The sequence below is a fragment of the Antechinus flavipes genome, chromosome 1 (assembly GCF_016432865.1).
Source record: "Antechinus flavipes isolate AdamAnt ecotype Samford, QLD, Australia chromosome 1, AdamAnt_v2, whole genome shotgun sequence".
Taxonomy (NCBI): Eukaryota; Metazoa; Chordata; class Mammalia; order Dasyuromorphia; family Dasyuridae; genus Antechinus; species Antechinus flavipes.
The window spans coordinates 706,632,976-706,900,883 of record NC_067398.1 but is presented as its reverse complement, the minus strand read 5'-3'; the positions used below and the strand labels follow the sequence as shown (position 1 = coordinate 706,900,883).

At 41.6% G+C, this 267,908-nt stretch overlaps 4 protein-coding genes across 4 annotated transcripts; 1 reads left to right on the top strand and 3 right to left on the bottom strand.

Annotated features, from left to right (window-relative positions):
* Nucleotides 1-50,758: 50,758 nt before the first annotated feature.
* Nucleotides 50,759-169,691, top strand: SPPL3 (signal peptide peptidase like 3). Its single transcript, XM_051972953.1, has 11 exons — nt 50,759-51,141; nt 127,329-127,406; nt 137,335-137,423; nt 147,379-147,498; nt 149,165-149,243; nt 153,927-154,039; nt 165,546-165,652; nt 165,975-166,138; nt 166,633-166,832; nt 167,869-167,978; nt 168,570-169,691. The coding sequence occupies exons 1-11, from the start codon at nt 51,119-51,121 to the stop codon at nt 168,639-168,641; spliced, it is 1,155 nt and encodes a 384-aa protein (XP_051828913.1). The 5' UTR covers nt 50,759-51,118; the 3' UTR covers nt 168,642-169,691.
* Nucleotides 169,692-183,824: 14,133 nt separating this feature from the next.
* On the bottom strand, nt 183,825-202,738 carry ACADS (acyl-CoA dehydrogenase short chain). The gene is made up of 10 exons (XM_051972952.1): nt 202,559-202,738; nt 199,579-199,742; nt 186,270-186,419; nt 186,078-186,189; nt 185,652-185,803; nt 185,358-185,528; nt 185,107-185,244; nt 184,889-184,984; nt 184,661-184,717; nt 183,825-184,576 (listed from the first exon to the last, which is right to left on the bottom strand). The coding sequence occupies exons 1-10, from the start codon at nt 202,602-202,604 to the stop codon at nt 184,424-184,426; spliced, it is 1,239 nt and encodes a 412-aa protein (XP_051828912.1). The 5' UTR covers nt 202,605-202,738; the 3' UTR covers nt 183,825-184,423.
* Nucleotides 202,739-212,067: 9,329 nt separating this feature from the next.
* UNC119B (unc-119 lipid binding chaperone B) lies at nt 212,068-220,547 on the bottom strand. Its single transcript, XM_051972951.1, has 5 exons — nt 220,223-220,547; nt 218,266-218,379; nt 217,546-217,657; nt 217,233-217,405; nt 212,068-215,501 (listed from the first exon to the last, which is right to left on the bottom strand). Exons 1-5 carry the CDS (start codon nt 220,521-220,523, stop codon nt 215,389-215,391), a joined length of 813 nt encoding a protein of 270 aa, XP_051828911.1. The 5' UTR covers nt 220,524-220,547; the 3' UTR covers nt 212,068-215,388.
* Nucleotides 220,548-229,843: 9,296 nt separating this feature from the next.
* Nucleotides 229,844-239,431, bottom strand: MLEC (malectin). Its single transcript, XM_051972950.1, has 5 exons — nt 239,036-239,431; nt 232,752-232,930; nt 231,674-231,850; nt 231,530-231,587; nt 229,844-230,202 (listed from the first exon to the last, which is right to left on the bottom strand). Exons 1-5 carry the CDS (start codon nt 239,289-239,291, stop codon nt 229,973-229,975), a joined length of 900 nt encoding a protein of 299 aa, XP_051828910.1. The 5' UTR covers nt 239,292-239,431; the 3' UTR covers nt 229,844-229,972.
* Nucleotides 239,432-267,908: the final 28,477 nt, after the last annotated feature.

Here is a 267,908-nt window from a genome sequence, read left to right as displayed (position 1 = left end):
CCATGTCCAGACACTTTCTCTCCTGATCTTTCCAAATTTACAGGGTCATAGTTTCCCATCTCCTTCTAAAATGGAAAAGAATAAATGGTGATTCAAAAAGACTAAGACACATTTCCATGACATCATATGTTGATCTCAATGGAAAAGGCTCATAATCTCTTCCCTTATAATATTGTCACTAAAGGAGCCCAATGAAGAATAGAAAATCCAATAGAAAATGAAAGAGCTCAAGAGAAAATAACCAAAGCTCCAGTCCCTGGTCTTTTTTGAATGCTCCCATAGCCAAATGGCCTCCTATTCACTGTGTGGTTAGCAGATCAGAATTATTTCTAAACATGCTCCAATATCTATCCAAAGCACTTTCATTACATGTCTCCCATGAGTGAGCTCCCTACCAGCCAGTCCACAAAAGGATACACCATTAAGGATCTCTGTTCCTCTGCCAGACCCCCACCACATGATGAATATGTCAATCCTAGAGAAATGACAAGAAAACATACCTGGGAAGGGTATGATTAAGGTGCTATCTATAGGCCTTTGTCATTGCTTGGATTTCAATATCTTCATCTGTAACAGCAACAAAAACAAGGTAATCGCATTTATATAATGTTTTCAGATTTACAAAGTGCAAATATGACCTCATTTTTTCCTCACAACAATACTGGGAGGTAAATACTCTTAGATCTCCATTTTACAGAAAAGGAAATTAAGGCTAGGGGAGATAACTCCAGGAGTCTCGTAGTTGCTAAGTGTCTAAGGCTGCATTTAAAGTCAGGTCTTAAGTGTGTAATCAATTACACACTTAACTCAGGATTGTTGGAAGAGAAGAGCTTTATAAACCTTAAAATCCTGGAGTTTCATGGAGAAAAATCAAAAAGCTCACGTTTCTATAGTGCTGATATTTCCATAGTGCTTTATTTATGTTGTTTCATTTGATCCTCACAAGAACTCAGTGGGGAGGTATTGGAAATCTCATTGTCCCCATTTTACAGATAATGAAACTAAGGTTAAGGGGGTTATCTGGGGTCCTCATCTAGTATATGGCTAAGGCAGAATTAGAACCCAGAACCCCAAGTACGGTTCTATCCCATAAATCACCTTGCCACGATACTACTTCAAGTCATGGTGATTCTAGTGTATGAGGAGAGAAGGGACAAGATAACCAAAGCTCTGAACATGAGAGACTGGAAGGTGTCGATAGCAGAAATGGCAAGTCAAGCATCTTCTAGGTGTTGGATAAATAGTGATTCATTAAAGTGATGTCAGGGCTGTGTGGAGAGGCATCCCAGCGGGTCTTTGTGACCTTGGACCAGTTAATGAAACTCTCTGAGACTCAATTTCTTCCTCTGTAAAAAGAGTTGGGCTAGATGGCCTTGGATTTTGTCGGACAGCAGAGGGCGCTACATCACCATCTCTCTCCAAAAGAGTCATTTGTCCCCCATGGAGAGATGGGATTAGGATATTTTCAATGGGATAACAGTCCCTCAACAAGCATAGACCCACTTTGTGTCTGGCACCGCGCTGAGCACTAGGTAAAGGCAGTCTCTGTTCCCCAGGAGCTCACAGCCTGATGGAGGGGACAACCATGTCCCAATAACATCCAGAATAAATCAGAGATAATCAATAGAAGGAAGATACCAAGGAGCATGGGAAAGGGCTTCAGGCAGCAGGAGGAATTTTAGCTGGCATGTGAAGGAGGGAGAGAGGAAGGGAAAGAGAAGAAAAAGAGAGAGAGACAGAGAGAGGGAGGGAGGGAAAGAAGGAAGGAGGGAGAGAGAAGGATAGGGAGAGGGGGCGAGAGAGAGGGGGAACCGAGAGAAGAGAGAAGGGAAGAGAGAGGTGAAAAAAGAGAGGGAGAGAGAGGGGGAACCGAGAGAAGAGAGAAGGGAAGAGAGAGGTGAAAAAAGAGAGGGAGAGAGAGGGGGAGAGAAGAAGAGGGGCAGAGGGGGAAAAAGGGGAGAGAGGGGAAGAGAGAAGGGGAGGGAGAAGAGGGAGAGAGGAAGAGGGGCAGAGGGAGAGAGAAGGATAGGGAGAGGGGGCGAGAGAGAGGGGGAACCGAGAGAAGAGAGAAGGGAAAAGAGAGGTGAAGAAAGAGAGGGGGAGAGAAGAAGAGGGGCAGAGGGGGAAAAAGGGGAGAGAGGGAAAGAGAGAAGGGGAGGGAGAAGAGGGAGAGAGGAAGAGGGGCAGAGGGGGAAAGGGGGGAAAGAGGAAGAGAAAAGGGGGAGGGGGAAAGAAGGGGGAGAAAGGAGGGAGAGAGAAGGAGGAAAAAGGGGAAAAGGGGGGAAAGAAGGGGGAGAGAGACGGAGATGGGGAGACAGACCAAGAAAACAAAGTACCATATACTATTCAAATCATGAATTGGAAATTCCTGGACCTCCTAGAATAGGAGGGAAAACTAGCACCTAGCATGTCCCTTGATTAATAGTGCCTGTACCTCTAGCCACTACCAAGAAAAAACTTCTCAGATGAGATGATTTTCCTGGATGAGTTAAGATTTCATTTAAACCCCAATTCACAAAGCTCCTTTTTAATCTTGTGTATTCTGTTACCCAAATTCTTTTGGCTAGCTTCCTCAATTATTGTTTTACTGGCTTGTTTTGATAAAAGTGTTTGCTTGCTCTCCAAGTTTGTCTTTGGTGTCTTAAGTATTTCCTGAGATCATTAACTCCCCAGTTGAGCTGACATTTCATCTCAATCCCAGGCCACAAAGCCTTCCTTTAATCTTGTGTATTCCTTTACTTAAACTTCTATGTATAGCTTCCCCAGTTACTGTTTTATTTGCTAGCTTTAATAAATATGCCTTACTAACTCTACAGAATTGTCTTTTGTTTGTTAAGTAGAGCTAAACAGACTGTGATTCAGCTGTTACCTTCCAGATTTGAGGTCTACTACAAAGTGGTTTTTATTTTCAACCCCCAAAAGTGGGACATCCCTAGATTACAACTTCTGACAGTGAAAGATAGCTACTGTTCTACATTCAGTAGATTTCTTGGAGATAAGAGAACAAGATGATTAATTAGCTAAGGTCATCCCCTGCAGGCTTCCCACAAAGATGAAGCTCCAGTCTTTCTGTGGCCCCTACAGATCTACTTTTAAAGCCATGTACACACAGCCACCTATTCCTATATCTATATTTCCTATGTCCCTGTTGTCCCGTATTAGGATGTAAGTTCCCTAAGAAATTGTATGATACATGGTGGGAATTTAATCAATGTTTATTGATTAATTGATTTTTTTTTTGACCTTGCAATCCAATGAAATGTCAGGTATTAGTTTTTACATAAAACAAGCATTTAATCCAAAGAAACAAAGTCATAAAATATTTGGTGGTTTCAGGAAAACTGTGAGATCTGTTCTGCTCTTTCCCTAACCTTTAAGTTGATAGAAAATGTGAGAACATTTCAGGGAATGAATATACTACAAGGAGGAAAAAAAGACCTCAAGAAAGGCTTAGTAAATAAGAAAATTTCTACATGTAATAGAATAATGGGACATTTACAACCATAGAGAATCTAGGTGGCACAAATGGCACAGTGGATCAAATTCAGAGTCAGGAAGATCATCTTCATGAGTTCAAATCCAGCTGCAGACACTTACTGTTGCCTTTTCTGTAAAAATGAACCAGAGAAAGAAGTGGCAAATCATTCCAGTAACTTTGCCAAGAAAACCCCAAATCAGGTCACAAAGAGACTGACCAACAAATTATTAAACAAGATAGCCAAAAGCCCCATAACATATATAACACCTTTGGAAATTATCACAAAGCCTTTCATTTAAATCTATCCTCATAGTTTATTCACATACCACAAATATTTAAATAGATCCAAGCAGAGTGGGAACTCGTATTTGATATACACATAGAAAACTGGTCTTTATTTAATGCATGCAATCAATACGATAATATCAAAAAATTAATATGAAATGTAGCACTTTTCAGGGACACTGTTTTAGTCCATTGAGATTCACACTTAGCCGCAAGCCCAATATCAGATCTCCTAATTTAGGAGTCCAAATTAAAGGAATCATTTCAAAACATATCATTCAGTGTCATTTCTGACCCTTCATGACCCCATCTGAGGTTTTCTTGGCAAAGATGCTGGAGTGGCTTGCCATTTACTTCTCTGATTCATTTTTACAGATAAGGAAACTGAGACAAATAGGATTCAGAGACATGTCCAATGTCATACAGCTAGTGCCTAAGGCAGATTTGAACATATGAAGATGAGCCTTCCTGATTCCTGATTCAGACCCAGCACTCTATCCACTGTACCACCTAGCTCCTTCTTAATCAAACTTTGACCACCAAAACCAAATTAAACGTCCCCTTCATCTCATATAATCTTCCTATGGTGATATCAAAATAACATTTGGATTGACTCAGTATAAAATTCTTGATCAACAAAAAGGAAAGACAGAAGTTGATTAAAGTCTTGTAAGGATGATGGTGATGGTGGTGGTGATTTATATATTGCTTTAAAGTTATAATATTATCTCATTTTATTTTCATAGTAACCCTGGGAAGGAGAAGCTATTCCCATTTTACAGAGAAGGAAACTGAGAAACATATGTGCCCAGGATCACAAAGTAAATGTCTGAGATCAAGTCTTTTTGACTCTGTCTTATACCAGCAAGTTGCAACTTGAACTCCAAGCTCACGAGGAACCAATGAATAGGGACAATATTCACAAATACTTGGGTTCTCACACACACACAAGGCATATCGAGCACAAAGGAAGTAATAATACAAATCTCAAAAGAGACAAATTTAAAACTGAGGGGGATTTTGGACATTACTTTTTTTTTTTTGCTAACTTTACATATTTGTTCCAATGATTTTGTTTTTCTTTCTCTTTCAATTAGGGAAAGGAGAGAGAAGGGGAGAAAAGGTAGAGTATCATTAAATTTTAAAAAATAAAATGTCATTTAAAAAAAAGAACTTCCTGATAAGCAGAACTGTACAAAAATGCAATAGGCTGCTTGGGGAGGTGGTGGGTTCCCTTCCTTGTGAGTGTAACAAGGGACTAGTCAATGAGAGGCTTGGTGAGCATGAGCATCTTTAACTGGGTCTGAAGCGATCCCCACCAGATTTCACGCATTAGAGCTGACAGAATGAAAAAAGGAATCATGATTTGGGAATTGGGATAAAGATGTTCCAAGTTTATATAAGCAACAGCTAATTGACCCCTTGTCAGGGACGTCGTGGTCTCTGAAGTCCTTTCCAGATGTCAAATTGTATGATTCTACAGAGATTCTCAAATCCCTTAACATAATCTCATCAATTCTAACAACTACCTTGTGAGTTAGGTGTTATTATTATCCACATTTTATAGTTTAGGAAAATGAGGCTGAATAAGCTTCAGTGACTAGTCTAGTATTACATAGCTAATAAACACTTGAGGTGGGATTTTAACACCAATCTTTCTGACTTCAAGCTCAGTGCTCCATCCATTATGCCCTGTTGTCTCTTAAAAACCAAACAAACACACAAGAAAAGCTCCTTTGAGTCCCCATTATCAAGCTTTCCTCATACAATTCTCTCCTCTCCTCTGAACACCTCCACAAACCAGAGGTGTTTAGGAGGAAGGAAAGTAGCAATCAAGGTACTGTGCTATGGTCACACATTGAAAGAATAAGATTGACCAAGACCAGGGGCCCACTTGATCCCTTTCCCTTTATATCTGTAAACATGTATTCATTTTCAGAAGTACTGTATTCATACTGTGGCTTTGTCACAGGTGTGGTGTATGAAACATCAAAAATTCGAGAGAGATCATTTGTGGATAATTAATCATTTTATAATTATAGGTAGCAAATAATTTTTAAAAGAATGGTCATTTCAGTGTCTCTTGCATCTGATCATGGTAGACATGGCTCTTTTCAACAGTGAGGTGATTCAACTTAATTCTAATAGATTTGGGATAGAGAGAGTCATCTGCATCCAGAGTAAGAACTATGGAGATCCAGTGTAGATCACCATGTAGTATTTTCACTTTTTATTGTTGTTTGCTTAGAGTTTTTCTTTCTCATTTTCCCCTTTTTTGATCTGATTATTCTTGTATAGCATGATAAATTGGAAATGTTTAGAAGAATTGCATATCTTTATTTTTTTAATAACTTTTTATTGACAAAACCCATGCCAGGGTAATTTTTTACAACATTATCCCTTGCACTCACTTCTGTTCCGATTTTTCCCCTCCCTCTTTCCACCCCCTCCCCCAGATGGCAAGCAGTCCTATCTATACATGTTAAATATGTCACAGTATATCCTAGATACAATAATTTGCACATCTTTAACAAAAAAAAATAGCTTTAGCATATGTTAATTTTTTTAAAAACTGATCATGGTGGCCGATTGATGCCCATATGCCAACAGAAGAGTGGGTGTTCTGATGGTAGTCATATCAATTTTGGGGTCACTTATCAGGATTCTTGGTTTACACATTTGTTTTTCAAGTCAATTTATTAATAAATATTCTTAAAGTATCTACTTTGCTCCAAATACTGTTAAATGTTGAGAATATTAGGAAAGACAAAAGACAGTTCCTGCTTTCAAGCAGCTCAAAGATTAATGAAGGAAATAATAGCAAATAACTATGTAGAAACAGAAAATACAGACATATAAAAACAATTATAGACAGAAGACATACAGGATGAGTGCGGATGATCTCAGAGGGAAGGCAATAGTACTTAAGGGGATAAAGAAAAGGCTAATTATTAAAGGCAGGATTTTACCTGAGATATGATGGAAGCCAGGAGGTAAAGATGAGAAGAAGAGAATTCTAGGCAAGGGAGACAGCCAATTTAAAAAAAAGGGTTGGGAAATGGAATATCTTGTTTAAGAGACAGTATGGTGGTCAGTATCCCTGACTCATAGAATGTATGACAGAGAGTAAGTTATGAGAAGAATGAAGAGATAAGAAGGAATCCACTTATGAGAAGCTTTTAAGGAATAAACAGACCAATCCAACCATTCTGAAAAGCAATTTGGAATTATGCCCAAAATATGAAGCTGTGTATGGCCTTTGACCCTATAGACCTAGGTCTATATTACAAAGAGATCCAAAAAAATTTTCAAGGGAAAAGGTGGAAAGAGTATTTGTACAAAAATATTTATAGCATCTCTTTTTGTAGGGGCAAAGAACTGAAAATTGAGGAAATACCCACCAATAGGGGAATGGCTGAACAATCTATGGTATATGGTTGTGATGGAATAGTATAGTGCTTTAAGAAATGACTAATAGATTGATTTCAAGGGGGGGAAACTGGAAAGACTTACATGAGCTGATGCAAGATAAAATGAGCAAAACCAGAAGATTATACAAAGAAACAGCAACATTGTATGTTGATCAACAACGAATGACTTAGTTCTCCACAATACAATGATTTAAGACAATTCCAAAGGATTCATGATAAAAAAAATAGAAACACTATCTGTCCCTAGAGAAAGAACGGATGGAGTCTAAATGCAGTTTGAAGCATATTATTTTTCACTTTTGTCATTTTTTTCATGGATTCTTTTTTTGGTTTGTTTCTTCTGTTAGAACATGACTCGTAAGGAAATATCTTTTGCATGACTGCACATGTATAACCTATATCAAATTGCTTATTGCATCAGAAAGGTCCAGAAGAGGGAAGGAGGAACAGAATTTAGGACCAAAAATAAATTTTTTAATCAGTGTTCAAAATGTTTTTTACATATAACTGGAGAAAAATAAAATATTATTTCAAAAAGAAGAAACATGTGAGATAAATGACTGTACTAATTTCGGCCTAACAATTAAAACCAAGAAAACACAGGTGCTCCATCAATCAGCACCAACCATCCATATGTGGAACCATCGGTTACAGCAAATGGAGAACTTTTGAATGCCTGAAGTTCATTTCCTTAGCAGTGTATTTGCCAGGGGGGTCCACATTGGTAATGAGGCAGACACGGTCATTGCCAATGCTAGTTCAGTGTTTGGGAGGCTTCAAAGAAAAGTGTGAGAGGAGAGGTAGGAGACTGACTACCAAACTGAAGGTCTACAGAGCCATTATGCTGGCCTCATGGTTGTGTGCCTGTGAAACCTGGACACTCTACCGGTACTACGCTGAATCTTGTCCATCTGAATTGCCTCAGGAAGATGCTGAAGATCACCTGGGAGGATGAGATACCAAACACCGAGGTCCTTTCTTGAACTAAACCGCCAAGGATTCCCACTCGAATGCAGAGACTGCAACTCTGATGGGCTGCCATAGTGTTCAAATGCCAAATATCTGCTTCCAAAAGGACTATTTTATGGAGAACTAACACAGGGCAAGCACAAAATGTAAGAAAAAAGTAATATAAGGAAGTTGTCAAGGTTTCTCTTAACTTTAGAACTGATTTTATGACATGGGAAACCCTAGCACAGGTGCTCTATGAGCAAAGCAAGGTTGAATTTGCACTAGAGTTAAATATTCATAGGGACTATTTGTGTGGCGGAGCATCCCTAGCTCATATTGGTCTGATCAGCCACAACTGGACACATTAAGTTTTCTCTAACATGGTGATGACATTTTGGTCCTGAAAACAAAGGACAATAACCAATAACTAATTAATATTGGGGGGGAAAGGGAGTCATTAAGTTGTTTTTTCCTCATTCCTCATTCAGAAATAAACCCCTACAAATTACTCAGTCAAGTCTTTGTAAAGAACTTTGCTGATAGGTGAGATTGCCAAATCCTCTGGGTGCAAGTTTCTTGCCCCATCCAACTAGAAGACCTTCCAAGGAAAATCAAACCTAAGTGGAATTCTTATCCCACCATGGAGTCCATTGTTCACTGACTGGGTGGAGGATAGATCCTTTTGTATAGATTGCCAGGGGAAGGGAAGTGAGCAGGTGATCTGGATTGAGATGAGTATCTCTTTGCCCATGAGTGACTTGATCAAAGTCAAGTACCAAATCCCTCATTAGAAGAGATCCACTTCTCATTTTAATATTTATTTTCTAAAGCAAATCAGGAGGACAGGATAGAGCACCAGCCTTGAAGTCAGGAGGACCCAAGTTCAAATTCGACCTCACATACTTAACACTTCTTAGCTGTGTGACTCTAGACAAGTCACTTAACCCAATTGCCTCAGCAAAAAAATAAATAAATAAATAAAGATAATCTCTCATTAATTGTTGATTGCTTCCTGTCAGGAACACCCACTCTTCCAAGAGCACATAAGCATTAAAAGGTCTCCATTAGGAGTCTTTGACTTCCAGAGAAAGCCATAATTATCTGTTAGCCATAATTAATAAAATTATTAATTATCCAGAAACTATGTCTCAAACTTTTCACACATCAATTTTATATTTGATCCTGAAGATAATAATATTATTGTAGTTTGTGTGTATTTTTCCCATTATTTCATGGAACCACAGAATTTCAGAATAGGAAGGAGATTTGAGTCCAACTCATGCATAAAGGAATCCATCTCCACTCTAATATACCTAACAAGTGGCTGTCTAACTTTTCCTCAAAGACTCCTAAGGTTGGACCATTCACCAACTCTCTCGGTAACCCAGTTTCCTCTAGGATAGTTCTGTCAGGAAGTTTTTCCTGCATTTTTATTCACTTTATTTCCTTTCTTGCGTGTTTGTTTTGCAGCATGGCTAGTACGGAAATTTTTTTCCTGACTTCACAGGTATAACTGATATCATATTTGTTTTTTCAATGAGTGGGGGAGGAATGGGAGTAAGAGAATTTAGAATTCAATTTGTTTAAATGGATGTTAAAAATAAATGAATGTAGGAAGTTTTTCCTGACATCAAAACCTAAATTCTGTAACACTTTCTCCAAGTTTCTCTGTATACATTACTGAGTTGGGTACATTTTAAGCCACATAAATATATGAAGACCTAAACAAACAAATAAATATCACTGGAGGATTATTCATGCTTTAGAAGGAACTTTTTCTTATAAGAGTCTGTGGTGTTTTTCTTCTTTAAAATATAATAGTTCTCTCTGAGAGCAGGTTTCTTGGGGAGGTTTTCTGGAGGCAGCCTTCGTTTCAGTTAAAATTAATAATCACCCAAAATGCAGCCAGCTGATAAAATGCAAATATTTATTTTTTCCTTCCAAAATAGCCCGGTTAGTTTTTCTTAGAGGCCTCTCTCTCCCCTTGGTTCTAAGAGCTCTTGCAGCTTTTGTTCTTTGCTTCTGCCTCTGCTTTCTTCAGCCTCCAGCCAGCACCAAAGTGAAAGTGGAAAATGAATCTGTCTTACCTCCGAGACTCTGGCTCTCAATCTCCCAGAGTGCTCCTCTCCAACCCCTGGCAATGATCCGAAGTAACTCCTTTGACTGGCTCCCTGAAGCTCTATTGATGCTCCTTCTCCAAGAGCGGGATTGTGGGATATGAAAGAGTGGGATTATGGGTTTCCCCCCAGAAACCCAGCTCTCTGGCCCTAAGAGCTTCTTGCTTATATGAGCTCTCTAAAGGTGTGAACACAAGCATTATTGTCTATCAATTCTACTTAGTACCTTGTTTCTTTGGGCCCATAACATCTCCTTGTAAGATCAGATCAATCATACTGAACCATGCTAAATTAGATAATTATTGTCTCTATCAATTCTAATGACTTAACAGTTTGTAAAGATTCCAACAGGATTCACCACAAGTTTTGTTTTAAAAGACAGTCCCCATGTTATTGCGTATCCCAGCACTACATTTATCAGTAGAATCTAAGTTCCTTGAGGGCAGAAACTGATTCACTGATTCCCAGTGTCTGGCACATAGTGTTCAATAAATATTGGTTAATTGATAGATTATCCAGGCCATACTTTATCCACTTGGGTTTTTTGATGACTGAACAGTTAAATCAAATTATTTTGAGCGATGAATATCTCATTCAGGCGAACTCTGCTGCGTTCCAGGGTTTGCTGTAACTGGGACATCATCTAAAACAGAGGAGCATGAAGATGACTTTATTGTCCATATGGAATCTCTCTTTAATTCTTTGCTTTACTGGTATATGTTACATAGCTTACAATGGGGCCATCATTGCCATTTCCCCTTCCCCACTGAAACTTCTCTCACTGCAACCTTGAACTCTCCCCCTAGTCACCCAGTTCAGATTAGTGAGTGACTCAACTTGTCAGGAACCAGGTCTCCACATCCCATCCTATTCATCTTCTCCTGTAAGTGATATATAGTATATGTATTATATTGTATATGTATAATGTATATTGGAGTGCTTACCATCTAGGGGAGGAAGTGGGGAAAGGAGGGGAAAAGTTGGAACAGAAGTTTTTGTTTGCAAGCGTCAATGCTTAAAAATTATCCGTGCATATGTTTTGAAAATAAAATGCATTAAAAAAAAAAAAAAGAAGTTAACATATCTAACATTTATTGGACTATCTGCCATCTAGGGGAAGGGGTGGGAGGAAGGAGGGGAAATGTTGGAACAGAAGGTTTTTGCAAGGGTTAATGATGAAAAATTACCCATGCATATGTTTTATAAATAAAAAAGCTATAATAATAATAAATAAATAAATATAAAATTTAAAAAAGAATGTAAGTTCCCAGAGGGCAGGGACTGTCTTGCTTTGTTTGTCTCTGTCTCCTTGGTGCTTAACATATTTTCAGGTACGCGGGAGGTGCTTAATAAATGCTTTATCTATCTATTTTCTATTTACATATATAATAGATATGTATCTATTATGTCTATAAATAGATGTAGCTATATACTAGATCTATTTATTTATTATCTATTTAGGAGACAATAAAATCTTTATCGAATTAAGCTGGCTCAAAGGCTTCTGTAGAATCAAAATCAGGGAAAGCTTAGCAAGTTAAACTTCTAGAGCTACTGACCAGATGCTCCAATCTGGTTACCTTCTCCCCTTGCCAACTCCAAAGACAGACTGGTAAGGTCTCCTTTCAAGTTCTCAGCTTTCAGGACTCCAAGAAGCTCTTCCAATTACATCAGGCCCTGCAACACTTTTTACCTACCTCAAAGGGCTGTTTTAAAAGAGTATTTTTTTAAACTCTAAAACATCTTAGTAAATGTGAGCCAATATTCATTCTTATTTATCATCATCATCATTTCATGGGATGGTAAGCAGAGGCTAGACTGGGAGATAGTAAAGAACTGGATTTGAGTTCTGCCTCTGACACTTATTAGCTGAGCAAGTCACTTTCCTATTCTGTGACCTCAGTGTCCTCATCTGTAAAATGGGTACAATATTTATAAGACTTACTTGGAAGAGTTCTTACGAGACTCAAATGAGAGAATGCGTGCGAGTCTCTTTGCAAGCCTTGAAATGACATCAGCTAATTTTTAGATGTTTTCCTCCACTATCTTCTTCACTCTAGTATCAATGTCACCTTTATGGTCCTTTGCTCAATTATATTTCTGAGCCTCTCGTAGTCTTTAACACTTGTCAATCAGTTTCTCATCTTGGATAGTCTGTCTTTTCCAGGTTCTCATGGCACTGCTCTCTATTGGTTCTCCTCCAGGATCAAATATGAAGTCCTCTGGCATTTCAGGCTCTTCCTAGTTTGGCTGCTTTCTACTTTTCCAGTCTTTTTATACTTAAAGCTCCACAGACTCTTAAGTTCCAGCTCCTTGAACTCAACCGTCCATCTTCCAACCCTGATTTTGCCCTGGCTATTCATCTTGTCTGGAACCCTCTGCCCCTTCTCCTTTTCCCTTTGGAGTTTCCCTTTAAGATTCATCTCAAATCCTTCCTTGTCCAGGAGCCTTTCCCAGCCGTCCCCAATGACACTGCTTTCCCTTTCAGACTATCCTCACCTACTCTGTATATGTTTTATACATATCGTTATTTATATACAATCTCCCCAATTAAACTAAGTGTTACTTGAGGACTGGGACTGTGTTTTGCTTTTTTTTTCCATCTTCCCAGAATTAAAACAGGGCTCCAAATGAAAGGGTGTGTGTAAATCACTTTGTGAATCTTAAAACTCTACATGATGTCAGCGATTTTAATTTTTTTCAGACATCTTCCATTAGCATCTCTTTCTTCCCTCTGATCTCAGAGTAAAATCATTAGTTTCGGGAGGTAACACATGCAAGTGAATTGGGAAGTAAGGAAGGGCTATGTAAGTTCACCAGAGTCACTCTTTCCTCTGGAGCCATCTGGATCCAATGGCAAGATATAGAGCAGGACAACTGGAGATGGCTGCCCTGAGTAAATGCTTATTGACTGACTGACTTGTGATTCCCAGGTATAAGGAAGTCCCAGTGAGGAAAAAAATCCCTCTATTAAAAAAAAAGGTCAGCAACTATTCTTCCACTTTTACCTTTTAGGATACTGAGACTTGGCCAGAGTCCCATAGCTAGTATGTGATAGAAATGAGCCTTGAACCTAGGACTTTATGACTCTCTGTCCATTATGCTCCATAATCCTCATTGTTATTATTATCTTCTATTAATGTCCCACTATGACCAAGATGTGGATCTGAATTTTCTTTCCTTCTTTTTTTTATTATGACTTTAAACATCAACAAATATGAAAATCTCAAATATACAAAGAACACAGACTCATACAGGAAACTTCAAGTTTCTAGCTCTGAACAGTTTATTTGTTTGCAAAGTGTATATTTTATTGGGTAATTTGTTCGTAAAATATATATTGAGGAAACCATTGTGTAAGACCTGTTCATTGGCAGAGGTTGATTACTCAAGGCTCCAAACTTTCATGAGGAGGGAAATTAATGAGAGCTAAGGTCAGAGTTCAGGTTTTCTGGCTTCTACCTTGGAGAGAAGAGAGAGGTAGGTTCAGAATGTCTTTGTAGTATCAACTTTTCCCAGAGTCTTTCTTTCCTTTCAGGGATCTGAAGAGATTCTGGAATTATGTTTTTTCTCTAGAAACTAGAAGCCAAAGGATGATTTCAGAAAGGCCTGGAAAGACTGACATGAACTGATGCTGAGTGAAATGAGCAGAACCAGGAGATCATTATATACTTCAACAATAATACTATATGATGATCAATTCTGATGGACCTGGCCCTCTCCAACAATGAGATGAACCAAATCAGTTCCAATAGAGCAGTAATGAACTGAACCAGCTACACCCAGTGAAAGAACTCTGGGAGATGAATATGAATAGAATTCCCAATCCCTCTGTTTTTGTCCACCTGCATTTTTGATTTTCTTCACAGGCTAATTGTATACTATTTCAAAGTCCGACTCTTTTTGTACTGTTTGGACATGTATACATATATTGTATTTAATTTATACTTTAACATATTTAACATGCATTGCTCAACCTGCCATCTGGAGGAGGAAATGGGGGAAAGGAGGGGAACAATTAGAACAAAAGGTTTGGCAATTGTCAATGCTGTAAAATTACCAATGCATATAACTTGTAAATAAAAAGCTATAATAAAAAAACTGATAAAATTTTTTAAAAAAGAAACTAGAAGCCAAAAGATTAAAGTCTTTCTTTTCTCCAGCTCTCACCACCTTTAACCCTCATACCTCAAAGCAAGGAGCACTGAGTAATCATTCTTCATCAGTGAAGAAAGTTTTATGCACATGGACTTCTGAGCCAAGGGTTATACTTGTAAAGACAACTTTAAAAGACTTAAGAATTTTCATCAATGCAATGACCAACCACAATTCCAAAGAAGCCAGGATGAAGCATGTTTCCCACCTCCTGACAGAGAGATTATGGATTCAGAGTACAGATTGAGACACATATTTTTAGACATGGCCAATGTTGGAATCTGTGTTGCTTAATCATGTATATTGTTAGAAGAGATTGCTTTTTTAGAAGAGATTTGGTTTTTTGCTGGAAATGGTGAGAGAGGGAGGGGAAGAGGTGGTTACGAAGGAGAGGGCAAGGGGATGAGAAAATAATGTTTGTTATGGAAGAAAGAAGGGGTAGAGAGAAAAAAAGAAGTGTCTTCACTCACTCCTTAATTTTCTTCTCTCTTATGTGTATTTCCATTTTTAATGCTTCATTGCTTTTAATGCTTCATTTAATGCTTTATTTTCTTTTTTTTCTGGCCCCTGTTTTCCAAAGTTCTGCCAGAACAGCAGAATCTTTGACAAGTCCAAACACACTGGAAAGATTTTGAGTGCAAATCACAGATGGAATCTTTGTCTATCTGACTAATTTAGCCAAATTCCAAGAGGCTCAATCCCCAAGGGTTGGCCACTGGTTGATTAATTTGAGGTATTACAACATCCTGTGAAAAATATTTAATCTCTGAACCTCCCTCTCATTCACCCCACCCCTACTGTCAAATAAGGATGACATGATCCCCAAGGTCCTTCCAAGCTCTAAATACTATGATTATATGATCTTCCTTTAGCCTGGAGGTTTTTGGCTATATGCAGGTAGAGGGAGTAACTCCAAAACTGCTGATGAAATCTGATGAAATTAAACTATCTTTCATCATATCACTTCTCTGCATCAAATCAATTTGTTGACAGATTTATTTAGCACTTACTGGGCTGTAGCAATTTAAAGGAAAAAAAATTGGGGAAAAGAACTGAAATCAGTCCCTGACTTCAAGAAGCATATAGTTTACTAAAGGAAAAGCATGTGCACAAAGAAAGAAATACATAGAAACTTGAGGAAGAAGAGTACCTTAACAACTAAAGAGATTTGGGGAAATTATCAGCAGAAGAAGCAATACCTTGAGATATTTTGAAATACGAAAATCATCTTCAAGTATTTTTTTGAGGGGACCCTCCACCAAGATTTATTTAACAATGCCCGACACTAGTACAGCATTTTCACAGTGTTACCTCATTTTATTCTGATGATTGTTCAAATGAGTTCTTGACTGCTGGTTTCTCATGATTTCCAGGATCATCTTTTGCTCATCCTCCTTACCATCTTCTTCCGGTATTCTTTCTTCCATCTCTCCAAACCAGGCCCATCTTAAATCAACCTCTCCTAAGAAGCTTTCCCTAAATTCTTCAGCCCTAAATGAGAGGTCTTATGTTTGTTAAATTCTCTAGACACATGATACCATGTGATCCTCACAGCAAAATTCTGAAATAGGTACTATCCTTTTCATTATTCCCATTTTACACATGGGGAAACTGAGACCCAATGATTTGTCCAGGGTCATACAGCTAGTAACTTTAAACTTCAAACTTCAGTCTCACACTTTAAGATAATGAAATAAATCCTTTATAGGTCCCTTTTTTCCTCTCTACCTCCTCCTATTCCATGACAAGATGCAGAGTCAAAAAAAATGGGGGAAAATAGTTACAAAACATTCCTGACACAAACCTGAGTCCCAATCTGCCATAAATATATAGAGCATCCACAGAAAGAATGGGTTGATCTGAGATACCACTATATACCTCTCCAATTGGCCAAAATGCCAGGAAAAGATAATGACGAATGTTGGAGGGGATGTGGGAAAACTGGGACTCTGATGCATTGTTGGTAGAGTTGTAAACAGATCCAACCATTCTGGAGAGCAATTTGGAACTATACTCAAAGAGTTATCAAACTGTGCATACCCTTTGACCCAGCAGTGTTACTACTGGGTCAAAGTATATTTTGTAGTATACTACTTATATCCCAAAAAGATATTAAAGAAGGGAAAGGGACCCACATGTCAAGAATGTTTGGGGCAGCCCTTTTTGTAGTGGCTAGAAAATGGAAATTGAATGGATGCCCATCAATCAAAGAATGGCTGAGTAAATTATAGTATATGAGTGTTATGGAATATTATTGTTTTGTAAGAAACAACCAGCAGGATGATTTCAGAAAGGCCTGGAGAGACGTATATAAACTGATGTTGAGTGAAATGAGCAGGATCAGAAGATCATTATACACTTCAACAATAATACTATATGAGCATCAATTCTGACAGACGTGGCTCTCTTCAACAATGAGAAGATCCAAATCAGTTCCAATCGATCAAAAATGAACAGAACCAGCTACTCCCAGCAAAAGAACAGTGGGAAATGCATGTGGACCACAACCTAGCATTTGCACTCTTTCTGTTATTGTTTGCTCGCATTTTTGTTTTCCTTCTCAAGTTTTTCTTTCTAAATCCGATTTTTCTTGTGTAGCAAGATAACTGTATAAATACGTATACATATATTGTATTTAACATATACTTTAACATAGTTAACATGTATGGGACTACCTGCCATCTAGGGGAAGGAATGGGGGAAGGAGGGGAAAAGTTGGAAGAGAACGTTTTGCAAGGGTCAAGGTTGAAAAATTACCCATGAATATATTTTGTCAATAAAAAGCTATAATTAAAAAAAAAGAAAAGAAAAGAAAAGAAAAGAAAGAGTGGATTGAAACTGAGAAATCATTGGTAGTACAGTTCATGTGTAGTAACAGTATGTAATTCAGAAAAGTCACAAATTTTGTTTCTATGTCACTTTACACAACATACCTGCTGAGCTTGGGCTGGATAGCTCATCTGGTTCGCACGTTTTGGTGACAATTTCTCTGTTGCCTAGATCTTGTTCCTTGAAGCTGCTTCGTTCTTTGCTTAATTATTTCTCTCTATTTTACCTATATGGAGCAAGTTTCTCTATTCCTTTAAATAAGCTTTAAATCTTCTCCAGCCAAGGACCTTTCAAGCTGTCAAATAAGATGATTCGGAGCTAAAAGTGAACTCCAAAACCATGGAATCCAACCCCTTTGTTTTACAGATTAGGAAACTAAAATACATAAGCCAAGTGACTTGATCAGTTAAGCATCTGAATCAAGATTTAAACCTGGCTCTTCCAAAATGTTGCTAGATAAGTATCACCTGAGGAAATGGGGGGGGGGGGGGTACTTCTCTATTCCCCAAAGCAGCAACTAATTCCTCTCACACTTGCACTTGAGCTGATCAATGGTTTGAACTAATTTGTTTGCTCAACTAATTGAATTATTCCTTTCTCTTTCTTGGTTCTTTCATAGAGGTGTTCATACCTCATAAAGGGATCAACATAATAAAAAGCATCCCTCTTATCTAACACTTCATTAATAACTTTTGATTTTTTTCTGGGCTTTCTGAGATTATCAATTGTGCATGAGGGTGGCATGCCTTACATTAATTTGAGAATATATAGGAAGGAAAGAAGGAAGGAAGGAAAAATTGATATGATATGAAATATTAAGCATTGTATATAGATAATTTCTTTTTAAAGTATATATTAAACTTAACATGGTAGTATCAGAATTAACTCATTTGTCACTGTCCCCTTCTTCACTCTTCTGTGTGTTTCTTTGATGTTTTCTTGATAATATTTCTTTTATTTTTTTTTTGTACCTCTATTGCTACTTGGCCCCTAATCATCCATTCTTCCTTCCTCAAATAAAGTCCCTCCCTTATAATAAATAGGAAAAGTCAAACAAAACAAATTTACACAGTGACATGCCAGAAATATATTCTTCATTCTTTACTTCTGTCCAGGGGTCATAGCCTGGCCCACAGTTTGTTCTTGTATGACCAGTGAACTATTTTTAAAGTTATTTTAAAATATGAAAACTATTCTTACCTCACAGTTCACACAAAATAAATAAATAAATAAAAGGCAGCAGGCAGCATTTGGCCACTAGCTATAATTTGCCAATCCCTGCTCTAGTCTGAAGTTTCTTAAACAATCTTAAACACACTTAAACAAACTTAAGCTGAATGTGGGTGGCATGAAATCGTGATTTATTATCAGTAAACATTTGATTTCTATACCTATTTTATATACCTGGAGGCACAGAAAAATTTCTCAGATGAAAAGGGGTCGATTGGAAAAAGTTTAAGAAGCACTACTCTAGTCCATCAACTCTCTTCCAAGAGATAGCTAGGTAAAGCATTTATTTATTTATTTATTATTTTAAAATAAATTCATTTATTTTTATTATCAGTAAATATTTAAGTTGTATACATATTTTATATATCTATGTTCCTGGGTCATATACAAATTTCTTGGGCAAAAAAGATTTGCAACTGGAAAAAGTTTAAGAAGCCTTGATTTAGGGAGCATTATGAATGAAACACTTCCACATAATAACTTTTAGACTAAGTCAATCCCAAAAAAAGACTTTTTAGATCTAGAAAGGATTCTTCAGAGCTCTTCTAAAGCAATCTTCTTTTTTATATACCAGACACCTGAGAGTATACAAGTTAAATGACTTCACCAAAGTCCCACAGATAATAACCATCAGAGGTAGGATTTCTTTTTAGATTCCCATTTTATAGATGAAGTAACTGAGTCTGAGAGAGACTAAACATTTATTTATTAAGCAATTACTGTATGCAAAAAAAAAAATGATACTTACTTTTAAGGAGCTTCTGTTCTCAAGGGGAAGATAGCCAGCAATAGGCAATTGCCATTTATTAGACACTTCTGTGTGCCAGGTACTGTATTAAGTGCAAAAATAAAGACATTCTATCTCGTCAAGGAGCTTATGTTCTAATGTTTAAAGACAATACTTTAAAAAGAACTGAATGGGGAAGGAGGAAGAAGGTACCAAGAAGTCAGAAGCAGAGCCTAGAAGAAAATTAAATATGACCTGCATGATTTCTCTGAATCCATCCCTTTAATCAATTTTTTTTTTTGGTTGGTCATACAAGAACAAATAATGGGCCAGATTTGTCCCGCAGGGAAGCAATTGGGGTTAATTGACTTGCCTAGGGTCACAGAACTAATAAATATCTGAGGCTCAATTTGAATTTGGGTTCTCCTGACTCCAGAGATGATACTTTTTCCACCTAACTACCCCACTTTGTCATTTCTTAAACCACAATATTACTCCATTAAATTCATATACTATAATTTGTTCAATAGTTGATGGACATCTACTTTGTTTTCAGTTCTCTGCTGTGATGAAAAATGCTATTAAAAATATTTTGTCCTTCTCCTCCCTTATTTTTATGTATTAAAAAAAAACTCCTCTCTGTGTGCCTCTAAACTCCCCTCCTCCTCCCACTGAGAAAAAGAAGTAAAATAAAAAACCCTGTTACAAGCATGTCTGGTCAAGCAAACTAAATACCCGCAAGGGCTATGTCCAAAAGAAATATGACTCGATCTGCACCTTGAGTTCATTAGCATGTTTCATCATGAGTCCTTTGGAATTGTAGTGGGTCATTGTGTAGTGGGTCAAAGTAACTACGTTTTTCAGAGTTGTTGCTCTTTACAATATTCTTGTTATAGAATATATTCTCCTATTTCTACCCACTTCACTCCACTATTCAAACAAATCTTTCCCACAACTTCAACAAATCTTTCCAGATTTTGATGGGAAAATTCCATTTATCATTTCTAATGGCCCAATAATATTCCATTACCTTCATATACTCTAAACTTGTTCATCCATTCCCTCACTTAATGGGCAGCCTCCTCAGTTTCCCATTTCTTTGCCACCATGAAAAGAGCCACTGTATATATTTATACATATAGTTCCTTTTCCTCTTTCTTTGATCTCTTTGAGGTATAGACTTAGTAGTGGTATCACTGGATCAAAGGGTATACACAGTTTAATAGCTTTTTGGGCATAATTCCAATTTGCTTTCCAAAGAATGACTGGACCAGTCCACCAACTCTCCCAACATAGCATTATTTAACATGTCCTCCTACCTGCTCTGCAACAATTATTATTTTCCTTTTTTGTAGTCTTTGCCAATCTGATGAATGTGAGCTAGAACCTCAAAATGTTTTCATTTATATTTTCTTTTTATTTTTCTTCCCTTCTGCTTTTTAAAAAATTTGCTAAATAATCTTTATTTTATTTTTAAAGAGATCCTCTTTCTGTCTGTTATGTCTCCCCTTCCTCCTCCCAAGCAGAACAAAATCCTGTTCCAAATAACTCAAGAGTTTTTTTTAAGATTGTTGCTGATAATTTGAATTTCTTCCCTTGAAAGCAGCTTATCCGTACATAGCTGCTCATACCTTTGACTGGGCCACTAGGTGGCAAAATTGATAGTGTATGGGACTTAAGGGTGAGAAAGACCAAGCTCCAATATTGCCTTACTTTGTAACTTAACCTCTCTCTGTCTCAGTTTCCTCACCTATAAAATGGAAATAATAATGATAATAATAACCTATGGTTTCTTTTGAGGCTCAAATGAAATTTCTGCAAATTTTAGGGTACTATAGAAGTATTTGTTGCTCATTCAAATCATGTCAATTTCTTTGTGACTCCATTTGGGGTTCATGACAAAGATACGGAAATGGTTTGCCATTTCCTTCTCTAGTTCATTTTATAGATAAGCAAACTGAGTCAAACATTGGTAAATGATTTGGCCAGCATCATACAACTAATAAGTGTCTGAATTTAGAAAGATGAATCTTCCTGAGTGGTCACTCTACCCACTGTACTGCTTAGCTGTCCCCACAGGAATTGTTGTTGTTATTCCATTTCTCTTTTGGGACTAATCCTCATTCTTATATATTTATATCAATTCCCTATACACCTTGAACATCAAATTTTCTCAGAGGAATTTGCTGCAAGCTTTTCCCTTAGTGAACTATTTCTCCATTAATTTTCATAGTATTTATTTTATTTGTATAAATATTTTTTTTAATTTTATGTTAAAAATGTCCAAAAAGTATTCTGGACTACCAAAAAATTAAATAAAATAAATATCTCCATATACAAAGTGGAACAGGAAAAAAAAAGATGATTGTATGTGAAGCCACAAATATCTATTATATATAGTTTGTTTTTCCTTCTAAAGATACATTAAATTCAACATATAACTTTCAAAGCTGTCTTTGTGTTTCCTTCTGGTTTTTTATGTGTTCTCTTCCATTCTTTAAAAAAAAAAAAAAAAGATCATTTTCTTTTCTTTTTTTTTCTTTTTCTCTTCATTCCATCTCCTTCCCCCCGCAAAAAAAAAAAAAAAAAAAAAAAAAAAAAAAAAAATCTTGAGGGAAAAATGAAATAGAAAAGCTTTGTAATAAATATTCAGTCAAGCCAAACAAATTTCCATATTGGCCATGTCTCACTCATTGAGTTGAGTAGAAGTACTTGAATTTCTCTTCTTTCTATCAAAACAGGGAAAGGGAATAATCATTGGTTAAGTGCCTACTATGCACCAGGCATTATGCTTAGTAATATTTCATTTGATCCTCACAACCACCTTGGGATGTAGTATTATTATCATTACTCCATTTTAAAGTCGAGGTAATATGACGAACTCAATATCATGAAGTTACTATGAAGCAGGTCAATTTTTTTTATTATAGTTTTTTATTGACAGAAGATATGCATGGGTAATTTTTCAATATTGACTCTTGGCAATCTCTTCTGTTCCAACTTTTCCTTTCCTTCCCTCCACCCCTCTCCCCTAGAGGGCAGATAGTCCCATACATGTTCAACGTGTTAAAGTATATCTTAAATATAATATATGTGTACATATTTGTACAGTTCCCTTGTTGCACAAGAAAAATCGAATTTAGAAAGAAAACAAAAATGCAAGCAGTCCACATTCATTTCCCAGTGTTCCTTCTCTGGGTATAGCTGGTTCTGTTCATCATTGATCAATTGGAACTGAATTGGATCTTCTCATTGCTAAAGAAATCCACTTCCATCAGAATACATCCTCGTACAGTATCGTTGAAGTGTATAATGATCTCCTGGTTCTGCTCATTTCACTTACTATCAGTTCATGTAAGTTTCCCCAGGCCTCTCTGAAATCATCCTGCTGGTCATTCCTTACAGAACAGTAATATTCCATAATATTCATATACCACAATTTACTCAACCATTCTCCAATTGATGGGCATCCATTCAGTTTCCAGTTTCTGGCCACTACAAAAAGGGCTGCCACAAACATTTTTGTAGTGTGGCACGTGTGGGTCCCTTTCCCTTCTTTAGTATCTCTTTGGGATATAAGCCCAGTAGTAGCACTGCTGTATCAAACGGTATAGACAGTTTGATAACTTTTTGAGCATAGTTCCAAATTGTTCTCCAGAATAGTTGGATCTGTTCACAACTCCACCAACCCCTCCAACATTCGTCATTATCTTTTGAAGCAGGTCAAATTTCAATTCAGGTCTTCCCGACCTCAGATCCAATATCTAGCGGCCTCTAGAATAGGCAGCATGTTTTATTATGAGCCTTCAGAAATTGTGATTGGTTATGTTGTTGATCAAAGTTTTTGAGTTTTTCAAAGTTGTATGTCTTTGCAATGTTCATTTTATGGTATAAATTGTTCTTCTGCTTCTGTTTCATACAACATCATTTCATTCAAGTCTTCCCAAGTAGATGTCAAAGTCTAGAGTTCTGGGTTAGCATCAGTGAGCATTGATTAAGCACTTCCTGAACTCCAAGTATGATACTAAGTTCTATTCATATAAATATTATCAGAAATAAGAAAGCATTTCTCCTATTTCTTTTTTTATTTAAGTCTTTTTATTTTCAAAACATATGCATGGATAATTTAACAACATTGACCTTTGCATAGCCTTGTGTTTCATTTTCTCCTCCTTTATCCCACTCGCTCCCCCAGATGGGAAGCAATTCAATATATATTAAACATGTTAAAATATATGTTAAATCCAATATGTATAAATATATTTATACAATTCTCTTGCTGCACAAACGAAATCAGATCAAAAAAAAGAAAATAAATGAGTAAGAAAATAAAATGCAAGTGAACAACAAAATGAGTGAGAATGTTATGTTATGATCCACATTCAGTTCTCTCTCTGGGTGTAGATGGCTCTCTTCATCACAAGATCATTGGAACTGGCATCAATCATCTCATTGTTGAAGTCACATTCATCAGAATTGATCATCGTATAATATTGATGTTGTCGTGTACAATGATCTCCTGGTTCTGCTCATTTCACTTAGCATCAGCTCATGTAAGTCTCTCCAGGCCTTTCTAAAATCATCCTCATGATCATTTCTTATAGAACAATAATATCCCATAACATTCATATACCATAATTTATTCAGTCATTCTCCAGCTGATGGGCATCCACTCAGTTTCCATTTTAAGAAAGCATTTCTCACACTCAGGGAGGTTACATTCTTTTAAAAAATATAATAGGCTTTTAGTTTTACAAATACATGTGAATGAAAGAGTGTTCCAAATCACTATTGATCAGAGAAATGCAAATTAAGACAACTCTGAGATATCACTACACTCCTGTCAGATTGGCTAAGATGACAGGAAAAAACAATGATGAATGTTGGAGGGGATGCGGGAAAACGGGGACATTGATGCATTGTTGGTGGAGTTGTGAACGAATCCAGCCATTCTGGAGAGCGATCTGGAATTATGCCCAAAAAATTATCAAACTGTGCATACCCTTTGATCCAACAGTGTTTCTATTGGGCTTATACCCCAAAGAGATACTAAAAAAGGGAAGGGGACCTGTATGTGCCAAAATGTTTGTAGCAGCCCTGTTTGTAGTGGCTAGAAACTGGAAAATGAATGGATGCCCATCAATTGGAGAATGGCTGGGTAAATTGTGGTATATGAATGTTATGGAATATTATTGCTCTGTAAGGAATGACCAGCAGGATGAATACAGAGAGGCTTGGAGAGACCTACAAGGACTGATGCTAAGTGAGATGAGCAGAACCAGGAGATCATTATACACTTCGACAACGATATTGTATGAGGATGTATTCTGATGGAAGTGGATTTCTCTGACAAAGAGACTTAACTGAGTTTCATTGGAGAAATGATGGACAGAAACAGCTACACCCAAAGAAGGAATACTGGGAAATGAATGTGAACTATTTGCATTTTTGATTTTCTTCCCGAGTTATTTTTACCTTCTGAATCCAATTCTCCCTGTGCAACAAGAGAACTGTTTGGTTCTGCAAATATGTATTGTATCTAGGATATACTGCAACATGTTTAGCATATATAGGACTGCTTGCCATCCTGGGGGGGGGGAGGAGGGAGGGAGGGGAAAAAACGAAACATAAGTGATTGCAAGGGATAATGTCGTGTAGAAATTATCCTGGCATGGATTCTGTCAATGCGAAGTTATTATTAAATAAAATAAAATTTATTATAAAAAAAAAAAAACAAAAAAAAACAAATACATGTGAAGATAGTTTTCAGCGTTCACCTTTGCAAAACCTTGTGTTCCAAATTTTTCTCCCTCCCTCTCTCTTCCTCCTCCCTTAGACAGCAAACAATCCTCTTTCGGTTAATCATGCAATTTTTCTAAACATATTTCATATCTTCTAAACATATGTCTTGCTGTGCAAGAAAAATCAGACCAAAGGGGGGATAAAAGGGGGAATAAAAAAAAGAAAAAAAAATGCAAGTAAACAACCAACCAAAAGTGAAAATACTATGCTTTGATCCACACTCAGTCGAGGAGTTTAATTCTAAAAGGGAAGACAACACCTAAAAGGAAAAGTTGAAAGGAGAAGCAAACTTCTTTCAACATGTGAATTCACAGTGACAATGTTGTAGTTGTTTGTCCTTATTTGTGATGTTGCAAGTGAGTTGAATTTAATGGAAGTAGAGTTGTACAAAGTCATCAGCCTCAGTCTCCTTCCAGAGTCATCCAAGTCCAGTGATAGGCAATGACCCAGGATACAATGAATATCCTTGGCCTTTCTAAAATAAGGTCTTTCCATGGCTCTCTTCAACAATGAGATGATTCAGACCAGTTCCAACAATCTTGTGATGAAGAGAACCATCGACACCCAGAGTACTATGGGAACTGAGTGTGGATCACAACATAATATTTTCACTCTCTTGTGGTTGTTTACTTGCATTTTATTTTCTTTCTCATTTTTTCTTTTTGATTTGATTTTTCTTGTGCAGCAAGATAATTGTATAAATATGTATGCATATATTGGATTTAACATATATTTTTACCATGTTTAATATATATTAGATTATTTGCCATCCGGGGAGGGAGTGGGGGAAAGGTAGGAAATTGGAACACAAGTTCTGCAGTGGTTAATGTTGAAAAATTATTCACACATATGTTTGGTGGGGGGAGGAGGGAGCATTAATTAGTTAATTAATTAAGGTCTTTCCCAGCCCTCAGTTTGTCTGAAGCAATATCCATCCAATGACTACGGTTTAGATCACAATTAAAACAAAAATATATGTTATATGTTGTTCTGTCATGTCCAACTCTTTGTGATCCCATGAGGAAACAGAAAAGCAGAGTTCAGTGATTTGCCCAGGTTCACACATCTTATAAGTGTCTGAAGCCAGATTTGAACTCAGGAAGAAGAGTCTTCTTGGCTCCAGACTACCACTCTATTCTCTATGGCATCCCCTAGCTGCCCATTAGGAAGGTGCTCCTCTCATAAAGTCTAATTTTTGTCTTGGAATCCAGCACCCATTCCTCCTAGTTCTGCCCTCTAGGATCAAGCTGGTCGAATCTAATCCCTCCACCGAAGGACAATTTTTCAGTTGAACAAATGGCAATAGAGAAAACATAGGATTTCAATGTCAAAAGACACTCATCCTACTACTCTTGGGCCAGACAAGTCTTTCCCCTCAGTCTCAGGTTCCTCATTGAAGAGATGAGGTTAACAACAGTGACACCATTTGCTTTAGAGGGTTGTTGTAAAAAGGAGCTTGGTAAAGCCTATATAAGTGAAAGCTATAATTACATTTGGTGATTATGTGCTTGGCTAATGCCCAACTTGTTTGACTGGGTTAAAAGGAGGTGGTTTATCTGCTTTATGAAAACAAACTACTATCTTGGCTCCTAACAATTACTCAATTGTCTTCTCCCCAACCAGACTCTGGGATTGCCAAAAAAAGAAAAAAACAACAAGCTCCCGGATTTGATGCTGAGGCAACACTGGGGCATGAGATGCTGATGTCTAGAATGTCCAGAATGAGGCAATGATTACTAAACTTTCAAATCTGATCATGGACATGAAGAAACATGGAGAATATCTGAAAAGTGCACCCATCATCTCTTTGTACCTAGACCTAGTAGAGTGGCCAGAGAGATGAAGGAGAAGCTATGGGGTATTTGAAGCTTCTCTAAAAACTAAACTGTTGGATTCTAGTTTCCCAATATATCCCTATAATAGGGAACCTCAAAGCCAGATAGGACCTCAGAGACCTCCCTCCCAGACCTGAACCCCCTCTACAATCTCTGCAAGTGATCATTTCACTGGTATTTAAATACGAATAGATAAAAATGTTTAAATAAATGTTCAAAAGGTTAAATGTTTAAATAAATTTCAGTTACAGGGAACGACTACCTCTAAGGGCATCACATTTCATTGTGGGATAGCTCTTACATTTAGGACGTTTTTCTTTACTTTGACTCAAAATCTGCCTCTGTGTCACTTCTCACCATCATTCCTACTTCTCCAAAAGAACACTCTAGAGTATAATAATAATTGCTCATATTTATAGAATTTTTTAAATTTAGGATAAAATAACCAATAGAAGAATAACCAAACACATTTTGCGTTTTATCATTCAATTGTTTTCAGCCATGTTCAACTCTCCATAACCCATGGGTCTCAAATCTTCACAAACTGGAATTTTCTAGATGGAGATACTTATCATTTCCTTTACCCACTCATTTGACAGATGAGGAATTGAGTTCCTTTAAAAATATAACACTCCCCAGGTGATCATCATTCTTTTTGTTTTCAATTCTTTGATAAATCTAAAAGCAATTGCTATAGATATTTTCATACACATAAGTCCTTTCCCTTGGTCTTTTATACATATGAGGTCTGGTAGTTGTATCCCTAAATAAAAGACAAAAGGAATTTATTGACTGGAGAAAGTATAATTCCAAATCACTTTCCAGAATGGTTAGAGTAATTCATGTGCAGCAACACTACATTAGTATGCCTGCCTTTCCAGAGCCCCTCCAACAACTGTCATTTCCCTTTTTTTGGTCATCTTTACCCATATGATAGATTGAAAGATAAGAGCTATTTTAATTGGCTTTTTAAAATTAATCTTTTATTATTAGTGATATAGGGAATTTTTTCATACGTTTCGTGATAGTCTACATTTCTTCTTTTGAAAACTGCTTGCCCATAACCTTTCACCACTTCTCTATCAAGAAGTTTCTCTTATGCTTATATATTTGTTTCAATTCCTTATACATCTTGGTCAGCAGATGTTTCCCATGAGACTTTGTTGCAAAGATTTCCCCTCTCCCAGGTGATTATTTCTCTTCTAATTTTCACTGCATTGATTTTTGTTGTTGGTTGGAGTAAGATTTTTCAATTTTATGTAATAAAAATTTTTCATTTTTATCTTTTAGGACCATATTGGTTTTTGTTTGGTCCAGAACATAGTTGTAAAAGGTATCTTCTTCCCTTCCCCTCTAATTTCACAATGTAAATTCAAAGAACAGCCATTTAAAAAGAAATAAAATGAACTTGATATCTGTGTAATTACAATGATTAAGTTTGGAGCTAAAGAAAAGTTGTAAAAAAGGCACCACCCTCCTATTTGTTTGTTTGTTTGCTTTTGCAGAGGTAAAGAGAGAGGAAATTTATTCAAACTGTCCAACTTGCCTGGTGTGTTAAGTTTTACTGAAGTGTTTGTTTTAATTCATTGTTACAAGGGAGGAAGGAATCATTGAGCAAAGGAGATGGAGGCACGTGTTAGTACATAAAGGTAATATAAAAGGAGCTAGATTAAAATCAATTTTCAAAAGTGTTTTGTTTTGTTTTAAACTGTTTCCCAACAGCCTTGTGATGTAGTCAGTGTCTATTTTAATGGCTGGAGAGCTTGACCTTCAAAGAGAAGAAATAACCCATGCTAACATTCACCAGGTAGTACGCACTAGAGCTAGGAGCTAAACCCAGGTGACCTGACTGGAAGCAGCCATTGTAAACTACATCTAGATGGGGCACAGAGCTGGGTAGGCAGAAGAGTCAACATTTGACCATATTATAGAAAATAACGTGAATTTTGGGGGAACTAAGAGGGAGAGCGGGTCTTCTCAAGTTTTTCTAAAACCATCCTCCTCTTCATTTCTTCATATAATTCCACCACAATCATATATTGACTTGTTCAGTCATTGAAGTAGGATGATAGCTTTACATCATAAGGCTATCCCCTTAGTTTCCAATTCTTTAGCACCCCAAAAAGAACTGCCATAAATACTTATGTACATATAGGTTCTTTTCCTTTTTCCTTTGATCTCTTGGGGATAAAATCTAGCAGTAGTGTTACTGGATCAAAGGATATGCAAAGTTTTATAACCTAGGTTCCAAATTGTTCTCCAAAGTGTTTGGATCAGTTCACAACTCTACTAAGAGCCATGCAAAACCTTTTACATTCATTATCTCAATTGATCCTCACTACAACCTTAGTAGGCAAGTGTCATTGTGATTTCCATTTCACAGAAGAGGTTCCCGAAGACTAGATGACCTGGCCAGGATCACTCAGTTAAATAAATTAATCTCAAAAAAAAAAAAATTTAGGCTCAAACTCCACATCTATAAAATAAGAATAATAATGGTGTTTCCTCACCCCATTCCCATCTGGTACAGATAGGAAGAGGCTGTACTCTGACAATTCCTGGGGCTCTGGATCAAGCCCTCCATCCATGATATTACCGTTCCATCACTCCTGCTCTTCAATGCCATAGATCTACATATTCTAGTCCCAACCCCACATCAATACATCCCAGAATCTTAACCAAAATGGGGATGAGTCTCCACAATTCTATAAAACTCTTAAGAGTTTTGTATTAGAAAGAGGACTTCTGGGAGGAAGAATTTGTCACAAGCAAATTAATGACTCTGCAGCCCTGAGCCTGGAGAATTATCAGAGAAGACAAGATTCCCACCCCTGCCAGGGAGGGGATCGGCAACATCTACAACCCACAGTTCCCAGAACTTTCACTTGGTCTTAGTACCACGCTGTTCAGCTTTGTCCCATTGAGGTTCCTCCCTTGCCCTGGGGAAAGGATTGGCCTGTTTGAGCTGCCAAGCCCATAGAATGACTTAGCCAGCACACCTCTTGAAAATGAGTTGGTAAGGTCAAAAGAATGATTTAAGATGAGTCTTTGCCTCCTTATTATTTATTTTTCCAGCCAGTCCCAGTGGTCTTTGAACAGAAGTGATGGAGATTTTCCTCTAATTTCTTGTAAGGGAGACAGAACAAGCTCTATCGTGCCCAGTTGAGCTGGGACCTGGGTAGGGACATTTGGCCCATGACTCATTCTAGCCAGAAACTTGCAATTTTCTGCCTGCTGTCTCTGGGTATTTAGCCTAGACTCCAGGAAACAATCAATGCTCTGCTGGCATATTTTTCACTTTTCCATGGCTGAGGAGGGGAGACCACAAGATAAGGAGGAAGTTCATGTCCATGGCTGATGTTACCTCACTTTCATACAATGGGAGTTGTTGGTTAGCATGTGTCCCACAATGATGGCAATAATGATATTTAAAGTTAGTGCAGTCCAACCATGCAGAAGGAGCAGAGAAACTCCCCATCCCAGAGATGTGCATCCTTGGACACAGTCAGAGGGGCGGAGATTTGAAGGTAGAAGAGACCTCAGAGGACATCTAGCCCAGCCATTTTACAAATAAGAAAACTGAGGCACAGAGACTTATTCAAGATCATGGAGTTAGTGGTAGATACATACTTGAGTACCCTTAATATAGAGTCCTTGAACGCTCCACATGTTCAGTGCTGCAAGATACAATGCTCTGCCTCCACATAAACACCTATACCACACGATCACCGCTTAATGCACTAGCAAACAATGTTTATTCATTAATTACCTACTATATGCTAGAGAGAAGTAGTGCTGCCTAGTGGATAGAGAACTGGCCTTGGAGCCAAAGAGGAGTGGATTCCAGACCTGATTCATACTGGCTAAGTGACCTGGGCAAAGCCCTTTGTTGCTGTTGTTATGTCTGACTGTTCCTGATCCCCTTTCTTGTGGCTTTCTTGACAAAGATGTTGGAGTAGTTTACCATTTCCTTCTGCAGATCATTTTACAGATGCAGAAATTGAGGTAGACAAAGGTTAAGTGACTTGCCCAGAGTCACATAGCTAGTAAGTGTCTCAATTTTAATTCAATTTAATTTTACTTACAATTTTACTTTATAATTTAATTTAACTCAATTTAATTTTAATGTCTGAAATTTTAATTCAGGTCTTCTTGACTCCAGGCCTGGCATTCTATTCATTGTGCCACCTCGCTGCTCTTGCCTGGCACCTAGTAAGTATTTAACAACTGAGTGACAACTTCTCAGCGTTCTAGGCAACTCTCTAGGACCAGATGTAGAGAAACTAATGATCGGAATTGAATGACAAAGTTTCCTTCCCTGTGATTTCCCTGTACCAAGAAATCACAGGACCAATTCCCCTCCTTTTGGGTAAAGGTCAAGGGTAGCCACTAGGTCTAACCTGAAAGAGTCCCTGCCCTGGTTTCCCAAGGGGATCTCCTCCTTGAGTCACCACCACTTCCTTCCCTATTTCTCATTAAACCTAGATGCAGCCCTTCCTTCCCCGGGAGCATCCTCTGGTCCTGACTTCTGGCAACTGGATGACAATGTCCACTTAAAGATACAGAAAAACCACAGAGAAAATCTGGTTGATCCACCCTTCCCTCTCCCAAACCCCAAGAGTCCTCAGGGAAGGGGTGGGGAATACAAAAAGTCCCTAAGCAAGGTTTCACCTAATAGTCATCTCTCTGGGGTGTGCCTTGGGAAAATTCCTGTGAGAAAAATTTTCAAAGGAGGACTAAAAAAGATGGCAGGACAAAGCGATTGAGTCAGGTGGGAATTAAGAAACAGAAGCCCGACAAAACTTCTAGGACCCTCTCTTAGGGTCCCTGCTATCCTATACTTGCAAACTATTAGTCGGAGATATTTTGTATAAACACACACACTATACTTATACACATGTACAGAAACATGTACATACATGTGTACATATACAGGAGTATATGTACAAACCTCTATCGGTATCCATGTATGTACATATACATGTGCATTTGTGTATGTATGTATGTTATTTCCTCTCCCCTCCCAGAGCTAGATTCTGGTTATTTAATGTCCTTTGGACTTGAAGAGGATCAAAATGACATCACCATATTAGAGTCAAGTTACTCTTGTGTGTCTGACATGGCTGGTCAAACCAATACAAAGTTGGAATTCTCTACCACAGATCAGACACAAATCATCCTTTTGAACATTTGGTGTGGTTTCTTCAAGTTTGCATATCTCATGTTTCTTTTGGGCTAATTCAATTCTGCATAGACTTTCACTTTCTTCACTCAGAAATTGAGCACAGTGCTTGGCTAACAGTAGGAGCTTAATAAATGCTAATTCATTAATTGATAGGTCTCTCTCTTTAGAGTTGTTTTCTAAGAATTTTCTGTTACAGATCAGACACAAATAATCCCTATGAACATTTGGTGTGGTTTCTCCAAGTTTGCATATCTCATGTTTCTTTTGGGCTAATTCAATTCTGCACAGACTTTCACTTTTGTCATTCAAAAACTGAGCACAGTGCTTGGCTAACAGTAGAAGCTTAATAAATGCTAATTCATTAATTGATAGGTCTCTCTCTTTAGAGTTGTCTTCTAAGAATTTTCTGTTACAGATCAGACACAAATAATCCCTATGAACATTTGATGTGGTTTCTCCAAGTTTGTATATTTCATGTTTCTTTGGGGCTAATTCAATTCTGCACAGATTTTCACTTTTTTCTGATAAGTGGTTAACAGTAGGAGCTTAATAAATGCTAATCCGTTAATTGATAGGTTTCTCTCTTTAGAGTTGTCTTCTAGCCCTCAAAGACCTCCTCAGTTCCAATCAAATTGCATTCATGAGACAAGGATTATCCTCTAGATTTTTTTGTTATTGTTTCAATCCTTTCCAACTCTGGCCTAGATTTCCCAGATGCTGAAGTTGGGAATCATGGTCCCCAGTTTCTTCATCTGTAAAATGAAGGGGTTGGACTATTTAACCTTTAAGGTCTTTTCTAGCTTTAAATTTGTGCTCATGGGATCCTATGTTCAATCCACAGATGGTGATTAAGCTCCTACTATGTGCCAGGCATAATGTTAGACATTAGAAACACAAAGAAAAGCAAAAACAGTTTTTGCCTTCAAGGAAGTCACAGACTGGTAAAAGGGAGAAGGAAATGACAGGAAGGGAATGAGCATTTATTGAGTGTGTGCCAGGAACTGTGCTAAGTACTTTAGAAATATTATCCCATTTTATTTTTACAATAACCATGTGAGAAAAGTGCTATTTTTTACCCTCATTTTACAGTTGAGGAAATTGAGGCAGACAGCAGTAAGTGATTTGCCAGGATCATACAGCTAAGAGCAGATTTTAACTCAGGTTTTCCTGACTCTAGAGCTATTCACTCTATCCACTGTCACCTAGCTATCCGTGGAGGCAACTTGCAAACAACTACATATAAACAAGATAATAGGGGCAGCTGGGTGGCGCAGTGGATAGAGCACCAGCCCTGAAATCAGGAGGACCTGAGTTCAAATTTGACCTTAGATACGTAACACTTCCTAGCTGTGTGACCCTGGGCAAGTCACTTAACCCCAATTGCCTCAGCAAAACAAACAAATAAATAAACAAGATAATACACAAGATAAATTGGAGATAATTAACACTGGCAAAGCAGTAGCATTGAGGGAGGCTGGACAAGACTTACTGTAAAAGGTGGGATTTCAGCTGGGTGGAAGGAGATGGCGATAAGGCACTTAGTACAATGCCTGGCACTCAGTAGGTGCTTAACGCATGTTTATTGATTGACTGAAGGGATAGAGCACTCTAGACCTGAGGGGTGGCTGATTCTTTTGAGTTGGGAAAGTCACAAATCTAGACTTCTGTTTCCTCCTCTGAGGAAAGAGGTGATTTTACTAGCTGGCCTCTCAGAGCCCTCAGAGGCCAGCTAGTAAAATAAAAAATAATAAATATTATTAAATAAAAATAAAATAAATAATAATTTTCAAAAAGTACTCATGGGACTATGGGAAGAGGAGAGGAGAGAAGACAAGCATTCTAAACAGCCACCCTAAAGCTTTGCTTTCCAACCAGTCTCAGAGCAGAGAGTTCCCCCGTGCCATGGAAATGGTCTAGAGAGAAAGAAAAAGGAAAATGACGCTGAAGCAATGGATGGGTCACTCTCTCACTCCAGTCTCCCAGGAAGAGAATTCTGGGTAGTCTCTTAGCCTCTGCCCCACCCAAGCATCCACCTCCACCTCCCAGAAAAGACTTCACTAAAAGGGCCTCGAGCCAGCTCTCACCGGATAATGCTTTTGGGAGTCTGTGCCTGGGGCTTAGGGACCAGCACTTGAAATCTCTTTGGAGTATAGTCAGGGCTAGGAACAGTCCTATAATTAACCACAATGATAATTAGAGAAACTTTGCCATGGTTTCTTTCAACAAACACTTTATGGAGCAGCTGTCTCACCTTGATGGGGCGCCAAGCTCAATAGTCTCTGTCAAGTTCACCTGACGCCCCAGTGGACAGCGGAGAGACACCAAGAGCACAGGGCGTGATTTATCTAGAAAAGACTTGGGAGATGACCTAGTCCAACCCACACCAAGCGTTAAATGACTTGTCCAAAGCTACACATGCAGTAAGAGACAAAAGAGGGGTTTGTAGTAGATAGAGCACTAGCCTGAAGTCAGGAGGACCTGAGTTCAAATCTGAACTCAGACACTTAACAATTCCGGGGTGTGTGACTCTGGGCAAGTCTCTATCAGTCTCCTTTGTCCTGTCATCTAGAACCATGCTATTCTATACAGCAGTTTTTCAAATACTTGGAAACAAATATTTGTTAAGCACCTACTATGTTCCCAATCTAACTGACCACCACAATTACATTAAAAGGTGGAACCCAGAACAAAATGGTATAATTGGATGAGTGATACATTTGGAAGTCAGTGGGTGAAGTTTCAAAATATTTCAATGCTGTGAAAAGCACGAAAGCAAATTAGAGAATTATAAAATATAGAGCTATTAGAGATTATATAATATACATTATGTTATATAATGCTGGGATGACCCTTAGAACAAGGAATGTTAGAATGGAAGGGCCCTAGAATAGACAATGTCAGAGCTGGGAAGGCCTTAGATCAGACAATGTCAGAGCTGGGAGGGGCTTGAACAGATAATATCAGAGCTGGGAGGGACCTTGTAGATCTAGTTCAATCCCTTAATTTCACAGATGAAGAGAATGCGAGAAAAAGAATGAAAGGGAAGCATCTATGAAGCACTTTTATGTAGCAAGCACTGTGTACTAGCTGCTGAAAATATTTAAAGACAAAAATGCATTAATATTTTTAATAGTATTGTTAGCTCTTCTCAAAAATACAATAATTCAATACAATCTCAAAAGATTCATGATGAAGAGGGGATCCACCTTCATTTTTCTTCTTTTTTTATGTTTTGGTTTTTGCCTTATTGTATCTTAATTTCTAATGACTTTAGCCTCCATTTGCTCAGTTCTATTTTTAAGGGTTTATTTTCCTCAGGGAGCTTTTGCACCTCCTTTCCCAATTGGCCAATTTTGCTTTTTAAGTCAGGCTTCTCCTCATTAGCCTTTTGTATTTCCTTTTGCACCACGCTCGTTTCTTTCCCTAATTTTTCCTCTCTCTCTCTCTTATTTGATTTTCAAAGTCCATTTTGAGCTCTTCTATGACCTGAACCCAATTCTTATTTTTCTTAGAAGCTTTAGATGTAGGAGCTTTGACTTTGTTATCATCTTCTGAATCAGAAGATGATAACAAAGTCAAAGCTTGTCACCATAATAACTTTTTCCCTCTTCTCCAGTTGGAAATGATTTTTTATTTTTTGGTAGGGCGGGGGAGTTACTAAAGGAATTAAGCATTTATTAAATGCTTGCTGTATACAAAGCCTTAGCGAGTTACTAGCTACAAGTAGAAAAAGCAGTCCTGATCTCCAGACAATTCCATTCTAATGGAGGAGACAACTTAAATGGAAAGTTTTAGCTAAAATTTTGATAGAAAATGTTGCCGAAATATGCAACCAATGTCCTCATGAAAGGAACATCATCGTGTAGATCATGGGAGGTGCAACGAATTTTAAGTTGCTGGCATTTTGTTGCAGACCATTTTAAATGTTTGAATAGACGCATTTTCATTCTGGAAAGTGCTCAAGAAAATTTATTTGTAGTTCTGTATGAAACTGGAAGATACTTTTTACAAGTTACCTTTTTAATTAAAAATGATCAAAATTATTTTAACACTCATGTGCTAATTAACCTGGGATGGTTGATATGAGAAAAAAAATTCTGATAGAGAGGTCCCATGGTCTTTAAGGGGTAGCAGCACTTCTATTTTCATTTGTTTATTAAATAAATGCTAAGTGCCTATCCAAAGAACAAAAATGAAAGTTCCTACTCTAAAAGTATTTTCCTGCTATTGGAGACAACAAAAGAAAATATGCAAGGTAACTGAAAGAGAAGACAGAACAACAGAAGAGAAAAGGAAATTTGTGCTGAACCTTGAGGGTACCCAAAGATGCCACTTAGGTATTGAGAATGGCTTGGACCAAAGATGGAAATTAAACATCTCACCCGTCGAATTGCAAGTAGGCCAGTACTATGGTTATTTATCAGTGGGGTAAATGTCAGTTCACTTCAAATTCAATAAATATTTACCAAGGGAGAGGCAGGCTAGAAGGCTAAATGGATAGAGTGCCACCCTGAAGTCAGAAGGACCCAAGTTCAAATTCAGCCTCAGATATTTAATAGTTGTATGATCCTTGGCAAGTCACTTAACTGCAATTACCTCAGGGGGAAAAAATACATATATATATGTGTGTGTGTGTGTGTGTGTGTGTGTGTGTGTGTGTGTATACATACCAAGGTAATTGGTAAATTATATATATTTACCAATGTACTATGATAGAAGCTAGAGTTACAAAGACAAAAATGGAACAGCCCTTGCCCTCAAAGAGCTTATCTTCCACAGAAGTCTTTTTTATGATACTACTATAGACTACCAGAAAGGTAAACAAACTTGAGTTTAATAGAGAGGCAGACCCCTTTCTAGTCACAAATATGCCATACAAATCATTCAGAATTGGGGATGGGGGATGAGAAGGGAACAAAGTCCAAGTTTTTTGCTTTTCCTTATTCAGCCTAAATCCTATGTTGTACTTGAAGCTCCAGAATCTCTAAATGGAATGCTTGACACTACTCTAATCTCATTCATCTTTGGCTAAAGAATTGGAGCATAGGATTCAAAAGTGGAATGGAACATAGAGATCTGCTTACCTGACCTCATTTTATGTTTAGGGATTGGAAGTGACTTGTCCAAGATCACACAGGTAGTGAAGGCACAGAATCTGGATTCCAAAATCAGGAAGCACCATTTCCTAGTTTGGTTTTTGGTTTTGTTTGTGTTTTTGTTGTTGTTTTAGCTACTTAGATTCTGCTTTGCTCATAGAGCACAGCGCCTTCTCTAATGAGGGCACACCCTGCTGGGGGCTCCTGTGCCATGCAATCAATTGTAAAGTTCTTAAGACCTTGAGATTGCCTTTGTATCACTTTTTCTAACTCTCTTGTGAGTGTTTACTCTCTGCTAATTCTCCATAAAATAAACTTTTTGGCAAGTGTATGCTTGGCATTTGAACAATGTGGTCAGGCCAGTGGAGTTGTGCTCTCCGTAGCAGAGTTGGAATGCTCCGAAGTTTAGTTTGAGACAGGACCTCCGCGTCTGGTGTCTTGTGCTGCCAGGTGATCTTCAGAATCTTGATGAGACAATTCAAATGGAAGTAATTCAGTTCCTAATTTCAGAGGCAACACAACAATGAAATCAGCACAGCGACTCTGAAAACCTTCAGTTGAGTAGTCAGTCTAATACCTCCATTCCCTCTCACTTTTTTTCAGAGCTTCCCAAACACTGACCTAGCTCTGGGAATGAGTGGATCACCCTCATTATCAGTGTGTACATCCTGGAAAGTATACTGCCAAGATAAGAGAATTGATCAACAACATTCAAAACTTCTCATTTGCTGCCAATGATAGTTCTACATGTGGATGAAGTTAAGATCTTTCTTGTAAAGTTCTTTTGTGTATTCTTGTCACCTCTTCTTAATCTCTTCGGTTTCTGTTAAGTCCCCACCATTAAATCTTTTATGATTTGTTAAATCTTTTAATTACCCATTTTTGCGGAAAACTTTCCCTTGATAGTTCTAATTTCCTTGAAAAGATCTTTTGTCTTTCCTGTTCTATGGCTTTCTTCTATTTCTTTACATTGCTTTTTTAAAGAAAACCTTTTTCTTTCTTCTTGCAATGCTCTGGAATTCTACAGTCAGTCGAGTATGTCTTTTCCTTTCTCCTTCCACTTTCACTTTCCTTCTTTCCTTCCTCAAATATTTGTAAAGGCTCATCAGCTTTTGCTTTTTTGCTCTTTTTCTTTAGAATATTTTTTTGTAGTGGCTTTCTGTTCATAATTCTTCAAGCACTCTATTTACCACATCTAATCTCTTAAATTTTTCCCCCTCTAATTTTTGGGAGGCAAGTAATTGGGGTTAAGTGACTTGCCCAGGATCACACAGCTAGTAAGGGTTGGGTCCTCAAACTTTTTAAATAGGGGGCCAGTTCACTGTCCCTCAGACTGTTGGAGGGCCAGACTATAGTAAAAACAAAAACTTTGTTTTATGGGACTTTAAATAAACTTCATAGCCCTGGGTGAGGGGGATAAAAGTCCTCAGCTGCCGAATCTGGTCCGTGGACCGTAGTTTGAGGACCCCTGTGAGGCTGCACTTGAATTCTGGTCTTCCTGTCTTCAGGTCCAGTGCTCTATCCATCTAGCTACCCCATCCCTTAAATCTCTTGATCACTTCCATTTCATATTCATAAGAGATATTATCTTGGTCAAAGCTATATGGTCTAATGGTTTTCCTTACTTTCTTCAATTTAAGTCCTTATTTTGCAATAAAAAGCACTTGAGCTGAGTCACAGTCAGTTCCACATCTTGTTATTTAAAACAAAACAAAACAAAAGACCTTTTAAAATAGTGTTTTATTTTTCCAATTACATGTAAAGATAGTTTACAACATTCATGGGGAGAAGGGGGATTCTGAACCCTCATTTTGTTTATTTATTTATATACGATAGTATTTTATTTTTCCAAATACATGTAAAGATAGTTTCTGACATTCACTTTTGTAAGCCTTTGTATTCTAAAGTTTTCTCCCTTTCCTCCCTTTCCCCCTCCTCAAGACAACAAGCAACCTAATATAGGTTAAATATGTGCAATCCTTTTAAACATATTTCCATGTTTGTCATGTTATGCAAGAAAAATCTACACAAAGGGGAAAAACCACAAGAAAGAAAAAGCAAACAAATAAACCAGGTGAAAATACTATGCTTCCATCCACATTCAGTTCCATAGTTCTCTTTCTGAATTCAACATTCATTTTTGTAAGACTTTCTGTTCCAAAGTTTTATCCTTTCCTCCCTTAACTTCCCCCTCCTCAAGACAGAAAGTAATATGATATAGGTTATACATGTACAATTCTTTTAAACATATTTCCATATTTGTCATATTACGAAAGAAAAATCAATCCAAAGGGAGGGGGGGAAACACAAGAAAAAAAAGTAAACAAATAAGGTGAAAAAAATAGGCTTCCATCCGTATTCAGTCTTTATGATTCTCCCGGGTCTTGTTTAAACTGACTTCATAGAACTTTTTCACCTTTGGCAGCAAAGTATGTAACCATTCTGATTTCTATATTGACCATCTGGTGACATCCATATGTAAAGTTGACTTCAGGATTGTTGAAAAAGAATGTTTGCTATGAAAGTGAGTTATCTTGACAAAACTCTGCCTTGCTTCGTTTAGTACTCCAAAGTTAAACTTGCCTATTGTTCCAATTATTTTTTTCCTGATAGACAATTGGGGTTAAAATGACTTGTCCAAATCGCACAGCTAGCAAGGGTCTGAGGTTGGAGTTGAACTCAAATCTTCCTAATTCCAGAGTCAGTGCTCTATCCACTGCCCCATCTAGCTGCCCCCAATTGTCTTTTGATTTCCTGTTTTGAGTATTCCAATCTCCCATGATGAATTGTGTGTGTGTGTGTGTGTGTGTGTGTGTGTGTGTATGTGTGTGTGTGTGTGTGTTACTTCTAGAAGATGTTATAGATCTTCATGGAATGGACTAATTTGGGCCTCTTCATTCTCAGTCATTGGAACATTAACTTGTGTTTCTGTGATGTTGTTTACCTTGTATTCAAACAAGTATCATCCTGTCATTTTTGAGATTATATTCCAGTATCCCAGTTCTACTTTTCTCACCTTTTTATTGACTATGAAGTCTATCCCATTCCTGCTAAAGAATTCTTTTTTTTTCCTATTTTTTTATTATAGCTTTTTGTTAACAAAAATATGCATGAGTAATTTTTCAACATTGATCCTTGCAAAAACTTCTGTTTCAACTTTTCCCCTCCTTCTCTCCATCCCCTCCCCCAGATGATAGGTAGTCCCATACATGTTAAATATGTTAAAGTATATATTAAATGCAATATATGTATACATATTTATAGTTATCTTGTTGCACAAGAAAGATCAAATTTAGAAAGAAGATAAAAATAACCTGAGAAGAAAAACAAAAATGCAAGTAAATAATAACAGAAAGAATGGAAATGTTATGTTGTGGTCCATACTCATTTCCAAGTGTTCTTTCTCTGGGTGTCCTGCTAATGGATTCTTGCCCACAATAGAATAAGTAGTAATCACCTGAATTAAATTCATCCATTCCCATTCATTTAAGTTCAATGAAACTCAAGATGTGGATGTTTAATCTTTCCATCTCCTATATGATCATATCCAACATATGACATAGGTCATAGATTTTACATTTCAGATTCCTATGCAATATTCTACCTAATGCAATGTTTTGTACCTTAGAGAATAAAGGAAAAAATAATAGTTGTCTAATTCTAATTAATTATGGCTAATTGTAAATAGATGGGACAATGGAGAGTACACTAGGCTTAAATCAAGAGTTCCTGAGTTCAGATTTAACCTGAGACACTCAAAAGATGTGTAACCCTGGACAAGTCACTTTATCCTGTTTGCTTTGGTTTTCTCATCTATAAAATGAGCTAGTGAAGAAAAGGGCAAGCCACTCCAAGAAAACTTCAAAATGGGGTCACAAGGATTCAGGCATGACTGAAATGACTAAACAATAATAATGTTGTCTAAAAGAACTGTGATATATAGGACTGCTTGCCATCTAGGGGAGGGGGTGAAGGGAGGGAGGGGAAAAATCGGAACAGAAACGAGTGCAAGGGATAATGTTGTAAAAAAAAAAATTACCCTGGCATGGATTCTGTCAATATAAATTTATTATAAAATAAAATAAAATATTTTTAAAAATAAAAATAAATAAAAGAACTGTGAAAATGAAGCTAGAAGACTTTGATTCAGTCAGAAGCCCCAAGTTGAAATCCTGATTCTTTTGTGCAGCTTTGGGGAACTAATTTTACTTCCCTGGACCTCAGTCTCTTCTGTAATCTAAGTAATTAAAGTCAAGCCAATTGAAGAAGTTCTTATCTGTGGGACCTCCAGAATGTTTTTGAGTTTCCTCTTCTAACAATAGATGTGGATAACAGCCTTGGTGTGAGTTCAAATCCCACCTCAGTACTTTTTAACTGGGTGATCCTTGATAAGTGACTAATCTCTAAGTTTTAGTCACCTCTCCTCCTAGGTTAGGAGGATCAAAGTGCTTTGTAAAGTGATTTGTGAATACTAGTTCTTATTAAAAGATGTCTACTCTAGTCTCCTAGGCTGGGTTCTTCCTGTACAAAGAGTACTCCAACCTGTTGGGAACAGAGAGTCACCATTCCACACTTCTCCTTCTGGCCATCTTTCTAGCGAGTATATACATGCACACAGGCACACACACATATGGAGAGAGAGAGAGAGAGAGAGAGAGAGAGAGAGAGAGAGAGAGAGAGAGAGAGAGAGAGAGAGAGAAATGAGAGAGACAGAGACAGAGACAGAGAAACAGAAAGACAGAGAGAAAAACAAGAGAGCAGAGAGACAGAGAAACAGACAGAGAAAAATGAGACAGAGGGACAGAGAGAAAGAGAGAGAGAGAGAGAGAGAGAGAGAGAGAGAGAGAGAGAGAGAGAGAGAGAGAGAGAGAGAGAATATCAATTTAGGATAGTGAAGACTTCAGGGTTTGTGGCCAAAACAGAAACAATTGCTACTTACACTCACTCTTAGCCACTCAAACTCACTCTTAAGGCCCATCCAATGACCAAGTGAGGCTTGCCCTGAGACCTAATGTTGAATGTCCAGGAGAGAGGACCATACCTGGAGAATGAACTCCTAAGGTTGTTCCTAACCACCCAAAACTCCTTTATCAATTCTTAACAACCTCCCACTCAGTCATATCCTCTGCATCAATTAATTTAAACCTCATTCTCCATCCTCCACTACCCATCCCCCTTCCTTCCATGGCCTACTCTACAGCTACCCACCCAGCTTCTAATGTGCTCTCTTGGAATGCTACTTAGAACAAACTTGTTTTCAACTTTTAAACATTTTCCTTTTCTGCTCTTTCTGGCTCTCCCTGAGATGCAGCTCCCTCCTTGGGCCAACCTCCCTGGCGGCCCTTTCCCTCATTCCCCTCAGATCTAGGTAGGAGAGTTAGAAGGCTAGCTTCACTTTTCTGCTTCCAAGTTTACCCTCCACCAGTTTCACTCGGTAAAGTCTCTTCCTTTGAAGTTCACTCAATCCACTTCTACAGAAGGATCAAAAGCCTGGAAATTGTTGTCTCCAGCCCTCCAGGACACTCCCCTTCTTTCCTCAATGAGGTCAGTGCCTTGCTCACAGTCTCTCTTTCCTGCCTACTTCCTGACCTCACACTAGGAGGCTTTAACAAACTTATTGATGGTCCCTCAATTACTGTAACTTCACAGTTCCTCAACTTACTCATTTCCCGAGACCCATCCCATCGCAGCGACACACAGATTGCCATACCTTTGATCTTGTCTTCCACCACAAATGTACCACTTCCATATTCATGAAGTCTGAAATTCCCTTATCTCATCACAATCCCTTGTCATCCCACCTCTCTCAGCTTTGCCTTTTCTTCATCCTTATGGCAACCTCCGATCCCTTCACCCCTCAGTTCTTTCCCACGCCATCACCCCTACAGTCTCTGCCTTCTTCTGCCTTTTGCATCTTCACATTTGGTGAACTGGGTCAACTGCTATCCTCATCTCTCAGATATTGCTCCCTTACCCTCTGAGGCTAAATTCTTCAACTTGAAAAAGGCTACAAGCCAAAACTAAAGTAGAGGGAGTGTTAGTACATGATTTTTTGTTTGTTTGTTTGCAGATGATTGTGCACTCAATGCAGCCTGCAAAGCTATGCTGCAACAAAGTAGGGATCAATTTTCTGCCGTTTGTGCTAAACAAATGTGCTCCATCAGCCTGCACCATATCATCCATATGGGGAACCATACGCAAATGGAGAACTTTTGAATACTGTGGATAAGTTCATTTACCTTAGCAGTATATTTTTCAGGGATGTCCACATTAATAATGGGGTTATCACAAGCATTACCAGAGTTAGCTCAATATTTGGGAGGCTCTGAAGGAAAGTGCAGGAGAAAAGAGATATTAGACTATCAAATGGAAAGTCTACAGAACCATTGTGCCCTCAGTGCTATATGCCCATCAGCCTGGACAGACTACCAGTGCGAGCTTTGTGGAAAGTGAATGGCTTCTATTTGAATTGTTTTAGCAAGATTCTGAAGATCACCTGGCAGGATAAGATACCAGACATGGAGGTGTTTTTTTTAATATATTTTTTAAATTTTTATTTAATAATTACTTTATATTGACAGAATCCATGCCAGGGTGATTTTTTTTTTTACAACATTATCCCTTGCACTCGTTTCTGTTCTGATTTTTCACCTCCCTCCTTCCATCCCCTCCCCTAGATGGCAAGCAATTTGATATATGTTAGATATGTTGCAGTATATCCTAGATACAATATATGTTTGCAGAACCGAACAGTTCTCTTGTTGCACAGGGAGAATTGGATTCAGAAGGTAAAAATAACCCGGGAAGAAAAACAAAAATGCAGATAGTTCACATTCGTTTCCCAGTGTTCTTTCTTTGGGTGTAGCTGCTTCTGTCCATCATTTATCAATTGAAACTCAGTTAGGTCTCTTTGTCAAAGAAATCCACTCATGGAGGTGTTTTCTTGAACTAAATTGCCCAGTACTCAACTTTACTACAGAGAGCACAACTCCAATGGACTGGTCACACTGTTGGAATGCTAAACATAGACTTGCCCCCCCCCCCCAAAAAAAAAGATTATTTTATGGAGAATTTATAGAAGGCAAAAGCTTACATGATGGCCAGAAAAAGCAAAAAAGGACACTTTTGTGGTCTCTTTTAAGAACTTTAGAATTGATTACATGCCATGGGAGACATTGGCATAGGATCATAGAAAGTGATTTTTTTTTCTTTATGTGCAAAACAGAATTAAATTAGTTCAAAAGAAACAGGAAAAATAGAGAATCTACCCCAAATTTTCATATGGACTATTTGTGTTGGACCTGTGGTGGAACATTCCAAACTTGTATTGATCTGATCAGCCACAGTCAGACACTATAATTTGACTCTGACATAGTGATGGGATTTTGATCCTCTTTGAGAACAAAGGACAACAACCGGCTCCGTTGCTCCGTGAAAGCTCTTGTCCTGACAAGCCTCAGCCCTGATTCACTTCTGCCTTTGCCCCTATTCATTTGCCCCTATGCTTCTGAACAAAGCTGGAGAAAATTGTGGATCCACTACAAATTTATGCTGTATAATCTCAACTGAGGCCCTCACTGTTGCAAAGCAATCTTTATATAACTCTCTAATTGACTCACTATCCCATTCACTATAGTGGCTTTGGTGGAAAACCAAACCTTTTCATCTTTTCTCAACCTCTCTTGGTTCTTCCTCCCCTACTCTCTCAGTTGAAAATATTACCTCATATTTCAGCAAAAAACTGAGACCATCCAAAGAGAGCTTCCTCTTTTCTCCTCCTTATCTCACATTTCTCAAATGCTTTCTGCCATTATTGCCTCTTTCATTTCAGTCTCATATGAAGAAGTGGCTCTTCTCTTTATGAAAGGTTACCCCTCTACATGCACATTTTCTCCAGCAAATTGCTACCTCCATCATCCTATCTTATCTTTAGTTTCTTCCTGATTGTAGTTTCCTTACTGCCTACAAACATGCTTATAATTCCTCCATCCTCAGGAGAACCCTCTTTAACCCATATCTTTCCTCCCTTGTGTGGCTAAAGTCCTTTAGAAGGCTATATAAAATAGATGCCTCCATTTCTTTTCCCCTCACTCTCTCCTAGACTCTAAAATCTAGCTTCTGAGCTCATTATTCCATTGAAACTTCTCTCTCCCAAATTACTAATGATCTTTTACCTGTTCAAATCCAATGGCCTTTTTTCAGTCCTTACACTTCTTGACTTCTTTGCAGTTGACATTATCAACCTTTTCTCTTGGTACTCTCTTGTCTCTAGGTCTTCGGGACACCATTCTCTCCTGGTTCTCCTGCTCGCTGATTACTCCTTGATCTCCTTTGCTGGTTCTTCATCCAGATCATGTTAACTAATGATAGGTGTCCCCAAGGCTATGACTTCTCCCTAATATACTGTTTCACTTGAACTCATAAGCTTCCTTGGATTTAATTATCATTCCCATGTGAATGATTCTCAAATCTAGTCAGCTCTAACTTCTCTGCTGACTTTGTCTTACAACTCCAACTGCTTATGATACATCTTGATCTGGATATCTGGTAGACATCTTAAAGTTTATGTTCAAAACCGAATTCATCTTCCTTCAAGTACTCCCATATTCTGAATGTCTCTATTATTGATGAACTATCAACACTAAGCCTACAACCTAGGTGCCTTTCTTAACTCCTCACTCTTATTTCTCATCTTATACCTCCAATCTATTATCAGGAACTATTGATTCGTTCTTCATGACATCTCTTGTATAGACTTTCTTCTCTCCTCTGACACTGTCACCATCCTGATTCAGGCTTTCATCCTTATGCCTCCCCACTATTACAATGACCTTCCAGGTGGTCTCCCTTTCACAACTTTCTCCATATTGAATTCCAGTTTCACTTAATTATCAAAGTCATTTTCTTAAAAGGAAAGCCCAATCATATCATCATTCAATTCAATAAACTCCAGTGATTCTCCATTACCTCTAGGATCAAATGAAAAATCATCTGTTTGGCATTTAAAGTCCTCATAATATGGTTCTCGCCTTGCTTTCCAGTCTACTTTTATTCTCCCTTTCCCCACCCCAACCCTCCCTGCCTTTCCCTTCCCTTTCAGTCACCTGGTACTCTGCCACCCAGTGACACCAGTTCCTTGAATAAGACAGTCTGCCCTTTTCATTCAGGAATTTTTGCTAAGCTGTCCTTTACACTTGGAATAGTCTCTCTCATCATTTCTACTTTCCTTCAAGTCCCTGCCAAAATCCTACCTCTTACAAGAAGCCTTTCCTAAGTTCCCTTAATGTTAATCTCTTCACTCTATTTCTTCATCTCTAATTTATTCTGTGTGTAGCTTCTCTGTACATAGTTGTTTGGCTGTTTTCGTCTCTATTAGCTTCACACACCTTGAGAGTAGGGACCATTGTTTTCCTTTCTTTGAATCCCTAGAATTTAGCATAGTGCTAGCACATAGTAGGTACCTAATAGGATGATTGGCTATAAAAAAAAAATAAAAAGCATATGACTTATGTGTCTTCCACCTTTGAAACTATTATTTTGTGATCCTAAGCACATCCTATCCAAGTACCTATGTTAGGTGTTTGACATACAAAGACAGATAGAGAAACAGTTCCTACCTTCCAGGGGTTTACATTCTGCCAGGTATGGGAGATACAGCAAGGATATATTAAGTAACAGTAAATAATTTTAAAAGAGAGAGAGGAAGAAGAAGAAAAGGAGGAAAACGAGGCAGATCATTGTTAACTGTTGTTTTCCTTCATTCTTAGGGGACCATGACATCAGAAAGGTGATGTCATGATTTGGATTTCAGTGAGGGAGGACTGGGCAAGGTCACCTGCCTTACTTTCTCCTCCAAAGTCATCTGGGTCCAGTGGCCAGATATGGGTCAGGATAACTGGAGATGGAGTTGGATAGAATTAAGACTCCGCATAGGCTTTGAGTTGTGAAGGAGTCTGGGCATTCCCAGTGACTGAGGTGATGAGAGAGCTTATTTCAGGCACAGAGATGGGGAAATATAAACTAAAAAGGGTTGGATCAAATGAGCTCTAAAAACCCCATTCAGCTGTAAATTCTATGTTCCTATCTCTACTATTTAATACCTGTACCTTGGGTATTTGACACATTTTGGGCCTCGGTTTCCTTGTCTGCCATAGAGGGAGGTGGACCAGATGATCTCTAAGGTCCCTTCCCATTCTAAAGACAGTGATTTTCTGTATTATTGTACTGGTCAGGTCCTCCTGACTTCAGGGCAGGTGTTCTATCCACTGCTCCACCTAGCTGCCCCCCAGGTGACTTTTGTGAATCCAGTTTTTCTATTTATAAAATAAGTTGACTACCAAATCTCTTCCAGCTATAAATCCCGTATTATCCTCTTATACTCTGCCCCACCCTCCAAGACAATTCCATATATTGTCAGTATTAAAGTGATTAGACAGAGGTTGGCACATAGTAAGTATTCAATAACTCCCTATTGAATCATAAGTTTATATCTGGAATGGACTTTTGAAGTCATTTAGAGCAATATCCTAAAACAAATTCTAAATCCACCTCTAACAACAGTCATATGATCATTATTTAGCTTCTTATTTTCTAAAAGAGAAGGACTACTTTGTATAACTATTTCAGTGAGTTGGCCTGAAGGTCAAGAGATAAAAAAATACTTGGTAAACTTTAAAGTTGATGTGGCAAAAATGTTCACCTCTGAGTCAGGAAGATCCAGATTCAAATGCTGCCTCTGATAATTCCCATTTATGTCACCCTGACAAAGCAGCTGGGTGACTTGGACTCAGATAGGCCTGGACTCAGGAAGATCTGAGTTCAAATGTGTGACCTCAGACCCTCACTAGTTTTGTGACTTGGCAAGTCACTTCTCTCTCTCTTAATCCAATGGAGAAGAAATGGCATATCATTTCAGTCTTTTTGCTAAGAAAACTTCATGGATAGTGGTACACAGAGCAATGAAGCGTCTGAGAGGACTCAAAACCACAATAAATGTGACCTTGGTCAAGTTATTTAATGTCTTTCAACCTCAGTTTCCTTATCTGTATAATGGGAGAAATAATAGCATCTAACTACCAGAATTGAGAATTATGTAAACCCTTTGCAAATCTGGAAACTGTTGTAATAAATGGCCCTTATTACATCTGAGGAAATCGAGGCCCAACAAAGTAAAACGATTCATGGACACAAATCATAATTGGCTGACTTTGGTTTCTCAAGTCCAGCACTCCTTTCTTGATATCACATAGCCCTCCTGTGAACCGGGAGGCTAAAAGACAACAAGATGGCAATTTCACAAAGGTTGATTGTCAGCTCTCAGAGTCTGACTATAGAAAGAAGCTCCCTTGCCTCACAGCAGAATGTTTCCCACCAACCTCAGGAAATGCTGGATAGGAGTCAGAGGGGAACACTGAGGGAAAAAGAAGGTAAATTAGATCACTCTAAGTATTGTCAGTTCTGCAACATGAATTCAATTCCGTCTGGTCCAAGGAAGCATTTAAGTATTTATTAAGCGCCAGGCATTGTGCTAAGTGCCTGGGATACAAAGGCAGGCAAAAGATATTTCAGCTCCAAGGAACTCACAATCTATGGAGGAAGACAACATACAAACAAGCTATAGACAGGATAAATTGGAACTAATCAACAGAGAAAAAGCCTTAGGCTGTTTAGCATAGTGCCTGGTACTTTGTAGGTGCTTAATAAATGTTAGTGGATTGATTGATTTAAGGGCTGTTAACAAAAGCTTCTTGCAGAAGATAGGACTTTAGTTTAGGACTTGAAAAAAGCCAGGGAGGGGAAGAAAGGAGGGAGAGAATTTCAGGCTCAAGCTTATTGCATACTGTTTGAAAACAATGTATACATGGATAAGTCCAAACAGGACATTTTTGGTCCAGACTTGTAATTTTATTGTGCAGATCTGGCATTAAGTATCTGTAACTGATAAGTCTTAGTCACCTGGGGGCTGGGAGAGGTTAAGTGATGCCTTGAATTCCATAGAAAATATGTCTACTTGAAACCATCTCTCCACCCCAGCACCCTCCAAGGCTGCCTGTCTGAAAAAGTTACAGAGCAAATACAAACTGGTTTATATTATTTCTGAGGAGATACAGTTGAAAGCCAAAGAAAGCCACCCACCCTCAAATTACATTGTTATTTCTTTTGATTCTCCTTTGTATTTATATTTGAAAGGTCTGTTTACTCTCTAGTAGGATGTTTGCTCCTCTCAAGAAAGACAACCTTATTTTTGTATTTCTTATAATCCTGTTTTCTTATTAAGTAAAGGAAATCACTAGTCCAGTACTGTCCTTAGGCCTTTTCCATCTCCAGTGTTCGGTTTTCTGTGGACATTAGAGCTACTGATTCCAGGAGAATTTAAGCTCCCCAAATCGCAGCGTCCTTTTCTTTTTTATCCTTGTGTCTCGGATCCTTAATACAATCTTGGCACACAAGCGCCGCTTCTTAGGTTCTTGTTAAATTAAACTGATCCATAAAGTAATTTCAGCAAGAGACTCATGGAAAGGGATGCAGACAAAGATAAAGAATCAGATTATTAAAAAAAAAAAAAAACCCAGAGAGGAAGACAAAGACAAGAAAGGAGACAGAGACAGAGGAGACTCCGACCAAAAAACACACAGAGGTATAGAGACAGACAAGAAGCAGAGATAGAGACAGAGAGAAAAGAGACCCGGATAAACGGAGACAAGAGATCCAGAGAGATGAAGATAAGAAGAGACAGAGAGACAGAGACAAGAAGAGATAAAGATCGAGACAGAAGAGATCCAGATATAGAAACCGAAACAAGAAGAGATTGAGAGACAAGAAGAGATCCAGAGAGATAGAGACCGAGACAAGAAATGATAGACAGACAAAAAGAAGAGAGAGACAAGAAGACGAGATAGAGACAGGAAGAGATCCAGGGAAATACAGACCGAGACAGGAAGAGATAGAGACGAGACAAGAGACAGGGATAGACAGAGACCAGAAAAAGAGACCTAGGAAGACCTCAGGACCCCCGAGTAGAACCTAAAGCCGAGCTCCGGAGGCAAAGCTCCCCGCCCCCCCAGGGAGTCGCGGAATTAGAGAGCCCAGGAGATGATGGGGGATGGGAGGTGGGGGTAGGGCTGAACTCTTTCCGGCCCCCATGGGACGGGGGAGGAGGAGGAAGAGAGCTGAGTCGTCCACCTCCCACCTCCCACCACCACCTCCGCCTGCTTCCAGCTTCGCGCGCCGCTGGGCGAGGGAGGGACAGACAAACGGCCCTAGCGGCAGCGGCCGTGGCGGGGAGGCCGGTCTAGCGTCCGGGGGCGGAGTCGGCGTCCGCGCGTCACGTGAGCGTGTTTTGGGCACGTGAGCGCGCGGAGGCCGCAGGCTCGCGCTCTCCCCCTCGCGCCGCCCCTGGCTGGCTCGAGGCTCGCAGGCTCGCGGGCGGGCGGGGAGCGGAGCGGGGCGGCCTCGAGCCGGAGCCGAGACAGAGAAGGAGCAAAGAGGGTACGAGTGAGCAAGCGAGTGGGCGAGCGCCGCCGCTGCTGCCGCGAGCCCGAGCCGGCCATGAGCCCCGGCCGCCGTCGCCGCCGCCGCCGCCTGAGCGCGGCGCCCCGGGGCCAGTGAGGGAACCAGGGAGGCTCTAGCGCCGCCGCCGCCGCCGCCGCCGCCGCCGCGGGCCTGCCCCTCCCCGCCCGTCTCCCGTCCCCGCCCGCAGCCTCAGCCGCCGCCGCCGGGAGAACCCGAGGGAGGCCCAAGCCCCGCCGCCGCGGAGCCGCCATGTTGGGATCGGAGCCGCCGCGGAGCCGCCGCCGCCGCGGAGGAGGTCGGTGAGAGAGTCAGAGGCCGGCGCCGCCCGCGGCCCGCGGAGGAGCGAGGCCCGAGGAGAAGTAGGAGGACGAGGCCCGGCCCTGCCGCGGCCTGCCGGGCCCGGCTCCGCAGCCCCGCCCGGCCCAGCGCTCGCGAGCGCCCTAGACGAGCCCGAGCCGGAGGACGAGACCCGCAGCAGCGAAGCCATGGCGGAGCAGACCTACTCGTGGTGAGACTCGGGGTGGAGGGGCCCCGGCCTGGGGGCTCCGGGAGGGAAGGGATTTTGCCTGGGACCCCCGGTGTGGAGGGGCCCAGGCCTGGGAGTTCCGGGGGTAGGGGACTTTGCCTGGGACGGCCACAGGGCCAAGCCTGAGGGAAGCGGGGCGAGGGCCGGGCGGGGCTCCAGAGTATGGACAGACAGATCTATATTGGGCAGCAGACTAAGGGTCATGGGTTTGGGGAGAATTAGAAAATGTTACCGAAGGAAAGGGGCAGGCACGATTCTTATTGGGTGGATAAAGGAATGGACACAGTGAGGAGGGGGCTTCATGAGGGGAATGGGCTACTTGGCCCACACAGAACAAGTCCCGGCAAGAGTTATTGTGGGGAGGGGTCTGTCTCCGGCCCAATTGTTAGAAAGTGGGAGGACGTGAGTCTTTTGGGTTCTCCTCCAGTCCTGGGGGGTGGGAGGGTCCAAGATTAAGGGAGTGTCGGGATGAATTCCCCTTCTAGGTATGGAGGATTGTGTGGACAGTGGTTATTTTGGAGTGACTGAGACCTCCTATATTCAACAGTTTGGGAGCTGGGAGCCTAGATGCTGGGGGTGGGGCAGCTATGTCATTCTTACCTCCACCCCCTTCTGAAATGAGAAGGGGGAGGTCATGACGATATGCTCTCCGGGCTGGGTTAATCCCCAGGTGTAGGAGCAGATGCTAGGGATGAAGATGAGGGCCATGTGGGAATGAATAGCCTTTGACTTCCATGGGGAGGAGAGGAACAGGGGCCAGGCAGCCGTCAAGGCAGTGCTGGAGTGAATGCTACATATGTGCCCATATGGAGTTGAGAGACATTGGGGGCCCATGGCAAGGTAGAAGGGGATTTTATGATATGAATGGACCTTATCTTATCCCTGCTTTGGGATAAACAAAGAGAAGAATGGTCGGTGATCTCAGCTTCCTAGAAGGGAGCTATAGGGTAGGGCAGAAGAGGCGATGGAGATTGGGGGGCTGGGGGCCATGATCTTTTAATAGACTAGTAATCACTGGAGTTCACAGTTAGTACTTTACTTAAGAACAGTTCTGCTAAATGGGTAGTGTTTTATCAATAACGCTCTACAGAGGAGAAAAGTAAAGCTTAGGGAAGTGACTGATTTCCTGGGGTCACACAGAGCTGGGATGCCAAGATTGGGGGATAGGACTTTAGTGTGTGGCACTTAACAGTGGGATTGCCTGTGTACCAGAGAAGGGTGGGCTAGGGCAAAAAGGATCAAGTTTCTCTAGGACAAGAGGATTATGATATGATACAAGGGAGCTATAAACATAGGACGGGAAAGAGGTGATAGTAGAATTTAAAAGTTGTGTTGAAGTTCTGAAGGGGAATGAGGGGAAAGTTGGCCAAGTAGACAGAATTCCCAAGATTCAAGGAAGAAGTATAGAAGTGGACCATATAAATATAATAATATAATAATTGTATCTAATAGAGTAGGAAGGGAAACTGCAAAGGGGGGCTGTGTGATCACAGACTATGGGATCTTAGATCAAGAGGCAGATAGAAGAGGTGGCAGAAAGCAGCTAGTCCAATCCCCTCATTTTGCAGATGTGGAAACTGAATCCTAGGACTTAGCACAGTTCTTGGGAAGTAAAATATTTGGTTGCTTGGATGAGTGACTTACCTGAGTCATACAGACACTTAGACCTTGTAAGAGATGCTCTTCCCTCTTCCATGACCTCAGGCTGCTCATACTCTAACCTATCAGTGTGTCTAGGAATCTTTCCACTCTCAAAGAGGACCATGCCATCAAGGAGGTGATGCCGTGACATGCATGAGGGAAGGCTGTGCACGGTCACCAGCCTCATGTTCTCCTCCAGAGCCATCTGGGTCCAGTGGCCAGATAGAGATTAGGATGACTGAAGATGACTTGGGATTCAGTGGGAGAACTTTGCCTTTTTGACCTAAAGGTTTGATTGAGGCAAAACCCATTCTGTGATTAAGGCTAGGTAAGAATTGAGGCAAAAAATGGCATCTTTGACCTAGTCACAAAAAAAAATTTCCAATCTGGGAGAGTAAGACCCTCTGTCATTCCTGCCAAAACAGAACTGGTTGCTGTTTGCATTCACTTTGAGTAAATCAGAGTCCTAACAATGATCAATTGGAGCTTGGCTTTGGACAGATTGTTGGCCAACATGGGAGAGGTAGAGTGATTTGAGTTTAAGGCTGGGTCCTAGTCCATAAACCCCAAAATATCTTGTGAGGTTTTAGCAGTCAAAAAAAAATTTGCATTCCTTCCAGCAGAGCACCTGAAGGTGAGCGTTTGATGTCCTATGTGGAAAGAAGTGGATAGAGCACTGGGCCGGGAGTCAGGAGTACCTGAGTTCAAATCCTACCCCTCACACTTTCTAGCTTTTTTACTCTGTCTGCCTCAGTTTTCTCATCTGTCAAATGAGCTGGAGAAGGAAATGGCAAACCACTTCAATATCTCTGCCAGAAATGTCCCAAATGGAGTTGCAGAGGGTCCGACACAATTGAATTACAACAGCGCTTTACCATCGTCCTGCCACTATATCTTTCATCACTATCATCTAATGTGCTAGTATACTGCAAGAACCCTACCACAGCCCCCTAAAATTTCCAGACTGTTCTTTCACATGGTAGCTGAACCCAAATAGAATATGATCACCTCGAGAATTGAGACTCTTTTTAGGTACTTGTATCTGAAGTGCCCAGCATAGTACTTGGCACATAGTAAGTGCTTACATGTTTGCTTACATGTTTAATTCATTTCCTTAATAGGAAATATAGTGGGGATATGATTATATATGTCCTTAGACTTCAATACTCCCAGAGTATTATTTAGCAAGTTATCAGAAGAGAATTGTTAGAAACTTATGGAAAGGAAATTATTGGGACATTGTGGCCAGACAGCCTAAATTAATGCCCGAATCAAAGTAGAAAAGTAGTGTTAACTATTCTTTTAAAATGAGTAATCTGATTTGTAGAACTAGAAGAAATCCAAGTACAGCTTTTTAATTTGTGAAGCTACAGTTTGAGTCCTTGGGACAGTATTTTGGGAATAAGAATGAGAAGGCTCCTTTTAGGAACAGGGATTTAGAGGGTTGTTACTATGGTGGTAGTGAAAATCAGGCTTTGGAGGAGAATAGTACAAATTTGGTACAAGTCTTGGAAGAGAGTCTGGAAAGAATATTGAGAAGGTTGTTGTAAATCTTTTGAGGAAAATGTTATTTGATAACAGCTCTGTGTGTGTGTGTGTGTGTGTGTGTGTGTGTCTGTGTGTCTGTGTGTCTGTGTGTGTATGAGAGAGAGAGAGAGAGATTTAGTTTTTCCAATCACATGTAAAGATGGTTTTCAGAATTCATCTTTTATAAAATTTTGACTTCCATTCCCCTGCCCCTTTTTATCCTCCTCTCCAAGACGGCAAGCAATCTGATATAGGTTATACATGTGTGCAATCACATAAACATTTCCACATTAGTTCTGTTGTAACAGCCACATTCTTAAGAAATGATGAGGAAATGGCAATGATAAAAACTCATATTTTTATCGCTCTTTAAGGTTTTCAGGGTATTTTTCTAATAACTCTGTGAGGTGAATAATGCAAGTATTATCCTCATTTAACCAAAGAGGAAACCAGACTGGAAGAAACAAAGTGCTCCACTCAAGGTTACTCAGCAAGTGAATGAATGAATGAATCAGTGAGAGTGAGTGGCACCACAAATTCTCAGACCACGTGGCAATCTTGCCTGTCCCATAATGGGGGACAGGATGTAAGAATGAAAAGGATGGGGCCTGGGAATCCTGTGTTCTAGCTGTGACTTCTATTAGGAGCCATGTGACGGTCCAAGTTATTTACTCTCCGAGCCTTAGGTTTGGAAGGAGTTGTACTTGCTATTCCTATCTCACACATCAAATGTAATAATATCTAAATGCTTTTGTGTTTTGCATGGTGAGTGGAAAAGTGGGTTTTGAAATAGTACTAGAGCTGAATGAAAGATTCAAGGCAGGGAGGTTCTTGTAAAGGCTATAGGAATTGAAGTTAGTAATTCCAGAGGAAAAGTCATGAGAGGGATGTTTGAAATAGGAAAAGAGCAGTATAATTTCCTAAGTTTGAGAGTGAATGTTTTTGTTTTGCCCAAAGGGAGAACCAAGAGTAGCTTTGGAGAAGATAAGCATTTTGAATTGGTCTGAAGAAATTTGCTAATTTAAGAGTTACTGACTTGATTGAAAGGTAACAAAGGTTTAAAAAAAAAAAAAAAAGGACTACAATTTTCTATATTGAAAAAGGGTAATAAAGAGTGATGTGATAAGCATTGTGATTGTTGGGAGTCTCCTGCACTGAGAGGTAGATAGACTATTGTTTACAAATTGCTTGACCCAGCAGAAATTTCCAGATGGCCATTTATTTAGCCTTTTGGTTCTGCAGTACAAAAATTCTGGATCAATAATAAGGTGGAGAGAAAAAAAAATCCAGAGAATGGCATGTGCAAGAAGTTGGGAAAATGACCATTTTAACTTGGTAAATGATCTTAGTCATAGATTTAAAACTTCTAGGACCTTCAAGAGAGGATCTGATCTAACCTTATATTTCACAGCTGAGAAAACATTATCTAGATGGTCTTATAGTTCCTTTGTAAATTAAGCTACCTTTCTATTTGAAGGATTGTCATACCCATTAAAGACTGTTTAAAACACGCCTTACAGCTTGAGCTCTTTTATTCTGTTGACTTCTCTGGTTCTTTTGTTTACTTTGCATTCAAGGAAGTCAAGGAACCACCTTTCCTTGCTTTAAGGGAGAGTTTTGAGTAGGAGAAAGTTACATTATTCTAGTCCTGTTTTCAGCATGGAGTGGATTGAAGAAGAAATAAAAGTTTCTCCAGTCAGAGCTTGGTACTCTTGCTTCATTATTTAGAGTGAAGTGTCACAAGAAACTCTAATAACAGAACAATCCAAAATTGGAATGGGCTTCCCCTGGACATAGTTGATGATTTATATGGGTTTCATACAAAAATCCTAATGGAAGGCACTATTATAATTTAAATAAATCAACAAAGGAATCAATGCATGTATTTATTTGAAATTTTTATAAGAGTTATGGTCCATGCACAAAATATGACTGAAATATCTGCACAAAATGTGATCAGAGACCAGCAGAGATTGAAGGATAGTTTATCATAGCTAAAGTTTTATTATTGATGCCATAAGGTCATTTTCCCCTGTTTTTTCTCAAAACTTACTTGGATTCCTTTTATTAGAAATACAGAAGAGAGGGGGAAAAAAGCAAATCGGGCAGGCAGTTGCTGAAGGCCAACGTTGTTGTTAGGTTACTTACTGGTGATCCTTAGCCCTGAGTTTGGAAATAGTGGAGTATGTTTTAAGTAGTTCAGCTTCAAACTTGGCTTGATTCCTACTTCTTCCAAAACAATCATGTGTAATCAGTCTTCGGATACTACCAGATCTTCTTTCCTTATGTTTCTCAAACTTTTTTTTTTAATTCTTCTTACTAGCATCTTATATTAGTCTCTTGATGACCCCATGCAATCTGTAGCTTGGACCCAGACAGTCTGGCCAGGCCTATGCCCCATTCTTCTGTCTAAACCCTATCCTAGTTATCCCTATCCAAGGACACCGGTTTTCTCCTCCCTCACTGTGACTCATTTCCCCATCCATTTTACTAGTCCCTTGCTTTGGAATATCCTTCCTGGCTCCCTTCCTGCCTATCTGAGTCCTACCTGATCTTCCAGACTGCTCTGGTCTCTGCTCACCTTTGAAGCCTCTCTAGCCCTAGGGCATTGGAATGATAATTTTAGACTATACTCTAAGAGTGCTAACTTCGCTGAAGGTGCTGACCTTTGCTAGAGGGCCTTCTCCTCCTGGAGTTAGTTCTCTAAGCTAATGTACTCATTTGTGCAGACCACAAATAGCTGACCAAGTATGCCCAAGGTTTGCAAAGTGCTTTACATACATTTTGTTTGATTCTTAAACAATCCTGTTTAGTAAGTAGGCCAGGTACTATCCCCATTTTTATTAGGAATTGAAGCTTTTAGAGGTTTTGATTCCACTTAAGTCACTTAATATCTGAGACCTTCTTTTTGGACTGTCCCTCATCCTCAGATATCCTGACTTACTATTCTATTCTTGCTAACTGTTATCCTATTCCTCTTCTGCTCCATGTAGCTAAATTCCCAAAAGTACATCAACATAGGTGTTTCCACTGTCTGTTCCACCTATGGTCTGGCTTCTGACCCCATTAATCTACCAAACCTGCTCTCTGAAGTTACCAGTGATTTCATAATTGTCAGAGCCAATGACCTGTTCACAGTTCTCATTCTGTGCAAACTCTCTGCAGCCTTTAACACTATCACCAACTTTTCCTTGTTAACTTCTGTAGGTTTTTAGGACATTATTTTGTCCCTTCTTGCTTATCTGACCAATTCTTCTATGTTTGCTGGATTCTCGTCCAGATTGTGACCTCTAACTAGACGGCTCCCACAGGGTTCTCTCCTGGACCCCTTTTAAGAGTTAGTTCCGATCTCATCTTTTGCAAGAAAGATTGCCATTCATGGATCCTCCTCCATATTTATCTTGTATGCATGCTCATGTGCCCATCAAAAGGTGGCCACTTGAGGGCAGGCACCCTGTTTTTGTTTGTCTTTGTATTCCTATTGCTTAACACAGTACTTAATAAAGTTAGGTGGGTAGTACAACAGATAGTGACTAGGCTTTAAACCACTGTCTAATTGCAAGCTGTTTTTAAAATTTGTTGACTTATGGCATTTTGTATCTATTATACCCTAAGTTCTTGGAGGGTAGACTCAGAAAGCTCTGCTGACTCCTCAAGTTATTATACTTTACCTCTACTGACTGCCTATAAGATTTTCAAGTTTCCATAGGCACCTTAGAGCTGGGAAAAATCTTAGAAGTCATTGATTCTCCTCATGAGCATTAAAGATGAGGAAACTTGAGACCAAGAAAGGCAGTAAGTTAAGTGGTTGAGGAGAGAGGGGGAGGAAATCTCTTACTGCAGTTAGACTCTGCTGTTACTTAGTGTAAACTCACTTATATCCAATAGTCATTTTTCCCATGGTTTTTATACATTGCCTACATAATCAAAATGTAAAGTTCTTTAGGGCAGAGCTTATATTTTATATTTTCTATATATATCCTATAGTACCCACTATATTAATTATATATAGTACTTGCTTAATAAATAATGTTGCTGGGTTTTTCAAGCTGTCTTATCCTTGTTGAAGAAATACAAATAAAACTTGAAAGAAGATACTATCATAGATTAAGCAATTTTTTTTTTTTTTTTTTTAAGGAAAGTGGGTAGCAGTAGAAGTTTGGACCAGAATTGGATTTTCCTTAATAAAGTCTCGGCTCCATGTTGTAGTGATTATTAAAATGTTCCTAAGAATGGGAAGTGCCATTCCTAAAAAAGTTTAAAAGTCATTGGCTGGTTGTTGTTGGGTATACTACCAAAATCTTTATTCTTGATCTGTAGCTGGAGGATACAAACTTAACTACCTGCATAGAGCATCACACACAGAAATAATAAAAGCACCTGCCTGGATGGGAAGTAGTGGGCCTTGGTTTGCTCTGGTTCCTTCTGAGCTTCGGGACACTGAGCAAGGTACTTTTCTCCACTTCACTTTACTCATATGTAACGTGAAAGGCACAGACTACATAGTCTAGAAGGTCCATTTTGACTCTTAAAGTACTGTAATATTTTGACTTAACTGTCCATGGTGTCAGAGTAAAGGTTGTAATGAAGTCTCAGTCTCTAGATTCCCTGTAGTACTGTGTGTAAACAGGGACATCACAACTGATTTAAATGTCTTTGTGAAGGAAGACTCTGGGATTATTGCACAGTGTCTGTGCAAGCTGGATTTACACACTAAGATTCCAGCAGTTTAGTTTTAAAAGTACATCTTGTCTGTAGTTAATTTATAGTGTTGTGGTGGTATTTCTAGTGATGGATGATTTAAGCTAAAATTAACCAAAGCTATGCACCATAAATTTGTATTGAAATCATTTCCCTTAATGTTTATTGTAAATGTTTGGTGAAAAATACTTGTGTTTACAGCATATCAGTACATAATTTGTCAAATAATACTGTGAATTAAACTGCATGTCTAATGTTCCCAAAATTGATTTCCATGTCAGTTACATATTTATGTTAGAGATGACATAAAATATTTTGAACTGTTATAAAGTTGTAGAATTTATTTCTATTTAGAGAGTAATGGGTTTTGTAGCACTTTGATAATTTTTACTCACTTCGTGCTGTTCCTGCAGAAACCCAGGGTTATCCTGAAAGAACATCTTCTATGCAGCTACTGATCATGGTGTCCAAATCTTGATGAGATTACTTCCCAATTTGGTATCAGTTCAACATTTTTAAGTATCTACTGTATATGTAAGTCTCTAGGAGATTTAAAAGTGTATCTTTTCATTTTTAAAAAATCGATAATTTTAGTTAAACTTAAAGTTTAAAGAATCCTTATTTAGAGTTCAAAAAAAATCTTGATTTTGTTTCCAAGCAATCTTTATTTAAATGAGGAACATTTTCCTGCTTGATTTCTAGAGCAGTTTTTTTTTTAATTAAGCTTTTTATTTTTTTTAGAATTTGGAAATAAAGTTCTTTTTTTAGTTTTTAAAATAATAGAATGCATATGACCTGATGGAATGGAAATAAGCTGGAAGGGAGAAGGAATAGTGGAAGAGAAGGAGGGGTTAAAATTGCAAATCATGATGTCTACATGTTGAATTTCTTTAATATCTAAATAGATTGGTTTTAAAGATTAAACTGAAGAAAATTTTGCTTTTTTACAGTGAAAAATAGAATTAGAGTAGTTCTTGAGACATGTAATTTTGGACACACAGCATGTTGAGATAAATTTGTTTAGCAGCTTCAGAAGTCCATTTGCTATTCACAAACACCTTTTTCCATTGAACTACCTTATGACCTTTCCATCAAAAATAAGAGGATGACTAGGCTTAGAATGAGCAAAGCTAATCATAAAGAAAAATCTTAAGTTTGATTCTTATGGAATTAGTAATTAATTGTTACCTCAGGTTCAGTTGGCTAGCCTATTACCTGTTCATTAAAGTTAAGCTTAAAATAAACCAACCTTGCTCAGATGCCCTCAAAAGATCAGATTGAGATACTTCTAAAGAATAGAGTCCAAATATTTTAAGCTATCACTCTAATTAGACTGAGAGCATGAATTGTCTTTTGCCTTCCTGTCACCAACCCTTAGCAAAGAACCTGACATGGAATAGGACTTAAATGCATGTTGACTGACTGATGGCTATAACTTACATAACCTATATCTGGCAGAAAATGCTGGTTTTTCCAAGCCTCAAGTTATTTTATTGGACTTGGTCATGTGGATCAATCTTTGGGCACAGAGAAGTGTAGAGTAAAATGATGAAAAGTAATGAAGAATCTATGAATTAGCTTGAACTTAAAGGCATGCATTTTTTCATGTAGATCACCATGAATTTTCGATGAAAACTTTAAGATAGTTTGTGTTCCACAGGGTTTTTTTCCTTGAAGCTATTTACCATATTTCAGAAACTATTGCTTCAAAATTTATCAATCTACACACAAAAAAAAACTATAACAATAAAAGTGGATAGAATTACCTCTCACAAAAAAAAAAAAAAAAAGAATGTTGTGAAATTAAAAAGAACAAAGGCTGCCCCAAAGAAGAGATAAAAAGACACCTTTCCATATGTACATTACAAGGGTAGAATGTTCATGGATCTTGGACATTGCATATTATTTCGGGCTTTTTTACCCCGATATAGTAATTAGTTTTGCTGAATTTTCTCTTCCTCTTTTTTCCCTTTCAAAAAAATCTTATAAGAGAGCGTAGGAGAAACGAATGAGGAAATCTAGATGTAAGAATTTAAAAAACCTTTTTAAAGTCTGTTTTAAGAATTTATCAGTTATTGACCTGAAGAAGAGACCACCAGTAACTCTGCTTACAAAGATCTGTGTACTCAATTTGGATGTTCTCTCCAGTGATGTAAGCTATTGCCCTGGCCACTTCCCTGTTCTATTCCTCTCATCCATTTTTCTGAGTATATTTCTTAACTTCTCAAAGTTCCTTATTATTTATAAGTTGCAGTCTTCTCATATCCACTTTGTGCCATTCTACTATGCCTTCTATGTGATATTCTTTTCAGGTCTTCCGAAGCTATTGTGATTCACATTGCTGTATAAAAAAATCCGTGGATGACTTTGTGCTGATTGTTCAAGTCCAAGAATATTGTGAAGGCTCAAGGAAGAGATTTGTAACCAATCAAGACTTTGGCCTGACCAGCCATACAAGAAAGATTTAAGTGGATGAAGAGCATCTGTGGTCCATATTAGAGCATGCATTTGGGTAGAGCATACAACTTATAGAGCTTATCCATCTTCAATATATATGTCTGAGACAGACAGCACAAATAGAAAATGAGATTTAACCTGAAATTAAAGTGGATGATTCCAGCTTGTTGTTATATGACCATTCAGTCATCATTGGTTGTAAATAATAAAGGGAATAATTTTTTTAATCATGTTAAAAATTTAAATAGTAAAATAATCCTATTAATAAGTTGGATTTAATTGGAAATCCACAAATTGTGGCTGGTGCATACCCAGATTTTTAATTTCTCACAGAACAAAATTAAAACAGGGAGTTTTTAAAAGTCTCCCATTTTGCTATTTACAGCTGATATATATATTTTTTAATTATAGTTTTTTATTGACAGAACATATGCATGGGTGATTTTTATAACATTGTCCCTTGCACTCACTTCTGTTCTAACTTTTCCCTTCCCTCCCTCTACTCTTTCCCCAAGATGACAGGCAGTCTTATACATGTTAAGCATGTTAAAGTATATCCTAGATACAATATATGTGTGCAGATCTGTACAGTTCTCTTGTTGCACAAGAAAAATTGGATTCAGAAGGTAAAAATAACCTGGGAAGAAAAACAAAAATGCAAGTAGTCCACATTTCCCAGTGTTCCTTCTCTGGGTGTAGCTGATTCTGTCCATCATTGATCAATTGGAACTGAATTAGATCTTCTCTTTGTCGAAGATATCTACTTCCATTAGAATTCTTCATACAGTATTGTTGTATAATGATCTGGTTCTGCTCATTTCGCTCAGCATCATTCATGTAAGTCTCTCCAAGCCTCTCTGTATTCATCTTGCTGGTCATTTCTTACAGAACAATAATATTCCATAACATTCATATACCACAATTTACCCAACCATTTTCCAATTGATGGGCATCCATTCATTTTCCAGTTTCTAGCCACTACAAAAAGGGCTGCCACAAACATTTTGGTACATACTGGTCCCTTTCCCTTCTTTAAGATCTCTTTGGGATATAAGCCCAGTAGTAACACTGCTGGATCAAAGGGTATGCACGCTTTGATAACTTTTTGAGCATAATTCCAAATTACAACTGATATTATTTTTCCAAATACATATATAGTTTCAACATTCAAATAAAACTTTTGTGTTCCAAATTTTTCTCCCTCTCCCCAAGATAGCAAGCAAATCCAAAATAGATTAAGCATGTAAAATTTTTCTAAACACGTCCCCATACTCATTATGCTTTGCAAAAAACAAAACAAAACAAAACAAAAAACCCACGGTGAAAATATGCTTTGAATCTGTATTCAGAATCCATAGCCCTTTCTCTGACTATGTATGGCAGTTTTCATCACAAGTCTATTGGAATTGCCTTGAATCACTTCATTTGAAAAGAGCCAAGTCCATTACAATTGATCATCACCGTAATCTTCTTGCTATGTACACTGTTCTCTTGGTTCTGCTTGCTTCACTAAGCATTAGCTTATGTAAGTCTTGTAAAACTTTTCTGAAATCTACCTGTTCTTCATTTCTTATAGAACAATAATATTCTATTACATTCATATGCTTTAATGTATTCAGCCATTCTCCACCTGAAGGGTATCCACTCAGTTTCTCATTTCTTGCCACTACAAAAAGGGCTGTCACAAACATTTTTGCACTTGTGGGTCCTTTTCCCTTTTTAAAGCTCTCTTTGGGATACAGATTCAGTAGAGACAGTACTAGATCACAGGGTATCCATAGTTTTATAATCCTTTGGGCGTCATTCCAAATTGCTCTCGGAGCAATTTTCCCACATCCCTTCCAACATTCATCATTATGTTTTTCTGTCATTTTAACCAATCTGAGAGGTGTGAAGTGGCACCTCAAATTTTTTAAAAATTTGCATTTCTCTAATCAATGATGATTTAGAATATTTTTTCATATGACTATATATAGATGGCTTTAATTTCTTCATTTGAAAATTGTTCTTATCCTTTGACCATTTATCAATTGGGGGATTTGCTTGTATTTTTATAAATATAAATTAGTTCTCTATGTGTTTTAGAAATGAGGCCATTTTCAAAAACATTGGCCGTTTGAAAAAAAAAAATTCCAAATTCCCGGCTTTCTGCTTCTCTTCAAATTTTGCTTGCATTGGTTTTGTTTGTGCAAAACCTTTTTAGTTTATTGTAATCAAAATTATCCATTTTGCTTTTAATAATGTTCCCTGGTTTTTCTTGGACCATAAATTCCTCCCTTCCTTACAGATCTGAGAGGTAGACTATTCCTTGTTCTCCTAATTTTGCAGCTGGTATTTTGAAAGTATTTTTCATCAGACTCTTCTCAACTAGTCTACACTAAAGGAATATTGCTGTGGATAACTCAATATAGTTAATACAGTTTTCACTTTACATAAATTGACCAGTTCATAACCCTTATGTAGTGTGAATGTGCCCACAAATATAAGGAAGGAAGAGAGGATGGGAAGCAGAAAGGAGGAGAGGGGGCTACAAACTTGTCTCTGGAGTTGGGTGGGGGTGACCCAGGGTTCAAGGATACATGGGGGCCAAAGACAGAAGCAAAATCAGAAGGAGGAACACATGGAGCCAAGGCCAACTATATGAAACTGAGAGGAAGAACACTTTTGAAACTAAACACTGTCTAGGTGACACAAGGCCAGGGAGAGACATATGACACCTGAGCACTGGGGTGGGTGGGCAGAGTGGGGCAAAGGCCTCCTCTCATTGCCTTTAGGTCTCAAGCTAAGCTCTGAATCTGGCAGCGTGGCCTCTCTGTGCATCCATTTCTTCGGCTTTGGCTTGGAAGCTATTTTTTGTTTTTAAAATGGGGGTGAGAGGCCGTGCCAAGCTGAGGAGCAGGAGTGGAGTAAGCATGGCACTGTAAAGTTGACATATGTGGCTTTTTTGGAATGCAGATTCTCTTTCATCTTTATAGAAAGTCAAATTTGCATAATGCAAATGCACATAAAGTGAGAACTGTCTGTATTTGATTCGGAGCTGTATTATGATGAAGCATCTTATTGTTCTGAAATACTTTTCAGTTTTCTCATGTCAACACTTTTATTCACCTGTACTCCCACTTAACTAAAAATATCTGAAGGTACCAAGTTAATGAATCCTTAAGGGAATCTGATAATAGCTGTGTCACTCAAGCAGAAAGTAGGCCCAATATCAGGGTCTCTACTTATACAGTAGACCTAAAGCCCCAATGCCTTAGTATCTGAACAATCTCTCTCTCTAGATACTGATTGCTGCTGCTTAAATGATCTTCTTTGATTCTTGAATAGTCTTCTTTTACCTTTATTACTTGTCTTTAGCTTTTCCTGACTGAGTTTTGGAACTTTACTTGTTCCACTTAGCTTCTCAAGATTTCCATCTTTAGCTTCTGTTTTGTCTGTTGGCTTCTGGGCTTGTATTCAGGCTTGGTCTCCTCTTAGGCTAATCTTTTACCCTAAAGTTCTTTCATGCATCTTTAAGGTATTAAAGGGTTTTTATTTTGTAAGTCATATGAAAAACATAATTTTAAAAGGAGTTTGTCCCTGTTGAGATGCATCTGGTCATTAAATGGCCAGAATAAAGGATACTTCCCACCCCTTTTAGGGTTAAACATCTGCTCTCTGTCATGACTGTATAATTACAAGTCAGTTGGACCAGTCATCAGTGGACTAATTGAGTGAATTAAACAATACACATGTGTTCATTTTATTTCTTTTTTTTCCCCCAAGTAAATTTATTTTTAATATACGTTACTTTATGAATCATGTTGGGAGAGAAAAATTGGAGCAAAAGTGAAAAATCATGGGAGAAATAAAACTGCAGAAAAAAGAAGTAAACATATAGCATGTGTTGTTTTACATTCAGTCTCCTTAGTTCTTTTTCTGGATGCAGATGGCATTTTCTGTCCAAAGTCTATTGGGATTGCTTTGGATCACTGAACCAAGTCTTTCACTGTTGATCATAGCACATTCTTGCTCTTATTGTGTACAGTGTATTCCTGGTTCTGCTTGTTTTGTTCAGTGTCAGTTCATCAGCATGAGTAGATCTTTCCAGGCCTTTCTAAAATTATCTTGTTCATCATTTTTTGTAGAACAATAATATTCCATTATCTTCATGTTCCACAACTTGTTCGGCCATTCCCCAATTGATGGGCATTTACTCATTTTCCAATTTTTTTGCCGCCACAAAAAAAAAAAAAAAAAGCTGCTACAAACATTTTTGCACATGTGGGTCCTTTTTCTTCCTTTAAGATTTTTTTGGGATACAGACCCAGTATTGGCACTACTGGGTCAAAGGAAATGCACAATTTGATAGCCCTTTGGGTATAATTCCAAATTGCTCTCCAGAATGGTTGAATCATTTCGCATATATGTATTTTTTTAAATTTATAGAGCATTATAAATTTTATTGTAATGAAAATTTAATGATTAGTCTTATGTGCATCCAATCACTTAAGTAGTTATTTCCATCAACAGGTATTTGTTAAGAACCTGTTCTGTGTGTCTTGGTGCCATGTGCTGAGAAGTCTAAGAACTTTGAGGCATGTGCCTGGCTTTTGGAGGACTTTTAGTGGAGTTAGGAACACAAGCTGTGGAAGCACCTCATGGTCGTGTAGCAGTCTAAAACCCTGTGTTCCAGTATGAATAACATTGGTGATTATATGTGTTAGCCATTTGTAGAAAAGGCTCTTGGGATGGGCTGCTGTGGTCAGGAAGGGATTTATGAAGGGGAAAGAATCTGACCTGCTCTCAGAGTGAGTAGGACTTTGGGAAAAACTGGGAATAGCTATGTTGTTGGTGGATACAGTGAGGGGATGGGCTTGGCTAGGCTAGGCTAGTAACTATTTTGTTAGGACTAGTAGGCTATCAGAGCAGATACATTGTGATCTTATATTAGAACCAAAAGGCATTTTAGAGGTAATCTAATCTCATTTTGTTGATGAGTAAACTGAAGCCCAAAGAAATTGATTTCTTTGATACAAGGTCACACATTATTGAAATAGCTCTCAAATGTCAGAATGGGAAAAACTGTTTAACTACAGAGAGCCCAGGAGTGTTGAAGTAACAGAGGCAAGAGTCAGGTATGGATCATTCATCTGGGAAAGTCAGCAATGAAGAAAAGAACATAGAGTGATATTCAGGAGAATTAATAGTGTCAGTGGAAGGTTTTTCTAAGGTAAAAGAAAGAGGTGAATATTTGAGTCGGGAAGAGAAGACAAATTTTATTCTTCCAAGATGTCAAGCAAAAAATACAAGGAGTGAAACCAGTCTGCTTTATAGAGTTGTACAATCCAGGGTTACTGTTTGATCATGAAATTTAACTCATCGAATGTCTGGTGGAGAGGATATTTGGTGCATATTACATCATATATGATAGTATTCCTCACTTCTTTGCAGTAATAGCTGATGTTTTCTTCTACCTGGGACAAGTGTCACAAAACATGCCCTTGTGTTTTGGGCAGAGTGAAGCAGCTGCTCAAGAGACCTGTTATGAGATGGAGGGTTGGCAAGTAGCTAACCTGTGTAGCTTTAGGGAGAGGAAGTCTCTATTTGGTGAATTATTATTGTTGTTATTACTAACTAGGTTATAAGCTGTGTTTGAAGCTGTTGAAATTAAGTTCAGAATCTTTTTACATTCCTGCACCTGGAAGTAAAGCCTTGGTGACTCCCACTCTAGTTACAGCTTTTCTGTATTTTATGAGGACCAGTTTGGTTGGGTAGTGGCTAAAGTGGCTAAAGCCAGGGCCTAGAGTCAGGAAGACCCAAGTTCAAATTTGTCTTCAGGTGCTTCCTTGGCTATAGGATCCCAGGCAAGTCATTTCATCAGTTTGTCTCGATTTTCTCATATGCAAAAAGGATATAATAGTAGCACCTACTTACCAGGATTGCTGTAGGATAAAATTAGATATTGGCACATAATAAGCACTATATTTACATTGAAGATACGTTGAGTTTTTAGTTTCTGACCTTAAGCTGTTTTATACTATTAGTGGTTATAATTTATGAAGAATTTAGGATGAGTGACTATGTCACTATAAATGTTTCTAGTGGTGTCTTCAATAATCACTTTAATTTTTCTCCTCTCTCAAGTTCATTTCTTGTGCCTCATCAGCACATATTGTCTTTTACAAAAATTTTATTAAAGATTTTTATTTACAAAACATATGCATGAGTAATTTTTCAACATTGACCCTTAAAAAACTTTCTGTTCTAAATTTTTCCCTCCTTTCCCCCACCCTCTCCCCTGGATGGCAGGTAGTCCAATACATGTTAAATCTGTTAAAAATATATGTTAAATCTTATATATGGTTATCTTGCTGCACAAAAAAAAATTGGATCAAAAAGGAAAACAAAACCTGAGAAAGAAAACAAAATGCAAGCAGACGTCAACAGAAAGAGTAAAGATGTTATGTTGTGGTCCATGTTCAGTTGCCACAGTCCTTTCTCTGGGTGCAGATGGCTCTCTTCATCACTGAACAATTGGAACTGGTTTAAATAATCTCTTTGTTGAAGAGAGCCACATCCATCAGAATTGATCATCATTTAATCTTGTTTTTGCTGTGTATGATGATCTCCTGGTTCTGCTCATTTCACTTAGCATCAATTCATGTAAGTCTCTCCAGGCTTCTCTGAAATCATTGGTTTCTTACAGAACAATATTCCATTAACATTCATACACTATAACTTATTCAGCCATTCCCCAGCTGATGGGCATCCACTCAGTTTCCAGTTTCTTGCCCCTACAAAAAGGGCTGCCACAAGCATTCTTGCACGTTTGGATCCTTTTCCCTCCTTCAAGATCTCTTTGGGATTTAAGCTCAATAGAAATACTGCTGGGTCAAAGTTTGATAACTTTTTGAGCATAGTTCCAAATTGCTCTCCAGAATGGTTGGATCTATTCACAATTCCACCAACAATGTATTAGTGTCCCAGTTTTCCCACACCCCCTCCAACATTGGTCATTATATTTTCCTGTCATCTTAGCCAATCTGAGAGGTGTATAGTGATATCTCAGGGTTGTTTTAATTTGCATTTCTCTGATCAATAGTCGGATTGTCTTTAGTTTTTATGGCTCCATCAAATTTGGAAGGAGCTTAGGTTTTATGTAAAGGTTACAGTGTGATGAATAAAAAGTTGGGGAGATAATAATTCTGGGAAATTAATCATTTTATTAATTATGGCTAGTGAATAATAATAAAAAGATGGTCATTAGCCATCTTTCCTGAACCAAAAATTGATCATTATAGCCTATTGATGCTTATGTACCCTTGGAAGAGTAGGTATTTCTGAGGACAGCAATCAACTCTGATTGACAATTAATGGTTAACAATTAATGAGAAGAATGAATATTATGAGAGGTACACCTGTTCTAATGAGGAGCTAAGAGATGTGGCTTTGATATTGCCATTTTTCTCTCTACCCAAACCTACTGCTACTCTCAGACAATCTAATGAAAAGATCCATCCCCAACTCCCCTGAACTTCCCCAATTGGATGGGGTCTGACCTGGTTAGAGGAGAAAGTTAATCTTGTCTCATTATCAGTATACTTCAAATGAATTTACTAGGGGCTGATTTCTGAAGAATAGAAAGGGGAAGAAAAATCTTGGTCTTTATTTAATAATTGGCTAATATGTGAGAAAAATAATCCTTTCTCTCATTTCAAACATCAAATTGTGATCGATCCTGTTTGCTTTTCAGTGATGCAATAGCCAAGATTCTTTGCAAGGTGGAGAAAGCCAAAGGTGCAAAATTGTGACACAAAAATCAGACTTCTTAGTAGAGGAGGCTTCTATTTTTCAAAAATAATTGATGAAAGTTTGTCATTGTGAAATGAACTTTATTCACTAGGACATAGACTCTTTATGTCAAAGCCCTTCCTACCATTCCATTCTTCTTATTCTTTACTCCCTTCCCATTTCCTCCTCTTAAATGATATTGCTCTCTGCTCATTTTGGCACAAGGCATTCCATCTCCTAATCCTGGGTTTTCATTAGCTGTTCATCATACAAAGGATGTTGTCTTTCCTCATCTCCAGTTCCTGGCTTCCACCTTTCCTGTTTCTTCTTGAGGCTGGTGCTTTCTCTCTGTGACTACTTACCATTTGTCCCATATATATTTTATTTGCACATAATTGGTTTTTTTTTTAATTTTTATTATAGTTTTTTATATACAAAATATATGCATGGGTAATTTTTCAACATTGACCCTTGCAAAACCTTCCGTTCTAATTTTTCCCTTCCTTCCCCGCACCCTCTCCTTTAGATGGCAAATAGTCCCATACATATTAAATAGCACATAATTGTTTACATGTTTTTTGTCATTAGACTAAGAGTTCCTTGAGGGTGGGGACTGTCTTGTTCCTTTCCTTGTGCTCTCAGTACTTAGCTAAGTGCCTGGCACTGTGTAGGTAATTATTGTTTATCAACCTGACATGACTGATTTCTGGGCACTAAAATATACAACCTCAATAGAGAGGTTACTGCCCCAAATTTGATAATTGTGGGTTTATATTTTTCATAGTTTTATAAAGTAGTCATGTACTTCTATATATATTTCCATGTTTATTATGCTGCACAAGAAAAATCAGATCAGAAAGGACCAAAAAAAAAAGAGAAAGAATATAAAAACCTGGCAAAGGACCAACAAAAAAAATGAAAATACTATGTTGTGCTCCACATTCAGTCCCCATAGTCCTGTCTGAGTGCAGATGGCTCTCTCCATCACAAGTGTATTGGAATTAGCCTGAATCACTCCATTGTTGAAAAGAGCTACGTCCATCAGAATTGGTCAAAATATAACCTTTGCTGTGTACAATATTCTTTTGGTTGTACTCACTTAGCATCAATTCATGTAAGTCTGTCTCTCCAAGCCTTTCTGAAATCATCCTGCTGATCATTTCTTATAGAATAATAACATTCCATAACATTCATATATCTAAATTTATTTAGCCATTGCCCAGTTGATGGGCATCACTTAGTTTCCAATTTTTTCCACGTAATTTTTAAACTTTTTCTTTTTAATGAAGAAGCATTTATTTTTTAACTTTAATTTTTTACAATTCCATCTAGAGATAGTTTTCGGTATTTTAGTGTCTCTTTTCTAATAATAGATTTTTATTTTTATAATACATGCAAAGATAGTTTTCAACATTCACTCTTGCAAAACCTTGTGTTCCAAATTTTCCTCCCTTCCCTAGACAGCAAGTAATCCAATATATGTTAAACATATGCAATTCTTCTGCACATCATGCTGCACAAGAAAAATCGGATCAAAAAGGGAAAAAAGCAAGCAAACAACAATAAAAAAGGTGAGAATACTATGTTGTGATCCAACCTCAGGCCCCATGGTCCTTTCTCTGGGTGCAGGTGGCTCTCTCCATCATAAGTCTATTGGAATTAGCTTGATTCACTTCATTATTGAAAAGAGCCAAGTTCATCAGAACTGATCATTGTATAATCTTGTTGTTGTATATAATGTTCTCTTGGTTCTGTTCATTTCACTTAGCATCAGTTCATCTAAGTCTCTCCAGGCCTCTCTGAAATCAACTTGCTGTTTGTTTCTTATAGAACAATAATATTCCATAATATTCTTATACCATAACTTATTTAGTCATTCCCCAACTAATGGATACCTACTCGGTTTCCAGTTCCTTGCTACTACAAAAAGGTCTGCTACAAACAATTTTGCACATGTGGGGCCTTTTCCCTTTGTTATGACCTCTTTGGGATATAGGCCCAGCAGAGACACTTAGTTTTAATTTTCTATAATTCATTTTCTTTCTCTTGGTAAGTTGATCTGCTTTTGAGATTTGAGCTAATTATTGGACTCATATTTGGAGAATGAATTGCTTTCAAACCTTAGTTTTTATGATGGTAATTGCTCTTTAAACACTTTCACAACTCACTATGCCATTTGGACTTGTCCCATCCTTTATGTTAATGCCTATGACTTTAATGGCTTCTGGTGGGATGGATGACAGGTTGCATTTCTATTGTTGGAAAATCAGTTAGCTAAGTCTGGAAATACCCAACACCAGATTAGATATTAGGGGTTAAAAATTGTCCCCGATAGCAAAATGCAGTTACTATTTATTCTTTCCTATTCTAAATTTCCCCATTGCTTTTGAATTTGTACTCATCCTCTCATTCATTCTTGTCCTCAGCCTGGGTGTCGTCCTTGACATCTATATTAACCCTTCAAGTGTTTAATTCATAATCCTTTCTCTTTAACTCACACAGCCAGCACTGAATATAGATTTTTATCATCTCTTGGATTAACTGTTGTCTAAATATGGTTTCCTTGTCCTATTAAATCTGTTTTCCAAACATCTATCCTACTTATTACCCTGTTCAGTGAGCTCCAGGGGTTTCACACTACCTCCAGGATCAAATACAAAGTCCTTTGTCATTTAAAGCCTCTCACAACTTGAACCCTTCCTACCTTCCTATCTTTCTCCACTCACTCTGCTGCCATATTGGTCAACTTGCTTTCAATTCTGAACTTTCTGATCCCAACTATCTTCTATTCCTGGAATTTTCTGTGCCTCCACTTCAGTCTCTCTTTAGTTTCTTTGGCTTTCTTCAAGACTCATTCAAAGACCATCTTCTGTAGGAGGAAGGCCTTTCCCAATAGCTCCACCTGCTAGAATCTTCCTCCCTAAGGCTGTCTTGTATCTTAAGTGTCCCCTAAATATTTACTTGTTGTTTCCCCTGCTAGTATGTGAATTCTTTGAGAGCAGAGGCTGGTTTTTGCCTTTCTTTGTATGACCAAGGATTAGCCCAGGTTCTGGAACATGGTATGCACTTAATAATTCAGTGTTGGTATACATATACAAAGCATCTACCAGGTAACTTTGGGATAGGAAGGAATTGTATTTGGAGAGACCAGTGAAAGGCAAAGTATTGAAAGAAACCAGGGATTCCAAGAGGCAGAGATGAAGAGGAAGAGCATTCTGGGAATGGAGTGAGGATATATGAGAGGAAAGCCCAGAAACAGAAGCGGGAAAGTCTTGTTCAGGAAAGAACAAGTCATTCAGTGAAGGAGGAAGGAAGGGCTTTCAGTGGTAGACAGAGTTGTTTATATTTGGGCCTAGAGGTGCTTGTAATAGGAAGACTTTGGAATGTTATTGGGGAAAGTGATAGGGCCAGATCTGAGGTAAATCATTTTAGTAGTTTTATAGAAGGTGGATTGGAGTAGGGAAAGATGAGTAAGAAATGGAAGGCTTTTGCAATAGTCCAGGTAAGAAATAGGGTGATGGCTGTATGAATGGTAAGGAGAGATCATATGCAAGACATCGTAGATAGAGAAAACATAGGATTTGACTACTAATTGGATGTGCAGGATGTAAAAGAGTGAGGAGTCAGAAACAATGCTTAAGTTTAAATCTGGGTTGCTAAGAGGATAGTGGGACCTTTGGCTCTAATAGGAAAATTTAAAAGAAGAATTGGTTGGGGGAGAGATAATGAGTTCTGATTTGGACATGTTGAATTCAGGGTGACTATCCATATCCATTTTGAAATGAGTAATAATAGATAGTTGAGTAATGTAGGTTTGTGGCTCAGGAGAGATTCTTGGGCTGGATGTAGAGCTCTGATGAACGTTTTCATAGACAACATGGAAATTATGAAAACTAATGAGATCACCAAGTGAGAAAATGTACAGAAAGAAGACAGCCCAGAACAGAATCTTGAGATACTTACATATTTAGAGGGAAATGCTTTGCTATGATTATTCGGCATAAAAAATTGAAGAGTTGGGTCAGATAAATAGGAGAATCAGGAGCTCGGTTTAATGAGCATACAACAAGGAGTGGTCCAGGAAGTATTCCATTGTTGTACTGCTACTTTATCACTGCTTCCAGGTTGGCTCAAGAAATTATTGTCACTACCTCAATCATTTCTTTCCCAAGGAAGATTTTACTGCAGTGAAATAGAGCCAGTGCTTGAGGTATTTAATAGAATCTGAAGGATAAGGGAGGGGGGAATAGAAGACAAAGGAAAAAATTTGTTCTTTTCAAAATTTCCTATTTATTGAGCTTATATTTAGAAAATAAGTGGCTTCTGAGGTACCACTTCACACCCATCAGATTAATTAAGATGACAGAAAAGGGAAATGACAAATGCTAGAGGGGATATGGGAAAATAGGGACAGTAATGCACTCTTGGTGGAATTGTAAACTAGTCCATTCTGTAAAGCACTTTGTAACTATGCCCAAAGGTCTGATCCAGAGATAACCCTATGAGATCTGTACCTTAAGAAGAGCAAAGAAAAAGGACTCATATGTACAAAAATATTGATAGCAGCCCTTTTTGTGATGGCAAAGAATTGGAAACTGAGGGGATGGATAACCATCACTTGAAAATGACTGAACAAGGTATGTGAATGTGGTGTAATACTTCCTACCATCAGGAATGCTAAAGGGAGATACTTTCAGAAAAACCTGAAAACACCCATTTGAACAGATTCAGAGTAAAGTGAAGATCATTCTGAGAACAGGGTTGCAAGAATAGCAACATTATAATGATGCTAAACTGTGAAAAACTTTTTCTGATCAATATAGTGATCCAGGATAACTCCAAAGCTTGTATAATGCTGATGGACTCTGCAGATTGAAAGAGATTTTTCCTTCCTTTTTTGCCTGAAACTTGGCAAATACAAAAATATGTTTTGTGTGACTTCATCTGTACCATAGTATTAATTCTTGCCTTTTCAATGGATGGGATAAGAACAAGTGGGAGGGAGAAAGTTTGGAATTAAATTTGGAATTAAAATTAAAGTGAGTTCCTTTTTCCTTTAAATTTTTGTGATTAAAACTTCAGTTATGATAAGTTGTTAGGTTTTCTTTTTAAGATTTGTTAGAAAGTGTGCATATACAGGTATATGACTCCCAATATAATGTGTGAGGGCAGTGTATTTGCCAGTATAACATTTAAATTTTAGTCTCCCATTTGTTCACTGGCAAGATTTACCCCCTTAATGCTTAAAATGATTGTTGAGAAGTCTTACTTATTGGAAATGATATTCCTTTTGGTGTTGTCTTTATGTTCTATCTCAGTTATCTAATGGTTATTTCTTCTCCTAAGAGATAACCCAGTAGTGGACTCCTATTAAGTAAGTATTTTTCTTTCTCCACTCCTAACTGTTCTACTCTAGTACCTCAGTAGCTTTCTATTTTCCTATGTATAAAATGGAGGTGGGATAATGCTTATATTAAACAATCTTATAAAGTGATTATCAGGAATGTCATATATTCTAGTACTTTTATATTTATAGTTCTCCTTTCAGTTTAATTTAAGAGAACCAGCATACTTGTAACATTTGTAGATATCTTTAGATTTATTTAATGTGAATTTGATCAACGGATAAATGTTGTTGCTCTTTGTCCTTTGTTCTTGAAGACGACCATGACATCATGTGATTCCATGGCATGCAAGTGGTGTGTTAGACTTAAATGAGGTAGGGCTATGGAAGGTCATCAGCCTTACTTTCTCCTCCAGAGCCATCTGGGTCCAGTGGCCAGATAGAGACCAAATTGACTGGAGGTGGCTGGATGCAGTGGGAGACTTTGGCTCTTTTTAAACGAGGTCTTCAACAAGTCTCAGTGTAATAGAGGCAACATCCATTCAATGTTTGAAGCAAAGTAAGAATTGAGGCAAAGAATGGCCTTTTTTACCTAGTCAGAAAAAAAAAAAAAGACTGTAGATGGGCAAGCAGTCATTTAGACTTGTCTAAGCAGAGCTTTCCTTTCAGCAGTTGTATAGTATTTGTATTATTAGTGGCTGGTTAGCTTCATTGACTGGAGCATGGTACTGATGACCTAAAGTGGCAGCTTAAACCTCTTATTTAAAGAGCTACAATTGTGTGTCCATTGCTGTGCTAGACACTATGGATGAAAAGACATAAAAAGGGCCTTGGAACCATAGGGAGCTAGCAGTATTTGTAGAGCTATGGAACTCCCATGAATGAAACAGAACCATGCAGAATATTAGTTATCAAGTGCCGTACTATGTAGTTTTATTATTTTTGGGAAAGAGGCAAAATTAGTGTTAATTGACTTGCCCAGGGTTACACAGCTAGTAAGTGACTAAGACAGGATTAGAACTCAAGCCCTTCTGATTCCAGGGCCAACCTTCTGGAGCTGTGATTATCCAAATATGTACTGTAATACATTGTTATGCATGTTAAGACATTTATTGAAGACTTGCTGTGTCTCAGACACTGTGCTAAATGCTATGGATTCAAAGGGGAGACAACATGAACAAAACAAAACGAAAAGACAAGATAAATTGCAGGTCATCTCAGAGGGAAGATATCTGCTTTTAGCATGAAGGAGAAACAGAAAGGATTTATGCAGAAAGTGAGTATGAGCTAAGGCTTGAAGAAAGCTGGGAGGAGGAGGAGGAAGAGAAGGGAGAAGGCAGTCCAGCCATGGAAAATAGCCAGAGAAAAGGTCCTGAGTTCAGAGATACCATCTTATATAAGGAACAGTGCGGTACTGAAAGTATAAGACTGGAAAGCTGCCAGAAGAGAAAAAGTTAGGAAGGGCTTTCAGAATCAAACCAAGGAGTCTACATTTGATCCTGAAGTTAATAAGGGATCACTGAAGTTATTGAATAGACAGGGCTAGACAGATTAATTATTCGTTGCATCACCATACTGTAATGGGCCATTTCTGGATTCAGGGAAGAGAAATGAAGCATGCTGAGGAACAAACCTAGTTATTTAATGATATTAAACCAAAGACTATGGAAGGTCACTCAATAGTCTATGAAATAGCCTCCCAAGTCCCTTTGGGGATTTGGGATATGCCACATTACATATGAGGTACATTCATAAGATGGCGAGTTTCTTCAAGATTATAGTTTTTGAACAATTCTTGAATATTGGTATTAATGCCATTTTTACACTTTGGAATAAACAAAGGGATAATGTTAATCTATTTTATCATTTTAGAATAAGTAAATCTCAAGCTCCTTTTGAATATGCCATTCCAAGGACAAGCCAAGAGACAGAGAGAAAAAAGAATAGAAAAGCTAGATCTGGAGTTGGGAAGACCTGATTCAAATATATCCTGAAATGCTTACCAGCTGTATGGCCCTGAACAAGTCACTTAACTCAGTTTGTCTTAACCCCCTGGAGAAGGAAATGCAAACCACCCGAGTACCTTTGCCCAGAAAATCTCACAGACAATATGGTCCACAAGACCACAAAGAATCTGACATGACTGAACAACAAAACATACTGATCTCACTGTTGACCTGCACCACTGGCCACACAAGGAAGTAGTCATACCCTTTACTCACTGCTGCATGTTAGCCCTTTTATTTTTCTTTGATTGATTCACTCTTGTTTGCTCCACAGTGGCTATCCCAAACTATTTTTCTCATTAAACACAATATCAAGTCTTTCCACTTCCTCTTAGACAATCTTACATAGTTTCCTGAGAAATTAAAAGTACTTGTGAGTCGTCTTTCTCTTTGTTCTGCACAACTCGTTTTTTTCTTTTTTTTTTTTTTTTATTATAACTTTTATTTACAAGATACATGCATGAGTAATTTCAGAACTGACAATTGCAAAACCTTTTGTTCCAGTTTTTCCCCTCCTTCCCCCTACCTTCTCCCCCAGATGGCAGGTTGACCAATACATGTTAAATGTTAAAGTATATGTTAAATACAATGTATATATACATGTCCAAACAGTTATTTTATTATACAAAAAGAATCAGACTTTGAAATAGTATACAATTTGCCTGTGAAGGAAATTAAAAATGCAGGCAGACAAAAATAGAGAGATTGGGAATTCTATGTAGTGGTTCGTAGTCATCTCCCCAAGTTCTTTCGCTGGGCGTAGCTGGTTCAGTTCATTACTGCTTTATTAGAACTGATTTGGTTCATCTCATTGTTGAAGAGGGCCACAACCATCAGAATTGATCATCATCTAGTATTGTTGTTGAAGTATATAATGATCTCCTGGTCCTGCTCATTTCCCTCAGCATCAGTTCATGTAACTCTCTTCAGGCCTTTCTGAAGTCATCCTGTTGGTCATTTCTTGCAGAACAATAATATCAGATAATATTCATATACCACAATTTATTCAGCCTTTCTCCAACTGATGGGCATCTATTGAGTTTCCAGTTTCTGGCCACTACAAAGAGACCTGCCACAAACATTTTTGCACATGTGGGTCCCTCTTTTAAGATCTTTTTGGGATATAAGCCCAGTAGTAACACTGCTGGATCAAAGGGGATGCACAGTTTGATAACTTTTTGAGCATAGTTCCAAATTGTCCTCCAGAATGGCTACATTTGTTCACAATTCCACCAACAATGTATCAGTGTCAGTTTTCCCACATCCCCTCCAATATTCCGAATTATCTTTCCCTGTCATTCTAGCCAATCTGACAAGTGTATAGTGGGTATCTCAGAGAGCAACTCTTTTTTTTTTTTTTAAAACAATTGCCAATTGTCTTATCTTCTGCTCCAATCTCTCACTAAAATGATAACCTCTTTGATAAAGCCAATTCCTTATCTTAAACCCATCTTCCTTAAAATTATTTCCTCTCTTTTGTCTCTCTTTATTCCTTCCTGCTCAGTCTTCTTCGTGCTTAAGAAATACTTCCATTCAACTATTCTTCATCTTTTGACATTGTCAACTGTCATCTCTACTTATATACCTTAGGATTCTGTGATCTTTTTTCCCTACCTATCTAGTTACTTCTCAGTCTGTTCTGCTGGATTTTCATTCTCCTTATAGTGGTCATCCCTGTTCTAAGCCTTCTTTGAAATTCTCTATATTCTCCAATGTGTTCTATTATCATTTTAATGCAATGTGTCATAGTCTCTTGATCCAGCCTTTATTTCTTGCCTGAAGTTTAGTCCTGCACTACTGGTTGCCTGCTGGACATCACCATTTAGATTGGCCTGTAGACACATCACATTTAACACATCCAAAACGGAACTCGTTTTCCACCCAAAATTTGTCCTTTAATTCCAATTTTTTTCCTGTTGAGAAAACTACCATTCTCCCAGTGACCCAAGTTTGCAGCCTGTTGCCTCTCCTTTCCCTTACCCCCAGGATTTAATCAGTTGCTAAGTCTTGTTGATCCTCCACATCCCTTATCTTTCTTCTCTCTGCTTATCTAGCCTTTTAGTGTAGGACCTTTTCACCTTTCTTGTAGATAGTTTCTGCAGCCTTCTACTTGATCTCCTTGTTTCCAGTCTCCTTTGTCAACACATTCACCAGGCAGCTACCAAATTGATACTCCTAAAACATAGAATCTTGACATCTCACTGCACTACTGAAAAATCTGTAGTGATTGCCTGTTAGTTCTTGGTTAAAATATAAAAATCTTTGCCCTTAAAGTCAGGGACTTTTTATTTTTGTCTTTATATCTAAATGTTTCATATGCTTAGTAATGTTTGTTTTCGAATTGAGAAAGATTGAACTTATAAAATACTGAGAATATTGACAAAAATTTTGTGTGAATGCAATACTAGCTATTTATGTAAATTGTTTGCCTGACCAATTATAAATAAGTTGTATTTAGTTATTTCTAAATCTGGACCTTTGCTAATACTCTCAGTATTTTGTATCTTTTTTATGACACTTTTCTCTCTTTATATATAGTATCACAATAATTTATCTAATATAAGCTTTTTAAATGAAATTCTTACTTAGTTTTGTGACCCAATATCATCTAATATATATTCAATAAATGCTAGTTGAATGAAATAAATGTTCATGCAGTCTGGATACCTTTTTAATGCATATAGTTTTTGGTCACAATTAAAAAAAAAAACTTAAGAGAAAACATTGTTCAGAAAGCTTTTTTACTTGATTCTACATTCAGAGGGGCAGCATAGAGTGGTGGAAAGAGAGTGAAACTTGATTTCTGAGATACTTGAGCTTGGGCGGGTCTTCTGCAGTCCCTGCAGCTCTGTCACCTGACCTGCTGATAAAACTAAAGGATCCTTGCACTTTGCCACCCTTTTCCTATACTTCCTACTGTTGCTCCTTTAAACCTTCAAGACTGTTTACCTTGCTGCTAAACTTCCTTTTAGGGTTCTTTCTTTATTTTTCTGTTTTTAAGCTCAACACATGTCAATAGGTGCTTGACACATAGTAAGTGTTAATATTTGCTTTTTCATTGATCCATTTATTCTGTAAAATAAAGATAGCACTTGTGACATCTGCCTCAGGATTTTGTTAAGTGAGGTGCTTCATAATTCTTAAAAGACTTAGGCATGTGTCAGTTGCTGTTATTCATGAAGCAATTTGCTTGAAATTATCATAGCATTGATAGCTGATCCTTTTTAAACAACAAAGCACATCATATTAATTCTCCTATTATCCTTTGAGATAGATCTCCATTTTATAGTAGAGGAAAGTTGATCTGAGATTGAGTAAAGCCTTGTCAATTACTTGATGGAGATGTTTTAAGAGAGGGTGTTTTAAATCAGATCCAGATTAGGTTTGAGCACTGAGATAACTTCCAACTCTTGATTTTTGTAATTCAGGAATCATTTGCAAATTGTTTTTCATCTTGAAGGAAATACAGTGGAACTAAAACTATTACACCTTTCTGTCCCTGAAAACTAAACTCTTAATTTACCCTAAGATTGCATTAGCTTTTTTCACTACACAACACTGCTGACTCATCTTGAGCTTTCAGTCCTCTAAAACCCCCAGATCCTTTTCAGAATATTTGTTCTCTGATATGGCTTCTATTTTATACTTGTGAAGTTCCTTTTTTGTACCCACATGCAGTGTATTACATTTAATTCATATTGAATTTCATCTTATGAGATTTAGCTCAGTGCTCTAGACCAATGGTTCGCAAAGTATGATCCAATGAATCCTTAGGGTTTCTGAAACCCTTTCAGAGGATCTATATATTCAAAATTCATTTTTATTTCTAATATGGTAAATATCTATAATCTACATAAACCCAAACTCTTTATTTATCCAAAGTTACTAACAACAAAAGTTTGAGAACCACTGCTCTAGACCAGGGATCAGCAAACTACTAGTCACTTGTTTTTGTACAGCATTCAAGATAAGAATGTTTTTTACATTTTAAAAATACACTAAAACTTAATTTACACACATAAAAACCATTTTCATTTTATGGCTCTGCCATACAAAAACATGTGCTGGGTTGAATTTTATCTGCCAGGCCATAGTTTGCCAAACGCTGCTCTTCGCTGTCCAAGACTCTTTTGGATCTTGATTCTGTAAGCTTTCCAGTGTGTTGGCTATCCCTCCCATCTTTGTGTCTATGCAAATTTGACAAACATACCAACTTTACTTTTATGTACCTCACTGAAAAAGATGTTAGGCAGCACAGGGCCAAGCATAGATCCCCTAGGGTACTATACTAGAGACCTCTAGCACATTAACATTAAACCCTCAATAGCAGTTCTTTTAATTCAATTCTAAATACATCTGATTGTATCATTGTATAATCCATATCTTTTCATCATCATCATCACACACACACACACACACACACACACACACACATGCAATTTGAGTTGCTCTAAGAAAAGCTTTGCTAAGTAAAATAGGATAGCAGTATGAATTAGAATTCCAATATGTTGTTTAAAAGAAGCACACATGAAACAGAAAGATGTCCAGAGTTAAAAAAAGAAGCCAGAGCAAAATCTTTTATGCATCAGCTGAAGTAGAAATGGCTGCAGTAGCAATCATGGTCTCAGATAAAGCAAGAGTGAAAATAGACTTAATTAAAAGAGATAAACAGGGAAACTACATTTTGCTGAAAAGTATCAGAGACAGTGAATTAATATCAATACTAAACAGGTACCACATGGCATAACATCTAAATAAAGAAAAAATTAAAATAAATTACAGGAAGAAATAGTAAAATTAAAACAGTTGGGGGAAAGATATAGACCAAGCATTTTTAATATTTAGTCCTATGTGCCAGGCAACATATTGAACACTTTACAAATATTTTTTCACAAGGAGTGATTAGTCCTCTCAGGTCTAGATAAATCTTATTTTGAAATATGCATAGATAGTTTTCAACATTCACCCCTGTAAAACCTTGTGTTCCAAATTTTTTCTACTTCTCTTCTTCTGACCACCCTTCCTTAGACAGCAAGTAATTCAATATGTTAAACATTCTCTTATATGTATCACCACAATTAGGTCTAGATAAATCTTGATAAAAAATAAACACAAAAGAAATTTTAAAATTTAGAAAACTTTTTTAAAAAGTGAATTAATTGGGCATGCAACCTCCCTCCCCCCAAAAAAGTTAACAAATCAAAAAAGCTATGCACCAAGTTAGATTAGAAATGCTGAAAATCAAAAAAGAAATTGACAAAATTGTGTCAATTGGAAAAAAAAAAGAAAAAGACACTGAATTGGTAAAGCTATACTTTTTTTCCTTAAAGAAAAAAATACACAATTAGCATATCTGATTTTTTTTTTAAGAAGAAATCTAAATTGTATCAAAAGTAAAAAAGGTGAATTCACATTGAGGGAAAAGAGAAACCATCGGGAATTGTTTTGCCTGATTACATATTGATTAAATGGACAAGAAAAGCATAACTAAATAGATGCCTCTTTCTTTAATATGTTTTATCTATCTAAAACCAAAAGGCAGTATTGTCTGTATGAGAGATAAATTTAGAGGACTTTTCAATAAGATCAAGGGTAAATAAGAATGTCATTATTATTCAGGATAGAGATAGAAGTGCTAGTTATGACAATAAGCAAGATAAAGAATAAGTATAGGCAAAAAAGAAAATTAAGTTTTCAGATAATATAGTTTACTTAACCTAATTAATCCAAAACAGTTAACTAATAAGCTAAATGAAATAATTAACTTCTGTAAAGTTGCAATATATAAAATCATTTCTGTATACATTACTAACAATCTAGCAGAAAGAATGTGAAAAATGCCACTTAACATATTTTAAACTACAGGAAATATAAAATCCAAGGGAATCTACTTGTCACAATACAGACAGGAACTATAAGAATACAATTATAAAACATCTTTACAAAAATAAAAAGAACTAAATAATGGAGAAATATTAATTCCTCATGAGTGGAACAAGCCAATTTAATAATATTTTACAAGACTGTTTAAATTAATTTACTTCAGTACCATACCAGTGAAAACTATCAAAGGATTTCTTTATAGAACTAGAGAAACTGGTAATAAAATCCATCTGAAGGAATAAAAGACCAAAACTCTCAATTATGAAAAAGGTAGGAAGGAAGGAGGGCCTAGAAGTACTAGATCTCACACCATACTAATAAAGCCATAATTGGTGAATAAGATGGTACTACTAGGTAAGAAAAAGAGAAGTTGATCAGTGGAACAGATTAGATATACAATATACAGAAGCAAACAAGCATAGTAGCCTAGAATTTCATAAACCCAGAGACTCAAGACTTAGATCAAGAATTCATTATTTGACAACAGCTGTTAAGAGAATTGGAAGGCAGTCTGGTAGAAACTAAATACAGGTGAACATCTTACAACACCAAGGTACAATTTAAATGGGTGCATGACTTAGAAATAGTGATATCATAAACATATGAGAGGGGCTTGGAAGACAATACCTATCAGATCTGTGTGAAAAGTTAATGATCCAACTATGAGATATAGGGGAACACAGAAGACAAAATGGGCAGTTTTTGATTAATTTAAATAACCAAAACAATTATATCTAAAGTTAGAAAAGAAGCGGGCAAGTGGAAGTAGGGCGGGTAGGGGAGTCTTTGCAGCAAGTTCCTTTAATAAAAGTTTGATTTATAAAGATATATAGGTTAGTTAAACCAAAGTTGGGAAGAAAGAGCCATTTCCTAATTAATAAATGGTCAAAGGATATGACCAGGCAATTTTAAAGGATTTCACTAAATCTTACGCCATACTACAATTTGATTTGTGATTTAAAATCACTAATAATTAGGAAAATGCAAATTAAAACAGCTTTACCTCATTTTATATTTTACCTCATACTCCTCAGATCAGCATAGTTGACAAAAAAGAGAAAATGTCTGATGGAGGGGTATTGAAAAAGATAGATACATTAATAATACACTATTAATAGAGTGGTTAACTGGTCCGCTTTGCCATTCTGAAAAGCAGTTTGGAATTATTCCCAAAAAGCTATTAAACTATATAAACCCTTAGATCCAGAGCTCATTACCACTCCATAGAGACAAAGGAGGAAAGGATCTAAATGTACAAAAACATTTATTTATAGCAGCCCTTTTTTTATGGTGGCCAAGAACTGGAAATAGTGGCAATGCTCATCAACTGGAGAATGGCTAAGTGAAAGAATTGATTTCAGAGAAATTTGGGAGAACTTGAACTGATGCAAGATGAAGTGAGAAGAACTAGGAAAACAATTATACAATAACAGTTTTGCAAAGACAAATAGCTTTGAAAATAACCAACCACAATTCCAGATAACTCCTGATGAAATGTTTACTTATCCATTTTCTGATGGAGACACACCTTTTGGATATGGCCATTGTGAGACTTAGTTTTGCTGGGCATGTTTGTAATAGATTTGGTGGTGTGTGTGTTTTTTTTTTTTTGGGGAGGGGGGGTTGTTTTGTTTTGTTAATTTTCAGTTGGCAGGGGAGGAGACAGAGGAGGAAGAGGAAAATTTCCATTTGGAAAAAATTAATTCAAAAGAAAATAAAAATCTGAAGGCTAGCCAATGTTTAGATAAATCATATCTACAGCATTCCCCTCATCTGCTAATTTAATAATCTTGCCAAAAAAGAAAATTATATTTGTGTGGTGTGTTTTATTTTTGATGAAATGATGCTAGATCCTTATAATCATTGTTTTCCTTAACTATAGATCCTCACCAACTATCTCTTTCATGATCTGCTGTAGAATTTTCCCATAACTAAACTATTCGGTAGTTTGCAGACTTTTTTTTCTTTCTTTGTTTTTTTTTAATTGTAACACTTAACCACTTTTTCTGTTTGTATTACCTTTCCTGTTTTTCATGGTTTTCTTCTGGACCCGAGAGTGACATTTTTTTCAAAGCTTTTCTGCTTTCCTTTATTTTCTTTTGGCCTTCTAGAACGCTTCTGTTCATTTTTCAAAAAATTCTTCAATTTTTTGTTGTTGTTTTTTGTTTTTTTTTCTTTTTGGTGGGGTCAAGTATATCCCTTGCTTTCCTCTCCCAGTTCCACCCTTCAATAAAAAATTCAATAAAAAAGGAAAAGACAATGTTAGCCATATGAGAAAATGTCTATCTCTTCCTGCAACTTAAGTTCATCACTCATCATCACTGTGGGATCATGGTTGGTCATTTCATTATTCAGAGTTCCTAAGATTTTTGAAATTGTATAAAGTGTTTTCCTTGGTTTTGTTCACTTGTCTCTGCATTAGGCCATGCAAATCTCCCCAGATTTCTCTGAAGACTGAACCTTTCATTATTTTTTTTTAATGGCACTTGATGTTGCACCACAATCATACCCCTTAGTCTTTCCAACCTTTCCCAGTTAATTTCTGTTTCTTTAAATAGGCAGTTTTCAAAAGAAAATATAAATTGTTAGCAAACAAGAAAAACACTCCAAATCACCAGTAAGAAGAGAAATGCAAATTTTAAGAGCTCTGAGGCTTGATCTCACCCTCATTAGATTGTCAGAGGTAGCAAAAGATAAAAAGCATTGGAAAGACTGACACACTGTTGGTAGAATTATGTATTGGCCAAATTTTTCTTGAGAACAGATTTGGAATCATACCAAAAAATCACTAAACTTTATGTCAATTTATATGCCCTTTACTTTCTGTGTAATATTATGTGCCCTTTACTCTTGTTACTACTGACATGCATAAATATGAATGATTGAATGAATGCAAAACCAAGATAGATAATTTATATCCTGATCACAGAGACATAAAAATGGAGTGACAGCAATATGCAAAGTTATTGTGGAGACCATACATACATACCTACATGTGTATATTACAGATGTTCAGTCATGGCCTGATTTCATGATCCAATTTTGGACTGTTCTTGGGAAAGATACTGGAGTAGTTTTCTATTTCCTTCTCCAATTCATTTTACAGTTGAGTAAACTGAGTTAAATAGAAGGGACTTGGCAGGGATTTGCAGAGGCAAGTAAGGGATCTGAGATAAGATTTGAATTCAGGTCTTCCTGACTCTGAGTCATTCTACCACCTATTATTAGAAAATTGCTGATTTTGTTAAAATTAATATAATTATTAGCAAATAATCAGTTATTTTGATCATCATGGCTAGCTAAACAAAGGAAATTTCTCCTTTTATTTTGAAAATAAGATTTAAAAATTGCAAAATACACAACAATCAAAAAGTAGGTCAAAACAGTCATTGAACATAATAGCCCTTCAGCTGGAGTCATGTTTCTCAGTGTGTAGCTATTCACCATACATAATGAACAAAAGAGAAGCAAAAGTGAACTGTCTGATTTTACCCCAGAAGAATGTTCCCACTATAAATTCATTCCTTTTTGTATGTGGGGCTCTGCTTTAATAGATGATCTTGTACCTTAATTTCCTATAAATGTTTGAAAATATTAGTCATGTTTTTGAATGACTCTGGCTGGAGGATAATAATATATTAGAAGACTAGAAAGGTAGATTCTTGCTAGATTTTGAAGGTCTTTAAATGCCAATAGTAGAGTGTAGATTTTCTCCTGAAAGTAGGGTGAAAAGGGAGTTTGAATAGGGAGAAGAGGGGAATGTGTCAGATCTGTTCTTTCAGAAAATCACTTGGCCATGTGAGAGGCCATGTAGCAATTGTCACCTGCTGTGAGATGCTGAACTAAGGAGGGTTAGCTGTGTGAGCAGAGAGGGCTGGACAGGAGCAACAGAGATTGTCTGTACTGCATGTGTGTGGATGAGGAAAGAGGAGGGGAGGTGGTGTTGAAAAGTGTGAGGATAACATCAGTGTTGGGAACTGGGTTGACTGAAAGGATGATACCCTTAATAAATAGGGAAATTCTGAAAAAGAGAGACAAAGAGAAGATAAAGTAATTAAATCCATGATATATTATAGTGTATCCATGCTGCCCACTCTATGTAGTTTATTTTGTTACATATGAAATTATTATTTTTATTGTTACATATGAAGTTAATTAATATTACATGTTAAATGTGAAATTAAGAGTGGTACTCTTACTTGTCACTGTTCTAGAGAACTGAACCATTTCTTTAAAGAGCATTTATTGCAGTCTCAGGTGATCTGGAGAGCAGGGGATTAAGGTATGTTTGGAGAAGGGAATCATTTTCCCGATGGCACTTGTAGCGGCTGGTTTGGGTGTCTGGTCAGGATTAAGTTGTAAGGATTCTGCACACCACAAAAGGGGGAAAGTTAGGGCACAGCAATGGGCTAGAGAGAGTAGGGAAAGGGTGAGGCTGTAATTAGTGAAGAACATGTGTAATTGTGTTAAAGACTAGCCTCATAATTAGCTATTGAAGGCTATTGAAGATGGGCATATATGCCATTCTGAAATCACACTGCTTGGGCAGAGACCTTTGCTCCAGAGCCAGAGTGTGGCCAACACATAGTACTATGGCCCAGCGCACTCAGGATTTTAAGTTCAACCTAAGTTAATTGAAATAAAACTGAGAAGTATTTAACAAAATTAAAATGCATTTGAACACAGATAATGCTAATATGTGGTTTTCTAAATCATTATGTTCCTGCAGGGATCTTCATGTATGATTTAGCTGCCCTGTTTGTATTTGAGTTTAATATCACTACTCTAGAGGATTGGAAAGTAGGTATGAAATTGAGGCATGGCAGATGAGTTATTGGGTGGCTGGTCAGCCTGTGTCCCAGGGGTGAAGCTCTACCGTAGTGGAAGGTGGAGTGGGGTGAGGTAGGGAAGTGACAAATTAGTTCTACCTCCAAGAGAAAGGAAGGAAGGAAGGAGAAGGAGGGAGGGAAAGGAAAAGAAAGAAAGAAGGGAGGAAGAGAAAAGAAAAAAAAGAAAAAGTATGTCTTAAGGACATTTTTCTGAACGAAGCGTTTGTTATTTAACAGCCTATCCTGCATATCCATCTAAGTAAATACAAAGCTAAGAAGTAAGCACAGATTAATTGGGGGCCAGGAAAAAGCTTGACTTTGGAGCTGACACTTGAACAGAGCCCTGAAGATACACTGAGAGGTGGGGAAGGAGAGCTTGACATCTGCCTGTGCAAAGCCTTGATGAAAAATAGAAGGAGTTTGGCTGAAGCACGGAGTGCCCCGTGTGATAGCGGGTAGGATAAGGAAGGGGAAGGGATGGGAGAAAATTCTATTAAATTAGTCTGGAAGGATAACCTAGAATTAGTTTGCAAAGGACTTCACATGCCAAATAAAACCAGCCAACATACATATTTAGACATATAACACATAAATTTGTTGAGGTGTGGTTATATATGTTACACATGTGCGTTACATATTATAAGTTGCCTTACTGTTACACATGTGATGTATAAACACATTTGCAACATGTATGTAAACAGCATACATATGTAAGCACACACTTTATAAACATACATGTTTACTAAATATAAATAAATGTATATTTGCTAATCCGATATAAATATAGACATGGATACTTCTATATACGGATAATATGTTCAATATATATAAGCACATATCTTGCAAGATATGACTGTGGGGAGGATTGTGTAACTTGTCAGTTATCCAACCTTGTGGATCAAGAGACAAGGTAGACAGAGGTAGCTGGTAAATGTTGTAGGTGTGTTTATGTTTTTTTATTTCTTTGATGAGATCATGCACAAATATAAGCAATTTGTGTTAAAATAGGTCCCTAATATATCACTTTCACCAAAAAAAAAAAATAGTAGAGCTGATTGTATTTCTTTGTAATGGCAGGGTATTAGGAAATAAGTATTTGGCCTGGTTTGTTTTTTAAATTACAGTAAAATACTGTTTCCCCCCCAAGTTACACTGACTTTATTTGATATTACAAGAAAGCATTAACTATCTTTCTAGTTAATTACAAATTAAAGGGTACAACTCCTTTTAAAAAATACATTTATTTTCCCCAGTTACATGTAAAAAAATTTTTTTTTTAGTTATACATGGACATTTTAAAAAAAACATATTTCTTTATGGATTCATAAGGAATTTTCAGGTTGGAAGGGAAAAATCAGAACAGAAGGGAAAAACCACAGGAGAAAAAACAAACAGAAGAAAAAGGAAGAAAATGTGAATATAACATGTGTTGATTTACATAGATTTCTTTGGATGTGAATGGCGTTTTCCATCCAAAATTTATTGGGATTGCCTTGGATCACTGAATCACTGAGAAAGAACCAAGTTCATAATAGTTTATTCCCACACAATCTTGCTGTTGGCTGTGTGCAGTGTTTTCCTGGTTCTGCTTGCTTTGCTCAGCATCAGTTCATGTAAATCTTTCCAGGCCTTTCTAAAGTGAGCTTTTTATCATTTTTATAGGATAATAATATTCCATTACTTTAATATACAATAACTTATTCAGCCATTCCCCAGTTGATCGGCATCTACTCATTTTTCAATTCTTTTCCACCACAAAAAGAACTGCTACAGTTTTGTACCTGTGGGTCCTTTTCCTTATATGATCTCTTTGGGATACAGATTCAGTACAAACACTGCTGCATCAAGAGTATTATGCACAGAGACTTACATGAACTGATGTTAAGTGAAATGAGCAGAACCAGGAGATCATTATATACCTCAACAACGATACTATTTGAGGATGTATTCTGATGGAAGTGGATCTCTTCGATAAAGAGAGCTAATTCAGTTTCAATTGATCAAGGATGGACAGAAGCAGCTACACCCATAGAAGGAACACTGGGAAATGAATATAAACTGCTTGCATTTTTGTTTTTCTTCCTGGGTTATTTCTACCTTCTGAATCCAGTTCTCCCTGTGCAACAAGAGAACTGTTCAGTTCTGCACGCATATATTGTATCTAGGATATACTGTAATCTATTTAACATGTAAAGGACTGCTTGCCATCTGGGGAAGGGGGTGGAGGGAGGGAGGGAGGGGAAAAATCAGAACAGAAGTGAATGCAAGGGATAATGCTGTAAAAAATTACCCTGGCATGGGTTCTGTCAATAAAAAGTTATTTAAAAAGAAAAAAAGAAAGAAAGTTTAAAAAAAAAGAGTATGCACAACTTGATAGCCCTTTAGGCAGCGTTCCAAATTGCTCTCTATAATTATTGGATCAGTTCACAACTCCAACAATGCATTATTGTCCCTGTTTTCCCATATGTCTTCCAGCATTTATCATTAACTTTTCCTCTCAGATTGTTTTAATTTGCATTTCTGTAATAGTGATTTAGAGCATTTTTTCATATGACTATAGATAGCCTTAATTCATCTGAAAGTTGTTCACATCCTTTGACCATTTATCAGTTGGGGAATGACTTGTATTATAAATTTGACTCAGTTCTTTATATTTTAGAAATGAGGTCTTTATTAGAAATACTGGCTATAAAAATTGTTTCTCCAGCTTTCTGCTTCCCTTCTAATATTGGTTGTGTTGGTTTTGTTTGTGCAAAACCTTTTAATTTTAATGTAATCAAAGTTGTTTATTTTGCATTTCATTCTTCTTTGGCCATACATTCCTTCCTTCTCCAAAGATCTAAGAGGTAAACTATTCCTTGTTCTCCGAATTTGCACATAGTGTTACCTTTTATGTTTAAATTAGTACCTATTTTGACCTTATTTTGTTAAGGGATATGAAATGTAGGCCTATACTGAGTTGTGACATGTTTTTTAAAAGTTTGAAATAAGATTGTGAAAGGAAAGGAGATACAGAAAAAATGCATTTAAGTGTCTGCTATGTGCTAGTCACTGAATTCAGCATTTTACAGATAATTATCTTATTTTGTCCTCACATGAATCCAGGCTGGAAGGTGGGAGGAAAGTGTTAATATCTTCATTTTAAAGATGAGGAAACTGAGGGAGAAAGAGGCTTAAGTGACTTTCTCAGTGTCATACAGTAGTAAGTGTCTGAATCTGCATTTGTGATCAGGTCTTCCTGATTCGCCACTCAGCACTCTATATCTCTTATGCTACCCAGCTGAAGGACTTTGTGACAGAAGAGTTTGTATTTCAACCTAGATGCAATAGAAAGCCATGGGAAGCTCTTGAACACAGAAATAACATGGTTAGATTATACTTGAAGAAGATTGTTTGAAAGCAGTAATAAAAATGAACTGGAGAGATGAGTTTAAGATATAATACAAATAAGATTTTTTTTGTTTTTAACAGATTTCATAATGCTGCCAATTTTATTTATTTATTTTTTGCAATATATGTATACAGATCCATACAGTTCTCTTCTTGCACAAGAAAAATCGGATTCAGAAGGTAAAAATAACTTGGAAGAAAAATAAAAATGCAAGTAGTCCATATTCATTTCCCAGTGTTCTTTCTTTCTTAGCTGATTCTGTCCACAATCATTCTGTCCATTCCAGTTGGAACTGGATTAGACCTTGTCATTGTCGAAGATATCCACTTCCATCAGAATATATCCTCACATAATACAAATAAGATTTTTAAAAAGCAAATGTGCATAAATATCTGTATCTATGAGTGAGCCTCCATGTGATAGTGGTTGGTGTTGGGTCAGAGGACCAGCCATTGTGGTAAATTGGGCTATACATAGTTGTGTTTCTGAGAGCAGGATTTGATCAATGGAAGATCTGAAGTCATAACACACCTTGTTAGTCTTCCCAAAAATACCAGCCTTTAGTTTTAACTATCAGTTATGTAAATAAAAATACCACCTACTCTGCCTTATGTCCCTTGAACATAGGTACTTAAATCTGTAGTAATGTGGGATGATAAACAGCAAGGAGCAGCAAAAGTTCTGTCTGCTACTGTGATTCTATAACTGGAGAGGTGACACCAGGTCAATGTTGGTGATATTCTTTCCAGAGTTAAAAGCTTCCTTCTTAATATTCCTTGTTACTATGACAACTCTTTAAGTTCTCTCTCTCTCTTTCTCTCTCTCTCTCTCTTTTTCTTTTAAATTCTGTTCTTTCTCACTTGGATTTTCTAAGTGCCTTTGATACAGGGGTTCTTAAGCTGAGTCCATAGATCCCTGAAATAATCTATTAATAGATTTCAAGTGTCCGTGAACTTGGATGGAAAGAAACTACATCATTATTTCCACTAATCTCTAATTGAAATTAAGCATATTTAAAATTTTTTAAATGATTCTGAGGATCCCATAGGCTTTTCTAGACTGCCAAAGGAGGACAGAACAAGGTGAAGAACTCTTACTTTCATAGTTTATCTGAACAGAAAAATAGCCAGGATACATTTTGATGGCAAGAAGAAAACTTCTACTTATTTTATGGCAAGAAGAAAACTTCTACTTGTTTTATGGCAAGAAGAAAATTTCTACTTGTTTTACTAGCTATTAAAATTCTTTAAATAAGGCTATCAGTAAAGTTATTAAATGTCTTCTCTGTGCCAGACTTTGTACTAAGTGCTAAGATCATAAAGGCAAAAGATAGTTTGTGTTCTCAAGGACCTCCCAGCCTAATGGGGTAGACAAGAGGCCAACAACTATGTACAAGCAAGTTATATGTCGAAGAGGTTGGAAATAAATAGAAGAAAGGCATTATGATGAAGAAATAGAGGAGAGCATTTCATACATGGGGAGGGGATAGGGGGTGAAAATGACCAGTCTGGAAATAGCCTGTCTTGTGAATTTTATATTTGTATAATGCCAGAGGATTTTATATTTTTTTTTAAATGATGATTGCTTTTTTATTTTTCCAAATACATGCAAAGATAGTTTTCAGCATTCACCCTTGCATAACCTTGTGTTCCACATTTTTTACCCTCTCTCTCTCCCTCCCCTCCTCCTCTAGACAGCAAATAATCCAATATAGGTCAAACATGTGCAATTCTCTAAACATATTTCCACATCATGCTGTAAAAGAAAAATCAGATTTAAAAGAAAAAAATGAAATAGAGGAAAAAAGCAAGCAAACAACAACAAAAAAAGGAGACAATACTATATTGTGATCCACACTAAGTCCCCACAATGCTATCTCTGAATGCAAAGGGCTCTCTCCATAAATCTATTAGAATTGGTCTGAATCACCTTGCTGTTGAAAAGAACCACATCCATCACAGTTGATCATCACATACTCTTGTTCTTTTGGTTTTACTCACTTCACTTAGCATCAGTTCATGGAAGTCTCTCCAGACTTTTCTGAAACCATGCTGCTGATTGTTTCTTAAATATTCCAATATATTCATATGCTAATAACTTATTCAGCCAATCTCCACCTGTTGGGCATTCAGTTTTTTGCCACTGCAAGAAGGGTTGCTACAAATATTTTTTGCACATGTGGATCCCTTTCTCTTTTTTATGATTTCTTTGGGATACAGGTCTAGTGGAGACACTGTAGATCAAAGGGTATGCACAGTTTTATGCCCAGTTTGATGGCCCTTTGGGGACATTTTCAAGTTGTTCCAGATGGTTGGATCAGTTCATAACTCCACCAACAATGTATTAGTGCCCCAGTTTTCCCACATCTCCTCAAACATTTATCAATATCTTTTCCTGTCATATTAGCCAATCTGAGAGGTATCAAGTGGTAACTCAGACTTGTCTTAATTTAATTTATATTTCTTTAATCAATAGTGATTTAGAGCATTTTTTCATATGATTAGAAATGGCATTAATTTCTTCTGAAAATTGGCTGAAGAATTTTATATATGGAGATAATAGGAAGTTTCTGGCATTTATTTAGTGTTGGTACAGGGAGTTGTGGGGAAGGGCTAATATGGTCAGATCTTTCTTTACTTTAGGAAAATCACTTTGACAGCTGAGTGGGAAAGGACTTATGAAGACCAATTTGCATGTTACTGTAATGGATGAGGCTTCACAGTGGTGGTAGTTTGAGAGGAGGGAAGGAAGTATATGGGAGAAATATTATGAAGATAAAAATAGGATCTGGCAACAGATTGGATATATGGAGTATAAGCCTATATGACTGGGAAGATTGTGATCCTCAATAGTTAAGAAGAGGGAAGCATTTGAAGGAAAAGATAGTAAGTTCAGTTTTAGACAAGTTGAACTTAAGATTTCTATAAAGTGCCCAGTTGGAGATGTATCATGGCAGTTGGCATTGTGATAGTGAGAGAAGTTAGGGCTGAGAGTCAACAGTAGAGAGATGACTATAAATCCGTGGAACTCGAGCATGATTAAAAGATCACCAAGTGAAGTAGAACAGAAGAGCAGAGGGCCTGGAACGGGATCCTATGTATATGTCCTAAGAATGTCATAGACAGAAAGCCCTACGTTGATTAAAATTTTCACTTTTTCACATCAAAACAACTGTAAACAAAGTGGATGCCCGTTGATTGAAGAATAGATGAGCAAACTGTGGGCCAAAAATAAAATGAAATAGAATGCTACTGTGTCATAAGAAACAATGGGTATTAAAATTTTAGAGAAAAATGGGGACTCAGTATGAATTGATGCATAGGGAAATAAACAGAGCCTGAATATGCACAAAAATTCCAGAAATAGAAATATAAACAGCACTGAAGGGGCCACACTCAGACTAATAACAGTGACAATGTTGATCCCAGAGGATAGGCAATTGAATTCACTGACATAAGTATTTCTCATGTGATTGCTGTGTACAAGGCAATGGGAAGACATTGTGATTGAGATAGATTTTGGAAGCAGAATGATGCCCAAACTGCTCCACTCATTCACAACCAGTTTTCTTTACTTGTTGGGTATGAGCAATGTCAGGAAGTGAATATTGTATTAAAAAACCAAAATGAGACAAAAAAAACAAATGCATGAAGAAAACCAAAAAATAAATAAAATGACCAGGGCTGTCCACAATCTGGTTCCCACTTATCTTTCTAGGCATTTTACTTTACTCCTTTTCCTTACACTCACTGAAATCAACCCCTCCCTGCCTCTGTACAAGGGATCTTTCAAGTTTGGAGTGAGCTTTCCTTCCTCCTTGCTGCCTAATCTTGGGGAGGGAGAAAAAGCTGAAAACCAAGATCTTATAAAAGTGAATGACGAAAGCTATCTTTACATGTAATTGGAAAAAAATAAAATACTATAAAGTGGGAAGAAAAAAAATGACAAAAAAGGAGGAAAAAATAAAATGATACCCCACCCCTCTTCTCCAGCTTTCTTCAAGGCACTCTGAAGCCATTCTTGAGTCTACTTTCCTTAGCCCATCCAGTTTTCTTCCTTCCTTTCTTTTTTCTTCCTTCTTTCTTCCCTCCCTTTCTCCACTACTGCTCTTATCAGGAACATTGCCTAGAGGGCCTTGTGCTCTTGGGGACTCATCAAATTATTGTTAGATTTACTGGGAACACCTCATCAGTTTTTGCAAATCAGAATCTGAGATCTAAAGGTCTTTCTTCCCTCCCTCCCTCTGCCTCCCCCTGCCTTCCCCCCAGCCATGCAGACTTTATATGGATTTCTGTACATGCTTTACTCCTAAAGTAGAATGAGAGTTCCTTGAAGTCAGGGATTATTTTGTTTTTCATGTTTGTGCCCCTATTGTCTAGGTTGACAGTAGTGCTTAATAACATGTTTGCTTTGGATTGAACTTGGGTTTCCATTGCAAACCTTTATAACTCTATAGATTACAAATTGCTGAGGCCAAAAAATTTTGATTCCCCCAAAATTGCTTCTGTAGATTGATCCTGGTAACTACCATTCAATCTATGTTTAATCCAGCTGATCTTTAATAGTCAAACATAGTTTTCAGGAAACCAGAGTAACTTCATGCCACAATGAGGCATTGAAATATAACTTGAGGTATTTTAAATACTACCTAGTCCACAGCCTGCAACAATTGGCCCTTTTATGTATGTATGTATCACTAATTGATCATTAAGCACCTGGATTGTGCTAGACCTTATGCTAAGTGACAGGGAAACAGAAAAATGGAACTGATTCACCCCTCAATGAGTTTCCAATTGGTCTGGAGAGTCAATATATGCATATATATAGAAACACAGCACATTCAAGGTAATTTGGGTTATGGTTCTCTTAGCAAGTTGTTAGATTTTCTGTGCAAATGACATAGGTTTTTTGGTATTCGTTTTGAGTATAGGCCAAGCTTTAGATATCCAGTATTAATTTAACAGAGAGAGGAAGATCAATTTCAGTGCATTTGTTTAGAATTGTGTTTAAAAATTTTTTTAATTACTGCAAACCCACATTTGTTTGGCATTTTACATTGTCTGATGTCAATAGGCATTTATTAAGCATTTACTCTGTGACCAGATTGGAAGGGATTCAAATTCCTGCTGAAGGAAATAATTTCCTGAGCTGGAATATTTGCCATAGGACCAGGCTAAGTTGATTAGCGCATATAGATTTAACTAAATCAGTATCTCTATTGACACACACACACACACACACACACCCCAACAGTTATATCAGTTGATTGTTCTATAAATCAGCTCACCTTTTATGCAGTTTCCTATATATTCCCTACCTAGTCACTATTCTCTTATAGGTATTGTTTTTCTTCAGCTCTTAGCACAGTGCCCGATCCATTCATTTCTCCTATTATTTGCCTTTTTTTCTGTCATTTCTTTATCATTCTTTAAAAAATTGATAGCTTTTAAAATGTATAGCCACCTTCATTTCCACATACATTTCTCTCCCCTCCTCTATTCTGAGAAGTAAAGATTTATTTAAAAGAAAGAAAAAATAATAGTCACAGATACATAGACAATCATTTTTTATATAGGGTGATGTTCATTAAGTTGATAATAAAAAATTTAGGAAAAAAGTTTCTCAGCAAAACTAGACAACACATCAGCCGAGACTATGATATTCCAATCTAGTAGTCAAGTCTCTCACTGCTGCAGAGGGAGAAGTGTATTTTTCCCTCAATTTTGTTTTATTTTTTAAAATTTTGTTTTTATATACAGATACAACCCATCACAAAGAATAAAAAAATGAGGTTTTTCTCTTTTCTCTAGAAACAAGTTTGGTCATTATAATTATATCCCTTTGAGAGTAATAGTTCTGTTTGTTTTGATTTTATCTTGTTCTTTCTATTTACATTGTAGTAATTTTTATAAGTTGTTTTCCTGGAGTTCCTTGTTACTCTGCATCAATTTCTTTGTTTTCTCATGCTTCCCTGAATTCTTGTTTATGTGAATTTCTATTATAGCATTTATGCAGCACTTTTAAGATTTGTAAAGCATTTTAACACTATCTCAGTTTTTCTGTCATAATCATGCATGTTTTCTTGGTTCCTTGAACATTTGTCTCTTCAGATAGTGTTGAGCCTTTCATTCTTGAGAACTTTGCCTCTCTCCTGGACTGACTTTTTCTGTAAGTTTCATTTCAACACTAAGATTTGCTAATCCATAATCTAGGTGCATATTAGACTTAAAGGCGGTGAGATGAAGTGATATGGAGCTGATTCACCCCAAGAAGATGAGAGTTTTTGTCCTTCCACCCACCCTGGACTCTTATATGTGAATCTGAGTCGGTTACCCAACTTCTCCATGTTTGCTAGGAAGCCTTAAAGTTGCAGAGAAGATATAGATCTGCTTTAATAGAAGTTCCTCTTTAGGAGGCCCCATATCCTTCAGATAGTCCCTCACTCTAGGGGTGAGATTTTCATTAAGGCTAGTTCTGCTTTGGGCGAACCTCGGTATGGTTGAAGCCTCCTCTCCTTATAGTAGCACAGCTCAGGGTCATCCTTGTCATCTACTTCCAGACTTCTCATCTCTTTCTTTTCAATCCAAGTAGATTATAATGTATATTTTGATGACAGTCTGGCTTCTCGTACTTTTCTTCATGGATCTTCAACCAAATGCTCTCCATCATTTTCCTTTCTTGTTCCTTGAATACATCATCATGGGATTATAGGATCACAACTTCAGAGCTAGACAGGACCCTAAATAGCCCCCAGTGACTATCCCTCATTTGATAGATTAAGAAATGGAGACCCAGAGAAATTTACATGGCTTAAGGTCACACTGTGTCTGAGGTAGGATTTGAATCTAGGTTTTTCTGTCTTTAAATCCTGTGCTTTATGTATTATACTAGATATACTTTAAAGCTTCTCATCTTAATGTACATTGATAATCCTAATTCCTCATCTTGGTTATAGTAATAATAATAGCTAACATTTATGTGCTTCACAGATATCTCATTTAATCCTAAGAACATTGGGAGATAGGTGCTGTTATCTTCATTTAACAGATGAGGAAATTTGAGGCAAACAGAGCCACACAGCTAGTACATGTCTGAAACTGGATTTTGATTCAGATTTTCTGAACTCTAGGCCTGGACTTCTATCCATTGGGCCATGTAGCTGTTCCTATTTTTTTGAATAAAGTATTCCTTCTAGAGACAAATTCCACTTCTCACTTTCAGTCTACCAATTCTCATCAATATATCTAAATTAAAATTTAATCTGCTTGAATTAAGACTTGTTGCCTAGAGTTCATACCATTGTGTATAAACCTGTGAGATTATCTTATTATATTAACTTCCCTAATTTGTGTCTCCTATGAACTTAAGAAGTCTTTTCAACTATTTTATTCTTTTTACTTTATAGCTATTGTCTAGTATCTAGCTTGGTGGAGATGATGTAGGCAGTTTTTTCTTTTCTTCTTCCCATTAAGTTTAAAGTTCTTCAGATTATGTTTTTAATACACTGGGCATAAGGCCTTGGAATTCGTCATTATGAATTTTAGCTGTGGTCCAGAAATCCAAATCCCATTCTTAAATATCCTCAATCTGCCATTCACTGGCCAGTTCTGCCTTTATCTTCTTCATGTCTTGCCTTTGAGGAGATGGGGAAGAAGGGATTAAAAAAAAAAAACAAACCCAACTCTGTCTCTATGTCTTCAGTTTCTTACCCAGGCTTTTGTAAACTTTGGCAATCCATTCTAGGTTCTTTTTGCTAGTATCCTCTAAAGTCTATATAAATCATCAGAAATTGCTAACAGTCACCTATTTTAACAGTATTTTTCTGGCTTTCTCTCACATCCTGTATACATGCCTTGGGAATAACATGGTTTTCTCAGTTCTTGTCAGCTTGGCAGATAGTTCCCTATTGCTGATTAGGGGGAAGCTAACCACTAGTAAATACTTTTCTTCTGAACTTTGCCGGATGATACCTCGCTTGAAATCACCAGTAAATCTATTTAATCTTTCCTTGGAGTACAAACAGCTTACTTCCTTCTTAAACCAGAATCAACTTATTAAAGAAAAGTGTCAAATTGCATTTTTTAGCTTCAGATGGTTAGTGGTCCTTCATTCTTTCTAACTCCGTGTATTCTTCTACTCTTCAACCTCCTGACTTTCCAGGATTTTCTTCTGCCTTTTCAAATCCTTTTTAGAGAGCATTGCTTCAACTCTGATCCAGAATGTGAAATGGAATTTCTTGAGCTCCTTTAAGTGGGGGTGGGGTAGGGAGAAAGAAGATCAGCTTGCACTGAGAGATAGCAGTCACCTGGCTGTAACAGGAATAAAAATGGTGGTGGTCATCATCCTTTTTTGAGGAGGATCAGAATAACATAATTATGTTAGTCAAGTTGCAGTGTGGCTGACTGTCTGGGCAGACAAATATGAGCTCAGAATGTTTTATCAAAAGTCAGGCACAAAATAGTCCATGTGAACATTTGGGGTAGATTCCCTACATTTGAGCAACTTTAATTCTGCTTTGCTCATTGAGCACCAACACCTTCTCTAATGTGGGCTACCATGCTGCAGTCCTATGCCAGTGTCTCTCATGTCATACAATCAGTTTTAAAGTTCTTAAGAGATATCTTAAGGGTGTCTTTGTATTGCATTTTCTGATCACCTTGTGAGCTCTTGCTCTTAGTGAGTTCTCTATAAAATTGTCTTTTTGGCAAGCATATGGTTGGCATTCGAACACCATGGCCAGACCAATGGAGTTGTACTCTCTGCAGCAGAATTGGAATGGTTGGCAGTTTAGTTCAAGACAGGACCTCAGTATCTGGTGTCTTATCCTGCCAGATGATCTTCAGAATCTTTCTAAGACAATTTAAATGGAAGCCAATCAATTCCCCAGCATGGTGCTGGGACTGTCCAGGTTTCACTGGCACACAACTATGAGGTCAGCACAATGCCTCTGTAAACCTTGACTTTGATTGTCTAATACCTCTCCTCCCACACTTTCCTTCCGAGCCTCCCAAACACTGAGCTAGCTCTGGAAATGTGTGTCAACCTCATTATCATTGTGGACATCCCTGGAAAGTATACTGCCAAAGTAAATGAACTTATCCACAACATTCGAAACTTCTCCATTTGTCGTAACTGATGGTTCCACAGATGGATGGTCGATGCTGACTGATGGAGGACCTGGGTTTTCTTGGTGTTAATTGTTAGGTCAAAATTAGCACAAACAGCAGAGAATCGATCCATACTCTGTTGCATCTCTGCTTCGGAGGCTGCATTGCACAATCAGATGCAAACAAAAACTTATGCATCAGCACTCCCTTATTCAGCTTGCACTGAGATGGAGCAGTCTTTTGGCTGTAACAAGAATAAAAATGCCAGCTACTCACTACATATATCTCTGGATTTACCAGATGTCTGAGCCCATGTCCTTGTTTCTCCACCTCCCTTTCTCTTTCAGCTCAGAGAGCTGGGTATTCCATTAATACCTGGTAAGCTTCTTTTAGAGCTGACACACCCAGACTCTTTACTCTGGTCTCATATCTTGTCTTCCTGATTTTGTTTAATTTTTTTTTTTTACTTACCTAGGCTCACTACCTTATGAGGCTTTCTTTTTCTTTACAACTCAAGTCCTTTTTTCCACAGACTCTTTCAATTGAAGAGGACCTTAGCAGCTAACACTTTGAAACAGAAACTTAATCATAAATAAATTTTGGGAGAAAAAAATCACTACCCTACTGTAGCTGAGTGGCCTCTGATGAAAACCTTCAGTGAAGAGAATCTACTACTTCCCCAGGCAGTGTATTCCGCTTTTGTACAGCTTTAATTGCTACGATGTTTTTCCGCACTTCAAACCAAAATGACCCTCTTCTTGGTGGTTCTGGTGACAGACTGAACAAACATAATTCCTTCCACATGACAGTCTTCAGTTACTTAAACACAGCTAATTGTGTTCCCTCTGAGTCTTCTCCAGGTCAAACTTTCTTAGTTTCTTCACCCTGTCTTTATGTAATATAGTATGGACTCGTGGTCCTTAAAATAATTCTGGGTGTTCTCCAAATTATCGGTGACCTCAGTATTTTACTTTTTCAATTACACATAGTTTTCAGCATTCATTTTTGTAAGATTTTGAGTTCAGATTTTTTATCCTTCATTTCCTTATCTCCTCCCTTCCCAGATAGCAAGCAATCTTAGTTATATCCGTACAATATGTACATGTTGGAACATTTGTCATGTTATGAAAGAAAAATCAGAATAAGAAGGGAAAACCACGAGAAAGAAAAAGCAAACAACAACAACAAAAGATGAAAATAGTATATTTTGATCCACATTCAGTCTCCATAGTTTTCCCATTAGAGATGGATGGAATTTTCCATCCCAACTCTATTTTAATTGCTTTGAATCACTACATTGCTGAGAGAGCTAAGCTTTCACATTGATCATCACATAATCTTGCTGTTACTGTGTACAATGTTCTCCTTATCCTGCTCATTTTACTCAGCTATCAACTCATATAAGTCTTCCCAGGCTTTTCTGAAATTAGCCTACTCGTTATTTCTGATAAGTGATCTTCTCAAACTATAGTACCCCAAAGTATAAACAATACCCCAGATATAGTCCAACTAGGGCAAAGTATTGTGGAAACCTCATTATTAAAACCCATTTATGATAAAATGGAATTGTATTCCTAAAAAGCTCTTTGTAAAAATTTTCAAAAAAAAATAGCTTGCCTAACAAAAGAGAACAAAGTTAAAGAAAAAAAGTATTTTGTTTTCTGAGAAGCTGGAATAAATTCTTATCTGATAACTAATAGCTGATGTAGGACCAGCTTTCATGTATATAAGGTCTTAGCCTTTCCCACCATGAAGCAAGAAGTAGTAGGATCTACTCTGGGCATCTCCCTTTCACTTGAAAAGGAGACTCTTTCTCTTTTAATTAGATTTAGTTAGATTCTCTGACCATAGATGCCTCAAGGAAATGATGGGGGGGAGAGAGGAGGGGGAAACAATAGAATGGATTAGTTAGGATTGTTATATCTCTGTAGATATTAACTCAAGTTATCTTGTGAAAGAGAGGTGTGTCAGACAATCTCATTTTACCATTCCTGATTACCGTAGTTGTGATGTGTGTTGGTTTAGCCCCAAAATGATATGGGTGATATGATCATCAGATGATGGCAAACATCAAAAGTTGGGATCCAGTTGTGAAGAATTCACAGTGGCAGTTCTCTTTGGCAAAGGATAGATTTATTTAGGAATGAGATTACAGATAAAATGAAGGGATACAATAGACACAGTTAATGGTAAATGTGAAATAAAGTGGGAGAGCCTTTAAAAGACCAATTCCTCAGTGGAACTCAGGATTAATCCTAGGAGAGAGGAAACACCCCATGAGGTTAGGGCATGTTTTTAGCTAGCAGGCTAAATCCTGAAAGGAACTTAGCACCCTAAAAGAGTTAGCTGTAAGGAGAAGTGGGGTGGAGTAGCATAGTCAAGTTTGGAGAGATACTACGTAGCATGAAAAAGTAAAGAGAAAGACTCCACGAGGCAGAGTGCTATGGCAAACTAACCCAAAAGAAGGCAGCAACCATGGGTGGCCCATAAGTAGGTTTTATAGGGAAAATTTAACCTCAGGGACATGACTGGGATTTTTGACAGGGTATGGCAATGGGAGACTGCTCTACAGAGGATAGGTCTCATGGGTTTGACATAACTTGGATTTCAGACTAGACCACTTCCCCAGAGGCCGGGATTCTGAAGCTAAATTGATCTCAGTCAGTGCCTTCTCCCTGCCTGCCTCAAGGATCACTTTAGTTTCTCTTTGTCCAACACAACATTCAGGACTTCATTAGTTATTTGTATGTTGTTTTTGTTTTTTTTTTTCATTTGATTTCAATCTTCTTGAGATCCAGAATTATTTTAGGCCTTTTCTTTGAAGCCCAGGATCTATTACATAATAAATGTAAAAATTGTATGTTTATTGTAGATACTGCTGTTATTCCTGTTTTACAGATGAGGAAACTGAGGTAGAGTTTGAATGACTTCCCCAGATAATAACATAGCTAGTTAGCTAGTTAAATATCAGTCTGGATTTTAGCTTGATTTCCTGATCCAGTGCTTTAGTCATTGTACCACCTATATAAACTTTAAATAAAACTTTAAAAATACTTTCTGACAGATTGGAATACAGTTTCATATTGATTTTTTTTTATTAACATTTGGTGAATTGTGAGACCAAGAATCAATATGTAATTGAAGTCTGCAGGAGTTGGTGGAGAGACAGACAATGCTTGTTTCTCTATCTCAATATTCTTGTGCTTTGAGAGGCTATAACAATCAGTCATTTCAAGTTATTTGGTAAGAAACTGGCTGACTAAAGCTTTTTTCCAAAAATTGACTTATGTTATTTTAGGTCAACTGTTAAGAATTATTGCAGAACAACAATATCGAGTTTAAAGTATTTCTGATTTTAGATAATGCCCCAGTTCAACCAATTTCGTTTGATTCCTTGTGTGAGAATGAGAGCATGCAAATTACGAGATATAGATAAAACTCTCTACCTATCAGCAAATGTATGATGATTTAAAAAGAAGACAATCTACACTGCTAAAATATTTTGGATGACATTTTAGTTATACCATTAAAGTTTGCTTACCTTTAGGTATAATTATAACTTCAAATAGTGCAAATTTTAGTTTAGCAACCACTTAATGAAAATCTTTAGTCATTTAATCTAGAACTAGTGATGGTTCTGGCTAGAAATAAGGTTCCCAGAGACTGAACACTAGGTCAGTAGTCACATGCTAGCATGCATCATGAGCAGGGATGAAACAAACTCTGAAGTGAACCTATTTGAGAAGAGCTAATTCACTGTTAGGTTCTGGTGTTCAAAGCTTTGATCCTTTTAGTTTTTAGTCTGGGACCTGAGGACCTTCCTTCAGATAGAAGTCCAAAAAATAATCTCTAAGCCTTCCTACAAGCTTTATCTTCTGAAATTTGAGGGATGTTGATTATTTGTCTTCATTGCTACTTGAGTAATGAAATAGCTTTGTGGAGATGATTATAGGAAGATGGTAGCAAGGTGCATAAGACAGATTATGTTAGTAATAGATTCAAAGTGAAGGAGCTGAAATTAAATACATGTTGTGGTACCCACGATCTGCTTGATTTAAGATGGTGGACTTGTCACTTTGTTCATCACTCACAGCTTTGTAAGAGAGAATAATTCTGTGAGGAGGTGGTGGAAAGTGCAGTCATTGGTCTTGTACCCTCTGCTCCCCTGAGGGGAGCAGCACATTGGAGAAGGATTGTATCCTTCTTTTCCTGTATGCTCCAATGGAACCCTCCTGATGAGCTCTTCCAAACACTGCCCTAAATTTGATTTTCTTAGCAATTAACAAGTGGAAGATTCTATATAATACAGAAATATTCTAAAAAATGCAAATGTAAACACATACACGTAGGATTTGTACATCACTAAGATAAATGATAACTTTGTTATGCCTACAGATTCAGGGTAGAAAAAAGTGAGATTTGGTAAATAACAAAGATAATAACTGAGAAGGAAACAGGGGTTATTTATTTATTTATTTACTTACTTACTGATTTACTTGTTGGGGCAGTTAGGTGGTTTAGTGGATAAGAGTACCAAGCCTTGAGTCAGGAAGACAAATCTGGTCTCAGATACTTCCTAGACAAGCATCTTAAATCTCTCATTGTCTCTTTTCATTTTTCTGAAAAAAAATGAGCTAGAGAAGGAAATGGCACACCACTCCAGTATCTTTGCCAAAAAGATCCTAAATGAGGTCACTGAGAGTCAGACTGGACTTTAAATGACAAATAGCAATAAAAAAAATTTTGTTAATGTTTATCTGTTAGTCCCTTTGCCCAAATAGAACAATTCCTGATTGTACCCAAAACACTCAGCTTTGAAAACACATTGCAGTATTTTGTTATTCAAATATAAAAATAAGAATAACTACAAAATTATCTCCTCTTTGTTGATCACCTGTACTCAACACCATAATATAGGAAGATTGAGGAGAGAACCTGGTGGTGCTGAGTTCAGCTCCTTCAGATGCGTAAGAGCTGTGTGACTGGACAAGTTAATTAATCTCTCTCAGTGTGTTTCTTCATTTGTAAATTTGATACTAGTACTATCTCCCTTCCAAGGTTCTTGCAATAATAAAATATTTTGTAAATCTTAAAGTGCTGTATATATGAAAATTGTTGTTTTAACCAATTGTGGGGATAAGCAAGTACAATTTCATATTTAAAAAAATTAATCACTATGGATTCTCTGATACACTGATAGAATTCCCTGTAGATTCATAGGATTAACTATAAGGGACTTTTTTCCAGCACCCTTGTTTTACAGATAAGGAAACTGAGGCCCCAAGAGGTTTGGGGACCGAACCAGCTTTGTATTTTAAATATTTCCAGCTTGGCTGAATAAAACTGAGGGACACTAAAAGGTATTGAAGTGGATTAAACACTACCTAAGGTCAGGAAGACCGGAATTCAATAATAGTCAAGAGACCAAAGTTACATTTCTTGTTACATTTTTTAAGGAAACTTTGATAAAGATAATCTAGGCAGTGGATGGAGCACTGGCCTTGGAGTCAGGGAGGCTCAACTTCCTGAGACATCCATCCTCAAACACTTACTAGCTGTGTAACCCTGGGCAAATCACGTCATCCTGTTTGTTTGCCTCAGTTTCCTCATTTTGTAAAATGAGCTGGAGAAGGAAATGGCAAACCATACTGCCAAGAAAACCCCAAATGGGGTCATGGACAGTCAAACACAGCTAGAACAACTTCACAACAAAAAGAATCTGCCAGACCTTGTTAGGATCTCCTCTTACTCCTTGTGTCCTCTCTGAAATGGGGGATGGGGAAGAGTGCAGCTGATGACCACCATGATTTTTCCTTCCAATTCTAAATTTGTGATCCTAGGATTATTTGTAATGAGTTATATAGGATGAATATGAATAGTGCTGTTCTAAGACAGTACTTATATCTCTAAAAGTATAGATTCATGAAATCTTCTTTCTTATGGGTTTGCAAAAGCTTCTATATTAATCATTCATTTTGGGAGAAATCCCATTATCCTCTGAGAGCACATCCTCCTTGTTATCTGTATCATTCATGATTGAGTGGCACCATAAATTACAAATCCTCCATTAAGGAGGAATCTTGGGTCAGATATCTCATTTCTCACTTGGCTGCACTATTTTGGGACTTTTCACTTTTCTCTCATGCCCCAGTTTGGAGGTGATCTCTCCCTTTTCAGCTTCTTTTTGATGTTGTCTTCCCTCATTAGAGTGTTAGCTCTTTGAGAGCAGGGACTAACTTTTCCCACTTTGGGGGATGGGGTGATATTTAAATTCTCAGTACTTAAACACACTGTCTGGCACATAGTAGGCACTCAGTTAATGTTAACTGACTGACTGAATTTGAATAACTTTATTTCACTTGTCTGGAACAAGATCAAATATTATTTTACATTAACCAAAACAACACAGAGAATTCTCCTTTTAGTGAATAATAAAATTATGTCAATCTGTCATGACCAGGGCAACTTTAACATAGAAAGATTGAGCCTAACAGGGAAAAGCAAAAAGAGTTCACAAAAACATGTGACTGCTGTATGACAGTTGCATTAGTAATTTGCACTCAGGGCCTGTTCCATCTTTCCAGATTCTGAGAAGCTGAGGAGCTTCTCATCCCAGTTCTCCTGTGAAACTGTTCCATAGCCTCCCATAAGCCCTCCATTGAAGAGGCCTTCCTTGGTTTGGGGGGAAGGGGAAGGGAGGAGGTATCTGTTGTCCAGCCCAGTGCTTCCATCTGGTTAGGTGATTCCTATGAGACCCTACTTGTCCCCACTCCACAGCTCCAATTCTGTGATAAACTGGTGAGATGAAGTGTTGGATTGAGGCCTTCCCACTTCTCAGACCAGCTCTTTTTGAATCGCAAGCTTTCTATTTTCTTTTTTACAAAAGAGGATCAACTGACTGTTTTGTAATAGTAACTAAATTTATGTAGCTTTTCCCAAATAGGATCTCATCTGACTCCCCACAATCCTGTAGGGCTGAGACTATTCTTATCCCTGTTTTACAGATGAGGAAATGAAGACTTGAGAAGTTAAGGCTTTGCTCTGCTGCTGTCTGAGGTAGCATTCAGACTCAGGGCACCCAGACTCCCCATCTGTATCATCACCCAGTGATAAGAAAGTATCTTAACACAGGCTGTGCAGGATCTGGAATTTTAAAGTATAGAAACATCACAATTCATGAAGCATCTGAAGATAGGACTTGATTTAACTTCAGGTCATGGTACATTTAGAGAAAAACTTTAGACTTCTGTGGATTTCTGCTGAAAGCAAACTTTCTAGAGCCTTAAGATTTGCAAAACACTTTCCACTGTCTCATTTGCACTTCACACTAACCTCATAAGGAAGTATTCTATGGGTTGTAATCTGGATTTTTTAGATTAAAAGGTTGAGTTTCTACAACTTGCCCATGGTCACATAGCTAGTAAATCTCAGAGTAGAAGTTGAACCTTCTTTGGCTTGACTGCAAGGCCAGCACTATCCCCTTTCCATAATACATCCCAATAAAGTGAAAACCTTAGCTCCAGGATTTTGAAGATCATGGCTTGTCTTCATTATCATCATAAAAATATTTTGGGGGCATTTCTCATTATTTATAGACCAAAGTAAGTGTAATTGTGGGGGGAAAAGAATGCACAGACACATTCCTTGTCTTGTACAATTTTATCTAGAGACAGTATTAGCATGGACGTGAAAATTGTTCAGTCATTTAATTTTAACTAACTCTGTGACCCCATGGAATTTCTTCCATGAAGATTTTCTTGGCAAAGATATTGGGGGATTCCTTCTCCAGCTCATTTTACAAACGAGCAAGCTATGGCAAATAGGGTGAAGTGACTTGGCCAGTCATATGGCCAGTAAGTGTTGCTGATCAGATTTGAACTCAGGAAGAGTACAAATTCTAGGCCCAGTGCTTCATACACTATGGTGCCACCTAACTGCTGGATATGCAGGTACGAGATTGAAAAGACAAGATATACACTAAATTGGTAAATGCGTTTATTAACATTTTTCCTATATGTATAATACTTCAAACTATAACTCAGCCTTTATCTAAAAAATGTCTTCTGCTATTTTCTCCTCATTCTCCCCCCAAACCCCAATTCTTTATCTGCTGAAGGATTCTCATTATAGAGAAAGTTTTGGGAGGGAACTCAAAGTTTCTGTATTTTCAGAAGAAGGGGTAATTTAGATTATTAGATATTCCTCTTTTCATCATTTTAAAACCATTTAAAAATTTAATTTTTAATTTGGAAATTAGAGATTTCCTTGTATTTGTTTAGTAACAACTATCTAGTGTTTTCAGTATATTCTTAAGTAGTCTCAAACATGATAGATACATGTGTGCCTGTTATATAAAAAAGCATTATTGACAAGAAATTGTGCTTTAATTATAGCTTTTGTCCTATGGTAAACAGCACGTTTTTGAAGTACCTACCAATTGCCAGGGTTCTGGTTGGTACTGGGGTTATAAAGACAAAACTTTGATAGTTTTGTCCTCTTTTGTAAAAAAGAAAATAGAAACTTGTTGGGAGGGAGACATGTAACATACATAAAGTGAATCCAAATTAGCTAGGTTCTGAGTGGGGTTAGGGAAAGCACATTCCAGACATGACGAGAAGAAACCTGTGCAAAAGCCTCCGAGATGCCGTGTTTGGTGTGAAGAGGAAGAGAGCCAGTCTGCTAGATCAGTGGAGAATGTGTAAAGTAAAGGTAGGGACAGTCCTAGAAAGCCAGGCTGCAGCCAGAATTTTAAATGCCAAATGGGGACTTAAGTACCTGGGACTGCTGAGAAGGGCAGTGTTGCCCCTGGCTGTGGAGGGGAGAAGGTTTGGCCAGGAAGAGACAGAGAGAATGAGCGTGAGAATGAATGATAATATGTATATAGGCACATAGAAATGTCTTAATGACTGGAGCCATTATTATCTTTTCAGTATTAGCAAAAGTACAATTTAGACATATATATCAATTGAAGATTATTCTTAGAAGTTGGATTTTTTTTCCCTGTAGCTTTTATTGTGATCCTACTTTGATACGTGATAAATTCTCCTACAAGTTTAATGTGAATCAACAATGCTATGTAAGACCCCAAAAGGCTAATATTAATTTGGACTACATTAGGAAGTTACATCAATTCCAGGAATAGGTTGTTGATAGGTCCATTGTACTCTGCTATCAGCATAGCTCCTCTGAAGTTTCATGCCCAGCTCTGGGCACCTCAGTTTAAGAAAGACTTAAATAAGTTGGAAAATGTCCATAGTAGACCAGCATATGAGAAGTTGAAAGAAGTGACCATGTGTTGTCAATGCTGAAAAATTACCCATGCATATATCTTGTAAATAAAAAGCTATAATAATAATAAAAAGAAAAAGAAGTGGCCATGTTTAGCCTGGAAAAGACTCCAGAGACCATGAGAGTCATTTTCAAATATTTGAAGGTCTGTTCTGTGGAAAAGCCTTTAAACTTGTTCTGTTTGGCAGAACATGCATAGTTCTTTTGACCTCGAGTGCAATTTGACTATCCCACATACTTCTAAATTTCCAGGATGTGGGCAATTCAATTGACTTCTTTGGGATTCAAATTCTTCATTTGTGAAATGAGTGTTTGACTAGGTGATCCCTAAGGTATATCCAATTCTGAAGTCTATTAGTATATGTACTAGATCCTAAAATATGCTCATTGCCACTTAACAATCAGATTTTTTCCTTTTATTTTGTATATTGTTATTTAAAGGAAAAAAGTTAAATTTCCTACTTTTGAAGAGAAATTAGGGAGACTAAACCACAAAACTATCAAAGTGTAAATTATCAGATAAGATTAATTTCCATTACAATTTTTTGTACATTTTTCCAATAAGATTATAAATTTTTTTTTAAAAAAACACAAACATTATCTTAGCAGAAATAAGCTAGGATGGAAACAAGTTTTTAACTTCCAGTTGAATCATGAACTGTTGCTTAAATATAACTGCTCCTCAAAGATGGTCTTGGAATAGATTCTGTATTTTTATGTTTTCCAGAGAGAATGTAGAAACAGAAAACCCAAGGGAATTCACATAGAATAGATGTGTCAGCTCCTTGAAGGTCCTCATCTGGGTATTTATATTGTGACAGCAAACAATAGAGTTATGGTAGTGAGATAATTAGGCACTTTGTTTATAACTTAAGTCTCAGTGGATTTTGCTAACATTTTCCTCTGGGCTCAGAAAGAAGCTGATGACGCTCCTGACTTTTAAACACAAATATGAAAGAAATTTTCTGTGATGTAGCTTGCTAGCTTTGGCTGGCTAAAACAGCAGAGTTAAACAGCTCTAAACAGTAAAAATTAACCAGAAATAGAAAAGACATCATTCTGGCCTCTAAACATCTTTGATTTGGACTGTTTGGGGAAGTTGGGGGGTTCAGATTGAATTTGTGAGGTGTTATTTTTGACGGATTTTTATTTTAATGCAAAAGTACCACTGTAGTTGCTTTGTTCTATAAATAGCAGCTTCCTGATTTCCTGTTCATTCTTTGGCTTTCTTTGCTTTTTAGATATTTGATTGAATGTGAAGTTTCTCCTATTGCTTACTCTGGGTAAAATGTGAATAGTCCTTGCAGAATGAAGATGACCCTGACCTTAGTTGTTATGCCAGACCCCTTTTCATGAACCAAAAACATGAGGCTTTTGTTCAAGTATAAGGAAGTCCCACCTTCACCTCCTAAAAGTGGTCACCTCCTAATAAGCGACTTGACTTCTGATCTCAAGACCCTCTCAGTAATGTTTGCCTTATTTCTCTTTGAGAAATCAGAGATCAATAGCTTGCACTATATCCTCTTAAAGACCAGGGCTAGATGTTTCACCAGCCAGAGGGTTATTATATGATTTAAACCAAGTAATATCCTCTGTGAGACTATTTTGTAATTTGTAAAATAAAAGTCATCCTGCCAGTGTAACGTGGCAAGAATTGTGATTGGGGAGAGAATATTATCCAGTCAGAGCAGCACGGTGAGCAGTACAGAGATCCCTTATTTAAAGCTCCTTCAGGAAAGGATGTGGGCAGTTCCTTCACAGTGCAGATGTATGTGATTAATTCTAGTTGTTAACTGGTTCTTATTGAACAGAAATATGATCTCCTGCTTTCAAACCATTGGTCTTAGTTAGGTCCTGTGCATCCTGACTAGGGGTGATGAGAGGAAGGGAGGGTGACCATGAGGAGGGAGAAGGAGGCAGGTTCTCAACTAAATGGTTATGTGAGATAATATAGAGTTAAAATGACTCTCACCCTGAACCAGGCCTCCAAAGTGAACAGCCTCTGGCATGCTTAGACAACAAAGGGAAGAGAAGGAGGCTGGCTAGGTATTTGGGATAAAGGGCTGTGCAACAAGCTACTACTGTGGGGAATGAAAGAAGGCAAGAGTAGTAACTGAAGGAATAATTGACTGCGCAGTATACTTTGTCCCCTCACCACATAGAAAGTGGGGTGTGAAGTCAGGCCACCCTTTAAATTGTTTTTGTCCCCCTCTAAGTCCACTCACAGACATTTTTCTTCCTTCTTCCTCCCTTTTTCTCTTTATTTTTTGTTTGGTTTTCTTAAGCATGTGTAAATGCATATGACCAAAACTCCCTGAATTTATTTTTTTTTAATTTTTTAATAACTTTTTATTGATAGAGAACGCATACCAGGGTAATTTTTTACAGCATTATCCCTTGCATTCACTTCTGTTCCGATTTTTCCCCTCCCTCCCTCCACCCCTTCTCCCAGATGGCAAGAGTCCTTTACATGTTGAATGGGTTGCAGTATATCCTAGATACAATATATGTGTGCAGAACCGAACAGTTTTCTTGTTGCACAGAGAGAATTGAATTCAGAAGGTATGAATTTATTTTTGGAGAGGCAGCCTGGAATACAGCTAAAGACTTGGGTCAAGGGTCCCTTCCAGTGCAATGACATGTCATTTCCACTATACTATGCCCTAGTTGGACCACCCCCAAAGCATTGTGTTCAGTTCTGAGTATTACAGGTTAGGAAATCATTTCAGGAACTAGAGAATAGCCAGAGGAAGCAGTTCTGATGTTGAAGGGTCTTGAGCCCCACCATATATGTCACATTCAATTGTGAGAACTGGGGAATAGATGAGTAGTGTTGCTGTTTTGGGGAAGAGGCAATTTAATTTGTTCCACTTGGCCCAGAAGGCAGAATTAAAAACATTGGACATTGCAAAGACACAGATTTGGATTTTGATCAAATTGTTTAACTTGGTTGAAGATAGAACCATCTGAAAGTTGATTGGAATCATATGAAAAAATGCCCCGGATCATTTGTCATAAGAGGAAAAATAAATTAAAGAAACCCATAGATTTTACCTTACCCATAAAATTGACAAAGGCAACGAGAAGACACACACAATAATACACTATTGCTGGATCTGTGATTTGATCCATGTGTTTGGAAAACAATTTCGTATGGTGTAAGACAAATCTCTAGGAAGCTTGGAGTCGTGTATTGGTCCATAAAGTCAGAAAGAATCGGACACAACTGAAAACTATCAAAGAAAAGTCGACTATAAGCTGTTTGTATCCTTTAGTCCAGTATTCCTCAGCACATGTACCAAGGAGGTCAGAGATGGAAAGAAAGATTCCATGGGCACCAAAAAGTTTCAGGCAGAGGATATCCATTGACTCAGGAAATGGCATCTGATCTTGTTATCAATAGAAATCATGCTTCAGAGACACTGAGATGATAGCAAATCCTGGACAATAACCTTCATGATCTCACTTATAAAAATGAGAACATTATAAAAAGGCAGCCGAGCTTGGCCTGATCTGTCTGGATCTTAGAGAACAGATGATGAATGCAGCTCACTTTGCTCCTCTTAGTGGATAGGCGGGCAGTGTGGAACCTAATGTCACTCTGCTGTCAGGCTTGGTTATGTCAGCTTTACTTACATCTTTTACTTTGGGTAATTTTTTTAAAGGAGGGAAGACAAGGGGAAAATGCATTTGTCTGGAAATAATTGTTAAAAAGAGGGAGGATCAATTAAAAAGGGCCTGAATGTCGGGGTTTGGTCTCTTCCTCAGAGATCTTGTCGGTGAAGTTATAGAATAGATTCTCTTTCTACTCTTGTGTCCATTCCAACCCTGAGATTCTGCAATGTGATAAAATGAAAAATCAGAAAAAGATGATTTACTGATAAAATAACCATTAAAATTTTTATTTATATGGTATATTTTCTGCTTATGAGTTAGTTGCTTCTTTATGCTACTTAGCAAATAAAACATGTTAAAATTAATAATCCCAGCTAATCCATATAATGTTAGGTGTCTCTAGTTCAATCTAATCTAAAATATGTATGATTTTGGTTTTTTGGGCATTTGAGTGAAGATGAATCCTGTAGAATTTGGTGGAAAAGTCATACCTATTGTTTGTTGCTAACAGAAGGAAAAAAGTTTGTCCCTTAGCAAAGCAAGGAAAATTGGCAGAAATATAAAATTTCTAACACATAATCTCAGGATTCCCAAAGCATCTATGGTGTTTTCAGAACAAGTTGTTAACTTTATAGTGATTGTTAAGATTACAGGAGGATTTTTGGAATAGTTCACCTTTGTTTCACTTTCTCAGATTACCCATTTGTTCTCATCAGAAATTAAAGAAAATGTAACATAAAATTGTAGATTCCAGGAAATATGCCTGTGATGGAGGTTCTTTGTAAGCTTTCTCTCTTTTAGATTAAACATTTTTTAGACTGTTCAAAATACCACCAGAAAAAAGTGGGAGTTAGGGGCATTGCAGAGGGAGAGAAGTGATGAGTATTTTAGTTAAGAAACTTAAAACCAGTTTCCTTTAAGAATTTTTACAGCGTTCGCATGGAGAGCTGAATGAGGCAAAGGTTAGTCCCCAAGCTTGTTTTCTCAATAGGAATTCTGATCTTTTACAGCGGGAGGAATAAGCCTTCCTAATATTTCTGGAGTAGCAGATAATCCTCTTGGGGGCTCTCGTTGCTTAGTAGAGGACTGTACACTCAGCAAGCATTTAGTAAATGATGATGATGATTTTAGATACAGGAGTAGCCTTTTCACTCGTTTAGAATAATATATTGTTTTGATTGAGTTTCCTTCCTGACCTCTCCCACCTCAGGACATCATGCCAAGGTAAAATACATATTTCCCTTAAAGTTTTTTCAGCCTTATGTTATTTATATATTATAGATGCCACTTGATTTCTAAAAAATTCTTACTGTATTAATATCTGGCAGAGCTGGTCCCTTATGCATATTCATGATGAAAACCACTTGACTTCTTATTTTGATAGTGAAACTCAAAATTAAGGGAAGAAAAAAATGAAACGTCTATCCTTTTAACAGGTAGTTCAAGTCCTTCATATAGTTAACCTACATTCTAACAGTGATAGTGGGACAAATATAAGCAGCAGATCTGTTTTCTCTGATAGAATGAGGGATATGCTTAAATTAGAGGAACTTTAATATATTTTTGGGTCTCTCTGGTGTGATAAAATCTGTTCTGAATGTTTTAAATAAGAGGTTAGTAGACTACTATCTTTCTAAAGCTCAAAGCTCTTCATTGTGAGCTCCAGAACAGTAACAGTTGTTAAATTTACTCTTCTAGGAGAATACCTCATTTAAAAGAGTAAGTAGATGCCTACTACTATTTATTAAACTGTGAAATACCAATGGTAGCAATCTTAGGCCAACTTCTTTTGTGTAGGGAAATTTCAGATAATAAAAAAGAATCACTTTGCTGATTGTAATTACCCAAGTGAAAATTTTCAGATAATTGTGTTAAGATAGGGGCATATGTGCTCTTTAAAATATATATATATAAATGCCAGAAAATGCTGTTGATAAGACAAGTGACAATCCTTGTAGATTCATATTGGGATAAATTAAATGTTATATTTATCAGTCCTATTTTTTAAATACCTGAGGCATGTGAATCACTATTTCCAAAATATCTCTTATGAATATTATATCTTGCATTGAATGTCAGAGAGAACATTGTATTGAATTGACAGTTTGTCTAATCCATTAGGACATTTTCTATGCTCTTATATTGGTACTACTGATTCTACTCTGCATAAAGCACCATTGTAACATGTGAGGGTCGAGGGGAAATGAAAGGGTAAGGTCACCATAGATTATTTCTACCTACTCACCCCATCCAGTTAATCCCTACCCTGCCTGAAGCATGGACAAGAGTGTCTCTTACTCCCTTTCCTCCTCTGCTCAGAAGGAATCAAACACAGTCCCACCACCATTGCTGACTGTGGAAGCACACTGGAGACTGGGGTGTTATGGAGCGTGCCCTCCTTGGCTGGGGGTAGGGGTGGGCACGGGTGAGGGCTGTTATACCCAGTTAAAAAGAAATGCCTCTGGTCTGTTCACTCAGAACCTATTTGTTGGGTATGTCAAACCTCGCCAGTATTGCACCTGATTGAGACTGAGGGAAATCTATGTGGATATCAGGAATTGGAAAGCCTTGGTTCCAGGGCTGCTGCTGCACCAGCGTTCTGGTCTGTGCCAGCTTTCTTCTGATGGGACAGAACATAAGGAATGATTTGATGTGTCATTTTAGCTGAGAATCTTGGTTTCTAGGTGACAGTGCTACACAAAGAAACAGGAAAAGAATTCCCATCAGGGAGGATTTCCATGGGAATCAGAAAGAGCTTTTGCTATCATTGTTTATTTTTTTTCCCTTCTCTTCCTTCACCCTCTCCTTCAGCAAATAGCCTCTCCCAACCCCCAGCACTACCACCACCTTCTTTCTAAGATTATCTCCAGTTTGTAGGATCTCTATTTCATTTGTTCAGTTGTTTGCCCCATTAGACTGAGTTCCTGAGAGCAGGGATTGTTTCTTTGTCTCCTCAGTGCTCATCATATCCCAAAGTGACTTCTTTCTTTCCTCCTAAATGTTCCCACTTTCCAAACTTCCATGTCATGATGCCATTCCATGGGCATCAACCATCTCCTGGTCCCCCAGGCTCACAACGTGTTGCTAACTAATTCTCAAATTAAAAAAAAAAAGAAAAAGGAGAATAAGAAATTATTTGAATATTGCCTAACATCCCTGTTTTGTTGCTCACAGATGAATGAATCTCAATAAATCCTTTTACCAAATTATTATGTATAATGTTGTACTCAGAAACATTTCTCACTTCAAGCCTGACCCCTTTTGCTATTTTTCTTTCTAAGCAGGCCTAGATTTTGCTGCAGCTGTCACCTGACCCAATTCATCATCATACTCCTACTTTGATCATTCCTCTTCTTTGGACTTAAGTTTCCTCTTTAAAATGGAGTCTTGGATTCAGATTTCCCCTATGCTTGTGTTTTGTTGCTGATGGTTTTTCGTAATTTAAGTACTTAGCCATAGAAAGGCATATAAGGATAACCAGAATATAATTTTATACTTGTGAGAGGAAGATTTACTCTCCAAAGTTTACCTGGGTTTTAGAGTAGATTGGCAGGGTTGATGACTAGATTTGTTTTGTCTGGCTCCGATGCCAGGGGAGTGTTAGGTGGAAGTGGCAGGGTGGCCCTTCCAGGCTTGAGGTCCCAAAGCTTCCTAATACTTAGAGCTGTCCCCTTAGAAATCTTCAAAGTAGAGGCCAGATGTCCACTTGTCAGATACATGACAGTGGGAATTCTTTCCCGGCTGCTGACTCTGTGATTCTGGAACCTGTGTTTTAGGTGGTGGTTACTGGGTTCAATTCAGAACAGAGCAGGTATTCCATTTTAAGTGGGTTTCCTTTCTTCCATTTAGAGCATCAAACAGTATCGTAACTATAGTCCCAACTCAGACTCTTTTCCATAGTTTCTCTCTGCTAGCTGCTTCTGCTTTTCAAATTGGAAAGATATTATTAAGAATCTCCTTTCTTCCAGTGCTTTGTCTCTCATAAGTGGACCTCTGACCCTACAGAAGAACATACTGTGCAGGCACTGTGCTGTGGAAAGTTAGACCCCATAGTCCAGCAGAGAAGTCTCTGGGGTAGTAATAAATGGGCTAGAGGTCCTTGGTTCAGAAAGCAGGAGCTATGTGGTTTTCACCCTTACCAACAATGGTTGAACACACAAGCATTTCAGTTGCTATGAGGAAGAATCATACTGTTTTCTTCTTTAGCCCAATATGATTTTTTTTAAAACATTACTAGGTTGGCAGATTAGAGAATGTTACAGATATACCATCTGGTTTTCCAAAAGGTGTTTGAGTAATATTTTTCATGATACCCTTGTGAATAAGATAGAGAAATGTGAGCAGGATGACAGGCCTGTCAATTGGATTGCAGCTATTTGAATAATTTGTACTGAAAAGTGCTCATTAATGAATTGATATTAGTCTTGGTGGTTCTTTAACAGTCTGCTGCCATAGGATTTTGACTTGGATATGTTTGATTCAGTATCATTATGAGTTATGCAGAGATTGCATGTGTCACATGGGTGACATAAAGCTGATAGAAATATATACCTTGCATAATGGATTTAGGAGTCTTAAAGGTGGGAACAAGCCAGAATAATAGGCGCCAAATCTTAAAAAGGTAAAAATATCATAGGGACGAGTACATTTTTGAATAAGGAATGTACAGCTAGATTGAATTGTCTGCAAGCTCAGTAGGACAATGAAAAAAGTGAATGCGATCTTAGGTTCCATTAATATGTTAATCATTATGAACTAGAGACCATTACTGATCACAAAATAGAAAATTTTGATTACATCAAATTAAAAAGCCTTTGTACAAATAAAACTAATGCAAACAAGATTAGAAGGGAAGCAACAAACTGGGAAAACATCTTCACAGTTAAAGGTTCTGATAAAGGCCTCATTTCTAAAATATATAGAGAACTGACTCAAATTTATAAGAAATCAAGCCATTCTCCAATTGATAAATGGTCAAAGGATATGAACAGACAATTTTCAGAGGATGAAATTGAAACTATTACCACTCATATGAAAGAGTGTTCCAAATCATTATTGATCAGAGAAATGCAAATTAAGACAACTCTGAGATACCACTACACACCTGTCAGATTGGCTAAGATGACAGGAAAAAATAATGATGAATGTTGGAGGGGATGCGGGAAAACTGGGACACTAATGCATTGTTGGTGGCATTGTGAACGAATCCAACCATTCTGGAGAGCAATCTGGAATTATGCCCAAAAAATTATCAAATTGTGCATACCCTTTGATCCAGCAGTGTTTCTATTGGGCTTATATCCCAAAGAAATACTAAAGAAGGGAAAGGGACCTGTATGTGCCAAAATGTTTGTAGCAGCCCTGTTTGTAGTGGCTAGAAACTGGAAAAGGAATGGATGCCCATCAATTGGAGAATGGCTGGGTAAATTGTGGTATATGAATGTTATGGAATATTATTGTTCTGTAAGAAATGACCAGCAGGATGAATACAGAGAGGACTGGCGAGACTTACATGAACTGATGCTAAGTGAAATGAGCAGAACCAGGAGATCATTATACACTTCGACAACGATATTGTATGAGGACATATTTTGATGGAAGTGGATTTCTTTGACAAAGAGACCTAACTAAGTTTCAATTGACAAATGATGGACATAAGCAGCTACACCCAAAGAACGAACACTGGGAAACGAATGTGAACTATCTGCATTTTAGTTTTTCTTCCCGGGTTATTTATACCTTCTGAATCCAATTCTCCCTATGCAACAAGAGAACTGTTCGGTTCTGCAAACATATATTGTATCTAGGATAGACTGCAACATATCCAACATATAAAGGACTGCTTGCCATCTAGGGGAGGGGGTGGAGGGAGGGAGGGGGGAAAAAAATCGGAAAAGAACCGAGTGCAAGGAATATTGTTGTCAATATAAAGTAATCATTAAATAAAAAATAAAAATTAAAAAATATATATGTTAATCATTAAAATAAGCCAAAAAAAAATCATACCGCAAAAAAATTGAAGTAGCCCCTATAAGTTCTTCCTTCAGAGCAAATTTAAATCCCACTTGAATAATTGGTAGCAATTTGTGTGGCCATTGCTTGTAAGAAAAGACCTGCCTAAGACATGATATTGAGTTCAAGTTCTCCTTACCTGGTCTGCAGGGTAGGGAGAAATGTTCTCGTGCAGTTGGAAAGCCAACAGAGTCATGTCAAAGAACAGTCATCTCAGTGTCTCCTTTTGGCATGCTTTTAACAGGATGTATATTATTAGCACTTGCCTTTAAAGCTGACAGAAATAGATATTTGGCAGCAAAAGTTATTAAAAAACCAAACATGGTTCTAAAAATCTTGGGGAGTACAGAATAACTTGTGTGTGAGGACTTTTGGGTAACTCTTTTTCTATTAAAGTCAAGAGGAATGTATTGGAGTGGCAAGGAGGTATACTAAAGAATTTGTAGTTTGTGGGTGATAGTATAAACCAATTCAGTTGAGTGGATGACTTTTTAATTACCCTACTTGGCTGAGTCATGGAGGGGCCCTTGCAGACAGCTTTCCCTTTGTCATGGACCAGTCACTTAGCTTCTTGGAGCCTATTTCTTTACCCTAAAGAGTTGTAATAAGGAAAGTGCTTTGTAAGTCGAGAACTACATCTATATATAAAATCATGAATAATGAACACCAAACTCCAATCCACTAGCCTTTTTTTAAAAGTAATTCTCTAAAATATAGGATCTAAAGTAATAAATTTAGTTTTTAACACTGATGATAAACATAAACAAATTGCATCTTGGGAGTCTTGTAATAGGCTTTTCAGAGAACTCAAAGGTACAGACTGGACATGAACAAGGCTTACAATGCTCATTCTTGTCATGTTTAACCTGTACCAGGCAGCTGCTGTGAATTTGTTTTATATTTTAAAGAATTTCATACAAATTATCCTGATTCCTAATTCTGGTTTGGAATTTTCTAAATCTTCATTCACCTCCCCTGGTTCCCAGAATCTTTTGCCTAGATATTGTTTTATGGTGCAGAAAGGCAAACATACAGTGAAATACAGCTTTGATACCTGTTCACTGAAGTATTTTAGAACTATATACGTTATTAATAATTATTAGAAGCATGGTATAGGGAAGAGGTGCTGAATTTACAATTCCCCTCCCTCCTTCCCCTCCAGGTTTGAGTCCATAGGAATCATCTTACAATGTAATTGGGAAATATTTAAGAAAATAAAGACAATAGTTTGGTGAGAGATGGAGCCAACATTAGCATAATGGAGAATGTTCCTTCTAGGGAGAGGGAAGAAGAAACCTAGCTAAAGAGGCAAATGGGACAAAGAAATAAGTAGGAAAAGGAGAAATGGAAAGCAGCAACCTCAGAGAAGCTCAAGGAAGAGAAAAGCACTTCAGAGGAGATGGCTAGTGTTGTCTGATGCCTCAGAGATTAAGGTTTCATGAAGACTGAGTAAAAACCGATGGACCTGGAAAAGAAGAGGTCGTTGATGGCTTTTTGAAAGATTGCAGTTTTATCGGAGTGGTAGAAAGGGAAGGCAGCAGAGAATTGGAGAGTATCCAGTGAGGACATGAATGTAGACTATCTTTCTGAAAGAGAATGTGATATCTTAATGGGGTAATATAGTTAAATGTTTTTTAAACTAGAAATCGAATCAACTATATTTGAGCAGAAGAAGCCAGTAGGAATGAATGAAAAAATATTCATGAAGTGCTTGCTGTATATCTGGTGCTCTGCTAAGCTTTAGGGTACCAGCATTCTATATATTGTCTTCCCCCTTAGAATGTAAGCTTGACAGGATGATTTCAGAGAGGCCTGGGGAGACTTACATGAACCAATGCTAAATGAAGTAGGACCAAGAGAACATTGTCCACAGTAACAAGATTATGTGATGATCAGTTCTGATGGACTTGCTCTTTTCAACATCGAGGTGATTCAGGCCAATTCCAATAAACATGTGATGGAGAGAATCATCTACATCCAGAAAGAGGCCTATGGGACTGAATTGGATCACAACATAGGATTTTCCTTTTTTGTGGTTGTTTGCCTTCTTTTGATTTTTTTTTTCCCTTCTGATTTTTCTTATACAGCATGGAAATATGTATAGAATATTTGCATATGTTTAAGATATTTGGGATAACTTGCCCTCTAGGGGAGAAAGAGGGAGAAAAAAAATTAGAACACAAAGTTTTGCAAGGGTAAATGTTGAAAACTATCTATGCATGTGCTTTGAAAAAAAGTTTTATTTTAAAAAATGTGAACTTGAGAATAGGGACTATCTTTTACTTTGTACATAGCAAAATTTTTCATCAATTCTCAAGCTTTTTGGTTTAGGACCCCTTTTATACTTTTTTGGGGGGAAGGTTAAATCTGTTCAACATTGCAGTTTAGAAATAGCAGAGCCAAGATTTAAGCATTTCTTTCTAATGTCACATCTAGGGTTCTTTCTGCTCTGCCATTCTCTCTGCCATATCTACAGCATTCATAGAAATAAAGTTCTTTGTGATATTTTTTCATCCAAGTTCTTTTCCCTTTCTCAGCATCTTAAATCTCTCTGCAGTAGAAAGAACAGTACAGTAGAAATTTCAAATTTCAAAAGATACTTCTTATAGCAAGGTAGTAAGTTTCCTCCTAGGTAAAATTTTTTAATTATTAATTACAATCAAAAACAGTAGTCCATTGAGGTGAGGGTGGCAGAGCCCAAAAGGGAGTCTAATATTAAAATAATAGCCTTTTAGAAATGAATAACCACTGCCCCCTTTATTCTCAAAAATTATTGAGGACCCCCATCCAAAGAGCTTCTGTGTACTATTAGAAATTTAAATATCTTAATATTCTTATAAAAAGTTTTGACCCTACAAACTCCGTCAAAGTTAGACTTTCTTTTAAGAACTGCTATTCTAGAAATAGAAATACAAAAGCCAGACAGTCCCTGCTCTCAAAGAACTTCTAGTCTAAGTGGGAAAGATAATGTAGGGGAATTATGGCCAGGGAGAGTTGTTTTAATCCAGCCAGAAATAGTGGCTTCATTACTGTTCCCAGAACAAGAAGTGGAAAGTTCTGAGAGAGAGAATACTTAGGCAGGGAAGAGTAGAAGATAGTCTGGATAAAGAAGCAGCATCAGAGCCAGCTCAGTGGCTCAGCCTCTTAGGCAGTCTGGAGGCTGGTTTGGAGGATGGAGAAGATTTGCCATCTTGGCAAATGGAGGAGGTAGGTAGTGAGGATTGTGGCACAAGTAAAAAGAACAGACATTTGTTAAGTGCCTGCTGCATGCCAGGCACTGTTATGTATTCAGTGCTTTACAAATATTATCTCATGGGAGGTGGGGCTATTTTCTTCATTATCTTCATTTTACACTTGAGGTAGACTGAGGTACAGTAACTGGTTCAGAATCAGAGCTGGTAATGTCTGAGACAGAATTCAAACTTTGTTCTTCTTGACTCCAAATCCCAAATTCTGTCCACTATGCCTGTAAAAGATTTACAAGAAGAAAAGAAATACGTAAAACAGTTTTGTTCTTAAATATCTAAAAGCTTAGGTAACCCTTTATCAAAATGATATTCTTACAGCTCAATGTGGTGTAGAGGTAACCCTGTATTCTCCTAGTATATGGAGGGACCCACCATCTGGAAAACAGGTAACAGCCGAGCTCCAGACTAAAAAAAGTCTGGATCATTCAGGGATCAGAAAAAGAAATTCAGAAACTCTCATCATGCATGGATGATCACAGGTTGATAACATTTTCATGATTACAATAGATCATTAAACTGAGACCTGAGTCTCCTTAAATGAAGAGAAGTTCCTCTGCCTCTTTGGAGGGAATGCTTCCATATGAATGAAAATCTAGGTCCTGAACATTTTAAATGAAGCTCAAGCTTCATGGAGTAAGAACTATGACTTCTGGTTTTATAGTATCTGACTCAAAGTATAGCACTGTGATCTTTTAAAGATTATGAACCTAATATGGAAGGATTCCCCAGATCTCTTCAAATTTATTTGCAAAGATTAAAGAAAACTATTATCTGTAGTGGGTAGCAGTTCTTTGTGCAGAAATTCCTATCAAGCTTCAGAGTTAGTTGTTCATTAGAAAACTATAGATTTTTGCCTCCCTAGAAATGACTTGCTTTTTTTTTTTTCAAGATACAGAGGTGGTTTCATAGTAGAAGCATTTAAGAAGCACCCACTATGTACCTGGTACCATGCTGTTTTACAAATTTATCATTTAATTCCTTTTTTTTTTTAAGCTTTTTATTTTCAAAACATATGCACAAATAATTTTAAAACATTGAGCCTTGCATAGCCTTGTGTTTCAGATTTTCCCCTCCTTCCCCCCCATCCCCTCCCCTAGATGATGGCAACAATCTAATATATGTTTTATATGTTAAAATATATCTTAAATCCAATATGTGTAAACATTTATACAATTCTCTTGCTGGACAGGAAAAATCAGATAAAAAAGGAAAGAAAATGAGTAAGAAAACAAAATGCAAACAAACAACAACAAAAAGAGTAAGAATGTTATATTGTGATACACACTCAGTTCCCACAGTTCTCTCTCTGGGTGTAGATGGTTCTCTTCATCACAAGATCATTGGAACTGGCATCAATCATCTCATTGTTGAAGAGAGCCACATCTTTCAGACTTGATCATTGTACAGTCTTTTTTTTTTTTTTTCATTGTACAGTCTTGTTGTTGCCATGTACAATGATCTCCTGATTCTGCTCATTTCACTTAGCATCAGTTCATGTAAGTCTCTCCAGGCCTCTTTAAAATCATCTTCCTGATCGTTTCTTACAGAACAATAATATTCCATAACATTCATATACCATAACTTATTCAGCCATTCTCCAACTGATGGGCATCCATTCAGTTTTGTTCCTTGCCACTACAAAAAGGGCTGCCACAAACCTTTTTGTACATATGGGTCCTTTTCCCTTTGTTATGATCTATCTCTTTGGGATATAAGTCCAGTAGTGGTACTGCTGGATCAAAGGGTATGCACAGTTTGATAGCCCTTTGGACATTGTTCCAAATTACTCTCCAGAATGATTGGAACATTTTACAATTCCATGAACAATGTAGTAGTGTTCCAGTGGAAATCTACTACAGTTAAGCGGAATTGGGTAAGGCTTCTTGGGATTTTAGTGGAACTTAAAGGAAGTCGGAGAGATCTTTAGTTGAAGTGGAGGAGGAAATATTCTAGGTTAGGCATGAGGGTAAACTAGAGCAGATGCCCCAAAGCTGAGAATGGAGTGTCTTGTTTATAGAAGAGCCAGGAGGTAGTTTCCCTGGGTGGGAGAGTAAGGAGTAAGCAGTCCAAAAAAAAATAGATAAAAAGCTTGGGGACTTGCTCTTTCCTTTGAGGGGCAGCTAGGTGCTGCAGTGATTAGAAAAGGTACCAGAGAGGCAGCTAGGAGGTACAGTGGATGGAATACTAGCCCTGAAGTTAGAAGGACCTGAGTTCAAATATGACTTCAGGCACTTAACACTTCCTGGCTGTGTGAACCTGGGCAAGTCATTTAACCCCAATTGCCTCAGGAAAAAAAGAGAGAACAAGAGAACCTGATCTGAAGTCAGGAAGACTTAGCTTTCTGAGTTCAAATCCAGTCAAACCCTTTTCTAAAATTGTGATTTCTTATGAAACAGATTGCTATCAGCACTAAATAGGGGAAACAGCTCAAAAACAAATTCAAAGAATTAGTAGAATGGAAGGGAACTTAAGGATGGAATTTTCTCCAAGTATCAAAAATGTGCAGTGGAAGGTTGTCTTGATTTCAGATCTAGGGTTGGGAATGAGAATCTCAGTGAAGCTTCTCTGCTGCTAAGTTGACAGTCTATAAAATTCAAATGGTGTAATGGAAAAATCAAAGTCTTGGAACCTTAAAGGGAAATCGTCCCGAGAAATACTCATCACAAAGAAACTGTTTTGAAGAGAGTGAATGGAGCCCATCTAAACATATGAAAATGTCATGAAGTCTGATTAAAAATGGGTTAGACTTCTGGTAGCAAGTGTTAGGGCTGTGAAGAACATGTGTGAACATTTTCTTTCAAAGAACATAGTGTTTTTTGTTTGTTTGTTTGATTTCTTTTTTAAAAAAATTAAACAGCTTTTTATTTACAAGTTATATGCATGGGTAATTTTACAGCATTGCCAACCTTTTGGAGAACATAGTTTTAGTAAAGAAACAAATGATTCAAATTCAGATTGAAACTGTACAGTAAAACAGTTATTGAAAATCTTTGGGAAATACGGCTGTGCAGTGGCATGGAACCATCCAACCAAAACCAAAGTTCTTATGCATCATACTTGACAAGTAGCCACCCACCGTATTTAAGGACCTCCAGTGAAGCGGGAGCCCCCTGCCTCAGGGCACTCTATTTATATTCTCCTATGGAATAATTCTTATTTTTGTAACGTTTCTGTTTATATCAAGCCTAAATTTGCCTCTGCAGTTAACACCTTTGCTTCCATATGTGCCTCTGAGACCAAGCAGAAGTAGCCAGATCGATCCCTCTTCTAGTTGACAACTCTTCTAGCATTTGGAAACAGCTCTCTTGTCCAAAATCATTTTGTGCCAGGGTAAACATTCCAGGTCATTCAGCTGCTGTTGTAGAGTCTAAACTTAATGCCATTCGTCACTTGATTCTTCTCCCTTAAAAACTCGAGAGGCTTTGTGCATATGTGGGGGAAAAGGAAGGAAGAAAACAAGCATTTTGATAAGTGTCATTTATCTATACTTATTCCCCTCCCTACTTACTATACAGAGGAATAAGAATAAGTGAGGTAATGAGCTTTTAACACCTACTATGTGCTAAACACTAATTGCTCTATACCTCATTTGATCCTTAAAACAACCTAGTATTAGGTGCTAGTATTGTCCCCATTTTATAATTGAGAAAATTGAGACAAAGAAGTTAAACTGCCTAGATGGTCCAAAAGTGTTCTGAGGAAGAGTATAATGGAAATATTATCTTTCCTTTATATAATCTTTCCCATTTGTTAACTCACTGAGCTTGTCATCCACCAACATTTCCAGTTTTAGATTAAGGTTTGTTTTCCCCTTCACCCTCATATTCAAACTGTTAACTAATATTACTTTTCCAATCTTATATTTGTGAAGTTAACTTTCTGGTCTTAAATGTAATAAAACTTTTAATTTGTCCCTATTAAATATTGTCTTATTTTGACTTAGCCCATGATTTTTTGAATTTCATGTTATCTTTCCATCCCAATTTTGTGCCATTTGCAAATGTGAAAATGGTGCTTTTATCCAAATCATTGAGAAAAATGCTGATGAGCACAAGGCCAGGTTGAGATCGCTAGGATACCAGGGTCCTGTCTTTAGGGAGCACACACTGTTGGGGAAAAAAGGAGCAAATGGGAAAAATCAAGTCAGCACATGAAGCAATTGTAAAATCTTCATGTGATGATATTTTTTAAAAACCACTGATGGACTATATGAATTAGAAAAGAGAGCATTTGGTCTTGGCTAAAGTAATAAGAAAGATTTCTGGGAGAAGATACTACTTCAGCTAGGCTTTGACAGGTGGAAAGTAATAAGGAAAGCATGTGCTATCTGGGAAACAGCCTAAAAAGGGATTCATATACAGAGAGGATTGAGCAATAGCTTATTGGGGAATAATGAGGAGGCCTATGCTGCTGGGGAGTAAGTAGGAGGTTCTTAGATAAATGATAGATTTCAAAAGTAAAATTAAGATTAATGGAAAGAAAAACAAGAGCCAGCAAGAGATGGAAAGGTAGCAGAATCCAAGAATTAAAAAAAAGTGTTTATATTTCTAAATAAGAGGCAATTTGGTCTGGTAGATTTTGGACAGGTCAGTCTTAGGGTCAGGAACATCTAGGTTCAAGGCCTGCCTCTGATACTCTAGGTCGGTTATCCATTTTCTCCCATTCAGCTTTCTGAAACTGGAGGTCTGAGAGTGGTTGCTAAAATTTGGTAGGCCTGTACGCTTCAGTCATAGTTTCAGCCCCTTGGGAAATGTTAGTGTTCTTTCTTTGTGGAACATTCATCATTTCAGTCAATAGGTTTGGGTTGAACATATCTTGAAGTACATAAAAATCCTCACAGCAACAATTAGATGTACAGAGGATCCAGTGGGGACCGTGTTGCCTGAAGCAGATGTGAGCCAAGCTGGATAACAGATCTTGTCTTTGACTGATTTAGTCTTTTTTAACTACATTTCAGCAACTAGTTGAGCTTTGTCATTTGTGGGTTTATTAATAAGGATTTATTCTGCAAGTTGAAGGAAAGAACTTTGTTTTAAAATGTATTCTAACTGGGGCAGCGAGGTGGTGTAATGGATAGAACATCAGCCCTGAGTTCACATCTGGTCTCAGACACTTAACACTGCCTAGCTGTGTGACCCTGGGCAAGTCACTTAACCCTAATTGCCTCAGCAAAAACAAACAAATAAAATCAGCTAGTTCATTATTTAAAAAAAAAAAAAAAGTATTCTAACCAGTAATTTCAGTGATAATTATTCCATTGGTTTTTAAATTAACTGTTTTTTAAACTCTTAAAAATCAGACTCTTGTAGAAATGTTTGGATATAGTTTTTCTCTTTTGTTTCTTTAGGGCCTATTCCCTGGTGGATTCCAGTCAAGTGTCAACGTTTCTGATTTCCATTCTCCTCATCGTCTATGGCAGCTTCAGGTAATGGGCTTTCTGGAAAAAAAATTTTTTTTTTCTTTAAGTTTGAAGAATAAATACTTTATCCTAGAAAGGTGGGGACCAAGCCAGTGTTAGGTCTTCTTAAGGTAGATAGGTTTTGAAGGCCTTGTCTGACAGTCAGGACAGCTCTGGGTCTAGGCTGTGTCTAGACCTGAATGCTACAATATCACTACTGCTCCCTTCCCTATCCTGAGCTTTCTTCTGGTAACCCTCTGCCCCTGCTACCTCCAAGCCACTTGTAGCCTTTTACTGGGCATTAATTTTTCTAAGGAAGGGCCCTTTCATATTTTCCGTGGACTTCACTCTGTCTTTCCTCTGTAGTTTTAAAACGGATGAAGTAACTCACTGAATTTCCTGATCAGGATTTGATATTCTATATAAATTTCTCTTCCGTAAACCTTTTCTCTAATGCTTCATCATAGTATAGAAGTGACTCTGAGTTCTCAAAGGTTTAGTTTGTAAAGCATCAATATGGACAGACAACACCAGACTTCAAATATGTATCTACAGTACTTGACCAGAGAACTTTTAAGACAAAGACTCTGTAGATAACAAAAATTGTTTTTTAATTTTATGTATTATAAGACTATATTCTAGTCACTTAAAAATTTTAAACTTTTATTGGAAGATGTAATATATTTTCTGAATTGAAGAAATTTTAATGTTTCCTTTAATGCAACTTTCATTAGGTTCCATAAAAGCATTATCCAATTCTTTGGAATTTTGTTACACTTTTGCTTATTTTATAATTATACTAAAAGGTTTTGTCTCTTTACTATAAAAATATGGTTAGCTTTAGAGTTTAAAGAATTATTCGAGTGAAACATTCTTAGAATTTTTTAATTCCTTTTAATTTTTTTTTCTTTGCTAAGACAGTTGGGGTTAAGTGATTTGCCTGGGGTCACACAGCTAGAAAATGTTAAGTGTCTGCGGCCAGATTTGAACTCCAGTACTCCTGACTTCACTTCTGGTGCTCTATCTATTGCACCACTTAGCTACCTCTTTTATTCCATTTTTAAGGGAATTCCTATCTCATTGGGGAAGATTATTATTAAGTTTTATTGCTATGCTAATTTATAATTATACATGAATTGATTTTGAAGAAAGAAGCAAGCTACAACTTCGTCCTGTTACCTGGTTAGCAAAGCTAACTGCATTTGTCAGAAAGAAGGGTTTCAGTAAGTCAGCCAGGGAAATTTTCATATGAGTTTTTCATGCTCATTCCCCTTGTTCTGCTTTGAAATTATATCCTGAATGTCCTCTAGCCATTTTCTGAGCATACTAAGAGTGATGTATGACATTTAATACCCTTACTCCTAAAGATTTAAACCTTCCTTTCAGAGGAAAAAGGAGAGATCCTCTCTCTCCAGGTTCTGAGCAACTTAAGTATATGAAATTAGAAAAGGAGAGGCAGCTAGGTGGTGCAGTGGATAGAGCATCAGCCCTGTCAAGAGGACCTGAGTTCAAATTTGGTCTCAGACACTTAACACTTCCTAGCTGTGTGATCGGGAGCAAGTCACTTAACCCCAATTGCTTCAGCAAAAAAAGAAAAAAGAAAAGGAGTCCCAATATTCTCAAAATGGAATAATATGCTGGCAAGGAAATAAAAGTGGGGGGAGGAGGGCATAGGAGGGAAGAGTCCAGAAAAGATTTTAGAAGCATAGATTTGAAACTGGAATGGACTTTAGAGATCACTCAGCCTGAAGCCTCTATTTTATGGATGAGGTGACAAAAATCCACAGAAGTAATTTATTTCAAATCAAAGCTCTAGTGAGTGTCAGAAGTAATATCTGAACCTGAGTCCTCCTAACTACACTATGTCCAACTTTTTCTACACTACTAGTGATCTCCATCTCTCCTGGGACATCTGTCCTTTATATGAACTGGATAGAGATGTAGAAAAGCAATCTTTCCTGGTAGGAGAAATTGGTTTTAAAGACATTTTTCAGTTTACTTCTCCAGACTTAAAGAACTGAAAACTAATTGAGTGTCATGTGGCAGGAGGTCGCCACTTGATTCTTCCTTGAACTTTGTGCCATTTAACATTTTCATAAATGACCTAGATAAAGGCCTAGATCGTAACTTATCAAACTTGTATCAGTATCAGTATGATACTGAGCTGGGTTGGAAGAGCTGACACAATGGAAGACAGTCAAGATCCAAAATTATCTTTGACTAGACCTTCAAATGTGTGAAAAGGAATGATGGCCAAAAAGGCTGGAAAAATAGATTATGAAGGGCATTTACACCTGAAGCTTCCTGAGCAGGGAAATAACGCGAATGGATTTGTTCTTTTGGAAAATGATTTGGCAATCATGTGGAAGAATGATCTGAGAGAGGAAAAACTAGACACTGGCGATCCCAAACAAATTCACTTAGACTGTATAGTTGAGCTATAACAAAGGTGGAGAGAAGAAATTGAATACAAGAGATGCCATGCAGGGATAATTGACTAGATTTGGCAATTGAATGTATTGTGGAGGAGGAAGGGATTGTGCTGCTTAAGATGCTGAGGCTCTGGAGCTGAAGGGCCAGAAGGATTCTGGGTGAAAAAACCCGGATTGTGTTGTCCAAATCTTGAACAGTCAGTGCTGAATCAGTAAGATCACTTTCTTTGCTAACACAGGGAAATGTCTTAGGGGATGATGGGGAATGATGTTGCTTCTTCTTAGTCCCTGAGTTATTATTTGTCCCTAAGAAATTTTGAAACTGCACAGAATGAAGGAGAAAGGTCAGGTTGGAGGGTTGCGATTTTGTTTTGTTTTTTAATTAACAGAAATCCATTTTCTCTTCATTCTGCCCCTATCTTCATCAAAGGGAAAAGAGAAAAAATAAAATCCTTAAGAACAAACATGCCTAGTCTAGCAAAATCACCTCATTGATGTTGTTCAAAAATGATTGTTTCATTCTATCTTCTGAGTCACTCACTTTTGTCAGACTTCCTTGGTGCTCTGGAATTATATAGATCGGATCTTCAAACTACAGCCCGTGGGCCAGATGCGGCAGCAGAGGATGATTATCCCTCTCATCCAGGGCTATGAAGTTTATTTAAAGGCCCACTAAACAGTTTTTGTTTTTACTATAGTCCGGCCCTCCAACAATCTGAGGGACAGTGAACTGGCCCCCTATTTAAAAAGTTTGAGGACACCTTGATATAGGTAGTCAAAACATTGGGTCAGTTTTTAAGGTTTTCAGGATTTGTGTTTACATTGTAGTAAAAAGTGTTTAAGTTGTCCTTCTATTTCTATGGTTTCATTTTTCATCAGTTAACATAGCTCTCCTAAAGTGATTGTTTTTATAATATTGTTATAAACGGCAGTTGTAATATATACAGGCAGTTAGTGGGCTCAGTGGAGAAAGTACTGGGCCTGGAGTCAAGAAGACTTAAGTTCAAAACCAGCCTCAGGCACTTACTATGTGACCATGGGTAACTCACTTCACTACTTTCTGCCTCCGTTTCCTTAAATATAAAATAGAGGCAATAATAGCATCCACCTCCCAGCATGGTTGTAAGTATCAAATGAGATATAATAAAAGTATTTAGCACATACACAATAGGTGCTTAATAAATGTTTGCTCCCTTCCCCCATAAAGTTTCCTTTGGTTCCATCTGAATTCTGTCTGCATCACTTTATCCACATTTTTCCATGTCTCTTTGATATTATTTCCCCCCTCATTTCTTATAAAACAATAGTATTCCATTACATTCACATACCAACGTTCAGACATTCCCCAGTTGGTTTCTAGGATTTTTTGCCACCACAAAAAAGAGATACTATAAGTATTTTTGCCAATCTGAATGAATATGGAATTGCTTTAAATTGTTGTTCAATCACACCCAACTCTTTGTAACCCCACTTGGAGTTTTCTTGGTAGAAATACTGGAGTGATTTGTCATTTCCTCCAGCTTATTTTGCATATGAGGAAACTGAGGCAAATGGGTGTGACTTGTCCAGGGTCACACAACTAGCAAGTGTCTGAGGCCACATTTGAACTTAGGAAGATGAATCTTTCTTGATTCCAGATCTGGTACTTTATCCACTTTGTCACCTGGCTGACCTCTTTCATTTATCCTTATTTAATTACTAATGATTTGGAGAGATTTTTTTTTTCCCCTTATGGCTATAGATAGTCTGGCTTCCTTCTTTTGAGAGCTACCTGTTCATGTTATTAGATGGGGAATAGCTCTAATTCTTAGAAACTTGAATCTTGGAAATGCTTCCTTTATTGGAGAAAATTTTCTGAAAAGATTTTTCTCCCAGTTTATCTTAGCTTTATTGGATTTGTTTGTATATAAGCTTTTTAATTTATATATAATCAAAACTATCATTCTTATGTTTACTTTCCCTTGTTTAGTGATACATCTTTTCTCTCTCCATAGATCATTTTGAGAATTATTGCTTTTAGTATAGTTTGAATTCTGGTACCTTCTAGGCCCTTGAAAATCATTTTCCCTGAGATTGACCCATTTTGCTTATATATGAATTTTGTTGCTATTTTTTCCTAGTTCTGTGAAGTTGTTCTTTTGACAGTTTGATTCCTATGGTATTAAATAAGCAAATTAGTTTAGATTGGAGATTTTTGAAGGAAAAAAGTGATAGTAAGAAGTAATATGCCTTTTCAAAGTATCTGGTTTAAGAGCACAGTGTATTAAGTATAAATTTGTTCCTTTGTGAAATTATCTTTTAAAATTTTTGGTTTATTAATGAGAGAGGGAATATAATGTAGTGGTTAGCACCAGGCCCAGACTTAGAAACTGCCTTGAGTTCAGATCCATACTTTCATATATCCTGGCTATATCACTCTCATTTTATACTTGATTCAGACAATTGAGGTCATTTATGAAGAGCTTTGCCTTTTTTTCTCCTCTTCATCTCACATCACTCAGATGTCTTCTCCCTTCTCTCCTCCTTCACAGTGGTCTTGGATAAAGAGGGGGCCCCTTTTTTTTTTTGCCAAAGCCCACCATTCTAAGGCCTCCTGCCTGCTCCAGCCAAATGCTCTCACTACCAGCCCTGCACTCCTCAGTCTCAATTGTGTACTGGCTCCTTCCTCACTGTGTGCCCATGTTTCCCTCTATCCTGTTCTTTCTTCCCCTTCTCAGCATGACTCCTTGAAAATTCTTTTTCTATTTGGTGTGTCTGCTTCCTTTTTCCTAACTCTTCTGAATCCTTTGTAATCTGCTGAAAGTGAGGGAGGACAGGAGACAGGACACAGACTTTGGATACTTGTTCAATTTAATTTGCAAGCAGAATTTCCCTAACAAATTGTTTTTAACCAAATCATGGCTTGTAAACTGTAAAAAAACTCAGGGATAAAAAGCACTGTTCATTGTAGAAAGCTTTAAATTACACGATTACATCAGAAAAGTACAGGAGGTAGAAGACTAATGCCCATTTTAGACTCAACTTTGGAGCTATGGAAAACATGGATTTAAAAGCAAAACTAAACCCACCGGATTTCAGCAATTAGAGAAAATAGAATAAATTTACCATAAAAGCCCTTCTATCATACTTGATACAGAGAGTTAGAAGGACCCAGGAGACAGGACAGTTTATCAATGATTCCTGTTGCTTCACTGAGCTTGTCACCTCCTTTGACTTTAGGCTCAGATTCTTCTGCAATTTGGGGCCATTCTACAGATTTTTTCATTTGCTTAAAAAATGTGTTTTTTCCCCTTTGGGGACATGTGCATCTTCATACCACTTTAAAATGAGCTCTTCACTCAAGACTTCAGCTTTGTGGAAAAGTGCCACGACTTTCTGGAAGGCTTTTGGTGAAGTGACTATTACCATAATGGTTCTCCTGAATCTTCCGTCACAGACTGACCTGGAGTAGCAAAGGTGATGCAGAAGCCTGTCCAGTGCACAGAAGGCTGTGGCAGTTACTGCACAGATATCGTTTTCATTTTTCCATGATTTAAATAACTTTAACCAACTGCTCCTTTTCAGAGCTGTTAAGAATAGATGCATGAGGGGCAAGTCCTTTTTCAGCGTATTTAAAACATCCGATTCACCTGTTGAATATCTAGGCAAAGGAAGACTGGCATGCTCTTTGGATTTGTGCCACAGATACCCATCATGCCATGTGCTTGTGTGTGTCTCCTGGGCCAGCACAGCACCGACCACCAGGATAGCAGAGGGTTTCTACATACCAGCCATTATCAAGTTTTGCTGCAGAAGCACCAAGAAGTTTACTACTCTATGTCTAAAGAGCTATCAAATTGTGCATTACTTTTGATCCAGCAGTGTCTCTATTGGGCCTATATCCCAAAGAAATCATAAAAATGGGAAAAGGACCCTCATGGATCAAAAATGTTTGTGGCAACCCTTTTTGTAGTGGCAAGGAACTGGAAACTGAGTGGATGTCCATCAGTTGGAGAAGGGCTGAATAAGTTATGGTCTATTAATGTTATGGAATATTATTCTGTAAGAAATGACCAGCAAGATGATTTCAGAGAGGCCTGGAGTGACTTACGTGAACTGATGCTAAATGAAGTGAGTAGAACCAAGAGAACATTGTACACAGCAACAAGGTTATGTGATGATCAACTGGTGGACGTGGTTCTTTTCAACAGTGAGGTGATTCAAGTCAATTCCAGTGGTCTTGTGATGGAAAAGAGTCATTTCCACTCAGAGAGAGGACAGTGGGGACTGAGTGTGGATCACAACATAATATTTTCACCTTTGTTGTTGTCTGCTTGCTTTTTATTTTCTCTCATTTTTTCATTTTGATCCGATTTTTCTTGTGCAGCATGCTAATTGTAGAAATATGTATAGAAGAATTGCACATGTTTAACAGATTACTTGTCATCTAGGGGAGGGGGAAAGGGAAGGGCAAGGAGAGAGAGGAAAATTTGGAACACATTTCTACAATTATGCTACACAAGAAAAATTAGATCAAAAGAGAAAAAATATAAAAGTAAAAAAAGCAAGCAGACATGGACCCACACTTAACACCATATACCAAGATAAGATCAAAATGGGTCCATGACCTAGGCATAAAGAACGAGATTATAAATAAATTAGAGGAACATAGAATAGTTTATCTCTCAGACTTGTGGAGGAGAAAGAAATTTGTGACCAAAGATGAACTAGAGACCATTACTGATCACAAAATAGAAAATTTTGATTACATCAAATTAAAAAGCCTTTGTACAAATAAAACTAATGCAAACAAGATTAGAAGGGAAGCAACAAACTGGGAAAACATCTTCACAGTTAAAGGTTCTGATAAAGGCCTCATTTCTAAAATATATAGAGAATTGACTCTAAGAAATCAAGCCATTCTCCAATTGATAAATGGTCAAAGGATATGAACAGACAATTTTCAGAGGATGAAATTGAAACTATTACCACTCATATGAAAGAGTGTTCCAAATCATTATTGATCAGAGAAATGCAAATTAAGACAACTCTGAGATACCACTACACACCTGTCAGATTGGCTAAGAGGACAGGAAAAAATAATAATGAATGTTGGAGGGGATGCGGGAAAACTGGGACACTAATGCATTGTTGGTGGAGTTGTGAACGAATCCAACCATTCTGGAGAGCAATCTGGAATTATGCCCAAAAAATTATCAAATTGTGCATACCCTTTGATCCAGCAGTGTTTCTATTGGGCTTATATCCCAAAGAAATACTAAAGAAGGGAAAGGGACCTGTATGTGCCAAAATGTTTGTAGCAGCCCTGTTTGTAGTGGCTAGAAACTGGAAAATGAATGGATGCCCATCAATTGGAGAATGGCTGGGTAAATTGTGGATATGAATGTTATGGAATATTATTGTTCTGTAAGAAATGACCAGCAGGATGAATACAGAGAGGACTGGCGAGACTTACATGAACTGATGCTAAGTGAAATGAGCAGAACCAGGAGATCATTATACACTTCGACAACGATATTGTATGAGGACATATTTTGATGGAAGTGGATTTCTTTGACAAAGAGACCTAACTAAGTTTCAATTGATCAATGACGGACATAAGCAGCTACACCCAAAGAACGAACACTGGGAAACAAATGTGAACTATCTGCATTTTAGTTTTTCTTCCCGGGTTATTTATACCTTCTGAATCCAATTCTCCCTATGCAACAAGAGAACTGTTCGGTTCTGCAAACATATATTGTATCTAGGATATACTGCAACATATCCAACATATAAAGGACTGCTTGCCATCTAGGGGAGGGGGTAGAGGAAGGGAGGGGGGAAAAAAAATCGGAAAAGAACCGAGTGCAAGGAATAATGTCAATATAAAGTAATCATTAAATAAAAAAATAAAAAAAAAAAAAAAAAGCAAGCAGACAACAACAAAAAGGTGAAAATACTATGTTGTGATCCACATTCAATCCCCACAATCCTCTCTCTGGGTGCAGATGACTCCATCACAAGTCTGTTGAATTGGTCTGAATTACCTTCATCTGATTTTATCCATCCATCAAAATTCATTATTGCATAATCTTGTTGCTGTGTACAATGTTCTTTTAGTTCTCCTCACTTCATTTAGCATCATTTTTCCAAGGTTTTCTGAAATCATCCTTCTGAGTTCTTTTTGTGGATGCAGATGGTATTTTCTACCCATAGTCTTTTGGGATTGCTTTAGAACTACTGAGAAAAACCAGAGTTGACCATCGCACATTCTTGCTGTAATTGTGTACAATGTATTTCTGGTTCTGCTTGTTTCATTCAGCATCAGTCCAGGTAAATCAGAAAGATAATCCTCAATTGGAGAATACTACTGTGTCATAAGAAGTGATAAGTGAAATGGTTTCAGGGAAACATGGGAAGAGTTGAATGAATGGATGTAGAATAAAAGGAGCAGAACCAGGAGAAGAGTGTGTTCAAGAGCAACAACATTGCAGAGTTCAGAACTCTGACCCAGGCCATGGCTAACCAAGATTGTGAGAGGTGGGAGGCCATAGGGTCAGATTGCAGGAGGAGATAGGAGGTAAATACAATTCATTGTCAGTCCTTAGAATCACTCCCTCTCCAACCTTGCTCTGACTTTGTGATCAGGCCAAATCAACCTGTCTGTCCCCATGCCTTTTACACTGGCCATCACCCATACCTAAACTCTCTCTTCCTTTAAGATACCGCTCAGATATCATCTTCTTTATACAATCTAACCCAACCTTCTTATTTAAGGAGAATGAATATTCATGTCACCTGAGTTTCAATCTGAAACCCATTCTAATCTAGTAACAACTAATTGTACCTTTATGTTCAGTCATTCAGTTGTATTCCATTCTGTCATCTCTTCCCACTGGGCTCTGAGGGGACTCCATCTAGAGCCCAAAGCTGTAGGAATGTCGCTCTCAAGTAAAGGAATTTCATAGTTCATGGAAATAGATGTGGAACAGTTGTGGGTGATGATAGGATCAAGGCTGTGCTCCCTCTGCGGGTAGTGGTGGTGACATAGGAGAGAGTTAGGGAATTGTTTGAGGGAATGTCAGCATGCTGAGGAATTGGGAAGGAAATTCTGGAAGGCAGGGGCTGACCTTGTTGAGGTGAGGAGGAGAGCGTCTTAGGGGTCAGTACTCACAACCCCCAAACAACCTCCAAGGAGGAAAGGTCACTGAGACACTTACGTGGTGATGGGAGAGCCTGAAAATGAAGGGCCAGGAGTGCAGGAAAGCAGAGCCAGAGCTCTCCAGGGGGACCAGAGAGGCTGCAGAGGGCCCAGTGTGGGGCTTAGTGACTCCTGACACCAGGAATTGGCCAAGGAGAAAGAGGAAAGGGTGACCAAAACAGTGGGGCAGGATCCTGAGGCATGCTGGCTCACTCACCCTGGGGAAATGAGAGCTTCTGTTCTTGTTTCCTTAACATTCATTGGCCTGGTTTCACAGCAGAGACCCTTGGTCTTCCGTGACGCATCGTTACATGGAGTGTCTTTTCTTTGTTTTCTGCAGATCCCTCAATATGGACTTTGAGAATCAAGATAAGGAAAAAGACAGCGGCAGTTCATCTGGGTCCTTCAACGGCAACAGCACCAATAATAGTAAGAAATGCAGAGATCCAACTCATACGCCTGCCTTTCCTCACTTGGTCCTTCTACCCTTAATCTAGTTGTTTTCCAAGTTCAGAGAGAGAATATAAGTCAGCAGTTAAAAAAAACAAAACGAAACAAAACTCAGTGGTTTTGCTTTCACCTGAACTAGAAAATACTTAGAAAGTTCCATTTTTTTAATGTCTAAAAACTGTTTTGCTCTAATACTAATATTTCACAAAAACCTATCTGCACAGCCTTGATTAATGTTTCCATGACTCCCTGAAGTTTGCAGTGAGGTAGGCTTCCTTTTTTTTTTTTTTTTTTTTAAATAGTTTATTTTCATGTTTCCCTCCTCTCCTACCCCCAGACAATTGGGGTTAAGTGACTTGCCCAGGGTCACATAGCTAGGAAGTGTTAAGTATCTGAGGCCAGATTTGAACTCAGGTCCCCCTGACTTCAGGGCTGGTGCTCTAGTCACTGTGCCATCTAGCTGCCAATAGTTTATTTTCAAAATACATGCAGAGATAGTTTTCAACATTTGTCATCGTTTTCAACATTTGTCATCGCGAAACCTCATGTTCCAAATTTTTCTCCTCTCCTCCCCTAGACAGCAAGTAATCCAATAATGTTAAACATGTACAGTTCAGTGGTAGGCTTCCTTGTCAGAGCATGCAGCACAGGAATGCTGGATGAGAATTCCCCAAGTAGCATCTTCACCAAGATTCCTAAAAGTCCCTCACAGCATTTCTCTGCTAATATTGCTATTTTATAGCTTTAAGTTGAAAGAACTGCAAAATTCTATTTGAGAGAGAGATGTGCTCCATGTAAAAGATTTGGAGAAAAATGAGGTCTGCCCAAGGTATAAGGGACTTCATACAAGTCATCCCTCCTGGGCACTCTGATTGACCCAAGGAAACTGAAGCTGAGATTTCTGCTCAGTCAGCTTCATCCCTCAGGTCATCAGGAAGCAGAGGGGCTTGGTCGAGGGGTAGGTGAAATCAGGTTTAGTACACACAAAATAAAACAAAGCTTCACATTTATGTACAAGTGCTTCACTTATATCAGTTCATTTGAGCTTTACAGTGAGCCACAGATGGAGCCTACAGCTATTATACCCATTTTACAAGTGAGAAAAGAAGCTCAGAGAGGAGAAATGACTCAAATAGCTAGTATCAGAAGTTGAATTTACATCCAGGTTTTCTTGATTTCAAATCCAGCCCTTGATTTCTTCACTGGGCAGTTGCAGGATTGTGTCTAAATGGCATCCATTGGGTTCAGCAGGGGTTGGGTCAGGCAGAGAAACCTTTCTAGAGAAGGCAAGTCTTCAATAAAGAAGAGGAGATGAGAAACCATTCTAGATTGGAGTGGTAGAGAGAGGTATAGCCAGCCACTGAAACAAGCATTTATTAAGTGCCTGCTATGGGCCACCTCAGCCTTCCACAGACTTGACTTCAAACTAGAAGGGACCTGAGGGGAGCATTTGAAGGAACTCCCATAGAATCTTGAACATGGGCCTTGACAAGAACCTAAAAATCTCAATTTACAGCTGAAGAAGTTTTGTAATCAGCATAATAAGGAATTAGATAATGGGGATTGGCCTTAAATCCCAAGTGAAGAGATGTCATTTGCTCTGGTTAGCAGAACTTCCCTGGGGTTCTGAGGTGGGGGAATAATAGAGATGTAGGCAAGTTCTAGTTCTAGATCTCCCTTATGCTAAGAAGTCACATAACCTCTCTGCCTCAGTTCCCCCATCTGTTAAGAGTCCTGGTTTCCATATCAGAAGGAGGCAGATTTTAGCACTTATGAATGTGCCATTTAGCAGAATGAGTGGTAACAAGATGTGACAAGAATAAAAAATAGCTACGAAATCATAAAAGTTTAACCCCTGTTTTCTTAAGAGCTTATAATATTGACACTGATCTCTGTCTAGGAAAAAATCCCTCACCACAAAGTTTAGCAAATTTTGGAATAAACTGCCCCAGTAAGCTCCTAGAATTAAACTTACTGTGGACTCCCTGTCAGAACCTAATTTTGAGGAGGAGCTGTAAAAGATCAGCCTGCTTCCTGCCAGGATAGAATCCAAATCTCTTGAACTCAGAAAAAGTCTTTGAAGTCCCTTGATACCCAGAATGCACAAAATGACTCAATATAAATTTTTATAAACCTGGTGGTATGAAATAATGTCACTTCATCCAGTTCATAAACTTAAGAATCTGATTCCCCCTCCCCCCCAAATAAAATTTCCAACTTGAAATAATTATACATCAGGGCATTCTAAAAGTCTTCATGTAATTTGACATTTTAATGGCCATACTATTGTAAAACTTTATAGTAGAGGGAAGTGACTTTTGTTTAGTCAGCCAGTTTCTATTCTCATACAAAGATTCATGTCTAATTTATGTCTTCCTTATTATGGGTTATAAGTTTTTTAAGAAGCATTTTTATAACCACTTTGTCTTGTTTTCAACTAATGAATTTTTTTCTCTTTCCCACCTCCCCTTTTTAATTAAATTAAAGGGGGAAAAATCTCATAGCAAATACGGCAAGTCTAGCAAAGCAAACTCTCCCATGGGCCATGTTTTAAAAAAAAAAAAAAAATGTCTCAATCCTCTACTCTGCATCGATCACCTCTCTTGTCAGGAGCAGAGAAGCACATTTCAACTTTGGGCCTTTGTGAAAGTGGTTGGTCAATGCAATGATCAGAATTTTTGAGTCTTCCAGAGTTGTCTTTCTATAATATTGTTATGCAAATTATTCTCATTTTGCTGTACTCTCCATCAGTTAAATTTTTTCTGGAAACATCCATTTTTTTCATTTCTTATGGTACAATAATATTACATTATATTCATATGTCCTAATTCCTTTAACCATTTTCCAATATATGAATAATACCCTGTTAGTTTCCAGTTTTTGCCACCACAAAAAGAGTTGCTTTAAATATTTTTGTACCTGGGGCTTCTTTTCCTCTTTATTTGATCTCTTTTGGATATCGGTCTAGTAGCGACATTGCTAGGTCAGAGGATGGGCACGGTCCAGATTATTTTCCAGACTGGACAAGTACATGGTTCTACCAGCAGTGCTTTCCTGTATCCACTTTGCCACAGCCAGAGCAGTGTTTTATAAAATGACAGTACACTCAGTAATTTCAATTTTTAAAGATAGAATTGGAGCCTTCTTACTCCCCAGTCCACTGTACCATGTTTCCAACAATCATTTGTTGACTGCCCATTGCAAGTATGTATGAGAGGGACATATATGATCTCAAGGCACTTAACAGTTTAATTGAAAATAAAAGACATTTTTATTAAAAATTGTAGAATAGTGAACATCCAGTGAACGATAAAGACTGCACCTGATATCACAGAGCATATCTTAATGTTGCTGCCTACCCTTTTCTGCTTTGGTGTGAAACTTGTTACTTTTCAGTTCAATTCTGGTCACTTTTGGATATCAAAATTAATAAGACAACTTGCCTTCACATCCTGAAAGTAAGTGAACACACATACCTTTGATCTAGCAATCGTGCATAAAGGTTTGCCATTATTTTAATTATTGCTCTTATTATTTGGAGATTAAAACTTGGAAAGCCTTTTGTCATTCTATCTCTTCCCATTTCCCTATCCTTTCTAATTCTTGTCATTCTCAGTGGGACTACTGCTCCCTCCATCCCTCAGCATTCTTCCAGGCCAGAGCAGCCTTTTCTTCAATCTTACTTTCCTCCCTTCCCATTCTTGATCTTGCAGTTAACAAACCCTCAGCTATGTAACATCATCTGCTCCCTCACCTTTGTTCGCTCACCTTTGTCCCCTATCTTGTCTGTGCTCAGACCTTCTCAAATCTTGCCCTAGATCATTCACACGGTATGACTCCTCCACTTCACTTCCTTCGTGCATGAAAATGGAATTGGAGGAAATCACAAAATTGAACTGAATATTCACACAAAACTTATCCTTTTGAATCCCTAGGACACTTTTCTCTAAGGGATTGTTTAAACCAGACTATTTTCTTCTTGAGCTTCCCACAGCATTCTTCCTTCCTTCCTTACTCTCTCCCTCACCTACTGACTCTGCTGAGGAAATAGTGACCATTTACCCATAGGCGGCTTCTTCTCCATTTCTACTTCTTTATCCTACTCTCTGACAAGACCTTTCTTACCAAGACCTTCATGTGTGCCCTTGATCCATCTCCTCTTCTGATTCCAACAGATTTCCCCCTCCCCCAGCAGTAATTTCATCTCTAACTTTTAATATCTCCCCAATTACTGGTCCCCATCTCCCTTCCTCCCCCCAAACTTGTCCAAAACTCCTTCTTCCTGGACTGGCAAAAAATTGAATGATTCTGCTGATCTCTCAAGATATCACACTCCATCTCTCCTTTCAAAATCAGATACCTAGAAAAAAAAAAATTCCACATATCCATTGCTGCCACTTGCTCTCCATGCTGTGTTCCTTTACAGTCTCTCCATACTCTCTCCTGGTGACATCAGCTCAAATGGGCCTAATCATCACCTCTGGGCAGAGATCTTTATAATCTGTCTTAGTCTGTCTCCCCAGCTGCAGTCCTGCATCACCAGCTGCATGTTGCTTATTTCCAACTGAATGTGCCAGAAGGGTCTTAAACTCAACCTGTCCTCCCAGCTGCCCCTCACTCCTATCACCCCATCTCTGCGATTGTCTCTTTGCCCAGAATGCTCTTCCTCCCCCTCTCTGCCCATCCAGCCTTCCGACAAGTCTCCACTAAAGTCCCATCTTCTGCCTGAAGCCTTTTTCAGTCCTTCCTCCTGCTCATTCCTTCCTTCTGGATTTTCTCCAAGGTCGTCTTTCTGTAATTTATCTGTGTACACAGTTGCTTACATGTTGTCATCCTCATTACTCTGTAAGCTCTTTGAGAACAGGGACCGACTTTTTCCTTTCTTTGTATCCCTAGCACTTAGCAGAGTGCCTGACACGTAGCTAATTCTTAATAAATGTTTGGGCTGCCATGTTCAAAATTGAACTACTTATGTTTCTGCCTTCCACACTGCTCTGTTTCTGTCAAGAGCACCATCATCCTGGTTGGAAACCTCAACATTAACCTTGGCCCTTTACTTTCCTTCATTCTACATAGTCAATCAATTGCTAGATCTTTTTGTTTCTGACTCACATCCATCCTGTCTTTCTTGGTCACTAATTCAGGCCCTCATCATTTCTAGCCCTATCAGAACCATCTTATAATTGGACCTCTTCTCTTGCCTCTTTCTCCTCCTGATTCATTGTTACCAAAGTGATTTTCCTGAGTGCATCTTTTACTGTGTCATTTCTCTGTTTAGTAACTCCAGCAGCTCCCTGCTATGTGAGCTCTGCTTAGCTTATATAAATCTTTCACAACCAGCGTTATACAAGTACAAATCTTTTCATGCTAATCTTATTTTCTTATGTATGTATGCACAACACATATGTGTATATATACATATATATATAAATATTATGGCTTTGTTTTGGACTAGATGATTTTAAAGCTCTTCTATTTAATTCCATTTTTTCTGAAAACTTAATCCAAAAAATTAAGAGAGAAATCTAACTTTCTATTTTAGGCACTGGCTTTAAAGATATATTAATTTGCATAAATTAAGAGTTTGTTGGTTTTTTGTTTCATTCTTTTCATCAGCTCTTTTTAAAAAAATAATAGCTTTTTATTTTTCCAAATACATGCAAAGATAGTTTCTAGCATTTACCCTTGCAAAACCTTGTGTTCCACATTTTTCTCCTTCCCTCCCCTAGACAGCAAATAAGTTGATATAGGTTACATATGTGCAATTCTTCTAAACTCATTTCTACATTTATCATGCTGGCCAAAGAAAATCAGATTGAAAAGGGGGAAAAAAATGAGAAAGAAAACAACAAAAAGTGAAAATATTATATTGTGAGCCATATTCAGTCCCCTTAGTCAAGAGTTTATTGCTTTAAAAAAAAGGGAGACGCTGGAGGTCTTGAGCAGTTACTGTATCCCACGAACTTTGCTAAAAGACAGAGGGAGAGATGTGCTCAAAAAGGCAGACTATAGCTCCCCTCAAGGAGTTTATATTCTATATAGGGGAAGAGTTGAGGCTGCACAGTGTGGAGGTGCCTGCAAAATGGTGTGGAGGCCTGCTTCCTAGTGAGAGCAGGCACAAGTTCACCTGATGATACCTGGGTCCCAGGGGCAGAGTTCTGATAACAGACAATTAGAGGGGAGCTGGCCCAGAGGGGGGCCCAGGTTGGGAGGAGCTTCATACTGATGACAGAAGCACGTGGCAACAAGATGCTTGGTCATTCCCTATTTTTAATAAGTCTAATTTATATAGTTAAGACTTGCTCAGAATCACATGATACATATTAGAGAGAGGACTTTAATCCAGTTCTTCCAAGGCTGGCCCTCTGGATACCACCACAGGCTGCTGGGAGGTGGGTGTTTGTAAACATAAACACGCCGTTTATGTCGACACCACTCATCTGGCAAGTGCAGCTTGCCTAAGGCTCCCATCCTGGCCCCCTACAGTCATCATCCAAGGAAGTAACTCCTGTAGAGAAGAGACCTCCCCCTCTGCTTCCAGTCCCACCTATCACCGTAGCCATTATGACAGGAAGCAGCCCCCACAGAGAAGGGACCAATATTAGCTGCTGACCCATTGCCACAGACAGGCAGGTATGCCGAAGAATTCCAACAACAGGATGGCTCTCCAGCCGCCAGCTTCCAGCCCTCCCCCAGAGCCCATGGAAGGGCAGGACCTTGGCAAGGCCTGCCAGCTGCCTCCCTGGGTGCTCAGCAGCCACAGCTATTGAAACATTGAAAGCAAAGTTCTCCGTGCCAGAGTCCTTGGCTGCAGCCAATGGCTCCACATCAGCACAGAGATGGCTGTAATGATGAAGCAACAGTGAAGAAGAGGCAGGACCATTGGCCTTGTCCCTTCCCTCCTCACCCCCCTCAGTCTTGGTCCTTCTGTCCAACCTGCAGTGGAAGCTTCCTGGGTGACTGGGAGCTCCCAGAGAGCAGGGCGGGAAGGCTTCTTTGGGCACTTCCAGCACTCGGCATAGATCTTAGCAAGTGCTTAAGAAATGGTGCTTTTTCCATTTATTAATTCATTTCATTAATCTGTGTGTCTTGAACAAGCATTGCAGAAATGACAATAAGCTTACCCAGGTCAAAGTGTTAGAAAACATGGCCTGCATCCCACTGGGACACGGCTTGACACATTCGTTCAGGCGGCTCATGCTGGGCTGAAGCGTACTTGAGGGTAAATGAATGACTGCCATAGCAAAGAGACAATATCGGGGGTGGGGGCAATCACAGACTGTTGTCTGTATAAAATAACCTTTTTAACCCCAATATTCTTCTGGTAATGTTGCATAAACAATGAAACCTCACCTTCTTTGAGTAACCCCAAAGGCAGTATAGAAGACGAGTGGACATAACTTATTTACTCATTTGCAGCCCATTAGCAAATGAGGACACACACACAGGTTGTTCCATGATAGCTGCACCAGGAGGAGGCTTTGCTCAGTGGAGGTGGGCAGGATACCCTGCCCTCTGGGGGGAGGGAAGAGGGGGTAGTTGGGCAAGAGTTACAGAGGTGAAGAAACAGTAATAGGCTTTCACTCTGCCCAGAGCTGAGCTGTATATTCCTGCGTGGGAGATCTCAGGTCCAATAAAGTGTGCATTAGAGGTGAAGCGGGGGAGAGGGAGAGAATGAATATTGGAAATAGAGGAATAGTAAAAGTGGAGATTTTAAAGACTCCTGAATAGGAAGCAACCCCTGGAAAAGACGAAGTGAAATGTAACATGTATTCATGTAAAAAAGCATTCTGGGAAAACAGATAAAAACAAAACATTGTTAACTCTCAGAAATTTTTCACATAGTTGGATAAATTGCTTGGCCTGCTATAAAATACTGGTTTGGGAATCAGAGCAACTTCTCTTTGTTCCCTCCTCATTTCCCCCTCCTGGCTTCCTGATCTTGCTCAGTACCTTTCCTCTGTGATCTGTTTATCCTGTAGGCACTTGCTCGTCCATTGTGGTCTCCTCTGTTAGACTATGAGCAAGCATTGTCTCTCTTTGATTTGGGGGGTTTTTGCTTCAGTTTTCTAAGTAGTGTAAAAATAAACATTGGTATTCAGTAGGAAAATCACACTTAGATGGAATGGTAGGTTCGGACCCATGCCTTGACTATTTTAGATCAGTTTGGGCCCAACATAGTCCAGATTAGGGGCTATATGTTTTTTCTCTTAGGACCAACATAGTTAAGTTCAGCACTTATGTGAAGAAGGATGGATTGGAAAAACAGAAGCTGTCCAGACCTTGAATTGTCTTACTTGAATTATGCTGACATCCTAACAGTTCTTTCTGCCTTCACTGTCTCCACTTCTAACTTATTTCTCCATTTCTAGTTTAGCTTCTCTATCACTAAGAAGATTTTTCTCAAGCACATGTCCAACATGTCACTGCCTTTCTCATTGATTCTCTGTTGCCTCTGAGATAAAATGCAGATTCCTCAGAATGGCATTGAAAGCTTTCAAAGTCTTTTTTGTTTTAGAAAATTGGAAGAATAATACTAAACTACAGATCTTGTAAAAGTTTTTGCAAGGAAAGTGCTTTGTAAACCTAGAAACCCTGTCGATATAAGATTACTCCAATAGGCAGATTCTTCTCCATCTCAACATGTCTCTTCCTGTCTGTTGTCCCTACCTATCCCATTTATTTACTGCCCAATAATATTTAAATGATCCCAACCATAAAATCATTCTTTTTGTTTTCTACTTAAGGTCATGGTGATTTTATCTTTGCGTCCCTAATACCTCGCATTAATGCCTTGCACATAGTAGGTATTTTAAGATGTTTGCTGAATTGAAGAGACTCCATTATCAAAATGAAAGTACATTCAGAGACTTTGGCAGAAAAATGTTACAGTGTCTCTTGACCAGATGCTACAAATGGACAAAAAGGCTAGGTCTAAGACTAAATAAGAAATAAGAAATAGGCACATTTGTATTTGGAAAATTACACAGTGCTTTCCAAGTGATCTCAAGTTGCTGCCCCAAACAAACAAAATCCTTTTAACACTAATAATAATAATAATAGAATAAATGCCAGTCTTAAAAGATTCAAAATTGTGAGGGCCCTATAGTGAAAAAGGGGCAGAGATCTAGAGCCCTTTTGCAGGAGTCATGGAAAAACCTGGACAAAAGAGCCCAGATTCTATGCCATTTCATCTTCCTTTGTTTCCCCCAAAGCTCTGCTTGTATGCAGTCTCCAGCAGCTACCTCTCCCACTGAGCATTTTTGCCCCCTTCCCCCAAATGCTGCCTGTCCTTGTAAACATGTCCATGTAAATACCCCTGTAATAAGCACACTGGCCTAGGAGAGAGAATACAGTACTTGGATTGTCAGGGTGTCAGGAAGGCCAGCCTTCACAGAACACCCCAGTGCTTACGCGTGACCATGGGCAGGACTTTCATTTCTCTGGGCCTCGGCTTCATAAGCATCAAAACCCACAGTGCCCACCTCAGTCTCCTTGTGGGTTCCAGTGAGATAAACTCATGTAAAGTACCCTGGAAATGGCAATCGTTATTGGAATCTCAGCTTCTCAGTAGCAGGCTCTTGTTATTTTTGTCTCCTCAAAGCTTTGAATATGGTAGGCACTTAAAATTTTCATTAAAGCTATTGATATACACAATCCTATCCAAACCTTTTTTAGTTTGTAGAGAAAAAAAGAACATTAACAAATTAAATTTGTACAAAATCAGAATGTTCCTTTCATGAAGTTCCTCAAATCAGCTAGTTCAAATCTCAGTGTCCCTCACTATCCTTGGGCAAGTTGTCTTTTATAGAAATGGTTAATAATAATAAGTAGAGGAGAAGCAAAGACTCTGAATAATCTACATGTGATAGAATTCTCCAAGGAAGCCAGCTGGGTACAATCTAATGAAATCTGTCCGGTTTTTCTTTTGCAGGTATCCAAACGATTGACTCCACCCAAGCACTGTTTCTTCCCATTGGAGCATCTGTCTCCCTTCTAGTCATGTTTTTCTTCTTTGATTCTGTTCAAGTAGTCTTTACAATATGTACAGCAGGTAAATGGTTCTCCCTGTTTATTTTTGGTTGTAACATTATTGAAAAGAAGATACTTAGCTTTCTAGACTCTCCAGGGATAAAGATGTATATATTCGATATGTTTTTATTTCCATGAATTCTGACTCCTTCTTGCATAGAGATAGCTTATGATGACTTAGGCTTTTTTTTCTTTTCAGTTTTAGAGGATAAAAAGGGGGTGGCAAAGTTGTTAGGGATAGAATAGCCCTTCTCCCCTTACCCCCAAAGAAAAGGAAAGAGAAGGGTCATTTAGGCATTTTTAAAAACGTACAAAGAAGAGCCAGAGGAGGACCATGAAGAAAAGCAACAGTTTTGAAACGTGTTGAATTTATTATATATTTTAAAAGAAAAGCAAAAGGTATGTACTAGACAGTTGCATGTATAGGCCTGCTTTTTCTGTTCTTTGTATATACAAATGACTATTTGATTAGGGCTTGATTTCAGAAGAAAATCATATGATAACTTAAGCCCTTGCTCCTATCTACTTATCTGAACAAAGCTGCCAAAAGATAAAAAGAATAAAGAGCCACTGAGAATTAATGAGAGAAAGAAAGTGTTGTAAGTGGCCTTAGTTGTATTACTACATTTCTTCCTCCTTTCTTAATGATTCAAATTTGTCTAAAGATAAAGTAATAACAACCCATCAGTTGCCATTACAGAAAATTGGCCAATCACTCTGACATTCTCCAGTCCTTGCCCTTTGTAGTAAGTTTCAGAGCCAGGACTAGAATTAGACAAAGTAAACAGACCTTTTGGGCCCAACCTATGGAATTAGGGGAAGGGGGGGGGGGGTGATGGAATCATTTTATCACTACCATTAACTTTGTATTGCCCTGTGTATGTACATGTTTAATACTATCTCCTCTCCAAGGCATGTACATATTTATTGTGTGATAAGTGTATAAGAATACATTTTTCAAACCTTGAGTAAGGCATGCAAATATTTTATCCTAGCTCTGGAAAGATTATTAGTAAATGTATGCTTAGTTAATGAACCTGGTGAATCCCTGTCTGCATTGGTGTGCTAATAAGTTGACAATTAAGGAGATAAGCAAACTTTTCTAGACTCCCCTCTTTAACCACTTAATTTCACTCTTAAGTAGGAGATTGTTATAACTGCTAACCAAACTCAAAATGCCTAAAGGCTTTCCCCCTTGGTTAGTTGATTGTCAATCTCCTGTCCTGTGACTTTTGTTTTTAAGGGTACAGTATAAGAAGATGTAGCCAGAGAATCCATTGCCTTGACTTTGAAAAGGCAGCATGAGGCAATGAAAAGAACGCTGAATTTAGAGGCAGAGGCCTTGTATTCCAGTCTAGGCTCTGCACCTTGACTTCCTGTGTGACCTCACTAAACCTCTGGGACTCAGTTTCCTACTCTGTAAATTGAGGGGACTACATGAGCTCTAAAGAGGCCCTCCAGTGCTAATGCTGTGCTTACATTGACTTCTATTGAACTTCCCTCTTCGAGGACTAGTAACAGTTAGGTGAGTGGTTAGCTCTGTGTGTAGGAAGGCTTTGTTTCTTACTGGTGAATCGGAGTGATGAAAAACTTGCTGCAGAAAATGCAAAAAAGAAGTAATATTGAGGAGAGCTTTGAAGTCATTGTCAAGTAGACAAATATATTAATATTGTCTTTTCTTTCTCTAGTTCTTGCAACGATAGCTTTTGCTTTTCTTCTTCTCCCGATGTGCCAGTATTTAACACGACCCTGTTCACCGCAGAACAAGTAAGGGCTAAACTCATTTTTTATAAACCACATCCTTCTTTTTGTTGTTCTCTCACATTTGATTGTAACCACCAAAAACCTGACTTGCTGGTACAGGTCATTCATTTAAATCATTCATGTAAACACATGAAGGTTTGGAGCTTGTATTTGCTGGAACTGTCCAAAAAGTTTGCCCTCTTTCCCTTTGAAGTCAAAAAATTGTTGCTTTCTGAAGGACTCTATTGCAATTGTGAAAATATAGCTATATCTTAGGAAGTTGGAGCCATTGTAATGTGTTTCTTTTTTGAAATTTGGAATCTAAGATCATGGGATATACTGGCTTTTGATTGTGAAGTCTCCTTTCCAGGACTTAAAATGTAGAGATGATACTTGATAGGAACCAAGTAGACCTTTTATCATATGCTACTTAGGAATATAGTTTTTACGTATAAATCATTTTAATTATTGCTGAGCAATAGAATCCAAAGGTTTTATGTAACTTTAAAATGTTGGTTCAAAATTCAAAAAGCTTTTCCCAATGTTTCACTTTTAAAAGTTTAAAAAAAAAAAAAGAAATATAATGAGTATAATTTTTGGCACTTTGATTTTAATTTAATCTTAATGTTTATACTTAAATCTTAACATCAGTTTTCCCACACAAATTGAATTCCCAGCTAATATTTCTGCCATGTCTTTTTTCATGTAGAGATTTAAGTATTTTAAATATTAATAGAAAAAAAGCCACAATGACATTTTTTAAAAATTCATTATGTGAATTTATTGGGTCCTCACCATCAACATAAAAGATAGCTCAACTAAGAAAAACAATAACTGTGGTTTTAAACAAGTCATTAGTGGAAAACCTCCACAAATGGTTCAGCAAAATGCAGCACTTAAAAATGCTAAAACAATTTATTTAGTAATGAAAGGAATTTGATCAAAAACCCTTACATTCTAGCATTATTTTTGTGTGAATGTATATATTTGTATTCATTTATTCCTGTTAGAAACACATAAAGTCAAACAAAATAAATCACGAACAAGAAAAGGAAACACGCCATCAGATCTAGTAAACAAGTACAGGGATCTTTGAATAAATAACGGCAAACAAAGAAAAATGATCCAAGCCTTGATGAGACAGAATACCTATAGAATTGGAGAAGGACATGAAACCATAACATGGTGTCCCTGAGTGGTTCAAAAGAGAATCAAGGACATGAGAGCAGAATAGGAAAAACTTGAGTCTGCAAGGTCAAGCCTCACCAAAGAAACAAAAGAAAGAACACAAGGTTGGGAGTGCAAACACACAAAAAGTGAAGAGCAACCTGTAAAAAGAGAAGCAAAAAACAAGAACATTAAAAGAAAATGTCCTCCCCATGCAAGCAAAACATACTGAACTTGAAGACAAGATATGTAGAAACAGCATAAAAACTTATAGGTCTCCCAGAAGAAAAAGACAGAAAAAACAGAAATACTTTAATGAATTCAGAAAATAAGAGTACTAACCAGAACTTCTAAATATAGAAAATATAATTCCATTTGGAAAAATTCACAGATCACCTCCAGAAAAAAAGGATAATCAGTCTACAAATTCCAAGACACATAATGGATAAATTTAATAGTTTCATTCAAAAACAACTTCTGCAAGCCATCAGGAGAAAGACTTTTAAATACAAAAAACATTCAAATATTCTGTACCCAGTAGAAAAAGAAGAAAGGAATGGAATAATCTGTCCCTAAGAGCATTGGAGCTTGGGATGCTTCTCAGAGTGACCTATCTTCATATCTGAGCTGACTTGATAGTATAAAATATGGATGTTCAGTTGTACTGAAAAGAATATTTGCCTCTTGAGCCTTCCAAATAACAGGTATGGAGAGGAGTGAATAAATGTAACAGACAAGAACAATAACAGTAAGAATGATAACAAAAAGATCAAAAAAAGACTTCTTTCTAAATGTATACTGGGAGACCAGGGCAGAGATAGAAATCAGATGGAATATTATGGACAGAACCACTCCGGATAGATAAAGCAAGAAGAGGGCGGTGGAGGATGAAGAGGAGGAAATGATACATTGGGGCCAAATCAAGGATTAGTATTGAGGGGACGGTGACCTCTGTTGCCTCAGAAAATGAAAAGCCTATGGAAATTAGTGGAGAAAGAGGGGGAAAAGGAGGGAGAAGAGGGATGCATTATTTTAGGTGTGGAAGAGGGTTCCATTGTTGAATACTTCTGTGAATGAAGAAAGATGATGGGTGAAGGGAGATAAGGCTTAGGCGCTAGATAAGACCTGGGATGAGGGATGTTGATGTACTTGTCCTGGAGTTTCATGGGGGCAGTTGGAACCCCGGGGGCTGCTGGCACCTGGAGGAGTCAGAGAATGAGGACACAACAGATTTCTAGGCAAATGGAGGAAAAGAGGTCAAGAATAGAGGAATAATTGGAATAACTATAATGTATAAATCAGTAGTGGGCTCACTATCCTGAAGCAATGACCTCTCTGGCACCTGCAAATAAATGGCTTTCTTCTGCATATGAGATACAATGAAAACTGGGACTCCAAAAGGCAAACCCTATAAAACAGGGACAGAAAGCTACCAGGAGGGAGAGCCTGAAATAGACATTGATTTGCATGAAGAAAGAAGAAAGAGAGAATAAATGGTCATAATCATAATCATAATCAACCATGAATCAGAATGAGGATCTAATGTATGAGGGTCTAAAGTAAACAGAAAGGGAAAGTGGATAATAAAGAGGGAAAAAAAATTTTTTTGGAAAGAGACACCAAAAAAAAAAGAAGAAAAAGATTGAATGAAGGAACATAATTACGGGGAAGAGAAAACTCGAGACTAAAAAGCTTCTACACAGACAACATCAATACGTCTAGGATAAGAAGGGAAGTGGTCAAACAGGAAAAGTCTCTGTTACATTTCTTTAATAAGTTTGTAATCTGAATTATATAAATGTGTGTGTGCCCTTCTCCAATAGATTAACAGTCAAAAGAGAACAATGATTTTTAAAAAAGCCAAAAAACAGTTTGCACAGCCACATGAAAGAAAACTGCTCCAAATCAACAATTGTAAGAAAAATGCCAATCAAAACAACCCTCAAGGTCCAACTTCACACCCTCCAAAGTGACAAAAATAGCAACAGTGTTGGAAAATTTAAAGAAAGATAGGCACGGGAATGCATTGTTGGTAGAGCTGTGAAATGATACAATCATTTAGGAAAGTAATTTGATTTTATGCAAATAAAAATGACAAACTTTCCTAATCTTTGAAGCAGAGACTGAGCTTATACCACAAGGAAGCCATTGATAGGAGAAAAAAAAAGTCACCCTATACTTCTAAATAGCAGCACTTTTGTTGATAGCTAAAAATTGGAAATATGAAAATGCCATTGATTGAGGAATGCCTAAGACAAATTGTGGCATAAGAAATTGTGTGTATGAGAAATACAGGAAGATCTACATGAACTGATGTAGATGGAAAGAAACAGAACCAAGAAAACAATATATTCAACAACTACAGCAGTGTAAAGAGAAAGACCAACATGCTGAGTGTCAGTAACAAAAGTATAGTCATCAAATAGGACTCAAATTAAGAGATTTGAGGAGAACCCACCAACTTCCTTCATGGAGATGTGAGGTCCACAGATGTTACACATTGCACACATTTTTTGCCTGTTTCAATGTATCAGTTTTCCCTCTAAAACATATTACCTGTCATATGAGATGACTTTCTGGGAAGGAGAGGAATAATCTGATAACTATAATGATGTAAGAAACAAATATCAATAAAAATTTAAATTTAAATTGTTCCCTTGTTTCTACTCACTTGACTTTTATCAGTTCATTAAAATCTATCAATGTTACTCTGTGACTGTCTCCTTTACCATTTCTTACAACACAATAGTGTTCTATATTAGTAATACACTATTCTTTTTCTAGCTATTTTTCAATTGTTGTATATCCTCACAGTTTCCAGTTCTGTGCCACCACCAAAAGGGCTACTACAAGTATTGTTGTTATATATAGACCTTTCTCTTCTTTGGATTTTTAATGGGTATATGGATGTAGTAATGGTACCACTGGTTAAAGAGAATGGCCAGTTTAGTGATTTTTTAGGAGTGCTTCCAAGCTTTATTCCAGAATGACTGCCCCAGTTCACAACTCCTTCAGCAATGATCTTATCAGGTTTTCCATGGTTCCTTTGCCATTTGCCACTTGACGTTTTTTTGGTGTCATGCCTGCAGTAAATTAATCTTACTAAAACAATTGAATTTCTCGGGAATGCATAAAATAATAAAAATATATGTATTTTCCATGTAATCTCTTAGGCTTAAAGTAATTATTTTGCATTTAGTAAGCTCTTAGTAAATACTTTATTTGTTCATTCATGTAAAAAATTGAATTTTTTGCTTTCATTAGACATAATTTATGTGGTACCTGTTAGCTCTCATAATGATAATTTGAGCTAAAAAGCCAGTTATCATGTTGAATCCAGAAATTCATATGAATTTTTGTGAACCATTCCAAAGAAAGTTGAGGTTATTTGGGTTAACAAATATTTTATAACAAATATGTTGCCTATAAAGTCTCTTAGTTCATAATGCCGTTCTTGTATCTCAGAACCTCTACTCTCCAAGAACAAGAGTTGGTTTTGTTCCTTTACTAATCCACGTGGTGATGATGGCTTGTTTATAGGATTTCTTTTGGCTGCTGTGGACGTTTCACTGCTGCGGAGCTGCTCTCTTTTTCCCTTTCTGTCATGCTCGTCCTCATCTGGGTTCTGACGGGCCATTGGCTCCTCATGGATGGTGAGTAGCTGCAGTTTGTTACCGGTTACCGAGATTTTTATAGTTAACATAATCTTACAAATATGCTACTCCTTTGTAAGCCCAAAACTTGGATCTTGGGCTCTGCCTCATTTGGGGTTTTCATAAAAGGTGTGCTTGCCTTCAAGCTTACTCTTTGCCATTCTAGTCTTCCCTTTGAACACCCCAGGCTGTTTCCTTAATCTCTTGGTTACTTTTTTAATGTCAAGAAACCATCATTTGATAGGTCTGTGCTGTCAGAGCTTGAATCCTTTTCCATTCTGTTGCTGCTTAGTTCCTTGTACAGACAGATACAGTCAATACCATCATTCAGCCAGCATCTATTGAATGTTCTTTATGTGCCAGAAATTCACCTGATGGTGAAGGAACAGAGACACAAAGGAAACATCCTTTGTCCTCATAGTGCAATAAATACATAAAATACAGGTGCAGATTAATTTCTTTAGAGAAGATAATAACAATGGAGAAAGAGGGAAGGTGAGCATTACTGACCCCCAAAAGTAGTGGCCCTTGAGCAGAGCTTCCAAGGAAGGCAGAGATTAGAAGGGAGTCCATACTGGGAAAGATACCCAGCCTGTGCCAAAGCACAGAAGGATCGAGTTGTCTGAAATACATTCCCAAGAGACAGAGAAGTGGATGTGCTTTGAGAAAGTTTATGCAATGGGAATAGAAGGCTTTTTCTAGGAGTTCATAAAACTGGGGAATGATATGAGGAGTAGCTTAATGGAATCAAATCAAAGGTTGGTATTTTGTTTTGTTTTAAAGATAGGGGATATCGAGACATATTTGTAAGGAGTTGTAAAATAGGAGCCCAGAGAATAAGAAATGTGTGTAGCAACAGATGAAGTTGTCAAAGGAGTCACTTTCTAGAGGAAAAGAGGTGGGGGGAAATAGTATCATGGATATAAGCTGAAAAGTAGTCACTTGTATGGAAGAGCCCACCCAAAGGTAGATTCTGGGGCCACATATTGAGGTGATTTTAGAATATAGGTTGGTTAATGGGAGGACTGGGAGCAGGAGAAATTTAGGGACTGTGGTATAGAGCAAGTGCTTAATAAATGTTGATTGAATTGATTTCAGGGCCCCAAATGTGAAGTTAATGACAGATAAAATTATTGTAAAGTTTCTGTCACTGTAATGTTGTATTATCATTAAGGGAAAAAATATACTTTGGTCATTTAGTTTAGGATCTACATACCCACCATGTGCTTAAACAATGAAATTAAATGTATAAATTTTTTAAATGATTTTTATTTTGTAGTGCTAGCTTTTCCTTGTCTTTTTTTCTCACCTGGATTTCTCTTTTTAATACTTAAGATTGTTTCTGGAGTTTGCTAAATGAAAATACCAAAAATATTTTAGGGAGAAGGAAAATAACTTCCACATAATATACACATGTATACAACTAGAGTGAAAGAACAAATTCCTATTGGCTGTTAAAAAAACATTAGGATTTAATGGGAGAGCATGGAAGATAATGTACATGGAATCCTTTTCATTTACTTGTGTAGATTATTATTTTAAAATTATTCCAGTGTTAGGGGCAACTAGGTGGCTCAGTGGATAGAGCACCAGCTCTGAAATCAGGAGGACCTGAGTTCAAATCTGGTCTCAGACACTTAATACTTCCTAAATGGGTGATCCTGGACAAGTCACTTAACTCCAATTGCCTTAGCAAAAAAATAAAAAATTACTCCAGTGTTGATCAAGTCACTTTCCTTTTTTTCTTCCTGAGATAATTGGATAGTTCCAGTTAACTCAGCCCCTTAGGTGCGTAGTATTTTTAATGCTACAAACAAATGCTGAATAAGTTGATGAAAGAACAGTTAAATAAGCTTGACTTTTTCAGAATACCTAAAGAATTGGTCCTCCTATATGTTAAGACAATTGAATTGGTGTTAGGAGACTCAGAATCCATATTATTTTAAATGGTGTCTGACTACCAGAAGTCATCCTCAGTCCCCTTTCTGATATATTTTTAGCTACTGCAATATTCTTTATAAAATATGCCAGATGTTTGAAATTCTTGGTGAGTCTCTGGTGGCCCGTCAACAAACAGTGAAGCATGAGGCGATTGGAAGTCAGACATAAATTCAAATGTTGCTTCAGACACTTGTGGTTGTTTGATCTTGCAGGTCATTTGACCTTTTTTCCCTCTCTGTTTCCTCATCTGTAAAACAGGGACAATCACAGCACCTATCTCTTGGGATTGTTAGATTTGTCAAAATATTTTGGAGATACCCTGTTTCCTAGAACTAAGGCCCAGCTAATAGGCTTTTTCCTAAGCTGGCATAACAATAATCCTTTCCATTCAGGATGATGTCACCCTCTGACAAAATGTGTTGCTTTGACCAGTATCAGGTGTTCATGAGAGATTTAGCTTTCCTTTCCCCCCAGGGCTATCCATCACAACTTCCCAATCCTTGTTCCCTTAGGAGTTAGTCTTTCCCCGTAGGACTCTTTTTCTTCACTCTAAAATTAAACAAACTTCTGTTTGTATCCTAACTCTCCTGTCTCTAGACCATTCTGTTTCATTTCTGGTCACCCACCGGTTAGAAGCTGGTTCTAGTCCAATTGACATTGATTGGTGTCAGAATTGGGATTTGACATGGAGCTCTGGACCAGATGGACCTTCCAGTATTTATACCCAATTGAGTGTATATGTTATTCCCTCTTTGAACTAATTCTGATTAGAATAAGGCTCACCCACTCCCCCTTCTCTCGCCCTTCTTTTCCTCAATTGTAAAATCTTTTTCTTACCACTTTTGTGTGAGATAATTTACCCTATTCTTTCCTTTTCCCTTTCTCCCAGTATATTCCTAGCTCACTGAAAACTGATTTCTCAAAAGTCTGACACACACACTCCCCACTCCTCTACCCACTATCTTGTGAGTCCACTACTCTCCTGCTCAAATCCTCTGGCTCATGCTTTTTATTATTATTATTATAGCTTTTTATTTATAAGTTACTTGCATAGGTAATTTTACAGCATTGGCAATTGCCAAACCTTTGGTTCCAATTTTTCCCCTCCTTCCTCCCATCCCCTCCCCTCGATGGCAGGTTGATCAATACATGTTAAGTATGTTAAAGTATAAATTAAATACAATATAAGCATACATGTCCTAACAGTTATTTTGTTGTATAAAAAAAATCGGAATTTGAAATAATGTACTATTAGTCTGTGAAGGAAATCAAAAATGCAGGCAGACAAAAATAGAGGGATTGGGAATTCTATGTAATGGTTCATAGTCATCTCCCAGAGTTCTTTCGCTGGGTGTAGCTGGCTATACCCATTTTTTTTTCATATGGCTATAGATAGCTATGATTACTTCATCTGAAAACTGACTTCATATTTTTTTGATCATTTATTAGTTGGGGAATGGCTCTTTTATAAACTTGAGTTAGGTTTTCTAAATGTTTGAAAAATGAGGCTTTTACAAAGTAACTTGCTTCAATATCTTTTTCAAAGTTATTATAGAAAACTTTATTCCCCTCCATCCTATTCCCCCTTTTTACAATATTCTCTCTCCTTTCATCCTGTCCCTTCTTACTTCTGACTACTCTCTCCCCCCAGTGTGTTTGTTGTGTGTCTGTTAATTGAATGTATATGTTATTCCCTTTTTGAGCTAATTCTAAAGAGATTTCCCCTCCCTCTCACTTCTCCCCCTCTTCCCCTCAATTGTAAACTTTTTCTCAGCTCTTCTATGTGAGATAATTTACCCTATTCTCCCTTTCTTTCCCTTTCCCCCAGTAGATTCCTTGCTCACTTTATTTTTTATAGATATCCCTTCGTATTCATCTCATACTTATGCCTTCTATCTATAAAATCCTTCTAACTGTTGAGAGAGTTCTAATAGATGCAGTTATTATAATTTCACCAGATTCTATTTTGTATGTTTTGGTTTTTTTCCATTTAAACAGGAATGTTGTTTTCCCAGTTTATTTCATTCATCAGTTTTATATAAGTATTTCAGTGCTTCTTCAGATTCTTCAGTCTTACAGCATAATGATTTTTAAAATATTTTTCCCCACTTAACACATATAGACAATTTTTAGCATTTAGGTTTTTTTTTTTAATTTTGAATTCCAGATTTTCTCTTTCCCTTCTTCACCGCTCCCTTCCCTGGAGACAGTAAACAGTTTAATATTGGTTATACATGTTCAGTTGTGCAAAACATATTACCATATTAGTCTCATTGTGAAAGAAGATAACTTACCCAGAGAATGGAGGAAACACCAAAAAAATACAAAAAGTAAAAAAGAGTCTGCCTCAATTTTCATTCAGACGCCATTGTTCTTTTTCTGGAGGTGGAGAGCCTTTTTCATCAGGAGTCCTTTGGGATTATTTTGGACTGTTGTATTCACAGTTGATGATCATTATACTGTAGTTTTGCTGTTGGACAGTCATATTCTTTTACATTCATCTCTCATAATAGGTTTTCTATTCCCTATCCAGGTATATCTATTTCGTTTACAATTCTTTGCTACTGTAAAAAAATCCTAACATAAATATTTTGATGTATAATGGGATCTTTGTTTTTGGCCTCTGTGAGATTAATGCCTAACAGTGGGATCTCTGGATCACCTATTAGTCACCTCTTACCATAATTCCAAATTACTTTCCAGAACCAATCTGAGCTATTTAAAAGTTACTGATACTCCCAGTATAGCAAATGAATGAAGGAAAAGGTACTTAAAAACAATTACAATAATTTCATCCAGAAGTTAGCCAATGTAAATCGGTTGCCATAATGAGACCAAAAGAAATTAAAGACCTTCTCTGTCATCATTAGACACCTGAGCTTCCTTGCCAAATGGAAGGTGTGAGTAACCAAGGGAATAACTCATTTTAAATGTAAACTTATTGAGAAAGAAGATTTACTCAAGTGAGCAAAATGTTCCTAAGAGCACTACAGGGTAAAGTTGGAGGATGAGAGGAAGCCAGAAGGAAGTGCTGTACACGTGTTTATAAGCATCTTTTTGCACCAGGGAGAGCAGAACCACAATCTATTTAGACTTTTTCACAGTCACACCAAGCATGCTTAGAGGTACAATGACAATGGCAGCAAATGGACCACACCAGCTCTAGCCAGAAACTCTCTATGTTGGACATTTTCAAATGTTAAGGGATCAATTTTCAAAGTAACTAAAGGAGCAAAATATCCCACAGGTTTGAGGTAATAAGGTCCAATATTTCTCCCCTTCCCCTTCACTCCAAAACTTAGTGGGTAAAATGTGTCTATTGCCTAGACCAGAGGGTATAATTGGGAAATGTCTGACTAAATAAATAAAAATACAGTAGAACATAAAATTAATTTAAGATTCTCGCAGTCAGTATAAGAAAGGAGGGATTTGAGTTGGACATCATCGGACATTCGGCCTATAGGCCTATAGACCTATAGGCACTGAGCCTATAGAACTCATCTATACTAGATCTAGATCTATATTACATAGATATACATAGATACATCTATATACTAGAACATATCTTGGAGAATAATTTGGATCCAACGAAATCCCCAACTCTGGCGCAACTGCTACGCAGGATGTCCCATAGTCTTAACATCACTTTCAGCTTTTAATAACTTCAGAAGTATAAAATACTGCAAACTTGCAAAAATAACATTCCAGAATTCTTTTAATTTTTAAATGCCATACTCTCTCAGACTAATGGCTCAGTGGGAGTGTCCTCTTGCTCAGCTACCTGCATCACCCAATCTTTTTCCATTAGACATTTTCTGGGGGAATCCCGACCAAAATGTATGGATGCATCAGAACTTCATTCTTTGAATGATCTTATGGCTTGAATTACAAATGCAGTCCTTTTACTTGCTACACAGCCGCTGATAAAAAGTTCTTAGAAAGTTCAAAAATCTGAGCTACACAGAGCAGAAAATGATGGGGACATTAAACATTTTTAAAAGATTGCATTCAGATTTTTGGGACATCCATCTTTGTCCTTCCTGGGCAGATGTCAGCCTTCTAGCTGCTGCCTCCTCCTATCTTTGGATTGTTTAAAATCTTTTATTGTTCATATGGGTTCCATTTCTCCAATAGTGTTGATTATTGTTATTCCACAGAGACCAATGGAAGAGGGCCACGGTGGTAGGTGTGAAGAGACAGCAATGCTTAGAAACAGGGAATTGTGAAGGATGGAAGGAGGCTGGCATCCTCGGGTGATAAGGGAGGGAAGGGGCAGGTGATAGGTTGTTCTTTTTGGCCCTGGAGCCCCTGGCCTTTGTTGAGTAGGGAAGGGTGTATAGTCAGAAAGGCCTGGGGGTGAGAGGCGTTCTGTTTGCGACATGTCAACAAGACATCCCTTCAAGCTTTCCAGTGTGAAAGTTAGAGAAGTGAGGGCTGGCTAAGACAAGATAATCAAATAACAATAATAATCATTGGATGCAGAGGAAGAAAAGAGGGTCCAAGGGCAGAGGGAGAAATGGAATGACAACAAATTGTGATGAGAGGAGGGACTTGGGGAGTTCAGGAAGATGAAAATCTTCCAGCATAGGAGAGGTGATAATAAGAGCGCAGATGGGGCATAGGAGTGTCACAGGAATGGTGAAGCGAGGCTGTTTGAGGGAATGTTGATAGAAATGTTGAGATTTCTTAGTCTGGATGTGGGAGCTGAGGAGAAAAAGAATTAACTAGGAACTGAATTTACTGAAGAAAACAGGGAGGGGTGTCCTAGAGATTTGTAAACTCCAGCTACAAGAATCTGCTTTGGGTGATAGAGAAGTTACTAAGCAGTGACATTGGGGGAACACCTGGAAGTAGAAATGGGATATCCCAACTCTCCTCCCTCAACTGATAAATTTATGGGAGTGAGCAGGCATGCAACTCTGGACTGGAAAAAGGTGGCCAGGAAGCTGTCATGAGGAGAAAAGTTCTCCCTGAGCCAGCAAACAAAATAAATGTGAAAGGAAAAAATTTAAGATGAAAGAAAGGTTGTTACCTATGGGACATGCATTCCCAGTAAAAGGTGCCAAAGGGTAAACTATGGCAAGGAGGTGGTGCAGTGAGTAGAGCACCAAGCCTGGAAACAGGAACACTTGTTTTCTGAGTTCAGCTTCAGACACAGTTAGTGGATGACGCTGGGCAAATCACTTAATAATCTGTGTCTGCCTCAGTTTCTTCATCTGTAAAAGGAGCTGGAGAAGCAAACCACCAAGTATCTTTGCCAAGAAAATCCCAAGTGGGATCACAAACCAGAACAACAACAAAAAATGGATAAATGTTTTAAACAGTCCAGTTTAAGAAAATTAAATTTTTTAATCAACTAAAATTTGCTCTCTCCCACTTTCCACCCAGTGACAACATGTAGTTACACAAGACAGATTCCCACATTGGCATGTCCTCAAAATGTCCTCTTGTGCCTCGGGAGTCCCTCACTTCCACGAGGAGGAGGCCCCACACTTTGTCCACAGTGGGTCATTGGTCAACATGCTTAAGTCTCTTAAAGTCATGTCTAAACTATATCGGATTGCTTTCTGTCTTCGGGAGGAGGGAAGTGAGAGGAGAAAACAATTTGAATACAAAATCTTACAAAAATGAATGTTTAAAACTATCTTTGCGTATTTGGAAAAATAAAATACCTCAGCACTGAAACATTTAGTATCTGAGAAGGTAAGGCTGCAGTAATAAGACTTTGCCAGTAGGGGCTACAATGTAACACATGTTCTGTTTTAAAGTTTTAAGTTTCAAATTATATAAAATTATTCTCTTCCCTAAGTTCCAGATTCTGCATGGTAAATATACTCATAATAAGAATTGTGTGTGTGTGTGTGTGTGTGTGTGTGTGTGTGTGTGTGTGTGTGTTTAAACAGAACTTATTAGCTATAGAAATAAATATACATCACAGTAGAGCAAAAAGGTGCCAGATCCCCTTCCTTCCTTCTCCCCCTCACTTCTTTTCTTTCTCTGTTTCCTCTAGAATGAGAGATTGTCCTCATTCTCTGAGGTTTGAGGGCTCCTTCAGGCTCCACATCCTTTAACATACCTACAAATCTTGTGCCAGGTATTTTGCTGTAGGCATATAGCATCTACACACACACATTCTCTCTCTCTCACACACACATACATTTTTTCTCTTTCTCTCTCTCTCTCTCATACACACACACACCCACGGGGAGACAGTCCACCAAGGGAGATGAGGCATTGATCATGTTATTATGATATTAAAAATTCACAATGACAAATTCTTTAGAAGTTCAGAGGAGCAAGAGGTATTTTTTGAGTTGGGATTCAGGCTGTTTCTGATGAGATGCAGGAATTGGTATCAGTCACATTCCCTGGATAATAATACCTCCAAACTTTTCTTTGTGACTCAAGAAACGGTGGCAGGCTCTGTACGTTCCCCAGGTTGTATGTGTGGGCCCAGAATAGCGGGCACAGAGTAAAAGATGCAAGCCCATTTGAAGCCAATTTGAAAAGAGAATTACTTCCTTAAAAATATATAATTCCCAAACACCCTTTGCCTCCTTCCTTGTTACATGTTCCCTAAATTTTCATAAACTCAGAACTTATAACTTCTTATCAAATTTTGCAGTAGGTAAATTTTTTTCTCCCGGGCACAGGATCAAATGTATTTTCCCTAACAGCCTCAGAATAGTTATTGCTTGTTTCTTGGGAGTGGATTTTGACTCCCTTCCTTAATGACAATAATGTAGTTTTCTGATCATAACCAGGCAAACATTGAAATATTTAGCTTCTTTGCATTTTCTAGATTTCAACAACAGGAAGATGTACCCTATTTTGAAGCATCATTGTTGGATGAGGGTTTTTTTTTTTTAATTCTATGTGTGATCTTCATTTCTAGCCTAGATATTTTGACAAGTGCTTTTGTATTAGACAAAGAAAGAAAAGACTTATAAATATCTCTTTAATCTTGAAGTATTGAGGGAACATTTCAGCTATTCCTTTTTGCCCTCTTTTGTGATGGGGGAGGGGGAATAGAGTATCTCGCCCAAGCTATTATATTAAACTGAGCAAATGGATATTCTTTGGTCACGGGAGAGATCTGTGAGAGTTTGACTGGGGAATGGTGTTAACTAAAGGCTGATTATGCATCTGCTTGTATTTGCCCTAACTTGTTCATAGTTTATAAAATAGCAGAATTGGAAAGGGCTTCAGAGATTATCAGGCCTTAGCATCTCATCTCTGCAAGCCCTAAAATGACAAACTAGTTAAGTAGCTTTTTGTAGCGCTATTTTTAGCCTATGATAATACGGCAGAATTTGTTATCAGAAAATATTGTCACTGATATCTGGGAAAACTACATTCAGGAATGTGATCTTTAGGATATATCCATAAAACATTTTTAAAGTGTCTACTATGTGCTAGGTACTCTGCTAAGCAGGAGGGATACCAGAAAAAGCCAGAAGCACTTTCTTCCCCATCCCGGATCATGCAACATGTATTAAGGATGAAGTGGGATAATAACGGAGACCCTTTTAGTGAAAACTTATCCTCATTAAATAACATTTATAAAATTGTTAGGTGCTGTTCTAAAAGGGGTGCAGAGAATTATACCATTGTCCATCTCAGAGGGCTTAAATTCTAAGATATCTTCATGAAAAAATAACATGTACAGAGTGTAAATATGGATTCGTGAAGAGGATAATATATTCACCAGCAAGACATCCATGCCAGAGTTTAAATCAAGTAGTTCCACATCATAGAAAGCTACTGGTGTTCTCTCCAGAGCAGAGTATAGACATTTCTCTCCTTCAAGGGACTCACTGGTTTCATTTGCATCTTTGTATCCCCTGCCCCAAAACAGTTTTTTATTTATAGGTGCATAATGAATTATTGTTGAAATCATGGGCATTGAAGTAGGCTGCCTTTGGACATGGGCATTTTCCTGTTTAATGGGGCTCTCCAAACAGAATTTGAATCCTGTCAGGGATGTTTCAGGAGGGAGTTTTTCGTCAGGCGCAGGTTGGATGAGGTAACCTCGGTGGACCTTTTGCAGGGCTTCTGTGGTTCTCTATTTTGCACTGGGTCCCTAACAAATTGGGGAGACAATGGATGCCTTGGAGAAGAGGTCATGTGATCTCAGCATTGGTCCACGTTAGCAGAAATGCTGAAATGCTCCTGGAGAAAGGCAGCAGCCTCAAGGAACTCTGATGAAGAGGCAGTTGCAGTTATCCAGGTAGAAGTCAGGTTATGATTATGACATCCTGGCGCCAAGTTAGAAATGGACAGAAAATGCCTGGTCTGGAAGGCTGGTCCGTATCAGTACTGCTTCCTATTGTGCACAGTCCCCGAGAAGAGCAACAGGTCTGCTCCTAGCACTCTGGGCCACGTCGGGAAATGCAGCTGTGGCCGTGTGACTTCCACCTTCTCCTCTTTGACCCCTGGAATCTTACAGGACAAGTCAGTATGCTAAGCACTGTCAGAAGAGACAGGCCTTTGAGGAGCTTCTCTCCTGGGGTGACAATGATGAAGGGCAAAGAGAAAGAGAGTGAGGGGGTTGAGACCCTTCTCAGCCAGGGTGAAAGGAGGATCCTTACCTTGGGTCTTGTGGGCCCTTGATCTATATTCCCTCTGCCCCTCAGTCCTCACCTTCCTCTTCACATATGCATCAGCTGCCTCGTGTCTTGACTTCCTGCCATCCTCTTCCTTATTAGCTGCCTTCTGCATCTGGCCCTTTATTCCTTCCTTGGCTTTTACTGCCTCTGCTACTTAAAGCAGATGACTTTTAGAGCCTTCTGTGTGGTACATGTGATTACTTCTCTGTATTTCCCAAACACTATTTATGTGATTTAAAAAGAAAAAAAAATTCTGGTTGTGTTTATAGTCCAGCTAAGAAAGCTTTTAACCAGCTCTGCATGAATTGAATTAAGATTTTCTCCTGGTGATTGTGAGTAGAGGAATCTTTGAGATAGCTGTATTGGAATACTTGGATCTATGGAATGATAAGGGGGTTCTGTGGTGCACAAAGCACTGTGCCTGCCACCACCTAGCTGGGTGACCTGAGCAGGTCACTGGACCCTGTGTGCCTCAGTTTCCTCATCTGAAAAATGAGCTGGAGAAGGACATAGCAGATCATTTTAGTGTTTTCTGCCAAGAAAGCCCCAAATGGGCTCATGAAGTGTCTGAAAGGACTGAACTATAAGAAACTCTCTTTTTCTTGTTCAGATTCCATATCCTGAAAAGTTTCTGTCCAAGTTCTCCTTGCACCTAGACTACTAGGCCATGGAGAGCTCACATTTAGTGGGAATTTTCATTTCTGCAAATATCAGTGACATCAGCATAGAGCAGGGCGAGTCCCAGTAACTTGTGGTGTTTGACCTTCCATTGGACTTGACACCGAGAAAAGGGTTTAAGCAAAAGCAGATAGTTGGTAAGGAAAAAAAGGTCCCATCAGTTACTGAGACCTTGAAGATACCTTTGAGCCAGGCCTCCCAGCCTCAGCCATCTGTGCCATCTCCCGGGATGCCGCCCACCACTGCCCAGCCACTCACTGACCATGGTTCCCTTTCAGCTCTGGCCATGGGCCTCTGCGTGGCCATGATCGCCTTCGTCCGCCTGCCAAGCCTCAAGGTGTCCTGTTTGCTCCTTTCGGGCCTTCTCATCTATGATGTCTTCTGGGTAAGTGTCCCTTGTTCTGAAAGCATCTGTTGTCTTCCATGTTTACGGGTGGAGAGCAATCCACTTTTGTGCCCTTAAGCCCACACACACACCCCCTCCCCACTGAACTCTGACTTGAATAAGTTGTTTCCTGTAATGGGTTTCACCAAAAATCTTATTTTAATGAACCAATTAATGGCCTTTGACAGGACACATCTTTACAGTGGAAAAAACATGGATCCCTCAGAACACTAATAAGTTGTTCTTAGTGGGAAAGCAGGGGAAAAGTGAAGACCTTCCTGTATTCTTGGTTTCTACAGGAAAGTCCATCTCTGTTTTCCAGGTCTTTTTCTCTGCCTACATCTTTAATAGCAACGTCATGGTCAAGGTGGCCACCCAGCCGGCCGACAACCCCCTGGATGTCCTCTCCCGGAAGCTTCACCTGGGACCAAACGTGGGTCGAGATGTTCCTCGATTGTCTCTTCCTGGAAAATTGGTCTTTCCAAGGTAAGAAGGCTGTGCTTGTGCTCTTGGCACCTTGTGTGCCATCTATGCTGATGGCAGAGACACAGATGAAGTCATCAAAGTGGGGGGGGGGAGGCGAATGCTGTCCTTCAGGGGTTGTTTCTTGCTTGGATCTTCTTCATCTGCCCGTGATCCCTGATCTCAGGCTTCCAGATGAGGAACACGGACTTACACACTCATGGTAGCCCCAGCTCTTTGATGGTAAATGAGTGATTCCCCGAGGGGCATTAAGCCTGCAGCAGCTCCAGGGGGGCTTTCCCCCCATGGCCACTGTTGGATAGCCAGCCCAGCCCAGGAGGTGGCAGGGGACCGGGGCCCAGCATGGGATTGTTGTCCTGAGCCGAAGGTCCCATCCTAGAATGTCCCCTTCCCCAAGAGATGATCGGAAGCCTGGCCCCCAGAGGAGGGCGGGCGGGCGGGCGTATGCCTGGGTCCCAGCCCCGTGGGCTCATCTCAGGAGGCTCTGTCTGCTCTAGCTCCACGGGCAGCCACTTCTCCATGCTGGGCATCGGCGATATCGTGATGCCGGGCCTCCTGCTGTGCTTCGTGCTGCGCTACGACAACTACAAGAAGCAGGCGAGCAGCGACTCGTGCGGGGCGCCGGGGCCGGGCAACATCTCGGGCCGCATGCAGAAGGTCTCCTACTTCCACTGCACTCTCATCGGATACTTCGTGGGTAAGGAACGGCTGCTGCCTCCAAGTCTGCTCTGCCCGCTGGGGTCGGGCAGCCGAGTGCGTCCTGGTGCGGGAACTCCCCACTGTAGCTCCCAACTCTGCATTGGAGAGTATAGTGCCAAGCCAGGAACCAGTGGGGAGCCATCGTGCGGGCAGCTGACTCCAGGGCTGGATAATGGTGTGTATTGAGACACCTGTCTTCTCAGCCTCCTCCCCCAGAGCAGGCCATGCTGCCTTGAGCTCCTGTCTCTTTGGGAAGGGGCACAGAAGCAAGACTCTCGATCATGGCTGACCTCAGGCTGCTGGAGCCTTTCTGGAGGTTTGCTTGGCGTGATCACAATCATCTGGTTGATGGGAGGTTGCCTGAGGCCTAGTGCTGACTATGGATGCCTCGTGCCAAGGGCCCATCACCAGCCCCCGGCCTCAGGGGGGCAGCCCTGGAGCGCTGCGGGGGAGCTTCTGTGGGCACAGGGATGTTTCTCTCTGTGGCACCCTGGGGGTCTCGCTCTGCCCTTCCCCAAGTCCTCCAAGGAAGGCTGAAAATGAGGAGGCACAGCTCACTTCAGAAGGGAAACCCCAGAAGTGATCTCCTTATTACAGAGGAGGAAGTGGAGACTTGGGAGTCAGGGCAGGGGCCAAAGCTCCCCCGACACCCACTCCCTTGGCCCCCTGGGCCTCATTTTGCTCATGTGTTCAATGAAAGAAGAAGGACCAGATATCAGCTTGAGCTCTGTGGCACCCGGACCGGGTCAGAGGCTTAGTGTGGACTTAAACCGGGGCTTTGACCCTGGTTGGGAAGACTGAGGCCGAGGGGAGATGAGGAGGCCCTGGGGGTGGAGCTGAGCAGGCCTGGGGCTGGGCAGGATCTATGGGATCCTAAACTATCTTAAAGCTGAGCCTCTCACCTCTCATGCTGAATAAGATGGTTACGTGATAGACCCCAACATTTTAGGATCACCCTGAAGTCCAGTAGCAGAACTCCTCCAGATTCGGCTTTTTGGGAGGGGCCCACGTTGATGTCTCTGCTCCTCCTGTAGGTCTGCTGACGGCGACAGTGGCGTCTCGGATCCACCGTGCGGCCCAGCCTGCCCTCCTCTACCTAGTTCCCTTCACCTTGTTGCCGCTCCTCACAATGGCCTATTTAAAGGTGAGACCTCCCCCTTAGGCCCTGGGGCTTCTCGCTCCTGACAGAGGCCACCCGGAATCCACATGCGCCCGCCTTCTCGCTGCCACGGCAGAAGCCCAAGGGGCAGCTTCCACCCGGACAGGCCTCCCCCTGGCGATCGGGTGGGTCCTGTCAAAGGAGCTGTCGATGGAGACTCTTTGGGCCTTCATTTAAAAGAAGGAACCCAGCATCAAGCTCGAGTGTTAATGGGGTGGATCTAGAATTTTCAGATATTCATTTGAAACTCTGAATCTCAGGAATGGGGTGAAATCTGTACTGTTGGAGTGTCTGCATAAGCTCAGGGGGGAGAGGCCTGACCGGGAGACTTGGCTGAGCAGCCACCTGGTTGTACTTTGTAGGTTGGGCTTGGGAGGACCTAAGAATGTGCCTTTAAATGAAGCATTTCTGCAGTCACAGGGGACTCGGTAGGGAGTAAAATGTGTGTGCCAAGCACTGGATTCTTTGCAAAAATAGTTTGCTAGCCTAGATCTAGAACCAGAAAGAAGTGGTGAGACGATGAGCTTCAGGGAGACCACGGGCCCCGTAATGACGCACAGTCTCCTCCTCTTCTAGGGTGATCTGCGCCGCATGTGGTCGGAACCTTTCCACTCCAAGGCCAGCAGCTCACGGTTCCTGGAAGTATGATGGAGCAGCCAGAAAGTGACCAGACTCTGCTGTGGTCCTTTTCCCTTGACTCGGTGGTGGTTTTGTTCCTTCCCAGAGTGGTCCTGGCCCTGAGTGGTCCTGGCCGGGGGTGCTAGTCTGACCTGACTTTGCATTGAAAAGGGGGCTGAGGCTCCAGAGACCCCCCCCCCTTGGGTTCCTTCCTCGTGCGCTTGTGGAATTGGAGCCAGGTGGAGAAGGTTCCGGCCTCCCCTTCTCTGTTTTTATGGACCTACCCGACTGTCCCCTTAGTGGGCCAGGTGGGGCCTGGACAGTGGCAAGGAGCCATCCAGGAGCCCTGGACCCGGACTTCAGGGGAGCCTCGTACCCTTTGGGACAGGGTTCCCATGGGGGCTTCCTTTCAGAGACTGAGACAGAAGTTCTGTCACAAGAATCTTTTTTGGATTGATTAAACCTTTTCTGTGGTGTTCAATGACTCATTAAATCCACAGACACACATGGAGTGACTTCTTACAGTATAAATATAAGAATTTGTTGTAATGAATTCCATTTCCACCCAGATGTCGTGTTGGCAGTGAACAAGGGCACGGTTTTTATACATGTACATGCGCGCGTGTGCGCACACACATAGCTCTCTCTATATGTGTGTGTGTGTGTATACATATATATGCACAGATATAGAGATATATATATATATATGTGTGTGTGTGTGTATATATATATATATGAACTGAGAGGAAGCTCTGCTGTGCTCGTGCCGCGAGCTGTCAGGTGCGTTCGCCTCGCCATGACCTGGAGCGCGGGACAGCCTTCCCCAGCCCGGTGCCGGCCTCGAATCCCTCGGCCCTGGAGCACGGGGTGGCCTCCGTGCCCTCGGCGTAGCAAACTAGGGAAGCAGCCGTCTGGGCCCCTTGGGGCCCTTCTTGTTTTCCTTTTCACAGGCCCCTCCCTGACCTCTCCTGTTTTTTAGCCGTCTCTTCCTAAACCAATGCATGTATCATAGCAGCAGAAATCTTTGTGCTTTCTGATCAAGTGATGTACCACGTGTAAATACATTTTTTCTATTTTCTATTTTTTTTGTATTTTTGGCATTTTGTTTCACTAATATTCTGTATTTTCCATGCCCTCACTCCTTAAAAAAAGAAAAAAAAAAAAAGGAAAAAAAAAGGCAAAACAAACAAAACAAAACAAAACAAAAACCTGTCTTTTGCTATTGTGACCCTGGTCCAAGTTTACGTGTTATGGCAGCTTTGTCCCTGGGACTCGGTTAAAATGTGGACTTTTCTGAGTGATTCTGGGTACATTATTTTCATGACTTCTTGATGTCTAAGCCAGAGCTAGTGAGTTGCCCTTAGACACTGTGTAAACATGGGGCTGGGGGTTTAAAGTGAGGAAATCCTCAGAGAAGCTCTGGATCCCAGGAATTCGAGAAAGTGGAGGGCCAGGTTCTGGCCAGGCTGACCACACGGCCAGCACTTGTCCTGGGTAGCTTTAGGCCCTGATAGCAGTTGTTGCCCAGTGTTTGTGGAACTAACTGCTCACAAAGGTCAGCGGGCAAGCAGGGCACAGGACCCGGAAGAGCCCAGTTTTTCTCCCAGCTGTTTGACTCAGCTCCTGCTTAGATCCTTCTTTGTATGAATTATTTTTCCATTACTCTAAGTAGCCTTTGATGTAACTCAGAGTGAATGGGGCTCCAGGCTGTGGTCCAGGCATCATAAGGCTCATGGGACTGTGTTTTCTTCCGCAAATCCTGCTGAATTTTACATACAAAACTTTTTTCCCCACGCTGCTCCACAGGCAGGCTCTTTCTGCCTCGGCTTATTCAGCTTGGCCTGAAAGGTCTCCAACCTCAGCTCTTTTCCACAGACCTGAAGCTCCCCACCAATAGACACCCCCGAAGGGGGCTCCCCTCTCACCACTTAGAGCCATTCCTTTTTTCTACATAACCTGACTGAATCTGTTCCAGGTAATCAGGTGGTTTCTACAGAGAAGACATGCTCATTACTTAGAAATTTAGGGAATCGTGTAGTTTGTAGGGACCCGAAGCAGACGGAAACATTTGTCTCTTAGACGTCGCACTGTTCATTGGCCATTTTGTTCCACTAGATGAGGGAAGACAGCAGGGATGGCTTGGGTATCTCCCAGAGGCACCACCCTCCAGCTCATTTGCATTTCAGAGTGGGTTCTAAATAGTATCTGTCATTAGAACTGCTTAGACTCTAGAACATGATCCTCCCACATTTTTCTATTGGCTTTAAATAAGGTGTAGAAAGAGGGCAGGCTCAAATCCTGGCTCTGCCGTTTTCCCACCAATGTGTTGATGGACAAGTCCCTGAATCCATCTGGGCTTTGTCTCTACACACCGTGAAACGCCAGCCCTGGAGTAAACTTCCACATCTATGATGTTGCTGCCCTAATCCTGAGGATTATTCTTGTGTTGAATGGAAACAGATGGCATTGGGCCTTTGGCCATCTGTCATGCTGCACTCGTGCCCTCGGACACCAGCCTGTCCGGCCTGTGCTGCAAGTAGCCGGCCTTCGAGGGCCTCCAGCGAGAGGTGACCCATGCTGCTGGGGGAAGCTCTGTCGGTCAGGACCTCCCACAGCCCGCCAGAGACTGGAGGACAGCGAACAGTGACTTGGCCACCATCCGGATGTCTTCTCAAGCCAAAATCCACTTTCTTCAGCCACTCCTCAAAGGGCACAGATTCAGGGTACGCATCAGACCTTCCTGCCTGCCCTCGCACCTCACACCCCTAGATCTAACTGGGCCTCCGCCACCAGGTCTACTGTAAGACCTCAATCTTCATTTCAGCCCATTGAGGTGGCCTGCCTAGATCTTTTTAAATCCAGATTTTGTTATCTATTGCATTAGCCATCCCCTACCTCCCCACCCCCACCCTACTTGGTAGTCATCCAATTCTTTATTCTGTTATTTATCCAAATAGTATCTCATTCGCAAAAAAAAAAAAAAAAAAAAAGCAAAAAATCCTGCCTATTCCATGATCTTTCAAAGAACTTGGTTCTCCTGAGCTTTCCTTATCACCCACACTCTCCATATATAATCACTGCTCAGTGATAGAGATACAAATGGGCCAGAGAGGAGACAGAAGAGTGGAGGAAGACCAAACAGCTGAGGAGCAAGGACCTGCTGAAGGTTATGGAGAAGACCAGAAGGCCCCCAGCACCGCAGTCAGCCGAGATCTCCTTCCATGGAGGGTCAGAGGTCAAGCGCATCCCATCACCTTGCACAGCAACTTTTCTGATTGGGCACATCTGTCTCCTTCAGCAGCTCCCATTTTCTCCCTTCAGAATTTTCTCTTTGTGGTTCCAGAATTTTCATCTTGAAATTTCAACTCCCGTCCTTCCTGGACTGACTTCCCTTTGAAGAATTTTAGACCAGGGTATCCTACGTCATCTTTGAATCATTTGAAACTTGTTCCCCCCAAATCTAGGCTCACATTCCCAGCTTTGTTCCTCTCTTCAGGCTCAGCTATTTCCTCTTAAGCTTCCCATGTTTTCCATCTCAGCATTCGCTTCCTCCTTCTTATAAGAATCAGGTCCCCATTGGGCTTTCGAAGCATAAAAAGATTATAGGAAGCTTTTTAAACAAGGTGCCTGCCCGGACCTTAGGCCACAAGCTTCACAAGTGGCTCACTCTTGGTTTCCACCAAACTCCCGGCTCTGTGCTCCCATGCTGCCCAGGGAGGTGGTATGTAGTTCAGTATTCAGCATGATCCACCTCCTCCTCCCTTAGGCTTTTGGAGGTGATTTGTTAGACTCCAGGCCCATGATATCCTTGAGTCCTCAGATATGATTCGTCCCTTGCTGAGCACCTGTCATCAATGTATTTTAAGTGGGAGTCCAGAGGGCTATTCAGTCCAGCAAACATTTAAGCCCCAAATAGTAACTGTTAGAGTGCGGACTTTTGGCATTTTGCTCCTCTTTCTTTCCTTTTAGGTGTCTGGTAGCTTAGCTGTGGCCGCCAGGCAGGAACATGGGGAGCACCGGTGCTCAAGAGGCAGTGCCCTTCCCTATGTGAGCAGGTTCAAATTTCCCCTTCTTCAAATTAACTCTCCCCTTCCTCACTGGGAGTTAATGAAGGACAGGATGGTCTGAGACCCGTCTAATTGAAGACTCTTGTTGCGTCTGCTGCGCTCTGGTTTGCTCACAGCCGGGCTGACTCGCAGCAGGACCTGGTTGGGAGAGATTTGGGCCCCGGGGCTTTCCAGCAGGCCAGCTGAAGGAATGTTCGCCTTCCCTTGGCAGAACCCGTGAGTTCGGTTTGACTAGAAGAAGGGAAAATGATTCATAGATTTTTGTCAAAGATGGAGAAGAGACCTGAGGCGGCTGCTCCGGCCTCCTCTAGCCTGACCCAGTATCCTCTCGGCAGCATGGCCAACCCCACACCGAGATGTCACCTTCCATAGGGAGGAGGAGGAAAGAGGTCTAGAGTCTACAAAAGCCTTGGAGGGTTTGGTTATTTTCAGGGGGAGGGGATCCCCATTTGTCCAGGCTTTGTTCATTATCAGTGTATGTGACACTGTTCAGTGCTATCTGCTGAGTTGTTGCTTTGACAAATCTTGCCTGTAATTTCTGCCTGATCCCGTCCATACGTTTTGTCTACCTATAAAAAAGATCGTATTTCGCCATAATGAGTATCTAAGGCGAGGGAGCCTCCTCAGGAAGCCTTCCAGTCCGTATGGAGACTTGAGATACAACCCGTGTGCCAGCTGTATTCCACCCGAGAACTCTGCCCCCTCCTCCCGTTCTGTCAACAGAGCCGTTAATCACGCGGAGAACAATGGCCCTTAAGTTTGGGGCACCACACCCATGGGCTTTTTCTTGGCATCAAACACAGCTGGAAAGTAAGTGCAGGTAGGTTTTTAAAACTCGAGGGAACTTTCTCTCTGCATTCATTTGGTAAAACATTCACCACCTACTGTATACTCGGCCAATTTTCTGCTAGACTTTTCCAAGAGCCCATTGCCTCATCTTCCAGCCTTTGCTCCACAGGTCTCGTGGTAAGTAGAATCGGAATCCGTTTGGCATCTGTCCCTCAGCGACTTGTGCGGCCAGCAGTGCGGGATTGAGTCAGGGAACCGGGTTCAAATGCTGGCCCCGCCTCTTCATACCGGAACAAGCCTCTTCACCAGGTTGGCTTCCTCAGTTGTAAGTAAGGGGACTGTGCTAGATAGATATCTAGGCCTCCAGGCAAAGCTGTGGTGGTGGTTTCTTTATTTGCGAGAGGCCATCTCATTTCTGAGGGTTTTTCCACCACTTCTGCTTTTTGTTTTTGTTTTTTGGGGTTTTTTTGGGGGGTGGGGGGATTGTTGAGGCAATTGGGGTTAAGTGACTTGCCCAGGGTCACCCAGGAAGCATGTCTGAGGTCAGATTTGAACTCGTGTCCTCCTGACTTCAGAGCTGGTGCTCTATCCACTGCACCACCCAGCTGCCCTGCCCATTTCTGTATAGTACTGGTGGCTAAATGAGGCAGTGGTTAAAGGGCCTGGAGTCAACACTCACCTTCCTGAGTTTAAATCTGGCCTCCAATACTTAGTGTGTGAGCCTGGGCAAGGCTGTTTGCCTCAGTTTCCTCATGTGTGAAATGAGCTGGAAAAGGAGCCCTCCAGAATCTGTTAAGGAAACCCCAAATGGGGTCATGAAGAGTCGGACGGGACAAAACGGCTGAACAGTAGGGGACGAGGTTCCATCGGCTAAGAGTTAGGGAATTGCCATGGATTCTTGCTGTGAGAAGCAGGAGATGGGAAGGCAGTTTTTTTCCCAAGGAAAACACTGGTCTGAGATAGTTCCTTAGGACCCAAAGTAGCCAGAAGTAATGGGGGTGTCCCCACGAAGGCCAATGGTGGGTGCCTCTGGTTGCTTCAGGAAACTGAATAGGGATTAACCTGAAAGCTCCTCCAAATTCTGCCATCCCATAGGGCACGTTCTCTTTTAGCCACCGAGAGGCCCCAGAGGAGAGGCCCTTAGGGTCCCATTGGTACTAAGCATCACTTGCCCAAATGAGAGATTTGATATCAATGCATGAGTCGTAGCCCTGAATGAAGCCGAGATGTTCGGTGCAAGAGGGAAAGTGGCTGCTCTTGGCTGAATTGCACAGGTCGGCGTGCTTGTGCTGGGTTAGACCAGGAGCAACTGGTCTAAATCAGGGTGGAATTGGGAGGCAGAAATCTGCCCATGTCCATCCACGGTCCTGTTCTCCGCACCATGCGGGCACTACCAGCATTTCTCCCGTGGCACTGTCCCTGGGCTCTTAGGCCAACAAACTGCCCAATCGATGCCCATCCCTTCCTGGCAAGTCCACCCAATGGCCCAGTGCTAGCCGAGCCTCTTGAGCCGGTGCCCCCGCCAGCCTCCTGCTCCAGCCCCAGGACCACCCGCTTCCTACTTGTAGCAGTGCAGCCTACCTTGGGGAGAGAGCAGAGGGAAACCCCACTTCCTACTTGTAGCAGTGCAGCCTACCTTGGGGAGAGAGCAGAGGGAAACCCCTCTTCCTACTTGTAGCAGTGCAGCCTACCTTGGGGAGAGAGCAGAGGGAAACCTTCCTGTACCCTTGTGGTGGAGACATGAACCAGGAGCCCTCTGATGTACCCTCTCAGCTCCCGGGACCCTTCTCTGTGACAGGGGGTGGGAGGTTGTTTGAGTCCTTCCACCTCTTCATGACCCAGTTTTCTTGGCAGAGACACTGGAATGGTTCACCACTTCCTTCTCCAGCTTATTTTACAGATGAGGAAACTGAGGCACTGCCCAGGGCACCCAGATAAAAAGTATCCAAGGCTGGATTTGAACTCAGGGAGATGAGCCTTCCTGACTCCAGGCACCATGGCACTCCTGAGCCATAACATGGCTACCTTAGTGGTGGTCTTGTGACCTCAAGCTGTGGTGGGGGAAAAGCTGCTTGAACCATCAAGTCCAGAAAAACAAACCACCACTAGGTCCTGGCCGGGACCGGGAGTCCTCCTACAGGGAGGGGGAACCAGAGTTCCCAAAATTGGAGGCAACGGATAATGATACTGCCAACCATCCATGAAGATGGAGTGGATTCTGGGCTAGGCTCCGGGGAGGCCGTGTCCTGGCCTCAGAAGGGGAGGCCATCCAGTCCCACGTTGTAGATGAACCGACTGAGATCCAGGAAGCGATTTGTCCAAGATCCTATAATAGGAGGTACAGCGGATGGAGCCCCAGGCCTGGAGTCCCAAACATTTGCCCGCAAGTCACCGTATGCCTCAGTTCCTTCAATTGTAAAATTCCAAGGATTGTGAGCTTAAATTAGATGGAATGCTTTGCCAACCTTAAAGAGTCCTATATGAAGGCTACCCATTGTTACTGTAATCAGGTCTAGAACCCAGTCCATTAACACACATTTATTAATGTGTTTATTATTAATGTTATCATATAACACATTTATGCCAAGAGGAGTTTGCAGTAAGGAGCCACCCCAGTTTGAGCGAGCCAGTGGGAGTGAGTTTTAGGAAAATCACTAGCAGCTGTGTAGGGGTGAGCTGAGGGGCAGGGAGACTAGTCTGGGGCGGAGGGGCGGGGGGCCTGTATGAGAGATGGGTCCGGAAGATCTAGAAGAGGTGATGCTGGAAGACTTCTGGGAGGAGGGGATGTTCTCAGCCTTAGGGGAAGAGGTGGGGGGGAGTAGTTGGGATGGGGAAGAAGAGGAAGAGGAAGCAGGAGGTAAATCACTGGCACGGCCCGCCCTGTCTCCTCTCTCCGTGCATTAGCACATCCCACCCCAGCATTCAGGACCCTGGGGATCAGGGCTAGAGATGGATGGCCGAGCCAGGAGGCACCACCTCCGACACCCGACCCCTGCCACTAGAAAACACAGGGTTCTGTGTTGTTGCAGATGCATCCTGGGCACCGAGGTGCTTTTCAGCATTACTCCTGGTCTCGTGGGTGGTGAGATAGCAAAGTGAGGCGGCCTCCTACGGGCCTCGTTCCCTCCTGTGAACTGCCTTCTGGGATATGGGGGTGCCCGTCAGGGCCTCCTGCGCAAATACATCAGATCTTATCAGATTTTATTTTTTAAAAAAGATTTGCAAGGCAGGCTAAGTGACATGCTCAGGGTCACATAGCTAGTCCTTCCACCTCTTCGTGACCCTTTTTTCTTGGCTCAGGTTGAATTTGAACTCGGCTCCTCCCAACTCTAGAGCCTGTGTCCTGTCCTTGGTGCTGTCCAGTCAGATCTGTAAAGGAGCCACGCAGACCTAGTGACAGCGATTTACAGACACTACTTAGCAAACCAGCCGGTGTTTGTCTGCAGAACACATGATTTTGTCCCGGTTTTTAAACCCACTTTGACATCTATTGTCTTATGATCCTGAAAACTACCTTTGTGGAGGGTGAGTGGGCCTTCGGCTGTGATTCTGGCTCTGAGGATGTCATTGGACCCTGCGATCCGGCCTCGCTCTGGAACCTCTCCCTGTGCATCTTCACGCAGGTGCCTTCCTCCCACTGGGGAGCTCTTCCAGTGCCTCTGTTCAGGAAAGGGCTGCAGGCCAGCGGCCTCCCTTCCCCTCCCCAACCTGCTGCTACTTTTCTAACTGATACCGCCCTCCACGCTTCTGCCCACCCCCTTTCATTCCCCTTGAGTTCCTTGGGAACAGGCCCGAGCCTTTGTATCCCCAGCGCTTGGCTCGAGGCCTGGTACATTGTCTTGGAGCCTGCCTATCTCCACGAGGGTCCTGAGGCGCATAAAGGTCCCATCTTGTCCACGATAAGCCCCAGCCCTGAAGAGGAGGAGGACTCTATCTGCCATCTACACAGCAGCACCCAAGCAAATCATAACCCTGATCACAGAGAAGATCAGAAAATGGTCCTTATTTTTATTTTTTGAAACTGATAGTATTTTTTTCCAATTAGATGTAATAATGGCTTTCAGTATTATTTCTGCAAAATTTTGAATCTCAAATTTGTTCTCCTTTCCCTCTCCCATTCCCAAGACAACAGGCAACCTAATAGGTTATACATGTACAATACTTTTAAACAGATTTCCATATTAATCATGTTTTAAAAGAAAAAAACGACATAAAGGAAAAACCATGAAAAAGGGAAAAAATATTTTCTATTTTCACTAGTATACTTGGATCTGCATTCAGTCTCCACACTCTCTCTCTGGATGCAGATGCCATTTTCCATCCCAAGTCTATTGGAATTGTCTTGAATCACCGCATGGCTGGGAAGAGCCGCGTCCTTCCCGCTTGATCAAAACACTCTTGTTGCTGTGTACAGTGTTCTGGTTCTGCTTGCTTCACTCATCTCTCCAGGCTTTTCTGAACTTGTCCTACTCATCGTTTCTTATAGAACAATAATATTCCATTATTATTATATTCCAGCCTACCTTGGGGAGAGAACAGAGGGAAAACTTGTTCTGTTAATCCCTAATTGATGGACATCCCCTTCAAGAAAATTGTCATCCCTTGAAGAAAGCCATCTGCACCCAGAGAGAATTGTGGGAACTGAAGGTCTTGTCATTTGCCAGCATTTTGTTTTCTCTTTTTTCCTTTTTGATCTGATGTGCAGCCTGATAATTGTGGAAATATGTATAGAAGAATTACAATATGTTTAATATATATTGGATCACTTGCAATCTAGGAAAGGGAATGAGGGAAAGGGAAGGAGACAATTAGAACACAGAGTTTTATAAGGGGGAATGTTGAAAATTGTTCATATATACATATTGAAAATAAAAAGCTTTAATTAAAGAGAGAGAGCAGGCTTGAAAGAAAAAAAAAAAAGAAAAATTGTCATTCTTGATAGGAATCCCGAGGCATCATGGGGAGGAGCTGTTTGGCTATAGCTCAGTCTCTTGACCTCCTTGAGCCTGGAACTCTCTGAGCTCCCTAATTCACTTTTTGCAGTTTGTCTCACTTCCCAAGCCCGTTGCCCTCGCTGGCAACTCTCAAAAGATGATGATGACCCTGAGAATTCATTGTCAGACACTGCCTTGCTGTGTGACCCTGAACAAATCACTTACATCTGTTTTCTCCAGTTTCCTCAAAATGAACCGGAGGAAGAAATGGCCGACCATTTCAGTGTCTCTGGCAAGAAACCTCCAAACGGGGTCGTAAAAAGTTGGACGTGACTCAACGAGAACATGTTTGTTATTGTCCCCAGGTTTGGACCATCTGAAAAAAAAAATGATCATGTCTTCTACATCCATGTCCAGGTCATTGATTAAAAATATTAAAACATCCCGGGTCCAGGGAACCCCGGGTGGAAATTTTCCAGATTGGAGCATTAACATGTTCCCGCCCCTTGGGCCGAGTCTCTCAACACAACTGGCTTATCGAATCCATCCACCCTTCAGTTTCCCAGCCTCCATCTCCCCATCTTGTCCACTAAAGCTGAAATCTGCAGCACTTCCCGTTCTAATCCTGGCCAGAGGGACTATGAGGGAGACCTTGACACAGTTTTGCTCTTGACCTCTTCTTAAAGCCATATTTGCCCCTGTGAACACCCTCTCCTCTTTAACCATCATCTTAATGATACATTTTAGAGTTTTCCCCCCAAAACAGTTGTTTGAGAATTTCACTCTTTTTGAAAACAGGATGAAGGAATGATGAAGGAATGAGTGAATGATGAATGAAACGTTTATTAAGCTCTTGCTGTGTGCTGAATGCTCGGGGTACAAAGAAGGCGGTCCTTGCTCTCCAGGAGCTCATACTGAGTAGACATGAAGAGGTCCCAAGATCCACCGAGAGCAGCAGCAAAGCAGGTGATGAACCCTCTTCTTCAGTGTCATTTCCACCGATGGAATATCGATTTCTGACGGGGAGCTGCTTGGCAGTGACGAGGACCTTGGACCTGAGAGCTTTCTTTTCTGGGTCTTCAATAGATGCGACCCAAGCACTTGCTGGAGCAGGTCCGGGCTTGCTTCCCAGGATGGCCGAAGATATTGGGCTCGGGCTGGAACCCTCGCTCTTGGGCTCAAGGTTCTGTGCTCTTTCCCCAAGAGTGAGGAGCGGGAAGGGAGTGGGGTGGTTTGAGTTGCCTACACTGGCTGCCTCCCGGTTCTCCCTCCTGAGAAGGGCAGTTGATGGACTTTTGGTGAAAATTGGACCCCGTTTCCAGGATAAAGGCTATGAGGGCTGGTCTGGAAAAGACCCCGTGCTCGGGGGTGCTGCCATGTCCCCAGGGCTTGCATGCCCGCCTGCTCATGTCGGTGCCCCTAGGTCAGAGGATGGAGCTCTCTCCTTAATGATGGCTGCGGGGTCTGGGCTGGAAAGGGAACGGAGGGGACCGCTATTCCCAAAGCTCCTGCCCTCCTCCAGTTCTGTGACGCGCCCCTCACACCCTGGGCCTCGCCTTCCAGGGATTCCAGCAATCACCTTCTTTCAGAAACCCAGAGCCCAGAGTGTCTGGAGTAGGATCCAGTGATCCCTTCTTGACTTACAGAAAGGCTGCTTGGAAACCTTTTTCATCGCCCAGCCCTCTGGTGGACATTCACTGGGAAAGGGGGGCAACTTCCCCTAAAATGACAAGGATCTGGGGCACCTACCCACCCCCGGAGCACCAGCCCCTTTGCCCGAGTGCCGAGAAAACTGTGTTAACGCTTTAAAGGTCACCCTTTTGTTCATGTGCATTCAAAGGCAAGCTGGTATGGAGCCCATGAAAGGCAAGCCCAGAATTCCAACCATCACAGCAGGATGCTCCTGGGTGGTCTCGTTATTGTGGGCATTTCCCCCCAATGGTTCTGCTTTGGGACTCTTAGAAATAGGGGTGTGGGGGTGACTAGGAGGGGAGATGAATCTTCTGGGGATGCTCCTGTCTTCTTCCAGGGATGTTCTTGCTTGCCTCTTCTGGGGAATGCTCCTCCCTTTCTTGCCTCTTCTAAGGGTGCTCCCTGCTCCCCCTTCTTGCTTGCCTCTTCTGGGGGTGCTCCCCCTTTCTTGCCTCTTCTAGGGGTGCTCCCCTCCTTGCTTGACTCTTCTGGGGGTGCTCAGTGGCTATGAGGGGCTTTCTAGGAATGACGTAAAAGGGGTGAGAAGATACAGATTAGGCAAGATGGCAGCTTGACAGGCCAAAGGTTCCTCCACCTCATGGGATTATGGAAGCAAAGATGAGGTGATTGCCCTGGAGATGATCGGTCCAGCCCCCCCATTAGATGACTGAGGTCCCCTGGGCAGGGCAGTGTGTCCCCCGGGTCCTCCCCCACTCGCCCCTTCTTGGGTTTTGATCCTGCAGGTTTCCCAAGCCCGTGACTGGCCCGAGAGCCCGCCCAGGTAGCTGGGTGGGTGGCTCCCCAGGCCATCCCTGAGGGGCTGCAGCGGCTTCTGGCCCCCCGGCTTGGGTTCCTTCCCAAAGCTCTCAGATCTTTCCAGAAAACGAGGACAAGGGCAGAGGAAGCCGTCTCCGGGGGCTGCTGAAGAGCCACGTAGGAGGGACGCAGAGGCCAGAGCGGAGGCCCTCGGCTACTGAACTCCAGCCTCTCTGCTGGGCAGGATTTGACGCCCCTCCGGCCGAGAGGGAGGCCGGCCGGAGCCTCCAAGGGCCACACTGGACGTCCAGCGCTGCCTGGGAACGGCCGCCGGGAGGGAGGGCATTCGCAGGAGCCGCAGGTTCGAAGCTCTCCCTGTCTCTGAAACAAAGAGCGGCCGCTGGACAGAGCCCCCTGCCCCGCGCTTCCTGTGTGCCTCACGGGACCCTAACATAAAGCCGGCCGGAGAGCGCTCGGGACGTGTAGGGAGAAGCCCGGCTCCGGTCGGACGCTGCCCTCCTAGGGCCTGGTCCCTGCTAAAATCCTGCTGCTCCCTTCCCCAGATCCCCGGAGATTCACAAACAAGTAAATCGCCCAGATTAACAGAGAGGAAATCGTGGAATACTTAGAAAAAAGTCACCCAACAAGCCGGGAGAACTGGCCTCCGAAGCTTTGGCAAGCGCCCACGTGGCCCGGCCCCTTCTACGGTCAGAGAAGGGAGGCCCCGCTCCCCGGCCCCCGCGGGCCCCTCTCTGATACCGAGGGAGTTTTCCAGGGGGTCCGAGCCTGGGAAGCCGCAACCGGACAGGATGGGGCGGATCATGGAACAATGTGGCGTTTGGCGGCCGCAGCTGGCGAGAATCCCTCCAGGACAGCGGGACCCACGGGGAGGGCGGAGACCCAAAGCACAGAGGCTCCTCCCACTTCCCCCCGCTGTCCTCTCTCGGGTGTAGAATGCTCCCATGCGGAAAAAGGGGGCTCCCCCCAAACTGGCCCAGGTGGGACCTTGTGCATGTTGGGGCTGACAGAGAAAATGGAGGGGGTGAATGGGGGAAATTTCCACACATTTGTTAAAGGCCCCGTTTGGGGGGAAGGCGAGGGGGACGATCCTCCTAGAGTTTGCTGACGTCAAGGACCTCAGAACCCCGCGGCTTAGGTGGCCAAGCCAACATCGGGGACGTGCCCATTCAGGCCCTGCCGAGGAATCCTGGATCCTGTTGGGAGGGTTCGGTTCCCAACGGGGCAGAACAAGGCCGGGTTTGGGGCGCGGGCCCCGGCTCTCCAGTCATTTCCATTCAGGCGGGCCCCCGGGAAGGCTGCGAGAAGGTGTTTGGGGCAGAACCCGCGGGGTCTCCTTTGGGATGCTGGGAGGGGAGCGGGTGGATCATCTGACGGGGTCGTCCTTGTCTCCTTCACAAAGATGGCGCCTGCCCCAGTCCCTGCTGCAGGATTCCCAACCCCTCCGGGGTGTGGAAGGGCACCTCCCAAGCCCTGCCTGGGTCCGTCCTAATGACGCCGTGATCCACTGGGAGAGAAAAGTCAGAGCAAAAGGGAAAAACCATGGGGGAGAGAGGGAAAAAAGAGAAGTGGCCGTGGCGGGGGGTGATTCACATTCTGGATGCAGAGGGCGTTTTGTCCAGCCCGTTGGGATTGCTCCGGAGTCTCTGCACCTTGAGACCTTGCAGGCCTGGGAAAGGGGCAGGGATTGGGACCAAGGGCACCGAGTTTGTCCAGCCTTCTCCAAGGGTGCAAAGGCTGCTGGGAATCGCACGGCCTGTATGTCCCGGTCTAAACCTCTGCTTCCTTGTGTGGAGTAGGGGGAGCTGGGGTTGCCCCCCACTCTCCTGTCCAGAACCCCTGGGTTCCTGTCCCTGTAGCCCTGGGATCAGTGCAGAGCTGCCCTGCCCCCACCTCACATCTGGAGGATTTTCCCGACTTCTTTTGCACCCTCCCCTCCCCCCACCCCTGGCAGCCAAGCTCCTGGGGAGTCTACTCCGGCACTGCCCGTGTTCTGGGACTGCTGGGGCTGGGGCTGGGCCGGCTTCTGATAGCAAAGAGGGGCCCTCTCTCCCTGCCCCTTCCTCCCACCCCCACCTGCTGAGGCTGGGAACCCAAAGACAAGGGGGACGGACTGGTCCAGAGTGGGCGCCTATGAGCAGCTGACACATCTGGAGCTCCATGATGGTCATGTCCTTGGCCAAAGTGGCTCTCAGGTCTGGACAGATGGGAGGTTTCGGGGCGCTCCCCCGAGCTGGGGCTTGGCCGTGCTTGGAACAGGGGGTTGTTCTTGGGGTGCGGGTCGGGGTCTCCTGGAACATGGCCTGGCTCTCCCCGCTGGCTGTCTTGCCCAAGCTCCTTGGTATCGGCCCAATAAGGGGGTGGGGGTTGGAGGTGAATGGCTTCAGGATCTACTTTTATTCTGATTTTCACAAAGCAAGGACTCATCTCTTTAATGAAATAATTGTGGACTCTCCTTTAAAATCCCATTGGCTCCATCCCCGCCCCTCATGCTGGGATTATTCTGACAGCTCCCTGACACCCCAAAGTACTGCTCTGGTCCTCCCCACCCTCCAAATGCCCACCCCAGATCTCGGGGCACAAGTGGAACAGCTGCCTAGTGGTGGGCTCTGCCTCAGTTGCTTCAAGTGTAAAACACAATGGCGGCATCTGGCCCCGGGACTAGAGATATTCATAAAGCGCTTTGCTTTGGGTGATCACTCTTCCCTCCATGCCCTGTGGGGTGCCCACAGTCCCCAGGCAAGGGCAGGTGGCTGCCGAGGGAGGGAAAGATGAAGAGATGGAGGAGATGGAGGCCTCCCCTGGGAGCAGCCCCGGGACCCTGAGGGGGTGGCCCAGGGGGGCCCCTCTTGCCTCTAAGGGGAGTTTTTATTTCTCATGGGGTGTGCTTCAGGAGTAGGGAAAGGGGCAGGGGGAGGCAGAGGAAGGGAGCTGGGACTCTGAAAGTAAAATTTGGATTTGTTTTAAAGCTGGAGCTGGTGACATGTTTATTATATCATCTGCTTCTAATTTAAGACACAAGCCCCACTCCCTCCATAATCATTAGTCACATGATTTCCCCCTCCCCAGGGTCCGTCCTTCCCTTCAGTCTGTGTTGCCCAAAGGCCAGCGGCCGGACGTCCAAATGGACAGATCCTCCTCGAGCTTCGTCTCCGTCTCCCCCACGCCTCCCTAGGGGGTCGGGGGGATCCCTGCGAGCTCCTCGGGGCCCAGAGCTCAGGCACAAGGTGAGGGCAAGAGTAAGGCGTCCATGTCCAGCCCCTCCGTGTCACTGCGGGACGCAGTATTTCTTGCTGAAGGCACCGGGAGCCTGTTCAGAGCCCCCCACCCACCCCGGGGGCTCCCAGCACCCACATGCTTCCCTGAGGAGACCGAGCACGCCCAGCCAGGGTGGGATGGGGCCGGGGGATGGGCCAAGTCCACCAAGGGCCCTTTCTCTTCCCCAGAGGGCCGGCCCCGGCCCAGATGCAGAAGCCGGCTGCCAGGCAGCCTGGTTCTGGAGGAAGCGCCACCCCCAGAGGCCTCCTGGTGAGAGCCCCCAGCCCGAGGCGATGGCTCAGCTCCGGTAGCTCTTCAGCAGGTGCCCGGCGATCACCAGCCGCTGGATCTCGCTGGTGCCCTCGTAGATCTCCGTGATCCGAGCATCGCGATAATGGCGCTCGGCGGGCATCTCGGTCACGTAGCCCATCCCGCCCAGGATCTGAATGGCCTGGAAGAGAAGACGAGGAGCCTTCGTGGCCTCCGAGGACCCGGGCCTTCAGCAGGTCCCGCGCCTCCCGGCAAGCTCACTCACCTGGTGGGCGATCCTCGTGGCGGACTCGGACGCCGCCAGCTTGGCCATCGCAGCCTCCTGCCGGGAAGAGACGAGCCCGCGCTGGCTGGCAGCCGACTTTCCCCCCAGCCCCGGAGTCTGTACCTCCCCCGGACCCTGGTCTGAGTCTGCCAGCCCGCCCCCGCCCCCCCGCCCTTCCCGAGCCCTGGGCATGGGATCCCGGGCCTCTCCCTCCCTCCGCATGGGCACCTTGCTGTAGGGCTTCCGGTTGTCCTTGAGCATGGCAGCCCGCCAGGTCAGCAGCCGGGCGCTCTCCAGGGCCAGGGCCATGTCCGCCAACTTGAACTGAAACACGCAGAGGCCGAGGCTCGTGGCCCCCTCGTCCCACTCCCCACCGCACTCCTGGGCAGGGGCCAGACGTCCACAGTCCCGGGTCCCTCCCTCACTCCCAGGCCTCTGCCCCTTACCTGGATGTTCTGTAGCTTGGTGAGAGGGGAGCCGAAGGCCATGCGCTTCTCAGCGTAGTCCACGGCACAGTCCAAGGAGGCCTGGGCAATGCCCAGGGCCTGGGCGGCGATGCCGATCCGGCCCATGTCCAGGGTTTGCTGTCAGGATGGCCTGGGACTCAGTCCGACAGGTCTGCCCCTCTCCGACATCTCCCCAGGACCAGCCAGAGCCCCCTCCCGAGCCCCTCCCCGAGCTCCCTCCCCGAGCTCACCATGGCAATCTTGAAGCCCATGCCCATCTCGCCCAGCACGTTCTCCTTGGGAATGCGACAGTCCTCAAAGATGAGGTTGGCAGTGGAGGAGGCGCGGATGCCCATCTTATCTTCCTTCTTCCCCAGAGAGAGCCCGGGCGTGGGCATGGGGACCAGGAAGGCCGTGATGCCCTAGGAGCCCGCAGGAGGTCAGCACTGCCCCCAGCATGAGTGCCCGCCCCCCTCCCCCAGGGCCCAAGCCCAGGGCACCCCCTGCCGGGCCCCCCGGGGGGCATGGCCACCCACTGTCCTCACCCTGTGTTTCAAGGCCTTGTCCGCGGTGGCGAAGACCACGGCCGCGGAGGCTTCCCAGGCGTTGGTGATCCAGGCCTTGGTGCCGTTCAGCACCCACGAATCCCCCTCCAGTCGGGCAGTGGTAGAGGCGGCCCCGGCGTCACTGCCGTTCCCTGAGCCACAGAGAGGTTCGGGGCTAGACGGACAAAGCCCCGGCCCCGCAGGGCGGCCCCCAGGCTCTGACAGACACACAGTTGGGGGGGGGGGGTCCGGCCGGAGGCAGCCACCAAGCCGTGTCCCCTCAGAGCCCCCCGGCCCCCTCAGAGCGCGGCCCCCTCTTTCCCCCGATGTTTATGGCTTCTTGGGAATCCCTGGCCGGGCCTTTCCTCCCTGCTCTGGGGCTGCGCATATGGGGTGACAGGGGGGTCTCCGGCCCCAACCCAGTACCTGGTTCACTGAGAGCAAAGCAGCCAATTTTGTCACCGCTGGTAAAGGGCGAGATCCAGCGCTGCTTCTGCTCTTGGGACCCAAACTTAAGGATTGGCCCCAGATAGAGAGACTGCGGAGGGAGGAGAGGGCGTGAGCCCGCGGCCTCTGACCTCCCCCCACCCTCCCAGGGGCCGCAGGGCGCCCACTCACGTTGTTGACGCTCATGATGACGCCCGTGGAGGCGCAGCCGCGGCTGATCTCCTCCAAAGCCACCGCATAGGCCAGGTAGTCAAGGCCCGCGCCATTGAACTCCTCGGGCACGTCCATAGCCAGCAGCCCCAGGGCGCCCATCTTCTTCACCTGATCCCAAGGAGTCACAGAAAGGCAGAATGAGAAGGGGCTCGAGGCTTGCCAGGCCTGGCCCGAACCCGAGCACAAGCCCGCTCCGAGCTGGCCGAGGGCCAAGATGGCCCCATCTCGGGGTGAGAAGGCGGCTTCCAGGGCCTGCACCCCTGACCAAGACAGTGTCCAGCAAGGGGAGCCCAGGCCCTCAACTGCCAGGTCTGCCCTCAGCGATCCCGCAGGGCCGGGCCCACCTTCCCCCGCCACGATCCCGCAGGGCCGGGCCCACCTTCCCCCGCCACGATCCCGCAGGGCCGGGCCCACCTTCCCCCGCCACGATCCCGCAGGGCCGGGCCCACCTTCCCCGGCCACGATCCCGCAGGGCCGGGCCCACCTTCCCCCGCCACGATCCCGCAGGGCCGGGCCCACCTTCCCCAGCCACGATCCTTTGCTGCCCTCCTCTGGACAGGCAGCTCACCAGCTCCCTCCCCACTGAAGCCTTCGGCTGCTCTGAGGCTGGCCCCATCCCACCGGCCTCCCAACTCCGGCTGGATGAAACCCCTGAACCGTTCCCTTGTGCCGTCTCCTGAAGCCTCCCCTTCCTCAGTCGCTTCACATTTCGCCTCCTCAGTCTCACTGGCCTTTGTCCAACTCTCTGCCCCTTGGGGGACTAGTTGGGCCCCAGCTGGTGAGCTGTGTGTCACATGATCCTCTGTTCCCGGAGCCGGGCACAGAACCTGAGCCTCCCACTGGAGACCTTCGAGGCTGACTCAGAGCCAGTCACGACCAAGACCTGGGTCCGGTCGCTGAGCCACTTCAGCACGGCTCCACGGCTCGACCACCGGCCACCCTGCCCTCCCCGTCTGCCGCCTGCTCGGCGACCCCGCTCTCCTCGGCTGAAGGAGGCCACGCGGTAGCCAGAACGGCCCGTGCCCATCAGATTGTGCAGGGCAGTTGGCAAGAAGCCCAGGGGCAAAGAGCCGCTGGCTGCCCCCTTCCCAGTCAGGCAGAGAAGAGCAGCCCCACAAAGACTGGTCACCTTCCTTGCCTCCGATCCCTCTAACAGCCGCCTTCCGACCACTGTGCTCTGCAGCCCCTTGTCATTCGCCCTCGTCGTCTCCCCAAACTGGGCTTTGGGCTCCTTGAGAGCAGGGGCTGCTCCATTTTCTGCTTCTCACAGTGCAAGGCAAAGCCACCCAACCAGCCACCAACTAAACCTTGTCAAAGAAGTAAATGCGTGAGGACTCATCCCTCACGCAGCCACACCTGCTCTCTGGATCCTGCTTCCCCTTCATGAATTCCACTAACTGACCCTTCAGTAACATGTCCCTAGAGGGACACGCTGCACAGAGACCGAAGACCAGTTTACCATTCCCAGGACTTACAGACGCCGTGCTCTTCTCATCCCGGGAAACCATGGCCCTGTCTGCCCTTCCTGACTCTGCCATCCGTGTCCCAGGAGCCACGCATTTGGCCCATCTCTTTTCATCACAAACTATGGAAGAGGCCTGTCATTTCCATACAACAATAAGCTCCTTCCCTACTGGTGAGAAGCACCAGGGCAAAGTTCTCCTGGGTTCCACCACATTTTTAAAAATGGTGTTACAGTAGTGTAGTATAAGATAGCATAACATAGCACAGTATTAGTGTAGTGTAGCTCAGGAGAGTGTTAGTGAACTATTAGTAACAGCTTAGCACAGTATATAGTATAACTCAGCACCGTAGTAGTATAACATAGCACAGGAGAGTGTTAGTAAACTATTAGTAACAGCTCAGCACAGTATATAGTATAACTCAGCACCGTAGTGGTATAACATAGCACAGGAGAGTGTTAGTAAACTATTAGTAACAGCTCAGCACAGTATGTAGTATAACTCAGCACCGTAGTGGTATAACATAGCACAGGAGAGTGTTAGTAAACTATTAGTAACAGCTCAGCACAATATGTAGTATAACTCAGCACCGTAGTGGTATAACATAGCACAGGAGAGTGTTAGTAAACTATTAGTAACAGCTCAGCACAGTATGTAGTATAACTCAGCACCGTAGTGGTATAACATAGCACAGGAGAGTGTTAGTAAACTATTAGTAACAGCTCAGCACAGTATGTAGTATAACTCAGCACCGTAGTGGTATAACATAGCACAGGAGAGTGTTAGTAAACTATTAGTAACAGCTCAGCACAGTATGTAGTATAACTCAGCACCGTAGTGGTATAACATAGCACAGGAGAGTGTTAGTAAACTATTAGTAACAGCTCAGCACAGTATGTAGTATAACTCAGCACCGTAGTGGTATAACATAGCACAGGAGAGTGTTAGTAAACTATTAGTAACAGCTCAGCACAGTATGTAGTATAACTCAGCACCGTAGTGGTATAACATAGCACAGGAGAGTGTTAGTAAACTATTAATAACAGCTCAGCACAGTATGTAGTATAACTCAGCACCGTAGTGGTATAACATAGCACAGGAGAGTGTTAGTAAACTATTAGTAACAGCTCAGCACAGTATGTAGTATAACTCAACACCGTAGTGGTATAACATAGCACAGGAGAGTATTAGTAAACTATTAGTAACAGCTTAGCACAGTATGTAGTATAACTCAGCACCGTAGTGGTATAACATAGCACAGAAGAGTGTTAGTAAAGTATCAGTAACAGCTCAGCACAGTATATAGTATAACTCAGCACCATAGTAGTATAACATAGCACAGGAGAGTGTTAGTAAAGTATTAGTAATAGCTTAGCACAGTATATAGTATAACTCAGCACTGTAGTGGTATAACATAGCACCAGATAGTATTATTATATTAATATTATCATAGAGTAGTACATAGTATAACTCAGCACCATAGTAGTGTAACATAGAACAGAATAATATTAGTAGAGTATTAGTAACAGCTTAGCACAGTATATAGTATAACTCAGCACCGTAGTAGTATAACATAGCACCAGATAGTATTAGTGTTAGCACAGCATAACATAGTACATAGTATAATACAACTACTTTAAGACAGTACCCAGCATCTGCTCTGGACCCAGACAGCCCTGAGGCCTGTTTCCCTCACCAAACCCCCATTTTCTCAGGCCTCTGCTCCAGCCCTCTGCTCGTTTCCTGAATTCATCTACTTCACCAAGGGCTGGCCGGTGGTATGCTCTGAAGCTTCCCCCTGTGCTTCACACATAATGTAGTTTCTTAACAAACCATGCTCCTCTGCCCCCACACCCTATTCATGGGTTCTCTCTTCTCCCAATCACAGTGCTACCTATGAAGAAAAATCTGTTTCCTTGAGTTAGAATTTCTGACTTGATGTTGTAACCCATCCTTTCGTGACAATATTGAAATTAGTTAATCTTTAAATATTTGGTAGAATTGCCTTGCCCATCCATCCGGTTCTGCGGCTTTTTCTTATGAAGTTTATTTATGGCCTAATCAAATTCTTTTTCCAAAATAGGTTTATTTAGATATTCTATTTCCTCATCTGTTAATCAGGGCAATTTATATTTTTTAAGTATTTTTCCATTTCTCTTGGAATTGTTAAAATTTATTGGCATATAATTGGGCAAAATAACTCCTAAAATCGTTTTAATATCATCTTCCTTACTAGTGTTTTCACCCTTTTTATTTTTGATACTATTGATTTGGTTTTCTTCTCTCTTTTTTTAAAAATAATATTAACCAATGGTTTATCTATTTTATTGGGGTTTTCCTCTCCATAAAACTTAGTTTTATTTAGTTTTCTAACATTCAGTTTTATTAACCTCTTTTAATTTTCAGGATTTCCAATTTGACATTTAATTGGGATTTTTAATTTGTTCTTTTTCTAAAATTTTTTTTAATTGCATACCCAATTCATTGATTGGCTTTTTCTCTATTTTATTGATGTAAACATCTAAAATATATACTTTCCTTTGAATATTGCTTTTGCTATGTTCTTTAAGTATTTCTGCTTATTTATTTTAATGAAATCTATTTTACTTTAACTTTGTCTGAAATCATGATTTTACTATGCCTGCTTTTTTTACATCAGCTGAAGAATAATAAGTTCCACCCTGGACTTTTAGTTTTACTCTGTGTTATGTCTCTTATTTTCAAATGTGTCTTGTAAACAGCATTCCTAGGTCCTGGTCTTTGATCCATTCTGCTTTTCATTTCCATTTCATGGATGAGTTCATCCCACTGAACAGTTATAACTACTAGTTATATATTTGCTTCCATCCTATTTCTCCTTCTCTTTCTCTATCTTTTTTACCCTATCCCTCCTCAGAAGTCTAGTTTACTTCTAACCACTGCCTTCCCAATCTACATACTCTTTTTTTGTTATTGTTGTTGTTGTTAATTGTTTTTTATTTTATTTTTCCAAATACATGTAAAGATAATTTTCAACATTCATTTTGTAAGACTTTGTGTTCCAAATTTTTTCCTTCTCTCGCCTCAAGGCAGCAAGTAATCTGATATAGATTAAATGTGCAATTATTTTAAACATATTTCATATTTGTCATGTTATGCAAGAAAAATCAGAACAAAGGGTAAAAAAAACTATAAAAAAGCAAAAACGTGAAAAAATACTATGCTGTAATCCATATTCAGTCAGAGTTCTCTCTCTGGGTGAAGATGGCATCTTTCATCCCTAGGTTATCACTTCATTGTTGAAAAGAACCCTGTCCATCAGAATTGATCCTCCTATAATCTTGCTATTGCATATATAATTGTTTTCTTGGTTCTGCTCACTTCACAAAGCATCAGTTCCTATAAGTCTCTCCAGGCCTTTCTGAAATCATCCTCCTGATCATTTCTTATAGAATAGTAATATTCCATAATATTCATATACCACAATTTATTAAGCCATTCTTCAGTTGATGGGCATCCATTCAGTTTCCAGGTTCTTGCCACCATGAAAATGGCTATCACAAACATTTTTGCACATGTAGGTCCCTTTCCCTCCTTTAAGAGCTCTTTGGAATATAAACCCAGTAGAAACACTGCTGGGTCAAAGGGCATGCACAGTTTGATAGCCCTTTGGGCATAGTTCCAAATTGCTCTCCAGAATGGTTGGATCACTTCCAAATCCATGAATAACGCATTAGTGTCCCAATTTTTCCACATCCTCTGGAACACTTATCAGAATTGCAGCCACAACGGAGCATGGATCCTCCTCACAATTCCAGGGCAGAAAAGAGTGCCAGAGCACAGGCCAGGAGAAGATTAAACACACGTCTTAGATTATACCCCTTTGGGAGAACTGAAAACTTACAGGACCCTAGAAGCATCTCTGAAAACAGCTACACAAAGTCGTGGAAGCTTGGGACAGTGTACAGCAGAGCCCTACTTTAAGAAAGTTAAAAGTTGAGTAATAAACTGGGAAGGAGAGGGGGACAAGCAAATAACAGAGAAAAATTCTGACCTTAGAAAGTTACTCTGGTGACAAGGAAGATCAAAACAAGTGCTCAGAAGAAAACAAAGACAAAGATCCTACCTCAGAAGCCTCCAAAAAAAAAGTATGAATTGACCTCAGGCCATAGAAAAAGTCAAAAGAGGAATTTTGAAAATCAAGTAAGATAGGTACAGGAAAAATTGGGAAGAGAAATGAGAGGTAGATTTCTGCTTTGCCGGATCATTTATTTTTACACAAGAACTTAAGCAGTGTAATCACCTCTAGTGCTGGGGTGGGAGGGCTGGTGCCTCTGCCCTCTGATGCTCCTTGAGTTTTTCCCTGTGACCTGGAACCCCAAAGCCAGAATTCCTCCCTGTAAGTGCCTGAAGGCTCCCCTGCCCACTGCTTCTGCAATCCCCAGGGCTGTGCCCGCGCCAGCATCTCAGCAGCACTGGCTCTGGGATTCCTCCTCAGTAGAGGTTCCCTCAGACTTCCTGGAGTCAAAGCCAACTCCTCAGAAGTAAAAGTTCCTATAGGTGAAGTAGGAAGCCAGCTAGTCAATTAACCTAGCTTAAGTGAGAGAAGAACACCGGGTTCAGCACAAGTCTATTTGTTTTTCAGCTGTCTACACTTGTCTTTGCAACTTTGTTCATTTATGGGTGAAATCTGGAGAGCTCAACCATCTTCCCACAATACTCCCATGTAAATTAAAGGGTTTTGGTTTGTTTGTTTGTTTTGCTGAGGCACATGGGGTTAAGTGACTTGCCTAGGGTCACACAGTCAGGAAGTGTTAAGTATCTGAGACCACATTTGAACTCAGGTCCTTCTGACTTCAGGATTTATCAAAAAATGTGGAAATATGTAAAAGAACTGCAAATATTTAACCCATATTGGATTATTTGCTGTCTAGGGAAAGAAGAGGGGAGCAAGGAGGGAATAAAATTTAGAACACAAAATTTTGCAAGGGTGAATGTCGAAAACTATCTTTGCATGTATTTTGAAAATAAAAAGCTATTATAATAAAATGAATGAAAATAAAAAGTGAAAAGCAGAAAACAAAAGAAAATCTACAAAGGAAGCAAAGATGGACAGTTCTGAATACAGTATCTTCTATTATTAGATATGCTTTCTTGAAATGGAAGCTTATTGTTATATATTTTGAATCTTCCATTATGTTCTGCTGTACAAATGACAATTTTTTTCTTTTCCTTTCTTTTTCAATATTTTTTCTATTTTGAATTTGATTTTCAAATAAAAAAATATTTTAAGAGGAAAAAAAAAAAAGATCATCAAGTCCTATAAGATCCCAGAGATGACCACTATCATGAGGACATCTGGTCAAGGCCATTAATAGATACCAATTCAGGGCTAGCCCATATACCTATGGGACCAGGGGAAAATCCTATTCTAACATGTAACTAATTCATCAGTGAGAAAAAGAGGAACCAGAAAGAAATCTAAATTTGGGGAAAGTCAAGAAGTTCTCCAGAGAAAAAGAACAAAATTCAAATGATCACAAAAATGTAGTGTGTGTAGATGTGTATTATCAAAAAAAAAAAAAAAAAAACTCAAAGAGAAAAAGAAAATCCAGGAGGAGAGAATGAACAGCAGGCAGCTGATAGGTTAAGAAGGATGAAGACTGAGGAAAGATGAAAGTTGGCAAATAAGAAATATAGAGAACAGTTTCATCGCACTTTGTACTTCTATAATTACCAAATCATGATGGTTAGCAGAATATAATAGGCATTCTCTAGAACACTGTATTGTGATGTACCCATATATGATTATTTGCATCTCTGGTAGACACTTTTTTCTAAAAGCTTTGAGAGTGAAAAGTAGAAGAGATACAGGGTGACAATTTATAGGGTAAGTGAAAGAACATAAGAGACCTGCACATGTGTGTGGATATATGAGAATGATTCAGGAGAGGAACAGATGGAAGGAGAAAGGGAGGAAAAGAAAAGGAAAGTGAGAGGTCAAGAAAGAAAGGGGGGGAGAGAAAAAAAGAGAGATACACAGAGAGAAAGAGGCAAAGAAAATGGATTGTTGGTTTATGGGATAAGTCTAGAAGGAAACAGAATGGGATGGGGTGACGAGGATAGCCAGAGAAAAATAATAATACCTAAAATTTCTATAGTGCTTTAAAATTTGCTAAGTTCTTCACTTTTTATTAGCCATTTTTTGCTCTGAGATGGAAGGAGAAAATGGCCAGAGAAATTAAAATCTTTTGAGGTTGGGAGAAGGGAAGTTAAAGGAGTTCATGTGAGAAGATCAATCTTCACAGTAAAATCAGAATCAAGACACTCAGCTAAGTACAGAGGCAGGTTTGAGTGTTTGATGATAGCCTGAGGACAAATACTTAAAACTGCTGTGATATGTGAAAGGAAGTCGTTAAAAATGAATTAATAGCTAAGAAATTTTAAAAGGAATGGGATAAACAATTTTCCAGCCTGTGACAACTTGACAAGTTGTCAGGAAAAGTCTGCTGCCCAAGGGTAATAGTGGAGCTCAGTCTAGAGCAGGCAACACCCCCGAAAGACTATAGCAAGTGACAAAACAAGCCTCAGTCAATTGAATCAGCAGCAGCAGCAGCTTCCAGAGCTCTCATTTCACAGACTTAAAGGGATGAGAAGAAGATTATGGAGCTCTCCTTGCTAAGAGTGATCGCAGGACTGTGTGGGTGGCCAGGAATGGATCCAGGTTTTCCCATCTCTAGTACACCAGAGCTTATTGCTACAGGGGAGTGAAAGATCTGGTCACAATTCCAAAGTGGAAAAGAACTTGCGATTGCTAAGATCAGAAGAGTAAACACATTGTCTCCTTACTCATGCTGCCTTAGAAGTACCGAAAACTCCCCAGCATCAGCTCTAAAAAGAGCTCTGAAAATCTGAAACTTGGAACAGTGTTCTCTCTACCCCAGGAGCAGAGTCCAATCTTCACATTAGGTTAAAAATCAAGAAGCAGGCTGAGAAAATGGGCAAGTAAATAAACAATAAAAAGAATCTGGGCACAGAAAGTGACTATGGTGACAGGGAATAAACATAAATTCAAAAGAACAATTTTGCCCTACATGACGGTAGACTCCAAAAGACATCAATTACTGCCTTTGTATTGTGATCTAACTTTTCCAAAAGCTGTCAACATAATTTTGGGGGGGAGGACTCATCCGGGGCAAGTGTTCACAAGGTAGTCAGAAAAAGCGGTACAAGGATATTCTCAAGGTTTCTCTTAAAAACTTTAGAGTCAATTGTATGACAAGGGAGACACTGGCACAGAACCACACAGCATGGCGCGCCCTCACCAAAGAAAGGGCCATGCTCTGTGAGCAAAGCAGAAGTGAATTAGCCCAAAAGAAACTCAAGACATGCAAAATTAGAGAAGCCATCAGAATGTTCATAGGGACTATGTGTGTCCAAGCTGCGGCAGAGAACATTCCAGCAGCCAACAACAATTACTCTTTGGCCCTGCCCAGATCAATTTTTATGTTAAAGTTGCTAAAAATTAATACATTTCACAGAGAAATTTAGATTTTAGAGGGGAAAAGCAAGGGTTATTTCTGATTAAACCAAATTTAGGTATTCCCAAAATACACTTATAATGTTGAATTTAAATTCACAAAGTAAACATTTCAAAAGTTTTCCAAATTTTTCCAGTTGCATATCACCTATCTCCCAATCTGGGCAGAATTTAACTACAATGGGACTATACAGAAATACAGTGCTTTGAGCCTGAGTCTCTAACAGCTACCCAAAAACCTCAGGTGTTTATGATGAGGGAACTTGAGCGGGTCCCCAAAATCCAGTTAAACAGTGCTGAACAGCTAACTCGTCAAACTTGTTTAAGATCTGTTCTCACTTAATCATTGCAATCATCATCCAAGAATTACTCCTTTTCAGTTGTCCTCCTTTTTGATATATAACATAATAAAAGCCAATATATATTAAGTATCTAGAATATACAAAGCTGCAGAGTTAAGTTAGGAGAATCAAATAGCTTCTATAAGACTCCCAGCTCCCCTGCCTGTAAGGAACTTCCAGTATTGAACAGATTACTGTTTGGAATCAAAATTGATAGCTTATTTCACAAACCAACTACTACAGTTTTTGATTTTTCACTTTGTGTCTGGACACCTTGCTCTTACATTACAGACATTCTACCAATTCAAATATTAAGAAAGCCTACCCTGCATCTTTATGAAAGATAGTTTCTTAGTTTTCCAGAATTTCTTATCGTTTTACCTGGCAAGTTTTTAAGCTTAGATCTTCTACTTGACATATAACAAAAGTATGAAGTTTGGGGCTAAGGAAAAGAGAAGAGAGAATAATAACAGAGAATATGGAAAAGGAAGTGAACTGTGTCCTAGATTAACAAACTAGGTAGAGAAACAGCAGAGGTGATAGCAAGAAAAGAGCTAGTTGAAGAACAGTCAAAAAGCTTATGATGGTGGCTGTAGTTTTCTTTTTGATATCCTTGGAACTGCCAGTCAAATGCCCGGGGCTCCAATTATTTAGTTCATTTTCCCACAGAGGCACACCTGCCTGATTCTATATGAGAGGACTCCTTATTCAGAGACAATAAATTCACCTACTTTCTTACTGAAATAGCTTTGGAGAGAGGGAGGATAAAGAGTAAAAGGAAAACGACAAAGGTTTTGTGGAAAAACTGGGACACTAATACGGTATATGTGGAGTTGTGAAGGGCTCAAGTCAATCTGGAGAACAAATTGGAATGACACCCAAAAGGCCATAAAATTATGCTTACTCTATGACTAAGCAATACCATTACTAGGTCTGTGTCCCAAAAAGATCAAAGAAAAGGGCCTATGTGTACATCATAGCAGCTCTTTTTGGTGGTGGCAAAGAATTGGAAATCGAGGGGAAACTCATCAATTAGGGAATGGTCAAACTGTGCTATGAGAAATGATGAGCAGGATGGTTTCACAAAAACCTGGTGAGTTAGTTTGAAACATAAGTAGTATTTATTTTTCCCTAATTAATTTCCAATTTCCAATTCTGTAATGGGCTGAGGCTGGATTTGAACTCTGGTCCTCCTGACTTCAGGGGTGGTGCTCTACCCACTGAGCCATCTCCTCCCCTTCCTTTTTCACTCCCCTGCCTTCACCCACCAGAATCGTCATTTCCTATACAACACATCAGGACTTGCACAAAGAGTAGGCGGGGGCCATTCTTTCTCCAAGCTTATATATTAATAGAGTATGGTCCAATTACTATTTAGCCTCATGTGCTTGGGACCTCAGTGCATCAACTCAAGCCTCAGCCCATTACACAATTCCAATTTCCCAATTCCAATCCAAATTTCCAATTTTCCAATTACCAATTCCAATTTTTTTCCAAATTCCAATTTTTTCCATGTAAAGATCCCCAACATTCATTTCTTCTGAAATTTTGAGGTACACATTTCACGCCCTCTCTTTCCCTCTCTCCGCCCCCCATCTCAAAATGGCAAGCAATCAGACATAAGTTATGAAGAAGTTTGTAGTATGAAGTGTGAAGAAGCAGGTTGTAGGAAAGTGGTTCAAAAATGTGAAAATTCACAAAAGGCATTATCATAGTCAAAAGACACCTTTACTGATGTGAAAGTCTCACAGCTAAATCACAAAGGATTAAGCAATGGCTGTGAGTGAAGGAGGCTTTTTAAAGATCAGAGGATGAAGGAAAATAAAGGCAGGATCTAAGGAGTTAGGGAGGAGTTAGGAAGGGTCCTAATTGAGAAGAAACTCACATGTGCATTATGTCTACAGGAGCAACTGTATAATAGGACAGGAGTATGCCTTAGATACGCTAACAAGACAATCCTAGGAATTTGGTCTCCTTTTGTGTGCAATATGGTTGACAATGGAGACAGGATGGGCTTGTTTAGAGTTCAACATCAGATTATACATGTGCACTCATGTAAAACATATTTCCACATTAATTGAATTATAAAAGAAGAAAAAGAACAAAAAAGAAAAATCAAAGTGAAAATCGTATGCTTCAATCTGAATTCAGACTTCTTTTTCTAGAGATAGATAGCATTTTTTGGAATCTTCTTGGATCATGTATTGCTGAGAAGAGCTAAGTCAATCATAGTTGGTCCTCGTTACAATGTTCTCCTGGGACTGCTTACTTCACTGAGCATTAGTTCATGTAAGTCTTTCCAGAAAACCTAGGAAATTGAACTGATACAAAGTGAAACAAGTAGAACCAGGAAGACATTGTTCACAAAAAAAGTAATATTGTATCTGATTTTTCTTGTGCAACATGACAACTGTGCAAATATGTATAGAAGAATTGCACATGTTTAATATATATTGGATTGCTTGCTGTCTAGGGGGAAAGGAGGGAGAAAAAATTTGGAACACAAAGTTTTACAAGGGTGAATGTTGAAAACTTTTTCATATATTTTGAAATAAAAAGCTATTATTTAAAAAATTTTTTAAAAGCAATATTGTAAGCATGATCAACTGTGAACAATTTAACTGCTCTAGTAAATTCAGTAATGCAAGATAATTCTAAAGGAGTCATGATGCTACTGACCTCCAGAGAAAGAAGTGATGAATTCTGAATATACATTGAAGCACACTTTTAAAACTTTATTTCTATTGATTTATTTTGTTTGTGTTTTCTTTTGCAATATGGCCAATATGAAAAATGTTTTGCATGACTTCATATGTATAACTGATATCAAATTGCTTACCTTCTCATGAAAAGGGGACAGAGATTTAACATTCATTAAGTGAATGTTAAAAATTGTCCTACATGTAATTGGAAAATATTTAATGAAATAAATAAAATATATCAAAAAAAAAAAAAAAAGGAGTAATTATGGTGAATCCCATCTAGGATTCTATCTAAAATCAACCTCAGATTACAATGCAAGCCAGTTAACTACTACAAAAAGTACACCCCAAATTGTAACTTGACTTTCTGTCTGTCCCTCTCTCACACTCCTCTCATACTACTAGCTCTGGGTCTACAAAGTTTACTCAGCTCTCAGAAAGACAACAATGAAATCGCTTTTACTGAAACTAAATGATTATCTATTTACCTAGTATGTACAAGCAAAGCCTAGAGGGAGACACAAAGATGAAAAGTTAAAGAAAAGATAAAAAGTTTACATTCTAGTAGAAGACATAACATGGTATACAAAACTATTTGTGTGACCATTTAACCCCTATTGCCTCAGCAAAAAAAAAAAACAAACAAAAAAAACCCACAAAACTATGCTGTGGGAAGTACAAGAATGTTTGCTTTGGAATTACCTTGAAAATCATTTATTTTCTGCCCATCTGATTAAAGGTGAAATGAGTTTGGAGAAAGAGTAAGCGCAGTGTTGGATCTTCTCTAATCGGATAGTGTGATTTCATCTGTACAGAGAACTCTCTCTCCCAGGTCAGGCCAGCCCTTCTCTGGCCGGAGTTCCGAGAGATCAAGAGGCTTGTCCAGGGTCTCAAAGCCATTTTAAACATCGGAGTCGGGACCTGAACCCAGCTCTCCATGACTCTGAGGCTGACTCTCCCTGTGCTAGTAGCTAGTTGGACTGGCCGGCTTCCACCTAAGGGTTCCCTCTCTGGGGCTCTTAGAAGACGCCCCTTCAGGTACAGGCTGCCTTCCAGCCCTGGGATTTTGTGAGACCTCCAGAAGGGAGGAGAGCAGAGGAACTGAGACACTACCTGTACATGGGTCACCTCTGAGAGAAGGAGAGTCGATCCTATTTCCCCAACGTCTGTGTTTCCGCAGCCTTTGTCCAGGCCGTCCAGGCCCTCGCTTACAAAAGTGGGGAGTGGAAGCTAGGCACTTACCTGAGCACCAGGAAAGCAGTGCTCCTTATCCAGCTGTCCAGCAATAGGGGCCAGCTCCTTCTCGGCAAAGTCTTGGCAGGTTTGGCGAAGCATCTGGTGGGTCTCAGGCAGCTCTGCAGACTGATAGACGGTGTGCAGCCGTCTCCAGCCCCGGGAACAGAAAGCTGACCAGGAGAGATGCCAGGGTCACAGGAGTAGAGACAGAGATGTGGCAGGGGCCCCAGGGGATACCCGTCCCATTCCCTTTTTTATAGATAGCAACAGAGACCCCAGAGAGGTATAGGGGCTAGATCTGAAGAGATGGCCTCTAACTCTAAAATCTCTCCAATATATCACACAATGAAGGCAAAAAACTTCCAAGGCTCTGTCTTGGGCTCTTGGTGACCTCATCCCTTCCTTTAAAATTCTCAATTCTGGTCTCTTTGTATCCTCTACAATAATAAATAAATTAAGAAGCTTATTTCCACAAAAGTTATTTTCTAATCCCATCCCACCCACTATCCCAGCTCTGACCTTCCTTATTTCCCACCCTTATCCAGATTTTGGACTTCTCTGGACTTTCTAACCTGCCTCCATGCTAGGCACATTCATCCTTCCCCCACCCCCAAAACTAATCCTCAGGAAATCTCATTATCTACAAAATTAACTCTACCTGGTCTTCATAGCACATCATTCTGCACCTTTAATTGGACCTCTGGCTGGAGGGTAGGGCCATGGGATCAGTAAGATCTCCCCAATTCCCACCAGCCCACTGGATTCTCTGCTCTGCCCCCACTCCTTCTCTGTCCCACCCTCAGCCGAGCTTCCTTTGCTCCCAGTCTTTCCCTCCCATCCTATAAGGAGGGGAGGAGAGCTGTCTTTATTTTTATTTAGATCCTCAATACTTAGCACAGAGTAAGATTTAAATGACTGTTTTATTGACTGGCTGATAAATGCAAACTGTCCCATTTCAACTGGCCTTTAAATCATGTTTCCATAGTTCCCATCATTTAAAATCTATCAGTCTTTTCTACACAATCATGTTCATTTGTCCCTCGAGACTGGTTTGTTTTTAAACAAAACCCTACAGAAATGTGTGTCTATATGTGTGAAAAATAAGAAATCCCTAAGAGATAAGTGACTTTTCCAAACTTAACTTTTTGGGGAACCAAAGCTGGATGCAGTGCACTTTTCAACATTTTAAGTAAGCATTTTTATAGGAAGAGTTCTGATTAACTTTGGTTTCTAATTCAAAGCATGGAGCTATCCAAAATTAGGAAATAGAAGAAATAATAAGTTATGGCTTGCATAAGCCTAGTGACCTTTTTAGATTGTGCACTTAGCAAATGTTACATTGAATTCAGAAATTTTAATTGAATTCCATTTATGTCCTGAGCCTAGAATCAAGAAGTCCTGAATTCAAATTCATCCTCGGACATTTATTACCTCAGGTTCGGTCAGTTGACCTGTTACCTCTGTTCCTTTCACTGTAAAATGGAGATAATACCACCCATCTGGAAAAGGTTGTAATACCATAAAGATAGTTATTCTCTTTCCTTCCTTCTCTACTCCTCTCTAATCAGATCTGATTTGGGATTTTTGAAGTAGTATAATGATAATTGATATGAAGATGTTCGGCTTCATATAACCAATAACTGATATGATGAAGATATTCAGCTTCATATAACCAATAACTGACATGAAGATGTTCAGCTTCATGTAACCCACTAGGCTTTTAAGAGTCCTGTTTGGATTCTACCAGGCAGTAAAACTTCCCAGAGTTATATTCTGGGATAAAACATTAAAATAGATTTTATGTATAATATGTAATATTTAAATAATATATATAATACATATGCTATTTTTGATTTGTCATTTTGAACTTTCTGAAATTTGCTTTATTATGTTAATTAGAGTCATAATGATGTGGTGATTGGCAGAATGTTTATTGCTCTGAAGAAGAAAAACAGATTTTTTTTTTGGAGGGGGGGGGAACTAGTTTGTTTTTCCTTTTGGATCTGGAGTCAAAGGATCTGAATGAATTCCTATTTCCCTGTAACTTAACTCTGGCTCCCATACTGACTTCAATTAAAATCTGCCCGGAACAGTATTTTTATCCATTAGATGGTTTCTAAAGACGGTTTATGTGGGTTCTACTTGGACCGCTTAGGGCCGGCGCTGACTGCATCCTCAGGTGGTTCCACCCCGCTCCACCCCGGGACTTTCTCCCCCTCCTCAATGCCCCAGAACGGACTTAAGGCGGGGACCTCGCATCTCCCAGGTCCGGGAGTGCCCCAGCTCCATCTGTGGAGCCCCAGGCCCTAAGGCGAAGTCCTGCGCAGGAGCCGCCCTTAGAAGTTTTACTGCAGGGGCTGCGACTGCACCAGCCCTGAAGTCGGGAGGTTCAAACCTGGCCTCAGACACTTAACACTTCCTGGCTGTGTGGCCCTGGGCAAGTCACTTGACCCCAACTGCCTCAGGGGAAAAAAGAAAAAGGAAGAAAAAAGTTTTACTGCCCCGATCTCCAAGGGGTCTGGGGCCCTTTCCAGGGTGGAAGTGATGGAGCTGATGTTGTCTAAGTAGTCTGGAGATTTGTGGGGGGAATAGGGGGGGTCTGGGTAGAAAGAAGGGAAGAAAAATATTGAGGGGGAAGGTCTCTGTCTGGAGCGCCTAAAAGGGGCTCTCTCCTGGGGGGAGGCGTGAGAAAGGGTTTCTCCTGGGGGGCGGTCACGAGGAGTCTCGGAGAGGGGGTCGCTGAGGCCCTGGGGCAGATGGAGCCCTCCCCACCCCCACCCCCGGGCACCAAGGCTGAGGTGGCAGAAGGACCCCCACAGAAGAAAAGGGCGGGGGCCCATCGCGGGGCGGGGGCGCTGTCCCTGAGTGTGCCCCCGGTCGTGCTGGGGGTAGAGGACAAGAGGAAGCCGGGCCGAAGTGGGGCAAAGGTCATGCCCAAGGGAGCCCCGAGCCGCCCCCGCCCGGACACGCCCTGGCCCGCGCTCACCTCGGCTCACCCGGCCGCAGCTCCGGACCAACAGGGAGACCGCCATGACCGTCTGTCAGTCCGTCTGTCCGTCAGTCTGTCAGAAGCGCCCAACTGCGCTCTCCTCGGTGACGGCGACGACCTCCAGGCCCCGCCCCCAGAGAAACGCCGGGAGGCAGCGCGCCGGGCCCTTCTTGGAGTAGAGCAGGGGGAGAACCAGACCCCGCCCCCACGCGCCCGACAGAAGAGACTCCGCCCCCTAGAGGCTGGGAAGGGCGACCAAGAGTCCGGACGTGCCCCCACAAGCCAGACTCCACCCCCGTAGCGGAGGGAGGTGTTCTCTTTGGGGGCGGGGTCGCACCGGCGCTCTTCGCGCCAATTTCTCCCCCCTCCACCCCTCCACCCGGCCCTCTCCAGGAGAAGAACCTCGGGAGAGGATGATCCATTGAGGCCCCCAGGCCACGCTAACTGCCCTAAGTCACTCGGCGTTTTCCTGTTAGTGAAACGACCATCCACAGATGAGCATTTATCCCGGCTTTGAGATTTGCAAAACATTTTGCATATATTAAATTTGCATATAAAAATGAATATATAAATTAATATTTGCATAGATTACCACCTCACCCCCTCCCAGGTGCAGCTTCCCGCCTTAACCAGTTTGGGGACTCGAAGCAAGTCACTTAATCTGTTTCTTCTATAAAATGGAAGTGGACAACAGCCTTTACCTTCCAAGATTGCGGTAAGATATGTGTAAAGCGCGTAGCACAATCCCTGGGCACATGGTAGCTCTTAACAAATACTTGGCGAGTTTGCCTCAGTTTACTTATCTATAAAATGGGCCGGAGAAGGAAATGGCCAACGGTTCAGTATTTTTGCCCAGAAAACCCCAAAATGGGATCACAGAGAGTGGGGGCGATCTCCTCTTCCATGAAATTCCCCAGAATGTCCACTATCAGTCTGAGAGGAGATTCCCATTCAGTCCGTCTCTGCAGAGATCTTCACTGGGATTCGGTCTCTATTCGGCTTAAAGACTGGCTGAAGAAAACCTGGCTGCAGCCACTTAGGGCCTCTTCCACTTCTCCCTCAAGAGCCTGCTTTGCTTTCCAGTTTTTGTGCATTCTTCACTTGCAGGACAGAAGCAAGATTTTTTTCCTTCAATGTGTAGACCCAGGGCTTATCTAGCTGTTTAACAACCAGAAGGCACTTAAGAAATGTTTATTGTATATTCTGGGGGGGAGAGGGAGGGGAGAAGGAATATATTTTATCTGTAACCTTTGGGGAATCGATATCTGGTCAGAGTCTGGGGCAGAGGGAAACTTGGTTATCCATCCTGGCGCCGGTGGCTGCTCTCGAGGCTGGCAAACCCTCTCGCCTGCAGAAAATGCTAGGGATTAGGAGCGGCCAGGAAAAGGAACAGATGTGCTCCTTAGTCTTCATTGCCACTTCCAAACCCTCCACCTTCAAGATTCACTCCCATTGTCTGGATCCCACAAAGATCATAAAAAGGGGAGAAAGGCCCCACGTGTGCAAGAATGTTTGTGGCAGCCCTTTTTGTAGCAGCAGGAAACTGGAAACTGAGTGGATGCCCATCCGTTGGGGAATGGCTACATTATGACAGGGGTGAACCCTGAAAGTGTCCCCTGTGACTTTTGGGGAGAAGCAATAGGGGTGAACTCTAAAACTGTATCCCCTTTGATTTATAAAAGGGAGACTAGGACTCTGAAAAGTCTGGGAAAGCATATCTTCCCAGACAACTTAAGTGGCTTCGTTCAATTGGAGATCTTGGTCAGATCACCCTTCATTGATCTTTTGGGGGTAGCCGGATCTCCTTCAGGAAATTCTAGGCTCTGGGAAAAAGCCTTCAAAATGTTTTTATTTATTCAGTTGGAGATCTGGGCCTGGTTGAGTGTCTTGAAACTCCAAGATATATATCTAGGCCTGGGGGCATTGGCTCTCTTTCAACTGGAACCAAGCCTCAGACTTCTTATAAAAAGACGATTTTAAACTCTAAATCTTTGCAGAAGTCCAAAGCCGATCGGGACTCTTGCCCGCTGTGAAGACATTCTCTTCTCAGTAATAACCTTTTGTTATTTCTCGGACAGGACTTCTTGCCACGGAGGAGTCTGTCTTCCTAGCAAAGCTGCTTCTCAGTGCCAATAAAAATCCCTTTTGCCATTTAGACTTTTCGAGTTCGTGAATTCTTTCACGTTGGATCTGCGTCTCCGACCAGAGGGGATTCTCACATCAGTTCTCTACCACTAGACCCGCATCGGTTATGGTATATGAATGTTATGGAATATTATTGTTCTATGAGAAATGATCAGCAGGATGATTTCAGAAAGTCCTGGAGAGACTTACAGGAACTGATGCTAAATGTAGTGAATAGAACTAAGAGAATATTGTACATGGCAACAAGAAGATTGTGTGATGATCAACTCGGATGGACGTGACTCTTTTCAACAATGAGATGATTCAGACCAGTTCCAATGGACTTATAATAGAGCCCAGAGAGAGAAATGTGGGTGTGATGAGGTACAAATAATGAGATTAGTGGTAGTGAAGAAGTACCCAAGAATTGGGGTGGGAAATGCCCTCTGGTAGGTGCAGGTCCAATGCAAAAGAATTCGCAAACCCGAAATCTGAGTGTCAGAAAAGGGAATTTTACTGTTCTCTAAGAGGAAGCTTTCTTGATGGGTAAAACTCCTCATTAGGAATTTGGCAAAGGTGGATTAAGAGAGTCCTGGTTATATGATAAATGTTGGCCTGAGGCTGGGAGTTGTCTGGGGCTAATCAGTAGCCAGCCACCAGGCAGAGATCTCCAATTAAAGCAAATCACTTAACTGGGAATTTGAAAGCTTTCCTCAGAGTCTGGGAACTGCCTGAAGGGGATCCAGGCCACCCCCAAAAGATTTGTTTCAATGGAGGGTGATTTGACCAAGACTTGGGAAGGACTTGTCTGGAACAGGTCCACTTTTCCCAGGGTTTTGAGACCCTGAGACCCCTAATCATCCTTCTTTTCCAGATTAAAGGAGACACAGTTTCAGAGTTCACCTCCGTCAGGTGAATCACAACATAGTATTTTCACTTTTGTTGTTTGCTTGCTTTTTGTCATCTTTCTCATTTTTGATTTGATTTTTGTTGTGCAGCACATGATAAATGTGGAAAGAAATTGCATGTTTACCTATTGGATTACTTGCTATGGGGTGGGGAGCAGGGAAGGGAGGGGAAAAAAAAACTTGAAATCGTGTTTTGCAGGGGTGAATGTTGAAAACTATGTTCGCATGTATTTTGAAAATTAAAACTATCTTTCCAAACGTATGTGCAGCATGATAAATGTGGAAACACATAAAGGGAGGAATTGCAGATATTTATCATATTTATATTGGATTGCTTGCTGTCTAAGGGAGGTGGTATTGGGGGGGGTAGAAGGAAGGGAAAAAAATTTAAAACACAAGGTTTTGCAAGAGTGAATGTTGAAAACTCTGCATGTGTTTCGAAAAAAAGCTTTAAAAAGAAAAAAAAAAGAAAAAAGATTCATGTCCATCCAGATCTAACACCCTATCTAAATCTTGGTGACTTACCTACTAAACTAAACCATGAATCTCGCTTCCTCCTTACTCAAAACTCAGTAGCTGGCTCCCTATCCTCCCCATTTCAGCCCTGCCCTTCTATTTGGGGATTTCCAAGTTCAAAACCTCAACTTTCCTGGCAGCCATATAGCCACAAATGAAGGAGGTCATACTTGCCATACATCACCACCTAGTGTTTGTTTCTAGGATCAAGAACGTTGAAATTCCCCATTTTCCTCCCTTCTAAAGTATGACCAGTTGAACTTTACTTCTGAATTTGATGACCCTGCTCATCCCTTTCCAAATCCCAAATGGAGGTCACACTTTCCATATATCACCACCTAGTGTTTGTTTCTAGGATCGGGACTGTTGAAATTCCAGGCTCTCCCTAGCTGTATTTCCCAGCCATCACTGTTTTAACCTCATTTTCCTCCTGCTCATCACTTTCCAAATCCCAGCCTTTGGCTAACCACTACCAGTCTTTATTATTTCTACTCATGGGCTGCTAAATGCTCCAAGAGGAAATCACTTCTCTTCTGATCAGATACAAATTCAGTTAGTTATGGGTTCTCATTGTCTCAGTTCCTTGATTCCCTCTGTACTCCTCACAAGCCATCTCTGTTCTCAAACCACGCTATCACTTTTTTCCCTCAGTAGAGACCCTTGATTCATATCATCCTTCAAAGAGATTGTACCTTTCAATCACTTCCACTCTATTATCCACTGATTCCTTTCCTATTGCCTTAAAACATGGCCAGATTTCTCTTACTAAAAAAAATTTTTTACTTGCCCCTGCCATCTCCATGAGTTATTCTCCTTTCTCTTTTCAATGTCAAACTCCCAGGAAGAAAAAGCACTCTACATTCATTTCCTGGACCTCAGCTCTCACTCATTCCCCCCATTGATCCTTGTTCTCTTGCTCGGTCGCTGATGCATTTCATTCTTTAAGAGGATTGAAATAACATCTCTGTATCGGGAACAAGGTCATAATTGGACACTCTAGATTCCAATCCCCGAACCTGAATGAAAGGTTTCCAAAGTTCTTGGTTGTTAGTTGTCCTTTGTTCTCAAAGGGGACCAAAATGACCGCCATGTTATAGATGTTACCGTGTGTCTGACTGGTTGACCATTTAAGTTTGGAATGCTCAGCCACAGTTCGTACACATAGTCCTAAGAACATATGGGATGGATTCCCTAACTTTGCACATCTTGTGTTTTTTCCTGAGCTAATTCAATTTTGCTTTGCTCACAGAGCACAGCCCCTTCTCTGATGAGAGGGCACGCCATGCTGGCCGGTCCTGTGCCAGGGTCTTCCATATCAGACAATCAATACTAAAGTTCTTAAGAGAGACCTTGAGGCTGTCCTTGTATCACATTTTCTGACCACCTTGCCAGGGCTTGCCCTGTATGAGTTCTCCATAAAATGATGTTTTGGGCAAGCGTACACTTAACTGCTAACAAAGGCGTTACACTTTAGAGTTCCTGTGAGTTCAACGATGCAGATGTCTCCCAAATCTTTTTCCTCAGTTGAAAAACAAATATTCTGAGCTTAGCAAGACAAGCATTTCCATAATAAAGCAGAATAGAAAAAAAAAAGGATTGCACATGAAATCGTCAATCTTTTATGTACAATGTTTTTCTTTTTAAATAGAAAAGTTACATAACTTTTTTATTTTATCCTCTCCTCTGCCATAGAGATAACTACCATTAGATACAAATGTATATATGTAAAACCATACTATACATAATTGTATTTCTGGTTCTTTCTCTGTATTTAGATAGCATCTTCTTTCATAGGTTCCTTATCCAGGTATTTATCTTAGTCAAAATAATCTGGTCGTTCAAGTTGTTATTAAAACAATGTTGCTATAAAATAAGAGTTTGGACATGTATACATATGTTGTATTTAACATATACTTTAACATTTAACATATATTGGTCAACCTGCCATCTGGGGGAAAGGGTAGGGGAAAAGAGGGGAAAAGTTGGAACAAAAGGTTTGGCAATTGTCAATGCTGAAAAATTACCCATGCATATATCTTGTAAACAAAAAGCTATAATAAAAAAACTTATTATATTCCACATTCTCTTGGTTCTGCTCATTTCTTCATTATTTAGTGCAAGTCCTTCCATGTTTTTCTAAAAGGAACCTGCTTATTTGGAACTATGTCCTAAGGGCTATAAAAACTGTTGTCTATCCTTTGATCCAGCAATGTCGATACTGGGCCTGTATGTCAAAGAGATCATAGGAGGAGGAAAAGCACTCACATGTGCAAAAATGTTTGTGGCAGCCCTTTTTGTGGTGGCAAGGAACTGGAAGAAACTGAGTGGATGTAATGGCTGAATGTTATATGAATGTTATGGAATATTATTGTTCTATAAGAAACAATCAGCAAGAGGATTTCAGAAAGACCTGGAGAGACTGAACTGATGCTGAGTAGAACCAAGAGAACATTGTACATAGCTACAAGATTATGTGATGATCTACTGTGCTGGACTTGATTCAGGCGATTCCAATAGTTATGATGGAGAGAGCCATCTGCACCCAGAGAGAGGGCTGTGGGAACTGAATGTGGATCAAAGCATATTTTTTTCAATTTTTTTTTGTTATTTGCTTAGATTATTCGTCATGGTTTTATTTTCTTTTGATCTGATTTTTCTTGCACAGCATGATGAATTTGGAAATGTTTAGAAGAATTACACGTTTAACCTATATTAGATTGCCTGCTGTCTTGGGGAGGGAAGAAAATTTGGAACACAAGGTTTTACAAAGGTGAATGTTGAAAACTGTCTTTGCATGTTTGGAAAAATAAAATACTATAAAAAATAAAAATAAAATCAACCTGCTCATTTCTTATTGCACAGCCTTATTATCTCACGATCATATACAACTTGAAGCCATTCCCCAACTGATTGACATCCCCTTGATTTCCAGTTCTTTGTAACTACAGTGAGCAGCTATAAATATTTCAAAACATATATTCTTTTCCTTTTCCCTTCATCACCTTAGGAAATAGACCTAGTAGTGGTATTGTTGGATCAAAGAGTCTAAGACAGTTTTATAACTCTTTGGGTACAATTCCAGATGGATTTCCAAAATGATTGGATCAGTTCACAGTTCCACCAATAGAGCATTAGTGTCCCAGTTTTTGTACATCTCCAACATTTGTGGATTTCCATTTCTATTATTTTAGCCAATTGGATAGCCAAATGACGTCTCAAGGTTGTTTTAGTGTGCATTTCTCTAATCAAGGATTTAGGGCACTTTTTCACATAACTACAAATTGTTTTGATTTCATTACAAAACAGCCTGTTCACATCCTGTGATCATATTCCTAAAGAATCAACAAAGTTCTTTATATACTTGAGACATATATGAAAAAATGTTTATAATCATTTCCCCAATTTTCTGCTTTCCTTCTAATCTTGGCTTATGTAGGTTTTATTTGAACAAATCCTTTTTAACTAATTGAAATTATCCATTCTACACCTCCCAATGTGCTTACTCTCATTTATTCATAAATTGTTTGCCTATCAAGTCTTCTAATGTGTTCAAATTTTCTCAGACTTTTAGATCTAGGTCATGTATCCATTTTGATTTTGTAAATGGTTTAATATTGGTCTATGCAGGATGATTTCAGAAAGGCCTGGAGAGACTTACATGAACTGATGCTGAGTGAAGCGAGTAGAACCAGATCACTGTATGTGGCAACATTGAGATTATGTGACAATTCTGATGGATGTGACTCATCAACAATGAAGATGATTCAGGCCAATTCCAACAGACTTGTGAAAGAGAGCCATCTGCAACCAGAGGGAGGACTATAGGAGCTGAATGTGGATCACAACATAGTATTTTCACTTTTTTTGTTTGCTTATTTTTTGTTTTCTTTTTTCTTTTTGTTCTAATTTTTCTTGTGCAGCATGATAATTGTGGAAATATGTATAGAAGAGTTGTATATTTAATCTATATTGGCTTACTTGCTGTCTAGGGGAAGAGAAGGGGGGGAAGGGAGGGAAATAAAATTTGGAACACAGGGTTTTACAGGGGTGAATGTTAAAAACTATCTTTGCATGTATTTTGAAATTTTTTTTACAAGATGTTTATGCCCAATTTCTGCCAAGATATTCTCTAGCTTTTTCAACAATTTTTACCAAATTCTTCTCCCTGAACTCCATATCTTTATAACTTGTGAAAAGCAAGTTTTATAGTTATTTGCTGCTCTAAGCCTGTTCCATTCCACTGTTCTACCTATTTATTAGCCAGATAGTTTTGATGCAATAATTTAAAGATCTGCTACTGCTTCATGGTTTTCTTGTTCCTTTGATAGTAACTTGTTCTTCCAAATGAAATTTTATTATATTTTCAATAAAATAACTGGAATGGCTTTGAAAATATAAATTTAGGTGTCTGCCTTCACTTATGAAGTACATGTTTCTCAAATTATCTAAATCTGATTTCATTTGTCCATAAAGTTTCATAATTTTGTTCAATAGTTCGTTTGTTTTAGCAGATGTATTATCAGCTATTTTATACTGTCTGGAGTTATTTTAAACAAGGTATCTCTTTCTGTCTCTTCTTGCAGAGTTTTGCTAGAGACATAAAGAAATGTTGGTTTATGTGGGTTTAGTTTATATTCTGCTCTTTAGAAAAACTGCTTTATCTAACTTTTTTAGTATCTACAGTCAGCCTTTAGCTCTCAACTTCCAACTCCATTATCTCCAACTCCATCTTGGATTGTCTCCATTTGTATGCCCTGGAAACATTTCAAATCCAACATGTCCAGAAACAGAACTCTTCTTCCCTTCTACCCAAATAAAATCGTTTCCTAACTTTCTAAATGCTTAAGCACGCACATCAAGCTCAAAATCCCAGTCATTCTTGATTCTTCCCTCACTCAGTCCTATCAACACCATCTTTAACATCTATCTGTTCCCTAATTCAGGCCCTCATATTTCCTTCTCATGTGGTCTATTTAATAGTAAGCTTTCTTACTGGTCTCCTCTTGCTTCATCTTTCAGTTTCCAAGCTGTCATTGAACCCTTCCCCCCCCTCCCTCACAAAATTGTGTATTCACTAGTATATACATATTGACATGTACAATATTTTCCAATAATATGTATTATTTCTCACAGTATATCTTGAGGGGCAGGGCCTCATTTTTTTCCCTTTTGTAGTTAAGAAAACTTCTGCACAATTTCTCAAAGCAGAATGGGAAGTCCCCAAAAGTAGTGGGTTCCATCTTCCCAGAGTTACTTAAAGAATGGTGACTCCTTATCAAAGATAAGGGTGGACGGGTCAGAAGTTTCCGAGATCCTTTGCAAACTCCTCAATTCTATACCACAAGGGTCCAGTGAACATGTGGAATAGGGCTTGGTGAGGGGGGCAAGGCCATTGAGGAGCTGGGGGCAGACTGGGCAGCCAGGGACAACACACTACACAAGCTTTGCCAGGGCTGGGCCCACTTGATGGCACCCGTAGCTCTGAATCGAGGCAACTTCCAATAGTCCTGAACTTCTAAAGAGGCTACACCCGGACAGAGTAGATTAGCTCTGATATGGGGATTTGGGTCGATGGGTGGAGCTGGTGATACAGGAGAAGAGCCCAGGACCCAAACTCCAAGATGTCAATCTTGGCTTGGGGGACCAAGTCCCAGGTTAAGAGTAGAACCCAGATCTTATCACAAGACTAGTGTTCCCCCCTCTATCAGAAGATGGTACAAGGAGCAAGTAGAGGGTGGCAGAGGGACTTCCAAAGATGGCTTTGCCCATCTTGAATAAATCAAGACTTGTGAGTCATGCATGTTCCCTTGTATAACTTTTTCCAGAAACACGATCACAAATAAAGCTCCAGCAAACCATCCTCTGTCCTCTGTACTGTTAATCATCACTAGGCCAAAGATTACACTGTTCTCTTAATAAGGAGGTCACAGGAAGGTGAGAAACAGTACTCCTGACACATGCTGAGAAAACGTCCTTTTATTCTTATCGACTGTGACAAAATAACATTTTATACAAATAAGTCACCTAGTTCACTTTGGACAGAGACATTACAAAGGAAGAAAGGTCTCAGGTAGAGAGAGAGGGAAGAAAGGGAGAGGTATAGACCAGGTCACTGATGCTTCTTACAATCTGTGAAAATAGATTTACATGGAAAAAATAGAACTTTACAACTTCAATGAATTTACATGATCCTTTGTAAAACAAGAGGGAAAATCCACCAACCACCAGATCCGTCTTGTACAAAAGAAATGAGTAACATGGAGATGGCAGCAATGGAGTGCCTCAGGTCACTGGGCTCACACTCCTGGGAGGTAATTTCTGCATTTGGGAATAATGCTCAGTGCAAGAGCACATGCTGGACTTAGCCTTCTGAGCACTCTGCCCCAACCCCTGGCCCAGCACGGGGACATCACCCACGAGGCCGCGAGTGACCTACCTCCCTGGCGAGCCGCTCACAGCTAGGATAGCAAAGTCACATCTCTTGGATGTGTTCTTCATCAAGTGAAAATTGTCCATTCAAATGCCCTGCGGTAAACACTTATAGCTGTGCCCCCCCCCATGAAGACCCATCAGGGGCTGCCTGTGAAGTCCCCACACACCAACACTGTCACCTGATCACAAAGGCTGGCCCGTGTCCCTGCACTACTTCTCAAAGCCCACTAGCTGGAAGCCAGGAGCCAGGCTGGCTCACCCAACTTCTATATTCATGTTCTCTACTTACCCATCAGGAGGTTTCACTTAACAAATGAGGATCTTCTTTGGAGGAGGGAGCTTAGCCCCGAGGCTCTGGAGGAAAGGACTGGCTGCTGTTTGCTCTAAGGTGAAATGTGTCGGACAGGAGGGAAAGGACAGGGGGACAGGGGGCAGAGCCCGCAGGACGGCCCCTGGAACGCAGCAGGACGAGCCCTGGCGGGGCCGCCCAGAGGGCCAAGAGCGGCCTCAGGGACGTGGCTTTGGGGCTTAGAGGGAGCTGGGGGTCCTCTCTCATCCCTGCTACAGAGCGGCTCTAACCTGCCCTTCACATCACACCTCACGCTGGCCACGGCTCCCTAGCATTTCTTCACCACCAAGGAGGACACAAGCCAGAAAATGGACACACCACCAATGGTTCCTTCTCAAGGGGGGCGACTTCCCGCTTCACCTTCGGGGCTCCCAGAGTCTTTAAAGTTCCAAGGAGGTTCCAGGGCACAGGGCTGAGGACCAGCCACAAAGACCCACAGCCTCAAACACCTGACCTCTGTGATCCTGGGGAAAGTGAACCCCACCCATGGATAAACCAGGGAGAAAAGTCCATCCTAAACCCAAGCCTGTGTGGAGCCATCCACCCCGGCCCCCGGGGACAGTGTCCGGCTCCAGACAGGGCGGAGAGGGTCTGCACAGCTCGCAAACATCGCCCCTGTGGGCACTCTGCAGCTCAACACAACCGAAAGGGAACACCAAAAGTCACGAGGTGGAAGCAACATCTGCCCGGGAACCAGGGAGAGGAAACCACAGCGAGAATGCTTCCCCAGCAGCACTGGGGCAAAGCCACAGGTAAGGCACCAGGATTTCTGCTCAACTCTCATCTCGGGCTCGGGCTCCCCAGCAGGTAGATGGGCTCCCCTCACTCAGCCCTCAAGCCCAACCTCCAGGCCGAGGAGCCCTTGGTGCAGGGGATGTGGCCAAGGCACAGTCCTAGGAAAACAGGGCTGACCCATTCCCACCACCCTGGTTTTCAAAGCCAGCCCAGGAACCACACGATGACCAGAGGGGCTCCGGCAGACAGAGGCAGGGATCTACAACCTCTGGCCGGTTCTCAGGGGCTCTGCTTTTGCCCCAGTGTTGGTGGCTCTCTCGGGGCTTTTATTGAAAATCCCTCTGGGAACTTCCTCCAGACAGCTTTAGACTAGTGCTATTGGTGACCGGCAGCGACAAACTGCTTGTTAAACAGCCACATTTCAGTCGAGCACCATAAAACCACCTTTTCTGTTTGTAGCTAAAGAGAGACAATCCAGGGACACAAGTCTCAAGTTCCCAGGGACATGTGCAAGGTCTGTTAGGGTCATCGAGAGAGCGATCTTACCTGTCCCGACCTCCCCCCAAACCTCCCTCGTCCCACAGTTAACAAAGGCCACACCTTTACTTTGGTCTGACAGCTTGGGAAGGTTCTGCTCACTTTGGTGGGGAATCAAGTCAAGAAGTTGCTTAAGTTCCGAGGTCACTCCATATGGACAGTCAGCGTCTGTTCTTTCCTCCTCCAAAGCTCCGGGGCCACAACATACAGACCGAGTCCCCTTCATGTAAGACTGTGTTCCCCTGATGACCACAATGGGTTCTGGGAACCTGGTTAATACTATTTTAAGTCTAGCCTCAGATCAGATAAGCTGGAAACACCATTGTCAAAGTATGACATCTTTGACAAGTTCAGAATTTTTCAAAATAATACAGTGGGGGGAAGACCGGGAAGCAATAGGCTGCTCCAGCCTCAGAGTAGACTATTACCCCACAAATAAAACCAACACATTCTACCTAAGGAGATGAAATGAGCGTTTGTAAGGCGGCAGAAGCCAAAATGGCCACGGGTTGAAAGCTCCCCCGCATGAGGACAGAACAGGAAGGCACTGCCAGTTTGGAGAGAGGAGTCCTGCCTGGGAAGTTCCCTTGGGAGAGGCCGAGACCTCGGCGTGACTCCGGGAAAGGCACCCGCCTGACCGAGGGTCCTGGGAACAGAGAGAGAGCCAGGCTGCTCCAGGAATTTAACTCTAGGAGGGGCCTACGACCCCCCCAGGCCACAGCCCCGCCTTGCCTGCTCCCTGCTCCTCCCACCCCCGGCTCCTCTGGGCCGTACCAAAGCGCCACGGCCGTGAGAGGAGGAGCGGAGGTGGAGGCTCGAGCCAGAGGCGCCCACAGCCACGGGACGCCTGCCCCTTCCGAGGCAGCTGCTAGGTCCTAGAGAGCCCCCTGAAGCCCCCCACTTGTAGTTCTCTAGGAGAGGGCTCAGCTGGAAAGCACAAACAAGTGAACACAGCTAAAACCAAGTGGAAATAAACTTTCTTCTTTAACTGGCTTAAAAAGGCCTTATCCTAACCCGTTATTCAACAAGAGTACCTTCAAGATCTAAGGGACAGCAAGAAGAAAGGGAGGAAAGGGGGCTGGGGGAGGGAAGAGCAGCCCTGCTCGGCATTTCCCGGGGTGGCGAGGAAGCTGCGCTGCTCCGCCGGGCTGGGGGCTGTGGTCGTGGTCCTCGTGGCTTGGTCCCCTCGGCACGCCAGGTGCAGCACCTCGCCCTCCTGCCCGCAGCTACTGCCCCCCGTTGTAGGCGTAGTCAGCCTTGTTGTGCATGATCAGCTTGTTGTCCACAAAGTAGAAGCTGTCCGAGCGAGTCTCGTAAGGGTGCTCCACCATGAGGCGAACTGCGGATCCAGAGCAGGGAGGAGTGAGGGCCGGCCCCTGGGCGAGCCCGCCCGCCGCCCTCCTTCACCAGCCAGTCGGCTCCCGCCGGGGAGGGCCTGTGTGCACCAGGGCTCGGCACCTCCCGCGCACTGAGAGCACTGCACAACACACGAAGCGCCGTGGGCTCCCCCAAACCTCAGCGAGTGAATGTTAGTCACCGCGGTGACCCTGTGAGGGAGGGGCCACAAGAACCTCAGAAGGCCCTGCTCAGAACCGGGGAGCGGGAGAACCCGCTCTGCTTCCCACACTCTTTGGAGGAGATTCCCTGCTCATGGGGCGCCCATTCAGGAGCCTTCCCGCCCTCACACCATCATAGCCTCAAAATCCTTCCCTCGCCAGTGTTCTCAGGGGAGGACCAAGGCCCGAAGCCTCCTCCCACCTCCCCCTCCTGCAGCCCAGAAGCCCAGCCCAGGACATCTGTGTGTTCCGCTGGAAGCCTGACCACCGGGCTAACCCCTTCCTCACCCCAGAGGACAAGGGAAATTAAGTCACACCTCTGGCCAGCGAGCCCACAGAAAGGGAGAAGTCGCAGCAGCCAATCAGGGCAGAGCGAGGAGCTGACAGCCTTTAGGCTCCTCCCCCCCCATCCTCATGAATCTTGTGACAAGGGACTAAGCCCAAGGAACACCCCTAGCCGTTCACAGTGAGGTCTGAGGCCCTGCACTCGGCTGCCTAGCCCCGGAATCCTCCTGGACCCCGACTTCTCCCCCATCAGCTCTGAGCAGCCGCCCCCTTCTCTCTCTATCCAAGGACAAGGGGATTAACCCAGGAGCAGCACCCGCAGATGCTCAAGGAGAGCCTGTGGAAGCCTGGGCCTAGGGCTGCTCTGCGCTTACTCAACCCCCTCCCCACACAGTGCACAGAAGGATCTTGGAGCCCAGCAAACCCCGAGGCAAAATCCTGTCTCGGCCACCTCTAAGCCGCGTGTGGCTCAGCTTCCTCATCTGTGAAATGGGGCTAATGCCGACCCACAGGGGGCACGTGAAATACGAAGTGCTTTGCCTGCTTGGAAGCACTACGCAAACGCTAGCTCCGGCAGCAGGAGCGGTGCTCCGGGTCCCTGCCTCCAGTCCCTCACTCCCCTGCTCTGGAGCACTCTGTAACTCCTAGTACTTCCCAGAACAACTCGCACTGTTTTGTCTGGATCTCAGGCCCTCGGCCAATCAGATCTGGCCCGGGCTTCCCGTAGGACTCGAACACAGGCTGTTCCTCCCTCCAAGTGCCCTCCCCACCACCTCAGGCTGGCTTCTTTTTAGAACACATTTAGCAATCTGAAGCCCCTCCCATCAGCCAAGGCCAGCTTCCAGGAGGCCACAGAGGGCAGGACCCGGCTCGGCCCTCAATGCCCAGCTCAGCTCCACTTCTAAGGATCTGACTACCAACAGAATAATGGTCCCCGGGGTGCAGGCGGCGGAGTTGGGACAGCCCTTTAGCCTCCATCTGCCTTCCTCCCCTGAGAAAAGTCCCAAAGAGTCGGACGTGACTGAAGGGCAACAACAGGTGCCGGGCACTGGGCCAAGTGCTTGGGAGACCCAGAGTCCTGAGCAGAGCCAGGGAGCACAGGGGGTGCTGGGCCTGCCTTGGGGGTAAGGGAGCTAGGGAAGGACCCGTCCACTTGGTGTCCCTCCGGGTCTCCCTAGCCCCCTATATAAAATGAAGGGCAGGAATAACAGAAGGAAGGAAATACATACTGACATCCTCGGAGAGCTGAGGAAACTCATAGATATGTTCACATGTATTCCTGCTACTGGGGATGCAGAAGCCAAAATCAAAGTCAAAGTTTTTCAGCAAACGCTCCCGAAAATAGTGCCGTTCAATCATTCGGAAGTTAGATACTGGCTTGTCTCCTACAGTGAACTCCACCCTGAAAGAGACACCTCTGTAAATACCCCCTCTCCTCGAGGAGGGCCTAGCCTGCCCCGGCCCCGACGGTCAGGAAGGGACCATAGGGGGCTCTCTCTGTACTGGCACAGCGCCCTCCCATCAGGATCTCCTCATACTCACGTGGCCCCAACCGTTCGGAGTCGGAGAAATGCGGGCGTGAACTGATACCGAACAAAACGTCCTGCACTGGTGTCTACCTCTCCGCCTTCCTCCTCCTCCTCCTCCTCTTGGTCTGAGAGGCAAGAGAAAAAGGGGACAAAGGAGGTGAGGACCACTCGGAAGCGGGGGTCAGGGATGAGTCTGGGGGACGACACAAGCACAGCTGGGTCACTAAATGAGCCAAAGGCCTTCAGCCGGTCACGCCACAAAGGAAAGGGGTCCCCGGGCCACGTCCTTAAGCCTCCTGGGGAATTCCCATCCTGGACTGATCCTGAAGAACCAAGGGGAAAAGATGGGGCTGGAGAGTTGGGCCATAAACTTAGATTCTAATGGGACAAAACAATCCCTGAAAACATATGAGGGGGAAGAGAGCAAAGGAAAGGAAGTCAAGGGAGGAGAATGACCTTCCTTATTACAGTGGCCTTGATAGAAATGTCCCTCTGAGGAGAAATGGGATCCTCCCCCCAAGACAACCTAGTTTCAGACTTCCGGACCACTCCATGGCACTGGGAACCCGGTACTGCCTCGGCCCAGCTGGGAGACAACTACCCTAGATATTCCCAAATGATGAACTGAAAAAAAAGCGGCTACAAGAACAGGCTCTCCCCTCATCTGTGGGCTCCCAGCCCAATTTGCCCTAAGCTCAGGCAAACAGCTTCCTCCCAAGGCTGGGTAGCCTACCTGAAGCAGAAGGTTTGGCAATTTCAAAGAGCACCGTCCCTGTTTCCAAATCACGTATTTTAAATCGGGTAAAATCAATACTGTAGATGTTGTCCTCGGGTCTGCAAAGATAGTCTGAAAAGGAGAAGAAGGTGCAGATTCTTAAATTTTTCCCCCTCACCCCGCTACTGATAACATTTACAGGCTCACAGGATCAGAGGCCATGGAATCCGACCTCTTATTTAAGGAACCCCTGATAAAGGCCAAGTGACTGGGCCAGGGGAACACTGGGACTTCAAGAGCTGAGAGGGGAGTCAGGCCTGGGTCTCCCAGGCCTCCCAGGACCAGAGAGCCTGGCCTGGGACAAGGGCAGGCAGCTCTCACTAAGACTGGAGAGCTCTCGCAGGAATGAGCAGGAGCTTCCCACTTGGAGGCCCTAAATCCACACAACGTTCAGAAGAGTTTCTGGGTTGGTTTTTTGAATTAATTAATACACCACTTGCTCCTCTTTTTAAAGGAAAGTAGTTCTTATGGAACGGCCCAGAAATGAGATGGGTATGGGGTGGGAATGAGCCAGGGGGAGATTTTCCCTGCCCACCCTGAGAACTCCTAGAACACAGCCAGAGCTAGTCACCCCGGCAACTTGTCCTGGGACTTCCTCCATTGGTTCCCTTCAACATTTCCTGTGTATGGTGTGTGTCAGTGAGCTCATAATCTCCTTTGTACCCGCCCCCGAGCCGGTGTCCACCAGTGGCCTTGCAATGATGCTACAGCAAGACCCTCTCACCTGACCCACGGCACGGGCCTGACAAGCGGGGGTCTGTGGGAATGGGGCTGGCCAAAAAGATCAGCCCCATTCAGCTCCCCCAGTCAATGTGCAAACAACAGACATCCCCCCTTCTGCCATCCTGGGCAAAAGAAAACAAAAGCTACAAGGCAAAGAATCCGGGGGGGTTTGACAAGTACCCCCTTATGCTATTCCTGGGCGAAGCAAAACCAAACAAACTAGAGGGCAGATAAAATCTAGGCCCTTTGGTGGCCCTAGGTGCCCTTTGGCACCTCCTGAAAATCCATTTGCCGAAGGGAGGAGGCTTAACTAGTACCTCCTTCTGCCACCCTGTGACCCCTTCTCCCCCCTCCACCCCTTGGGCCATCCTGGGGCAAAACAAACTAGAGGGCGAGAATTCGGGCACCTCCTGAAAACCCATTTGCCAAAGGAAGGGGGTCTGACCACATTGTCAGGGTCTGCCCAGCCTTGGTGGAAAATGGGCCAGAGCAGCGGAGGAACTCGTGCCGCCCGGTTATAAAGGGAAGCTAAAAGGGGAAACTATAATGAATACGTCCACAGCTCTGTTACAAGCCAAAGAGAGGCCCTGGTCCAGAGAGAACCCGGCCCTGGGGGGAGGGGCGGGGGGGGTGGGGTGGGGGGTGCCGGGGCTAAGGGGCAGCCATTGAGGCCAGGCCTCCATTTCCAAGGCCAGGGAAAGCATGAGGCAGTCACTGGGCAGAATCCAGGGGACGGGATGATGGAAAAGATCAAGGCCTAGGCGGAGAGACCCCCGAGACCCCCCCCCCCAGCAGCCACTGGAGGAACGAGCCAGGACGGGGGGAGGGGGTGGTAGGGCAGAGGAGTAAGGAGGGACCCTCCCCAACAATCCGCAACCCATAAGGCACCAGGGCGAGGCTCCTGGGGCCCCCGTTTTGCAGAGTTTTTGAGGGATGGCCCTGGGTGTGAGGATCCGGGACGGGGGATGGGGAAAGGGGGAGGGGAGAAGCAGAGAGAGGGGAGACTACGACAAGGATGAAGAGATGGGGGGAGGGGAGGACCCGGGCTGAAGGGCCGCTCGAGTCCCGTTTTGATGAAGGGGGTCGGTAATGGGGGAGGGGCGTCCCCGTGAGGGGGGAGGGGAGGGGATGGCCAGTCCGGGCCCGAGTCCGAGCCCCCCCGCTCTCCCCCCGGGACAGACGGGGCACTCACTCTCCGTGACGCGGCTCAGGCGCAGGACGTGCTCGGGCCGGATGGTCTCCAGCGCCAGCAGCTCCTGCTCCGTGACCGGCGGGACCCGCCTGGCCTCGGGCCTCCCAGAGCCGCTGCCGCCGCCGTCCGCAGGATGGTGGTGGGCGGCGGACGGCGGCTGGCGCCGGGCCTTGAGCCGGTTCAGGACGCCGCCACCGGGCTTCTTCTTCTCGTCCTTGGTTCCCCCCAGAGCCCCGGGCCCCGGCCCCGCCGCAGCCGCTGCAGCCGCCGCCGCCGCCGCCTTCGGGTTCGAACCGCTCATCGCTCCGCCGCCAAGATGGCCGCCACGCCGCCACCGCCCCCACAGCGCCGTAACTATGGAGAGGGCCGGGGGGCGGGGCAGGGCGGGGCAGGTCCTGGATCGAGGGCGGGGCCGGGGCCGGGGCCGGGGCGCGGGGGAGGAGTCAGAGCCGCCCCGGAGACGGCCTCGGCCAGTCCCACGTGCGCTTGTCCGAGACCCGTGCGCTCAGGGGGAGGAGGCCCGAGGCCGAGGCCGAGGTCTGACCTTGAGCGTCCGCGCCGTGCTCCCCCTCCTCCGGCCGTCCTGCCCGGGCTGAGGCTCCGGAGCTCGGGCCCCGGGGCGTGGGCCCCTCTTAGCCGCAGCAGGGACCACGTGCAAGCCTCTGCCCCCCTGCAAAATGGGGGCCCGGCGTGGCCGTGGGGCCTAGATGACATAATGCAGGCAGAGCACAATGCGGGCTGTCAGGTGAACAGGCCCTTACTGAGGGAAGGGGGGAGGCCGGACGTGCCGGCACTAAGCGCCTCCTTCCAGGTAGGTCCCCGGGGGCTTAGCAGTTGGGGAAACCGAGGCAGCCGCAGTGTCCGGCCCAGAGTCCCTCAGCTCGCGCCCGAAGTTCCATTCACCCGCCATCCTTCTCCTCCTGCAGGGAGCAAAAGGGAGAAGAACCACTGTTTAATGGAAATGGTTTGTTTCACTCGTGCCTTCTCAGTGGAGGGGCTGGGAGGAAGAGAATCTGGAACTCAAAGTTGTTTTACCTGTCAACTGGGGGAAATAAAACATCAAATAAATATAAAACCAGAATCAAAAGGGACTTCAGACTCTTACTAGCTTTGTGAGTCTGGGCAAGTCACTAACCTTAGTTTCCCCATCTGTTAAAAAGGGAGGGGGAGAAGTAATAATAACTCCATCTGCCTCCCTGGGCAGGCTCTTCTTTGTAAAGCACTTATCACAGCCTCAGTGCCCTATAGGTTATTTTTAATACACATTTTTATGAATTATGTTGGGAGAGAAAAATCAGAACAAACAGGAAAAACCATGGAAAAGAGAAAAAACCAGAAGTGAACAGTGCACGTGTTGATTTCCCAGAACCCTATAGATGCTTATTCGCTCCCCTTCCCCATTAACAACAATATGAGTCAGAAGTAGTGGGTGATGGGAGCGCTGGGAGGGTAGCCGAATCCCAATCCCACTATTTACTGCCCGTGTGTGACCTCTGAGAATCCCACCTGAAGCTGCCTCCTTCCTTCAAAGGTCAAGAAACAATGGCCCATCAAGAGTAACTTAGTAACCTAAGGTCAGTGCAGGCCTAGTTTCCCCATCCAGATCTCCTTCCATCCTGCTGCTTAATCTCCGGGCTTGACCTTTCTTGCCCACAAAATGGGTGACTTCCATTTGAGCCTGTTCAGCTGGCTGAGGAAGCAACGCATAGAAGGCCGAGGCTAGAGTCAGGAAAGCTCCTCTTCCTGAGGACACTTACTAGCAGGGTGACCCCGGGCAAGCCACTTCACCCATTGCCTCTTTCCTCATCTGGAGAAATGGCAAACTGCTCAAGCACTCTGGCCAAGAAAATCCCAAACGGGATCCTCAAGAGTCTGAGCATGACTGAACAACAAAAACATTCGGGATAGTTCTTGGGCTCGGCTCCTCACTCTACATGTAACTCCGGGCACACAGGTTACCCTCCTTGGACTTCAATGTCCTCATCTGTAAAATGGAATTGGCTGGATTAGGATCCCTTCCAGGGCTGAATGGGAGGTCCCATGATGCTGTACTGAGTTTAAGAAGACCCAATTAACCTGGACTTTTGGACTTCCCCTTTATCCCACTTATCAATGTTTCTCTTGGCCCTGCTGCTTAGCCTTTTAAAAATACCCTACCAGAGCCTAGCAGTGCGCCCAGCACACAAGAAGCAATTCCTAACTTGTAATCCTCAGGCTTAGCATCATCCTAAAACACCCAAGGGAGCTACTCGGTCATCCTCAATTGTAAAACCACCCTTCCCTCCCCCTACAAATTTAACTCTTTATCCTTGTTAAAACCACTGGGCCAGGCATTTAAGTATGTCGTCTCCTCTCCGGGCTGGCCTTCCTGGACTAAATATGATTTCTAAGGTCTAATCCAGGGGTCCTCAAAGTCCAGCCTGCAGGCCAGATGCGGCAGCTGAGGACGTTTATTCCCCTCACCTAGGACTATGAAGTTTCTTTATTTAAAGGCCCACAAAACAAAGTTTTTATTTTTACTATAGTCCGGCTCTCCAACAGTCTGAGGGACAGTGAACTGGCCCCCTATTTAAAAAGTTTTGAGGACCCCTGTAATCTGTATTTTAACAGGAGAGAGACATTTGCTCAGAATCCTGGCTCAGGCCTGGTACCCAGTAGATCTTTAATATCTGCTGCTTAAAATTACCTTCTATACACTGATAGGTGCCTAATTAGGTACAGACTGTCTCCCCTAATGGAAGCCCCCTAAAAGCTGTGCCTTTTGGGGGGATCCCCAGCACTTAGCATATAACAAACATGTGATTAACTGAACAATCATTTCCCCTATCCAAATCTTGTTTCCTCATACTGTTCTTTCATCACCTACCACCTACTGTAAAAACATATGCTTTTAAGCTCGGTGATCTTTCTGCACAAGGGAAGAACAGTTACTCGGCTTCCTACCTGGTGAGGCAAGCATGGGTTATAAGGTGCAGAACTTAAAGATGCAGTAGTCCCCAGGAGCTGGCTGTTTTGGCTTTTTTTTTTTTTTTTTTGGCCTTGCTAGCCCACCATACCAGAAGTCTCTTCCTTCACACGACCACCAAAGCAGCCTCATTGTAACTGGCTGGCTCTATTTCCTTGCAAAGGCCTTAGCTGGGCATTCCTACAATCTAAGTCAATAAGCATTTGTTGAAGTATCTACCTACTATGTGCCAAAAACTGTACTAAATACGGGGGATCAAAGAAAGGCTCCTGTCCTCAAGGAATCTGTATTCTAAGGGGGTGGGAATGCGGAGACCTGCAAACAACTATGGACAAACAAGATAAACCGAGGCTCATAATATCAGGGGGTCCTGGGAATAGAGTGTCCTGGGAAAGGTGGACCTGAGACGAAGCCAGGGAAAGCAGCCTTCCTTTATAGAAACGTGTTAGGAGGGTCTAAAACTTGCCCTCAGGGAGTAGGTAATTGGCAGGAGTGCTGGGAAAGAGTGGGCTGAAGTCGAGCATCTTTGTGTTTTGAAAACAGAGAGGAGCAAAGGGAAAAAGCCTAGGTTGATGTGAACAGGAAATACTGACTGTCCTTGTATCGGCCCTGAGGAAGCAACAGCTACATCAGGAGGACTCCCAGGAGAGGCCTTGAGCAAGGCAGAGGAGGCAAGGCAGTTTGGAAACTTTTAAAGTAACTTCACGAAAAGCCAAAAATACGAGGCCCCATCAACTTGGTGCTAGTTCTCATGACCTTGGGCTGGCACAGAACAAGAGGAGTGCCTAGTCCTAAGCACGTGAACTCCTCGGACTAGATGCCTCCACTCCCTTCCTATCCTGGCTCAAGTCCAAGGAGCTGGGTTCAAATCCTAATTCTGGGACTTTGCCAAATCCCTGCTAGTCTGTTTCTTCTTGGCATTCTAATCTCATCCTCTCATTTTAGAGAAATCTAAGGCCTAGAAAAGGAAAATTAGTTAGGATTTGAACTCAGGTCATTTGACATGAAACCCATGGCTTCTCTTGCTGTGGACTCTCCCCCACCCCCAGCCTTGTTTTTTCCCCCGTGGTCCCCAGAGACCTTACAACAAAAAAGGCCAGCTTCCTTCACTATGGCCCAAATGGGGTGAGGTAATGCTTAAAAATTGTCCCCATTCGAGATAAGCAGTCTTACCCAAACCGGGAACCCAGTTTCCTTTGCAGCAAGATTAGGATCTACAGTCTCATGTGGGCCTGGCCCTGGGCAGGCACTCAGCCCAAAAGCTCCCCATGGCCATCGCAACCAGAATACGCCTTGACATTTTTTCCTTTTTTGCAATTCTGGTTTCAGTCCCATCTGATGTTGGGGCAGGCAACAATTCCTGGAGCTGAGAAGGCCCTTCTCTGGGCATTGTCTCCTTCCTCTCCCTGATCCCTGGGGCCAAGGAGAGCCAGAACACTCAGATACATGGGGGAGCCTCAGCCCCTCTTCTCTAAAAATATCTCTTCCCCTTTGAGCCTCCAAATTACAGAGAGAAAAAAGCAATGGCTCTCTGAAGTTGCTGCAGAGCCGGCCCTGTGAGGGACGAATCCAACAGAGCCACAGTTAACTGTTACTGCCGGCCCATCAAAACCAGACAAAATGTTCTGGGGAAGAAGTTAGAAGGGCCTAGATTTCCCAGGAATCTCAAATTTAAAGTGGAAGAGGCATCAAGTTTAATCCCCACATTTTAATTCTACTGAAAGAAAAAAAAAAAAAACTGGGCTGGAGAGGCTCCCGTTACATGCCACAGTTCAGGGAGACAAGAGTTCCCCAGCCCAACTCCATGGCCTTGCAGAGGCCCTTGGCTCCCTGAGGATGCAGCCAGAAAGTCCAGGCCTTTAGCTCAGGACAGGACCAACCTCAGGGTTGTGCTGCTATCTCTGCAGCTGTAAAATGGGGTTAATACTTACAACCCCTAAGAGCATGAGCTGTTAAGGTCACGAGACTGCACGTGCTTACAAAGCAAAGCTGGACACTGGTGACAATATAATTTTGTTTTATTTTCCTTGAACACGCTGCTGGTTAAAACTGCCAGGCAGAGTATTACAGAATATTTTCTTCAACCACACATCCTGGAAAGAAAAATTTGAGAGTGAGAGACAGAGACACAAAGAGAGACCACGCAAGCCACATGAAGATCCCTAGCCCATTCAAAATGCCCAGGTGCGTTCCAAACTGAAGCCTGATTTGCTGACCTTAAAACAGCTGGTCAGCCCTCGAGGCTCCTCCCATCCCTGGTCACACCCAAATTCAATCCCAACACAAAGTAGTATCACTGCAAATTGTTTATTAAAACACAAAGCAATGGACAGTGAAAAACATCCTGATTTGGGGGCAAGGGAAGGAAAGACAAAAGGACGGATGGAAACAACTCAGAATGAAAAGAACGCTGACCCCCAGCCCCACCCCCCAGCCAAGCCACCCAGATTCGCAAGCCCCCGTCCCACCCCAATTGTGCAGATGCCCAGGTTGGGGCTGCAGACCCAGATGGGAACGGAAGGCCCAAGAGACCTATAAGGGCTCCCAGGGCCCACCGACAGCCCGAGAACCACATATGAAGCAGGCCCTCAGCTGGAGCTGGGAAAAAGCCATTCCTGGCTAGCTTAGGACCCACTCACAGAGGCGAGAGCCCCAGGCCGAGGAAGAGATGGATCCAGAGTCAAATTTCTTTTCATTCCCTAGATCACAAGCACCCCAGGGAAAAGAGAAGAGGTACCCCAGGCTTCCTTAACACCGACTTCACCTTGGGACCCCACCCCGGCCTATCCACACACGGAGCCTGCTATGGCCGAGCAGCCAGGCCTTTCTGGAGGGGAAGCCTGAAGCCCGAGGAGCTGCCCCTGATCCCAGCTGTAGGCTCTGATGAGGAAGCTGGGAGAGAACCTCCCACATACACACATCTCTGCCACCAGAACCGCTCACCCCAATACAAAGTGTAAACTCCATGCCTGCTCTGTTCCTGTCAACTCAGCTGCCCTCGGGTTCTCCAGCTCCAGTCCACCTGGGCCACTAACTCTGGCCACAGCGGCAGCCCATGGGAAGGTCACCAAGCACATCCTGGGCCCTACTGGCAAACCCCTCCAGCTGCTGGAGAACCATTACAAAGGAGAGCTCCTGGCCTCCCTGTCCCAGAGAAGGCCCTCCACCTGGGGAGAGATGAGGAGGCTTCTCAGCTGTTTGAGTCTCATTCCCACCCTTCCATAGGAGGAGGGAAACCTCTCCGCTTCTCATATTCCACCGGGCTCTGGCAGGGGATGCGGCCCCAGCCCTCAGCTGGCTATCCAGAACGGGGGAGGCCGCTCCTACTGGATCTTCCCCAAAGAACTGGGATGTTTTTTCATATTTTAAAGTTTCCCTTTCCGAGTCCCTCTGGGTCTTGGCAAGGGGAAATCTAAAGGCGGCAGCTCCACCACTTTGGCCATCCAGGCACCACGACTCAACTGGGCACCTTTAGGACATCAAACAGATCTCTTTTTATTGCAGGGGAATAGGGTGTGTGAGGGACATGCAGGAAGGGATAGCCCCTGGCCCAGACCTGAATCTAGAGAGTCTACCAAGGCTCAAAACAGCTTAAAAACAAAAAGAGGTCAGAGAGACACAGAGAAAAGAGAGTAAGAAAGGCACTGTGCTGACTGGGGCCCTCCCCAGTCCCCCAGGGACCGACTCTGCCGCCTCCTTAAGGACCAAAAACCTGCCGATTCCTTCCCTGGACTCCCCAAGGTGAGTAGGTTTTGAGAAAAATTTATATTAAGAGCTGGGCAATTGAAAATACTGCCAGTGCTTGTGAAGTTTGGCTGAGACTGTGAGACACCCGGACTTTCCCAGTCGATGGACTGAAGAGAGAAGGAAAGGAGAAATCCCTTAAAACAGAAGCTTCTCCAAAAACTTGGGAAATCAAACTGCAAATTTAAGAAAAACCCAAACATCTAACGAGTTCCCAGGCACTGCCCAGAGAGGAGAAAGGGAGCCGAAGGTAACCCACAACAGGCCCCAAATCAAAGCCAGGCTTAAGCCCCCGCCCTCCGTGGGAGAGAACAAGTCTGGAGACTCTTTAACTGAGGGGGATTTACTAGTCACGGACACTCAACAGCAATCCCAATGATAATGGCCAATAGCAATTTAAGGAAAAACCTAGCCAAGCCACCAGAATGCCAAACCAGGACCCCCCCAGTAGTTTCCCCGCCCCAACCAGAACCATGGGAAAAGGACATTTTTGTTCGTTAGAGAAGCCATCTATTGCTCTGGCCCAGGGCTGCCGTTTAGCCTGCCTGAAGCCCAGAGCAGAACCTGATCTGTCGGCCCCTACGCTCCCATTAGAACCAGCTGATCAGCCTCAGCTTTGCCAAGCTTTTATGCCCGGGGAGAGGCCCAGAGTGCCCAGCCGGAGGAGCCGATGCTGGCTGGGGTTCTCCTGCCTTAGGTGAGCTGAGGTGAGGGGAACAGAAGGGGGAGTTTAGGAATAAGATGAGCCCCAGGGCCTCAGGTGTCTCCTGGACAACAGCTGGGGGCAATTTCAGCACTGGCTCAAAGTGTAAGAGGGGACCCAATACAGGAAGCAGGAGGCCCACACTCGAGTAAATTCTAATATACATAATACAAAAAAATAAAAAATAAAGAGCCCTCATCCCCATGTACCTATGTCTGTTAGGGTAGCAGGCATTGGAGAAGCCGAGGGCTTTCTGGGCCAGCTAGAGCCAGGCCTGGACAAAGTGGGGAACTCCTGCCTAGGGAACCCTAGGCCCAAGGGGATCCTCCCCCCCATCCCCACCCACATCATTCTCTGTGCCCTTGCTTCCCCTTCAGACTCGTTAAGACCATGGAAAGGTGTTCCTTTCTTTGAGCACAGCTATAAAGGAAAATTTTCTCCTGCCCAGCTCAAGGAGAAAAGGCCAAACCTTGTGGGGGGGATTGAGGGGGAAGAGTACCGTTACAAAATGGTCACAGGACCCAGGACTGCAAAAAGGGCCAAAGGAGTCAAGCTACCCCTCTCTTGGGGGAGGGAAGGAAATCTTGCTGATCAAGAAACAAAACAAGGCCAAATGCAAGTCTCCAGGCCTCCTCTCCTGATTAGAAGCAGCCCAAGGTTATTGGTGACCATGACCCAGAGGGAGTAGCTGACAGCACTGGGCAGCTGGGAGGGCTTAAGGGCAATTCAAGCGACCGGAGCCCGTTAGAAGAAAGCCCACAAGGGTCTTGCCACTGGAGCTTCTGAGCGCTCTGCTGCCCCAGTGCCATCTCTGAGTATGAGGCTGGCGAGGTGATCTATGGGCAACTCGGTCACCGACTGGGATTTCCACATGCTGGGGGACAGGGCCTGGGGCTTTAGGGCGCCCTCCCTGAGCCTGGCTGGGCCCCGCCTCGGCCCACTGTGACTGAGGCGGGTGAGGGAAGTCCGACAAAGGTCCTCTATTTCCCGGAGATCAGAACACTGCAGAGGAAGTAAAACGTGAATAGAAAGATGGACTAGAAGGCTGCCAGGATTCCAGGGAATTGGAACGCTTCCAGGCGCTGCCCCTGAGGATGGCCACATTATTGCTGTCGGGCAGGGCAGGGGGCAGATGACGAGAGCAGAAGGGGAGAGCCGGCGGACCCGTCAGAAGCCCCAGCGGCTCTGCTGCGAGGGCCCGGGTCACATCAAAGGTACAGCCAGGCAGTTAAGCATCTCGGGGGCAGCTCTAGGTCAATTATCAGGAAGTAATTGGTTGTACAATCCTGGCCCTTGGGTACAGAACCACATGACGCACACCCCTGCGGGAGGTAGTGAGTGCCAAATGGCCCTCGTAAGCTAGAGACCACAGGGCCCACCGCTCCCAGGAAGAGGCGGCGGCTTCCAGAACCAGGGAGGCCTGGCTGGGCCCAAACGGGAGGCATCGAGCGGGGGCCGAGGTCTCGACTGACAAACCGTCTTCAGCTTCAAGTCCAGATGGGCTTTTAGACAAGTGAAGTCTTGGGTGGCCCCCAGGAGTCTACAGAGGGGTCATTCCCATGAGTACCAGAACAAGAGCCCGTGACTCCTCGAGGAGACCCTCCCCACGAAGAGGCGGAGAAGGGAAGAAATGTCAAGTGAGTAGCATAAAGGAGGGGGGAGGGAAAGCAAAATCAAGTCCCCGACAGGCACTAAAAGCAAAATGTATTTTGTGTGACAAAAGCCAAAAAGGCAGTTTCAGGACAGGAGGTAAAGCTGCTGCTCTGGTTCCCTGGCCAGCTGCCCTCGCTGGTCAGGGAGTCCCACCTTATGGTTTGCACATTTTAAGACAGAACTTTCATTTGGAGACCAGCCCATGGGGCTCCCATCAGGCCTCGGGCCGGCTCCCCCACCCCGGACCCTACGCCAAACCTCCTTGGGCCCGGGCCCGCGCCTCCTTCCCAGCGATGGTCTCTCTCAGCCCTCTTCTCCATCCCTGCTTCTCCTAAGATTCCGTCTTAAAAGGGAACAGTATTTGTGCTCTGGGCCCAAGCCCTGTCCCGAGGGACACCGATCGGAGTCCCGGGGATCAGCCTCAGGCTCCTTAGCTGGGAAGGGTCCGATTTCACCCCAAGTACCCTGGAGAGGAAGGCAGCCACCGGATGCCAGCCACGGAGAAAGCGAGGGGAGTGAAATGAGGCCGCCCCAGAGCCGGGCCGGGCAAGGCCACTCTCTCCTCGTTCTGCCTCTTTAAAAAACTTTTTGTTAATAAATTGTGAAAAACATCAAGAAACCAAACCCGATCAAGTTCGGTCTCCTCTGTCCTCCCTTCTCCCCCCCCCCCGATGGCCTTGCGTCCTCACAGCCGACAGAGGCAGAAGAGGGTCGGAATGAAGACGCCGAAGGCCACGAGAATGGGAAACATGAGGCTGCTGTTGTCCGAGGCGTACGGGTTGGGAGTCCGGGGGCCCGACTGGACCCGGTTCTTGCTGGCCTGCCTCTTGGCGTTGGAACCTTCTTCGTACTCTTCTTCCTCCTCCTCTTCCTCCTTCTTCTCCAGGCCTGGGTGAGGCTGCAGCTTTGGCACCTCTGAGGACAGACACAAGAGTAACTGCTATGCCCAGCGAAGAAGCACCCTGGGCACAGGGCATGGGCAGCAGGCTCGGGGGGGTTTCTCGGCCGGCTGGCACCCTAGGCATGGCTCCTGCCCGCCCTTCACCCGAGACTTTAGCCTCTTCTCCCACAAGGACCCCCACGTGTGTATGGTCTGGTGACTGGCAGCCCCTCCTCACCCAGACTCCAAATGCCTGCCAGGGTGGCTCCGCAGCAGCTGCCTCGCTGCCCGTTGTGGGGGAGTTCTACCCACCAGCTGGGCCCGCATTGCACCCTCTTTCCTCACTGAACCCCTGAGATGTCAGCTTGCTTCTTCCCAGCAAGAAATCCAGCCCTCTCAGAAGGGGAGCAGCCTTGCTACAGACATGATTCCTGTCTGTCCTCAGGCCCCTCCATCCCAACACTTGAGAGAGGGACAAGTTGGATGGCAAGTGCAAGTGGAAGGGGATGAGGGGCAGGGGGAGACACAAGGTAGCCTGGGAGGCGGGCAGCTGTGAACCTCAGAACCCCAAAAGGGAAAACGCACCCGGGGCCGGATGCCAGGGACACCGAGAGGTTTCATAGGTGCCGGGCCCTTCCTCCCGGCTCGGCAATTTCTAGTTAGCAGACAGTAATGAAAGATGTTCTGGTGGAGGCAGGTTGGTTGGAAGGCGGGAGGACCTCCACTGTTTGACAGGCCTCCCTGCGTCCCTAGAAAAAGCTAATAAATGGGGAAGCACCAAGGGCAGTATGACGTGACCCCGAGCCAGAGCTCTTTCATGTGCTGGTACCGTGGGCCCGGGGGAGCTCAGCGAAGGACGAAGGTTGGGTAGGAGACAGGAAGGAAGGAAGCACTATAGTTCTCCCAAGGGTAGATTTTCTGGGATCTGACAATGAGATTAATGCAAAGTAAGGGAAGGAAATACTTTGCCTTCCACTTAGAAGGCCAAGCAACTCAAAGACAGAAGCTCCGGGCCGGGCCCAGCCCATCCTTTAGCAGCTCCAGGACTCAAGTGCCCAGTCCCGGGCCGAGGGCAGCTGCTTGATGTAATGGAGGAACAGTGCCCCGGGAACCTGCCACCAGCTTCTCAGGCGCTGGTGGCCCCCAGAGTCGAATTTCTCCCTGAGGGCCTGTACTCTTCTCCGGACTCTCTTCCGATGCCCAGTGTACGATCCCGCTAAGTAGCTTCGGGGCTGGTTCTCAGAATTTTGCTTCCTGCCAAGACTGAGCCAACTGACTAGCCCCATCCTTATTCCCAGCAATCTCCAAGTGCCAGTAGCCATGCCCACAATGCCACCAAATGCCAATAAAAACGTTACTCACCATCTATGGTCCCAGCCATGATATATAGTGCACAGACTTTGGGATTGTCGTAGTACCCCTACAAGGCGGGAAAAGAATCCGTCACGTTCGCCTGGGCCGTGGCACTCCCCACCACCCACCCAGCCACAAGGCCGAAGTCGTTACCTTGACAAACTCGATGTGGAGCTTCCCCGTGAAGGTGGACACTTCCCCCTGGACACTCAGCTTTCCCTTTTTGATGCTAATAGGGATGATTTCATCATGGGCCGTGCTGTGACCGACCCGGTCAAAGATGTCCAGGTCCTTCACGACCACGTGACCGTTTAAGCGTACATCAAACACCTTCAGGGTCAGGAAAGGAAAATTCGATTCAGTCAGCACCCACCAGCTTCTCAATGGACAAGGCACAATGCGAGGTGTTTGGGAGATGAAATCAAAACTGTTTTTTAAAAAATCCCCTGCCTTCAAGGACCTCATGCCCCATAGGAGATCCAATGCAGATATGTATATAATGGGGTAACCGAGGAGAAAGGAAGCACTAACAGCTGGGAAAATCAGGAAGGGCTTCCCATAAAATGGAGCATCCAGGTTGAATTTTAGGGACTCCGCAGATTCTCAAAGGCAGAAATTATGGGGTCAGACTGGAGGGGCAACCTGCACAAAGGCATGCGGAGAGGCACGGGATAGGGGAGCTGCAGACATATTGTGGCTGTGTGGTGGGGAGACAGAGTGATTTGTATAAAGGTCAGAACCACTAGTTCATGGGAACCAAAGAGTAAATATCCTGGTCCCAGGAAGCCCATAGATCAACGGAGGCCAGACAGTTTCAATCACAAAATCAGTTCAACAAGGACACAAAAACGGCCGGAGATGGCTCAAGCCCTTGTGCTAGGGAAATGCAAGGAAGCCCCATGAAAAGGGCACCCTCCCCCCGACTTCCTCACTGTCCATGGGCACAGTCAAGAAGTGCCACCAGACTCACGGAACAGGCCATTTAGGCCAACACACTATCAGTATCTGAGATACGCAAATCTACCAGCAGAGACAAGGGGGAAAAAATGAGGTTCAGAAAGGTAATCAGGACAAGTGAAGGCTGGCTGGCTAAAGGGCTAGGAAAGCCTTGACCACTGCCATGTGAAGCAGAGCTCACAGTACCCAAGGGAGGCTGGGGATGGCAGTGACCTCCTTCAGTATCCACCCGCTCCCCCTTCTCCCCAACGTTTGCCTCACGGCCCCCCCTCACCTTCTGCTGGGATTGTGCAAAATAGACCTCGGCGAACTTCAAGACCAGCACGTAATCCCCCTCCTCTTTGATGGGCACCTCATAACCAAAGGTCTCCTCGTTGTAGCGCTCCGTCTGATAGAGAATCTGGTCCTCGGGGTTGGCACGAAGGATGGGCAGCTTCATCCCGTAGTCTGAGGCTAGGAAACAAAGCGTGGGCTCCATGAGGGAGGGCCAGATACACGCCCTGGGTGGGAACGGCGCCGAGGGGGCCTCCTGGTGGGGGGAACGGCAGGGAGGGACACCTGGCTACACCTGGCTCAGGCTGCTGCTACCTGTTCTCAGTCTACCAGGAAAACAGACCCTTCCGGAAATCTGACACCGTCGATCCCAGCAAGCCCTACAGCGAACACGGGAGCTTGGGAAAAACTGGGGACTAAAAGCACCTCTTCCCATAGCTTCAGGCCAACAAACAGTGGTTTCTGAACAAACACAAACTCATTATTCAAAGAGGGCACTACCCAGCCTGCAGCTGCCCATCTCCCTGGGAGGGCCAGCTTCAGAGAAACCTTGCAAACAAGGGAGACAGCAGGGAATTCTATAGCAGACAGACAAAAGATGACTGAGCTCAGAGAATGTTCTTTAGCATCCAAAAAAGTACAATCTAAAACAAACAGGTTGCGAGAGTCAGCCAGAACTGCCACAGAGACAGATAAAATGCTCGTTTTCTCAACTGGTTTCCTCAATTTCCATTAAAAGGCTCCAACGTAGGTAAACTGAGTTAGGGTTCTAAGAAATACAGTAATTGCTATCTTTTTATAAAGGTTTCTAAGAGTGACCAAAACTCACAATTGTTTAAAATTCAAAACACACATACACACACACACACACACACCCTTCAGATTAACTTTTCAACTACCTCACAGCCTAAACACAGAGGATCAGTTAGCAAGAGACAGAGAAAACAAGTCACACACCAGAAACAGGGGGATGACCATAGCCAAGGCAGTGATCTGTCTCACTTCAAAGATAGCTTCTTCCCATGTTTGGTTTGGGAAACTCATCGGTGTCTACACCTAAATCTAGATACTAAAATGTCAACTTTCTCTCTCAAGATCCCCTTTCCCTAGAGGGGGCAGAATCAGCTGCCAAAATTCTCTGAGACTTGGCTCAGGCCAAGTGCTATCTCCAAGAGGCCTTTCTGGGCTATTCTGGGTGTGAGTGTGCCCAAATCACTGCATATTTATTCATTTGTAAATGTTCTATTTCCCCCACCCTTCAGGAGAACTTTAGCTACAACATGACTCCTGAGGGCAGAATCTTCTCGATTCTTGAAGCAGTGCCGGATACCTGGGAAGTGCCCCCCAAAATGCTTGTTTCTGGGTACCTTCCTGCCCTTCGGGCTCATGAATGCCTCAAACTCTTAATGTAGTGCTGACTCCATCCCACTTAGTGTAAAATTTTTGTCCTCCTTCAAAAGCTTCAACAGGAAACACAAAACATAATTCAGGTCCATAGTACCCTCTAAGCCCCTCCAAACCAAGGGGGACAACACAAGTAAGAGGGAGTTAGAAAAAAAGCCAAGTTGGAAAAGAATGAAAGCTCTCAAGATTAGGACATGACACACTAACGGTTCCTGCCAGCCAGCCCACCCAAAGCACCAGCAACAGGAAGCGAAGTGCACTCAGGCGTTCCTTAACTATTACCTCCTCCTCCCCCCTTTCCTTCTGAAGCAAAACAAAACCCACCTCCACAAAGAAGGCCGAGTTAACATAATGATACTAAGGGGCTGATGGGGTGACCAGCTTTCCTCCAAAGATGGGGAAGGAGGGAGGGGGAGAGCAGCCCATGTCTCATTGCACAAAACTCGAAACCAAGATTCTGCCAATTGTCTTCAAATGTTGCCGCAGCTGCCTCCCTTTAACAGCCCCTCCAAGTTCAGAGCTGTAGCCAGCTTTCATTTATTAGCATGTACAGAAAAGGGCTGGTCTGCGGTGATCTTTTTCATATTAAGAATGGAAAAAGAAATGTAATCTGTGGCAAAGCTGCACAGGGAACAAAGTCAAGACTCAGACACCCACTCCCACCCCCCATCCTGGAATTGCCTTTTAGAACATCCCCCTCCCCCCCAATAACCCAAGCGATTTTCTCAGGGGATTGGCCACATGGAAAGTTTAATTTGTACAAGGCCCGGAAAGATATAGCCGCGAGAAGAGCTTTTTTTCTTCCACTTAAGTACAGTGAATGGTGTGGTCAGCAGACTGCTGATGTGGGCATAATACAGCCTTAACAGCTAAGGGAAAGGGGATGGGGCCAGGACTCTACTTATTGATTTAGATCTTTCAGGTTTCCTAGGCAAGAGTGAGGGGTCCCTAGGATGCGTTTTTTAAAGTCTACCTCCTGCCCTTAGCACATGGTCTCCATAGAAAGCAAGTACTATTATATAGCAGGGCTTCTTAAACTTTTCCCACTAGCAAGTAGTCCCTTTTCACCCAAGAAATTTTCACACGCCTATAGATATGTACCTATACAAAATCAGCATACAAATCATTTATTGAATGTGGGATCCCCACATTCAGTTACAAGACCCCATATAGGGTCATGACCCATAGTTTAGGGCAGCCAGTATGGGAGGGGAGTATAACCCTGCTCAAGAACCTTACAAAACCCACCATCTCACTGTACAGTGTCAGAAACCGAGATTCAACTTGGTGCCATGGTTTGGCCCAAGCTAGGAAACTGGACTCCAATCTACATCCCTGAACAACAGCCCGCTCCCTCGGCTCCACCTCCCTTTAGAATGGGCTTCCATCGTTCCTCACACTTCTCTAGTTACAATGAAGGCAGTTTCCAGTGAAATCATGAGAGAATCTTTTTAAACCCGGTGAACAGGCCGGATAACCAAAGTTCTTTGTCAGGAAATCTCCACAAGGAGAGCTCGGGAACAAATCCGCTTCAATAAACCAGAGGGCCACTAGTTCCTCCCCTCCAACTGCTGGGGGCTCTGGCCGGTCAGGCCAGGGCTTTCTCACCCGGGACCACTTCCGTTTTATGCCCTATGGGGCAGGTACCGCGTTTTTTGCATGTCGTTACCCTCGGCAGAATGAGCTTTGGGCCTGGTTTCTTTGTACGTCCAGGGCTTAGCACAGTGCCTGGCACACAGAAAGAACTTAATGACCGCTAGCTAGGGCCAGTGATCTTATACAGGCCTGGACTGCCAAGTAGCTGTCATCTCCATGGGCATCTGGCACATGTCACTGAAATCCAAGTAAAAAGGTCACCAGGCAGAGATCTCTGACTCTGTCTCTTCTGAATTGGAAGTGGGGAAGAGAGGGGAATTCTTAGTAAACATTACAGAACCTCCGAATTAGAACAGTATAGCTGGCCTCAAGGTTTCTCCCAGGGTGGGATACGGCCTTCCCAAGATTCTAACACGAGACGGTTTTATTAACTTGGCTAACAGACACAAACTAGCAACTTGGGAAGACCTAACCATCTCTACCTGCTGTTACCGCCGGGTAACCTAGTACCAGCTGGTAGCGGGCAGATCAATTAAGTCATAATCGTTAACAATGTGGCCTACTACTGAAAAAGATGCAAGTCTCTAAAATGCAAGACCACTATTGAGGCTTGTCCAGGATCATGCTGCTGGTTAGGAGCAGCCACCCTACATAAAGCAAAGTTTGGTGACCTTCCTAGGCAGGGCTCACGGGGAAAGTCAAGAGGAGGCCAGGATTGAAATCCCAAGCAGTAGGGTCTGCTGAGGGGAAGCAAAGGATGAGGAATCCCAAGCAGCGGGGTCTGCTGAGGGAAGCAAAGGACGAGGAAGAACATTTTGCAGAGCAATGGTGTCTGGGGCCTAGTCAGTCACAGTCACAAACGCTTCTGCTGGGAGCATGGGAGACGCAGATCCCTCTATGGGGAACTAGGAACTCAATGAAATATTCATTAAATATGTATACTTGCAAGATCCGGCTTTAAGTGGTAGAGGAGAGCCTGTATTTTACTGGGACAGTAGAAAATTAATAAATCCTGCTGGCTCCCTGGAAGGCAAATGCTGCTCGGACTGCTACAGAATGAAACTCCATTGGAGAGGCAGCAGGGCTTGGGGCATAATGCCCTAGCCTTGAAGGTCAGAGAGCCAGGTTTGCATTGCATCTCTGTGATCGTGAGTCAAATCCGAGTCTCTATTTCCTCATCTCTAAAATGGGGACAATATGAGCTGCGCAATCTACCTCACAGTTATTGGGAAGAAAGCTCTTCGCACAACTTAAGGTGCTTAAAAAAGGAGGCAGCCACTATTTTCTTCAGAGGGAGTCAGAAACAATATCAAGTGAGAAATAAGCAACAAAGCTTTTATTTTAATGGGTGAAAGCAATGTGAAGCAAGGATTTCTTAATAACCCCTTTCGTTTACAGTTAAAAAAGCTCTTTCAGGTAGTTTCTTTCAAGTGCTTCTCTCAGTGGGGCAAAGGCAAAGGATTGATTTTATGAACAGGGCAGCTGTGATGCGCCAAGGTAGAGCACCAAGCTCAGGCTCAGGAAGATCTGAGTTCAGATCCCCAGACGTTACTAGCTGTGTGATCCTGGGCAAGTCACTTCACCCAGATCGCCTCAGCTTCCTCATCTGTCAAATGAGCCCGAGAAGGAAATGGCAAACTCCTCCGGTATCTTTGCCAAGAACACCCCAAGTAGAGAAATGGAGAATCTATTTATGACCAAAAAAATTGTCAAAGATGGGGAAACTCATCCTTATGAAGCACCTACTAGGCATCAGACATTTTGCAAGGCAAACTGGGTCTCGGCCCTGGAGCTCGGTCTAGAACAGTAGACAGCGCACAGAAAACATTCACCCAGAGAAAAGGGAAAGTACAGGAGCAGCTTTCAGCCCCGGGTCTCCGCACCGGTTCTGCTTCAGCAGACTCACTCTCTCAACACCTGGCACTCCCCTCTCCTTCCAAGATGAGCTGCCAACACATTTGGGAGGGAGGGGGAAAAGGAACAAAAAGCAAACAATCACCCTGCAAAGAAGGGCACAAGGAGGCCTTGACCCACCTCAGCTCCAACCCCAGGGCCAAGACAAGGATTACAAAGACCTGGCCCAGCGGGGAGACGCCGTCTCCCAAGACCCAGGTTAAGGAATGTGGCTCCCCTACTCCCCCACTGAAGACTTCGGTTTATGGAGGCTGGGAAAGCAGCCAAAGGGGGTGGCCCCACAGCCAGGAGTTGCCATGGTGGGGCCAAAGTCTGGAGTGGCAATTCAGCCGACAGGGACCTCCACAGGCCTCCTCTAATGGCCTCCACAATAACCAACTTCCTGCAAGAGACCGTGAGCCACTAACTGTGGGCTTCCTCTTCCCTTAGCAATTCTGGCTCCCCACCTTCCAGATCCCTGCCCTGGGGCTGAGGAGGGGTCAGACAGCCCACGTGCATCCCTCTGGCAGAGCCCCCGAAGGGCAGGGGACAGGCAGGAACAACCGACTCCCTGGACACCTGGGGGCCCCCAATGGCCGCCTCCTTACTTTCTCGAGGGTGAACTAACCACTCCGGCTTCCACCTCTGCCAGCCACAAGCGTCCTGCAACAACCTAAGACCCGGTCTCACCCAGCGGCTGTTCTAGGGCTTCTGGATCCTTCCGGGCTGTTCCTACCCCCAGGAGAGGGCAGGCACCAGAGGAACCAGAGGCTCAAACACGATGCCCGGCCAGACTCGGCCAGGAACCCGCCTTGGCCACCTGGGCAGGTGGCGCCTCTGCAGGTGAGGGGACCGCTTGGCGCCCGGCTGCCCGCACTCTCAGGCCACTCACATCACATTCTGCATTTATCCAACCACTTCCTCCTCCCCCAAGGCCGCACCTGACCGAGGCTCCCACTCGCCCTGGACCAGGGTCCCAGCCAGGCCTCACCCACATCGGGGTCCCCCAGGGTCTGGTTGCCCTGCAAAGTCTCTCCGTCCGGGCCTCGGTTTCTCTCCACTGTAAGACGGAGAGGTTGGGGGGAGGGTCACCTGGAGCTCCAGACTGTTCGCTAAAGACCCTAGTGCTCCCCTTCCCGCACCCCCAAGCCCGAGCGTGCTCCCACGCCCACCCCGACCTCCAAAGCTGGAATCCGGTGTGGAGGGGCCCCGCTTCCTTGACTGATGTCACCCGGGGGACGGAGGGAAGGGACCTTTGGCCCCCTTTGCTGCAGCCCCACGCTCTTACAGTTGGAGAAACTGAGGCCGGGCGGACGGAGGGGCAGGAGAAACTGAGTCCTGGGGGCGGGGCGCACGTGGCGGCGGGCGGCGCGGCCCGGCCAGCAGCCTCACCTCGGCCCACCCGGCCCTCCAGAGGGTCCTTGCGGAAGTGGATCCCGTGCACGTCCACATGCGCCTCGCCGCCCGCGTTGATGGCCCAGATGACGCTCTCGGGCAGCCCGAGCCCCGCGACTGCGACCGCTCCGGGGACGGCGCCGCCGAGGCCCAGCAGGAGCAGTAGGGGCAGCGGGGGCAGCACCGTCGTCAGCAGCGGCAGCAGCAGCAGCGGCAGCGCCGCCCCCGCCCCGGCGCCGGCGCCCAGCAGCATCGCGGGCGGCCCCGGCCCGGCTCCTCCCGCCGCAAGGGGCTCGGCTCCTCAGCAGCGCCCGGCTCCGCCCGCCGCCAGGGCCGCGGCCGCCGGGGACATGTCGCGCTCGCTCCCTCACTTGCTTCCCCGCTCGCCGCCGCCGCCGCCTCCGTCTCAGTCTCCGTCTCCTACCTCCACCTCGGGCACAACCGAACCCGGCCCCGGCCGCCGCCGGTAGCCAATCAGCGCCCGACGCTCATTAATTACCCACGGCCCCCGCCGGGAGCCGCCACCCCATTGGCCGCGGCGCGGGCAGGGGGCGTGGCCATCCCTGGGCGCCAGCCCAACCGCGAGGCTCGAGGGGGAACGCGCAGGGAGGGAGTTCGGTTGGAGCGGTTGGGGAGGGGATACGGAAGTGGTGGCCGGGGCGCCCTCAGAGGGTAGCCCACCGCCCAATGGAAAAAAGGGGAGGGAGGGCTGAGCGACCGGGAGGGGGGGCACGCGGACACGTCGCCAGCACTTCCGGTTGCCATCCTCTCTTCCATTACCTCCCACCCTCCACCCCGGATGCCGACAAATGGGTTCTTGGCCTCCACCTCCAGGGACGTCAGCCTCCTAAGGGGACGTGACTGTGGGCCCGGCCGGCGCGAGAGTTTCCCGGCATGGGCCAAGCGGGCCACCGTTCCTCTCCTAGGAGAAACTACTTCAGGGTGGCATCTTTCCCCTCACCCCGGGAGGGCCGGCACCCCGGCTGAGGTGGAGGGTCGGGAGGGAAGAGCCAGGATTCCCAATCCCCGCCCACGGCTCCGCGCGTAGTGGGAGCTGATCAAGCGCTGGTGGCGGGAATGAATGAAAGGGGGCGGGCACGCAGGCCTCGGAGCATCCGGTCCCCACGAGAGCGAGAGCGTCGATTGGTACCTTCTGATGGCCGCCCAATCAGAGAGGTCCAGCGCGGCGGAAACGCGTGGCTGGGAGGGGAAGGGAGAGAGGGAGGCTCCACCACCGCGTTGCCTGGGTAACAGGTTCCGCCTTCCCTCGCGACCCCCTCTTCCTCCCGAGGGGCGGGGCGGAGTCAGTTTCCCCAGAGGAGACTGTGGAGGTTAGAAGGTACCGGGTTCTCCCGGAGCCTCCCGGGCGCCTTCCTGAGCCGGCCTCTCCCCTCCCTTCACAGCTCCTGCTCCTCGTGAGGCCGCTGATGATGGCTCCGAAGTCACGGGAGCGAGGCTCCCCTGGGCCTGGCTGACCTTGGCCAAGACGCTTCAGCGCTTTCGGGTTCGGCCGAAGTGAGGCCGCGGGCATTTATTAAGCACCACCTGTGTCCCCGATCCTGCCCTAATGCGCTGAGGTTAAGCAGAGAAGCAAAAAATCCGACTCGGGAGAAAACGTGCAAACATTCTCTGCCTAAAGTTCTCTCTACATCCCCTGTTTTAGGCTCCCTCCCAGCTCTGACATGCCCTGTTCTAGGTCACCTCCGAGCTCAGACGTTCCACATTCTAGGCTCCCTCCGAGCTCAGACGTTCCACATTCTAGGCTCCCTCCCAGCTCTGACATCCCCTGTTCTAGGCTCCCTCCCAGCTCAGACGTTCCACATTCTAGGCTCCCTCCCAGCTCAGACGTTCCACATTCTAGGCTCCCTCCCAGCTCTGACATGCCCTGTTCTAGGTCACCTCCCAGCTCAGACGTTCCACATTCTAGGCTCCCTCCCAACTCTGACATGCCCTGTTGTCTCTCCTCTCCGTAGTCTCTCCTCTGACATCCGCGCTGTGGTCCCTGGTCATTAAGAACCTAAGTGTCTCCTAGGGGCCAGGCATTGTGCCAGCCTCTAGACAAGCACATAACTACATCCATGGCCTGGTGAGAGAGCGCTGCCTGGGCCTAGAATCAGAAGGACCCGAGTTCAAATTTAACCTCAGATCTAAGCTGTGTGACCCTGAGCAATGCATCTCAACCTGGCTGCCTCGGTTTCCTCTTCTGGTAAAATGACCTAGAGAAGGAAATGGCAAACCTCCAGTATCCAAACCAAATAAAAAGCTCCTGGCCTGGAGGGTCCAAGAGTTATTCAAGACTGAGCACCTCCCCGTAGGCTTCCCAGAGCACTCTACAGATGTTACTCCGCTTGCTCTCACACCAATCCAACGAGGAAAAAGCTATTATTATCCGCTTTCCACAAGATGAGGAAATTGTGGTTAAATGACTTGCTCAGGGTCACGGGGCTAGTAACCCGCTGAAGCAAAAATAGAGCTTAGGTTTTCTGGATTCTGAGTTCAATGGTTTATCTCACAAGCCTCCTTACCAGAAAGACTGTCCCTAAGGGACACAATGTGTTTGCAGATCAGGAAACCCGGAATATCCAAAATAAATGCAAAGTGCTTTTTTTGAAGAGGGAAGTCACTAGCCTTGGGGGGAATCGGGAAAGGCTGCCAGAAGAAGTTGGCATCTGCACTAAGTCTTAAGGCAGGACTTTTTAACCTTTCTGTGTCCTGGACCCCTCTGGCAGGTTTTTTAAATTAATGGGATTTTTCTTTTTTTAAAATGTTCTTTATATCCCCAGCACAGTATATCAGTGGCTGTATGCAGTAGGTGCTTAATATAAACTAGTTGATTAACAAAATGCATGGAATTACAAAGGAAACCCATTTTATTGAAATAATGATCCACTCTTGCTTTGAAGGTATCTAGGGGGCTTCAATCAATCAAAGTAGAAGGAAGAAGGGACAGGTCTCTTTTTGAAGGCCCCAAGTCCTGGAGGTGGAATGTCCTTAGTGGGGGAGTAGGTGTGAGAGGGGATTCTTGACAATCTGTGTTCCAAAGGCCCTTTCAGCCCTTCTCAGTTTATTTTAGGATGTTGTAGGAGCCCAGAAGTAGAGGTTTAGCGTTGGAACAGACCTCTATGAGGCATCGTACATTCATTTTACAAATAAGGAAACTGAGGATGACAGAATTGAAGCTACTCAAGGCCACACAGTAAGGAAATAATTGGGATTTGAACCCAATTCTTTAACTCCAAATTCTACACACTTCATCCCTCCCTTTACCCTTGTGGCCCCATCTGGTTCTAACCATCTACTCCAGCAATGTTCCACATGCTTCCCCTCCTCCCCTTCCCTCCTCATGCCTTCCATTCCTACTCATCCTTCACCCTCAAAAGTCCCAGAGATAATAACTTCTCATATTTTTATGATGTTATATTTCTACCATATTTAACATATATTGGACTATTTGCCATCTAGGGGAGGATGTGGGGGAAGGGAGGGGAAATTGGAACACAGGGTTTTGCAAGGGCTAATGTTGAAGAACTGGCCATGCAAATGTTTTGAAAAATAAAAAAACTTTAATAAAAATATATTTTATGAGGTTTTAAGGTTTCTACGAGGCTTAGTAGGGGCAGTTACATGACTCAGTCACTGAAGCACTGGGCCTGAAGTCAGGAAAACCTGACTTACTCTTACTCTCTGTGGTCACTTTATCTCAATCTGCCTTAATCCCCTAGAGAAGGAAATGGCAAACCACTGTGCAAGGAAACCCCATGAACAGTATGGCCCAAGGGTCAAGGAGAGTCAGACACAATGAACTGGCTTAAGTGGCTAGTGTTAGGCTTGGCTTTAGGAAAAACCAGGTCTGAATCCTCTCTGACACTAGCTTTCTTTGTAACTCCTGGTGGGGTAAATCCCTTCTCATGGGCCTTTGGCAACTCCTTAAGACTTAACTGTTAAATCACAGATCCATGTGGATAGAAGGAAATCCCCAAGCTAAAGGTGCCACTGATCCCATTAAGTGATTTTAATAGCTTAGAACTGCACTAAGACTTGTACAGCATCTTGGAGAGACAGAGGGAGAGAGAGATGGAGAGATGGAAGCAGAGGAGGAAGAAAAGCAGGGAAAGAAAAAGGAGAGAGGGAGGGAAGGAAGGAGAATAATAGACTTATAAATAGATACGTATTCTGTATGTTTGTCTACAAATGTATCCCCATATGCCCCAGGAATATCTGTAGATGAGACAAAGGGAGAGATGGGAGTAGGAGAGAGGGGGGTGGGTGGGAAAAAGAGAGACAAGACAAAGAAAGAAAGAAAATGTGTTTTTTCTCCTGTTAGAATATAAGGTCTGGAGAATAAGAACTGTCTTTGCTTTTGAAGGAGCAAAAGTCGAGTTCACATCTCTCAGAATGGCTAAGATAATAGGAAAAGATGATAAATGTTGGCAGGGATGGTGGATAACTGGAATACTAATGCATTGTTGGTGGAATTGTGAAATGATCCAACCATTCTGGATGGATAACCAAGGGCTATCAAACTGTGCAGACCCAGCAGTCTCCCTACTGGGTCTGTAACCCACAGAGATCATAAAAGAGGGAAAAGAACCTACGTGTGCAAAAAATGTTAGTAGCAGGCCTTTTTGTGGTGGCAAGGAACTGGACATGGGGTTGGGGAATGGCTGAATAAGTTAGGATATGTGAAATTAATGGAAGATTATTGTTCTATAAGAAATGATGAGCTGGCTGATTTCAGAAAAGCTTGGAAAGACTTCCATGAACCAATGCTGAGTGAAGTGCAGAACCAGGAGAACATTCATCGTTCAACAAGATTATGTGATGATCAACTGCCACACACTTGGTTCTTTTAAACAGTGAGGTGCTTCAAGGCAATTCCAATAAACTTGGGATAGAATATGGATCAAAGCATAGTATTTTCACTTTTTGTTGTTATTGTTTGTTTCTCATATTTTTCCCTTTTTGGTCTGATTTTTCTGGCACAACATGACAAATGTGTAAATATATTTTTAAAAATTGTACCTATTTAACCCATAGCAGAGTGCTTGCTGTCTTGGGGAGGGAAGGGGTAAGGGAGAAAAACTTGGAACACAAAGTCTTCCAAAAACAAATGTTGAAAACTATCTTTACATGTATTTGGAAAAGTAAAACACCATTTAGGGGGAAAACATGGGGAAGAACAGAAGAAGGGCAAGGCATAGAATTAAAAATTAGGGAAGGGGTACCCCCCAGTTTAAGGCTCTTCCCCTTCCCCCAGTAGGCTTTTCTCCCTCCCTCAGGGACCTGTACTTGAAGTTTCCAGTCTGGCTCCTCCTCCTCCTCATCTCTCCCCTCACCTCCCTCCCCTGTTTGCTCCTCCACCCTGGCCTCCTCGCCTGCCAGCTGTCTCAGGAACCTTTTCAGAGTCATAAACTACAGAATGTCAGCCCTGGAAAAGCCATCAGAAGCTTGGTCGTCAGAGCAGGAAGGGCCCTTAGAATAGAGAAGGTCAGCCAGGACTTTTCAATCCAAAAAGGAACTCGGCCTCCCCTTGAAGCCCACCCCATCTTCTAAACTTCCTTGTTCTTACTAAGGGTACAGAACTCCAGGTTCTCAGCCTCGCAGTCTTCCTGGGGCTTTGCCCTTTGTCACTTCTCCTATCCACTCAGTTACCCAGTCAACTTCAAGCCCATTACACACCTTAACTCAGGTCCTGTTATCTCAATACTCTCCAAACTGGACTCCGGACCTCCGGTCTCTCCATTCTGTTCTCCACCTGCTACTAATTCCTATTCCTAAACAAACCCTATCATTTATATTCCCCCCAAACTAAAACGAAAGACAGAAAAGATCTGTGGTTCACCCCAGGTCCTCCCTCCACTAGGTCCTTGGACTGGAGGTCAATAAATACAGAGGCAAGGCTAGGAGATAAAAACTTTGATTAGCATCCGCTGGTGAGAAATTGCCAGGTGGAAAGTTTGGCTTTGCAGGGTTTTACAGTCTTGGGGAGAGAAGGGAAAGTGAGGGTGTTCATCCACTTTCTCGATTTGGAGAGCTGAGTGACAGAAAGTCTGAAGAACTGTTAACTGTGGAGTCTGGGGGGTTGCCAGAGATCATCAGGTCTGTTCCAGAGGGTTAATCCCATCAGACGTACTGGCCAGAAATCTCTAAATTAGGGGGGTCTCCGAGGTAGAAATCAGCCAGGATCATCCTGATCCTTCCAATCTGAGTGCTACTTCTATTTAGACAATCCCTGGAGCTCGTCTTTGATCTTTAAGGGTTTTTTTTTTCTTTCTGGGGAGGGGAGATGTTTTCCCCAAACTCAATCTACTCCCACCACATGTTCTATCATGTCGCTCCTCTGTTCAAAAGTCTGTCTTGTGTCCTGTTTGCCTAGAGGATAAAATACAAACTCCCCAGTTTGGCCTCCAAAGACCTAGAAAGACTCCCCTTTTTTTTAGATTTCTAGATTTCCCATTTGCTCTTTTCCTCCCACACTAAGTTTCAGCCAAAATGGCCAACGGTGTATCGTCTTGCCTGCTCTCTCTTCCTCGCCTCCATGCTTACAATGCTTATTTTGACTTCTCTGTCTCCCTGTTTTTTGAGTTCTCTTCAAAGTTCAGTTCCAGGGCCCCCACGAGGCTATTCGTAATTCCACATTTCCCTGTTAAGGGATTTCTTCTTGGGGCAGCTAGATGGCACAGATGATAGAGCACCAGCCCTGAAGTCAGGAGGACCCGAGTTCAAATTTGACCTCAAACACATAACATTTTCTAGCTGTGTGACCCTGGGCAAGTCACTTAACCCAAATTGTCTCAGGGGGGAAAAAAATTTCCTCTAGTCCCAAATCAATTTACTGTGTGTATATATGCATATCTATATAACATGTATAAACATATATATATATATACACACATATAATTATCTTCTCTTTAAAACATGTTGTTTTAATAAATAAAGTAAGTACTTTGAAAGCAAGAACTGTTTCATTTTTGTTTTTTTGATTCCCAGAAACTGCATAGTGCCTGGAATACAGTAAGAGCATAATTAAAGATCATTGATCTAAATGAAATTCAAAGGAATCTTTAAAATCAGTCTAATCTAACTCCCATATATTTTACAGTTGAGGAAACTGAGGCTGCAAAGGAAAAAGGATTTCTCTGTATCTATCTTATATGTATATGTTGTCTTGTTCAGAAGGGGAATCCTTTGATAGCAGGTATCTCTGGTGCTTAAAGCACAGTGCCTAGTATAAAGTCGGTATTTAATAAATGCTCACTGGATTTCCACACTTAGTCATGTCTGACTCTTTGTGACCCTATTTGGGGTTTTCTTAGCAAAGATACTAGAGGGTTTTCCATTTCCTTTTCTAAGTCATTTAATAGATGAGGAAACTAAGAAAAATAGGTCATGTGATTTGTTCAGGGTCACATATCTAGGAAGTGTCTGAAGCCACGTTGGAATTTGGGTCTTTCTGACTTCAGGCCCAGCGCTCTATGCCCCATGGTACCATCTGGCTGCCCCCAAGTTCAATTTGGCTGTTAGGTATTGTATCCATTACATTAGGGCCTGTAGGAAGACAGGCAGTGGGGGTAATGGATCGGGAGCAGAAGTCACTCAATCAGCCAATAAGCATTTATTAAATACTTACTGTGTGCCAAGCACTGTGCTAGGACTGGGATCACTATGACAGATTCTTGACCTCAAGGAGTTCTCCTAATAATGCAAATAACTGTGGACATAGAAAATAAAGACGGAGACTCATCTCAAACTCCATTGGAAAAGGCATTTACTCATTAAAAGTTCTTCAGACCAATGAAGTCATAGGTGTGGTTCTTACTCCTCCCTCCCCAAAAAAGTGGAAGGCCCTGGACTGTGGTCCCCCACAAAGAGGAAGTCAGCTTGCAACTGGGGAAATATCTACCATACCCTAAATCTAAATAAAAGTATTTTGAGAGGGAAGAAAGGACCAACGTCTATGGGGATCGGGAGGTGATTTTTGAGGGAAATCCAGGCCAAGGAGATGCAGGCAGGCGTATAAGGCATGGAAACAGCCAGAGGGGACAGGATCTGGACTAGGTCGAAGTAGGCCTCAGATTCCCGATTCAGGGCCTTTCCTACATCACCTAAGACCATCCCATGTTTCCTTGGAGCAAGCCTTGGGAATGAAGAGATTGAAATAGGATCAGTCAATATCAAGGCCTGGTGTTTATTATACAGCCACATCCTTTGATCCAGAAGTGTCTCTACTGAGTTTTATCCCAAAGTGATCATAAAAAAGGGAAAAAAAGGGAAAATGTCTGTGGCAGCCCTTTTTGTAGTGGCAAGGAACTGGAAACATTAGTTGGGGAATGGCTGAATAAATTGTGGCATCTGAATGTTATGGAATATGATTGTTCTATAAGAAATAATGGACAGGATAATTTCCTGGAAATTTCAGAAAGGCCTGGAAAGACTTGCATGGACTGATTCAAGTGAAGTGATATGAAGTAAGAAGACAAATATGGAAATATGTTTAGAAGAATTGTACATGTTTCACCTATATTGGATTACTTGCTGTCTGGGGAAGGAGGAAGGGAGGGAGAGAAGGAAAAAATTTTGGAACACCAAGTTTTGCAGAAGTAAATGCTGAAAATGATCTTTGAAATATTCAGAAAAATAAAATACTACTAAGTTAAAAAATAAAGACAACTATTCTAAACAAAAATAGAAAGAAAACAGGAAGAAAGTGAGTAATCAGAGATTGGGAGGTAGTTCAGTAGATCTGTGGGATGGGAAGGAATGGCGGTCTTGTCTTCCCCCATTCTTAGTCTTAGTCAGGCTTCATCTCTTTAGAACATAAGGGATCATGCTCACATCTATTTTCTTTTTTCCTCCTTTTCCTCTCTCCTTTCCTTCTTCTCCTTGTTCCTCATTCCTCCTCTTTTCTTCCTTCATTCCTAGTTCAGCTGACTATATCTGATTGAGTTGCTACCAAAAACCCTCTCTCCCTCTGTCTTGTCATTTTGGGGGAAGGATGGCGGGGCTGTCAGAGCTTTAAACTTCTGAGATTTTAAAAAATAAAAATTTGGGGCAGCTAAATGGTGCAGTGGATAGAGCACCAGCCCTGAAGTCAGGAGGACCTGAGTTCAAATCCTGCCTCAGATACTTAATACTTCTTAGTTATGTAACCCTGGGCAAGTCACTTAACCCCAATTGCCTCAGTCAAAAAACAAAAAAATAAATAAATAAAGCTAAAATGTAAAAAAAAAAAAAATTAAGGAAAAAAGAAAGAGATTGATCCTGATAAACTTCTAGAACTGAGATTGTTGTTTTTTGGGTTTTTTTTTGGGGGGGAGGGGTCTATTGCTTCATAAACTCATTGTTCTTCTCATGGCTCCATTGTGCTACTCATTAATTCTCTTTGGCCTCCTTTCCCTCCAAAGAATATCCACCCTTGGAAAATAGGGGGGATACAGATCCCCCGTCCCCACCTCCCTTCCTCATTGAACAGGGGTCTTTTTGGCTTGAAGACAGCAGCTCCTCGTTGGTACAGGGGACCTTGGAACGGTGCCGTGTGCAGGCCCAGAGGACAGCTAAGAGATGATAATTGATGATGACAAGTTTGGGTTGTAAATAGAAAGCCCTGTGGAGAATTATCCAGGTCCTTTTTCTCCAGCTGGCATTTAGTAAAAGTCAGAGAAAACTGCTGAGAACCCTGGGGAGGGCTGAACCAAATCGATCCAGATTAAAATGTGACGGATAAATCAGGATGGCACCTTCCTGAAGAAGCTGAGAGGTAAGATCATTTCTTTCCCAGCTGAATTGGGGACGGAGGAAAGAAGAAGGAGGAGGAGGAATGAGGAACGAGGAGGAGGAGGAACAAGGAGAAGAAGGGAAGGAGAGAGGAGAAGAAAGAAAAAAAAGAGGAGGAAGAGGAGAAGAAAAAGGAGAAGATGATGACAGACTGGATGATTCCATACCAGTATGCAGTAAGCAACAGCCTGCACCATGATCAACCGTGGCACCCAGGAAAACCGCACCCACTGGAAACAATGCTAAATGCTCATTAAATGTCCTTTCGGAGCACTGGTTTCCTGGGAAAGGGAGTTACATCACTCCTGCAGACTCCTTGGTTACCAGCTCCCACTTCCATCATCACCCCCTCCTCTTCACCGAAGGAATCTGGGACTCCAACCTTGGTCCAATCATGACCTCTCTAAGGTGACTTAAATAGCTCCCCATACTATGTAATCGCAAGGTCTTTCCCCCTGTTTGCTCACCTTTAAGTCCTCCTAACCTATCAATAGCCTCTTAGATTCTCTTGGTTAAAACTGGACCCAGGAGATCAGATGCGGCCTGAACCAAACAGGGGCCCAGACACCAAGCCCCTCTTGTTATTTTTCAGTTGTTCTAGTCTGTCCCATTCTTAGTGACCCATTGGGCATTTTCTTGGAAAGGACGCCGGAGTGGTTTGCCATTTCCCTCTCTAGCTCATTTGATGCATGAGGAAACTGAGGCAGACAGGGTTTTTAGTATCTTTCCCAGGGTCCCACAACTAGAAAGTGTCTGAAACCTAATTTAAATACAGGACAATAAGTCTTCCTGATTCTAAAAGTGATGCCCTATCTCCTGAGCTACCTGGCTGCCCAAGCCCCTCTTAACCCAGCCTAAAATCACATGATTGTGCTTAGCTGCCCTGTCCATTATTGACAGATCAATGAATCTACAAACCCCTAAACCCCTAGATATTGTCAAGAAAATGACTTTCTGGCCTAAAGACTTCAGATATCAGGCTGGGCAACATCTTGTCCTTATGAAGCGAATTGTTGGAATGCAAATATTAAATGCATGAGTCGGAATTAAAATCGCTTTATTCTTATTGCTTTTAAAAATGTCTTTGATATTTTGGAGTTGACAAACAGCAAACATGTGGTAAATAGAACAGAAAGAGAGAAATACACACGAAACCCCAATCTCTATTACATAGTGCTTTTTAAAAAAGAATATAATAAATTCAACATGTTTGTTTCAAAGCTGTCCTGTTTATTGTCTCTTGTTCTCTTCAGAGCATGTTCTTAAAATGCTACAGCATTTCTTTTCTTTTTTTAAAAAAAAAAAAGGCTTTTTATTTTTAAACTCTATGCAAAGATAGTTTTCAACATTCATCCTTGCAAAATCTTGTGTTCCAGATTTTTTCTCCCTCCCTTTCCCCATCCCCTCCCCAGACAGCAAGTAATCCGATATAGATTAAATATAAATCCAATATAGATTCCACATTTATCATACAGCATTTCTTTTTTTCTTTTATCTGTATATTGGACTGATTAAAAGAGGTTTGATGTAGAGGCCCCCACTTGGTTCAAGCCTCATCGGGCCCATTGTGTTCAGTTCTAATCAAGTTCTAAACATTGATAAGTTGGTCTAAAGATGGGGCAAACAGGGGCAAATGCCTTGGATTGTGTATAACATGAAACGTAGCTGCTTTTTCCTTCCAAATCTTCAACCCTCCCCCAAAAAAACCCTTCCTTTGCAACAAATAAAGGTGGGTAAGCAGGAAAAACCCTCCATATTGGATGTATCCAAAAATGCCCATTCTAATCTCTATCTGGTAGTAATGTTATGTTGTTATTCAGCCTTTTTAAAAAAAATTATATCTGATTCTTTAAGATTCCACTTAGGATTTTCTTGGCAAAAATATTGACGGAGTCGGCCATTTCCTTCTCTAGCTCATTTTACTGATAAGGAAACTGAGGTAAATAGGGTTAAGGTAATAAGAATCCGAAGTCAAATTTGAACTCAGGGACATGAGTCTTATCAGACCCAGCATTCTATTCATTGCGCCACCTTACATCTGGTAGTGTATATTCCTATTAAATTTCATCTTAATATATTTAATCTGATGTTCTAGCTTTTCAAATCAGGCATCCAGCATATTAACCAACCTCTACATATTTGCGTCAACTAAAAATTTCTTTTCAACTGAACCATCTATCTGAGCTACCTCCATTTTCCCAACTTCTCTACAAAAATAGCATGAGATATTTTGGCAAATGCTGACTAAAATCTAAGTAAACTACCTCTACATTGGCCCTTTGAAGCCAATAACCCTCCAAAGAAACACTCTAGAATTTTGTCAAGAATCAAAGTCAAACTCACTGACCAATAGTTTTCAGAATCTGTTCTTTTTTCTTAAAAAGTTGGTGACAATCCTTCCATATACAAACCCTCCCATTCTAATCTAGGATCTTTCAAAGACCAACCCATACCTATCACTTCATCTTGTGCACGAAAATGAAATTCAGCTAAGCCCAGTGACTAAGTTTATTGTTCTTTTATCATCTCCCTACTTATCTTTGGCATCAGTTGCCTGCTAGGTCTGTTTGTTCTGGCTTTTCTAGTCCAAAGATTATTTTCTTCAGTAGAAAAAAGAGAAGCAAAATCAAAGTTGATCATTTCCACCTTCTCTCTGTTGTCCATTGTTATCGTCCTCTTTGGAACAAAGGATGAAGACCAAGTGTCCCATGAACCCTGAGCATGGATCCTACTTTTTCTTTTATCTTTTTTCCCCCAATCTACCCAAATCACCCCTTTTTGTGACCCTCAGTTTTTCTCTCTAAGTTCAGCTTATTCTGAGCTTTAACACTCAATATGTCCCATTGGTCTGTTCATCTTTTCTTCTTTGTCCTTCCTATATATCTTTTCAGAATCTCTTTAGACAAGTTCCTTTCCTCTTGTCTTCCCACATTTTTATGGCAAGCACCTGTCATGGCACCTGGCCAACCATTCAGTTGTGTCCAACTCTGTGACTCTGTGGAACATACTTGACCATGGGATTTTCTTGGCAAAGATACTGGTGTAGTTTGCCATTCCCTTCTCCAGTGGAGTAAAGCAAACAGAGGTCACATAGTAAGTAAGTATCTGAGGCTGGATCTGAACTCAGATTTTCCTGATTCCAGGTCCCACATTCTATCCCCTTTACCATCCAGTTCCCTCAACGTGCTCGATACATAGTAAGCACTTCATAAATCTTTTATATTTAGCTACTTTTTTTTCCAATTTTTGCTACTGTGAAAACCATAGTTATGAATATTTCAGTGTAGCTGACACTGCTTTCCATTTTTGATCTTCCTGGATTATATGTCTCCTTACTGGCATGCCGATCAATCCACCACTTCCGCTGATCCTGGTCTCCACATGTCTCAAGTCTCTAGGCCATGGAGGGCTATACAACAGGGCTTCTTAAACTTTTTCCATTTGGGATCCTTTTCGTGTGAGAAATTTTTGCGTGACCCCAGGTTTCTAGGTTTGTAAAATAGGAGAACAAGTAAAACATTATTGATAATAAATCATAACCTGATTTTAAAACAATTCTTTGGTACACATATCATTTTACCATTTATTGAAGATCAAAGCAAATTTTCATACTAATAAGATGGATGTGGTTATTTATTTTTATATAAAGAATTAAATCTTGGAAGAATATTGGATACCTTTTACTGTTGCCAAATTTTTGCTGGCCCTCACATTTAGTTACTTGACTCCATGTTGGGTTATAACCCACAGTTTAAGAAGTTTTGTTATATGGATCATCTATCTGAGAGGAAGGCAAGCACGACAATGGAGCCAGAGCCCTGCATGAGCTGGGCTGTGGTAGAAAGCACTTCTCGTGTACAGCCCCCGCTGCTCTCAGTTCCTTCTCTATTCATTGGGGTGATTTCTCTTGAATTTTCAAACGGTCATTCTGAAAGTCTCCCATTCCTCTGAGCTGATTTCCTCTATAGAATTTTAGTGTAAATTATTCTACTCTCCTTTCTCAGATTCCTGAAAATGGTTCTCCCAAAAGGAAGGATGCTTTTCAAACTGTTGCCAGTTTTCTTTTCTGTTTCTTGTCTTTAATTGTGTTCAACCGTTAGTTGTTTCAAATGTGTCTCCCCAACTAGATGGTTAATTCCTTGAGGGGCTAAGCTGTGCCTCATATTACTATCTCCCCCAGGGCCCAATCCAGTGCCGGACACCCATGAAGGTCAGCACAGCATTCCAGGATGAAGGACACTGGCTTTGAAATCCAAGGACATGGAAATTGATCCCTGCTCTTCCTCTAAGTAGCCACGTTCATTCCCTCTCCATTTCCATAACAACATAGATAGAAGGAGAATTCGCAACAATAACAAGAAAAACTGAAATTGGGTGTCGTGTGATTCTGATAGCCAAGCTTTGAACCAAAGCCCACACACCTGGGGTTGTTAAAGACCTTCTCACCAAGTCCCATTTTCTTTGTTTTTAGTATTGGACTAATAATAATAATACCCGCCTTGGAATCACAGAATCTGAGACTCGGAACGGATCTCCATGTTTAACTAGGCTAACCTAGACATCCCCATTCTGATGGCCATCCAGTCTTTGTCTGAAGACCTCCAAGGAGGGGGAACATCACATCCCCACACCTCCAGGCAACCCATTTTATCTTGGGATAGTTCTAAGGTCTACAGAGTTTTTCCTGAAATCAAATCTCAGTTTGTCTATTTGCAACTTCCACCATGTCCCTGGATCTTTCCTCTGCTCTGAACCCTTGCTCCCATATAATACCCCAAGAAACTACTTGAACATCACTATCAAATCACCCCCCAAACACTGAGTTTTCTCTTAACTAGACTAGTAACACTCAATTACTTAAATCCATCCCCCCCTCTCTATGATATGGACTTCTGGAGGATATGGACTGTCTCATTCTTTTCTCTTTTCCTTAGTTCCTAGTCCTGTGTATTTGCATATTGCAACATGCTCCAAATAGGACTCACTGTATTTCCCCACTAAAACCCATCCATTTTCTAATCTTTTTTATTTCTTCAGCCACCTAGGTTCCTGACCTGGAAATAAGTGATTTAATAATTATCATGGAGTTACTGGTTCCTTTCTTTGGTATCAAGCTCGCCCCTTGGGTGGTGGGAGGTTCAGGGTGCCCTTGGTTGGAAAACTCCAGACCTCACCATTAGCTTACCCCTTAGTGGGGGGGTACCCCTTTGTTGGAATGGGGCTCAGAGTTCCCCTGGGAGGGGAATTATGGACCCTGCCCTCTTTATTGCCCCTAAGATGGAAAATAGACTTCTTAACTTTGTATTTAAAGCTGTCCACCAGCTAGCTTTCCAGTTGCTTTTTAGTGTGATTAAATCCCTTCTGACATTCTTTATTCTAGCCAAACAAGCCCGTTACCTCTTCCCCATCAGCATCCCTCTATCTTCAGCTTCCTTGATTTTCTACAGGTGCTTTATCACGTCAGGAAAACTCTCCCTCAGCATCAAAATACAGGATGGGCGACATCCTCCATGAGACTTTTCAGAATCTTTTTAGCTGTGAGCACTCTTTTTTTTGGAAAGTATTTTGCATAACATTGTATATCGGTTAGCCTTATTAATTTTTGGACAACACGTCTTCTTCTAATAAAATGTAAGTTTTTTGAGGATTTGTTTCATCTGCATCTGTGTTCTCAGTGCCTTGGATGCTACAGGTGCTTTTTCAGCTGGATTTGAACTATAGAGTAGAAAAAGAAGTGGGAAAAGATAATAATAATAATAATATAGATGTACCTTGACCTCCTCTGCTTAAGAACTTATTGAATTTTGCATTCAATGTGCTTTGAGGAGAAAAAAAAGCTTCAGTGCTTGAGGCTGGCTCGAACTCAGGTTAGAACCCAGGATGCTGAGGTTGTGAGCCTCAGGGGGCATACAGGACCAAGTAATGGGAGCCTCCCAACTCCCCAGACTACTGTTTCTAGTCCTACTAGTACGTAGTCCTGGAAGGGACACGGAGTGGCCAGCATGCTCAGCCGGAGAAGCAACGGAAACAGCGGTGGGGGGAGCTCAGGTAGAGCACCTGGTACTCCTGGCAGCCCCAAGCCTCAGGTGGCAGCCGGAGCCCCCGAGGGATGGAGGGCATGGGACCACAGGCTCCCCCTCCAAGAGGCTTGGATGGTGGGAGTGGAGGGACAGTAGAAAGGTCATGGTTCTTCTCAAAAAGTACATTGGGTCAAGAAAAGACTTGCTGGCTTGTTTGTCCACAGCTGGAACCCCGACTTGTTCCTTTGGGGAATCGGGTGGGAAGGGATGGTTAGGCTGCTGACTGGAGCTGTGCTCCATTTTCACCACTTGTTGTACCTTCTGGAACCAATGAACAACAAATACCGAGGTACCACTGTGATAATTTTGGTTGTTGTTCAGTCATTTCAGTCACGTCTGACTCTTCATGACCCATTGGGAGGTTCTCGTGGCAAGATACTGGAAGGTTTACCATTTCCTTCCTCAGTTAATTCTACAGATGAGGAAACTGAGGCAAACAGGGTGAAATGATTTGCCCAGGATCACACAGCCAGCAAATGGCGGAGGCCAGAATTGTACTCGTGAAGATGCACTTCCTTTCTCTAGGAACTAACTGTGCTCTGTGCACTAGGGAATCCAAGTATAGCCATCCAATTATATGTGTGTGCATATGTACATATATATATAGTATATAATATGTATTATTGTATATAATATATACTATACTATATAATATATAATAACCCAATATATAATATCCAATATATAATATAATAATCCAATATAAATATATAATATTTATATGTAGCATAAATATTATATATAGTATTTATGACATTTTAAATTTTGCAAAGCACTTTACAAACATCATCTCATTTGACATCCACAACGATTCTGTGGGTAAGTGCTATTATTATTCCAATTTTTCAGATGAAAAAACCGAGGCTGAGAGAGATTATGTGATTTTCCCAGGATGACGCAAGTTGTTCGTGTCTGAGACAGAATTCGAACTCAGATCTTTTTGAATCCAAGTCCACTATTCTGTAGACTATCCCCTAGCTCTTAGATTATATGAGGAAAGCTCCGTGGACAGCCCTGGAGTCAGGAGGACCCGAGTTCAAATCCAGCCTTAGACACTTAACACTTCCTGGCTGTGTGACCCTGGGCAAGTTACTTAACCCCAATTGCCTCAGGGAAAAAAAAGGAAAGGAAAAAAAGAAAGAAAGCGCGGTGCGGGCGGCCTTAAATAAGAGGTCTGGCGTTTGAACCCTCGCCTTGTCTCTTGTGAAACTGTGGGCAGATTTCCTCCGCTCGCTGGGTTCGATAAGGAGGCCGGATGAGAAGAAGAATCCCTCACTGTTCTGAGCCAGGAGCCCTTGAGTAATGGGACTTCTCAGAGCCACGGCTTTCGCGGCATAAAATAAAGTACTCGGGCTGGGGGCGGCGGCGCACAGAGAATAACCGGGAGTGGGGGGGGGGGGGAGGGAAAAGAGAGAGGGGGAGGGGGGGGCTGTGTTCGAATTCAGCCGCAGAATCATCCCAGCTGTGTGACCCTAGGTGAGTCGCTTCGCCCCGATTGCCTCCAAAACAAACAACATCCCCCTGCCCCCAAAAGCCGCCAGGTTACAGCTGCAGTCAATCACTGAAATGTAGTTACGAAAATAGACACATGTGACCCCTGGCTAGAAACCTGTTCTTGATGAGTCCCTTCCGAGTCTCTAGGGGGCGCCATAGTGAACAGAGCCCCGGGTCTGACCGAGAGCGGGTACAACTGAACGAGAACCAAGTCAGAGAATTGTCTGCATTGACCGTGTTCTCTGGTGGGCCGCTAGAGGGCAGCATTCTCGAGCCTTCCGCTCTCCATCCCAGGGGCGCGACGAACAGCATCCACAGCTTCCCATCTACATCTACAAAATGAGATCGTGTCCGGAAAATAGATAGATGTCGCTCTATGCGATATATCATCCGTGATGTAGCAGATGTCCTAAATGCCACTTATCTGCACACATATCTATAAATATGGGCGGATAGATACAGTTTTTGTAAAATAGTATAATATACACCATTTATTTCTATAACACGTGTGTGTGTGCAGATACAGTTTTTGTAAAATAGTATAATATACACCATTTATTTCTATAACACGTGTGTGTGTGCAGATACAGTTTTTGTAAAATAGTATAATATACACCATTTATTTCTATAACACGTGTGTGTGTGCAGATACAGTTTTTGTAAAATAGTATAATAAACGCCATTTATTTCTATAACACATGTGTGTGCAGATATAGTTTTTGTAAAATAGTATAATATACACCATTTATTTCTATAACACATATGTGTGTGTGCAGATATAGTTTTTGTAAAATAGTATTTGTGTCATCGCATGTATAATATGCAATTTACATATATGTGTATAGATAGATATCATTATATATGTTATATGTAAATGGTATAGAATATATATAATGGCACATATACTATTTTACCAAAACCGTATCTATCTATACACACATATGTGTATGGAAATGACATGTAATGGCACATATGCTATTTTACAAAAACTATATACTATTTAAACAAATATACTGTTTTACAAAAACTATATCTATACATATGTGTATAGATAGATACAGTTTTTGTAAAATAGTATGTCTCAATTATAATAGATATTTATTTATATGAACACACACAGATATATACATATGTGTGTATATAGTTTTTGTAAAATAGCATATATGCCATTACATATAATCTATATCATTTCCATACACATATGTGTGTATAGATAGGTACGGTTTTTGTAAAATAGTATATATGCCATTATATATATTCTATACCATTTATATATGCACACACATATATGTATGTATAGATAGATATAGTAAGTATATATAATATACCATTTATGTTTACCCATATATATATATGGACACATATGTGTACGTAAATGTAAATGGATTTGTGGATAGATAGATGGAGTTTTTGTTGTTCAGTCGTTTTTAGTCATGGCCAATTCTCCATTTAGGAGTTTTCTTGGCAGACGCTGTTCTAGTTTGTCATTTCCTTCTCCAGCTCATTCTGCAGATGAGGAATCAGAGGCAAACAGAATAAAGTGACTTGCTCAGAGTCACACAGCTGGTAGGTGTTTCAGGCTGGATTTGAACTCGGGTCCTCTTGATTCCAGAACCCACAACCTATCCCCTGATTCACCTCCATCCAGGCTACCCCGCCCCATTATAACAGGATTACGATGTGCCCACATGCGATCACAAAGCCCCTTTGCACAGAGCCCACGAACTTCTGAGTTTCTCAGAAGGCACGGAGATGTAAACCAAACTATAGAGGAGACAAAGAAATGGGAGGTGAGGTGGTATGGTGAAATATTAGAATCTGGCTCTCCTTTCTAGGGCAAATCAATTTACCTCTCAAAAATCCAGTGATTTAGCAGTACACTAGTCAGTTGGTCAGTCAGTCAACAAGCAATTTTTTTGTCAAGGCAATTGGCGTTGAGTGACTCGTCCAGGGTCACACAGCTCATCTGTGGTTAAGTGTCTGAAGCTGGATTTGAAATCAGATCCTCCTAAGAAATAATCATTTCTTAATCATAATATGTCAAGAACCATGCTAAACATTGGATGCTAATACTTGCCATACCAACTCTCCCAGTGCTCTTATGGGATAAAGTGAGATCATGAGTGTGAAGATGGCAAAAATGTGACAGTGAATTACTACAGAAATATAATGCTTGATTATCTCTGTGAATAAAGAATTTGGAGGGAGGAAGAGAATCACAAATTGTTCCCACGTGTCTTCCCCCCAATATTTTTATACAGATGAGAAAAGGTTAAGTTTCATTTTTTTCAACAAATGTTTCCTGAGTAATCATTATACGTAGTGGAAAGAGCACTGGATGGGAGATGACTGTGAACCATTACATAGAATTCCCAATCTATTTTTGTCTGCCTGTATTTTTGATTTCTTTCACAGGCTAATGGTACATTATTTCAGAGTCCGATTCTTTTTGTACGGCAAAATAACTGTATGGACATGTATACATATATTGTATTTAACTTATACTTTAATATATTTAACATGTATTGGTCAACCTGCCATCTAGGGGAGGAGATGGGGGGAAGGAGGGGAAAAATTGGAACAAAAGGTTTGGCAATTATCAATGCTGTAAAATCACCCATGCATATAACTTGTAAATAAAAAGCTTATTAAAAAAAAGAAAGGAAGGAAGGAAGGAAGGAAGAAAAAAGAAAGAAAGAAAGAAAGAAAGAAAGAAAGAAAGAAAGAAAGAAAGAAAGAAAGAAAGAAGAAAGAAAGAAAGAAAGAAAGAAAGAAAGAAAGAAAGAAAGAAAGAAAGAAAGAAAGAAAGAAAGAAAGAAAGAAAGAGAGAGCACTAGTTGACATTAATATCTGTGGGCTCCTGGACAAACCAAATCTTTCTGGGCTTCAGTTAACTCATCTGTAAGACCAGAGGCAGCTCGGTGGCTCAGTGTATAGAGTGCAGGCCTGAAATCATGAAGAACTGAGTTCAAAACAAGCTAATAAGTGTACGCTTATTGTGTATGTATGAGACTCTGGACAAACAATTTTACTTATTTTCCTCTTCTGTAAATAAAGCTGGAGAAGGAAATGGCAAATCATTCCAGTATCTTTCCAAGGAAATTCTTAATGGGGTCATGAAGAGTTGGACGTGACTGAAACTACTCAACAATAGCAACAAAAACAAAAAGTTGGACTCCATGGTGTCTGTTGAGATAGGTCTCGGTTCCTTCTTTGGCAGAATGAGGGGACTGAATTTAATGGTCTTAACAGGACTTCCGGTTCTAGATCCATGGTGCCTAAAATTCCATATCTTAGTACTTAGGGGACCTGGCACAAGTGACTTCTCCTTGGGCCTCAGTTTCCTTATCTGAAAATGAGGGGGTTGGACTCTGATTCCTCCCAGTTCTAAACCCTCGATCCTATGATCTTACTGGAAAAAACCCAAACAAACATATGCTGGATTCTGGGAAGGAAAAAATGACGAGCAAGACTTTGGTTTGTTTGCCTCTCAAGGGCATTACTCAGTATGCCCGAGGCATCTTCAACTCAACACAAACAAAGTGGAACTCATTATCCTTCCCCTTAAACCCACTCTTTCTCCAAACTTTCCTACTTCAGGGCACTGCCATCTTTCCAGGTTTACATTATGAGTCATCCCTGACTCCTCTCTCCCTCATTCTCTCACCATACCCTACCCGACTTGCTTTCCAATCAGTTGCCAAATCTTAACAATTCTACCTTTGCACCAGATCTATTTTTATCAGTCCATGTTCCTGGTGTCACCACCTAAATTCAAGCAATCGTCTCCTCTCATTGCAATAGATCCCTAATTAAAGTCCTCCTGGCTTTTGGTCTCTTCCCTCTCCAATCTATCCTCCAAACGGATGGCTCCATTATCTCCTCTCAGGGCATCTCCTCTCCCATGATGCAGATCTTAACTTTTCTTGTCCAGCCTGCCCATCATCTGCAACCTTTGTCCACATCCATCTCCTTCCATAAGTTCCCATGGAAACACCATCCAATGTACTGGGGACCTTCCTTGCTTTTTTGTGACATTGAGAAGACACCAATGGACTCCACTGCCATGTAGACAGGAAGTCTTTATCAGTTTTCTTGTATTATAGGCATCCTTTACACTCCTTTTGCTTTGTAATTCCTTGTTTCATTTATTTTCAAGTCTTATTCTTGCCTCATATGTATTACTCCAAATGCCCTTTGGGGGATTCCCAGCTTCAACTCTTTGGGAATTGCAGAGTTCTACAACTTGAAGTCATATAATATCACTGCAAAAACACTTCTATAAAAATGAGGGATCTTTGTTTCAAGGAAAGACTTGGGGTCATGAAAAGAAAAACACTCCGATTTTCTATTCTCCTCCAGCTTAATTCTAGTTCTAACTCATTAGCTTTTTTTTTTTTTTTTAAGCTGAGGCAATGGGGTTAAGTGACTTGCCCAGGTCACACAGATAGGAAGTGTTAAGTATCTGAGATCAGATTTGAATTCAAGTCCCCCTGAATTCAGGGCTGGTATCTACTGCTCCTTCATTAGCTATTTGTAACATCAATCTAAGGCCATTGGTATCTTCCTTTCCTTAAGATTCCTTTAGAATGGATCCCTGAATTTTCAAGATTGTATTACTTCCATGATTACACATATATAATTGCTTGCGTTCTCAATGAAGGGATATGGAGAAAAGAAAGGGGGAGAATCTGGAACTCAAAGTTTTAAAAATGAATTCTAAAAATTGTTTTGCATATGACTGGAGAAAAATAAAATACTAAATAAAAAATATTGTATTGTCTCCAGCATGGAACTCCTCTGTGTATATTTGACCTAATCGAGTAATGTTAGTCACATTTATTTTCTTAGTGTTCTTGTTTCCTGTAGAGCAAGGATTCTTAACCCTTTGTGTCATGGACTCCTTGGGCAGTCTGGTAAAGACTCAGGACCCCTTTCCAGAATCATGCATTATATAGAGATTATAAGGAAACCAATTATACTGAAATAAAGATGGCATTTTTTTTTCCACGCGAGCTCATAGACTCCCTAAAATTTACCTCTCAGGGTCTGTGCACTTAAGGACTTCTAGTAACATATCTAGGATTCTAGAGTCTGTGATGGTCCTGATGTTCTTGATGACAAAAAGAACTCTTTATGTATCTTTTTCATCTTTCATCTGTTTATAGTCTTCCTTCCAGTTATATTTCTCAAATGCCATTGAAATGATTTTGCTTAAAAATAACTTTTTGGACATGTATACATATTTTGTATTTAATTTATACTTTAACATATTTAACATGTATTGGGCAACCTGCCATCAGGGGGAGGGGGGGGAAGAAGGGGAAAAATTGGAACAAAAGGTTTGGCAATTGTCAATGTAAAATTACCCATGCATATAATGTAAATAAAAAGCTATAAAAAAAGAGATGACTTTGCTTAGTTGGACTTCTCACCATGTTTTTTTTTTTTTTAATATTTTTTCTTTCACTGATTTTGACTCATTTATTATTCCCCATATGATTCTACAAATGAGTCTATAGTCTAAACCAGTATTGCCTTTGACTGCAATTTCTCCACTCAGCAAAGAGATCAGGTGGTTTTTGACTAAGAATCAGATGTCTACTTTTGTTCATCTCTTTATGACAATTAATGTATATCAATTAAACTTCACTATAAAAGTGTTATAGTCAATGTGCACAGGTTTTTCTACTTCTATTCCCCATTTGGGACTATCAATAATGGATATACTCTAAGACTCAGTCCTGGGTCCCCATTTCTTCTCTCTCTGCACTTTTTCTTAGTGACTTTATTGGCTCTTATGGATTTTATTATCTTCTTTATGCAGATGACTACAAGAGCTGTTTATCTAGCCTGAATGTTCTTTTGAGTCTACATCATCAGTTGCATCATCATTTTGAAATTTCAAACCAGAAATCCCGTAGACATCTCAAACTCGACATTTCCAAAATGGAACTCACTCTCTTGCCCCACAAACTTCCACCCTTCTTCCAAACTTCCTTATTATTGCTGAGATGTTTCTCCCATTCTTCCAATCACCCAGATTCCCAATTGAATCTTGAATCTTCATTCTTGATGTCCAATCAGTTGTTAAACCTTATTGATTTTTACCATCCATCACTTCTGTAACTGGAATACTGGATCTAGAGTCAGGAAGATCTAAATTCAAATCCAGCTTCAGAGCCATACTGGCCATGTGACTGGTTAATTCACTTATTCCTATTTAAAATTTCCCCATTTCTAAAATGGGCATACTAACAGTACCTCCTTCCCAGGGTTTTTGTAAGGACAAAAAAGAGGCAATATTTGTTTTCTTTTGTTTTCTTTATTTTAACAGTCTTTTATTTACAGGTTATATGTATGGGTAACTTTACAGCATTGACAATTGCCAAACCTCTTGTTCCAATTTTTCCCCTCCTTTCCCTCACCCCTTCCCCCAGAAGAGGCAATATTTGTAGAGTGTTTTGCAAACCTTAAATTTCTATAACAATGCTAGTTATTATTGTTCCCTTCTGTTTATCAAAACAGCCACCACCTAGTCCAGGCCCTAAGTACTTCTTGTCCAGATTATTTGTCTCCCTGATTCAAGTTGCTCCCCTGTACCCAGTAATTTTCTGAAAGGGCAAGCTGCCCATATCACTCTCTAGCTCAGTAATAATCTGTGGCTTTCCATTACCTCTAGAATAAAATACAAATGTCTTTATTTTGCATTTCAAGCTTTTCACAATCTTGTCCAACCTGCCTTTCTAGCCAGATGCGTCATTCTTTTTCATACAATCTAAGAACCTATCAAACTGGCATTCTTGCCATTTCTTAAATGGGCCATTCCATTTCCCATCTCCTTCCATGAAAGAGATTGCCTCAGATATCTGGAATGGACTCCCTGCTCACTTCTTTGTCCTAGAATCCCCAGTTTCTTTCAAAGTTCTGCTTTCCAATGAAGCTTCTTCTCTCCTCCCCAGGTACAAATGCCTTGCCCTTTTACTAATAAGGTTACGGTGTATGTTATTTTGGCTATACTTATTTCTTTCTTTCATTTATTTCTATCCCCAGCACCCAGCACCCAACACAGTGTCTGACACTGAGTAGCGACTTATTAATTAACTGATTGATCAAGTTGGTTAATTTTTTTTTTGCAGGTGGCATTTTTTGGTTGTTTTTATTCCTTTTTCCTGCTTATTGATTTATCCCTATGATCTAACAAGTTAGTGATGTGACTAGACATGGACATTTGATTCATGTCCTACCTATTAAAATATAATTACTTTCATTTTTTGCAATATTTTTTCACTTATGTTTACCTTTGTATTGAAACCACTGAGTATCCAAGTATATGTTGATCTGGTTATTACATGGAGTCGTTAAGAGAATTCTCCTTTTTAAAAAACTTTTTTGTTTTTGTTTTTCATTTGATTATTTTTTAGTTCTGAACTCAACAATCATGAAACAAAAAAAGCTTACTGAGTCTTTTTCAGAGCTGCTTGTTGACCTTCGGTTTCTACCTGGCACTCAACTCTCCCAATGGCTCCAAGAAGTCAGAAAGGGCAGCAGCCGTATCCCACTGAAACCCTCTCACCAGACAGGCTAACCCATCCTGAAGGTAAACTACAGGCCTCGAACAAACAAGGTCAATGAGTTGGGGGGTATCTGTCCCAAGTATGTGAAACCTGCTCCCCCCAGGATAGGCAGATGAGAACCACTTGTTCCAGTAGCCACATGGGCGGCTGAAGTAGATACTGGGGGGTATTTAGAGCTTGGTCAGATATCAGATGACAACATCTCCCATTGCATCCTGGGCCATCGACAATTATCCTGACTTTTGTCCTGCCACTGGACTTTTGGTTTGTCTGCCTTATTTAAACACAACTCACTCACAACTCAAGACATCTTTCCATGATATCATTAGTCCTCTCTGAAAAATGAAGGACAAACTATATGTAGACCAGAAGGAGAGGATGACATATGAAACGATGAATCTTTATGATTTTATAGAATTCTTTGCATCTTCATTTTCTGTAATGGGTATTAAATGAGTGAATGAGCCACTGTGCTAAATCCTGACAGAGTACAAATGACTAGTCCCTGACCCCAAAGGGCTATCATTCACATAGCTGAGACAACACATAAAGGAGACTGATGGCCAGGGGGTGATGAAGTCCCAGGGATGGTGAGTGGATGCACATGAGACCTCATCGCCCAATTGCAGATATTTTCCCCAGCTTGGACCATGCCTTCTCTCTCTCTTCCCTCTTCTCATCTTTACATCCTGGCTTCCCGAGCTTCCTTCAGGTCTAAACCAAAGTTCCATCTCTTATATAAAACCCTCCCCAGTCTCCTCAATTTTTTGCACCCATGTTGTTGATTATCTTCAATTTATCACATATGCCTATATATAGATATAGTTTGTATATAGTTTTTTTTCACATTGTTCCCCCTCCATCATTAAACTGTGTTCTTCTTGGGAACAGGACTGCCTTTTGTCTTTGTATTTCCAGGACTTAGCACAGCATCTTGATGTCACATAGTAAGTGCTCAATACATGCTTATTGATTGGACAAAGAGCAGTCCATTGTCACACTCAGCCCAGAAACACAGGTAGTAGTGATTGGATTAGGGTTCCCAGAGCAAGGTGGAAAATGAGATGGGGATTATGTTCCTGGCGACAAAATCAATGACAAAATAGAAGTATCTGGCAGCAAAATCAGCATCAAGATGGAACCTGGATGGACAGCTGAATAGGATGTGAAACCAGTGGGAGTAAAGCTGCAATTATTTTCAAGGAATTCTTTTTGAGAATACTTCAAATGAGTATGAGCGATTGAATAAAGGAGCATTTGTCAAGTACTTACTCTGTGTCAAACAATGCAACAGAGAAGTTGGGTTTATTCCAGGTTATGAGTTGGTTTTTGTTTTGTTTTGTTTTGTTTTTTGGTTGTTGTTGCTTTTGGATGAACAATAAAACCAGCTCTGTGCGTGCAAAGAGGCAAAGTGCAGTACCACTCACTTGAAACTTCCCCTTGTCTTTTTGGTTTGGTTTACAGGGAGAATGTCAAAACAATTACAATTTACTTCCTCCAGGAGTAAGTCTACTTGTTGGTCAGCAGACAAAGATTTCACATAAAATCATGAAATGAGATTGGCCCTCAGAGGCCACCTAGTCCAACTCCCTGGTTTTACAAATGAGGAAACTGAGACCCAGAAAGGTTGAATGATTTAGGAGCATATTTACAGAATTTAAAAGGACTTTAGAGGCCATTGAATCCAACTCCTTCATTTTTGAGATGAGGAGGTACAAGGAAATTAAATGATTCATCTGAGGTTACATAGATATTAAATAGTTCATGGGTTACTATAGCCAAAGAATTCATTCTCAAAACTAATGGTAATGAGAACTCTCCAAGGATACCAAAGCAGATACCAAAATCAGATCTTAGTTGAACACCTTCTGGCATAGTATATCCTTTACTGAAAAGCCTTAAAAACCCAGGGTCACCTTCTCACTATCAGAAGACTTGGAGGTGGATGTTTTATAGCTGTCAAAGGGATGCTTAAAATCCCAAGCCTGATGGTGTTGCTCTTCTCTTCAAGAGCCTCCAGTGGCTCCCTGATTCTTCTGGATTCGTCTTTCTTTTTGGAAAAAAAAATTGTATTGATTCTTTTTGCATTTTTAAGCATAACTATCAATTCCTTCCTTTTTCTGCAGATATAGGAAATCAGGAAAATCTAACAATTAGAGATAGATAGGTAGAGATAGATGGATTGATGGATGGATGATAGATGATGGATAGATGGATAAATAGATATCGATAGATGGAAGGATAGATGGATGGGTGATAGATGGTAGATGGATGGATGGATACATAGAGATAGATTGATGGATGAATGGATGGATGGATGGATGGAGAGGTAGAATTTGTTAAGGGTAAATACTATGTGCCAGATCATTTTGCAAGAACTAGAAAACACAAATACAAGCAAAAAGAAAGAAAGAAAACTTTCAAGGAGCTTATATTCTAATGGGGGAAGACAGTACATGAAAGAAGCTGAAAAGTGAAGAGGGGAAGAAAAGGAAAAGAAGAAGGGAAAGGTAAGAAATCCAGAGAATTAGGAACAGAGCCAAGAGAAGAAGAAGCATGATTGGCTTAGGTATTTCCTCAGATGGACATTCCAAGAGAACTTCCCAGTCAGAAGAGGGACCCACAAGAACAGAGATCGTTTCCAGGGTGAGAAGACTACTAGTGGTAGGTGAAGAAGCTCAAAATACCAGGAGGAAAACTAGAGAGAAGTGAATTAATAGAACTGTCCTAAAGTGGAATGATCTTTCTTAGGTTGGAGTGAGTTCCCTCCCACTGGAGAAAGGTCCTCAAGTGAGTTGTTGGAAAAAATGTTCAGATCTGGACTGGACTGGCTGCTTTCTGAGATCTCTTTCCTTTCAGATTCTGTACTTCTGACTTCAAATCCAGTTCTCAGTCACCCACACCACATAAATTCTCTCACTCTAACAAAACCTGCTAGACTCATGTATCCAATTAAAAGGACCCTTAGAAAGCATTTAGCCTAATTTTTCTCATTTTTTAAATGAGGAAACCAAGATCATAACTTTCCCCAAACTTTTCCATTCACCATTGGTAAGTGACAGAATTAGGTACTGCCTCTCATCCTTCCCATCCCCTCTAGACAGCTAAAAAAGGGATCTTCCTAAAGCACAAGTCTCATTCCACTTCTCCCCTGCTCAGTGAACTTCAGCCAGAGGATCCAACACCTTTCAAAGCCCTTTACGGTGTCTCCAACCTGCCTTTCCAAGGTTATTATACATTACTCCCCCTCACAAACCCCCTTACCAAAATATGTAATTGCTCTTCACACACATTTTTTTTCTATCTTGGGGTCTTTGGGGAGCAATGCCTGTAATTAGTCAAATAAGTATTTATTAAGCACCTATTATGTGCCAAGCAACATGCTAGGTGCTTAACAAAGACAAAAGTGAAATGGCCAGCCAAAGGTAGAGATGGAAGATAGAGTGTTTTGTACGAGGAATAGCCAGGTAGACAGTTTGGTTGGCTATGAAGGATTTTACTTATTTTACAATTTTGTTTGTTTGTTTGTTTTTACAAGACAAGCAGGGTTAACTGATTTACCCAGGGTCACACAGCAAGTAAATGTCAAGTATCTGAGGCTGGATTTGGACTCAGCTCCTCCTAACAGCAGAGCCAGTGCTGCTACCTAGCTGCCCTCATGTGAAGAGTTTTAAATGGAAAAGCCACCTTTTCTAATCCTTAAATTCACTCAAAGCTAACTTTAAGCTTCTTATACAAAGTATTTACTTCCTCGATGGCTTGTGCCTCCCCACAGAAATTAGCCATTTTTATTTCATTCATTTTTGCATATATGTGTTCTTTCTCCCAATCAAATATCTGTGTCTCAAGAGCAGGGGATGCTCCATATTTTTGGTCTTTCTGTCCCAATTCCAGGTCCACGAGGATCACTTAATGCTCGTCGGTTCAATGATTGACTCATCTAGA

Bases quoted from the DNA above. Each gene is read 5' to 3' on its own strand.
- SPPL3 (XM_051972953.1), top strand. From the start codon at position 51,119: ATGGCGGAGCAGACCTACTCGTG. The intron at 137,424-147,378 runs GTAAGAAATGCA...TTTCTTTTGCAG, and splicing joins CGGCAACAGCACCAATAATA to GTATCCAAACGATTGACTCC. The intron at 147,499-149,164 runs GTAAATGGTTCT...TTCTTTCTCTAG, and splicing joins CTTTACAATATGTACAGCAG to TTCTTGCAACGATAGCTTTT.
- ACADS (XM_051972952.1), bottom strand. From the start codon at position 202,604: ATGGCGGTCTCCCTGTTGGTCCGGAGCTGCGGCCGGGTGAGCCGAG. The intron at 199,743-202,558 runs GTGAGCGCGGGC...TCTCCTGGTCAG, and splicing joins CTGCGGCCGGGTGAGCCGAG to CTTTCTGTTCCCGGGGCTGG. The intron at 185,245-185,357 runs GTGAGCTCGGGG...CCATCCTGACAG, and splicing joins TGGGCTTCAAGATTGCCATG to CAAACCCTGGACATGGGCCG.
- UNC119B (XM_051972951.1), bottom strand. From the start codon at position 220,523: ATGAGCGGTTCGAACCCGAAGGCGGCGGCGGCGGCGGCTGCAGCGGCT. The intron at 217,658-218,265 runs GTAGGCTACCCA...CTTGCCTCTCAG, and splicing joins TGCCAAACCTTCTGCTTCAG to ACCAAGAGGAGGAGGAGGAG. The intron at 215,502-217,232 runs GTATGTATTTCC...CTGGATCCGCAG, and splicing joins TCAGCTCTCCGAGGATGTCA to TTCGCCTCATGGTGGAGCAC.
- MLEC (XM_051972950.1), bottom strand. From the start codon at position 239,291: ATGCTGCTGGGCGCCGGCGCCGGGGCGGGGGCGGCGCTGCCGCTGCTG. The intron at 231,851-232,751 runs GTGAGGGGGGGC...CTGACCCTGAAG, and splicing joins TTGCACAATCCCAGCAGAAG to GTGTTTGATGTACGCTTAAA. The intron at 230,203-231,529 runs GTGAGTAACGTT...GTCTGTCCTCAG, and splicing joins CATGGCTGGGACCATAGATG to AGGTGCCAAAGCTGCAGCCT.